General features: G+C 43.1%; 3 protein-coding genes across 8 annotated transcripts; 1 reads left to right on the forward strand and 2 right to left on the reverse strand.

The window, feature by feature from the left end:
- Positions 1-20,834: 20,834 nt before the first annotated feature.
- Positions 20,835-32,391, reverse strand: COX7A2L (cytochrome c oxidase subunit 7A2 like). Its single transcript, XM_081855066.1, has 3 exons — positions 32,206-32,391; positions 25,060-25,194; positions 20,835-21,768 (listed from the first exon to the last, which is right to left on the reverse strand). The coding sequence occupies exons 1-3, from the start codon at positions 32,275-32,277 to the stop codon at positions 21,625-21,627; spliced, it is 351 nt and encodes a 116-aa protein (XP_081711192.1). The 5' UTR covers positions 32,278-32,391; the 3' UTR covers positions 20,835-21,624.
- A 27,233-nt stretch (positions 32,392-59,624) lies between these two features.
- KCNG3 (potassium voltage-gated channel modifier subfamily G member 3) lies at positions 59,625-80,552 on the reverse strand. Of its 2 annotated transcripts, none has more exons than XM_081854868.1 (2): positions 79,679-80,552; positions 59,625-62,590 (listed from the first exon to the last, which is right to left on the reverse strand). In XM_081854868.1, the coding sequence occupies exons 1-2, from the start codon at positions 80,365-80,367 to the stop codon at positions 61,945-61,947; spliced, it is 1,335 nt and encodes a 444-aa protein (XP_081710994.1). In that variant the 5' UTR covers positions 80,368-80,552; the 3' UTR covers positions 59,625-61,944. The 2 variants fall into 2 exon arrangements, with proteins under 2 accessions (XP_081710994.1, XP_081710993.1); XM_081854867.1 differs by having other exon boundaries at positions 79,646-80,552.
- Positions 80,553-113,122: 32,570 nt separating this feature from the next.
- MTA3 (metastasis associated 1 family member 3) lies at positions 113,123-227,818 on the forward strand. 5 transcript variants are annotated; one of them, XM_081854696.1, is made up of 20 exons: positions 113,124-113,371; positions 120,988-121,055; positions 123,372-123,465; positions 137,505-137,631; positions 149,057-149,120; positions 150,377-150,494; positions 155,257-155,359; positions 161,364-161,463; positions 164,820-165,008; positions 169,308-169,382; positions 172,242-172,300; positions 174,498-174,622; positions 175,166-175,317; positions 176,518-176,740; positions 187,837-187,923; positions 189,604-189,753; positions 197,269-197,300; positions 205,494-205,648; positions 213,633-213,660; positions 227,322-227,461. In XM_081854696.1, the coding sequence occupies exons 1-20, from the start codon at positions 113,344-113,346 to the stop codon at positions 227,331-227,333; spliced, it is 1,989 nt and encodes a 662-aa protein (XP_081710822.1). In that variant the 5' UTR covers positions 113,124-113,343; the 3' UTR covers positions 227,334-227,461. The 5 variants fall into 5 exon arrangements, with proteins under 5 accessions (XP_081710821.1, XP_081710822.1, XP_081710823.1 ...); XM_081854695.1 differs by lacking the exon at positions 213,633-213,660 and having other exon boundaries at positions 113,123-113,371; positions 227,322-227,818; XM_081854697.1 differs by lacking the exon at positions 205,494-205,648 and having other exon boundaries at positions 113,126-113,371; positions 227,322-227,449.
- Positions 227,819-245,005: the final 17,187 nt, after the last annotated feature.

Here is a 245,005-nt window from a genome sequence, read left to right on the forward strand (position 1 = left end):
TATTATATATGTTCCATAACTTTAAGTGAAATGAACCCATCTGTGCAACTAGGCTATACCTCCCCCTGTCTGCTGTGCAAATTGCATTATTCCCTCCACCTCAGAGCTAGTTTTCAATCTTTAAGTGGTTCTAATCGTTGCATATTTATACACTGATGCTTCAGGGCATATTAAACCAGTGTAGCTCAAGGAATTTACATTTGACATCTGCTAACTATTTGGTAAATAGCAGATGAGTCAACAACACATTTAAGCTTGAGAAGACTCTTGTTCATACATTATTAGCAGCGTCGTACACAGTGCTGCTCAGGAATTCCAAGAAACCATCAAATCAGTAGAGTTTGAAATTGGTGCTTAAAAATCTGTGGTTTTCCAAGGCACGGTCTGCCATCTTGATTCAAGATTGGCATCCAATTGTACCCAAACATAGACAAAAACCTGCTCCTTGATCTTAGGAACTGCCATGTCAAATTTGCTTACAATATCTTAAAAGGGTGCATAGAGAACAGACAAAGGGACAAAGACAAACAACTTTCCAAAACATTTAGTAGGCTCTGAGCATCTACTTCCCCCCAAAATGGCAAATGTCCACAATCTAGAATATCACTAGATCCAGGACTCCTTTACATTGCAATGTGCAAAAGGGAAAGAACTGGGAGGGCCTGGACCAGTTTTCCATCCCATCAGTCATCCAGAGATGGGCAACCTGTAGCCCTCCAAGATGCTGTTGGGCTCCAACTCCCATCAGTCCCAGTCAGGATGGCCTGTAGTCTAACAACACCTGGGAACCACAGTTTCCCCATCTCTGGGTGCTTCCACACTGTCACTATTTGGAAGTAGGATTCAATCCCCTACAGACAAACTCATCAATTATAGTTGATTGGAAGGACTTGTTCAACCTTTTTGAATTAAGGAAAGTGATGGCAAAATGCACTGATAGGAAGATGAAGGGTCTTTCTGAAAGCAACTAGTGACATAGCGAGGCTATAGATGTGGTCTGCCTTTCTTGCACCCAAACGTACACAGAAGGGAGGGATTGCATCAATGCTGCTTCTGCTTCAGTTGGACTATATGAGTTGGACTAGACCCCACTAATTCTGGCGGCGGCAGCAAAAAGGAGGAAAAAGTTAAGTATACCCAGCACTGTGGTGGGCAGAGCCCTGCAGCCTGAAGGGATGCAAATTGCCCCCTCCTTCATCCTCATTTGATGATCAGAGGAGTGGCAATCCTCAGTTCCTCATCTGATCTGCAAGGATTGCTCATTTGTGTTACCTGTGTGCATGTGTGTGCTCACATGCATGAGAGTGTTGGGGTGGCCACATTTACTGTTGGCATATGTTCCCTGGAAGATAAGCCAAAGGCAAATGTGGCCCTCAGGATGCAAAGGTTTAAAGTTTAATGCAATTAATGGATCTACCACATTTTACGACTATTGGGAGCTGCTTTGAGAGGGTGCCATTGAAAGCCAAATGCAAAATTTCCCAAGCAACTAAAAAGTCCTACTGATTTCAGTGGCACATCCATGCAAGTCTGTTTAGAGCTGCAGCCACCATGCCTAGCTACAAAAACATTTCTGAGCATAAGAATATATTGCTTTAACCAGATCTATGGGCTTACATTTTTTAACAAACCCTCAACCCTCAACCCTTCCGTTTTTGTTTTTAAAAAAATATCTCCATGGATGTATTACATAGAACATCAGAAAGATTTAGGTTTAATATAGTGCTCTGCCTGTGTGATTGTTCACTACGTGAAGAGCATATTTTAAAAGTTTACTGCCATTTTGATAATGTTTAGTATAGGACTTTTTTTTTAATGTAGGGCTGATTCAAAAATATTTTTTTTTATAAAATATTTATTAAAGTTTTACAGAAAAACACATTCACACATACAACAAAGAAATAAAGAACAAACATAGCCAAAAATACAGAGAAAATACACAAAAAAGAAAATACACAAAAAAGAAATAAAAAAAGAAAACGTAAAAAAGAAAAAATCCAATTTTTTACTTCATACTTATTTAACCCTCTTTCTTGACTTCCTCACACCTCCCTTTTTTGTGTTCCCCTTTGCCCAATCGAATTCAGCAAATCCTTACCCTCTTTCAAATCTCGTTAATAATTATGTAATTCAATCTATTATGTCTCCGATCTTTCCTCTCTTTTTGATTCGTTCTTACCTATTCCTTATAACTTAATCACTTATGCCATATTGTTTAATTTTGACATAATATAACTCTAGTCTTTCACCCTTTTTCTAATTCATTTTTACATACTCTTTCTAACTTTGTCACTAATGCCATATTATTTTCATATCCAACATCATTTTAACATTCATAAATTTTACAGTGTTTCTCCAGATAGTCTTTAAACTTCTTCCAATCCTCTTCCACCAACTCGGATTCTGCCAGTCATTTCTGCCATCTCCATATAGTCTATTACTTGCATCTGCCATTCTTCCAAGGTGGGCAAATCTTGTGTCTTCCAATGATTTGCGATGAGTATTCTTGCTGCTGTTGTTGCATACATAAAAAATGTTCTATCTTTCTTTGACACCAATTGGCCGACCATGCCCAGGAGAAAGGCCTCTGGTTTCTTAAGGAAGGTATATTTAAATACCTTTTTCAGTTCATTATAGATCATTTCCCTTTTTTTTTAATGTAGGGCTGATTCAAAAATATTTACCTGTTTCCTGATGTCATACAATTTATGTTTCTGCCACTTCAGCCATATTTGCTTATTTTGTTTACAGGATGGAACAGCTGAAATCTACCATATTTTAAAAATCATGACTGGTGCGAAAGCAGTTATTTATGGAGAACTGGGAACTTCGTGTACCTGGCAGATGTGAGAGGCTGGGCATCTTTCGTTCAGCACATACTGGGTCCCTAACCAATAGCTTTAAATGGATTCCCAAACAGGCATGTCTGCAAGTCACCCGTAGGGAGAGAGAGCAAATTTGCGTTGATTGACAGAACCCCTGGAATGTGGCTTCTAAAATTAACCTTGAGCTGCTCCCTGTGCTGCACTTCACCCAAATCAGATTTTCCAAGGGCTGTTATCTTATCTGTGACTTAGGAAAAAGCCACATCTGTTGTGCCTGGAAGCAGAACACTGATGGTACTTCAAAATCTGAAATTGCCTGTGCATTTCTATGGATAAAAGGCTCTTGCTTAGAGTGCAAGGAAAACATCTGGTCAGTTTATTTTTAGCTCAGAGTCTCAAATCTTTGGGTAAAGCCAGCCAGAGAGCTGCCTACCTGGAGAACCATATAATTATTTTGTTTCCAGGGGCATGTTGGACCTTTTTAGCACATTAGCATGGTGCCCCTGGAGGTGGACTCGAGAACAACTAAGCTTTTGGCACACATGTTGGTTTCTTTTTATAATAATCTGACCATTGCAGACAGTGTTCACATGCTCCTATCTTCATTATCCATGAAGGTGGAAACTGCAGGGGGCAGTTCATTGCCACCCCCAAATGCCAGTAGGAAAATGCATACTATTTCTAATGACCGGACTTGCATTTTACCCTCCCTTCCAAGACTTTAATTGCAAACCTTTCTTCCAAAACTCTGGTTTTAGGAAACTTCTGGAATGCTGGCTCTAATCCATGATGTGTGTGGATTTGGAATCTTTCCCCTCTGCAAGTGCTTTAAGAATCAAATAACTCAGTTATTGCAAGGACAGACTCTTGAATATTCACGCAGTGAATATTACTGGTGGTGGCTGTTGCCCATGGGAACTGCTAGGGTGAAAAGCAGGGAGCCAACAGCAGGGGGAGCTAGTGCCAATGACTGGCAGAGCCAACTAATTCCGGTTTTGTCTCCATCTTCCCACCTGACAGATTCTACAAGAGCAACACTGAGACTGTGTGCACATTCAGAGTACATTTGTCCCCTCCAAGAATTCTGGGCACTGTAGTTTGTGACAGGTTGCTGGGAATTATAACCCTGTGAGGAGTGAACTACAGTGCCTAAAATTAACTAAGGGGAAGAATGTGATTCCAGTGTGGTTCATACTATGCACACAGGAAGAAGCTCAGAGGCAGTGACACCACCAGGGCTGGTTGTAATGAAGAAGGAAGGAAGGTGGAGCTGGCTGAAGGCAAACTGAGGTAGGCAGAGCAATGCCCCACTTGCCTTAATGGATTGGCCTCCACTGAACATAACACAGTGTGAAACTGGAGAGAAGTATGATTTTGTCTCCATGGTTTTTACAAGAGAAATCTCAGAAGTTACATTTCTTGGGTGTGGAAGATCAGGAAAAGGTGAACTACGGACATTAAATCCAGAGCCGACCCTATCGTTAGGCAGAGTGAGGCTGCTGCTTCAGGTGGCATATAATAAGGGTGGGAGAAGCCACTTCTCCATTCCCAGTGTTGAGATTCAAGTGCTCGACATATTCGCTTCTGTACATAGAATTACAGGGAGATCGCAATCTTGTTTGCCTCAGGCAGCAAAAAGTCTTGAGCTGGCCCTGATTAAACCAGTCTACACTTCTAAGGTAGAGAGCTCTGAAAGAGGCACTAACATGACAATCGCCATCCATTTGTAGTGTTAGTGGATCAAAGGTGCTTTGGAAGCCTTGCTGACAATGAGCAGCCACCTGTTATAGAGAAAGTCTGTCCATATTTTTCATGATAGCAGCGCTGCACCTCTTAATGGATTTCAGACAGACCATCACATGCCTAAGGTTCCAGGTTCAATCCTTGACATTTCCCAATAATGTGGGAAAGACTCTGGTCTGAAAAACTGGCAAGCTGCTGGCAGCCAATGTAGAAAACATTGAGCAAAATGGTCTGATCCCAATGGCTACTCATTTTGTGTCTGAATACTTTTTGCACTCATCCCTATGATGCCGGCTAAATAATGCCTTTTTTTAACCATAACACCAACACTAGATATCACTAAGTACCACAGTACTTATAGTAAGCTCTTTCTGTTACTTTTCAATCCTCTTATTAGGTGATGACCCTCAATATTTTTGATCTGACATGGAGAAAAGTAATCCTCCAATCTGTCCTGTATTTAAAATTAAACTGAGTTGCAAATGTTCAAAATGAACTTATGTAAATCTTGGGAGATAAAACTCCTTTTGCAGAGCTTTACACAACAAAATGGTTTTTGTCAGCTCCGGAGCTTTTTTAAACTTTTCCTTTCTTGACTGGAGGGATCTTGTGCATCTTCAATAATACTATAATCTACTTGAATATCATAAGACTGAAAACAGTTCAGAGAAAGTACAAAGGGAGGGGTGTTTGCCTGCTGCTTGACTTCCCCCACTGCATCAGAAGTGACAGGTGTCTTTCAAGCACAACCAATGAGGTTTGAAGCCAGCAGCCTCTGCACAGGCATGAATATTTATAGTGGTGCCAGAAACATAGCGATTCTACGCCTGGCATGGAATGAGGTGGTAGACTGTGTTGATAGAATTCTGATGTGGTGGGCATCATATTTTCTCTGGGTGGGAAAACTCCTGAATGTAATAAACAAGCATATCAGGAAGAAAGGTCCATTCTTCTTCCACTTGCATCCTGCCCATCATTAACTATTTCTCTGCTATTAAAAACGTAAGCACTCTGCTGAATCAGACCAAAGACCTCTCTAGTTCAGCCTTTTCTCTCACGGTGGGCAAACAGATGGACATAGGAAACCCTCCAACATTGGAGATGGTCAACGCATTCTCACTCAGATTCTCAGATAGCAAACTCGTTCTCAAGAGATTGAATATTCATATAATCAGTGAACAAGAGGAGAGTATCAGCAGGCTTCGAGGAACTCCAGGGTTTCCAAAACTGCAAAAAACAAAACAAAAAAACACCCTTTAGGAAAAACATTAAATGGTGGGTGTAAGGCTCAAACTGCCCACAGAGGACTGAGTATGCACAGTGGGTCCAGGAAGCTGGCTGACTGGCAGGGAGGAGGAATGGAATGGAATGTTTGGAAAGAAGGCATGGCTGGCTGGCTGGCTGGCTGGCTGGCTGGCTGTTTGAAATACTGAACAGGAAGAATCCACACTGCAATGTTTTGTTGCAGCCCCCCCCCCTTTTTTACTAGCATAGCCATCAAACAGCCATCAAAAAGTGGTCAGCCATCCCAATTTTCCTCCTCCCTGTAAATGCCCCACTTTGCAGGACAGCTGCCACTGCTGTTTTTTTGGGGGGGTTGAGGGGGGTGGAGAGACATTAAAATTTTCATGAGCAAACCAAGATATTGTACATCTTACAGCTCATAACACTGGCTTGCAAGGAGAAGAATCTTTAAAGGAAAATTCCCTTTGGATTTCATTTTTAATTAACCAAGTACTTCTAATGATAATGAATTTGTTTTCCAAAAACAGAACAAAAACAAACCCTAACGCCTCAACCAACAAATGTTTGCCTTCTCCAAACTGAACAACCGAGTCCCCAGAGTTTCACAAATCAATGAGCATTAATGTTACATAACCCCAAGAGAAGACACCTCTCAGCTAAGACAGCGCACAGCTGCTTCTGTTTAATTAAAACATATAGGTCTGGGATGAGTTGCTTTGATTTTCTACTTCAGCATTTTTTCCTCCAGCTTTAAAACCATGTATCTATCAAAGTGTGAGAAAGAATGGAATGTTTGTCTTAATAAAAGGCATTTACCGGAGATGTTTCCACAGCTTGTGGAGGAGAAGACAAATTGGGAACAGACTGTTGGTGATAGGTTTCTATCTTAGCTTTAGAAAACATTTGTAGAGGCTGCCAGTTATTTGCTTCCACACTGAGCCCTGTAGCTTAAGTGACATAAATGTCACGCCATGCCAAGTGTTTTGAATGTTACACACCTCCCAATTTCTTGAGGCCACATTATACTCCCATGGAAGTAGGGAAGGGGAAATGTGTCCATTTTGATTCCTCTCCATTTTTCATGTGTCCAATCTTCTGTTCCATTCTCCACATTTCCACACCAGTTTACAATTTTTGTTAAAGGCCTTGTGAAAATTCATCAGCGTTATACAGTGGTACCTCAAGTTACATATGCTTCAGGTTACAGACTCCGCTAACCCAGAAATAGTGCTTCAGGTTAAGAACTTTGCTTCAGGATGAGAACATGGCGGCATGGCAGCAGCAAGAGGCCCCATTACTAAAGTGGTGCTTCAGGTTAAGAACAGTTTCAGGTTAAGTACGGACCTCCGGAACAAATTAAGTACTTAACCTGAGGTACCACTGTAGTATGTATTTATCCTAAAAGACACATTTACTATGTATTTTCCCCAACATGCATGCCTTTGCAAAGCAATTTCCCCTAATAAAATACATGTCGAATGTTATTTTCACCAATGTATGCATTTGTAGGCACACTTTAGCCTAGTATGTATATTTTTGTACACATTACATGGCTGGAGAATTGCCCTGCAAAATTCGGAGAAAAATTCACATTTCAAAGGACTGCTGTATTTCGGTTCAGAAATCACAGAAAGTTCAGATTAAGTAAATGTGCCTCTAAATGCAAACTGAATTGAATTTATGCTCCATCCCTACATGAAGCTGCTTTTCAATGTAACCACGTGTGAGATGCCATGATGCAGTTCCATCTAGCTGTGGCTCTGTATCATGTGAATGATAAGACCATGTTGCATGTTGGAATTCATAGCCCACGTGCAGCTTGGCAAGTGAGCAATCAGTGTCTTCGCTACAGGCTAGGGAGACAGAGCACAGAAGGAATCTGCCTAGAGATAAGAGGACCCGATAACAGCTCGGTGATTGGCTGAGGTCTCTCATATAGGCAGCATGACCTATGACACTCATTTAGGTTGCTAGTTAGTTGTATTGTGAGTGCTTGGAGAGTGAAGAAGTTGTGTCTGTATATAGTAACTTGTATATAGTTTGTGAGTTTACTGCCGTATATAATAAACTAAAAAATCAAGTTACTAGTCGTCAGTCTTTGTTCCTGATCATCTTCCTGACTGAGCAGTCTCGAGCGTTGCCTAAGAAAAGCTGCAATATTCTGCTAAGCTGTGCAGCAGGCGAAAGCGCTTCAAAAGTTCACAGGCTTTAAAGTTTTAATGTGTCACACTGCCTGTCACACTGCAGAGGCCTTTTGGACACAGCACTCTCTCTCTCCTGAAAGGGAGCCAATCTCATGGAACAGACCCATGTAATTTATTTACTAGCAGATACACAAAACCAAAAGTATATACTGCACCACCAATATTAAAGGTAAAATAATACCATGGCAGTCAACACTAAAATTACATTCGGGGGGGGGGTGAAATACAAAGCACATCACAAATGAGTAGATCAGCTTAATATATCTCACATCAGGGAAAGTTTGGGAGAGCAGGTGGGTTTTAAGCAGGTGCCTAAATGCCAATATTGTTGATGCCTGCCTGATGTTTTTTGGGAGGGCATTCCAAAACGCTGGTGCCACAACACCAAATGTCCCAATTTTAGTGACGGTTATCTTCAGGAGAAAGGATTGAAATGACCGGACAGGGATATGCAAGGTAAGGTGTTAGTGGAGGTAACCTGGTTCAGGGCTTTTTCTGCCTTAGAGGACACAATGATTGTGTTATTCACCTGCAGAACCCAGATAATAATAATAATAATAATAATAATAATAATAATAATAATAATATTTATACCCCGCCCATCTGGCTGGGTCTCCCAGCCACTCTGGGTGACTTCCAACAGAATATTAAAGAACAATAGTCTGTCAAACATTAAAAGCTTCCCTAAACAGGGCAGCCTTCAGATGTCTTCTAAAAGTCTGGTAGTTGTTGTTCCCTTTGACATCTGGTGGGAGGGTGTTCTACAGGGGAGGTGCCACTACCAAGAAGGCCCTCTGCCTATTTCCCTGTAACTTGGCTTCTCGCAGTGAGGGAACCACCAGAAGGCCCTCGGCGCTGGACCTCAGTGTCCGGTAATAACAATGGGGGTGGAGACACTCCTTCAGGTATACTGGACCAAGGCCTTTTATGATATCATGTGTACATATGGCTCCCGCATGGCTTCACCTGAATTGCAAAGGGCATTTCAAATAGACTGGCATAAACTTTCACAAACACGAAACTGCCTGCTTCACACTAAATAAAGTCTACGTGTTTCAGGAGACACAGATGTGGTGTCCCTCCAGTTCGCAAAGAGTGCGAGATCTAACCTGGTCATCTGCCGTTTCCACAACGTTAGAATCATGTTAGAGGGTAACTGTGCCTCAATAATAAATCAACCTTTTCTCCATCCCCTCTCCCTTCTCTGTGCAGTTGACAATTATCCTTCAAGGTTATTTTAACATTCTGCGCAACAAAACAAAATAAAATGGGGAAAATGCTCATTATAGCCCCAGCGCTGATTGCTGCCTTTGTTCTGTGATGTCTTCAGCGGAGTGAAAAGCAGGTCATGCTGGTTTTGCCTCTGCATGTAAAAGCCAAAAAACAAAACAAAAAAAGCACGAAGAAATACGCCTCTCACAATGGCACCTTGCAGTCTGAGTGATAAAGTAGTGTGCAGTTTGGGAGTGTAATTTTGCTAGCTTGAATCCCTCCGTCCCATAGGGTTTCTGACCAGTGGAGACAGAAGGGGCCCGGCTGTTGGTTTCATGATCTGAACAATTGCTGGAAAAGAAAGTGAAAGTCAATGTCCCTGTTCCCTATCCAGATTCCACCCCTGCATCATTTGCTTCCTTCTTTATTTAAATATTTTAATTGTGTTTGTTTTGAGCATGTGCGTGCAAGACCATGTTTCTGTGCACGACACCGACACATAATAATAATAATAATAATAATAATAAAAATAATAATAATAATAATAATAAATTTATACCCCGCCCTTCCCAGTTCAGAAAACTGGGCTCAGAGCATCTAACAACAAATTTAAAACACTTAATTGATGCAACAAAAACCAGCATAAAATACAGTATAAAACGTGAATAACAATAAATTCAGAATTCAAAAATTAATTTAGGGGGGAAATCCATCCAATAAACATTAGATGATCACCAGGGCTAGCTGGCTAAATTAGTCCTATTTGGGCCAGCGAGGAGACCAGGGGAGAATTAGCTGTGGGGTTCCACGCAAAATTTGAACTCTAGAATATAGGAAGTGGCCTCATACAGGGTCAGACTATTAGACTCAGGAGTTGTGGTGGCCATGTGTCCGGCTTTACAGAGGCAGGTTCTGCATTTTGAGGACCAACTGCTTCAAGTCCATACCCTTTAGGAATACCATTAAAGCACACTACTTCCCCCTAAGACCTAAGAACTGAAGTTTACCATCACAGAGCTATAATTCCCAGCACCCTTAACAAACTACAGTTCCCAGCTTTTGAGGGGGGAAGTCATGTGCATGTACATTCTTATGCCTTATTCAGATTCAGGCACATAGCTAACCTGACTCCTCACTAACCATGAGCTGCAGCCATCACCTTCCCTTCCCTTTTTTGTTTTTAAAGTAAAGCAATCAGACATCTATAAACGAAGTTAGAAAGCAAAACATGGAGGCAAGGCTTATTAGGCAGATACAGCGATGCTGCTGTTGCTAAGGATACTTAGCCTCTTATTCAGGGTTGCTAAGCAATCAGAAGGAAGGAATTTGAGGGGTTTCCTGTGTCTCCCCTCCTGAACAGATTCACTGTCCTCTAACAGGAGCAGCTAGCAGCAAGATGCACAGGCACAGTAACAAAGCAGAAGATGTCGTGTGTCTTTAACTGCTGTGTGGCTGGAATAAATTTAAAAAGTGTACACCTTTTCTTGTAGGGAAATGCAATAATGAGGAAAGTTTCACCTGTTGCCATTGGGGGACTCCCTGGTCCTGAATGGGGTAACTGTGCCCCTGAAGGACCAGGTGTGCAGCCTGGGAGTCATTTTGGAATCACAGCTGTCCATGGAGGCGCAGGTTAATTCTGTGTCCAGTGCTGACCTTTAAAGCCCTAAATGGCCTCGGTCCTGCATACCTGAAGGAGCGTCTCCACCCCCATCGTTCAGCCCGGACACTGAGATCCAGCACCGAGGGCCTTCTGGCGGTTCCCTCATTGCAAGAAGTGAGGTTACAGGGAACCAGACAGAGGGCCTTCTCAGTAGTGGCGCCCACCCTGTGGAACACCCTCCCTTCAGATGTGAAGGAAATAAGCAGCTATCCTATCTTTAAAAGACCTCTGAAGGCAGCCCTGTTTAGGGAAGTTTTTTAATATTTAATGCTGTACTGTTTTTAACACTTGATTGGGAGCCGCCCAGAGTGGCTGGGGAGACTCAGCCAGATGGGCGGAGTATAAATAATAAATTATTATTATTATTATTATTATTATTATTATTATTATTATTATTATGTCTGACAGGCAATTTATTACTCATGTGTAGCCCCTGAATTACATTTGGACCCAGCAGAGCAGCTGAATGCTGGAGGAAATTGCCGAGATGAACTAAAGAACTCCTTTAGATGAATGGAACTAGCTTGTTTTGTAAAAAGACAAACTTGACTTAGAAATAGTTACTTTGTAAAATAAACCTTCCAAGCACTGGTTGGATCCCAACTCCATCTAGAGGGCCCAGGTTTTACACTCCTGACATAAATAGAGTTTCAACATTCAATTAAAAACAACAGCAACATACCCGCAGTATTGTTGTGCCATGTAAGATGAGGCTGAGGCAGTTCTGAATAAGGGCATCAAGAAATAATTTACAGCAATAGAACCAATCTGGGTATTTCAGGGACAAGAAGGAGCTGTAGTTGCCTCGTCCCTAAAGGCTAAATGGAGGCGCATCATTAAAAATAAACATTAAGTGAATAGTTCCACAGTTGAACCATTTCCCAGTTAACACAGCAAGAGACTAATCACACACAGCCAGGCAAGAGTGGTTGGGGGAAATCCAGCATCATAAGCGAAGGAGACCAGGAGGCCTTGCATAGGAGAGGATCTCCCCCCATTTAATATTCTTGCTTCATGAGCAGAGAGGATATTTACTTGATTGACGATCCGAAGATTATACAGTTCAAAAAAGGAACAGATATTTGACATTTTGCAGAATGCCTTTGCAAGGGGTGAGCCTGCAGCTCAAAACGATTAATTCTGACAAGGATCAGGGAGCGAGAGAGCTGGAAAATGTTCGTGTGGAAATTGGCTGTGTCATCGCAGAGTTTCTCCCCACGTCTAAAAGCAGTTTAGATCATTTTATAACTGCGTTCTGCATATGGAAGCCAAAGAGCGTGTTAGAAGACGGTCAGTGGGAGGGAGCAGAACAATTTTACAGCTGCAGAAAGCAACAGAGAATGTGAATAACTGGAGCCACACCCATATGATACATTTAAAGCAGTCCCCTGCATCCCAAAACATGGGAACTATAGTTTACCTCTCATGGAGCTACAAGTCCCAGCACCCGCAGTTCCCAGAATTATTTTGGGGAAAACCATGTGCTTCAAATGTATGGTGTGAATGTTACCTCCCTCGGCATGCCTTTATGACAGGGGTGGGAGATCTGTGGCCCTTGAGACATTGTTGGACTCCAACTCCCATCAGCCTCAGCCATCATGACCAAGAATGATGACCAATGTTAGACTAGGACCTCGGAGATCAGATCCCAGCCTTGATTCTCCCTGATGGCCAGTCACAATCTCTCCACCTAACCTCCCCCGCAAGGTTGTTGTGAGGATGAAATGGGGAAGGGAGTGATATAAATGTAATAATTCATAAACAAATTATGGGAACTGCAGTCCAGCAACACCCAGATGGCCAGAGCTTCCCCAGGTCCAACATGGGATATCTGTACAGTGGTACCTCGGGTTACATACACTTCAGGTTACAGACGCTTCAGGTTACAGAGTCCGCTAACCCAGAAATAGTACCTCGGGTTAAGAACTTTGCTTCAGAATGAGAACAGAAATCGTGTGGCTGCGGCACAGCTCAAAACTCTGCCAGTCAGTCTAGAGAATATTGCAGTAGATGGACCAATGATCTGACTCTGCAGAAGACAGCTTTCTATGTTCTCACTTCCTGTTTCATAGCCTGTCTCTTAGCCACTCTTAGAACTTCCTTTTCACAGAGCAATTACAACATCAAGAGAATCTCTATACAGTGGTGCCCCGCAAGACGAACGCCTCGCAAGACGGAAAACCTGCTAGACGTTTTCCGTTTTGGAGGCGCTTCGCAAAACAAATTTCCCTATGGGCTTGCTTCGCAAGACGAAAATGTCTTGCGAGTTCCTGCGGGTTTTTCCCCCTTTCCCTCCCTTTTTCTAAGCAGCTAAGCCGCTTATCAGCTGATCCGCTAAGCTGATAAGCCGCTAAAAGCCGCTAAAAGCCGCTAAACCGCTAATAGTGCTAATCCGCTAAGCTGTCAATGGGCTTGCTTCGCAAGACGAAAAAACTGCTAGACGAAGAGACTCGTGGAACGGATTAATTTCATCTTGCGAGGCACCACTGTAGCTTCTTCTAGTCTCCAACCTCCCTTTACAAGCAGATCTTTTTAGATACAACCCCGCAACCCAAAAAACCTCTCAGAACATTAATGTTCTGTGACCAAGACAGGAAATTATGTATTTGATTGATAGTGGGCGTCCTTGGATAAAGCCTTTTGCTGCTGCCAATCAGTTGTTGGAATTTGATGGGAGAGATGCAGCTTCCCTCGCTAGACATTACGTCCATCTGGGAGTATTCAGCTTAATTACACAGAACATTTAAATGTTCCTACTTCCCTCATTTTCTCAGAGACGGTTAATATAAGGTTGACACGAAGTTTTAAAATAGACAATGGCTCATTTCTTAAAGATGAGCTGAAAGGCTTGTCGTCTTCGCAGCAAACCTCTTTTCTTCCCCTCTCCTGGTTGTATCTCCCCCTCCTCTATTTTTAGATCGCAAACTCCATGGAAGACCTGTCTTTTCAATTATGTAAACCACAATGCATATTAATGGGCCTGGATAAATAAGTAAGACTAAAACTCTAATTCACGTAGCAGGGAAGACAACAATTGCTCTTGCAAACGTTTCTCAGAACAGGTTGATAACTTGGAGACCAGAATATTTTTGAAGTGGGTACTTTTCCTTATTTTGTGGTGCAGCACTCCAGCTAAATAATCTGTGTAAAATTGTACCTGTTAGAGGGAAGTGTACATAAAGATGCATGTGTCAGTGAAAATAGCATACAGAGATGCATGATATTGCTCGCAAAAATATTAGATAGTATTAGACAAATTGTATAAAAGTTCCCATTAAGGAATGCTGACAAAATTTTGTTTGCAAGGAAACTGTAAACTGATACAGAAATAGGGTGAACGGAACATAAGATTGGACAAGTGCTTGTTTCATTTGCTCTTTCACACTGTGCCTCAAGGAGAAGCTGTCTGGGATTCTCTGAACTTAACTCACAAATCTATTTCCTAGACAGCATGTAGCAGTTTCTTTCCACTTAGCAGGTATTCCTTTTGGGTGGGGGGCATAAATCACTGGATTTTCTACGCCTCACTATTCTAAATTTATTTCCAATTTGAACAACCATTCCCCCATCTATAATTAGGCAAAGTACAGGAAAGTCTTAAAACTTTCCCCTTTGGCCACATTGTTTTTCGTTAATTTGCTCCCTTCATGTCGGCAGCATTATTGATTTCATGGGTTTTGCCACCAAACTCTCTGACCTCTCTGAGCAGACCACTAAACCTAGCTGTGCCTCTAGTTCCCTCCTGTTAACATGCTGCTAATGGTGTTCTGTTAAAAGCAAGTAACTGCATGAAATGGAAACTATAACAACACAACCAAAGTAGCTGCAGAAATCTGGACTTTGACTGACGGTTGTAACTGTTCGTGAGCAGTTCTTCACGAATATGCCCGAATTGGCTCAGACCTCAGCCGAATGTGCTATACATGAATCCAGCAAGAGCACTCGGTGGTTCTTAAGCCCTGAGAGTCATTCATTATACTGGCTGGATAAGAAACCTAGAATAAACCATCAAGGACTGGAACTGGCTGAAATGGAAGAATAGATCTATTGCAAATATGAAGGGTGCCTCCAAATGGGGAGGTGAATATTGCAAATAGGTTATTGAGTTATTGCAAATGGGCTTTTGGCAACGGTTTTGATTTGGTTTATAATTACCAGATTCTGCCCTTGGAAAGGAAAAATCCAGATTAAGCAGAGAGAAAATACAGGTTGGCATTTTGAGCCCACACCATCTGGGAGTACATTAAAGCAATGTTCAACTATGGGAATACATTCACCATTAACACATATAGAACTTAGAGTACATTCAGATGGGGGGGGGGCATTGTGTTGGTTTTCATTATTATAATGCTAGTGCTTCTGTCCCACTGCCTAATGTTCTTTCCATACTGCAGTACCTGTTCGGTTATGGAACTGTGGCTTTCTGACATATATACCAGCAGGTCACACTAAATTTCATTCATGCCAATGGACATAGTGTAACAGAACAATAAATGTCATTGAAAAACGCCACTACTCCTCCACCCTTTCCACAAAGGCATGTTTCTGCTCCCCCATGAAAACAGCAGGATAGAACTGTCCCCAAATTCCATCACTTCACTCCCACAATTTTCCATGTAAGGGGGCTGCAAAGAGATTTTTCCTGGAATCAAAGAACACAGAAATGAGTGGTAAACATGCCCTGTATTCCATTAGTGGCTTTTACAATGGGTGAATGCTGAACTATAATGTGGAAATTAACAATTAATGTTGGGGAAATGGAATAAACTGCTGTGTGGATGCAGCCATGCTGTTCCAACTGTTTCACATAATAATATATAATTCTGCCTACAAGTAAAGTGGACAGACTGGAGGAACAAATGGATCAAGAGAGAAGGCCCAAACGTGTCCCTGCAGCCTGAGAGGAACTCAAGACTCAACTCTGTGAGGTAGTTTAGGCTGAAAGACAGTGACTGGCCCAAGGTCACGCAGTGAGTTTCACAGCTAGTCTCCCAAGTCCTAATCCACTTAATATCCCTCCACCTTATTCCACATTCTGGAAAAAAGATGTAGAAGTGATTAAGCTGGGGGAGGGAAAATAATCTTTTCCCATAGGGGTAGAAATTTGTGGAGGTCCCTTGTTAACAGTCCTGGGTGACACCTTTAACCAATTTAGGCTGCAGTCCTGTACATACTTAGGGAGCAATCCCCATGGAATTCAGTGGGGCTTACTTCTGAGTAACGTACAGCTTCTTGGGTATTAACCCACACAAACAATTGTGACAACAGGGACCCCTTCTGAACCAAAGTAGGGCACTTTTCAGTTTAGTTGGTGCTATTTCTAAAGCAGCAACACTTAAATTGCCCACCACAGCTTTGCAAGGGAGAAGGATGGGGAGAAAACCAAAGCAACTTGGCCACGCCCCTTTCACCTTTCATTGGCCACGCCCTCGTGACCTCCGAGCTGTCCAACCAGGTCTAGTGGACACGAGTCACCACTGGTGCCATCTTCTTTTTCAACTGCATTTTCTCCTTATGTCCTACTTCTCCATTCCAGGCACAGTTTGCGTTTCACATAGCCTTCGGGTATTCATCAAACTTATTTCTCTCTCTCCCTGTCTTTTGAACTACAAACTGTTCCCATCAACGTATCTGCTGGTGTCAATGTAATTTGTGTTAAATTAACATCAGGTATTTCTGAAATTCAAATGAAGCTCTTTCAGCAAGGCTTAAAAATTCAATAAGAAATGCATCACGTGCTGACTGAAGCAGAAATCACGGGTCACCAACAAGGGAAAGTGAGACCTGTCTCCCCTGCATGTGAAAATTCATTACACATGCTAGAACAGGAAGAGGTCAAGGAATTAAAACTTTCTAATTTGCTTTAATAGTTAGAAGTGGCAGTATGCTTTTTTATATATATGGGGGAGGGAGTTTCTCCTTCAACAGTTTAATAATCGTAGCTCTGAAAACCTGAGAGGTTTATTAATACATCCAGCAGCTTCTGGTGTTCTAGTGCTTTATAGGCACAAATCAAATGGGAACAACTGCGATCAATTCCAAAGTGTTGGTGCCGTATTATTTGAAAATGGGCCTCTGTATCTTTGACACACTGTCCTTTTAGGTAGCTGCTACCAATTCAAAATTACCTTTATTTCTGGTGCTCTTGCCACAGGAGGCTTTGTGCAGTAGACTGACTCCTAAAGGAAGGCTAACAGTTGTGAAGCCGGATGCTTGTGCAGTCAAGCGTTTGAGGGAACTCTTCCCTCTCCTTCAACCCACTGACTGAGACTTGTGGACCAGAAAGCCCTTGATTCAGTTCCTGGTCTCTCAGGCTTGGCCACCCCACCTGGAGAAATAAGCATGAGTCCTGGGGAGGCCTACTGAGATAATGTCAACAGGCTTTGAGCACTCCAAAATGGAGACTTGGGCCCAGGCTACCTAAAGGACCATTGCCTCCTATGTCACCATGTCCACTCCCTAAGATCTGTGTGTTTTGACTATGGCAGAAGCTCAATTGGCTGGGACATATAAGATAAGCTTCTTGGTAGCATGACCCATACTGGAGAACTTCCTTTCAGAGGAGGCCCATTTAACTCCCTCATTACTTATCCTTCACTGCTAAGTTTATTATTAGTTCATTGATCATCATCATCTAGTTAAGTTTCAGATTGCATAGTTTGGTTTTAATGATAGACCCTGATAGTTTAGTTCAAGGGTAGCAAATGTGGTGCCTCCAGATGTTTTTGGGCTCCCATCATCCCTGACCAAGGGCCATCCTGGCTGAGGCTGATTAGAGTTCTGAAGACATCTGAAGACATTGTCCACATTGACTAGCCATGATTTAGCTGGCTTTAATCTTCTGCTATTGTTTATTACCATATTTTTCGCCCTATAGGACGCACCTTTTCCCCTCCAAAAATGAAGGGGAAATGTGTGTGCGTCCTATGGGGCGAATGCAGGCTTTCGCTGAAGCCTGGAGAGCGAGAGGGGTCGGTGCGCACCGACCCCTCTCGCTCTCCAGGCTTCAGGAAGCTATCCGCAAGCCTTGGGAGCCTGGCAAGAGTTCCCGCCGGGCTCCCAAGGCTTGCGGATAGCAGCCTGCATCCCAAAGCCCGGCGGGAACTCCTGCGCTCCGGGCTGGGCTGGCTTCAATCGGCAGTGGGATGGAGAGCGGCGGATGTTGAGGTTCTCCGGGTTGATCCTTCGACAGAGACGCGCAGTGTGTTTTGTGCGGACAGTGTGTTTTGCTCCCACTTGCGTTCACTTTGGGTAGCGAGCGGCTCACAGCGCCGCCCCTCCTGGCCCTGCGCGCCGGGACGAGGGCATCCCGTCAGGCATGGATTGAAAGCTGGAAGCGTTTCCAGCTTCCTCCTTTCCTCCCTTCCTTTCCAGCTTCGTCTTTCCTCCCTCGCCTCCGTTTTTCCTGCAGACGGCGGTGCTGCCTTCAGAGCGCAGGGCTCCCCCGTCGCCACGGAACCTCACACCGGATTGGGAAGCTAATCGGCTGGCGCGGCGCTGCTGTGGCGGCTGCGGCTGCTCTTCTTCAACGGGGGATACCGGCAAGCAGCTGGCCGAGGCTCCCTCTCCGCCCTGCTGCCCCAGGAAGCGGGGCGCCGCTGCGCAATGAGGCGAGGGCTCCGCAGCGCACCCCGGGCTTCAGGCAGATGTCCACAAGCCTTGGGAGCCCGCAGTCTGCAGCCCAAAACCCTGGGGGGGGGAATAATTTTTTTTCTTTATTTCCCCCCCAAAAAAACTAGGTGTGCCCTATAGGGCGAAAAATACAGTACTTGGAGTGTGTGTGTGTGTGTGTGTGTGTGTGTGATGTTTTTAAATAATGCAAACTGCTCTGAGCACCATCGTTAGAAAATTCCAGGGTAGTAGGGTTTTATTTTTACATACTACTTTGAACTAATCTTTGACTACATATCCTTACTAAATATTTATGCTACAGCAGTAAAAGAATTAGCACCTGGGTCACTCTGCTTCAACTTTCTTTGCAGGAAAGAAAAAGTAGCATCAATACATTTCTAACTGCTGCAATAAGCAGGTATGAGTCAAAGAAAACACAGAGCAACAGATCTCATGAATACTTAACATCATTTTACTATCATGACATTGTGGAGCAGTAATTTCCTTTAAGGAAGTACCATCTCCCTGATAAACTAAATGTTCGGCTTCCCAACAGAGCACACAACTGGGGCATTGGCACTAAATGTGGAAATTAATTGATGCCAGAGCGAGCTTTAAAATATTTAAAACCAGCATTCAACTGTAGGACAAAATAGAATTCAGGAGTTCAAATGTGGAGGGTTGCTGTTAAGGTTATTGTTTTTTTAGCCTTTCAGATTATATAGTCTACTTACTGCACTGGTGAGGCACAGCAAATACTACATCAAGGCACTAGTCATGAGCAAGTGTAGTCTTTTGACAGTTGTTTCTCCATCCCTTGCCTCTGTTGTCTCCAAAATGCTCCCTGCCTTACACAGCTGTGTTACGTAGACGAGGTGGGAAAGTCCTGGGAGAGCATTGCCAATAGCTGCTATTACAAAAATAGTTGGGGCTTGGGTTGCATCCCTGGACTGGAGTGGGAGGGGGGGTGCCCTCCCCCTTTCCGCCAATGCACCTGATCCTTTGCAGAGCTCTATGTATTTTGCAAGTTGATCCTATGCAGCCAGGGAAGTCAACAGACCTTTCTCCTAGGAAACTACTACGCACAGGATGATAAGTCATGCTGATCTTAATAAACTGGATATTAAGATTATATAGAGTAAGCGCTGGGCTTTGGGAAGAAGGGAGGGCTCTGACAGGATCCTGGAGTCTTCCTCCTCCTCCTTCCCAAAGCCTAGTTAGCACTTGCTCAACTTTGGGAAGGAGACAGGAGGAGCCTGGGACCCTGCCAGAGTCTCATGCCTTCTTCCCAAAACCCAGCATCTCCTTTAGCCAGCTTTTGGGAAGGTGGTGTTGTGCTGGGAGGGACGGGCTGCTTCCAACAAAATATTAAATTACAGTAATGCATTGAACATTAAAAGCTTCCCTAAATAGGGCAGCCTTCAGATGTCTTCTAAAAGTCTGATGATAATTGTTCTCTTTGACATCTGGTGGGAGGGCATTCCACAGGGTGGGCGCCACTACCAAGAAGGCCCTCTGCCTGGTTCTTGTAACTTGGCTTTTCACAGTGAGGGAACTGCCAGAAGGCCCTTGGCGCTGGACCTCAGTGTCCGGGTAGAATGTTGGGGATGGAGACGCTCCTTCAGGTATACTGGACCAAGGCCGTTTAGGGCTTTAAAGGTCAGCACCAACACTTTGAATTGTGCTCATATCTTACTACAATCATGCTACAGAAATAAATTTCAAAGCTAACTAAAGGGCTCCTGTGAGCACAAAGTGATAGGTGAGTCTGAGACTTTTGTACATTAGATGAGGTACCAGATTAAAACCTCCTTGTCTCATAACTAGGTAGCAGGAAAAGGAAAGACCATGGATATCTGCAACCAATCAAAGCAGGCAGTACTGGATTGGAAGGATCAGTGAGTCCATATAAGGCAGATTCATTTGTACATCTCCGACCTCATTTTGTATGATCATACTACTGTTGAGGCAAAGTGTTCATGGAACTACCCAGTGCCAAAGAACTACCCAGCATTATGTTGTACAATTAATCTCTCCCATCACTTTCCAGAGAGGTAACCTTGCCTCCTTCCAATAAGGGGACATGTGGCAATCAGTGCCATTTGCAGAAACCCAAGTAGCAGTGAACCCAGAGTAGCTAGTTCAAAAACAAAACTCTTGGGGGTATAAGAGAGTGGAGTGTGTCAGATTTTAATCCAGAAGATATGTGCACTTCACTCAGTCATAAATTTGTGTTTGTTATGTTCAAAGTAGTTCACTGGCTTTGTACCACTGCTGAAACAAAAAACAACAGTAAATCTTATTCCATATTACCCATAAAACAGACACATCAGATAGAAGTGCAGCATTTGTACTGCTGTATTTATTCCTGGGTTAAAACAAATAGAACTTTATTTTAGAGAGATGGGGGAGTGGGAGGGAGGGAACCATGGTGGAGTCAAGTGTTTCTACACAGAACCTGTCTTTGAATGCAACGCTCCGCTTCCAAGAGATGGGTTACAGAAATGGAATGAAGTTTACAGATCATCAGAAGAAAATGCCAGGAGCTAATCAAAACAACATAGCCCTGCTGAAACAACTCCACAGAAATCACAGTCAGGCTCGTAACATAATTTGAGAAGGGGCCTAAATGGTAAATTCCAGTGAGAATTATCAAGCCAAATCATCTCAGGTTGCCATTTTAAATCAGCCTAGAAGTTCAGTCCATAAACTTTTCTTCTGCAAGTCAAATGCACTTTCAACAAGATTTCCAAATGCCCTTGTCCCTAAAACGAGGTCACCAATCAAGGTAACAACTTCATTTCTAGTTTGCACTGTCAACCTAGCCTGCCCTACTGTCAGGAATGCCTGCTGCATGACCTCTCCTATTTTCAAGTCAAGGGTGTGAAGACTAATCTGCAAAACTACACAGGAGATAATGGCTTTCTTCTCAACTTCTGGTATTAATTTTGCTCTTCTTCTCCTAAGCATTAGAAGGTCACCATTTCCCGAATTTTCTTAAAACCCAAATCGAATCTCTAGAATTTGCAACGTACAATCACATGATTGAAGTGTAACGGCAGAAGGTTAAGTGCAAGTCTTCCTTCCAGTGGATAGTCATTAGTGTCTATTAATCAGGGATCATTCATTTCATCTTTTTCGGGTTGGCCGCCATGTAGAGCGCTATCAGACAGTAGATGGTCCCTCCTAGTGTTAGTGCCATCGTGGTCCGGTAAAGAAGCTTATCAGGAAGGCCCCGTTTCAGGTGCACTGGCAAACCATCGGGCTTCTGTTATCAATAAAATATAAACATAAGAATTAATAAAAGCATGTACATTACCATCCCCCAAGCTAAAGTCTATTTGTACAAAATGTGAATGAAAGCTAAACCAAGATAGCAGCTAGCAGCGAGCAGAGACTATGGCTTTGGTGACCTGCGTAAGTTCCTGACCTTTCTCCTGACAGCAATGAGAGATTACTCAAAGCAAATATGCACATTTGTATTATTTATACAAGTTCTCGAAAATTAAGTGTAGCCCACCCAAATCCATCCAGTTTAAGGGCAGAACACACCTACACACAGCCCAGCAAATGAGTTCCACAATAACGTCTAAAGCCCTGGGAACCTTTAGCAGAGGTCCATGCACGTTAACTACGTATATTAGCCTGTGTCACAGGGCAGGTACATGCAGCTCAGTTGTGGCATGAATGGCCGGTGGAGGGAAACAGATCTGACTTCTATGGGCTGTGCTCAATATTTAAGCAGCTGCATATGTAGGTCCTCCTTTCTTAACACTTGGTCCTCCTGTCTTGACATCAGAGAGGGGACACAGCTCAGCCACAGAGCAAACAGCTGCAGGCAGGAAACTCCTGGTTCAGTAACTGGCATCTTTAGCCAAAAGGGTATCTTTAGCCAAATGGGGTAACTGTGCCCCTGAAGGACCAAGTGCACAGCCTGGGAGTCATTTTGGACTCACAGCTGTCCATGGAGGCACAGGTCAAATCTGTGTCCAGGGCAGCTGTTTACCAGCTCCATCTGGTACGCAGGCTGAGACCCTATCTGTCTGCGGACTGCCTCGCCAGAGTGGTGCATGCTCTGGTTATCTCCCGCTTGGACTACTGCAATGCGCTCTACGTGGGGCTACCTTTGAAGGTGACCCAGAAACTACAACTAATCCAGAATACTGCAGCTAGACTGGTGACTGGGGGTAGCCGCCGAGACCACATAACACCAGTCTTGAAAGACCTACATTGGCTCCCAGTACGTTTCCGAGCACAATTCAAAGTGATGGTGTTGACCTTTAAAGCCCTAAACGGCCTCGGCCCAGTATACCTGAAGGAGCGTCTCCACCCCCATCGTTCTGCCCGGACGCTGAGATCCATCGCCGAGGACCTTCTGGCGGTTCCCTCATTGCGAGAAGCAGAGGGCCTTCTCGGTAGTGGTGCCCTCCCTGTGGAATGCCCTCCCACCAGATGTCAGAGAACAACAACTACCAGACTATTAGAAGACATCTGAAGGCGGCCCTGTTTAGGGAGGCTTTTCATGTTTGATGTAGTACAGTATTTTAATTTTTTTTTTGAAGCCCAGCCAGATGGGCGGGGTATAAATAATAAATTATTATTATTATTATTATTATTATTATTATTATTATTATTATAGGATCAAGTAAGGGATGATGGGAAAGACCTCTGCCTGAAACCCTGGAAAGCCCTTGCCCACTGCAGAAGGTGATGCTGGAACAGATGGACGCAGAGTCTGAGTTGTTAAATGGCAACTTCTTAGGTTTCTGACACTGTGACATTTCATGTTTCCTGTCATTGGTAACCTATCAGGGAGCACAGCGTTGTGAAATCACAGGGAAGTTCACCACATCCAGACTTTATGGGAGGGGAAAGGGAAACTAAGGGAGGAACTCAATGTCACGCTACTACAAACACTCCATCTGAGCAGACATATCAGATTGCCAGATGGAACGATCCCCCTCTCCCCAAGGATTGTTCTAGGGATTCTCCCAACCTCCACCTAGAGCCAATTTTGGGGGCGCACAGAGAGAGGAGATGGGGAAAAGAAAAGCCACATGGCACAAACAGAAGCCCGCACATAGGGCTTGCACTGATGAGGATCGTTACATGACTCCCACATCACGTCTGCACTATTCACTTACACACAGTATAAAAGAATACGGCAGAATATTCCTTTAAGTGGCTAATCACACAAGATGCTTCCTGGCAAAGCATCGCTACCTTGCGAGCCGTGAGGTTTCAAGGGAAAAGGAAATAACACCAATTAAGAGCGGGAGCGTTTTCCGAATAAAAACAGAATGCAAGAAAAAGTGAGCTTCTTAAAGAGCTGTTATCCCATCAGAACAAGGGAGTTTTGCATATTCCATGCAAGATGCTCCAGTGATTTACTCTGATCTCAACTGCTAAACCCACTGCATTTATTAGTAGTTGTATAACGTTAATAGCAATGTTTAACTGTTGGGTTTTAACCTGACTGTGTAACTGCCCATGGGCAAGACTGACCTGAATATGGCAAGCATCTGCAACAGACTGAAGAAGCAAAAAAAGATTAGTGCTGAGTTTATTTGTATCAGCAGATGTTGTCCAAAATGCTGCTGTTATAGAAGTGGAACACGTAACTTGCAAGCAGAACTCTGCATGTACAGTGCTCTTTCTTAAAAGTAGAAACTGGAATTTGGTCCAGAATTTTGAGAACCGCCACCATAGATGCATGAGTAGTGCAGAGAGAAATATATTGTGCAGCAACATACTGACATTGCCAAGAGAGGACTCAAAAGCAAAAAAATGGTCTGCCAAGTTTTGGGGGATGATTCTTAAATGTTCTCAACAGCTCCTTTTCTCCATAATCTCCACAGTTATCACTACTTGTGTACAAGCCTGTGTACAAGCCCTTCAGATCTCCATGTCTTTTCCCAGGTTCCAGTCTTTACCCTCTCAGGGAGGAATTCAACGTTGCACCAAGGTGGCTGTTCTGTCACAGCAAGCATTTTGGCCTGCCAGACAGAACAATTCCCACTCTCCTCCTCCCATATGCTGTTCTGGGGTCTCTCCCAAGCCAGTTTTTGGGGGGAGGCATGCAAAGGAGAAGAGAAGGAGCCAAAGCCCCAATACACAAGCGGAAGCCCTCACTCAGGGCTTCCACGGACAGAAATCATTAGTTGAATCCCACACTTGGTCTTTGTCCCTGCCAAAGACCTTCCATTTCACTGAAAGCTTCAACCTTGTAAGAATAATCAAGCAAAGGACAAACAGGATAATTTTCAGATAAGGCATGGTTGAAGATTGGGCAGGGGGAAAGAGAACAGGAGAGGGAGAGAGAGAGGTGAGGAGGAGGCAAAAATCATGCAGAGTGCCCCTAGCGCTGAACTTACATTTAGCCTGCTGTAAAATTTGTTTCAAGTTCTTTTTAAAATACTGTTGACCTCTAATGTAAACACAGAAACATAGATATTAGCAGCATTTTATCTACACTTCTGAAAGCCTCAAGCATTCAGCATCTCCAGCGATCAGACATAAATTCAACTAAGATTATTGACTGAATATTGTTTCTTCCCACCTGAAAAAACTTCTGCAGCTCCGGTACCCGGTTTTTACCAAAATACTCGATGGTGGACGGTCCTTCTGAGGCAATTTTAGTTGGTGTTGCAAATATTAGAGTTGGTGACTCTGTAGATACAACTGGCTTGAATCCCTGCATAAAATGAGACGATTAAAACTTTGTTTGCAGTGAGCACAGTTACCAGATACATTATCAGCTATATAAACAAGTGACCAGACAGTAAGAGACTACAAAGCAAGAGCGTCTCTGGCTTAACCTTGAACACTGTACTCCACAGGACCATCCAGAAGAGACACTTAGAGAATTACGGTCAAGAGCATATTTACAGTCTGGAAGTTTGCCTGCAAATGGCAAGTCATGTGCCTGCTATAAAGGGAAAGGGGAGAAAACAGAATCTCCTCCATCAGCTCTGTTGGGTTCAAGTACCACTGACTTCTCTGCCCTCAGAAGTAAATGGTGAGAACCTGAATTTATTTGTTCCGTCCCTCCCTCCCTTGATACTTCTTTTGAATTGCATTAACTGTAGGCTGTTGCAGCATGGACCTGTGTATTTCAGAAATAGATTCCGTTTTGCAACCATTACGATGGTGGCCAATTCATTTCTGGGACCAAGTGCTGGATTTTACCTTTAAGCATTTCTTCCAAGGTCTGGTAGGAACCCATGTAGCTCAGAGACAGCCTTTCCCACACAAGCTCCCCTGTTTATATTCTGCAGAGTGGGGGTGGTCCACTGTGTGCCCCATATCACATGAGGGGAGGACACGTGGGATAGGAGACTGCCCCACAGTTGTGGAAGAACTGTCACAAAATGGTCTACAGCTCTAATGTTTTGCAGCAATCCAGGGAGAAGGCAAAACCTTCCTCTGCTGCAAGACATTTAAGTGGGCATTTCCGCTTGTAAAATACTGCTGCCATAGGATGCACAGTTTAGTGACTTTATAGGACTTTGGTTTTATTGCATTAGTGGACGCTTTGTTAGAAGCATCTTCACGCATTGAAAAGGCAAGTTATAAATGTTTTAAATCAATAAATTGCCCTTTCTGCTTCACAATAGAAGCTGAATCAAGTCTTTTCTTAAAATTTTCCAAATGAAGTCACCAGGACATATTGAAAAGAATCTGTCAAGAAGCCAACCCAAAGCAGCGAGAAAACAAAATTAGACTGGCAAAGTCTGCCTCTTCCAGATGCAGAAGCAAATGTTTCTCGACCAAGGGTAGCCAATGAGGTGCTCTCTACTAGCCATGGGGGCTATGTTCTCCCTCCACTGTTAGGAGGCAATGTGCCTCTGAATATCAGTTACTGGAATCACAAGTAAGGGAGAGTGCTATTGCACTCAGGTCCTGCTTGCAGGCTTCCCCTGCGCATCTGGCAGGACAATGCAAGAACAGCATGATGGAGTAGATGCGCCTTCAGCTTGATCCAGCAGGGCTCTTACATTCCAACTCTCATCAGCCCCAGACAGAATGTGGAGAGATCATGGCTCAAATCTCCAGCAAACCATGAAGCTCAGTGAGTGACTTTGGGACAGCCAGACTCTCTCCTGCCATAACCTAGCTAGAGGTAATCCCTACCAGAGAGAAAGGACAAATCAAGCTGTTAGACTATGCTGAAATGGCTAAACTCAGAGACCAAGAAGAAAAGAAATTCAAAAAAGAATGGGGAACGTTTATAATTTATTTAGGAGACCACTGTGAGCAGATGAAAACATTAGCAGGATTTTAATCCTATTTGTAATGTAACAAATACTACGGACAATATGGATAGATACAAAACATAATTATGAAATGATATGCAGTCAGAAACGGTGACAATAGGACCGATGGGGGAAGTCTCAAGATTCAGAGTTATCTCATTCTATGGATATGTATTTGGTATTGTAACTAATTTACATTTGCAAAACCAAATAAAAATGATTATAAATAAATAAATAAATAAATAACCTAGCTCAGAGGGCTGTTGTCAGATGGAGTTGGGTGGGGTAATCAATGAATGCTGCCCTGAGCTTTTTCCAGAAAGAGTAGTGTATAAATAAAATAAAATTTGGTAAATGACCCTAATCATCTTCTTTGGGAAGCAAAGAAGGCCTCTGGCTAGGAATGGGCTCTGGAAATTCGTAACTATTTTAACTCACTTAAAAAAAAAAACTACTCTCAAATTAATGGCAAAAAAAAATATGCTATTGGAAATGTATTGCTTTCTCAAAACAACAACATTCCAACACCATGACCTCAGGGTGTCTACCAATGTCCATGAATAGGGGAGGGCAAACAGTCATTGCTTACTGCTTCTGTACAAATTTTCTTGGTGCTTACAACAAGAAGAAATGAGATACCAACAAGTGAGGAAGAGTAAAAGTTGGGTAGCTTCACAGTAGGGCACACTGCAAAGCTGGAGGGTGGCTGAATGCTACTCTTGTCCCACTGTCCTTCCCTGGGCTTTCCAGTATAACCCCCTGCAAGTCAGTCCCACTATGTTAGAACATAAGGAATACATAAGATGAGCCTTGCTGGATCAGGCAAGTGGCTGACCTAATCGAGCATCCTGTTCCCATGGGGAGCCAACTAGATACCAACCATGAAGCCCACAAACAAGACCTGAGTGCAGCAGTATTGTCCCTTCTTGTGATTCCTTGCAACTGGTATTTAGAGGCATACCGCCTCTAACAATGGAGCCATCATGGATAAGAACCATTGTTCAGTCAGGCTTAGTTTCAGGATATGAGTGTATAGGATTGCAGCCTCAGTCTAGTCAGCTGAACAGATGTGGGAGCTGACCCCTCAATACCAAGAGGAATAGGAGTTACATTCATAACAAGTCATTCATTTAGTCTTTCTTCCCCTTGAGTTTTGAATGCATTCGTGAACACCCGTTTAAAAAGAAAGTCAATTAAGAGATGAGCGTGCCACCTTCACAATGCAGTGTGTGTTCATTTGGGCATTCAAGCATTGCTGATGAAGAACCACAACGCAGCTAATTCTGGAATGCTTTACTTCTTACATGCAGGCATTTAACAGAGCTACACTCAAGTAAAAAAGGCTGTGCAGCACAGCCAACAATTACCTACATACAGATTCCCTACTTTATTATTCCAGACAGTGAGTGTGAACACAATATGCTTGACATTAAATTTGCATTTTAACAAGGCTAATAAGTACATGATTGAAATGAATGTCTACTAATTAGTTTTTGTTTGTTCATCTATCAAGCTGTCTGCCAATCACATACATTTTCGGAAAATAATGTTCACTTGTCAGGTTAACTTTATGTAAAACTATTTATATTTGCTTTTAAAAAGCATGCATTAGGGAACTCACTCAGCTCTATGGAATGCATCAGAAATCTATTGAAAGACAGACCCCACTGCTATTCTGCATATCTGTGAATGTATTCATAAAATACAAAAAATCTAAGAAATATAGCCTATCCAAGGCTACAGCTGAGAGGTATCTTTCTAATATGCACACAGTGTGATCCCCATCTGGCCATTTTTAAATATGACATGGTATCAAGGAATGACCATAAATATTCTCTTTGGTGAGGAGGAACAGAACATTGATGAACAATGGTTTTTCTACAAGGGAAGTTAGCAGCTATTTTGGATGGGAGAAAACCCATGGCTTAGCAAAAGGGATGTGCTGTGTTGGCAGCAATAGGTAGGGAGAGTGCAGAGGATATAGGGCAAGAAGGACAAGTAGGAAGTGAGTCCAGGAGATAAGAGTAACTAGAAGGCTGGGATACCCGAGAAACAAGATTTTTAAAATAAGAGGAGCACAATCGCTGTGGGTGGAAAGGAAAGTAAGGAGAAAGGGTAACAGAGGCATGCGGACTGCTAGCAAGGAGACGAGAGAAAGGGAGCTGTATAGAGGTTAGTGTACTGTAGTCTAGCAATCAAGGGGGCTGAATGTCACTTTGTAATATGAACTATTCGTCTAAAATATTCCAGGCTGCATTAATTAATTGATGGGTTAAAGTATTTACAGGCCGCCCCCATACAAAAGAATGAATGAATTGTGCTGTCAACACATAAAACATCATAAAAGGAACACCGAAAAAATCATAAAAACAACTGGCTCATCTAATACGTTTGAACAGCGGAACAGGCTTGTCGGCATAAAAAAGACCCAGGAGATGCCTGAAATGCCGACACTAAATGCCATACTTCTAGTTGAAGCTACTCAGGCTTCTGAGAAACAGGCATTAAATAACAGCGCTCCGCAACATGTTTTCTAAATGTATGAAGTAGTAAGCCCCATTTTATTTTAAAAGATAAAGTTGTAAAACAAAAAGCAAGTTAAACCAATTATGATAAAAGTGGACAAAAGACAAATAAAAATGCCTGCTGAATCGACTGGTGCAGCAGCCTTTAGGGGGAAACAGCAGAGGTAAGTGGCTTCTCACATCTAAAGACAGGTTGTTCCAAAGCGGAGAAACCACCCAAGAAAGAGCCACGTGTCCCCCTGTCATTCTTCCAGCCTCTCCCTGTGAAGGTAGGCAGAGAAGAGCCTGATTGTGTGACTGCAGCAAGTTCACTGTCTGATTTCTGGTAGAGCAGGTTCCTTAGGAATCCAGGACCCAGGCCATAAAAGGCTGTATAGGTCAAAAACAGCCCAGACAAACATCAGTGGACACTGCAGTTTAAATCGGGGCTATAAATTGCTTGATGCATTCCCCAACCTCCCTGCCCCTTGCATTTAAAGTACTGTACTGTACTTGACTTCCTCCCAAGAATCCTGGGAAATACTATAGAATCATAGAACAGTAGAGTTGGAAGAGACCCCAAGGTCATATAATCCAACTTCCTGTAATGCATGAATCTCAACAACAGCACCCACGACAGGCGGCCATCCAACCTCTGGCTTAAAAGCCTCCCGTAGTTCACTAAAGGGCGCTGGGAACTGCAGCTCTGTGGAGAGTAAACTACAGCTTCTACAATTATTCAGAGCTGTCCAGCTGGTGCAAACGTGCTTCCAAAGGTGTGGTGCGGATGTAACCTCTGCTTTTGTTGCAATGGGTCATGCGCCCCGCCCCAACTAATTTCTCCAGATTTTTATTGTTCACTGTTTGTTTCATATACTGCATTTTCTGTACAGGGAAGCCTTTTAATGTGTAGTGTTTCATTATGATTTTATGTATCTTGGAAGCCGCGCAGGGTGGCTGGGGCAACCCAGTCACATGGGCAGGGTACAAAGAACAACAACAACTATTATATTTCAAATACTCTGCTACAACGCTTATTGACAACAGCTATTATACATATTTCAAATACTCTGCTTATTGATGACAACTATATTTCAAATACTCTCTGCCACATCGCTTATTGACAACAACTATTGTATTTCAAATACTCTGCTGCAACGCTTATTGACAACTACTATTATATTTCAAATACTCTGCTGCTACGCTTATTGCCGACAACTACTATATTTCAAATACAGTGGTACCTCAGGTTACAGACTCCGCTAACCCAGAAATAGTACCTCAGGTTAAGAACTTTGCTTCAGGATGAGAACAGAAATCGTGCAGCGGCGGCAGCAGGAGGCCCCATTAGCTAAAGTGGTCTTCAGGTTAAGAACAGTTTCAGGTTAAAAACGGACCTCCAGAACGAATTAAGTACTTAACCTGAGGTACCACTGTACTCTCCCCAGGGAAGTTTGCCTGGCGCCTTCATTATGCACCTGTAGGCGCCAGGCAAAAATGTTCCTCTTTAACCAGGCATTTGGTTGATACCAGGCATTAGGTTGATACAACCTATGCCCTTTTAAAATGTGTGTGGCTTTGGGGGGGTATTGAGTTGCTGTTTTTATTTTTATTAGGTATTTTGTGGTTTTATATCTTGATTTTATTCTGTGAACCACCCTGAGACCCCCAGGTATAGGGCAGTATAGAAATTCAATAAATTATCTTTCAAATCAGAACCAGTGAATGCAGTGAAGGTCCTGTGTGTCTGGAGGCGGTTGGAGGATGGATGGCGGCTAACAGATTGAAGCTGAATCCTGACAAGACAGAAGTACTGTTTTGGGGGGACAGGAGGCGAGCAGGTGTGGAGGACTCCCTGGTCTTGAATGGGGTAACTGTGCCCCTGAAGGACCAGGTGCGCAGCCTGGGAGTCATTCTAGACTCACAGCTGTCCATGGAGGCGCAGGTTAATTCCGTGTCCAGGGCAGCTGTTTACCAGCTCCATCTGGTACGCAGGCTGAGACCCTATCTGCCTGCGGACTGTCTCGCCAGAGTGGTGCATGCTCTGGTTATCTCTCGCTTGGACTACTGCAATGCACTCTATGTGAGGCTACCTTTGAAGGTGACCCGGAAAGTACAACTAATCCAGAATGTGACAGCTAGACTAGTGACTGGAAGCAGCCGTCGAGACCAGCCTTGAAAGACCTACACTGGCTCCCAGTACATTTCCAAGCACAAGTCAAAGAGTTGGTGCTGACCTTTAAAGCCCTAAACGGCCTCAGTCCAGTATACCTGACGGAGCGTATCCACCCCCATTGTTCTGCCCGGACACTGAGGTCCAGCGCAGAGGGCCTTCTGACAGTTCCCTCGCTGCAAGAAGGGAGGTTACAGGGAACCAGGCAGAGGGCCTTCTCAGTAGTGGCACCCGCCCTGTGGAACTCCCTCCCACCAGATGTCAAAGAGAAAAACAACTACCAGACTTTTAGAAGACATCTGAAGGCAGCCCTGTTTAGGGAAGTTTTTAATGTTTAACTGACTATTGTATTTTAATATTCTATTGGAAGCCACCAGACTGGCTGGGGAGACCCAGGGCAGGGTATAAATTATTTATTTATTTATTTATTTTTGACACCAACCATATTATATTTCAAATATTCTCTGCTGCAACGCTTCCTTGCAAGCCGCCCCAGGGAACACCTGGTGGGCAGCCACAGAAGCACGTGGAATACATGAAGCCCGCTTTCCCCGCTCCTCAATGAATAATAATAATAATAATAATAATTTATTATTTATACCCCGCCCATCTGGCTGGGCTTCCCCACTGTGGAGGGTTAGAGAGAGTTCTCTCTTTAGGTCATTGCGAGAACTGGACCTCATGGGGCCCCGTAGGGAAGTCTCTCCTCTACGTGAAGCGCAGCTGTGAAGGTCAAGCTCCCGGCGGCCCGAGAGCGCGGCTGCCTCCGTTACCTGCGGGGCGTAGGCGGCGGAAGCGCCGGCCCCCACCAGCCTCTGCGTGAAGCCGCTGAACTTGTAATACATCCCGGCGCCCGGGGGCGGCTGCCTCGCTCCGCCACGCGCGCAGCTCCGCTTCCCCAGCCTTACGAGCCGGCAGCTGCCCGCAGTGCTGCCCGCCGAGAGGAAGGGGTAGGCGAGAAAGGACCTCCTGTGCGACCGGGTCGTTCTTGGACCTCTTCCCCGAGAGGGGTGTCCTGAGCGAGTGCCTGAGGAAGTCGGTCCGGACGACGAAAGCGCGAGCGCCATTTAAGCGCCATTGAAGACCCTAAGGCGACCCCGCCCTGGTGTGGATATTTTACTATTTTCGCGCTGTGGTTTCGTTTGGCCGGCTTCGGAAGGAAGTAGCTTTCTAATCGGGCAGTCAGATAGACAACCTCAAAGCCTACCTCGGTGTACTTCTTGTTCTTCGCTGCCAAAGAGATGCGAAAGGTGTAGAGCCGCACTGCAGTTATCCGGAGGCGAAACTTCCTGGTTCCTTTCCGTAGTTTCCCCATCCACGCAGCTTTTCCTCCCCTGGGACAAGAGTGACAGTGGAAGAAACCCGCCATCTGAGCAGCAGAACTCGACAGGCAGAGTTTAAGTATTCCAGGCGGAAATATTCTGCACAATTTCCTGAAAGCGAGCCCCAACTGGCAGGCAGTTCTGAGTCAATAAAATAAATCCGTAATAAATTCAGATGTCATCTCAAAGCAGTAAATGCAGGTTAGTGTTTTTCTTTTTAAGTTTTCACCTTAAGACCTGGTGCAGAAATACCAGACCTTCCAGATGTTACTGGACTCCAAATCCCATCATCCCAGACCATTGGCCATGCTGACTGAAGCAGATGGGAGCTGGAGTCCACTAACACCTGGAGGGCAACAGGCTCCTCGTTCTTTCTCCTTTTGCTTTAGTGTGGATGTGCTGATGCCCAATTGTGCATCTGTTCTAAAATGCTGGTCTCTTCCATTGCTTCCTAGGAGCATAAGAATATACTTAAGACTCTACCAAAAAATACATAGCAATCATGCAGTCTTCTTCATATTTCTGTATATCATGATGGGATCCACATCCTTCCTAAGAACATAAAACGAAACTGCTTAATCAAGGCAACAGGTTACAGTATACATAACACAAGAGCCCTGCGGGATCAGTCTAGCCCAGCTTCTAGCCGTGCCTGCCGTTTGAAGAGTGTAATCTACCTTTTGGAGAGTACCAAAAATTGCAGCTAAAATCAACCCGGAAGCTGGAGTCGAAGTGTAATTCTAACCTTAAAAAAAATGAAATCTGTATGTTTATAGGCTGTTGGTGTTTTTTAAAAAAAGAAAGCCAAGAGCCCGAAATCGACCAATCCGCGGTAGGGAGGAGCATCACGTGTAGGACAGTCGCCGAGCAACCGTCGTTAGGGAGAGAAGCCTTTGATGCTCCTGCATCCAAGAGAAAGACGGTCAAGAGCTGGAGGAAGGTGATGTGCTAGAGGATGGCAGGCTGAAGAGGAGAGAGGCGGAGCAACAACAACAACATCAAATAGCCAGTGCTTGGAAACTTAGCTTTTAAAAAAGGGATTAGTTCCAGTTCATAATTTAAAAACTCACACTTAATAGTTTTGCTTTGTTTAATTTGTTTCATAAAAAATATATATGTCTTGATTGTAAAAAGAAGAAGCCTCAAAGCAGTTTACAAAAGAAAAACAATAAAAATCCAACAAAATTCACAGCCATTCTTTAAAACATACAAAATATATATCCTCTCCTAGCATCTGTATATACACTGTACATACACTGGGCTCCCGGAAAACTCTGAAATGGAGCAATTTGGCTTGGGACACTGGGTAGCTTTGGATCTGGAGGTGCTGCAGCCAAAAAGGAAAGAAAAAACAACAACTGCCACATGCACCTTCCACCTTCCACCTTGGCTGGCATAAGGAGCAATGCTTGGGATGTGCTCATTGCTTTGTTCCTCTGGATTATTCTGGCTGTTTATAAAGTGCCATAAGACTCTCTTGCCTCCTCAAGCATGAGATTTTAGGTAACACCTTATGGCATAAGTGTTAAACAGTCACACCACTGTACTTTTAATCAGCCTGCAAAGTTTTAATCAGCCTGCAAAGACAAAAATGTGTGGTAAAGAGCACACTTTGTACTGACAGATTAGCCCTCAAATGGCCCGAGGAAACCAACATCGCAAACGATGATGCTATGTCATTAACATAACCGTGATTTTGAAAACTCTACAAGTTGAAATGAAACCATATGTTTAAAACAGCAGTTCATATGGTGGAGAGGAAATTAGCAAGAGTTATTTAAAGCAGGAACCGGAAGGACTCTGCTTGCAGAGTGGCATCTTGATAAATCATCAGCTCGAGTGGGTGATGACAGAATTAACGCCTCATTCCTAAACATTTAGCATTCACCACATCAGTCTGAAGTATTCCTGCCATGTTATACTACAATATGGCAGAATACCAGAGGTTGTTAACATTGCATTGACACAATTGTATAGGCAGTGAATTCTAACTTTTCATTTGTTGTTCACTGGGCTGTTGGGGGGGGGGGATAAATGTAAGAATGCGACAGAATCGTATTCAGTCTAGATAATAGAATTCTAGACATAGAAGCATAGCCCTATGTATAGATACTCCAACTACTTTCAAGGGGCTTTACTCCCTACAAAGTGCCCAGACAGTTCCACTAGTTAGCAATAACCCATCTCCAGTTCTCCCATGGCAGGGTATCTATCCAGATGTCCTTTTTATTGCACATTCATGATGATTTGTGCTCATGATGCTGTTGGGGCAGTCACACACAAACCTGCTATCAAGGCTGTTTCTACCTACAAAAGATTTGGAGTGTTCACATTGCCTTATTTCTGATCTTTACATATTGCTGCATGTCATTCCAGTCTCCAAGCAGTGCAAGGTTCTAGGCGCTTACCCAGAGCTTGTGTTTCCTTTTGGAAATGAGGCACAAAGGAGACTGTAGTGTCTTTATGATACATGGTGTATTTACATATATATATATATATATATATATATATATATATATATATATGCAGGTTTTGGTGTCCTCGGGTGTCTTCCCGTGTAAAAGTTGGGGTGTCTAGGCGACGTTTCGACGAGGTCTCACTCGTCATCTTCAGGCTGGTGCTTTCGGCTTCTTGTTACTGGAACAGAGCAGGATCTCAGTGTTTGAGTTCCTATAAATACTGTAGAGGGGGTGTGGTGTATAGCCTCCAATGTTCTGGGCAGAGAGGAAGTTCCCAGGCTAGTGTGCCTTTTCTTCTTTTGTTCCTTAATTACTTGAGAGATATCTTGAGTGATTTCTTGAGTGATATCCTGAGTACCACTTAGGTGGGTCATTAGGTGTGGATTAGTTGTTAAAGTCTTTGTGTCTTGACCTCTTGAACTTTGTGAAGAGTTTTCCTGAGAAGATGGCTGTACTGTACTTAGTTGTGCTCTGGCTTGGCTTCGTGTATAGGGGCGAGCTGTGGTTTTGTGGCTTGTGTCAGCCAGATCTGTGTAGGGATTGCAGGGGGGTGCAGCATCCGGAGGTGCCACCATGGATTGGCTACTGGATGGTGTCTGTAATTCATCTGTGGAGAGGGTCTGGGTTTGGGTCTGGTGTGGTTGATTGGTGTTGGCGTTCTGTGTGCCTCTGGATCTGGTGTCAGTTTTTGTGGGGAGGGCTAATTTCCAGATGTCTGGCAAGCGGGATGTGTCGTCACGCTTGTTCATGTTGTGAGGGTGTTTCTCTATCTCGATGGCTTCCATGATTATTCTCTTGTGGTGATGTTCCGTGTTAAAGAGCAATTTGGAATCTGCAAAATTAATTTCGTGTCCTGTTTCTTTCATGTGTTGGAAAAGAGAGGAAGTTTTTTCTTCTTTTTTGACGGCATTCTTGTGTTCTGCGATACGTGCATTTATTCGTCTGTTTGTTTGTCCAATGTACGTGGCTGGGCAGACTTTGCAGGGTATTTCATGCAAAGTCTGCCCAGCCACGTACATTGGACAAACAAACAGACGAATAAATGCACGTATCGCAGAACACAAGAATGCCGTCAAAAAAGAAGAAAAAACTTCCTCTCTTTTCCAACACATGAAAGAAACAGGACACGAAATTAATTTTGCAGATTCCAAATTGCTCTTTAACACGGAACATCACCACAAGAGAATAATCATGGAAGCCATCGAGATAGAGAAACACCCTCACAACATGAACAAGCGTGACGACACATCCCGCTTGCCAGACATCTGGAAATTAGCCCTCCCCACAAAAACTGACACCAGATCCAGAGGCACACAGAACGCCAACACCAATCAACCACACCAGACCCAAACCCAGACCCTCTCCACAGATGAATTACAGACACCATCCAGTAGCCAATCCATGGTGGCACCTCCGGATGCTGCACCCCCCTGCAATCCCTACACAGATCTGGCTGACACAAGCCACAAAACCACAGCTCGCCCCTATACACGAAGCCAAGCCAGAGCACAACTAAGTACAGTACAGCCATCTTCTCAGGAAAACTCTTCACAAAGTTCAAGAGGTCAAGACACAAAGACTTTAACAACTAATCCACACCTAATGACCCACCTAAGTGGTACTCAGGATATCACTCAAGAAATCACTCAAGATATCTCTCAAGTAATTAAGGAACAAAAGAAGAAAAGGCACACTAGCCTGGGAACTTCCTCTCTGCCCAGAACATTGGAGGCTATACACCACACCCCCTCTACAGTATTTATAGGAACTCAAACACTGAGATCCTGCTCTGTTCCAGTAACAAGAAGTCGAAAGCACCAGCCTGAAGATGACGAGAGAGACCTCGTCGAAACGTCGCCTAGACACCCCAACTTTTACACGGGAAGACACCCGAGGACACCAAAACCTGCATTCCTGTACCCGTGAAAATCTACGAAAGCAAATATATATATATATATATATATTTGCTTTCGTAGATTTTCACGGGTACAGGAATGCAGGTTTTGGTGTCCTCGGGTGTCTTCCCATGTAAAAGTTGGGGTGTCTAGGCGACGTTTCGACGAAACGTCGAAACGTCGCCTAGACACCCCAACTTTTACACGGGAAGACACCCGAGGACACCAAAACCTGCATATATATATATATATATATACACACACACACACACACACACAAACAGCCTACAATGGGGGGCTTCACAGCACTGAAGAGGGTCTTTTGCTTCTCCCATAGGCACAGCCTTGGATTACAGCAGAAATCAGCCATAACACACACACACACACACACAGGCTTTCTAGCCTACAGCTTTTCTTCCAACTTCTAGCTCATATAATTCTCCACTCCTAAACCCTGGTTTTTGTTCTTCTCACTATCTGTGAGTTGAGGGAGAGGCCTCACCCATTTTTAATCTGGCACAGAGCCCCCTTTCCTTTGTTCTCTTAATGGTCCATCACTCAGGCGATCAAATGAACACAGGAAGCTAGTCTGTCTTGATTTTAAACACTTGCTGGATGCAGGGATTAAAGTGACTGGCACCCAGTTTAATACTCCAAGCCTTGATTAAATTCGAACCCTTACTGGATCCTGCTCTCTGACACCCCCAAACTCATAACAATATAATGTTGAAATCAAGGCTTAGGGAGACATCAGGGAAACGGAATAAACTGCCACGTGAATGCAGCCTTTGTTTATTTTGGGATGCTTCTCCAGTGCCACTACATGATTGCTATAGTGCAACAAAAGCGAGACAAAAATAAACCAGATCACCTGTGGTATTAAAAGTTGCAGGCTTTCAGCATGAAGAAAGTTGGTCCACATCCCCTTTCTAACCCAGCAATTCCAAAGCCGTCACTCTCTGTAGGTTGGTTAATGTTAATTGCAGGTAAGTCACAAGAAAACATGCCATTCAACCCTTTGCTCTGGCTTCCTGGGATCTGCAAAGCCTCATTAGAGCCAAGGAAAGTAGCAAATGGGCTTGAGAGAGTGATGAAAAGTTCAAGGAGCAAATAGCATGATGTGAGGAGCAGACTGATGGTGCTTCCCCCTGAGGGTACAGAGAAATGCAAACTGGAGCCCTGGATTTGCATCCACCAATAGCCTTGCCTCATAAATATATGAATAAGTAAACACACAAGAGACATTTCCCGGGGCCGATCTAAATGCAAACTACTCTTTGTTCTTTTGGGTGTACCATTGAGGCATGTTCGGGAGGAATAGGTGAGAGATGGTTCTGTGTTCGCTCTCATTAGGCAAAAATGACATTGAAACAGCAGCAGTAGCAGCCTTCCAGGGCTCTGTGGCTTGTTCTTTCAGAAGAGCTTCATGTTCAGATTGTTTTTTAATGAAAGAAAAAGTACAGAATTCCTCTCCTCACACACACAAACACACAGTCTGCACAGCTGACAGCTCAAACGCCTTTGTATTTTCTTGCGGGGAATAATTTCTCAGTGCACCAAAACTTGCCTCGCAGGATCTTTTGTGCAGGACAGATGTCTGCTCCTCGAGCCCTGCGAATGTACCCAAGATGCAGTTCCATTCCCTCAGTCACAGAGAACAAGTGAGTGGGTGGATTTTGAATATGAAAATTGCTGTGTGTGTTCGTGGCTTGTTTATGCAGCAATCATTGGTAAAGAGCTTGAAATTGAAAGATGGGGTAGGAGGGCGGGAAGGAACCCACCTACCTGTGTTTGCTATTAATATGCGGAGCAAACCAATGGGGAGACACTGCTAACCTCGCTTCTGAAGCCTAAAGGAAGACTTTAGCAACAAGGTGACACAATAAGTACAGTGGTACCTCGGGTTAAGTACTTAATTCGTTCTGGAGGTCCGTTCTTATCCTGAAACAGTTCTTAACCTGAAGCACCACTTTAGCTAATGGGGCCTCCTGCTGCTGCCGTGCCGCCAGAGCACGATTTCTGTTCTCATCCTGAAGCATTCTTAATCTGAGGTACTATTTCTGGGTTAGCGGAGTCTGTAACCTGAAGCGTACGTAACCTGAGGTACCACTGTAGTTTGAAACCTTGCGGAAATTCCTTAAAAAGTGAGTTGTGTTGCTGGCATCCATCTGTCTCAAGTGACAATGGATTGTGCCTCTGGGAGTGTAGTCGAACCACCGCATTAGCAGCACTGAAGTGATCTCCCCAGGGCACAAGCCTGGGCAGTGTGTATGGAGGTCGTAGGCTACTCAGATGGCAAGACACACACACACACACACACACACACACTGCCTCACTGATGTGGTCCAAAGGAAAGCAGAGCAATGTGTTTGGCATCAGTTTGGCTGCAGGAATTGCCAGAAGGAAGCATACAACTGTCTTAGGGACTGCAGTCTGGATTTGTGTAGGGTTTACTCCTTAGCCCTCCCCCCCCCCCGAATATATCCTGCAAGGCAGCCAAGGTTTAGTACAGTGGTACCTCTGGTTGCGAACGGGATCCATTCCAGAGCCCCATTCGCAACATGAGCAGAATGCAACCCGTGTCTGCACGGGTCATGATTCGCTGCTTCTGCGCATGCGTGTGACATCATTTTGCGTGTCTGCGCATGTGCGAGTGGCGAAACCTGGAAGTAACCCTTTCCAGTACTTCTGGGTCACTGTGGGACATATCCTGAAACAATGTAACATGAAGCGGGCGTAAGAAGAGGTAAGAAGAGGTATGACCGTACCAGAGTTTTCCTTCTCCTAGATCGGGCATCCCTAAACTCGGCCCTCCAGATGTTTTGGGACTACAGTTCCCATCATCTCTGACCACTGGTCCTGTTAGCTAGGGATGATGGGAGTTGTAGTCCCAAAACATCTGGAGGGCTGAGTTTGGGGATGCCTGTCCTAGATGGACTACCTTCCCAGGTTCATAAGCCCCATATGCCCCTCGCTTCCCTCTACACCACGTGCAGAAACCCCCTCCTTGACTATTGGACCCACTATTAGTCTCACCCAGAACCTGTCTTCACATGCAGAGGAAGTCCCTAACTCATCAAAGGTTTGAGATTCATCAGCTACCCTCACCTGGATTAGCTAGCCAATCTAAGCCGTTTCCTGGTGTGTGGCTGCTGTCACATGCTGACAGCTTCTAGGAACCACAGGTGAGAGCTGAGTACAGGACGGGGACCAAACATGGACAAACTAGCCCAGAAGGAGCATGACATGTCTCCCACCAGAGGTATCGTTCCACCTTTACCACTCCATACCTCCTCCTTCCAAATGAGTGTTTTTCTGGCATTTTAGGGCAAATTTGGTTTGTAGGTTGCTTGGCACCTGTTGTGATGGAAAAGCAAACTGAGAAGAGGTGATCTTCCTTGGGGTCGTGGGTTCGAGTCCCACGTTGGGCAAAAGATTCCTGCACTGCAGGAGGTGGAAAAGACAGCCCTTGTGGCCCTTTATGATTCTACGATTCACCATCTTACATACTCCATTTTCCAATAATCAGTTCTTTCCATCTCAGGCTTCACCAATAGGATTTTGTGTAGGAATCACCTTAACTGACTGGCAGAAGCATGTGCAGTGTTCCATTGTTTTCCTGGTTGAAATAAATCACTGGTTGAAATAAATCCATTTGTGTTTATTTTTAATCAGATTTGCATTCCTCTAAGCAGTGCAAACCAGCATACAGGGAGCCCTCTCACGTTTATCATCGTAAGAATCCCAAGAGGTAGGTTAAGCTGGGAATTAGTGACTAGCTCAAGGCCAGCCTGGGAAATTCATCCTCAGCTCAAGAAATGAAATGCACACATTTAGAGGAAATAACACACTGTGCTCCCACAAATATTTTCTTACCCAGGGATTGTTGTTAATCATTTCTTTCTACAGATTTCAATAGTAAAGAATTATGCAAAGAGGAAATATAAATTTATATTCACAATAAAGTTACACAAGGTTAAATGCACGCATCTCTGTAGTCAACTGCCCACCTGATGTTTACTTTAGAGAGAAACTAGCAGGGAATGTGTTTTGGCAGGCTTTGCACTCCAACACAGACACATGAAAAGAAACCCTAGAATATGGGTGAGACCCTTTTTGTTGGTTATGGGAAAATAAAAGGGACAGGAGAGCCATAGCTCAGCAGTAGTGCACATGCAAAAGACATGTTGTTGTTATTGCTGTTGTTGTTGTTTAGTTGTTTAGTCGTGTCCGACTCTTCGTGACCCCATGGACCAGAGCACACCAGGCATTCCTGTCTTCCACTGCCTCCTGCAGTTTGGTCAAACTCATGCTGGTAGTTTCGAGAACACTGTCCAACCATCTCGTCCTCTGTCGTCCCCTTCTCCTTGTGCCCTCCATCTTTCCCAACATCCGGGTCTTTTCCAGGGAGTTTTCTCTTCTCATGAGGTGGCCAAAGTATTGGAGCCTCAGCTTCACGATCTATTGTTTATTTATTATTTAAATTTGTATGTCACCACCCCATATACGGTAGATGTGCTCAAAGCTCACAATAGCACAACCAAAATGCAAACCGACACATAATTCCAGTAGCAATCAGATACTAAATCACTTCAAAATATAACATGACAATCCAGTTTGATTATATGAACATTGTAACATTTTAAAGTCACAGCCTTCTGAATAGCTCAGTTGGTTATAGCGTGGAGCTGATAACGCCAAGGTTGCAGGTTCGATCCTGTATGGTAGCAGCTGCATATCCTGCACTGCAGGGGGTTGGACTAGATCAGGAGTCAGCAAACGTTTTCAGCAGGGGGCCGGTCCACTGTCCCTCAGACCTTGTGGGAGGCCCGGACTATATTTTTTTTTGGGGGGGGGGGAATGAACAAATTCCTATGCCCCACAAATAACCCAGAGATGATTTTAAATAAAAAGACACATTCTACTCATGTAAAAACACACTGATTCCCGGGCTGTCCACGGGCAGGATTTAGAAGGCGATTGGGCCAGATCCGGCCTCCGGGCCTCAATTTGCCTACCCATGGACTAGATTATCCTCAGGGTCCCTTCCAACTCTAAAATTCAATGATAAAACACACTATCAAATACCTAGGTCATGTGTGCAACAACAGAATAGCTAGGCATGCTTTTTATAATAAGAATACAAAGCTGAAAATGAATGAACTGCAGCTAAAATATTATGTTCATTTTTCATATGGTCTAGTCCTTCCCCTCCCCACGCCCCTAATATTCTTAAGAGGGTCTCTTCTCCAGTCTTCGGAGAGTAGCTGGAAATGGGGAGGCAGAAAAAGGTCCTCCTTTCCTTCCACTCTGCAGTTTTTTAAAAAAAATAATAATATTTTTTTTATTAATTTATTTACAACATAAATCCACAACAACTCATACATAAAAACAAACACACCACCACTGATAATTAAAACATATCAAAATTAAACTCCTATCCACTTACACAAAGAAAACATTACATAAAAATAAAATACTTCCTTTATCCTGTAAATGGCCTCCTTATTTACTTCTTGTATGCTGTTTCTTTTATATGTGATTATTACAATTTTTTCTAATTGTGACATAAAACTGCAAAATCTCCTGTAGAAATTAACTGAAACAAGTGCAGATGTTTATTTTGGGGCACTGTTTGGTAAAGTATTCTCTGCATTTTTCCTATGCTTTTTTGAAATTCTTCTCTAGGTTGTCTCCCAATTGTCTCTGTTAATCTGGCCAATTCAGTATAATCTAATAATTTATCCTGCCACTCCTTTTTTGTTGGCACTAATTCTTTTTTCCAATTTCTGGCAATTAAGGTCCTTGCCGTGCCTGTGGCATAAAGGAACATTTTCCGATCCTCTTTTGCTATACCTGTGTCTGCTATTCCTAATAGGAAAGCTTCTGTATTCCACTCTGCAGTTTTAATCTGAAATATTAGGCACAGTAGTACTCCCAGAGCTCAGAAACTGCTCACGCTAATGAAATTCCCTGTAGCAAAATGCCCCTAGAACAATGGGAGTTTCGAACACTGGCATGTGGCCCATGCTGCTGAATGCTGCTAGCTTGCCTGGCCACCTGTGAGGGAGTTAGATCATTCTAGCTCTCAGGCAGGGTCAGGAGAGCAGAGTGGCCCTGAATGTATGGTGGTGGCCTATTCTTGTTGTAGATTGTCTTGTCACAACCCCATCAAGTTAGTCATCACCTGCAAGTCGTCCACCTATCTAGTGCTTGCCTATGAAAATAGTCTCCAAGGAAGCATGACTGTGACTAATACAGTGGTACCTCGGTTTACATATGCTTCAGGTTTCATATGCTTCAGGTTACAGACTCTGCCAACCCAGAAATATTACCTCGGGTTAAGAACTTTGCTTCAGGATGAGAACAGAAATCGTGATCCGGCGGTGCGGCGGCAGCAGGAGGCCCCATTAGCTAAAGTGGTGCTTCAGGTTAAGAACGGTTTCAGGTTAAGTACGGACCACCGGAACGAATTAAGTACTTAACCTGAGGTACCACTGTGAGGGAACCGCCAGAAGGCCCTCGGTGCTGGACCTCAGTGTCCAGAACAATGGGAGTGGAGACGCTCCTTCAGGTATACTGGACCAAGACCGTTTAGGGCTTTAAAGGTCAGCACCAACAATATTGGTACCAATAACAGCACATTCAGACTGCCTCCTGAATGTACCAACAATATTTGCTTATCTGTTGTTGTTTAGTCATTTAGTCGTGTCTGACTCTTCGTGACCCCATGGACCAGAGCACGCCAGGCACTCCTGTCTTCCACTGCCTCCCGCAGTTTGGTCAGACTCATGTTTGTAGCTTCGAGAACACTGTCCAACCATCTTGTCCTCTGTCGTCCCCTTCTCCTTGTGCCCTCAATCTTTCCCAACATCAGGGTCTTTTCCAGGGAGTTTTCTCTTCTCCTGAGGTGGCCAAAGTATTGGAGCCTCAGCTTCATGATCTGTCCTTCCAGTGAGCACTCAGGGCTGATTTCCTTAAGAATGGATGTGTTTGATCTTCTTGCAGTCCATGGGACTCTCAAGAGTCTCCTCCAGCACCACAATTCAAAAGCATAAATTCTCTACTTATTTGCTTATCTACTTAAAGCATTTTTACCCTGCTCTATAGCTGAAATAGCTCTTGGGGCTGCTTTAAAAAGTCTGTGGTCTGACAATCCCTACCCTTGTGGACAATCCACAAGGTAGGACACACAAGGAAAAGGGGCTAGGAAGGAGGAGGAAATGGAAAGCTCACTCACCAGCTCTTAAAATGGCACTGGGAGGAATTTCTGGCCTGTGGGCCAAACATTTTTGGGGGAAGACATGCTCACCTGCTCTACAACTGGCATCATACAGGGCATCAGGTGTGGGACAGGGAATTGCTTCAAGCAAGATCCATATTGTTCCTTCACTGATGTGAGGCATGCTCCCAACCACCAATCAGCTCAAGGGCCACAGGAGCCCACCTTGCTCAAGGTGGGGGAAGAGGTTTTCATGTGTGAGTGAGGCTGAGAGACTTCAGAGAAGTGTGACTAGCCCAAGGCCACCCAGCAGCTGCATGTGGAGGAGCGGGGAAGCGAACCCGGTTCACCAGACTATGAGTCCACCGCTCTTAACCACTAAACCACACTGGCATCCCAGTAGATAAGCAAATATTGTTGGTACATTCAGGAGGCAGTCACAGTCACCTCCAACATCATCATAATATTTGGCTGAGACATGGGTAGCCCTGCTTGCCTGTCTAAGTGGAGCTATGAGGTGGGGCCAGATAAAGATCTGGTCACTAGAGCCAGAAAGCTTCCCACTCCTGTCTTAAAGTAGCAGTTCTCAACTTTGGTGACCAGCTGGGATGGAAATGGTCCAGGCAGCTGGTGTCTCAGTAGACTTGATAGAATAAGCCTGCTTCTCTTCCCTGTTCTAAGTGACAGTTTGGGGGGAAGCCCAAGTCTTTTTCTGCTGCAGTCTTGTGATTTATTTTTTTTGCTCCAAGCTGCCTGAAGAGCTATGATTTCTTTTCTAGGCGCTCGCCAAACATTTGTGTCTGGTACGAAAGCCTGAAAAGGGCGGCTGGGGGTGGGTAGGTGGGAGGAATAGGAATATAAATCCCCTTCATATCCATTTGTACATTCAGAACCTTTTCTTCTGTTTGTCTTTTATTCAAGGTACTTTTTCAAGTTGTAGGTGCTCATTCCTCCCCATTTGCTTATGCCCATAGCAGCACCCCCGTTAGACATAATGGTGAAGCATTATCATTCTTCTCAAGAACGGCAAAGTGCTGAGGAGCAAGAGAGAGCCAGGGATCCAACATGTTTTAAGGGAGGAAATATTGTGCCAGCGTTTTGCTTTGGGGGAATCCAGAACTTTTTCAAATTAGCTAAGATGAATCTGGGGAGGAAAATTAATGAAAGAAGGTGATCTTTTCATTTCATTAGTCTGTGTTCTAACAATCCAATAAAAGTCTCTTGAATAATAAAGAATACGCTTTCAGAAATTTCATTTTTCCGTAATTACATTGGCAAGGAATAAATAGTCTGTAATTGCACTGGATGAGTTATAAATTATAGCAAGTTTGCAGCAGAAAGTACTTTTGAAGTTCCACTTGTCTTTCTATACAGTGGCTTCCATGTGTGTTCAAGCAAGTGCCTGCTGGTTCAATTAAAATTACCTTGTGCAAAAATGGAAGGGAAAGAGAACATGTCCATGAATGCACACACTGACGATCCATTCCAACACCAAAACCTCCTTGAGGTGGGAGACATTGATCCAACAAAAAACTGTGAAACACAGGCACACAGCTAATCTATATTTCTTCCTATATACATAAAAATGTAAGGTGTCATCATGCTGCAGTTCATATGGCCATCAGTAGGTGGCGACAACAACTCCAGTGTGACTAGAAAATGGCAGGCAGGCAAGCAAATAGTGTGGAGTCCCAGACTAGCTGGTTAACCAAGAGGGGGAGACACATCAGAGAGCAGTTTGGCAAACAATATTGTAGACATTATTGTACATAATAATATCTACATCATATTGTGATGAAGAGCAGGCTTAAAATGAATAAAATTAAACAGAAATATCATGGAATCCACATACCCTCAGAAAACTCCTATGCATGATTACAACTTACTTGTGCCCACCAGCAGAACCCCAGTGGTTCAATTTAGGGTTCGAAACACTTTTAGGCAGGGCACATTTGGAATTTTGAGGAAGTATCACAAAACAGCTGCTGTAGAGGGCATTGCATTAACATAAAATGGTTGCTGTTATGTACTGAGTTGAATAGGATCCAAAAGGCAGCAGTCTGATTGGTCCTAGAACAATAGGATTCAGAATGCAGCAGTCTGATTGGTCCTAGAACAATAGGGTTCAGAATGCAGCAGTCTGATTGGTCCTAGAACAATAGGGTCCAGAATGCAGCAGTCTGTTTGCTCCACAGGAGCCACCCAATCCAGCTCCAGGTGGAAGTGAATCCACAACCTGATTGGCCTACAGGTGAATCCTGGAATTAGCCAATCACGTGGGGCCCATTGTGTAAATCACGTATATAAAGCAGACATTCTGGGGGAACTTCCATTCCTCCTCACCAGTATGAGCTGAATAAAGAGCATGAAATCCACTCTTGACTCCAAGTATATTTCAATTGCCACATCTGAAGGAAGAGGAAAAGAGACAGGGCCACAAAACAGCCCAAGCATTCACTCACCCACCCTCAATCAATGCTGGGAAAGACCCTGCCAAGCTAACTCACAGAGAGATCTTTGCACATTTCCATTTGCAGAAAGGAACTGGGGGTGGGGGGTGCAGTCCTGGCATCCAATGAAATGTGGCCATGTTGAAGGGGAGACATTCAATGAAGAAGCAACTGAACCAGTGCAATGAGGAACAGAGCAGGAAAGCAAACAGTCTTTCTCATGCATTCTGGTTTCTTGAGGGGATTTTGCCGGCATCGTAGGACGGACTGGTGGTCACCATGTTGGTGACCCCTGCTGTAAGGTCCAGAAGTCCACTGTAAGTATCCTCATACCACATAGAATAATACAACTGTGTGAAAAGGAAAGGTGTATATTTTTCAACTAGAAAATGCTTTGCAGGCAAGGGAAGCAAGCCAGAGGAAATTGCCTCCAAGCAAATTAAGGCTCCCAAAGATTGCAGATGACCTTAGTGTTTAGAAGTCACGCACAAGTGTGCTTTCAGTATAACATCCTTTCACAGCCATGTTCAGAGTACCTTAGAATAGAATATAGAAATAAAAGAGTGTTTAGAGAAGGCAACACTTGAAACTGCATAGGGAAGATTTGAAAATGCTACTCGTCAGAAAGCTGGATAAATCCAACCTGTTCAAGCAGTGGTTGTCAAGAGAAGGAGAAGAAAGTCTCAAATGCTACAGAGATGGAAGCGTTCTGCCTGAGCGCCTCAATAGTTCAGAAGGGAGAACAAAATTAATCCACTGCTGCCACATGCATTTATACCTCAGAACTCATAAATTACCCACAACCTCGAGCTTGTATTTCTTCCTTCTCCAGATGGAAATTACATTTCTTGAATATAGATTTCCACATCAACTCTGGGCACTCGTTAGAGCTCGAAGGCTGCAGTGCCCTTCTCGCGTTGATACATGCGCACAGTTGCACACACTTTCGGCCTGACAAGTCCCTGATTCGTCTAGCTAAGCCTTTTGAACCACTGATTGATCAAGTCCATTCGGGTAAATTGAGTGAGCCATTACTTGTGTCAGGGAACTTTTGAGACCTGATTGATTCTGATGCCTTGATGGAATGCAGATGATGCAAAAGCAGGACTTCCTAGGAAAGTCATACCTGCTCAGGTCTGAGACGAGGAAAAATGAGGTTGATTCCAGGTGTGAGAAATTATTGAGATGGATGAAGACTTATGGACATGGCAGGAATCTTCTGAGGAGCAGCACTGTGCATTAGGGGAAGGGTTGTAGCTTTGCATGTAGAAATCCCATGCTTAGGAACAGGCATGCCTGTCTGTTGTACAGGAGGAGGGAGCTAGGTTGGCAGGCAGCATGGACCAGGACCCAAGGAGGCAGAAGTGGGATGAGGAAAACCCTCACACAGGACTTAGAGCAGCAATAAAACTGGCTATATGCTGTTAGTTGGATGGAGTTTACCAAGAAAGGCTGAATGTGTCATATTGATCCAAAGCAACCAGCCATAATATCATAGCCTGAAGGTTTCTAATTAGAGCAGAACTCAAGAAGTAATAACACCAGAATGTTCTCCATTGTTTATGGGTGATGCAAGACTATTAGGAAACTTGAAAGAATGTCTCGGCAATGTTAGAAACAGCTCCCCACACATACAGACCCTCCCTGCGAATGAGACCAGGGCTTTCCTGTGAGCGAAGCTTGCTGGCCTTTTTCCTAATTTACTTCTGCCTGAAGCTCTAGCAGCTTTATTCTATAATTTAGCATCTCTCAGAAAGGCACAGAGGAAAGAAATACATTAAAAGACTTGAACTTCCATTGCGTAGTGTAACTTTTGTGCCGCCGGGCAAATGCCACAGTAGGATGTATCGACAGAAGTATTAAGGTGCAAGATAAAATTGTTTTGCTCCGTCCAAGGCTCGGCAAGACTGTTCTGTCCTGTTCTGTAGCATTCATGCGTCCACTAAAGCAGAGATGAACTAGAAAGGATTGAGGGGGTAGGTATAAATATGACAAAAAGCCTCCATCTTGTGAGGCTGTGTTTGTGTGAGGGAGAACAAGAGCAAGAGACAGAAAGAGAGAGAGAGAGAGAGAGAGAAGGGGGGGGTACAGTTGATTATGTAAAGGCAGCACTAACCTGAGTGTAGCAGGCTCTTCTTATTTTATTATGTCCAATCCTGGCATCCTATGAAATGTGGCCATACTTAAAGGAGGTTATTCAATGCAAGGGAGGCCAAGCAGGAACTGAGCAGAAAGAACAAGTAGTCGCTCACCTATTGTGGATTTTTGAAGGGATAATTATTGAAGTGTTGATTAGCATACTGGCACCCATGAGTAATTGTTCATGAGCAGGACTCAACATAGTCTTCAGCAGATCACTCCCTCTCCTCTCCCATGAGTCCCCTAAATCGGTTACATGGGTTCTGTCAACCCTCAGGAGCAGACTTGGGGATGGTGTGGGGCGCATGCAGGAGGATGGGGTAGGGGGTCACATTGTGCTAGTGCTAATCCTTATCCTTACGCCACCATACTTATTTGGTTGAAAGCTGCCCTTTTTCAACATAAGAACTGCCGCAGGATCATATCCATGAATGAGTTCAGATGGGATTCAAGTAGATGGCTGGGCACTCTGGGAGTAAACCCAAATTCCATGTTATGTCAGTCTTCAGTTATCTGAGGTATGTTTGTCTTGCATTACGATACAGTGGTGCCTCGCAAGACGAAATTAATCCGTTCCATGAGGCTCTTCGTATAGCGGTTTTTTCCTCTTGCGAAGCAAGCCCATTGACAGCTTAGCGGATTAGCGCTATTAGCGGTTTAGCGGCTTTTAGCGGATCAGCTGATAAGCGGCTTAGGGCTTAGGAAAAGGGGGGGGGAGGGAAAAAACCCCGCAGGAACTCGCAAGACATTTTCGTCTTGCAAAGCAAGCCCATAGGGAAATTCGTTTTGCGAAGCGCCTCCAAAACAGAAAACCCTTTCGTCTAGCGGGTTTTCCGTCTTGCGAGGCATTCGTCTTGCGGGGCACCACTGTATAATGTCTCCCTGTAGATTTGCTTGTAAATGTCATGCACCTTTTCCCTGGTTCAAAGTGATGTACTAATAATGTCTGGATGATCATCCCTATGAGGCCTAGGTTTTTACTTATGTTTTTACTGTGATTTTATTGGTGTTAGCCGCCCTGAGCCCAGCTCTGGCCGGGGAGGGTGGGGTATAAACAAAATTTATTATTATTATTATAAAATTGCTCAAAACAATATACAAATCCACTATCAACATTTGGAGGGGGAAGCAGAGGGCATACTTCTGTACATGCTCTTTATCAAATGTGTTATATCCCACATTTAAGAACATAAGATAATTATCTGATGGGTTCAATATATATATATATTGAAATAATTGTCCAGTAGCACCTTAGAGACCAAGTAAGTTTGTTCTGGGTATAAGCTTTCTGAAGTATAAGTTATCTGAAGAAGTGTGTATGCACATGACAGCTTATACCCAGAACAAACTTACTTGGTCTCTAAGGTGCTACTGGACAATTTTTTTATTTTTTAATATATTTTGACTGTGTCAGACCAACACGATTACCTACCTGTATCTGATGGATTGTGAGGGAGATCTGGATGCAACATCTGCCACTCCATTAATCCCCAGGGTTGATTCGGCTTCCTCGCTCACTGCTCCATGTGCGTCCCTTCCCAAGCTGCGCATTCGGTGGAAAAGGATGAGCATCCCAGATAGAAGGAGTGTACCATTCTTCGGTCAAGGATAATGATCAATAATACATTTTATGGTGTCCAAAAATCACATTAAGGAAACATTACACAGAGCTGCAGAAGAAAGGAAGTTAGAATAGAACTCAAAGCTTGGGCAGCAGAAGCAGCAAAAATTTGGGCAGTCCCTACTTGAAGAAGAAGAAGAGTTTGGACTTGATATCCCACCTTTGACTCCCCTTAAGGAGTCTCAAAGCAGCCAACAATCTCCTTTCCCTTCCTCCCCCACAACACTCTGTGAGGTGACTGGGGCTGAGAGACTTCAGAGAAGTGTGACTAGCCCAAGGTCACCCAGCAGCTGCATGTGGAGGAGTGGGGGAATCGAACCCGGTTCACCAGATTACAAGTCCACCACTCTTAACCACTACACCACACTGAATACTTGAAGTATTCAATCTGTCCTCTGCTCTGTTTCTTTCACTTAAGCGTTGGGTGCTGCTTTCTTACTGAAGGCAAACATCTAGAGAGGCTATAAATGTAAGCAGGAGTTACAGGGAGGCTCATAGTGGAGAAATCTTCTGTGATGACTGTGCCCTTAAAATTGAAGGTCCTCTAAAAACTGACAGAAGAACTTAAGAAGAAGCTGCTGGATCAAGTCAACAGTCCAGCTGGTCCAGCATCCTGTTCTCACACTGGCCAACCAGATGCCTGTGGGAACCTCGCAAGCAGGACCCCAAGCACAAGAACCCTCTCCTCTCCTGTGGCCTCCACAACTGGTAGAGTTGCCAGCATTTGGTGGTCCATTGAGCCAAGTACAGTCATGCTGGCCCATCAAAGGCTAACAAAATGCACCCAAAAACCTCCAGCTGGTTCTACCTGTCTGGAACGGCAAAACCAAGAGGGTCCTCAAGCACCTGGCAGGCAGCAATACATGGCTGGTGGGCTGTGAATGGCTGCTTGATTGCTCACAAGCTGTACAAGCCTGATGCAGGCAGATTACACTGTCCTAATCATGTCTCATTTAGTATTTCTAGTTAGTCATTCAAAGGATTTTTTATTATTATTTAACTGCTGAATAAAATATTGAGGGGTTTGGGATTTCAACCCACTTCTTCTCTGAGCTCCAGAGTTGGTCTGTGCGCCATTATCCAGCTGACATCATTCACTTGCAATTCTTTTTATTATTATTATTTGATAGCCTATCAAACATAGCATGAAAGTTTAAAGAGATAACATTGCGATGCATCCATTATGCCTGTTTTGGAAATTGTTGCTGAAGTGCTGATGTGTGATCATAGGGAATGCGAACTCTTCATCACTAGCAATAATTGGCAGAGTCGAGATGTGTTTCTGTGGTCTAGAACAGCCTTTGTCAACCTGGTACCTTCTGGAGGTTTAGGACTCCAACTCCTTTCAGCCGCAGCCAGTTTGTCCAATGCTCAGGGATGATGGCAGCTGGACTTCAACAATAGCTGGAGGGCAACAGGCTGCGCAAGGCTGTTTCAGGGCAACCCAGATAAGCAAGAGACCCAGATACAAACAGAAACCACACAACCAAGCACCATGCACACAGTCACATTCATATTTTCATTTCAGGTTTGTATGTATTGCTCTCCGACAACTCCATTCTTCCCCAGTTGTAAAATATGTCTGGTTCTAGCTGTGAAAACGTCTGTGTAAAAATAGCTGTGCAGAGTTCATGAGTTATTACTTCAGTGGCTTCCAGCACAAATTCCCTTGCAACATTTCATTTTGGCAATTTGGGTCGGCAAACTCACCAGGGGACACAAAGCCGCAAGCAGCATCTAAGGATAATGACTTTTTCTTTTCTTCCATCCCTTGGCTTTATTTTCACTGAGGTTGTAAACCTCTGTCCACACTGGATCGTTTCAGACAAGGTGTAGGACTCAGTTACATTAGTAAAGAAACAGTGGTTTGAATGTGCTGCGAACATGCAGCACCAGATGGCGCCAGAGAGCAGGAAATTTTAAAACGCTGTTTTCCATAAAGATTTTTTTCTTCTGTTAAAACAATCTAATTTCTGACATTTATAGCGATTTTTCCTGTGTTTAGATCCACCCATAGTCTCATATAAGAAGACAGTTTCTCCATATGCAAAGCCCCCTCTGTATAGAGCCAGCAGTCAGGGAGAAGGATTCTAACTTAAATGTCTATCTATTATGCTACTTTTCCACTTGCAGGATTTGGGGGCTCTGTTTTTCTCTTGCATTTTAATTTGGAGAAAAGGTGAGTAAGAGGAAACATGACAGACGTGTATAAAACAAAGCATGTCATGGGAAAAGTGGGTAGAGAAAAGTTTTTCTTGCTCACAGCACTAGAATGCTAGAGGAAAGGATGCAGCCTTTGGGACTTCTTAGTTTAAAGGTAAGAAGTGACTTGGCGGAAGTTTATAAAACTAGGCATGGCATGGAGGAAAGGGATAGAGAGTTTTTCTGTCTCCCTCAAGGCCCTAGAACTCGTGGACATCCAATGAATTAAGTGAAGACTAGGCAAATTCATGGAGGAGAGGGCTATTGGTGGCTTCTAGAACTGCCTCCACAGTGCTGCAATGATTCTGAATACCAGTTGCTAGAAACCACAGGAAGGGAGAGTGCTCTTGTGCAAATAATAATAATAATAATAATAATAATAATAATAATAATATTCCCAGCCACGCTGGGCAGCTCCCAACAGAATATTAAAAACATAATAAAACATCAAACATTAAAAACTTCCCTAAACAGAGCTGCCTTCAGATGTCTTCTAAAAGTCAGATAGTTGTTTATTTCCTTGCATTGGAGGAGGAAGAGAAGTGCGGGGGGAGCACACCGCCCCCAGCAGCGCGATCCTGGTGGTGTACCATAGCGGCTGCCCCACCTGCCCGCACTAGGCGCCACACCCCCTCAGGCAGCACACCACACCCCCAGGACATGCGCCACGCCCCCAGGACATGCGCCAGCCCCGCCCCTGCCTGCTCTCCGCCCCCCTGGTGCCGGAGCATGAAGCTCCACCACTGTTTCCTTGACATCTGATGGGAGGGCATTCCAAAGGGCAAGCACCACTACTGAAAAGGCCCTGTGCCTGGTTCCCTGTAGCTTCACTTCTTTCAGTGTGGGAACAGCCAAAAGGCCCTTGGCGCTGGACATCAGTCTCTGGGCTGGACAATGGGGGTGGAGACACTCCTTCAGGTATACTGGGCCGAGGCCATTTAGGGCTTTAAAGGTCAGCACCAACACTCATATGTTGCTCACAGGCAAAGACTGTTTTTGGTGTTGTACAAGTGGCCATCCTTAGAGCACTCTGTCTATCCTGGAAGCCCCCACCTGATATCCAGACAGACAACTTAGGGGTGGAATTGGGTGAGAGGACAAAATTTGGTGCCCCGAAATAGATCTTCTCAATTATGGCCCTTCTCAGTTTTGTGCCCCCTGTGCAGCAGAACCGCCTGCACTGCCCTAAACCCAGTGCTGAGAGAACCATCCCCTCAGCAAGAAGTAGACCTGCTGTTTAAAGCCTGGCTGCCTTACTGATTAACACGGATCATTTGAGAACACAGCCTTTGACCTTTGCAGCCATGCTGCTAGGCCAAAATAAAATCCAGCTCATTCCTAGCCTGGTTGGGGCTTTTGGAGGTTAAAAGAATTAAATATTTGTTTCCCAGTAAAGGGGATGCCTAACAAATATCAGCAGAGAATACATCTGTCACATAAAGAGGATTAGGATCACTGCAAGAGTTTACATTCAGAACAGGAGTGGCCTTTGAAATGTAGTATGAAGACGCATTTAGGAAAGTGCTATCTGTTTTGACTGACACAGCCTCTCTGGGCTCCTGAGTAGACTTACTTCCATCCTGCTGGATGAGTAGTGAGGTTATATTTTGCATCTGTCTTGAGAGACAATACAGTCCGTCTCCACAGGTGAAATCAAACTGCTGCATTAGCAGTGCCAAAGTGACCTTCCTGGAGCGTAAGCCTGGGCACTGTGTATGACTGCCCAGATGACAAGACAAGCCTTGGCCTCATTGATGTGGTCCAAAGAAGAGCAGAGCAATATGTTGGGCACCAGTTTGGCTGCAGGAGTTGCCAGGAGGAGGCGTACAAGATGCCATCCAGCGTCTTAGGGACTCCACTCCAGATTTGTGTAGGGTTTACTCCTTAGCCTTTTCTTCTCCTGAAGATATCCCATAAGGGAGCTGAGGATCAGGTTTTTTCCTTCTCAATGGGCTACCTTCCATGTTGATGAGCCCCATCTGCCACTCACTTCCCTCTACAGCACATGCAGAAACTGCCTTATTGACCCTTGGACCCACTACAGTCATACCTCTTGTTATGTTTGCTTCAGGTTAAATCTTTTCAGGTTGCATCCTGCGGCGACCCAGAAGTACCGGAAAGGGTTACTTCTGGGTTTCGCTGCTCGCACATGCACAGACGCTCAAAATGACGTCACGTGCATGCACAGAAGCAGCGAATTGCGACCTGCGCACACGTGGGTTGCGTTCTGCTTATGCTGCGAACGGGGCTCTGGAACGGATCCCATTCGCAACCAGAGGTACCACTGTATTGGTCTCGTCCACTCAATCAGCCCAACTTTGTATGCTGGGCAAGTCCCTAATTCACGGAGGGTTTGAGACCCAACAGCTATCCTCACCTGATTTAGCGCCAGCCAGGCAAACCCTTTCCTGGGGTGTGGCCACTGTCGCATGTTGACAGTTTCTAGGAGAGCCGAGTGCAAGTTGAGCACCAAAGGTGGACAAACTACCCCAGAAGCAGCACATGTTTATCGTTATAGGTACTATTCCTCCCCTAACACTCCATATACCCCAGGGGGATATATATCTAAAGCAGTGAAGGGAACTCTTTACTTGCTCACAGGTTGTCTCTGGTGAAATTCCCCTGAAGATTTTTGGGTTGTATACAGCTGTTTTATCGACCGGCTTCATAAGCAAAATTAAATCAAACTATGGTTTAGTGCAAATGATCAAACATGCTTTAGGAGAGACCAGCTGCTTTGCTTAGCGTTACTTGCAAAATGGACCAATGTTTTGTTGCATTGGCTTTTAACTGTTGAACAGCTGCTGTTGGTATAACAGTTTTAATGCTTTAGTAATTAATATTTTAAGTTAAATTATGGTTTTGTTGTCAGTCTGCTTGGGCTTTATAAAAGAAAGGTGGCATATAATTATCTTGAATCGTCATTCTCATCAGCAAGACAGCTGAACTCGTAACGCCATCCTCATAAGAAGAGTCCTACCAGATCAGGTGAATGCAGAGGCGTACCTAGGCTCCCTTGGTAAGATGTATTGGTGTGGGCAGGCATGATTTTTGCACCCTCCTAGGCCTGCACCCTTTGCAGGGGCCAACGTGGCCAATCCCCAAGTACGCCCCTGGGCGGATGATCCTCCTAGTTCAGCACTCTGGCCAACTAGATACCTGTGGGAAATCTGAAAGCAGGACATGAGTGCAACAGCACAATGCCCACCTAATTGCAAGTAACCGGTATTCAGAGAAATACTGCGGCTAAGAGTATAGCATGGTTATTGTTATTATTCTCCTCCTTGAATTTGTCTAATCCTCTTCAAAAGCCATCCAAGTTGGTGGCCATCGCTGTCTTCAGTGGGAGCGAGTTCATATAGTCTCCCAACTCCCATCAGCCTCACCCACATGGGTAATAATTGGGGTCATGTCATCTGCATGGTTAGATTCCCGGTCTCTGTTATAAGGCATCGTGCTACCTCTAATATACAGCTCAGTTAGTTTTTGTTTCCAGGTAAAAGAACCACGGTTCCCGTACAGAGATATAACCATGTTACACTGGCATCTGTAGTTGGCTTGTGTGTGGATGAGCATACTTTGGCTGAAAACCTCTGAATAGCCATTGAAAAGCATCCTCTGTATCCTATTCAAAATAATAATTTATTGTAATACAAAAATGAAATATACATAAATAAGCAATTTTACATTCTGCAATGCAACTAAAGCTGTAAAACATTTTTTTAAAAACGTAACTTAATATATACTGGTGTTTCATAAACATTCCCTTGAGTAAATAGGTAACGATGCTCTTTTGGATTTGTAGAAATGGTGATGCATAATGACTGCTGCGCTGCTCTAAGAGAAATGGCGGGGCTTGTGCCGAAGGTACTCTTGTGTGGATGCCATTAATATCAGTGGAGATTCCATTGTGTTCTCTGTTTCAAGTGTCCTTCTGGAGAAAGACAGGCTTTCTCTGGCTCAAGCCCCCTTGCAATGATGGGGAGGGAAATCTGCTCCTTCAACCCTTTTCAGAGGACAAGAAAATCATGTTATTATTCCCATGTCTATTAATTATTCCATGTCTATTAATTTTTGTGGGTCTGCTCCAATTAAAACTTATATCAGATGCAATCCAATTTTTATGTATGCATTGATAATTGTTGACAATGCACTTTTTATTTATTCTATTATTTTATGCATTCCACTTGCATTATAAACACATGGCATGAACTAGTAGACCCAAGGCACAATATTCCCTAAACTTCACATGGAACTAAGACTCCAAACATGTATGTAGTGTAAAAAATGTGAGATAGTGCTGGAGGGCAGTCGTTAGAATCAAACCACTGGTCACATTTTTGGCCAATTTATCCATTAACATGGCATGTTTCTGTATTATATATGTCCCTACATCCACAGGACTAGGTCAGGTCAAGAAGGCTCTCATTATCAGGTGACCAACAATTTTGGAACAAAATAAAAAAATTCCTTCCAGTAGCACCTTAAAGACCAACTAAGTTAATTCTAGGTATGAGCTTTCGTGTGCATGCACACTTCTTCTGAAGAAGTGTGCATGCACACGAAAGCTCATACCTAGAACTAACTTAGTTGGTCTTTAAGGTGCTACTGGAAGGAATTTTTTTATTTTGTTTTGACTATGGCAGACCAACACGGCTACCTATCTGTAACAACAATTTTGGGTTGGACTTGCTAGGCAAAGCACCATCTGTGGTCATTAGGACTCTTTCCATCCACTGGGCACTGACCTTGTGACTCTTGAGGTTCATAGGGCCCCAAAATAGTGACTACAGCTGGTCTTTCTGAATGGCTGGAGATATTCCTGTAGGTGTCATGAGTTGGCATGTGCTCTTCCTTTTTAAAAATGGTGGCAGTTTAGACGAATTTGTTGGCAGGGGGATACAAGCACATGACTACTCTAGCAGCCACTAGGCAGGCAAAAGGACCCCTGCCCTGAGATCATAGGAACAGAGGAAGCTGCTTTATACTGAGTCATTCATCCATCCATCTCAGCATTCTCTACAGAAAGGTTTCCCAAACTTGGGTCTCCAGCTGTTTTTGGACTACAATTCCCATCATCTCTGACCACTGGTCCTGCCAACTAGGATGATGGGAGTTGTAGTCCAAAAACATCTGGAGATCCAAATTTGGGAAACCCTGCTCTACAGTGACTGGCAAAGACTCTCCAGGGTTTTCCACCCTACTTGCAGATACTGTGAATTAAACCTGGTACCTTCTACATGCAAAACCGATGCTCTCTCACTGAGATCAGTTTCTTTGGTGCTTGCAAACGGCTCACACTCAAAAATTACTATGATCTTATCTGCCTTTCTGGGCTCAACCAGTACCTGACATACATTCGAAACCTTCCTGGGTTCTCTGTGACTGGTCGGAACCACAGATCACATGCCACTTTGATTCTCCATGGGGAGGAAAGCAACTACCAGCTTGCTCACACACACACACACACACACACAAACACACACACCCCTTCTCCTGGAGTTAATAGCATGGAGTATGCTGCTATGCTGAGGCTGGCACTATTGGCTGACCACATAAAAACTGTGCATGGGAAGCCGGTTCAAGATCTAAAATAAACAATAATTTTAAACTGGTTTCTGTCAAATTCTTAACGCTGTTAAATGGAAACACATGGCAACAGCAAGAGATGTTCCAAAAACACACTCACAATAAGCATTTCACAATGGCGTTGTTTTTAGGTGAACACACCAATTCAGATAAAAGACAGATTCTGAGACTCTGAACGAAACAAAGAAGTTCCATGTTGACGTTTCTCAGCAAACAGTCCTGGCTTGACTGTGCCTATATTTAATGTTCAAACAGCGTAGGTCTATTATGGCAGCTTTCCTAAGTCGTATTAATAGCGCCATTAAGCAGCACTACAAAAGAACAAGAATTCCTTTATTTTGGTTCTACATTTACAAGAGAGTACATACTGCTTTTTACATAGCACAACTTATATTTAGCTCGAAAGCTTCTTTTCCATATCAGCGGAGCTGCGTTTTATTTTTGACCTTTCAATCAATAAACCATATTGAAGTATATCAGGTCTGAATGGCTTCCTTCTGTAAGGATCGCTATCAAAGACGGGGATAACAAATCCCTATTTGACTGCAATATGTTTATATATAAATGAAGTCTGTAAATCTGCCAATGAGGCACAGCTGATGCCATGGTTCAACATGATCCAAAGAATCTCTCCTTTAAAAGAAAATCGTTTTATGGTTGGCAAAGAAAACAAGGGAGGCATGGACAGTTTTGGACAAAGGATTAAAAAGTGGTGGGGGTGGTTTGAGGAGGTTTTTCCAGAGACTGGACTAGACCATGGACTAGGGAAGGGGCACCTGTAAGCCTCCCAGGTGTTCTTGGACTCCAGCTCCCATCAGCCCCCGCCAGCATGGACAATGGTTGTGGATGATGGGAACTGAAGTCCAACCGCATCTGGAAGCTCGTAGGTCAGAAGTTCCTGGGCCAGAACTCAGTATATTGCATATCTGATTTCCCTTTGCCCTATTTCCCTGCCATTATAGTGTGGAGAACTAGTCCTTATCTCGGGTATGAAACTTCCAATTATTTTCTTGGGAGATCTGTGTTTCTTACTTTATTGCCACATTTGTTTTCTATACTTCTTCCAAGGAACTCACAAATGGCTAGAGATGGGAAGGCCAGGGGGGAAAAACAGAAAAATTGGGGGGAAACCAGGTTTTTTCCTGGGTTTCTTTAAAAGCCGTTTCCCCCCGGAAAATTGAAAAAAGAGGGTTTGATATACCACACACTTTTTTCCATTTTTTCTGGGGGAAAAATGGCATTGGGGGAAAACAGGGGGGAACCTGCCCCCCCCTTTTCCCCAGTTTTTTCCCCCCAGGCCTTGCTATCTCTACATATGGCATTATTTTATTCTCCCGTCAACCTATGAATGACTTACCTTGTAAGCAAGTCTAGGCTGAGAGACAGAAACGAACCCAGAGCCACCAACTTAATTTCAGGGCTAGGCAGGGAGTTTTACTACTTTACCCTCTCTCTTTATCTCCTCCACCACTCTGGCCACTGTACTGCAATTATTAATAAAAAGAGGAGGGAGGGGAAGAACAACAAACTGAAGGCTTTCGAACAAATGCTTTCATACTGATGGAACAGAGTTGGCAACATAACTCAGGCTCTGCAATAGTTCACACACGAGTCCTCTCTAAATACATCTATCACACTGTCAGCAACTGAATTTTTATAAAGTCCAATAGCAGCACTCTCCCGCTAATCACATTTGTTGCTGAACCTAAAGACACTGACTTGCAATGAAGTGCTTTGTTTCTGAGCAGAGATATTTAGGACTGGAATGCCAGAAAATCTTGCTTCACCGGAAAACATGTGGCACAACAGGGAGAAAAAAGGCCAGATTCTCATTTCAGTTTGTAATTCTGGAATCTGGTAATTTTGCCAACTCCACTTTCGCTAATGCAGATTTGCCCGGCTTTAGTGGATATCAGATTATTTCCTCAACTGTATGGGGTGCGTGTGAGGCAGGGAGGTGGTGTACAACAGACAACAGACCTTAAATGTTCAAGGAATAATAGGGCTCCAAATAAACGACCTTTCTGTATAGGATTCCCTTTTCTTACCATGCAAATTGATGATTAAATTAGGTGATGATTCAAGCATTTGGAACACAATGGTTTCCAAACTTTTCATATTATGCAAACCCTTTCTATGTTGACTCATCTGCAGAGGAAGCCCTGTGTGAGAGACAAACGTGTGTTCACTGACCCTTCTAAGGTGCTTTCTCACATCTGGGACTGTAGGCCTGCTGAGCTTTGCCATCAACTCAGCTGAAACCTCAAAACGCACCAAAATAACATCTGTATGCATTGCAGGGGGAGACTATTAGTAATGTCCTGGCTTGTCTTACCATTATGGAGCTCATCACTGGGGAAACCCTTGATAAGCTCTTAAGGGAACCCAAAGGTTCTTCTTAACACTGCCAGGCAACCACTGTTCTAAGCAGAGCCAATTTTAAGAGGAGATTATCACTTAAGTTTTACAACTGGTTAACCAAGTAAAAACAAACACCTTTCCAGGGGAGAAGAAGAGTTTGGATTTGATATCCAACTTTATCACTACCCTCCGGAGTCTCAAAGTGGCTAACATTCTCCTTTCCCTTCTTCCCCCACAACAAACACTCTGTGAGGTGAGTGGGGCTGAGAGACTTCAGAGAAGTGTGACTAGCCCAAGGCCACCCAGCACCTGCATGTGGAGGAGTGGAAACACGAACCCAGTTCACCAGATTACAAGAGTACCGCTCTTAACCACTACACCACACTGGCTCCCAGAGCGGGAAGCAGTAGAGCAGAGAAATAATTTCTCATATCAGCCTTCCTCAACCAATTGCCTTCCAGATGTTGTTGCATTACAATTCCCACCATCCTTGATTATTGCCCAAGCTAGCAAGAATTGCTGGGAATTAAGAGACTGACAGCATTTGTAAGGCACCAGGTTGATATTCTCCATTTCTTTATCCACTATTGTCTCTGGTCAAAGAGGCTGCTGGAAAAACCCCCAATAAAGAGAGATGATTTCAGGATCCCAGTCATCACAACTTACAGCACAACATGGAAAGCTTCACTGAGATGCCCAGTGCGTTGTTCAGGAGAAACAAGACTGCTAACCTTCTCCCCCTGCAAAGAAGAACCTTCTCACCCCAAATCGAATCACAAATGGCTTTTGCAACACCCACAGCCAAGTTCAACTGCGGCTAGCCATATGATGCAAAAAGCTGCTGTTTTTTAAAAAAGAAATACCACCCACCCACTCTGGGTGCGCCGAGCTTGATCACTTGAGTCTCTGGACTGTGTGTGCTCCTGAAAACAGACCTTGAAATGAATGAGAACATCAAAATCAAAGACATATTTTAAATGCATGTGCTTCACTCTAAATAGTGCATACCGCCTGCAATGTCCAACAAGCTGGAGACACTCGTGTGCGATGAGACTAAGGAAATGAGTGCTTTGCTTTCATCCCTGCATTGAGAAAGTGGTCACCCTGCAGGTGGAGAGAGGGAAAGCATTCCTTTAAGGGCATAGGGCATTGCCCCTCCTGTCAGTCACCAGGAACAGGGAAGAAACAAGGAGGGTCCGGTCGATTCCTTCAACATAATAAGTGCTGCTACGAAATGCAGTTGTGCTATCCATTAATTTAGGAATTCGGCAGAGAGGCTCCTGCTGTACCTAGCAGACCGGAACTTGAGCTCATGGTAACACTGCACAAAGCTGTGGTAGATGAAAGTGATAGGCAGGGCCAGCAACACAATCCCGCTGACCACACAAATCCCTCCAAGAATCCTTCCGGGTACGGTGACGGGGCATACGTCGCCATAACCAACCGTGGTCATAGAGATGATCACCCACCAGCAAGCAGCTGGGATGCTGGCATAGCCTTCGTTGGGCTTCCCTAATTTCAGCCCGTGTTCAAGGAGCTGGGCGAGCGCGCTGAAAATCGCCATAGCAACGCAGACGAAGACGAGCAGCATCACCATCTCCCTATAGCATCGCTTCAGGGTCAGGCCAAGTGTCTGAAGGCCAATGAAGTGGCGGGCGAGCTTAATCACCCAAAAAATCCTCATCATTCTCAGGACCCTCAAGGTGACTCCAGCCCTCTGGAGCTGAGAATTCTCCCCTGTAAAAACGGTCATCAGCACAGAGATGTAGTAGGGAGTTATTGCCAGCAAGTCGATGATGTTCAGGGGTCTCTTGACAAACTCACACTTGTTTTTGGAGACGATGAACCTCACAATGCACTCTGCAGTGAACCAGCCTATGCAGATGGCTTCAATTATCCTGTTGAAAGAAACACAAGCAAAACAATTCAATTCCTGTGAGTAACTTTGGTTGGTCGGTCAGTTGAACTTGGACGCTATTACACTGACACGGTCTCAGACTTTTAGCAGACAAGCATGCCAAATAAGTTTTTTACTGGATTTTGATTCAGCTCACAAATAACAGGTTTCTAGCAGCTATTAGTAAGATACTAATGGATTAGAGGCTGCCAGAAACACCTCTCACTTGATCTTGTTCTCTTAAAGCCTGGATTTTTACATACAGATGGCTTTCGGGGGGAAGAATAATAGAAACATATTTTTCTTAGTAAATGCACTATGCCTGATTTTATGTTTTCTGATTGTATGCATTTATTTAAACTCTTAAGACATGTCAAAAATGAACCTCTAATATCTAACAAATTGAGGAACTGACGACATTAGATCAAGTACTGGCAAACAGCTTGGGACTCAAGTACCTTAAGGAGCACCTCTTCCAGTATCAGCAAACTTGGGCTCTACTTTCAACAAGAGAGGCTCTGTTGGTGCTGCCTGGTTGGCACTGGCCCACCACAGGGCCTTTGAGGTGGTGGCTCCCCAGTTGTGGAATGCCCTCTCTGGTGAGGTGTCTCCCCCTCTCTCATTCATTAACATTCAGGAGGCATTGGAACACATTCCTGTTCACATAGGCACTTGATAGCTGAAAGATACAGTTTCCGGCAACCTTGAAATTATTAGCCATGGGGCTGTTAGATACGTGGCTGTTTCTAAATGATTTTAGATGCCCTTAATGTTTGTTTTCCATTTTTTCCATTTTGTTTCTAATTGTATAATTTAGCAGCTTTGTTGTTTGTTGCCCTGGACTCCTTTGGGAGGAAGGGAAGGATGGAAAGCAAACCAATAATACTACCAAAAACTATTAGGTATCAGTAGTGGGCCATGGTACACTGGAGAAAAAGCTGACAAAATGTGTGCATGTGCGTGCACGGGATCAGCACTCCTGCATTTAGATCAAATTAGTCAGCACTTTTATTCCCCTCCAGGACTCTATTCTAGGCCCTTTTAAAATGATTTCCTAGATGAATAATTATCAGTCAACTGTAAAACAGCCTAAGCATTTCTCCAAGGTGGTTGAAGTCACTGAATTGAACTGAACGCTGTGTTACCAACATCCTTAAATCAGAGCACCAGATACAGTTATTACCAGGTGACGGGAAAGCAGGAACGGGGCCTTTAAAACAGCATTGGCTGTTCTGATTCAAACTGAATGCCCTGTTCAAACACGGCGGAAACTTTCTAATAGTACGCAGTCAGCATTGCACAGGCAGTAAAGCCAATTCGGGGGCTGATGGCTTAAGTCGTTTTTAATGATGCTGCTAACGACATGGGCTTTTTTTGTGTAGCTTCTGAAAATCATTTTAATGTTTTGCTTCATGTGCTTTATATTGCTTTTTGTAATATAAATTACAAAAGCAATACAGAACAGATAACTTGCGAAATAAACATATCACGCCACGAGAGCTTCAAAGCCTGCCGAACACTGGCTCATAAACACAATCCTGCCTAACTTGTGGCAATGAGGGCTGTGAAGGTTGCTCATTCTGCAGCTTGCGTTGCAACCTCTATTAGCTGAACTGGTGGATGTTCCAGAGATTGCTCACTCCCACTCTGGAGGAGGGGCCCCTGGAACATCCAAGGAGCGGTTGTGACCAACTGGCTGCCCACTCCGAGGATAAAGTCGCTTTGCTTCAGACTGACCTTGACTCTGCAGTTGCCACAGTTACAGAAGAAGTACCCAGTGCAATAGTCGCTGATGTGCTGCGGGACACGTTTCGGCTTCTGCAGTCAGCTGATGTGGACGAACTTGTTGGTGGCTATGCTCATGGCAATGCACACTCTTGACTCCCTCTCAGCTTATGAAATCTAGCAGAGAGGGTTCGCCTGGCTGGGGTCCAACACTTTGTTGTGTGAGGATGCGGTCCCTGCTACCTTGAAAGAGACGGTGGTACCACTCCTAAAGAAACCAGCCCCGGACTCCTTGGACTGGAATAACTTTTATGGGAAATCAGTGATGGAGAGCATTGTGCTGGGGCATCTGCAAGCATTTTTGGATGTTGAAGGTTATTTACATCCATTCTACTCTGGGTTCAGGCCTGTCCTTGACTACCCAGATGGATGACCTTTTCAGAGAGTGGGTCAGGGGGGTTGCAACCTTGCTCCTTCTTCCTGATCTCTCTATGGGTTTCAATACCATTGCTCATGGCATTCCAGGACACGCTTCAAGGAATGGAAATTTGGTACATTCTGCTGCAGTGGATCTGATCCTACCTACAGGACCAAGTCCCGACAGCAGCACTGGAAGAGTGCTTTTCACCCCCATGGCAATTGTGCTGTGCCCCAGGGCACTACTTTATCCCCATCTATGTGAAGCTGCTAGGAGTTTGAGAGCAAGATGTCATCAGTATGCTGGTGATACTCAGCTCTGTTTCTCCACAACATCTGAATTGGGAATGGCTATGCGGGAATTGGATTGGGACCGGGACGTGGTGGTGGGATGCAGGAGGCAAATAAGCGGAGCTTGAATCGTGGCAAGACAGAGGCAGTGTGTGTGAGTGGTCCAAAAAGTAGTCAATTGTCTGTCCTGGATGGGGTTGCACTCCCTCTGGAGGAGCAGCTACACAGACTGGCAGAACACAGATTGAACTAGAGAGCTTGACAACAGGAGTTCAGGCATTGGTGACTGACTGGATTACTGCAATGCACTCTATGTGAGGCTTCCCTTGCACTTGATCCGGAAACTACAGTTAGTGCCGAATGCTGCAAAACAGTTGCGGGCAGGAGTGAGACCCTGCCAGCATGTAACTCCTCTGCTGAGAGATCTGTACTAGTTGCCAATTTGTTACTGGACTAAGTTCAAGGAGTTGCTATTAGAGCCCTCAACGTCTTGAGACCAGTTGATCTGTGAGATATCTCCTTACTCAACCTATGTGCCCAATCAAGTGCTTCGATGTTCAGCAAGGGCACATGCTGTATAATATCTGTCCCAGAGTTTTAAGAAATCAATCTTTGAGTGCAGCAGCACCTGCATTTTGGCGCTCTGACTATTGACATCAGACGAGCACTTTCGCTGTATTCTTTTCGCCTTAAAATGTTTCTGTTCAGGGAAGCTTATCCAGACACACAGATGTTGAAGTGATTTAATCTTTTGCTGTTCTTTTTAATTATCTTTTAGATGTTTTTAATTACTTGGTTTTAAAAAAACTTTGTGTGTGTGTATTTCCTTGCAGAGAGATTTTATTGCGATCAAACCGTGTTTAAATCTTGTTCAGTAAATAAACTGTGACCAGGCTTTGTTCAAAGGATGACCACTTACCTTAACAGCAACTCCTCTGCATCACCACCACATCCACTAGGCTATCATCGCCCCGTTTTCACCAGGTAACAAGATTCAGAAATAAAAGCAGAAGCCACTGCCTATAGAGCAACTTGGATGAACCAATGAAAGTCCTGATGCATGGTAAGAGAGATCCCCACTGCAAGTTTGCAAAATTTTCATAGGCAAGATGTGGATGTGGAGCAACGAAAGAAGCAGCTCCTGAAGAGAAGGACCATGGGTGGGGTATGCTGAAATGCTGAGGAGCTCTGGCCTGTGGCCAAGGTGGTTACTCCACCGTCATGGATATAACATACAGTTGCCTGGGGATAAGCCTGCAACCTTTGTTTTTGCTGTGTTCCAGGCTAGCAAAAGCAACATTAGGAAATACAGCGTGCTCCTATTTCCGCGCAATTTAGAGGCAAATGTAGCCCCGTAGTTTCACTTTGATCACAGCAGTGTTCAGCAACCAGACTGGCCTGCAAGCCATGCAAGCACAAGTGGGATGAGAGGTCAAATCTATCTTCCGCTTGTTCACTTTTTGTCATCCATGTGACATCTACTCTCACCTCAGGGGACTAAAAGGGAAATGTTTATATCATGTAAAGCATTTCCCAAGTGTTTTGCACAACTGGAATGCTTGCAAACAGGAACCACATATTTTGTATTTTTAAAGAAAAAAATTTTTTTACCACTTTTTCTGGGTTCAGTAAAATATGTTGGCTTTGTAGCCTCCACAGACAAGAGTGCTTCATGTGCTATTTTGCAACCTCACTCCGCCCACTCTCATTCCTCTTTTGCCTTAAGGATTCCAATGCTCTTCAAAAGCTCATGTTTCCCATTGTTGACTTGTATGAATCACTGGGAGAATATAGCAAGTGCTCATGAATATATGAAGCATAGAGCACCAAACTGGTGGTGTTGTGGGGAAGAGAGGCAATTGGCAACTGTGGCTCCATCAGGACTCTCTGCGGGACTGCAAAGAGAATCCATAGCTCTGAATCCAGAGGCAGAGATGCAACTGTGCTAAACAGTGTGATTGATACTGCTATGGTAATAAATGCCTTGAGATGGCAGCTGATTCCTACTCCTCCATGGCTGGTGCATCAGTGTAACTCGGACTGTGGGAACCTGGTGCCCTCCACCTGTTTTAGGCTACAAATCCATCAGGCCAAGTTAGCACAACCAAAGGTGATGGGAAGTGCAGTCCAAAACTTCAGGAAGGTCCAAGTTGGTTGAAGATGGCAGCATGAACATTTTACAGTGCCGCAAGCACTACATGACCTTATCCTTCCTCCGCGCCCTCAAGAAACCTCCTTTCCAACTCTGCAGTTTCCCCAAGGCCAATGCAGGATTATGCTAATCTGCAAGCGGCTTGCAAAAAAAAATCAGAAGGAAGCCATGTGAAAAGGAGCTCTCGCCCATTCTACCTTTCTCTGCCACACACAATTCCGCTGCACTTAAAGCATTTTTTATTTCCCCAGGCATTCGGTGGTTAATTGCACACTGCTGGCGAGAGAATGTACTGTTTGCTGCTCCTGCTTTAAAAGTTGTTGCGAATTTGTTGTAGCCTTAATTGCTGTTTTGTGCTTCTGTATATTGGTGCGGTTTTGCTTGCAGCTGCCCCGGGCTCTGATTAGGAAGAAGGGCGGGGCATGAGAACAATTAATGGATAATAAATAAATAAGCTGCTATGGTCAAGCACCGTCCAGGTTCTGGTCCAAAACTATCAGTCGATGCACTATGTTGCCTGGCTGATGAAGCAGGGAAATAGGAGAAGCAAGCCTCACCCAGTTCTCAGTGCACTGTTGTGACAACTGGCATTAACAGCACCTAATTGAAACTGAATATCATCCATTTTTTATGACAGCTTGCCCTGCCCAAATATACGCTCCTTACAATAAAAACAATTCCTGAATTCTCCTAAGCAAGTGGCAGGATGGTAGTTTCAAAATGCAGCTACATCATAAAATTAATCAGTAGTTCCTAAACTTTCTTCCTCGTGGACCACTCACAAATTGCAAAGGGCCTCAGCAGATCACTTAATGCTTTTTGTGCCCGTTGTTGTAACAGCGCTAGATGCTGTGTGATTTTCAATTGTATTTTTATGGACATGCTACAGAACATCCTAGGTGAAGCTAATGGACCTCAGTTCTGGGAACTCCTGAAATAGATGAATGGTGCCAGAGAAAAAGGCATTTTTTAAAAAGGCATCCCTGTTGTTTTGATACAGGCTCTGCTATGTGTAATGATGAAAACTGTGTGTGTGTGATTTTGTTCTGATATTGGAAATATCAGTATTGTGTGGTGCTCTCCTATAGTCAGAAACAAATCCTACTGAGTTTAGTAGGGCTTACTCCCAGATAAGTGGGTACAGGAGCAAGCCCACACTGAATTCTGTAAATCCCATACCCAGTTACCTGGGAGTAAACCCACTGAGTCCGGTGAGGATTCCTTCTGAATAGACATGATTGTGCTATAAGGTTACAATCCTGCACACTTACCTAGAACTATGCTCCATTGGATGCTATGGTACTTATTTCTGAGTAGATGTGTGTAGGATTGTACTGTTAGTATCCTTAATTCCAGTGAGGCTGTCTTTAAACAAAAAACTGGAATTCAGCATTTGTGAATGCTGTCATAGTTAAATTAAGAAAACCTGAGAAACTACATATTCCCAACATCTACATATTCCAACGCATATGGCCATTCAATTTTCTTTTGTGTTGATTGCACTTGAGTTGAATGTTAATTTAGTCCTTGTCTAAAACTCTCTAATTTGGAGTATTTATCAGCCTTTTAATGAAAGTTATTTTAATGCAATTCTTTGTCTGTTGATTCAAAATCTAGGGTTCTTCTTCTTCTTTACTATAAACCAATCATTTTGTTTAATTTTCTGCTCTGACTGATAAGACCCAAACAGAATAGCCTATTTTACATATAGACTGGTTCAGACGGCCTGAGAATTCTTTTAAAAATCACTAATAAGGCTAGTTTGTTGTACTCAAAAGTAATTACATTCCGAGCTGTCAAAGCATCTTTCAGTTGCAAATTGCACATTTTTCCCTTTGGAGGTTGTCTAAAATTCTCCAGTAAATTTGTTGAGCATTAAAACTGGGGGAAACAGAGGTTTGGCCTCATCGTCCACTAAATGTCTGAATAAAACACAGTATATGCAGGACAAGAAACACGAAGGGGGAAAACAGAAGACAAGACAGCACATGATTAAACTAGTCTACATCAGTTCGTGCAAGAATATGATTGTATTCCCAAATCAAGGAAACCCTAGAAAACACCAGTAAATTCCCCTCCAGCCTCCAGCTGTTACCTAGGCAAAATCTCATGGAAGTCAGTAAATGGCATTTTTCCAGCTGCTTACAAGTTAATGTGAATTTGAGCTTCAGTCCATTTGTTTGGAAGGAAGATCCAATTAGCACTTAACTTCCAAAGAAGTATGCCTAAGATGCTCATACTATCTAGCACAGCGATGCATCCATTTTGTAAAGAGGGGTCACTATCTCCCACAATCCATGACTGTTCCTCCTGAAATTCAGCTTGGGTAAGGATTGTTATGCAATATTAGGCCACTGGTTCATCTGCCTTAGTACTGTCCACTCTGCCTCCCAAGGCATCATCAGGAGATGTTTATTTTTCCCGTACCCCTACTATCTCAAATTATTTAGCTGGAGACGCAACCTGGAACCTTCTGCATGTGCTTTCGTGCTGAGCTATGGCCCCTCAACCCTACAAGAAACAAAGCATTTAGGTCGCATGGTAACACTACAGGGAGGAGGGAGAATAACAGAACCACATGGCTATTCCCCGCTCCTGCATGGGACCCTAGCCCGAAGGCCATCTGGACTCTGATCACAGTTAACCAGGCGAGTGGCTAACTGCAAATCCATGAATTGCTTTAATATCTGAATCCCATCCTTCCCACAAGCAGTGGATTGTTTGGGGCTCGCAAACCAGAATATAAAGCTTGAAGCTGGTTTGCAAACAGCAGTTTGTGCTAACTATGGTTTGCAGTTATGGTTGAATTCACAGGCCATTAACAAACCACAAGTGGAAATGGGAGCAATCTTACAAATGAAGCAGATGGGAAACAAAAGCATACAGAAAGAAGTTCCCAAGGCTCAAACCGTTGTATGAGTTCCTAACTATGATTAGCACAAACCATGGTTTTGCACAGTGCCTGAATCCAGCTGTAGAATCAAAACTGGAATCAACCAAATGGTACTCACAATGCTACACTGCTCATTCACTAGGTCTATCACCAAAGCTGACAAGTTTGTACTGGGGTGACTAATCTTTCTTGACCTGAGGGCTGCACTTGCTATTGGCCAGGCCTCTGAGGGCCACTCGCCAGCAGTGCAAAAGACCAAAGTAAAAGAGGGTTTTGCCAATGGGAGCAATGGCACCCCATACTTACTCTCTCACACAGCACACCCATACTTGCCACATACACAGCACTCATGCAGACACACACAGCAAACACCACAAAAATCTCTGTCTTGGCTCTTCAGAGAACTTTATTATTATTATTCTAGCTTTATTTCTGTGTCATCTTACACCCAAAGGTGTCTTAAATAGGAAACATAAATATTATTTTTTTAAAAAGTAAATTAAAAGTGATCGCACTGGCCTGGGAGGAGAGGTTCCTCTCTTCCCAGCACAATACTGTGATTGTCCTTACAGTCCAAAACATCTAGAAGGCACTATGTTGGCCAAGGCTGTGTCAGAGGGACAGAAGACCCAAAGCCCCATGACTCCCTAGTTGCTGATCTCTAATATAAGTGCAAGGATGTTCTACTGGAGTCAGATAAAACAATGAGCAATATGGATTAAATTATGGACACAATTCGACCAAAACTGAAGCCCCAATCTGGTTAGCTCTCTCGTTCGAACAGGCCTTGATAGTTCTTCACTTTTGCTGGATTGTCTGGGACTTAATCACATAACTTACCACTTAAAACACACCAATTTCAATGTGGTGCAAGCCCAGTGTACCTTTTTCTGGTCAGTATGCAGTGTAAATAAAGGGGTAAATTACTCTGAGGAGCATCTTCTGAAATACACATAGCGTTGCAGAAGATAAGCTACAGTATATCCATATGTTTAAAGTTATGCCTATAGTTTTCATTAGCCACCCACAATCCTCTATTTAAAGAAGTTTAGAATGGAAGCCAGAAATAAAAGGGAGCTATAGAATAGGACTTGCCAAACTGGATATACGCCTAGAACAGTTTTATCTCTTTTTAAATTCACGTTTAAATGTTCTGCAGTCCTACCGCCTTCTGACATATTTTACTGGCGCTCATAGGAATTCAATACCTTTACGGAGATCAATTTTATAATGGGGGATAAATATTCTCCACAAATGATAATGTGTTGTGTTTCCAGTAGCAGCTCTTTGGGCTTTAGTTGAGATTAAGAACCCAGGGGTTTTATGGTTAGTAAACTGTGCCTTCGGTAAAACACATACCCTTAAAAAATCACAATCCCAGCATACAGAGTGAGGTGTTGGGTGAGACAGTCTGTTCTAGCTGTGCATGCACATCCTTGGGGAAAGTTTCCAAAAAAACCATGTACAAGACAGTTTTATTGGCATCACAGGAACGGTGTGTGTGTTTAAAGATGGCTTCATCGTGTCGAATTGCTCCAAATGACCTGTTATGGAAAAGCACTGAAAAAAGCTACCCTAAGATAGATTTTCCACAACATGCATTTCAGTAAGTCATGCCCTGGGTTAATTTATGGGAGAGAGCATAGATCAGAAAGGCTAAGGCACCCTCGTCAGCCATCTGCTATGTGGGAGCAAGAGGAATATGAACAGCGAATGTTAAATTTGCAAAAGCTAAAAGGGAGAGGGCTCAAGTGAAACCAGTGGAGTACTACTCTTCAGAAAAGTTCTTCCTTGTGTTTGGTTGCAATCTCTTTTATTGCAAGGTTTGGCAATGTTTGGTGTTCATCTGCTTGTTTTAGAGGGCAGTTTGCCCTATTAAATTATTTTACAGCAGAGGCTCCAGGAAATCACACAGGGATTAATGGAGCTATAAAGGTAGGTAGGTGGGTAGATAGATGATAGATAGATGATAGATCATTTCACACTCAGGTTATGTATCACAGTAAACCCAGTGAATTTAATGGAATTGTTAGTTATGTCCATTCATTTCACTGAGTCTACTCTGAGTAGGACTATTATTGGCAATTGTCCACAGTACCCCACTCCCTCCCCATTTATCTTACACTGTGCTTCCCTCTTAACCTGGCACCACACCTTCTCCACCTAAAGTTTTCTGGGCATCTTGAACTCTCCACTTAACCCTTCCATTCTCTTACACGGGCACACAAGAGAGCAGAGTATGATTACTGTCTTGGGGGGAGCGGGGGTTGTACTGCTTCTAGCAATGAGCTCAATATGGTTACCCATTATAGCTGTTTCCATGCTCGCTCGCTCGCTTGCTCTCTCTTACAGGGAGAAACTGCAGCTACTTCTTTTGAGAAGCCTGTCAGCTTTCCAGCTGGAAAGAACATCAGGTGGCTTTGGACTGGATACTGCCAGGTCTGCTTTACCAGCGACCTCTGAAAAGTGTGAAATGATCAGCTATTCTTATCTGTTCCTGCTGTAACCAAGTACTTATGGATATGCTTTGGCTGTGCTGATGACATTGAGCTCTCTGGAGAAGGAGGAGGGGGACAGTTCATGGAAAGGGGCTCATGTCTTTTGAGTTCTGAATACATACAGTAGAGTTTTATACTGTATATTTTTTTGTGTTTGTTCTGAAACAAACAAATAATTTATTTATTTTGTAAAGTTATCTACTCTTGTATTTGGTACTATGCGGTTTTATGTTCCGCTCCATTTCTTGCCAAATATATGGCTTAACCATTCTGTTAACCTGCCAGTACCAAGAGTAATAAGCGACATTTGATAATAATTTCATTCAGAATCTCTGCTTTAAAAACAAAACTTCATACACATGCACACAGACTCTCCCACTCCCACAATTTTCTATCTTCACCCTGCAAATGGAAACGTTTCAAAATCTCCCAAATCCTGCCTGGAAGATTTATTTGTATGCATCAAAAACATATATTTGTATGCATCACGGACAGAGAAGCTATGAGCATGGAAACCTGCCACATACAGAGTCAGACCCCACTGGTCCATATTATCTACACTGACAAGCAGTGTCTCCAGAATTTCAGAAAAGGTTGTCCCCTCGCCCTACATGGAGATGCCGGGGATTGAACAAAAAAACTCAGAATGGATATTTGTAGTCCAGTGCTAGGGGGTATGAGGATGGGGTTGTGCAAAGAACTTGATAAAACCTCAAGCAACAAAAGAAGGAAGACCAATGCTTGCTGTTTCAATTTTTTGTAAAAAAATGACGGAATAAGTAGTACTTGGGGAGGGTATCACCTAGCCTCTGATGGAGTATAACACTGATTTAATTACTCTGACATTGACTCTTTAAAGGCCAGAAAAGCAGAGGTCAAAACCAGGAGTGATGTCATGGAGACTAGCCAATAAGGGCCTGCGGGTATCTGGATAGGCAGCTGTTGTTTAGGTGCCCCAAGATGCCCACCCTGTGTCCTCTGAGCTTGGTGCAAATGTCTGACCCCAATGGGGATGCAAGTCCTCACCTGGGGCCACTAGTCACCCACAAATCCAGCAGGGCTGAAGTTGAAACAGCACCAAGTTTTATGGGGAGCAGAGATGACAGTGCAGAAATGGCCTCTTGTTAATTATCTTTCTGCGTTCATTTGACTCCTAGGAATTGGTTGAAATAAACTGATAATTCAAAAATGCCCTGTGTTAGAATCGAGTCACATTAGTAATCATTGTTAACTGACTTGTGGAAAGGCTGTTAACACCTTATAAATGAAATTTGCAGAACTGTATGAACAGATGAGCAGAGATATGTGCGATTTTGGAAGACTGACCTTGGCACTAAGCAAATTAAAAACAAATTATTAGTGAGAGAAAATTAGGTCTGATCAGGAAAAAAGGATAATTAAAAGGTGGCCAAGTCCCCCCCCCCAGTTCCTTTTAAGCGTGACAACCTTCAATCAGCAAAGATTTGCTCAAGGTGAAGGCAAAGGACAGAAGAATATTAGTGTTTGTTGTTGTTGTTTTTAAAAACCCTTTTCTTTCTGGATGGTAGTCACGTAGGTGTTACCCAGAATAACCCACTGAAATTAATGCACCTTAGTCTCCTGTATTGCAGGAGGTTAAACTAGAGCACTCTGGGGGTCCCATTCAACTCCACAGTTCTATGCGCATTAATTTCAATGGGTCTACTCTGAGTAAAATTTAGTTGAATGCTACCTTTTGTTTTGAAGTTCACTCTTAAAGATACTCATACACCTGTAACAGCTAACAGTCACTTCACACTAGGCATATGTCCAAAATCGGCTGTGTCGCCATCTATTTCTACCCTGTCATCTCTGTGGCACCCACCATGTGGGTTGTTTTCAATTGCATGAATATAGTGGACATGTACCATATGTGGCTCTCTACAGAATGTTTCCGTGGTGCACACAGTCCATTAATAAAGAGACAGTTAGTTGCCCCATATTTCATGCTCGTAGAAGAAGCTATCGACAATTTAATGTGTACCCCACTCCTATGGGACTTGGCCCTAGTTAATAATTTTCAGCTGAAGTCAAAAGTTCCCGGTGTTCGGTTTTAAAGCTGCTTTCATTAACTGATGGCCAGAGTAAACCCATGGGATTTTTGAAGGTACAGCAAAAATGGGCTGCTTCACAAGTTCAGCCGAAATTAAGAGATATAGCTGAGGACACAGAGTCCTAGAATGAAAACTGATATTAAGAAGATGCCAGCTCAGGATCTGAAGTGGAAAATCCTGCCTTTGAGTAAAGGCCAAGGGTAAAGGATATCTCTCTCAGCCCAATTATTTCACCCCTAGTTTATCTTACTACTGCATATTATAATCATAATTCATTCTGATACGTTGTTTGTTGCATCTTTGTTATAAAAGACACCTGAAAATCATTCTCCCCTAAATCTGTCAATAGCACTGGTTTATATATCTATTTCAATTTCTATTAAGATTCTTCCCATCCCCACCCAGGCCGTATTATTTTTCCTCCTACAAAATATCTGGTTCAAATCTAGAAATAAACTAAAAATGTGTAGTAACCAGGACTTTTTGTGACAGTACTCACTAGCACAGAGTACTGGCACTTCTTATTTTGCTGCTGTCAGCAGCCATTTTGTGCTGGCACCCACGGCACTTTTATCAATATATGAGTACCACAAGAAGCTCTTAAAAAAAAAAAAAAATCCTCTAGGATCTGATTGATATTAAATACTAAAGAGGCTGCCCGGGTCTAAGGATATGAAGTTGTGCTCAATTTGAAGTACTGTGCTTGGGGTTTTTGCAGCAGTTTCATTTGACTGTAGATTCATTCCAGTAATTCATTACGCCTTTAAAAATGATTACTTATCAAACCAGGACTATTTCTAAGAGGGGAAGCAACAAGTTCTAAAGAAAGAGTAACGTGTACATAAAGCACTGGAACAAAGTCAGATAGTGGCAGTTTTCTCAGAAATATGACATCATGGACAGTTTTCTTCCAAACCCACATTGAAAACAAGTGTTCTCCCCACCCACCCAAACTGGCTTGCCAAAGTTTTGTTGTGGGAAAGTCATGCCTCTGTGAAGTTTTATCTAAAATGCCTAACTTCCCAGCTTACTAATTAGAGTGTATCTTTAGATGTGGGAGGATTATTTAAAATGAAAGACAGTTCTTTTATAAAGGTGCTTCGATGGCTCCCCGACTGTGAAGGAGGGAAGCAGCAGGAGACAAGTGAAATTAGCAATAAAGTCCCCATAAACTTCAAAGGGAGCAGATATCATCCATATGGCAATGAGACCAAAGGTGCCACAATCCCTATTCAGTCTTGCTAGTGCCCAGCTTTTAAAACAGGACCTCAACAATGAGTGCAGCCATGGTTGGAGCGCTGCGAGATCAAAAGCTCAAAAATTAAGAGATGCTTCAGGGCTAGGTCATTATTTTCTATACAACAGCAACTTCCTGCAGCAGTAGATGATAATTTGAAACAAGCAAACCACACATGCTTTCCTCTCTTATCAGGAACCAAAAATAATAATAATTTCAATAAGACTGTTATTGGATTAACGTAGGAGGAATGAAATTTCACAGAATTGTTCATTTTATCAGCCAAACGAAGAATTCTGCATCACTCTAAAGAATACATATTCTTCTACTGACAGAAACTGGTTTAATAAAGTTACTACTTTACTTGCTTGGTGTAACATTACTTGGTACAAGCCCAGAAAAAAAGTTTCTTTATGCTAAATGGGAGAAAGAGGTTGCTGTATAATAAGAGCTGGCAATTTTACTGGTGCCACATATACTTGTTCTGCATTTGTAAGGAATTGGTATTTTTGTTTGGCAGCACCCCTACTTTGGAACCCTCTCTGTATTGATGTCAAACGGGTGCCTTCCCTGTACTCTTTTAAGTGCCTGCTAAAAACTTCCTTTGTTTAGGCAAACCTACTCAGATACGTAGAATGTTGACATGTGTTTTGATCTGGTTCTTTAGTTTATCTTTGATTTTAATTATTCTTTCAATGTTTTAATAGCTGTTTTTAACTACGGTACTTTTGTTGATAATTTTACTGGGTTTTCTCCTCATTGAAAACTGCTTTGAGGGGTTTTTTTCTTACACTCAAGAAGTATATAAATTTTACGAAATAAATAAATGAAAAGAATATAATGCATTGTGTGGGTGAGAGGCATTGGGAGAATCATTCCCCATTCCTGCAGAATTATTTATTTTTTGTCATTCTTGGAGAACCTTTACATATAGGTCATCCTGTTTCATGTCCAAAGCATTTGCCCAAGGGCATGGATTAGGGCAGGGAAATATTCTAGCTACATCAGAATCACATAGTTTAACCTTTGAAGTATGGTTTTCAGGCTGCAACTTTAAATTCCCGTGGTGCAATGAGAAATCAGGTATCCATGGCATTTCCTGCCCATTCCTTCCCTGCTCTTCTTCTGATAGCTGCCACAAGCAGGACTCCAGGTAGACAGGATGGATGAAAAGACAGGTGGAAGAATGGGCTAGAAAAGCTGTGGCTACATGAGGTACCAGCAAAGTACCATACAGATCTCTGGGTTGCCACCAGGGAAAGCTTGTAAGAGTTGATGAACTCATTCTAAACCCTGGAGAGCTGTCGCCAATCAGTGTAGAGAATACTGAGCTTGATTGACCAATGGTCTGACTCAGGGCAGAGCAGTTTCCTACATATATTCCAAATCAAGACCCCCACTGTGAGGGGAGAAAGGGTTAGGCTCTAGGCTTGAGGAGACACTAGCCAAAGTGCCCTCTGGTGGGTGGAGCCGCCATTTTAATTTCCCACAAGCTGTCACTCCAGGGCATCGCGGGAAATTAAGATGGTAGCTCACAGGTTCGGTTAGCTAGCAGGAGGTGCGGAGGCAAGATGGGAGTCAGTGATGGTGGGCCTTGCAAGGGGACAGGGGCAGAATGTGCAAACAACCAAGGTTAAAATAACCCTTAACAGAATTCAAGCATTTGTGTGTGTGTGTGTTAGTTTTTTAATTTGCTCAGTGCATATATTTCAATGAAGAGGTATATCCTCATGTGGGCAGTGGTAAATTAAAAGTCAAAACCTGTGGATGAGCTGGAATTTTGTTCTTCCCCACCCTATTTGTTTCTGTTTCCTTCATTAATGTCAATATTTAATTGTTTGCCTTTATTATTTGCAATAAGCTTTCAAGTCCACTGAGGAAGATGAGTCTGAAAGACAGGTCTGACCTTTTTGTAGTGTGTCTATGTTTAAATTTTTCTGATTCATTTACTTATTTGAAATAAATTTCTGTTGCATGTTTTACCTTAACTCCCTTTTCAGCTGCCTGTCTTAAGACACCAAGTGCCTGGAGGGAGAGTTCCTTATGCACCTCAAGCACCGTTTTTCAAACTTTCCCCCTCAGTGAAAGTCCCCCACCCCCAAAAACGCTATTTATTTGCTGCTAAGGACCCTTGCACTTCCTCTGCCATGGAACTTCAGCTGCATCTACAGAGGATTGCAGAGTATGGTCTGGGCTAGAGCACACACGCAGTTCGTCCATTGCAATGGCCAGGCATTGGGTATCGGCATTGCCTCATATAAACTGAACCAGGAACACACCCCTATAGCTGCACATGGCAGAGAAATATTAGCAGTGATGGGCAAGTTTATCTTTCAGGAAACCTTGCCTGCCATTCCTGATTTTCACTGTGAATAATCCCTGATAAGCTCTGAAGGAATCACAGGCTCCTCAAGACACAGTTTGAAAGCAAGTGAACTGAAACACCCTGCAAGAGATGCTTATCTAGCCATTTTATGGGAAGGAGGAAAAACACCTTCCGTGGAAAGACAGAGCATATTTCTCCCTCTGTGAAACTGAAGCGCCGCTTCTTACTTCAGAAGCTGCCTCTCAGGTCCATAAAACCCAGCCAGTTTAGTTTTCCAAAACTACTGTTATACCGTTTTCCCGATGTCTCGAGGAAGGGCTGTGCAAGACTCTTAATGAAGGCGTTGGGGTAGGAACTATGCTGCCCTGTTATATTTCCTATGAAAGTGCAATTTATAAACATTTTAATGTTATTGTTATGATTAATAATAATAAATACAAATCCCAGATCACTCACTGGCACCGAGAAAGTTTGCTGCTGTAGTCTTGGAATGTTGACTCCCCCTTATCCAAAATGTTACGGTGAGGTCCTAAATCTAAAGGTGTATGAGGGCACCCTCTTGCTGAAGCTAAGCAGTTCTGAGGGGGCAATCCTATGGCAAGATTTGCCATGGCTCAGCCCAAAATATACGAGTGTAATCCTGAATCAGCTGGCTGAGCTGAATCCACAGTAAGGTCCCCCCCCCCAAAAAAAAGTGTGTGTGAGGGCTGGACTAGAATGGAGGTGAATTAGGCTGAATCCTAAGCCTGTTCAGTTCAGTCACATGACCGAATAGGAAACCTATTTTAAAGGCTTGTTTCCCCTCTGCCAGGCTTAGGAAGAGCAGCAGCCCTGCTGCTGACCAGGGTTTGGTTCTGGCATAACTTTACATTCTCTGAACTTGCACCAGCTGGCATTATGGCAATTTCTCATGCAGGGGATTGCTCCCTGGGTCTGGTTAGTGCTTGGATGGGGTAATCCTCCCAAGAAGCATCTTTGCTGTCCCACCTTGGGAACCCCACCATAGCTGTCAACCTGGGACAGGTAAGGCTGCTGATCCCTTATTTTCACATATGTAAGTTGACAGCTATGTACCCCACACACCTTGCCTTGGGACTTCTTGGCAGACGAAAAGGCAACACAGTACTGCAAGAAAGTAAATGAGCTGAGCAATCATTTCCGCTCTGTAGGAGTTTCTGAGAAATAGCTACCCCTGCCCTATCCCCACCTTTTTCTTTCTTTCTTTTTGCAAAGGGGGAAGGTGAGGTGGACTTTGACCGATGGTTGTTTCCAGCGTGACACCAGCACTTGGGAGAAACTGGTGGCAAGGCAACCATCGCGGTGATGAAGATGGCGAGGAGGAGGAAGACAGGGAGCATTGCAGAGAGGAGGACAGAGACGGGACACACTCGGACGGGACACCGTCGAAGAAGGGGGGGGGGGGTAAGAATAAGATTTCCTCCTACCCTGAAGGCTCCCTGAGTGAGTCTGCTGTGTACCTGCTTTGCTCCTCCATGCTTCGGTTCTCGGCCGCCCGCCACTCGGGCATGGTGCTGGCGCAGAGCACCACCATGGAGACGATGACGAAGAGGATGGAGACGGTGGCCAGGATCTGCGCGGCCAAGGAAGAGGTGGGCTCCTCGAAAGTCCTCCTCATCCTCTCCAGCCACTTCTTCTCGGCGCCGGGCGGGGGCGCTGCGCGGCCGCTGCCCTCCCCGGCGCCGGCGCCGCCGCTGCTGCTGGCGGTGGTGCTGCCGCTGCCCCAGGCCGCCCCGGCGGCGGGCTCGGCGGCCTGCAGGTCGTCGGCCGAGTAGGAGGTGTAGGTGTCGGACATGCGGTCGTCGAGGCGGCGCTGGCAGCAGTAGTCGAGGTGCGACGCCTCGAGGCCCCAGTAGACCATCTCGTTGTAGAAGGAGAGCTCGCACATGTGGGGCACGAAGCGCAGGTGGCCGTAGCGCACGTAGAGCATGATGAAGCCGAAGGCCTCCGAGTGGCGGTCGAAGAAGTACTCGTTGCGCTCGCGGTCGTAGTCGTCGCAGACCTCCAGCACGTCCTGCTCCGACAGGCAGCCGTGCAGGCGGCTCAGGCGGCGCAGGGGGAAGTCCTTCAGCACCTCCCGGGAGAACGAGTAGCGGGTGCCCCCCACGTTCAACACCACCACCGACGGGCCCCCCCGGCCAAAGTTCATGGCTCGGGGGGCGGGCGCGGGGGAGGGCGGAGACGGCGAGCGGGGGAGGCCGGGCGGCTCGCGCGGCGCCTCAGCAGCCCCGAGGTGCGCGCCGGGGAAGGGCGGGGTCCTCCTCCTCCTCGCTCAGCCTCGAAGCGGCGCCGTCTAGAGCGCGCGCTTCAGTGCCTCTGCCCTCCGGGTCTTTCTTTTCGTCCTTTCCGAGGGGCGGCGTCCCCCCCAAGCGGAGCGCGCGGAGTCCCTCGGAAGGGAAAGCGAGCGAGGCGCCCGAAGGATGAGCGCGGCGGCAAGTGAGGTGGGGGCTTCACCGAGGGGCGGCGGGCCACTCTGTGCGCCCCTGTCGCGCGTCGCCCGGCGCTGGCTGTGGCGAGGCACCGCCGCCGCCGCGCCGCGAGAGAGCCCAGACGGGCTTCGCGAAGGGCATGGCTTGGCAAGGCAGGCGAGGCAAAGTCCCGCGAAGTTTGGACAGCTCCGCAGCCTTCGAGGCGCCGCGCCGCTCCCTGCTTCTGTGGCGCGCGGCTCGCGAGGCTGAGAGACACGGCGGCGCGTCTCCTCGGAGTGAGGGCAGAGGCGGCGGGGAAGGGACACGCCTCCTCCCTCCCTCCCTCCCGCCTCCCCTCCCGGGCGGAGAGCGAGCCGAGCTGCCTCTCTTTCCCGCTCGGCGTCGCGCGGAGAGGAAGACGGAGGCACCTGAGCAGAAGCTGCTCTTTTACTTTCCTCGAGGAATCAAGGACCTGGAGCGCGAGGGGGGGGGGGGCAGGTTTCACCGCCCGCCTTAACCGTGTTCTAGATATTTATTCCATACAATATTTACATTCGCATTCCCCCTGTCTGCTATTCCCAGATGGCTTTTATAGGAACTGCAACTTAAAAAACCAAAACAAGTGGTCCTCGAGTTCGCAGTTTCCCTTACCTGTCCCCCTTCCTTTCCCCTTTTGAGTCACGTCTGAAGGCAGTCACTCTTTGTTCACGTCTGAAGGCAGTCACTCACCTGTTGTCGGCTGCTGTCTGTGGGCGCCCTTTGGGGCGACAGAGCTTTCCATAAACATTTATTTCAAGTTATTTTTCGGCAGCCACCTCCCCAATTGTCTCCCTAAAGTGGCTTTACTATAATGGACTAAAAAGTTTCTCTTTTTTCCAGGCCGAGTGTGTTACAAAGGGCAAAGCAGGGCTGAGTGCCTGTAAGAATGGAGGGAACACTTAAGCTGGCATAGCAGCAGGGTTGTTGCTGTTTTTTTAGCATAATATGCCCACTATAAGTGGTGATTACAGGGCTGAATACAATTTCCTCCTTTTCCTGTCCATGATCATGGGACCGAGTGGAGAAGTGGAATAGTCAAGAGAAGGCAGCAAATGATTCTTGCAAAAAAATGAAGCAGTCAGGTCCTTCCCACGGCTCCTGGCTGGAAAGGGAGGGGGGGAAAGCATCTTAAACAAAACCGTTATTTTCTCCTAGAGTGAGAGGATGTCAATGGGGAAGGGTGAAAAGCACACATTCATCTATCAAGGGCATGCTTGAAAAGTCCTGAAGCAGAAACATTTGATCACTACCTTTCCTGCTGCTTGTTTAAAGCACCTGGAAATCAAATGGGTTTGGATACACACACAGTTTTTCCATATTTGTATTAGATCTACAGTGCATACAACTAAGTGAAAACAGAGACTCTCTGCCCTTTCTCTCTGCTGCATGTAATCCCTTTGGTGTTTTATTATTTTCTAAGAGTCCCCCCCCCCCCCGTTTTAGGGCAACCCATATCTACTCAGAAGTAAGCCCTATTGAATTCAATGGGGCTTACTCCCAGGGGGGTTAGGATTGCAGCCTTAGATGACAGTATCTCCAGTATCTTTTAAAAGTGCACGCAGTGGAGAAAGAATGGAGTTCAAAAGGCTTCTTTCTATCTCTGATTTATATTTATAGCCCTTGCAGCATCATATCTCTCTGCTTTTTTGTCCTTGCTTTTTCTCGGCACCTACAGTGTTATTTCTTGCTTGTCTTGTCTTCACAGCCCTTTTATAGCATTGCTTGTTGTAAATTATAACAGTACTTCTTTTGATGAAATTGGGGTTCCCTGTTGGGTAGGAAAAAAATCATCTTCTACTGAATATGAGCTGCTGTTTGAGGACCAGTATGGTAATAGGACAGCGATAGCATATTGGATAGGAGACCTGCGCTTAGATTTGACAGTCACTTAACTTTCAGCCTGACATGCCTGACAGAGTTGTTGCAGGAGCAAAAGAAGGGACCCTGGGCAGCTTGGAGGAAGGATTGGATAAAGACGGAATAAACTCTTCCCTGGTGTGATAACTGCCTCTTTAACAAGAAGGATGCCTCCTACAAACCGATGCCAGGCTTTTGTGGATGATTTCCTTGTAAGCTTTGCACCAACAGAAAACGAGGGGGAGAAATCTATGAACTGATTTATATGATTTCTAAGTAGCTGTTTCTATATACATGATGTGATCGTTGTGCCTCTGTTCTCTTTTGAGAAGCACATCATGCATGTGTAGGAGGAACAAATGAGGGGTGCAATGTTTTTATTTATTCATTTATGTATTTATTATTTGTTTATTAAGAAACATAACTGAAGAGTCAGCTGTCTGAGGAAAGAATAGGGTGCTAGTACCTGCCCTGTCCCTCCTGGCCTGGACATTGTCTCCTGCTCTGTTTCTGGATCTCATCTTGGGGGGAGGGTAGTGATGGGAGAGAGCTTCCGGGGCAGGGGCTGCTCTATATCAAGGGTGAGACAGCAAGAATCTAGATGACAGCATTCTAAGAACAGTTAACTTGAGCAAATTGTGCTTCAGCTTGCTTTATCTTTCCTCCTTCCATTCCATTTTCCTTGTGTGTCTTTGGTTTTCTTTAGATTTTTATCCTGAACGCAGGGACTGTCTTAGCAATGATTTTTTCTCAATGTGAGAGCCTTTTGTGAGAGTTGTATACATGCCATAAATAGATAATAAATTTGTATCCCGCCTTTCCACTCCATGACACTTACAGTAACTAATAGCAATAATACAAATACAATTGAAAATGTATTGAAATACAGTAAAGCAGCATTGCAATGCAAAGTAATGCAGGGAGAGAGAACCAAAGGTAAAACATCAATAAACACAATCAAAACCAGTTAAAAAAGCAATGGAAGATATTTGGAAGTCAAGCTTACAGGCTAAAGACCTGTCCAAATAAAAGCTGTATTTGTCTGTTGGCGAAAGGTTACCAGAGATGGGGCTGGCCAGGCCTCCCTTGGCAAGAGTACCTGAGAGAAGGCACCAGGGCCTTCAGAATCAAAGCAGTTGAAGAAGAAAGCATCCTACTGAGACTGACTCAGAGTGAGATTCAAAGTTCTAATCAGGGATGGGTAACCTGCAGCCCTGCACTTGTTGCTGCACTCCAACTCCCATCATCCCTAGCTGGAGCCAGTGGGAGATGGGAGTCTAACACCTAGAAGACCACAGCTCCATCCCTCTACTCAACAAGAGAGTACATGGAATTACAAGTTCAAAAGGAACAAAAAATTAGCTTGGTCTGGAAAAAGGCATTCATATCTATCAAAGCAATGAAGGCATGATTCCTGCTCCAGGTGGGTACACTTAGCCTGTTAATGCCTCTGGTCAAACAGTTTTCTCAAGTTTTTGTATTGTTTCAGAATCCTGTTGTGGACTTATTCTGGGTCAGATCTTTGGTCCATGTAGTTCACCACTGGCTACAATGACTGGTTGCTTTCCAGAGGCCTTTCTCAACCTGTGGGTCCCCAGATGTTGTTGAACTACAACTCCCATCACCTCTAGCTAGCAAGGCCAGAGCTCAGGGATGATGGGAGTTGTCGTCCAACAACATCTGGGGACCCACAGGTTGAGAACCACTGTGTGAGTTTCCAAGGTTTCAGGCAGGAGTCTGTCTGTCTCAGCCTTACCTGGAGAAACTGGGGGTTGATCCTGGGACCGCAGCTCATCCCCAAAAGAGAATCTAGACTTGCTTTGCCAAAGGAGATAGTGGAAGGACAACAACAAACAAAAAGTTTCTATCATAGACAACTCACTGAAACAACTTTATTCATTCATATCCCACCTTTCTCAGTAGAACTCAGGGCAGTATGCATAGTGTTCCTGGAAAACACCCCATCCTGGAAGTAAGAAGACCCTGACTCAGCTTCCAGGGCTGGACCACGGGGTTTTCTTGACTGAGGAAAATGGGAATGTGATGCCCCCTTTCCAGTCCACATGCAGAAGTTGGTTTGACTGGTAGCAGAAGCTCATGTTGACACTGTGATGAAACACCACCCATCACCATCAAGTTGCAGGCTAATTTAGGGGGCACAGAGCAGGCTGCATGGCACACATGTTTCTGTCTTCCAGCAGAGGGGGATGGCTGCTACGCCCAATCCTCAGCATCTGTTGCCAGAGGTAGCCACTTGACCCTGACTAATGACAGAGCCAGTCCTGTTAGCTTCATCAGGCTTGCTGCAGCTTGTGTCTTCACACCACAGACCTGATCTCTTAAAAACAGGTCTGTCTCCTGCTTTGGTGAAGTAAGGCACTAGGTGGAGTCCAAATGATGCCTTTGCACTTGTAGAAGGGCATCCACTTATGGAAGAGGAGGGTGGGTTGGGTTTTTTTGCCAATCTACCCGCCCCACTACAGTCCACAGTGATATCTTCCACGCCCTGTTTGGGAGCATCACCCAACTCTGCTGCAAGGGGAGAAAACTCAGGTTTGAGGGGGAAATGTGGCCCTCCATGGTTTTCTTTCTGGTCCTTGGGACCCTCTCCAAGTCATGTTCTTCACCAGCCCTGCTTTGCATTCTCTTTGAGTGTTTTTCCTGGGCTAGATTGTGCCCTTGAATGATGATATTGCTTCATACTTGTCTGGATGGAGGATAGAAATGGTGTGGGGGTGCAGAAAGTAGCCTACTGCTAGCTGACCACCACTGACATGAGGCTCCAGAAGGTGGTCCAGAAGGGAAGGTGGCCCTCAGGCTGTAAATGGTTCCCATCCCTTACACTTGTGGTTGCCACTGCTGGATCAAAAGCCATTCTTTGAGCCTAAGGACTCCAGTTGGAGCCCACACATGATCTGTTTATTCACAATGCACAATATGCCCCTCCCTGCTCCAAGAGTAGCCCATCTAATCCAGACCACAGCAAACACGGTGCAGTGTGCCAGATGATGTGAAGCCTTCTGGCAAAACTTGAGTACTCTCTTTCATGCCTCATTACGTTATGTCCACTAGAGGTCACAGTTAGAGCCATTTTCATCTGTTAATTTAAGAGTGGTGTGTGGTTTGCATGTGTACTTTTGTGTGTGTGTGTGTGTGTGTGTGTGTGTGTGTGCCGATGGGACGGGGAACCCTGTGCTCAAGGTTTCCAATTTTATTTTATTTCCTGATCCAGATTCTGAGCAGATAGCAAGTCTTGCCCGCTGCATTCAGGAGATTGAAAAGCACATTTTAATGTTGTTGGTAGTTTAGCTCTGTGCATTATGGGGTGTTGATGCTTTCTTTCATTCAAGGTTACGGCCGGCACAAGACATTTTGCTGCATTAATGCCTCAGGGTTCTGTAATCAGGCTGAAGAATGACAGATGGACAGTCACTGTGGAGTCGAACGAGCGTAACAGTATTTTTTTCCCCATCTCGTAAGATTCAAAACTGTTAAAACAGCCAGTTAATGAACAATTTCAAAAATTGGCAAACGATTAAAACACCCCCTAATGACCCAATTCAGATTTTTAAAAAATATTTTTTATTTGATTTTACTTATACAAAGTTATAACAATACAACCATACAAATCAATAGCTAAGAGATTCCTCTGGACTGCCCACCTCCCCCGCCCCCCTGTATGGGTCCCATTATCAAACTTTTTCTGCTGCATCTTTTTCAATAATCCATGTTTTACATAACTCAATTGTCTCCATAGTTCTTGCTATGTTACAAGTGTTATTGCAATCCTGCTAGTGTTTTCATTTGCTTACAATGGTCTCCAAGATAAATTATAAATTTTCCAAATTCTTTGTTGAATTTTTGGTCTTCTTGGTTCCTGGGCTTTCCAGTCAGTTTTGCCGTTTCAGCATAATCCAACAGTTTAACTTGCCATTCCTCTCTGGTAGGGGCTTTGTCTTCTTTCCATCTCTGGACTAATAGCATCCTTGTGGTTGTTGTTGCATACATAAAAAGTCCTTTCTGCTCTGTTGGAATATCTGCACCTACAATTCCTAGTAAAAAAAGCCTCTTTTTTTTTTTTTAAATAAAGGTTAATTTAAACATTTTTTCCATTCATTATATATCATTTCCCAGAATGCTTTTATTACCTTACAAGACCACCACAAAGTCTTCTTCACCGTCGCTATCACCACTTGGTAGGCTCGACGTTGAGCTCTAACCTGTGTCCGGTCAGATTCGGAATGAGTTTTCTGCCACCGACGCTCTAGCCGTCTCAGCGATTGTTTCATCGCCCTCAGCTCCAAAGAAAACCACGGGGCTGTCCGGGCTCAATGCAATCGAATCGGAGCGGGCGCTTCGGAGCCAGACAGTCGATAGCCCTGGTTAACTCCGCATTCCAGCGGGCCACCAGGGAATCAGCTGAAAGGCCATCAACATGGGATAAAGCATGCCCTACCACTCTCTGGAAACCATTTGGATCCATTAAGTGGCGGGGGCGGACCATCCGAATTGGTCCCACCTCACTGCAGAGGGGAAGGGTCGCGGAGAAGTCCAGTTGCAGCAGGAAGTGATCTGACCATGGCACTTCTTTTGTTTCACTTTTAGTTAGTATCAGATCACCCACATCACTAGAGGTGAACACCAGGTCTAAGGCATGTCCATGACTATGAGTTGGGCCAAACTTATTCAGGGACAGCCCCATGGAGGCCATGCTTTCCACGAAGTCCCGAGCGGCCCCTTGTAAGGTCGTGTCGGCATGGATGTTAAAATCCCCTAGGACAACCAAACTAGGTGTCTCCAGGAGAACATCCGCCACGACCTGAAGCAGCTCAGACAGGGAATCCTTGGTGCAGCAGGGAGGTCGGTACACCAAAAGGAATCCTGTACTGCCCCTATTGCCCACCTTCCAGAACATGCACTCAGAAAACTAGGTCTTCCCAGTAGGACGCCTGATGCAAGCTAGTGACTTCCTAAAAATCACTGCAACCCCCCCTCCCCGCCCACATGACCTGGGTTGCTGTGCGTAAGAGAAACCTGGTGGGCAAGCAGCGGCAAGGACAGGCCCATCTGCTTCCTCCAGCCAGGTCTCTGTCACACATGCCAGGTCAAATCCTCCATCCACAATCAGGTCATGGATGGCAGTGGTTTTATTCATAATTGACCTGGCATTACACAGCAACACCTACAGGTCATGTGGGTTTCCCCTGTTGATTCCAGTATCCATCCGGTCAAGGCCAGACCCAGAGGCAGGGATAGTCTTCAAACAACGACTGAACCTGCCTCCTCGGCAATGACATGGTCTGGTCTTAGCGTAACTCCTCCTCCTGCCCATGATCACCAAGATCGGATGTCCCAGTGCTTCCCCCCCTGTGGAACTTGTCCCAGCCATCGTGTTGGCTGGGGCCACACTCCCAGGCAGCCCTGATCCCACCCCTTAAAAACAAAACACAATCTATACAGAACCAATAAAACAACAAAAAACAAAAACAGAACAATTATACAAAATTAATCCCCAACCAAATATCCATCCCACCCACCCCCAACAAAGCAAGAAAGGAAATAAATAAATAAAAATTTGACATGCCACCGACTGCTTGAGGACATTTTAAACACATTAACCACTTGGAACCGGGAAGCAATGGCAGAACAACTTCCCACACTTCCCCAAAAGTTTGTTCCAAGTAAGGGCCTGGGCCAGTTGGAAAAGGCCCTGGAAGGGAGCAGGCCCTGCAGTCCTCACCCAGCTGATGGTCCGAGGCCTCACCGCAGCAGGAGTCCCTTTATAGCTGGGAGAGAGGGCCATGCCCCCCTGTTTTATACATTTTCACTAACTTACTGGGAGTCAGATACACAATGACCAAATTCAAATCAGATCCAGCATGGCCTACTGACCAGCAATGATTTGAACTGGGTTGCCGTGGGTTGTTTTAATTGTTCATCAATTATTGTAAGTGCCCATAAATTACATAAAAAGCAGTTGTGCTAACTGCTTTTTAAATCTCAAGATAAAGAAATGATATATTGTTTGTTAAGCTCCAGAGTGATTGCCAATATACCCCTCATCCTGAGCCCAGAATATTGAGACAAGGCCATAGCTTAGAGGGAGAACACATGCTTTCCACACAGAAGGTCCCAGGGCACCTGTAGTCTGTGTTCTGCTCTATACATCACCCTGCGAGGCCTTGGAGACAAGGGGGAAGGGGAGCTTGTTGCAGTAGGAGAGACAGACTCTTGGAATTCTTCTGCAGTCTCTTGCCCCCCCCCCCCTCTGCTTCAGCCTCTGAGTCTGAACTACTTCCTGCCACAGGCTCTCCTTGCTCACTGAATCCCGTTGCCTCTTCAGCATCCAACAACTCCCACTACTCTTCTCCCTCTAACCTCTCTTTGGTATCCCACCACCAATCCCCTGGCTCTGAGCCTTCCTCCCCTGGGGTGTCCCTCGGGGGTTCTCCAGCTGCTGCCTCTCATCCGCTCCTCATCATCCAACGAAGGGGAATCAGTGGGGTTACACTCAGGAGGAACACCCAGAGCAGGGCTGCTGATCCTCTTACACGCCATCCAATTCTGCCAAAGGGTAGGGCCGGCCCTGTTCAAGGTAATGTGCATGTGTACTTCGCACATTCAGCAACAAATACCATGTGGGTTAAAGCTCATTTTCAAAAAGCTATAAATCGCACCTGCTGTCACTCATGACAGTTGATCATCCAGCTATCTCTAACTCAATGTTCAGCTATTTATCTTGATTTTTTCCATTTAGTCCATCTCTACTGATTCATAAATCTCACAGATAGCACGGCAATCTTCGCATTTGGCTGCCTGTGCAGGGGGCCCTTGAGGAGAGCCTTGGCAGGACTTTTTGCACAGTCATTGCACTCACCAACCCTGTATATTGTATATTTCAGGTACACACTGTCCGGAGCTGCAGGTCTTAAAAATGTGATTATGGCAATACCTTCATCAGGCCAGCCAAAATATCACAAAATAGCTTTTGAGTTCTCCAGAACTCTCCATGAAACGAGAAGGTAAACACTGTAATGGGGAGCAGGAAGGGAAAATGCTGCCTGACAACGATCCTTCCACTTCAGGGAACAGAACAATAATGAGAGGAAATGCTTATCACAGAGCTGAGGAGTCTCAGACCCAGGGGCCATATGCAGTTCTCCAGCCTTCTCCATATGGCCCTCGGAACCCTCTCTAGGCCACACCTCCTCCCTATAGGCCACACCCACCACAAGCCCTGCTTTGTGTTTTTGCCTGTCTGGAATGCATATTTGAACTATGATAATGCCTATTACTTTTCTGCATGGAGGACACAGAGGGGTGTGCAGATGTGTGTAGAAGCCAGCCTACTGCATGAAGGTAAGATTTACATTAATTACAATAGCTCAGTTGGTAGGAGCATGGTGCTGATTGCGCCAAGGTTGCAGGTTCAATCCCTGGATGGGGCAGCTGCATATTCCTGCCTTGCAGGGAATTAGACTAGATGATCCTCAGGGTCTCTTCCCATTCTATTATTTTATTATTCTGCCCACTTTTGCCTCTGGCCCTCACGCAACTCTGGCATGTGGCCCTTGGGGTGGAAAAGGTTTCCCTGCTCCTGGCCTAATGGATATAGTGCTAATGATGGATGGCATTTAGGATTCGCTTTGATTTTCAGTGGGGGGGAAAACAGCGGTTAATGACTCTCCTCCTGCACTTCTAGGGAGGAAAGTATTAGAATGTGTGAATGAAAAGCACATTGCTTGCCAGGTAAATCAAGGGATGTGCTCGGGTCTCCTAACACAGGGATCTTAAGATAGAACTGCAGCTCTTTTAGATTGCTCATTATTATGCTGTTTAGCCTACACATACAGTGGACGCTTGGGTTGTGAAGATGATCCGTGTGGGATGCACGTTCGCAACCCGCAGCATTTGCAACCTGTGTCTGCGATTTGGCGCTTCTGCGCATGCACAACCATCAAAACACGGAAGTAACCTGTTCCGGGTTTCAGCGGTCCACAAGCCGAAAAAACGCAACCTGAAGCGGCTGTAACCCAAGGTATGACTGTAAAGGTTTTTCATTACCTAGTGGGTTGCATTCTCTTTAAACTGTAACGAACTGCAGCCAATGTAAATGCCACAATACAGTGGTACCTCGGGTTACATACACTTCAGGTTACATACGCTTCAGGTTACAGACTCCACTAACCCAGAAATAGTGCTTCAGGTTAAGAACTTTGCTTCAGGATAAGAACAGAAATTGTGCTCTGGCAGCGCGGCGGCAGCAGGAGGCCCCATTAGCTAAAGTGGTGCTTCAGGTTAAGAACGGACCTCCGGAACGAATTAAGTACTTAACCCAAGGTACCACTGTACCCAATATATTGTGGTGAGTGCCAACAGCTTTGTAGGCAAAAAACAGTTCCACTGAGAAACAAAAGAGGTGTCAGTATGCTGGGGGAACCCCAAAGTTTGCAGAAGGACCAAAACAAAAATACATAAAAAGGGAACAAAGAGCAGCCTAATAAAGAATGAGCATGTTTGAGCCACAGGATATAAGCTAAGGAAGAAAACCAGAGGTTGGAGGTTGGAATGGAGTCTCCTGGAAAATGGAATGGCTGGCTGACTGGCTGGAACCCTGAACGGGACGCTTCCGATAAGAAGCAAGGATACATTACATGTTGTTGTCCATCTACTTCCAATATTTTAATATATTTCTCATTTAACAAGATTTATTTAATTTAAAAAGCAGAGAGAACTCCAAGCTGCTTATGTGAAACAATATAAAGTATTCACAAGAAAATACTGATAAAATCAGCAGACTTTAAAAATAAGGCATTAAAAATTATAAAAAATATTGTTAAAATCTAGAGCTTTAAAAATACACACAATAAAATTACTTATCTCGGAAGGGTTGCCTGGACAAATAAGTTTTTAGTAGGCATCAAAACCAATAAAATGAAGATTCCTGCCTAATAGTGAGAGGCTTGCTACCTAACAGAACTGCTAGAATGTTTGAGAATTTCAGAAAAATCTTTGCCTCTTCGGGAAATAAAAGTTTGGTTCAGTTTGTTCAGACAGGGATATAAGCAATCATGTTATATGTTTGGGCACTCATAATACAGTGGTGCCTCGCAAGACGAAATTAATCCATTCCATGAGGCTCTTCGTATAGCGGTTTTTTCGTCTTGCGAAGCAAGCCCATTGACAGCTTAGCGGATTAGCGCTATTAGCGGTTTAGCGGCTTTTAGTGGATCAGCTGATAAGCGGCTTATCAGCGGATCAGCTGATAAGCGGCTTAGGGCTTAGGAAAAGGGGGGGGAAAGGGAAAAAACCCCTCAGGAACTCACAAGACATTTTCGTCTTGCAAAGCAAGCCCATAGGGAAATTCGTTTTGCGAAGTGCCTCCAAAACGGAAAACCCTTTCGTCTAGCGGGTTTTCCGTCTTGCGAGGCGTTCGTCTTGCGGGGCACTACTGTAATCCCCCAAATCAGTAAAAGTTAGAACTAATAAAGGTTTGACTAAAACTGTGCCAAATACTTCTGGATTAAGTTTAGGACAGGGGTCAACAAACTTTTTCTGCAGGGGGCCGGTCCACTGTCCCTCAGACTTTGTGGGTGGGCAGACTATTTTTTTGGGGGGGGGGGGAAATGAATGAATTCCTATGCCCCACAAATAACACAGAGATGCATTTTAAATAAAAGCACACATTCCACTCATGTAAAAACATGCTGATTCCCAGACCATCCTTGGGCTGGATTTAAAAGGCGATTGGGTCAGATCCGGTCCCCAGGCCTTAGTTTGCCTACCTATGGTTTAGGATAACAAGCCATTCCAGCTTGACATAGATAGTCAGGGATAAGCCAGTTAACAGACAAAGGCTGAAATGGCCAGACATTAACCCAACAGTGGGAGCCATCAGCCAGGCAGAAGACACAGAGGGGGGAATTGCCAGAATTCCAGTGGGTGACTATGTAACCAGAATGGGGAGTTGCATTTGGCAAAGGTTTGGGGGAAGGAGGAGGAGGAAGTAGTAGGGATTCCGTCAAGGCTGGTGAGGAGAATGGCTGGCTTCCGCCTTTCTCTTCTTGTTGTTATTATTCTTAACTGATATTATCTCTATGCCTTAAACTTATGAGTAAGGAAAATAATGATCCAGGGTGATGCCCAGGTCCTCACTGCTAATGTGAGAGGAATTTTTGAATGGGTACAGGTCGTCCCTATGGTGACCCGCCTACTTAGCAGGATGCCTGGGTGTTTTGACCTGCCCGACCCTTCCCTACTGAAATGGTTGAAAAAAAGTTGCTTTCTTTTAATATTTTAGTTGGGTTTCATAGAAGTTAACTCATATACACCCCATACAAAACACAAATTATGTTGTATTCTGTGTGGCTTCCATTGGAAGCAATAAGTTTAGGATATAGCTGCTGCATTTTGTATCAATGGATGTTGGGTTGAGGTGCCCACAGGTACAAATAGCTGCTGAAGACATTATGCATGTTGTTCAAACACATTCTTAGTGCCTTTAGAACTGTTTAAGAGGTACCAAATTTAAAAAACACACACACAAAAACCCTGATAATCTCCAATTTTTCATAAACTCGGCAACTCTGTTTCAACTGTTGGAATTCAGAATTTGGATTTAGTATGATTAGACCAACTGGCATTGATATGAATGGCTGGTTTATGTAGTTATTTATGCCTCTTTTGTAAACAAACAAACAAACAAACAAATAAATAACCCCAAATCCACACACCCAACCCCCCCCCCAGCTTTCAGGGCATAGTGTTCTGCACCCCATAAATTGAAGGATTCGGCTTGTAAACATGTCAATAAACCATTTTTTCATAAAGACACTATAGCCTCCATTGTGTCTTAATTTTCCAAAAGGAATACAAACCCTTGTAAGTGCCAAGACCCCTGGAATCTCTCACACAGCTCTGCAGAGATTGAGGTGGCCCAGTAACGATATTTTAACAGGTATCTTTGTGCTCTTTTAGAGTATAAGAAATAATGATATAAGTAGAAGAAAAATGTATAAGTATAAGAAAAATGAAGTTTTAAGGCCAGCATGGCATCAATAACATTTTGTTCCACATTTGGCTGTTTCTCATGCCACTCCCTTAATGGATGTGGAAATCACAGCATCACTGAGTGGAATAAATCCACCTGAAGGAAAGGTATTCATTATATCTGGTTCTGAGATCAGCCTTAGCCAAATTCCAAATGGTATTTCCAAGACTTTCTAATTCCAGCAAACGCCTCAGGGCTGGTACTAGGTGAAGTCAGCAGCTGAGGGTAGGTGGGAACCTATTGCTTTTCTTACAGCAAACTGAGACCTTGCAGCTTACGTTATGCTGTCATAAAAAAGGAAGCTCTCGCAATAAAATGGGTTGTTGAATCTTTCTGCTGGCTCACAATCCACACCAACAGAGGGAAAGGGAGAATAAAGCAATACAATAAAAAATCTAGATTGCTTTCTACCCTGAGGAGATTTATTTTACTTTTACCCTGTACTTATTCCAAGAAACTCAGGACCCCTGAAATATGTGTTTGTAGTCCGTCCCCCCCTTATTTTGATTGTAAAATTGTAAACTGAATTTTGTACCTTATGGTGATAGGAGAAGAGGAGAGGGAATCAAATACAAATAATAATAACTTTATCATCACAACAAGCCTTTAAGGTAGTTTCACCTGGAAGGTGGGGAGTAGCCTGAAGTTATCTATTAAACTGAGTGAGAATTTGAACCTGGATTTCCTCAGGCCCTTGCCCTGCAGTTCCCAACATGTCACCCAAAACAAGGATTTATGAGCTGTCTTCCACAGAGTCTCTGAGATTTCTGTAGGAATATTATTACTGACATCCTGCACCCATTTTTTTATCATATAATCTCTAATATGTTCAGATTTGCAACCATATTTCAGTAACAGATGATAAATTCTAGATAATCTGCGCTTTGCTTTTTTTTTTTAAAAAACAAACAAACAAATAATGTTAATTAAGGTTCAATTTCATGCTGTCTCTCCTTGCTTCTTCCCCTCCTTTCCATTTTCTTCCACTTGCTTCCCCACTCACGCGTTCTTGCCTTCCTTTCCTTTGTTTATTTTCACCAGCCTCCCACTAGTCCTGACCCAGCTGAGTTGTGCACGCAGCTGCCAGAGTGGTGCATGCTCTGGTTATCTCCCGCTTGGACTACCGCAATGCGCTCTACGCGGGGCTACCTTTGAAGGTGACCCGGAAACTACAACTAATCCCGAATGCGGCAGCTAGACTGGTGATTGGGAGTGGCCGCCGAGACCACATAACACCGGTCTTGAAAGACCTACATTAGCTCCCAGTACGTTTCCAAGCACAATTCAAAGTGTTGCTGCTGACCTTTAAAGCCCTAATCGGCCTCGGTCCAGTATATCTGAAGGAGCGTCTCCACCCCTATCATTCTACCCGGACACTGAGGTTCAGCACCGAGGGCCTTCTGGCGGTTCCCTCACTGCGAGAAGCCAAGTTACAGGGAACCAGGCAGAGGGCCTTCTCGGTAGTGGCGCCCTCCCTGTGGAACGCCCTCCCACCAGATGTCAAAGAGAACAACAACTACCAGACTTTTAGAAGAAGACATCTGAAGACATCTGAAGGCAGCCCTGTTTAGGGAAGCTTTTAATGTTTGATGTATTACAGTATTTAAATATTTTTTTTTGGAAGCTGCCCAGAGTGGCTGGGGAAGCCCAGCCAGATGGACGGGGTATAAATAATAAATTATTATTATTATTATTATTATTATTATTATTATTCTCTGTCTACGTGTGACTTGAGGCTTCTGCAGCTTCATCCCGCCTCCCCGTTTCCAGGCTGTCAGGCTCAACTTCCGCTCAGGCCATAGTAACCACCTCTGCCTTCCACTATTTCCACCTCTGCCTTCCACGCCACCTCTGCCTTCCACTATTTCCGTGTTTACTGGCATATGCAGTCCATGGGATCCCAGGGCAGGTTATAGACAGCTCCACACTATTCAGCCATACAATACATAAACATTGAACTGGAGGGGTATTCTGATCTCACCTTTGACCCCTCCCCAAAGACATGTTCAGAAAGGTGTGCTGACCTGATGTATGCAGTGATGAAACCAGGTGCATCTCAGAGGGGATGCGTTCCACAATCTGGGAACCAACACAGAAAAGGTCCTCTCATATACTGCCATCCCACAAAAATTCACAGGGCAGCGGAGCTACCAGCAGTTCCCTTCCCCAGAGGACTCGATGGACACCCAGACAGGACTGTATGGAAGGAGATGCTCCTTCAGATATTTGGAGCACAAGTCATTTAGGGCTTTGCATATCAATATAAGTGCCTTGAACTGGGCTAGGAGGGACACTGAGCACCACAGCAAGTCTTGGGTATAATATTTGTCTGGCCACTAGTGCCTGCCAGCCCTGTGGCTGCCACATTCTGCACCAATTGCAGCCTCCAAGCCGTCTTCAAGGGCAGCCCCACATAGAGCATACTACAGTAGCCCAGTCTTGAATGGATCACTGCATTCAGGCTATCTTGGTCCTGGATTGTGGCCATTACTACCATCATAAACAAAACAAACACCTTGTCAAGAGATAAGTAGCATGATAGGAAGAATCTCTAAAATATAAATACAGTCATTAAGATCAACTTGCTTTCCCTCAAATTTTTAAAAAATAGCTATAAAGAAAAAGAGCTGTAAACTAAAAATAACATCATTAATCTTCGCCAGGTTTACCTCTGCAAATTTTTCCTTTAGCGTTTGGGCAGTCATTGCAAACCTGGTTAGGCTGTTGCAAATGAGACATTTGAAACATGATTCTGGCCTGATCGTTGGCATCAGGCATATTCCTTACCTTGAGTAAAATAAATGTGTTTCTTGTTTCAGAATATAAAGGACAATGCAATCAATAAAGACTCAAGTCTTCTACTATGAGGGTAGAAGAGTTGCTGTTCTGCTGGGATTTTAACAGTAACGCACCTCCAAATACAGCACAGTTTGAAATCTCAGTGCCATAAATTCCTTGAAAAGAACACGCTGCTCACTCATATATAGTTGTCAGAACCACGTGATACAGTACCTTTAGAAGGCACAAACACGGCACAAACAAAAAAATACCTGCTCAGAATTCTCTCAAGTCAATATCTCGTTAAGGATACAGATCCCACAATGTAACAACATATTTACAAGCCTGATCAGGAATCCGCACCTTAAGGACTTGAGGGTATTAAACCCAATACTAACACTTTTTCTTTCTTCTTTTTGTGCAGTGGTGGAAATGTGAGCATGAGCATCCGAATCCAGATTTCTGGAAGGGCAGATATGATCCACTGCCTTAAGATTCACATGTAGAAATGGCGCTGTGCTGAGGTTTTTTTGTTCTTACTTGACCCACTGTCTCATTATTGATTCTGTAGAGTTTTAAGTGCATTAAGGAGTTTAATTTAAGAACGTAAGAGCCTACTGGGTCACGCCAACGGCCCAGCTAATCCAGCATATTGTTCTCACAGTGGCCAAACAGATACATGTGGGAAGCGCTCAAGGATGCCAAGGTCCCTGAGTGAGTTCTGTGACGGAGTGGGGAAATGAACCCTGCTCTCCCAGGTCATAGTCCATCATTCTAACCATTACACCAGCCTGGCTCCCTTGAGAGAAGCTTAAAATATGCTAATTTTAAAAATAAGATAAAAATCAATTAATGTGACATAGTTGTTTGAATGAATATAGCCTGTCAGCTTCCCTCCATCCTTTCTTCTTTAATGCACATTGAGCTTGTAAAACATCTGGGCGGCTGGATAGGTTTCAACAGAGCCAAGCAACATCGTTACATCTTTAGTGCAATGTGTTCCTGCCAAAATCAATTCACTATATTGCATTTCTGGCTTCCTTTGATCTTCCTTTGATGTAACATTTTTTCCGTCAGCTCTACTCTCGTTCCAGAAGAAACTAACTTCTGATTAACAACAATAACAGGAGAATGGTTATTAATTAATTAATTAATTAATTAAAATTAATTAATTAATTATTAATTAATTAATTAATTAATTAAAAACCTGCTTTCGGCAAAACCCTCCTTATAGAAAGCATCCGAGCTTCTTCTTTCTCCTGGACACCAACCTTCATACTATTCGGCACTTCAAGTTATGCAGCAGGTGAAAACTGCTGCAGGAATTATGTGTGACATCCACCTCCTTCAAATGTCTCATCTGCATCAATATCAAAGGCAAATAACTCAAGAGACCAGTCTATTTACATAGTCGGCCTGTACCTGTGGATGAAAGTTTCATACAATACGAACCTGTAGGTGCAGTGGTGCCCTTCAGAACTTTCCCTGACCCTGCCCTTTCTGTATGAGGAGGCAAGGATGGTCACCCCTTTCTCTTGAAAAGTACATAGAGTTGAATGAGGAAGTTGGAAGAGTGACAGTCTCTCCCACTTCCTCTTAATGTGCTTCTCAAGGCAGCTGGATCTGACTTCCACCCAAACTGTCTGGAAAAGCGAAATGTGGATGTACACCCTGTCAGTATGCCTTTCAGCCGATGTGCAGCGACTGGGCTGATTAACTGGTTCTGCCCCGACTGGGCTAGATGACTGGAGCACTTTCAGAGACCTTCCAACCCTGGAAAACAGTAAAACTGGGCCCACAACTGTGAGCACCAGACTCATGCAGAGTATAAATAACGCGGAAGCTAGCTGTGAAGCATAACTCCTTTTATTTCTAATAGCTACTACAAACTAAAGAACTACTGGCTTGCTTGAGTTATCTCCCCCTCAGCCATCTAGTCACTACATAGATAAGACTCTCTTCACACACAGAGTCAGGTGGTCAGTCAGGAGCGGAAGAGTAGAAGAGCAGTTTCCACCCCCTTCTTTCTCAAAACATCAGATCAGGAGATTCTTGCATTGGGTGGGAGTGAAAATATCAACACACCCTTTCTCTCTCCCTGTCTCTTGGTAGGGGTGGGGAAGGAGCTGATCCAGGGGAGTTTGTGGGCAAAGGGAGCCAACTCTTTGGCTGCTAGCTTCTGAATACAGTGGTACCTCGGGTTACGAACTTAATTCGTTCCGGAGGTCTGTTCTTAACCTGAAACTGTTCTTAACCTGAGGTGCGCTTTCGCTAATGGGGCCTCCCACTGCTGCCACGCCGACGCCGCACGATTTCCATTCTCGTCCTTGGGCAAAGTTTGTAACCGGAGGTACTACTTCCGGGTTAGCGAAGTTTGTAACCCAAAGCGTTTGTAACCCGAGGTACCACTGGACAGCTTTAAAAGTTGCTTGGGATTACTCTTTTCAAACACTCCCCACTGCCACTGAAGTAAAAGATCCATGGTCCTGATGAGAGAGTAAATTTCCTCCTCTTGGTTCAAACATACCCTCCAACATTTATCCAATGAAAATAGGGACGTTCTGTTGAGGAGGAGTGGGACATTCCGGGATCAAATCAGAAACCAGGATGGCTTCTGAAAACCCAGGACTGTCCCTGGAAAATGGGGACACTTGGAGGGTCTGTAAAAAGTGAAAGCACACACATGCGCTTTCTGCCCTAGGTGCATCAAACCAGGAAGTGGTGGTAGCTCTGCCACTGGAAGGCATGGTAGGAGTTTTCATGATATTATGCATAACCCCCTAACATAAATCCTGGCTGTGCACATGGCTAAAGAATCCCTGGCAGATGGCCATCCAACCTCTGTTTAAAATTCTCCAGTGAAGGAGAGTCCACCACCTTCCAAAGGAGAGACTGTTCCACTGTCCAACAGCTCTTAATGTCAAAAAGTTCTTCTTAATATTTAGTCAGAATCTCCTTTCTTGTCATTTGAATCCACTGGTTTGGGTTCTAGCCTCTGGAGCAGAAGAAAACAAGCTTGCTCAATCATCCATGTGACAGCCGTTCAGATATTTGAAGATGGTATTATCTCTCCTTTCAGTCTTCTCCAGGCTAAGCATATTTTTCACCACTCTTGGTTTTCCCCAATCAGCTGAGCAGCACAAGGGTCTGGTTCATAAGGAGATGAAAGTTTTTACCCTGTTGGAGAATATGCAAGGCATGCTGAGGATTATGCAAAATGTCTGGACAGTACAAAATTCAGCATGCATATCTATCTATCTATCTATCTATCTATCTATCTATCTATCTATCTATCTATCTATCTATCATCATCATCATCATCTATCTATACCTATCTATCTATCTATCTATCTATCTATCTATCTATCTATCTATCTACGGTATCTATCTATCTATCTATCTATCTATCTATCTATCTAATCTATCTATCATCTATCATCTATCTATCTATCTCCCACGGCTGATTGGAGAATCTGTATATTGCCTGGGAAATATGCACAATTCCCACTTCATGGAAGGATTATGTGCACATTCTCTATGAAGTCCTGTGAATAGGCACAATGGCTGGTTATTATGTACATTAACTACTCAATTTGCATACCACTGAACATGAGAATGCATTGCTCCTCAGTTATATCCTTGCCTCCACATCCATCCCAAGTATGATATTCATGAATGCGAATGTATTCTTTCCAGGTAAGTTTTTATATGGATGCAAAGCGGTCCAATTAATTGGTAGTTTCAGAAATAGGATCTCTTTGATAATTAATTCTGTAGCAAATGTTTCTTCCTGATCTTCTTTCTTAGTATTTTTTTAATACACCAAATTTAAAGGTTAATGAGAAATCTGTTCATTAATCTGATTTCTTTTACAAAAGAGTAACTGGAATGATAGCTAAATATTTTGTTAATTTTCCCTTTCACAGTTTGGTTTGAAATGCCATGTGGGGGAGAACATTATCACATGATAATAAATATATTCTTTGCAATGGTGAATACCAAACAGATGTCATTGTGGAGCGCCACTCACCAAAGGGAAATTTAAGTAATCTTACATCATCCTAAAGTATTTCTCCTTCAAGGCCTGAGCTTCCCTAAGATTGAACTGCATTTAGAATTCATTTGAGCCACTTTTTATTTTATTGATTTAAAAAGAGATGGGAAACCTATGGCCCTCCAGACACTGGTGCTGCTGAATTGTTTGTTTGTTTGTTTGTTTGTTTGTACCCCACCCATCTGACTGGGTTGCCCCAGCCACAATTGGTCATACTGGCTAGAGCTAGAAATCATCCAATTGGTAAATTGATTAGTGTCACCTTGTTTAAAAGAAGATTGCCTTCGAAAACATCGTCTTACAAAAATTCCCTTCACAGACCTACAGTTCCCAGAGTCCCCAGGAAAAGGGACTCATAGTTCAATCACTCTGGGAACTGCAGCTGAGGGCAGGGAATAGGGGTCTCCTAAAAACTCAATGCCCCTAACAAACTGCAGCTCCCAGAATTCTTTGGAGGAAGCCATGGCAGTTTAAAGTGTTATGATACTGCTTTAAATGTGTGTTTTGAAAGTGCCCTCGTATTGGAGAGACCCAATTTCAAAGGCCAACTCATTGGCCGATTTGGGGGCAGGCCCTTGGCCTAACCCACATGACAGGCTTGTTGTGATGATAAAATATGGGAGTGTGGGAGAAGCTATGTGCACTGCCTTGAACTCAGTAGAAAGTTGAGATATAAATGTAAGAAATAGTTAGATCATGTGCTTCCCTTTAGTGCAGGTATGAAGAACATTTGGTCCTCCAGATGTTGCTGACCTACAACTCCCACCATCCTTGGCCATTGGCTATGCTTGTTGGGGCTGGTGATAACTGTAGTTCTGCAACATCTGAAGGGTCAAAGACTCCTCATGGTCGCTTTAGGACTGGCTTCCTCAACCTCGGCCCTCCAGGTGTTTTTGGCCTACAACTCCCATGATCCCTAGCTAGCAGGACCAGTGGTCAGGGACGATGGAAATTGTAGTCTCAAATCATCTGGAGCACTGAGTTTGAGGAAGCCAGCTTTAGGACTTAGCCACAAAGAGAGACAGACAGACAGAGAGAGAGTGAGAGAGAGGCTTGAATGCAGTGCCATTTTGAGGGGTGACTCACAACTTACCACCTTCTCCCCCTACACAGGCTTGGTTTTCCAGGCACCGTGCCTGAAAATGTGAAATTGCAGCACCACAATAGATTGTCGCCCTGAAGAAAAAAGTTTTCTTCAGGGGGGGAATTGTACTGCAAGATTGCGTGAGATCATGGCAACCAAAATGGCCGCCGCTCTCTCACAATAAAAAACGGGATGTCCCGGTTTTTCTGGGACACTTGCGGGGTATGGGTTAAGCTCTTCTCTCACTGACCACAAGCTTTCTGGAAAAAGCTTAGCTCAGAGTGTGCAAGCTGCTGCCACAGCAAAAATAACCAAGAAGAAGCAAAGTGGTTGCAAATTTCTCTTCAAAACCCTGTGTACTCCTGTGGTCATAAGTCATAGTGTGGTTTAGTGTGGAATGCGGACCCCCCCCCCCTATCTATCTAGGGGGAACATTTAACAAAACAGCAGGCAGGTGAGATTAATATGTGCACCGCTCACATATTTTCAGCATTCATTGATGCTGGTTTGTAGATAGAAAAGGCAAACATTTGCTGTAGACATAATACCATTGATTATGACAGGGTGATACCTGTTTATGACAGTGATAAATGAGGCTTCAAAAGCCACCCAACCTTGTCTGGCTAAAAGGTCTCCTATAATGAAGGGATAATTTGCTGTTGTCATGACACCAAACGGGCTTTGAAAATTACCAGCGGCATAATTAAGCAAACTTTTACTTGTAGGTCGATTTTTTTAATTAAATAAAAATAAAAATCTCCCTACAGATAAACGTGCTTTAAAGTTATTCTTTCTTCTTTTGAGGACAGGGAAGATAAACTCCGCAGCTGAGATAATAATCAGCATTTATCGTCGGCAGGCCGGGAGATGTACTGTTTGACAGATGTGGCAAGTCTCCTGGTATATGAGCCAGCAGCTGCACGCTTGATCAACAAAATACACATTAATTTTGCACTTGTGGAACTGGAAAAAGTAAACTAAACAGGTTAGTAATTTTTCTTGCATCAGCACAGTGTACTTAGATGTGTGTTCAAAAGCACTTTTTTTGCAGATGTTGGACAGGAAAAAAGGAAAGTTTAACTAATTCTCCCAAAATTAAAAAATAAAATAAGCAAAGCTTCTCCACTTATCATTCTCTGAACAGTCAGATACACTAGAGCAGTGTTCCCCAACCTTGGGCCTCCAGCTGTTTTTGGAATACAACTCCCATCATCCCTCGCTAGCAAGACCAGTGGTCAAGGATGATGGGAATTGTAGTCCAAAAACAGCTGGAGGCCCAAGGTTGGGGAACACTGCACTAGAGGACAGGGTTCATATACAGGCTAGTATCAGCATACTGCATCTGGTACAAAATGCAGAGTACTTTGCTGTGACAATGCCTACACACACACACACACACACACACACACACACACACACAGCAGGAGCATCGAGCTGCCAGTTAATTTTCCCACAAGGATGGTGTGTGTAAAGTTTAAAAGGTATAGGACCCCTGGATGGTTAAGTCCAGTCAAAGGTGACTATGGGGTGCGGCGCTCATCTTGCTCCAGGCCGAGGGAGCTGGCATTTGTCCACAGACAGCTTTCCGGGTCATGTGGCCAGCATGACTAAACCGCTTCTGGCGCAACAGGGTACCGTGACGAGTGCCAGAGTGCATGAAAACGCTGTTTACATTCCTGCCGCCGCAGCACCTATTTATCTACTTGCACTGGTGTGCTTTCAAACTGCTAGGTTCTATAGCAGTTTGCATTTTAAAAAACAATCTAAGCAAATAAGTGAATTATTTTAAATCTCTTATAGGTAAGATTATTCAATTTATAGGATATATATTATTGTATTAAGCCCAAGAACCACATATATATGTTTCTCTATCTCTTTAGGCTTACATACCTATTTTATCCATTCTTAAGGAAATCAGCCCTGAGTGCTCACTGGAAGGACAGATCGTGAAGCTGAGGCTCCAATACTTTGGCCACCTCATGAGAAGAGAAGACTCCCTGGAAAAGAACTTGATGTTGGGAAAGATGGAGGGCACAAGGAGAAGGGGACGACAGAGGGCGAGATGGTTGGATAATGTTCTCGAAGCTACCAGCATGAGTTTGACCAAACTGCGGGAGGCAGTGGAAGACAGAAGTGCCTGGTGTGCTCTGGTCCATGGGGTCACGAAGAGTCGGACACGACTAAACGACTAAACAACAACAACAACACCTATTTTAAAGCATCCGCTAGAACACTTATATTATATATAATGAAAATAAATACAAAATAGAACCAAAATCCACATTTAAAACAGCAAAATTAACAGAATAACTCTCACTCTTATTCTCTTGAGCATTCTCTTAAATATTAGAAAGACATTTCAAATGCAAATCGACACATCCAAAGCATCATTAGCTTAACTGAGATGGCTGCACCCATGTTCTCTCCCCCACAGAAACATCTCCCAAACAGATCCTTAGCAATGTTTCATGTACACATTTTTTTCTGCCCGTAACACAGCTCATCGCCAACCATTTGTCTCTAATTAATTAATACCCGTGGGACTAGTAAGTAGACCCAGCAGTTGGGCATTTGCAAACCATGCCCCCCTCCCCACTCTCCAGAGTTACTCTTGGGATCCATGCCCAAAATTCAGCCCATGGGAATTGTGTAGGAAAGGTGGTTACTCAGATAGCAAGCACAAGCCTGCAGTATCTAGAACAGGCTTGACCAGAAAAAAATATTACAAGACTAATTCACAATTTAGGCTAGGTAGGAGCTTCGTCAAAGGAGTCTGGTGATGACAGGCCAAAGAACAAGTTGTGAAAGGGTGTGGCAGGAATTGGAAGCTGTGCTTGGAAGGGCTGGATCCGGCGTTTTCTTTGTAGCTTCCGCCTTCTCACTCAACATGTGGGCTCCCAATTTTCCCAGGTTCAGAAGGAATAACACCAGCTGGCTGCTTTTTTTGCCAGCCTAGAATACTATGCTGCCTGAGGTAAAACACAGGAAGGTGCCTCACTCAGACCGTTGGTCCATCTAGCTCAATGTTGTCTATACAAACTGAAAGCAGATCTCTACGGTTTCAGAACAGGGGTTTGTCCCAGCCACACCTGGAGGTTGAATGTGGGAGTATCGCATGCAGAACATGTCCCCAAATGGCACTACTTTTCAAAGCAAACAGCAGCACTCAGGGCTGGTCAGTGTATTTATTGTGGCACCTGGGGCCGAAAACCTCATGCCTTTCCCCATCCCTGGGAGTAAAAAATTAATAATAAGCAACTTAACTATTACCAGCCTTTTCCTGACAGCAGCCTGAGAGGGCCACTCATTCTGCCCAATGGTAGGGTTGGCCTGATCTCTTCATATGGTCTACTAGTTTCAGGAATTTAGTAGTTTCTAGCACCCACAAACTCATAACACTGCTTTCTCTTGCCTGTCCTGAAACTTCCAGCACCCAGCTTCTTTGCATGACCTAGAGCAGTAGGAGAGAGGGAGAAAAACCACTCCCTATCCACCTTCTCCACACCTTGCCTAAGATGATATACAGATTATATACACATACTCAGGACAAAAGGGAGAAATGAGCTAAGGAAGGCACGTTTGGCAAATCTTCACCCTGATAAAATCCAGCCCAGAAACCTATGTCCCCAGAGTGAAAGGATCTGCGAATCTAGAATTGGCCTCCACAGTCAGTTACAGACACACCATTGATACCGTATTCATGGAAGACAATCTTACTCGGCTATGAGTGATCGCAGAAGAAGAAAGTAATACTTAAGAGGATGCGAGGCAACAGATCCACCAGATGCTCAGAGGAACCAAAGTACTGTTTTCAGCCTGTCTTTCTCTTCCCATTACAGCCTGCTTAAACTGCCATTTGTTACAAGCTCACGTCCCCGTCCCCTGACCTCATCTCTGCAGGTGAATGGCCCATTCAGGAAGCATCAGTACCCATTAAGGAACATTAAGGCTCTTTTGTGTCCTAGCCCTGACTCCCATCTGGAATCACTTAAGGTAAAACCATAGTAATGCAGAGCCATTCACTGTAATTAGATAGCAAACTTGCAACAATACCTAGAAGAGGAGAGGAGGGGAGAAGGTGGCTTGTTCTGCAAGTATATTATCATGGATTCGAAAACAATGCTCCTCTGGAACATGTCCAAAGTGCACTTACTAAAAATAGGGATTCAGGAGATTTCCCCAGTCCCCTCACATTATGGTACCCAAAGTAGACACCTCAGAGCTCTTGGTATTTTTGCTGTCATGTTCTTTAATGCTGCGATGTACAGAGGTTGGTATACCACTGTTGTTGTTTAGTCGTTTAGTCATGTCTGACTCTTCATGACCCCATGGACCAGAGCACGGCAGGCACTCCTGTCTTCCACTGCCTCCCACAGTTTGGTCAAACTCATGTTGGTAGCTTCGAGAACACTGTCCAACCCTCTCGTCCTCTGTCGTCCCCTTCTCCTTGTGCCCTCAATCTTTCCCAACATCAGGGTCTTTTTGCAGGGAGTCTTCTCATGAGATGGCCAAAGTATTGGAGCCTCAGCTTCAGGATCTGTCCTTCCAGTGTGCACTCAGGGCTGATTTCCTTAAGAATGGATAGGTTTGATCTTCTTGCAGTCCACGGGACTCTCAAGAGTCTCCTCCAACACCATATACCACTACTTTTGGTATAAATGGCTCCTGGACCCAGAGCCATGCATGCAAGGCCTTAAATAGACATATTAAATTGCCCACCCTGGAGTCCAAGACCACCCCCAGAAACATCATACATACATCACAGAAGGGGTGTAGCCCAAGACCACGCCCCAGATACATCATACCTACATCACAGAAGAGGCAATCTACAACAGAAATCTAAGTGCGTTGTTTATCTCCTGTCTGGCAAGTTACCCGATTGCATTATCTGGGTTTTGGCCACTCTTTTGTTATTATAACTACTTAATTTCTGAATCTAGGTCACAGGTCACAGGCTCACACCCTGTTCATATCTTGAATGTGCCCTTAAGACAGGATTTGTGATGACAGGATTTGTGAGGAAAGAGACAATGGGGAGGTTTCCCACTTTGACCTTGCAAAGAAATATTTGAGGTCATTTGTTCAGGACTTTTTCTATGGGGTTTCAGACATGTGGTTTATATACACAGTTGTGAACATTTTATATACAGTGTGTGTGTGTGTGTATGACCTTAAAATTCTTATAACATGTGCATTAATTCCACATCCTGGTTTTGACCAATAAAGCTTTATGCGGCTTGGGACCGGAATACCTCAAGGACTGTTTCTCTCCATGCAAACTTACCTGGGTGTTGTATTTGTCATCAGAGGCCTATCTCCGTGTGCCTTGCCTGAAGGATGTGCAAAGTGTAGCAACATGAGGTCATGCCTTCTCAGTGGGTAGCTCTCTGCTCTTCCTGCTGTTTGCTTCCAGTTCCCAGACCAAAGCATTTCTATTTACCAAGGCCTTTGACTGTTAATTGGGATGGAATTTGGTTGTGGTTATTTGGCATATTTTGTACTCATCTTTTAGTGATGATTATTGGGATTTGTCATTTTATATATATTTTTGGATGAACATGGAGTCTAAATGTATTTCATGCTGTAAGCTGTTTTGGGACACTCTTCTCTGTGTGAAAAACAACATGATGATGATGATGATGATGGAATTATTGTCATCAGGGAAGAGCTTACATGCATTGCATTTGTTATATTACTAGCTGTTTTGGGCTTCCTTTTGGAAGGAAAAGCAAAGTATAAAACTCTAATGAGATGTACAGTTGGCGTGTATGTGTGTGTTTGTATAATATTTTTATTAAATATTTCTTACTTTACAAAAATACATGCATTATCTCTTTTTTCAAGTTGCGTTTTCTACAGATCAGTTTCATTTGTTGTGAAAAATGAACAATTTTTACATAGGAAGCTGCTGGTATTATCTCTGCTAGTGATGCTGAACTTACCACCCTCTAGACATGCTTCCACCCCAGTTCCCATCTGCCCAGCCAGCATAGCCAATGATCAGGGATGAGGGGATCTGGAGTCAGTCACAACATCTGTCACTGATCATTGACCAGCTCCCTGTCCCTTCTCTATGCTCACTGGCCAATTGGAACTTCAGAATTCCAGACATAGGTCTTGTCCAGCTCTTCCGGGAGGTGCCCAGGGTAGAACCTGGATCTTCTACATGCAAAGCATGTGTACCACTACTGAGATATAGCTCTTCCCCTATTTTATCAAATAGTCACTGCAGGTAAACAAAACAGCAGAACCTACAGACTCATTGTGGTTCTTTACAAAGTGTTATCTACAACAGCACTTAGAAAGAAGAACAGTGCTGGAGTGGTAGAGACGGCCGTCAGCAAAAACCACACTTGAGGTTGGGTCCCTATCTGCTTTTTTGGTGTCCAAATTTCTAAGCATGTAAATTTGAGCAATGGACAGGCTCTAGCCATTGCAGTGCCCTTTTATTTCCTAGTCACACTGCAGGGAGACAGAAGGGGTGGGCTCAACATGCTCCTGCCATTGTTTAAACTTAACCCTATTAACAGTGAAATATGTTTGGAGGACAACATCTAATCCAAGTTCCAGCATACCTAATTAAAATTAATCTTCCACCACTTACTGCCCTGATTTTTATTACCATCATTTGGAACTTCCAAATTAAATAAGGTGAGCAATGTCTGTGCCATTCATTCTCCAAATTAGTATTTATGGTTTAACTGTGAAACATTATTTTGCAAATGACCGTTTTACAGTATCTGCTGTTATTGCAATGGACAGCGATCATATTTATCTTGCGTCTGTTCCCCAGAAGGTCTCTATTTGCAAGCTTATATTTGGGATAATAAAGCTACAATTATTCCTTTCGAAGCTGCCCGGCTGTTTCTTTAATGCTAGATTTGTTCTCCTCCTGCTTCCAATCAATAATTGCTCTCCTGCTTCCATTTAGCCTTGCGATTAGGGGAAAACCACACACACGGCAAGAACAAAACAAATGCATAAACAAGCAAACTCCTCGTGTACTTGTAGTTTGCTTCTAGTTTAATTAGCATAGGTGGTAGAACACATTTTTCATCCAGTGTTCTATAAAATAAACACAGATTATACTCTTCTTTCAATGTCAAGGCTGAGAGCGCAATCTGCCAGGAAGTTTTCGTACACAAGGCGCACGGAAATGAACAGGAGTTGTGCAAAAACTACTACTGTAATATTGTGCAATACCTGTGCATTTCTGTGGGAAGAAGAATTTGGATTTGATATCCCGCTTTATCACTACCCAAAGGAGTCTCAAAGCGGCTAACATTCTCCTTTCCCTTCCTCCCCCACAACAAAGACTCTGTGAGGTGAGTGAGGCTGAGAGACTTCAGAGAAGTGTGACTAGCCCAAGGTCACCCAGCAGCTGCATGTGGAGGAGCAGAGACGCGAACCCGGTTCCCCAGATTACGAGCCTACTACTCTTAACCACTGCACCACACTGGCTGGGAGCTGTGAGGAGGCTTTTTCAATGGATGGAGGCCTTTGCATTGCTTGCCCACAGGGTAAAGTAAAGGTAAAGGGACCCCTGACCATTAGGTCCAGTCGTGACCGACTTTGGGGTTGCAGCGCTCATCTCGCTTTATTGGCCGAGGGAGCCGGCGTACAGCTTCCGGGTCATGTGGCCAGCATGACTAAGCCGCTTTTGGCGAACCAGAGCAGCGCACGGAAACACCGTTTACCTTCCCGCCAGAGTGGTACCTATCTATCTACTTGCACTTTGACGTGCTTTCAAACTGCTAGGTTGGCAGGAGCAGGGACCGAGCAACGGGAGCTCACCCTGTCGCCGGGATTCGAACCGCTGACCTTCTGATCGGCAAGTCCTAGGCTCTGTGGTTTAACCCACAGCGCCACCAGCGTACATCCTTTTAAAGGCACAAGCTAGATCAGTGGCAATCAGTGGGGAAACTCAGAATTCTTAGGAAATGTAAGAGGCTCTTTAACCAGTAAAGGTGGATGGCCTTCTCTGTATGCCCTCCACTTCATGGGGATTATGGAGGGTAGCCACAACACAAGAACGGGCCTTTTCAGTAGTGGCTCTGCATTTGTTTTCTGCTCACTCCAGGGACGCTTGCCTGGTGCCATCATTACTTATCTTTAAGCACCACGCAAAAACATATATTTTCCTTCGGTTTTTAATTATCTGTGGGTTTTAGCCCTGCCTTTGAAAAATATCAATTTTTGATTGTTCTCTGTTTTGATTTATGCTGGTTTTAATGTGCGAGTTATTTATTTATTGTTGCAAATTGCTTTGAGCTACTTTTTTTTTTCCGGGGTGGGGGAAAGGCAATGAAGAAGTTAAATGAATAATACATAAAGAGTAAGATTTTCTTGAAAGACAGCTTGCCCACCATTACTAATGATTTTCTGAAGTGCACAATCAGAGGGACATGTTAGGTGCTCCAGATACTGCGTTTTAAGTTCATGGAGGACAATAAAGACATCTGAAGACAGCCCTGTTTAGGGAAGTTTTTAATGTTTGAAGTTTTATTTTGTTGCTAGTGTTCTGTTGGGAGCTGCCCAGAATGGCTGGGGAAACCCAGCCAGATGGGTGGGGTATCATCATCATCATCCTAACTCCAAGAGACCCAATCTGTATCCTCCTGCATGAGCTCAGTATGTGAGTTCCTAGAACAGATTTCAGAAGCCTCTAGAACACAACAGGGTCACTAAGGAGAGGGCACACTGGTTTTCCCCAGTGTTTTCCTTGATGCTGGAGAATTTGAAAACAATTGTGCTAAAGAGCTATTTCCCCTATAACCAGCAGTATTTACTCTGCTGTTGGATGGTGGTTAATGGGTTATTTTATTCTTCCTAGCTAGTTCTTTCTCTCAAGACTCCAGACTTGGAGAATCAGGCCTTCCTATTCTTAGTTACGGTAGTTCTTTATTGTCTCCATTTTACAGATAACGAACTGAGGTTGAGAGAAAGTGATATGCTCAAGGACACAGAAGACAATAGGAAAAGGAGACCACAGAATATAAAAGATCTTCTGATTGCCCTTTATCAGCAAGCTTTCCTTTCAGCCGATAAAGGTTTCAGGCTGTGAAATCTTTTTTTAAAGGACAGAAATTGGACTTTTTGTTAAAGCAGGAAAGGAGAAATATGTGGCATTTGCGATTTCACACATTCATTCATTTTAGTGCTGGGACCAGCATGCTCATTTCCCATTAAGACAGGAAATGAAAAAGACAGTGCTGAATGGCTTATAAGAAATATTAACCTAATAGTAATCTGCTCATTTAAAGCAAGGGAGGTAGACATGAGATGAGATGAAATGCACGCTGTAGAAAAGTAACATTGCAATAGTTATCATAACTTTTAAGCACTATGCAAGTTCCTAATTCTGCAGTACCTTTAGCTACAGAAGATGAGCTGAAAAATCAGTCAAATACCGGTATATTCAGAGGAGACGTTTTCTGAAAATGAAATTAATGGGTTGTCATCATCTATGAGCCAGAAAAGCAGAAGGCATCCCGTGAGGAAATGCTCCATCTCAAAGTAGCATCATTAAAATGATAGATTTTTCATTAATCAGACTCATACACAGAAGTTTTTCACATAATCGTGTCTTAGGAGCAATCTCCAATCATTTCATCTGCAAATAATTGAGATTTGATATTTATTGATGCTGGAACTTGAAGCTAATTTCATCTTTAAAACAAATTTCAGACACAAGAACCCATTTTTCTCTGATTCAGTTTTGAAAAGTATTTGCGGTTTATAAACTCAACACTACATCAGTTCTGGCTGCAACTGTCAAATACAATTATATTGTCCTACAGCTTGACTCTTGGTGGGAACTAATTTTATATTGTGAATGAAATATAAACAGTAGCTTCAGGATGGATTTTTACAACTGGGAATGAATCATTACCTGAGGCATACTTAACACTACAGACTTACAGTTCATGCACATTTACTTGGAAGTAAGGCCCAATGAGATCAGTGAGACTTGCTTCTAAGAAAATATGCACTGCAGCTACAAACTGGTTTAATAAGCATTTCTTTTCTCCAGGGAGCTGCAGTTCTTTGACTTATGGATGGCTAAGAGAATTCTCAGCACTCTTAACAAACTCTGCTTCCCATGATTCTTTGGGAGAATACCAGACACTTAAACTGCCATAGAACCATGTTATTTTGGCGTGCTCTTAAAAGCAAACCACATGGAGTTTTTCATATTGCATATGACTGTGAGATTAAACATAAATCTATCAGCTTTCCACACCCACTTGGAAATCTGGGGAAGCACAGCAGTTGCAGTGTTTTGTTTAGTCATGTGAACAGAGACTATTGCTTTCCCAAGAGTAGCATTCTGAATGTGGAAAGCTTTTAACATATTTTTTGCAGACCCAATCTCTGAGCAGTGTGAGATTCCAGAAGTTCCAGGTGTGCTTACCCAGGGTCTGTGTTTACTTTTGGAAATGAGGCATAGCGGAGACTGTAGTGTCTTTATGACATATGGTTTATTTACATTTATATACAACCTGAGCCTAGGAAGGAGACTTTTTGTCTTAATGGCCCAACAACCAGGCTATCACCGCAACACAGGAGACTTAGCCTAGCTTAATTAGCTTTTGACATTTGCTAACTCCGGGGGATTAGAAGTGTCTAGTACCCTACTTAATACACAGAGGTCCAGCATCCAGTTTTAACACTCCCCGTCTTTCTAACACACCCAAATAGAATATGTCAAATTAGCAAGTATGAAGGCCAAAATAAGAACTATAGATGGAAAGATAGTAACAAGCGAGTAGGAACAATTTGAAGGGTATTTAAAACAAAGTGGCAATAAGATAAATCTACAAGCAGGGATAAAGCTGTGATCAGCAGCAGACAAAAGAAAGGACCGTGAATACAAGGAAAAAAGAACAGAAAGCCAATGGAGATGTAGCAAACTAAAGAATTTGTAATAGGATGTTAACGAAAGATAGGTTAGGAAGTCTACATTAGATTTGATAGGATGGGAAAATGTATGCCTAATATATACTGAACAATGATTTTTTAAAAAAAATACTAACACCCACTGGTTTATAGAGGTCTAGCACTCACAAACTCATAATAGTAGGGTGTGGACCTGCTCTATGGCAAACAACAGCTTAACACCAATGTGGGCTTGGTAAACACAATTATGGTGCAAACTCGTGCATTTATTTATATATTTGCAATCGCATGTATTGAGCGAGGTATGATGGCCAACATGAAAATCTGCAGCAGGAACTCCCACCCCACGCTCTCCTAAACACTGCACCCCAATGCCAGCGCCCTGCGCCCCATTTTGCAGAATGCACCTGCGTCTCCCCCCCCCCCACCGCGCAGGGTAAACATCCACCTGTCCCTGCTAGGAGCGCGCGCGAGCGCAAATGGACCACGTACCCAAAAGGGGACCTACTCCTGAGCCACCCCCAACTGGATCCCTTCCTCCCCCAGCCCCGGAGACAGACCCACCCGAGGGAACTTTTTAACCCTTCCTCTCCCGGGCCTTGGGCGCACACGCACGTCGGCGTGGGCTGTGCGCTCTCGGCGTCGCCGGCGCCGCCCGCTCGCAGCCAACTGCGCTCTCCGCCCTGCCCAGCGAGGCGGGCCCGGATGCTCGGCCTTAACCCTTCAGCTTCCCGCGGCTTCCTCCCTCCGCTCCCTTCCCCCACCGCCGAGCGAGAGGGCCGAGGAAGCGGCGGAGCAGCCTGGCACCCTGGTGTGGTGCCCGGCGTAGGTGGCGTCAAGGGCAGCGGCAGCAGCGGCAGCAGCAGCGGAGAGGGCTGGGCGCTCCTCCCCTTCCCCAGCCCGGCGTCGGCGGCAGCCGAGGAGGAGGAGGAGGAGGGCGCAGAGAGAGCGCAGACATGGCGGCCAACATGTACCGAGTGGGAGGTATGTGGGGCTGGCGCGGGGGGTCCTCAGCGCAGCGCGCCCCTCGGCTCCCGGGTTTGCCCTTGGACGCCGAGGAGGAGCAGGAGGGAGGGCCTGGCGCCGGGGTCCCGTGGGGCGAAGGAGTGCGGCCTCGCGGGGAGAAGGAGCGCGGGGCCGGCTCTCGGCCGGGCCGGAGCGAAGGGGCGTGTTGAGCGGAGCCGAGCCTGGTGCAGCACCCGCCCCCCGCGGGGAACCCAGCCTCCGCCTCCGGATGCCTTCCCACGAGGGAGGCCACGGCCCACCTGGCCAGGGAGCTGGAATTTGGGGAGAAGCCCCCCGCGCCGCCGCCTCTCTTCCGCGGGAAAGCGGGGGGAACCGCGCTCCCCGGGAATGGCAGTCTCTGCGCTTCCCCAAGGGGAGCCGGCCCAACTCTCCCTCCCTTCCCCATTAATGGAGGGGGGGGGAAGCTTCCGAGGCCTCCCCGACCCCCTCTGGCTAGGAGAAAGCTCTCCCTTCGCCCCTGGTGTGTGGGAACTCTTTCAGGGGCGAGGGAGACGCAGGGCGCACCCCCTATTCTGACATCACGTGTTCTGGGGTTCACCCCCCCCAGCCAATTCAGCGTGGTCCTCAGCGGCGTCCCCCCCAATATTTGCTCTCATGTGAAAATTGGCACAAGGTCGCAGGCCTCTCTTTTGTCCCATGGGATCCAGTGGGGTTGCTCCAAAGCAAGTGGAGTGGATAGGAAAAAAAGGATAACTGGTTTGTAAAAGGATGGAGACTGGATAGGGAGAGAATTCTCCTTCTCGTTATAACTGAAACTGGGGAGGCGGTGGCCCCGTCCCCAGTTAAATTAGATGGCGGCAGCAAGTGCTTTTTCCGCACAGAGTGTAGTTAACCTCTGGGATTTGCTGCTGCAGGGGTGAAGGCCAGGGCTGGTGTCAGGGGTTGGCATCACACCAGTTTGGGAGTGGGCAGGTGAATGGGCAGTATTGGCAGTGGTGAGAGCATGAGGTGAGCCCTCAGAGAGGCACTCCCTCCCTAGGGTATCCCCAAACCTGAAGCTGGCCTGACACTGGTTTAGAAAGGGTTCAGTATAAATGGTCGTTGATCATAATGTACAGAAGTTGCATATCAGTAACAGTGTATTTGTGGGTTTCCTAGGAGCATCTAGGTGGCCTTTTTCTGGAAGTGGGATGCTGGACTTGATGCAATTTTGATAAGATTTTGAACCCCAAAGGGTAATACTAGAGGAATCTCTGCTTCTTAAGTGCCAATTCATTCAAAATGGCAGCACTTATTTTCTCTGTGTGATTGGCACCTTGGGTGTGGAGAAACTCTAATCTGAAATGGCCATTTAAATGGGAGGGCCACTTTCCTCTATATAGCTGTGCACACACAGCTGTGTGAGAGAGAATAATGTCTGCTTGGGTGAACCAACTTTTAAGGCCTGGTTCTCAGAATTTGCTCATTGAGGAGCATTTTGTTGCTGTGAGGTGGAAATGGGCAGGAGGAGAAAAAACATGTACACCATCTTCTGATCCTTGGAAGAAAAAGGTGGTATATAAATGTGATAAATAATACTTTTGAAGTGCAGATTTGGGCACAAGTGATGGGAATAGAACACCAGAGTGTTCCCCCACACAGAAAGCTAACATGTCAGGGAGACAGCATGCCAGACCGTCACCATTTTGTAAGTACACTTCTGGCAAATCTAGATACCAATAAGTAAGTACTGGCAAATTTAGGCTGTGCAGTTAAAGTGGATTTGGTGCTTATGGCCAAGAAAATACAAATAATAATAATAATTGCAAGTATTTTTATGTAAAGAATAGTGTTGGGGAAAATGCACTGGAAATAGTGGCATTGTATCATAGGGTTGCCATTCGTCCAGAATTTCCCAGACATAATCTGGAATACTACAGTTGGAAGCAGTGTCTGGGCGGAAATCACTAAAAGTGTTTGGGAAAATCCAAACGTATGTTGTCGGCAGTGTCGTTTTTGGTGATTTCTCTTAAAAAATTTAAAAAACTTTGCCAAAAAAGAGCTCAACAGTGATGTATAACCTCCACATGGATTTTGTGCAAACAAATCTGGATGAATGCTCGATAAACAGGTTGTCTGGAAGACCCCCCTAGAACCTTTTCCCCTAACACTATTTATTTAAAACAGAAGTGAGGAACCTGTGGCCGTAAGTGATGCCAACTCCCATCCGCATCAGCCAGCATGGCCAGTGGTCAGAGATGATGGGAGTTGTAGTCAAGAAATACCTGGCAGGCCACAGGTTTCCTCTTCATGATTTAAGGTCTCAGCATAAAGATCATTCCAATAATACATGGATAAGATGACTGTTTGCCTGGAAGAAGGTGCATAGCAGTTGAGTGGAAACTTTGGCCCTTTAGATCAGGGTTTCTCAGACTTGAGTTGCTGGGAATTGTGCATAGAAATAGAACTGTGCTGAGGGAGAACAGATAATGGAGAAGGACAAGGCAGCTTGTGCTTGAAGGTTGGAGTGCTGAAGTCCAGCCGAGAAGACAGGAACAAAGAGACAAGACTTTTCCTTCTTCCAAGGAAGAAAAATAAGGGAGTCGAGGGCTATGAGGAAGTTTAGGGTCAGGTTGAAGGGAACTACAGTGGTACCTCAGGTTAAGTACTTAATTCGCTCCGGAGGTCCGTTCTTAACCTGAAACTGTTCTTAACCTGAAGCACCACTTTAGCTAATGGGGCCTCCTGCTGCCGGAGCACGATTTCTGTTCTCAGCCTGAAGCAAAGTTTTTAATCCAAGGTACTATTTTTGGGTTAGCGGAGTGTGTAACCTGAAGCGTATGTAACCCCGAGGTACCACTGTACATCCTCATAGCACTTGACCCCCTGCGGCTTCTTCCAGAAGGGAAAATCCATGGATACTTTTGACTCCATTGTTGGCCTTTCTAGCATTCAGTCATTGGAGTCCCACCTGCAGCCTGAAGTGGTACATCCTGGATTCTGATTTAGTACATCATCAGTGCTTAATGAAGACTAAGCATGTCCCTAATAATAATAATAATAATAATAATAATAATAATAAGTAAATAATTCAGAGAAGCCTGGCACACATGATTCCAAGGATGAGCCGAAACATACATAGCTTGAGTGGTGTGCCTTTGCACTCCTCTTTTTGTGTTAGATGTGCAGTCTTCCTAGGAAAACTACACTGAGGAACAACGAGTTTTTCCTGTTTCCCGTGGAAGCAGGCAGTGCCGCTTGGCAGGCTCTTGTGACACTATGGAGTCACCCTGCCCACTCCACCCACTCTGTTTTATGTGGTTTTTTTTTAAAGAAGGCAGAAAGACTCTGGATAAGTGCACCAGGTTCCTGAACCCTGATGAAAATCAGAGAAACAGACAAAAAATACCTGGAGTGCAATAGGGGGATGGAAGGGGTAACTAGGAATTAGGTGTTTTAGGCTTGAGATTCCACCAGCTAAGAAATTAACTGTTGGCTTGAGTTGCACAGATATTTTATATTTTTGTACAAATGCCCCTTATTCATGAATCGCAGAAACACTACCCTGTCTTTACGGCATCATTGCTCTTTAAAGATTCAGTTTGGCCCAGTGACATCTTACCATATGAGGTAGGTTAGGCTGAGAAAGACTGCGAATGGTCCAAGGTCACTCGGTAAGTTTCATGGCTTAAGTCAGGATTTGAACCCTGGTCTCCCAGGTCCTAGTCAAACACTCTAACCACTACTCCACATTAGCTCTCCTTAGCCACAGGTGCCTTAGATAATGTTAGGAATGCCCTGCCTCTTAATTCTCAGTCTGAGGGGTTGAGTGAGGTAAGGGAAGATGCTACCTGTTCACATGTATTATTTTAGTTGCTTTTGACTTGGCAAAGCATACCCTGTCTTTCCTGGCCCTTTCACATAAGGAGAAATTGGATGGGTGGTTGCAGTATTTCTGTGAGGCTCTTTCCAATAGAGGGAATATAATAATCTGGATGCCCTTTCTCCTGTGTTCTAAGAAAACTTGCAATACTATTGCAGCTGCATTTTTCATGTTTTCTAGTGCCAGGAGACCTGCAATCATGCTACAATCTTCTTTATGGTGTGGGAAAGTGAAATCTTAGAGAAAGGCGGAGGCATGGCTACTTACCAGCTCACCTGTAGGGTAATTTTATCTTGCTCTGGGCAATTGCTTAATTGCACCTTTGCATTCCTCGCCAGCAGGAGTAAGGAACTGGAGTTGTTACCCTGACCTAATTGTGAGCATCTCAGCCGTTCTCTTAACAATTAATTAATGAACTTCCTCAGCAAGCAAACTTGTTTTCTTACTTTCATTCTTGCAAAAGTGTATTGTCTTCTCTGTCCCATAAGCCTGAAATGGCAAATGATCCTTAACTTTCAAAGGGGAGCATTTATTCAGCGAAGTGAGTCAGATACTTCAGGTTTCTACACAAGGGCTAGGTAATCTGTGGCCCTCCAGATGTTGGATGTTGACTCTTCATCATCCCTAAGCATTGGCCATGCTGTTTGGAGCTTATGGGCGTTTGAGCTTGGCAGCATCTGCAGAATTGCCCTGTTCCCTACCTGTGCTTCACCTGAAAACAAGTGGGGCTTAACACACATACAATAAACACATTGTCAATCTAGGAAGGAGATGGATCTTTAGGGGATGCACAATTATACTTCCATGTAAATACTAGTATGTGTGAAGAAACGGGTCAGGTTTGAAAACATCTGCAAGTAGGATGGTGTGCAATTGTTTCAGTATTTCAAGACGGGTATGGAAGGGTTTGTAGGTAGTTCAGTGTAGGGGTTAGAGGTTGAACTAGAACCTTGGGAACCAGGTTTCAAGTCTTCACTCAGTCACTGGATAACCTTGGGCCAGCCACTGACTCTTAGTTTAACCTACCTGGCATAGTTGTTGTGATGCAGGGGCAAACCATGTATGCCCCCTTGAGCTCTTTGGCAGAAAGGTGGGATATAAATGTAATAATAAGAATGATAAGGCTGCCTTTCAATTTAGAGATGGACTTGTTGAACATATATTTCTATCTTATACAGATAGAGCGATACGGAGATAATATATCTTAAATAAAATACTTTAAAAGCTGCAGATCGTCAGTACCGTCTTCTAAGAAGCAGTCTCCCTTTTCTCTTATGCAGGAAGGAATGCCTCTCTTAAGTTAATACACCTGCTACAGCAAATGCATGCATCATCTTGAAACAAAGAAAGTTGTCTTGTTTCAGAACCATTGTTTTTACGTGCATGCATATGAAACCAGTGCATTCATTTAACAAAAACTTGTACTTTTAATCAGCTAAGATTCCTTTAGTTTAGTCCTATATTTTAAATCTCATCAGTCCTGTTTTCTTCATCTCATCGTTGAGCTGCCATAGCATAGTACAGGGTTAGCCAATGTGGTTCCCTCTGTTGTTGGACTCCAGTTCCTATCATGCTGGCTGAGACTAATGAGAGCTGTTGTCTGAACGAGACCTGCAGAGCAAAACGTTGGTTACCCCGGCAATGGTCTTTGAAAACATCTGCGCTTAGCCACGAACTCACTAGACGGCCTTGAGCGAGAACTCTCTTTAATCTCAGCCCTTCTACTCTTGACTTTTCAAACCGTAATACGGGACTGATGATGTTCACGCTGGCTTTGTTTAAATAATATTCCTCCGTTACTCATCCTCTCCTGTGCCTTGTATCTGTCCTCTCTCTTGTAGGAAGAAAGTGTAAAATGCTTCATGTGTTTCAAGCTACGGTTGTGATTTTTTTTTTAAAAAAGTGAAAGTATTATTGTTTTTTCTTTTTTGTGTGTGAACCGCTTTGAGGTTTTTATCTACAATCAAATGGCATATAAATCTTAAGAAAGAAATAAAATTGAAAGGAGATGTAGACTGCTGCTCAGCCTTGTAGGTCTATGACTGACCGCCCTGTGATCCTTGGATAAAGGGTGGTATATAAACATAATAAACAAATAAAATAAATAAATAAATATCTAGGAGGACAGTGATGGGGAACCTTTTTCTACAGGGGATAGTTGACTCATAAGGGAAGTCGTTTTGGTGCTGCAGCCACTGGCGGGTGGAGCTTGGAACAAAGGGAGGGTGGAGGTTGCAATTTTCTGTTGCATAGTGCACTTTCCGTCTTTCTCTGCCACAGTAATTCCTCAAGGGCTACTGCATTAGGTGATTGGGTGTATCAACAACTCTCTTCTCTAATTTATTTAGGTTCTGCGTTCCTATAAGTGCAGTGCTGTGTACGCTTAACTCAGGAATGAGTTTTACTGGATATAATTGGATATACTTCTGAATGAACATTCATAGAATCAGTAGTTTAGTGGGGCCAAGCCACACTCCCAACATCAGTGCTGCTATAGTTTACCCAGATGGCATTTGGCAAGGTTACACAAATGCACCAGTGGAGCCAGCACTTTTCTGGTCTACCTGCATGGCTCCCTATCCAGGCCAATGCCATCCAGATAAGCTGCAGTGGCACTGCTCCATCACACAGCTTGGGGTGTTGGCTGTGAGCTGTCCCCACTGCCTACATCAGGCGGGCCGGATGTTTGGGACTACAATTCCCATCATCCCTAGCTAACAGGACCAGTGGTCAGGGATGATGGGAATTGTAGTCCCAGATATCGGGAGGGCTAGAGTTTGCCTATGCCTGGCCTACATTCCTGCTGAAGTCTAGTTAAAGTCTTGCACAACCTGATTATTATTATTCAGATTACGAGTTGTCCAATGGTGCAATGGTTTGGAAAAATGCAGGAAGTTCCTTGCAACGGCCATGGCTAAGCCTACTTCCTTCAGACATCTTGCATGAGTCACGATGGATAAGGAAATTGTTTCGGTTCTCAACTCTCCCTTGCTGTCCTGCACACTCCTTTGTTGACACTGCTAGTAACTGACCAGGTTAAACATTGCATTTGCTTTCTACTCTTTGGGGTTCAGTCTCTTGAATATTACTTTTTATTGTCTGTGTTGGTCCTACAGTTTTATACATCATCTTAACTTTGTAGCTGTGATTCACAAATGGTTTTCTAGCACCAGATTAATTCATTTCAATTGCACAAAAGAAATTCTTCTAGTACTGGTGTTGTATGTGAATCTCCCACTGTGTAAAATATAAGCCATTGTATAAATCTTTGCGGGGCTGAATCGTTAGTGAGGTTCCACTTGGTTCATCCTAGGAGAGGCAGAAGAGAATTTATTCATGAGCTATAAGCATCTAAAAGCAATGGATCCAAACTACAAGAAAGAAGATTCCACCTAAACATTAGGAAGAACTTCCTGACAGTAAGAACTGTTCGACAGTGGAATTTGCTGCCAAGGAGTGTGGTGGAGTCTCCTTCTTTGGAGGTCTTTAAGCAGAGGCTTGACAACCATATGTCAGGAGTGCTCTGATGGTGTTTCCTGCTTGGCAGGGGGTTGGACTCGATGGCCCTTGTGGTCTCTTCCAACTCTATGATTCTATGAAAACATAATAAGCTCACATATTTTGTTAGCCTTGATTTAAGGCTCTGTGAACATAGAAATAACGGCAATGTATGCTTGGATTTTAAGCATGAAGCTCTCGGGTTTATTTTTCAGATTTATTCTCATACTGTTTTCTGCAGAACTTTAAATATATTTTCGCCTTTTCATTACAGATTATGTTTATTTTGAAAACTCTTCAAGCAATCCATATCTGATCAGGCGAATAGAAGAACTTAATAAGGTACTTGAATATGCAATCTTTTGTGCCACTTGACAAAGAGTTGAAGCCCTCCACAGTAAAACACAGAGATGTAATTCTTTTATAAAATATGGAAGTTATTCTCCCCGCCCCCCCCCTCGCCCAGCGCTTGAGTGAAGTTTGTCAAGAAATGCTTTTTTTTTCAGGGCTGCGTTTTAGAAAATGAAATATACTTCAATCTGTGCCACAGCTGGAAAAAAAAAGCCCATGCCACCTAATAGATCATTTGGGTTTGTTTAAATGAACTGTGATTTAGTACTTGTATTCTCCTCTCCTGGCTGCTGGAATCCTGGGGGGTGGGGGGGGGCAGGATGCAACCTGCTGGAGACAGTCTGGAAGTGTGTAGAGAGTATAGCACTCAATGGGAATCCATAGCTAGGTGATTATAGGGGGAGCCTGCAAAGGATAGATGTCAAGAGAACGAATGTCAGAGTGGAGCAAGACAAGGATTAGCTAAGCACACGGGTCACAGATAGAGCAGGTTAGTGCCTTGCACCTAGTAACTGCCTGAGCTGAGCCTTGCATATTGATTGGCACATGCCCGGGAGTCTGAACCAAGCCACTTTTGCTTTGGTGAGGAGTGACTCTTTGATGGGGTTGCAGTCTGACTTGGAGCCCAGCAAACATTAGGAACCAAGGAAGCTTCCCAACAACAACAACAACAACAACAGTAGTAGTAGTAGTAGTAGTAGTAATTTATATGCCACCCATCTGACAGGGCTGCCCCGACCACTCTGGGTGGCTTCCACAAATCAAACACATTAAGCACAGTAAAAAATCAAACATTTAAAAACTTCCTTATTCAGGGCTACCTTCAGATGTCTTCTAAAAATCAGATTGTTGTTTTATTTCCTTGACAACTGATTCATACCAAGTCAGGCCATTGACATGCACTGGAATGTGCATCTTAACTGCAGATGCTGTTTATCCGTGCTGCATTGCTTTTGATGGGATGCATATTCTGAAGTTTAGTATTGTCTCCTCTTACTGGTAGCGACCAGGGTGGATTTGATTTAAATAAAATCGATTTAAATCGCTAGTCAGTAAGAATTGATTTAAATTATTTTTTTTACAGAAAGACTCATTGTTGCTGGTGTAATCTTAATATTTACAACCAGAGGAAGGTTTCATTTTTGGAATAATGACTTTTCGGAGTAGTTTTTACAGTTATATAAAAAAATTACTGATTTGGTTATACCATTAGAAATACAGAGACAGATAATTATGAAATTATTGTGAGGCTTAATAAGTTAACTGTTTATATTTGGACAACTTTTCTGCTGTACTTTATTGGAAGGAGAAAAATAATCATTTCCTTAATAACAATTTAAACAATTTATTTAACTAAAGCAATAACATTATAGTATATGTATCCATGTTTGTTAACTGATGTGGTTAAATGTTTCTTTAAAAAAACACTTAGACTGAGTTTTAGCACACATGAAAAACTTAAAACAAATCCTTATTTCCTGATGAATATCTTTTGGACTATAATGTAACTTAAATAGAAAACTGTCTTTAAAAAGATTTTTCCTCCAAAAGCACTTTATTTTAAAGAAACTGATTTAAATAAAATATCTGCGTTTTTAATTTTTTTTAAAAAAAAATCACTGATTTTTATTCACCCTTGTAGCAACTCTCCAGGGTTTCAGGCAGGGGTCTCTTCTAACCCAAAGGTGGAAAAAGTGCTGCACCGATGACTCCCCAACAGGAGCAGCCACCTCGGAAGAGCAGTATCGTGGCATCTCCTTCCCACACTGGCTGTTCCTGCTCCCCAGTCAGAGAATGCAGCAATTTGGGAGGCAGGGAAACGTTCAGCTCTTCAGATGTTGTGGGATTACAACTCCCCTTATCCCTAGCCAGGATGGCCAGTGGTCAGGGATGATGGGAGTTGTAGTCTTAACAGCATCTAGAGCAGCGGTTCTCAACCTATGGGTCCCCAGATGTTGTTGGACTACAACTCCCATCATCCCTGAGCTCTGGCCTTGCTAGTTACGGGTGGTGGGAGTTGTAGTTCAACAACATCTGGGGACCCACAGGTTGAGAAAGGCTGATCTAGAGGGTGCCAGGATTCCTATCCCAGGATTAAGGGATGGGAATGGTTGGCCTGATAATCTGCCACATGCTCAACCATAAAAAAAGATGGAGATAAACTTTGGCTGGGGGCAACGGGACGGACGGACTAATGAGGTGGAGGTTTACTAAACAATAAGTGTTTTCCCATAGCCAAGTTTTGCTGGCCATGTGTTCCACAATTGTGATATGCTGATTTGTTAATGGGTTGTGTTGTTTTTGCAGACTGCCAATGGCAACGTCGAAGCAAAAGTGGTGTGCTTTTACAGACGCCGTGACATCTCGAATAGCCTCATCATGCTTGCAGACAAGCATGCAAGTAAGTAGATTGTTTCCTTCAGAAACAAACTGCATGGATTCTGCAATTGTTTTCTGTGTGCGTGTACTGGAATGTGCATCTTCATGTAGATGCAGTTTATCCACAGTCTGTTGCATTTTAAGTGCACACCCGCCTGCATTCCTGCACAGCTTCACTCACACCCCTAGGGTGGAATTCAGCTTTTACCCTTTGCTTTGTTGCTTCTGGAAAGAAGGCTGCTGATAGCGATTTCTGCCAATACTCCTTTACTCTGCAGCCCTCAGCAAAATCTGCTCTGAAGTGTTGCGGGACCCTGTAGAATGGATTTCTTAGGATGAAATGCTGGTTGCGGAGAGCTGTGCAGGGTCAGAGAAAAATCCCCCCTTTTGTTAGTGAACTGCTATGCTGAATTGATAGCCCTTCCATTTGAAAAGTATTATTTTCTCCTTTTTATCGGTGACATAGTTGACGGCTGAATATTTGTGTGGCTTTGCTCAGCAATATTGTATGTTTCTTTTGTATTTATCTACGCAGTGACATAATTCACGATTTGGTAAGCAGGCCTCGCCGTGTCTACGCCTGGAAGGTTAATACCTTTAGCCGTAGTTTCTTGTTGCCCGTGTGAACTCTATTTTTGTATATGCCATTGAAGAGATTGTTTTTGTTCAGTTCTAATTGGTAACGATAGGAGCAAGATATTTAGCTGAGGCAGAACTGAAAGTTTAGATCTTGACACTCCGCCAAAAATAAAAAATAAAAAATAATTATATCTTGATATTCTGCCAAAGAGGGATAGCTTTAATGTAGTTTGCGGTTTCTTTATCTTTCGCAACAAGGCTTCATTATTTCATGCATAAATAATGTGCTAAGTTTTTGGAAATTATCATGGCAAAATGCCGTATTGATTTCCCCCCTTTCCTTACTCTTCCTTTCTTATTCTTCCTTTTTCATTGCTTTGTAACACCCATCCAAGCATATCAAGCTATTTCCCAGTTTTTATATTATTTAGTTAGTTTATATTATGTTTATATTTAATATAAATATAATATAATATTTAGTTTATATTTAGATATTTATATTATTTATTACATTTCTATACCACCCTTCATCCAAGGCTAACAGGGCAGTTTACAATATTAAAAACACAGAAATACATACTATAGTTAGCAGTTAGTTATTATCAAACCTTTATTAGGCATTATGCAAATAAAACCATAAAAGAGAAAATAACATATACTATAGTAACAAACACAAATAATATCCCCCCCCCCAGTTTAAAAGGCCATAGATTATTTAATGAGATCATGGGTAAAAAGACAGTTAACACAGTGTATTCATTGTAGAGTAGAGACCAACAGACTTCCATCTTGTAGGATCCATTTAGTTTTTTATTACAACCTTTAGATCTTTCAACTTGACCTGGTGCAAAAGGCATACGCTTAGAATTCTGAGCCAAGGAGTCAAGCAAAAGAATTGAATGGAGTTCACTGGTCTTGCACATAAATATCCTTTCTTGGTTCACCCCAGATTCGTTCATTTTGACAGTATAATTTAGAGCAAGAGCTCAGTTATTTTGTTGCTATTACTAAACAACTGAGAATCAGAAATAATATCAGATCTACCCAGAGATCTCCCAGCAGATATTTTGCCCATCTCTTGTGTAGAGACCTAACACAGATTGTTCTTTCTATGGTTATAGATTATTTCGATGCTGCTTTTCGGCCAAAAAGGCTTAAACGTGGCTCACAATAGTTTTTGTTTAAAGTGCAATTTAATACAACAAAATCCAAGCTTTAAACAACAACTAAAAGCCCAATTTTGACCAAACTGCGGGAGGCAGTGGAGGACAGAAGTGCCTGGCGTGCTCTGGTCCATGGGGTCACGAAGAGTCGTACACGACTAAACAACAACAACAAAAGCCCAATGGATACATGTACTGGCCCAAAACCAAAGGAATCAAGGGGTGGGGTTGTTAGAATTCCTGCTCCATGGCTGCAGTCATGGGATTGTTGTCTATCACATGATGGTGTATGTTTTGACTCCACAAAGTTGCACAAACCTCAGGATCCGGCTGGACCTCCAGAACGGATCCTGTTCGCAGCTGGAGGTACCACTGTGTAATCTTTGTACACAACAGCTGAGCTGTACAAATCAGCAAGTGTACACTCTTCCACACAAACACTTGTGCATGCATAGAAATAGGGATATTGTGTTCAGTGTAACATGTGAATAAGCCTATTGTTAAAGCAGAGTGGATGTTAGCCTGCTCAGTGCTTTGGATTTGACTGGTATCTCTGAGAAGTTTGGGGGACAACTGAGAAGTAAACAAATAATGGAATGGGATGTCATAAGTTCCTTGTGAGCTGCTTAAAAGTGTTGGACATTTCGTTAAGCTCTGAATAACAAGGAATTAACAGCACAGAGTGCCTGAACACAAGACGAGACCAAAAGTCCATTGAGTTCAGCATCCTCTTTTTGACTTTGGCCATGGCCTTGCAGATGCCTCTAGGAAGCTGAAGAGCAGAGCATAAATGCAATAGCTGTTTGTCATAGTTATGTCCTATCATCTGTTATTCAGAGATAGAGTGGAGGGAAGCCTGCCTAGCAGTTTAATGTGAGCTTCTCTGAACTTCTTGAAACAAATAAGAAGAAGATTGAACAAACAAACTTTCTGTAGTGTTTCTTTAACGGTGGTCATCTAATAATTCTGCTTTATTTGGTTTTATTTTGAGGAAGACATGCTGTGCCTCTCCCACCTTGGGGGCGAGGACATAAAGGAACACTAATAATGAGTTCCTTTCCTTGACATAATAGCCATTTCTCCCTTTTGTGAATGACAGTGTATAATCAGTAGTTGACTCCTGTTCATGAGCGTCTCATTAACCAGATTAGTGTCAACTCTTTAAGTACAGAGCAAAAGTTTTATATTGTCATAAGCACACAATAGGCTTATTTTAATGAATGGCTTGTTAATATATTAATGAGATTTGGGAAAGCAAAGCTCTCGTAAAGGGGATTTTATTCTGCAGACCTCCATCCTGTGTAAATACATCTGTTTACCAGCTTTGTCTCATTTCATACCTAGAATTTTGCATGCTCCAGTAGAAGTGCTTTGTATTTATGTATCATGTCTGCATTCAGAGTTTTAAGGCATGGGAGAACTCTTAGTATCTTCCTACAAAATGCATACAGGAAAGTCATTGCCTTTCAGCTGAATTCATCTCATGGGGTTGGAGATGCTGTGTTCCTCCAGAGGTCCTGTCAGTCCCAGCTAGAATCCCTGATGGTCAGGGGTGATGAGAATTGTAAACTATCAATGTCTCATGTATGTTGCCCTCAGCTCCTTGGAGGAGGGGAATGACACTTATAAGGTAGATAAAGAGACTGAAAGCTTTTCTAAACCAACTTGGGAATCCTTTAATATTTTGTTGGCATTCTGTGTGTCTTAGGAGACAGTGGAGGAGTGCACCTTTGGGGTGAAGTCAAACTGTTAGAGAGGTACGGCACCTGCTGTAGCTGTAGAGACTGATACAGGAGAGACCTGTTTTGTTGCAGCTGAGGCAGACAAAGGCGTCCAGTTGTGCTGCTGCAGATGGACCATTTTGTGTCTTCTCTCTGTATTCTTCCCAGCAGCCATTCTTCCTACGAAGAATGGATCTTCCTATAGATGCATGACCTGACCCTGTCTCCAGGCACTCAGGTGGTCCGCAAGGGATTCCCACATGGCGAGGTTAATGTTACCAGCCTTCGTTTCTTATTTGCATGTCTCATTCTTTGTAGCAAAGAGTTGGTCTGCCGATGGGCCTGGTGCCTGAAGCCCGTTCCCCATAGAGCACATCCTTGGAGATTTCCATTTCCATGACATTGAGCCAACTTTCTGGAGGACAATCTTAAAAATAAACTCATACTTTCACCAGTAAGGCTTTTAGGGGAGTGACCAGTAAAAATAGTAATAACAATGATTCAAATAAGGAAGCAATGTAAGGGGAGGGGGACAGTGAAAAGCAAGCTTATACAAGCAGCCAAAGCAGGAAACACACCAAGGGCATAAAAAAGGGCAGGGAACAGAATGCAGCTGGTACAGGATCCTGAGCTCCCCTATCCTAAGCAGGCCTGTCTGGCAGATGAGTGGACTAGTGGTAACCAGGACTCAAGATGTAAACCACCCCTTGTGCCCAACCAGTCATATCTTGCTTGCAAGAGAGGCACATAGTTGAGTGTGTCACTTCAAGCACTTTGTATTATCAGGCCACGTCAGCTGAAATTGATCCCACTAATAGCGTTGGACACCTCATTAGAAACTATCCCATCAATATGGTGCTGAAGGAGAGTTACTTCATCCTCAAAGAGTTGTGCAAACATGTCACAATGGGTCTCTAAGGGGTGTAGCAAAGTGTTCTCCAGGCGCAACAGCCTTCTTATGTGAAAATCAAGAGACCATGTAGCTGCATCCCACCAAATATCTTCAGTCCCTGGTGGAACTGAATAGAGGGAATGAGGTTGAGGGAATCACGTGTGGCACGGCTGCATCCAGGATACAGTTTCTTGCTGCATAGAGTGTTGCATAGGACCAGGTACAATATGTAGTTGGCTGGCTATAGGCTTCTCTCCCTCTGATAGATACCACTGGTTCCCAGCAATGATAACTGTATCTGGGAGGAGGAGAAGGTCTAGGAATGATGGGCACCTGCCTGGTGGCCTCCTTGGCTTTTGGTGGATTAGATACATAGAGTTAATCGTTGTGTTATTTTATGGTAAACAGGAGGGGACAGAAGTTGGTAAGTGGGGAGTCATTGTAGAGCTAATTAACAGTGGATGAGAGCTGAAAGCTGGGAGGCAGGAGCAGGTTCAAGCATGCCACAGTAATGAAGTTCTGGTTTATAGGCTGCAGATAATGCCCAGTCTGTGGCTGACCTTACCTAGGCAATTTAGATATAATGCTCACAGGAAGCTAATGAGGTCATGAAGAAGTAAGGGAAGGTGGCAGCATTTTAAGAACACACAGGCGTTTTGTGCTTGCTGAATGGTTGAAGTTTTCAGCCTAATGGAATTCAGCTGCTTTTGAAGCTGAAAATTAGAAATTTGCCTCTGTTTAACTGGGAGGAATGGCTTAGATTGGCCGGCTGAACTAGATGAAAATAGCCAATGGATTTCAAACTCTTGGTGAGTTAGAGACTTCCCCTGCATGTGAAGACAAACTCTGATGGATTACACAGACAAGACCAATAGTGGGTCAAACAGTCAAGAAGGTGGCTTCTGTCCTATAGAGGGGCAGATGGGGTTCGTCAACCTGGGAAGATAGCCTATTAAGGAGAAGGAAAACTTTGATCCTAAACCTTCACTGCTTTGTGGGATATCTTTGGGAGAAGAAAAGGCTAAGGTGTAAACCCTACACAAGTCCAGAGTGGAGTCCTAAAGACGGTTCGATGGCACTTATACGCCGCCTCTTGGCAACTCCTGCAGCTAAGCTGGTGCCAGACGTATTACTCTGCTTTCCTTTGGACGACATCAGTGAGGCCGAGATGGAGTCTTGTCTTCTGGGCAGCTGAGGACCTCCATACACGCTGCCCAAGCTTGTGCCCTGGGAAGGACACTCCAGTGCTGCTAACGCAGTGGCTTGACTCCACCCCAGAGGTGCACTCCCTTCTCTCTTGAGACAGACGGATGCCAACAATAGCACTGAAATGTTTTAAAATATTTTTACAATAAAAGTCTCCCCCACCCCCTGGTCATTCCCAAGTGTGTCACAGTTGTTGATACAGGACATGCAGTTTTAAAGGTGGTATCCAACTAACATGGCCCATGAGTGCAAGGATTTACACTTGTGCCATGGAATGTCCACCCTCTCCTCTTCCCATACATATCTCTTAAAAAAGAGGAGGGGGGACAAAATATGATTATGCAAAGGAAAAATGCTAAGAGGGGATAATTTGCCTTCTATCCAGTCTGCATAAGCTTCTAAGAAATTCTACCGAATAATTTTGAAATGTACTGATTTCATTAGCACTTAACTTCCATCTAAGTCTCATGACAAAGACAAGCATATGCTTCCAAGTATGAAGACTCTATAAACTGTGGTGGAAATGGTTGTAATACACATTCACAGAAAACTGGGATGCTTTAAGGGAAGGGAACATTCTTTGAATGCAAAGGGTTGTTGTTTTAATGCCTGGCATCTCCAGGTAGGCCTGGCAAAGGGGGGGGGGGACCCTGTCTGAAACCTCAGGGTATTATTTTTGATTTGTTGATTTAAGCTACTTAGCAGACTTAAGCAATTTTAAGCTTGACTTAAGTCCCAAGGTGTTCAGTAATTTAGGTTGATCCAGCTTAGTATTTTTCTTTGGTTTCTCATAAAAGCAAATGCAGCCTGCTATCAATCCACCCCAGAGAATGTCTGAACAGAGTAGGCTATATATTTTCCCGCTGCATTTACACACTTGTTTGGCAGTTAGGAAAAAAAGTAGAAAGTTTATTATAACATTCTAGCCGCATTCAAAGGCTTGTTAACCGTTTTCAGCATAAAAGAAAGCATACGCACAGCAGTTCCTTTTTCCTTTATCTTTACTGGCTGACTCTTCACCTGGAACTTTCATCCCTTTATGGATTTCGTATTGGCTGTTGTGTTGGTATTGGAGAGCGAGGGCTGAGTCAGATGTTCTTGCCACGCAGAAGTATCTAGTCCAGATGGGTTGGCAATCCAGACTGCTCTCCCCAGACAATGCCCAGGCAGAGACTGTGCAACAAAACATTTTGTGGCACTTTGAGGGACTGCCCTGAATTTCATGAGTGTGTGTGTGTGTGTGTGTGTGTGTGTGTAGTAAATAGATTAGAGCATGGATAGGCAAACTAAGGCCCGGGGGCTGGATCTGGCCCAATCACCTTCTAAATCTGGCCCGCAGACGGTCCAGGAATCAGCATGTTTTACATGAGTAGAATGTGTCCTTTTATTTAAAATGCATCTCTGGGTTATTTGTGGGGCATAGGAATTCGTTCATTCCCTCCCCCCAAATATATATATTCTGGCCCCCCACAAGATCTGAGGGACAGTGGACTGGCCCCCTGCTGAAAAAGTTTGCTGACCCCTGGATTAGAGGGAAATTAAATGCGGAAAGTTCAGAGGCGGTAATAAAATTGCATAGTTGACAGTGGTAATTCACAGAGCAGCTGTTTGATAATACAGACATCCTGGCATTGGTACGGCAATTCATACACCCGCCCAAAAACCTTTGTCCCAATTGTCTACAATTAATAGTATTAAACCTCTTAATGAATTGTAATATTTTGGTGTGGTGTTGCTTTCCTTTTGAAGTTAAACAGAGGAGTTTCGAAAGGAAAGCCACTTTAAGGGCAGTTACAAAATATCCCGGGTGCTGAAATTTAAAGTGCATTTGAAGCACATGGCACCCCACAAAGCATTGTGGGAACTGTAGTTTGCAAAGGGTGCTAGGAATAGCAACCCTGTGAGGGGTAAGCTATAGTCCCCAGGATTCTTTGAGGGGGGAGCTGTGTGTTTTAAAGGTGCTTAAAATATATGTGTGGATTGGACCAATTTTATCATAAAAGCGGTGCCTAAAACAAAACGTTTGAAGTGTATCCTTATCTCCTAGCAGCAGGGTTCCTGCCAGTCAGAAATGCTGTCATCTAGGATACTATAAGCTATGGGTGTTCAACCAGGTGTTCTGCTCCCCACTCCCACACTCCATTCCCATTTCCAACTGATATTCAATATTCCACCGCCACTGAACTTTTCTCACTCTTCATTGGGCTGTTTTTGGGGAAGGGGGTGGGGTTGTTACCGCTTTAGATGTTTTAAAGTATTTTTTGGGCTACTTCTGCCAAGGTCAAGAGTTTCCCCAACCATAGCGGTTCCTCTCCTTCAGTGACCTTATTTCGGCACCATTTCTGTTGGCACTCATCACCTGAGTTTTGCATTAGAGGGAGCTGCTTTCTTGGGGTTTTTTTATTATTAGTTTTACTTTGTATTTTATTGTTTACACCACCCTGATTACATTTATCTTGATGGCAGAAGCATTTTAAAACTGCAGGAGCCGTGCCCATTCCTTGGCATATCAGTATTCCTCCCTTCTCACTCCCATTCTATGGCTGCTGCTGTTGTGCAACCTACCTTCTCGGTTGCTCTCCTGCCGCACCCTGACATCATGCAAATCCGGTATTGTGACGAGGCACGACACATCCTCCAGTTTTCTGGATTTATGGTCTACACCTAATTAGTTGCAGCATTATTGCAACCTTTCTCCTCTTCAGCAGTTACTCTTGCTATATTTTTTATGGTGCTTGGCAGGTTCACGCTGTATCTCTTTGTAGAAATTGCCACTTTCCCACTAACAGTCACACAGAAAAATTCGAAGCCTCTCCCAGTTGTTATTTGTAAGTAACCTTGTATATGCTCCACTGCCAGGAGTTGATGTATATATTGAGGGATACAGTGGAGGTTCCGTATGGGATGCACGTTTGCAACCCGCAGCGTGCACATGCGCAAAGTGCAATCTAGCAGTTCTGCGCATGCACGACCACCGAAACCCGGAAGTAACCCATTCTAGAAGTATGACTGTACTACAAAATAAATAACTGTCATAGTTCAGTATTGAACTCTGATAACTGATTTGCTAAACGGTGAGTTAGCTGTCTCATAATTCTTGTGTGATTTATTATTTCTTTATCTTCCTGTGATCCTGCATGTAACTTGCAGAATACGATTGCGTATTTCTGTTTTGTTTTGTTTTTTAAAAAAGTATGCGTTCAACTTAACTTTCAGCTTGTTGCTTTTGAGTTCCTGTTCTTTAAGGTTCCCCTTTTCTTCTGTTTACCAGTTGGAAATGTATCAAATGTAAAAGAGAAAGCAAGGTGGCTTGATTTTAAAGAGCTTTGATCTATATATCTGATTAAAACAAACAAGCACAAGCCGTTGATTAAAATCAGAAAGCGAAGCAGAAATCCTTGATTAAAATTGTTGTCTGTTTGCCAGGGCATTAAGATTGTGACTTTGGGTTTCATGGTGAGTTACAATTAAAGCAGGAAGCCTCTTAATTAACCAGAGTTTCGCATTATGATCAAACTGGGAAGCCATGGTTACCAGAGATGGAACCAGACAAGGTATTAAGATGTAATTTGAAGTTGTCTTAATATATTGGCTTGTTCTAGTCAGGTAAATGTGTGAAAGGGCGGTGCTATCCTACATCTCTTCTGATGGTGATGTTTCTGTTGTTTACTGGGGCAGGGGCAGAGTGAATCTGGCAGTGTTGACAGTGTGCCCACATAGGCCTGACCTGGTCATCGCCTTGTTGCAGTGAGTAGGTGAGACCCAATAAAAGCTACTTGACAGTGGAACAGACTCCCACAGGAGGTGATGGACTCTCCTTCCTTGGTGGTTTTAAAGCAGAGGTGGGATGGCCACCTGTCATGAAAGCTTTAATTGAGATTCTTGCATCGCAAGGGGGTTAAACTTAGATGATCCTCAGGATTCCTTCCAACCCTGTGATCCCATGATTCTACGCAGTTGCTCCTGAAGGTGCACTCATACAAAGAGATGCAGATGCCCTGACTATTCCTGCAGGAAACAGTGGCTAGTAATAAGCATTCCGATTTACTTGCAGCTCGCACAAATGGTGAAGCAAAGGGACTCATTGTGAACAAAAAGCCTTTGGATGTTTTGGCTTAGAATTTAATAAGATATAGTCACGTGTTTGGGGTTTTTATGTATAAACAGGCTTTAAAAAAGTTGTTGACATGTTCATGGATGACAGGTTTATCAATGGAATAAGCTAGGATAGTTTGGAAGTATGTACATCAAGGGGATGTGTGTGAATGGCCTCTGGTGCCTTACAATTCTGAGACTCGCCTTAAAATCACAGGTAGAATTGCCCCCTTCAAAATATAACTGATTTCCTTTATAATATAATAAATTTATTTATACCCCACCCTCCCCAGCCAAGACCGGGCTCAGGGTGGCTAACACCAAATATGAAACAAATTGATTGAAATACAACTTAAAAACAAGATTAAAATACAACATTAAAATGCAGCCTCATTTCAGCAGAAACTCAAAAACTTTTTGGGGTGAAAACGTCAAGTCTTCACTAAGGCAAACTATCCAGACTGGTCCTAGGTGGGCCAGAAAAAAGCCAGGGAAGTCCCCAAGTAGGAGTTCCGTCACAGAAGGAAAAAAGAGGGGGAGGGGATCAAGTTAATTCCATGCCAAAAGCCAGGCGGAACAACTCTGTCTTACAGGCCCTGCGGAAAGAAATCAGATCCTGCAGGGCCCTGGTCTCATGAGAGAGAGCGTTTCACCAGGCCAGAGCCAGTGTTGAAAAGGCCCTGGCTCTGGTTGAGGCTAATCTGACCTCCTTAGGGCCTGGGACCACTAGGGTGTTGCTATTTATGGACCTTAAGGTTCTCCGTGGGGCATACCAGGAGAGGCGGCCCTGTAGGTACGAGGGTCCTAGGCTGTGATGCACAACTGTGGTCAGAACTAATTCTAGCCTTCCACACCTATAGATTTTTGTGCCACTCATTCACTCAGCAGCATGAATTTAAATTCCTGGTGAATATCCATCTTGCTGCTTTCATTTTTTTTCATAGCTCCAGCTTTCTGTTCCTTGATGACAGCACACCGATTTTGGATTCCTAAAACAATTAAATATTTATCACATGCTGCTGCATTTTCCTGGTATGAATGTGAGGCAGATTCTTTGGCGGAGACTTTTCTTAAAGTCCTGCTCGCTGCTGGGAGGTGCCCTGCCACTGTGGGTGGATTTAATGTTTGTTCCTTGTTTGAGCAAAAGGGGCGCAGTAAGCCTTTCATTCTTCATTAGAGTTTAATAGGCGGTCTAATTAAACGAGCGGGGAGACTAATGAAAAGAAAATCTATGCGTCTTGTTAAATGTGAAATATAAAATAACCAAGGATTTTGTGATCTCGGGGAAAAAGTGTGCTTTGGTTCACTTGAAAAGCCAGTAAATGAGCTAGGGAAACAGTTTTGAGCAATTATATAAATTTGTAAGGTAGTATTTCTGAATTGGAAGCATGGTTGGTTAGAAGCACTAGAAAGTAAAGGATAGTGTGCATTTAAAAGTCACTGCAAGGAATGAAAAACTTGAGGCAAAATTGTGTGTGTGTGTGTGTGTGTGTGTGTGTAGATAGACATCTGAAGGCAGCCTTATTTAGGGAAGTTTTTAATGTTTGAAATTTTATTCTGTTTTTAGTGTTCTGTTGGGAGCCACCCAGAGTGGCTAGGGAATCCCAGCCAGATGTATGTGTGTGTGTGTGTGTGTGTGTGTGTGTGTGTGTGTGTGTACACACACACACACACACACACACACACACACACATATATAAAAGTTGGATGAAAAAGTGACACACGGGGAGGTGGCTTCCACTCATTGAGGGCCATGTTGCACCTTGTGCTACAATATTGCATGGGGAAAGCGGATGTAAATCCAAAGTTACTCTCCCATTTGTGAAGGAATTTATCAGTGCTCTTGTAGTGCCATGTGTCTGCTGTTTATTTTAGTAAGCGGCTTGTCAGTTCCTTTTGCGCTTTCCTGTTTCTTAAGATACCGTGACCAGATTTTGCATGTTGGTTCCAGAGATCAAGGAGCAGGTTTTGTTCTTATGTTTGGATACAGCTGAATGCCATTTCGAATCAAGATGGCGGCATGAACCTGCATTGCTTTTTTGGTTTGTTAGAATTCCCAGGCAACATTGGGTATATGAGACCGCTGGCTTTTCTATAATACGATTGCATTGAGTGTTCTGATAGTAGAATCTGATTTGTTGAAGGGCAGGCTGTAAATATACAAACCAAATATACATGTGAACTCTTCCAATAGCACTTGCAGAACAACACAAGTGATAATTTAAGTTTTGCTCATGGTACTTTGATCAATCCCATCATATATAGTTCTAGTGGTATGAGTGAAAGTTCTGAATCTTGCCTGTCAGTTACAAACTTTCTTTCTCTACTTCATGTATATGAAGCAATTATCCATTTAGGCCAGGGGGCGGCAAGGTATATCTTGCCTGGGCCAGATCGGTCCTGTGTGATTTCCGGTGCGTGCGCAGACGCGATTCCCGGCACTGCGGAAGTGAGTCCCCACGCCATGCTGTGTGGTTTAGTGCAGCACGCAAGCGGGCAACTCAGTTCAGGGGCGGCTTGTGGGCCAGTCAAACGACCTGTGGGCCTTTTAGGTTGGTGACCCCTGATTAAGGCACATTTGCTGGTCCATCGTTCTAAGGATAGCCAACACGGTGCCTCTAGATGTTGTTAGACATTATATCCCATCAACTTCAGCCAGCATGACCAGTAGTCCGGGATGGTGAGAATTGGAGTCCAGCAATAAGTTCCCTACCTCTGCCCCAACATAATACCGTATTTTTTGCTCTATAGGGCGCACCGGCCCATAGGGTGCACCTAGTTTTTTTTGGGGGGGGGGAATAAAGAAAAAAAAATATCCCCCCCCCCAGCCCCAAAGAGCAAAGAAGCCAAGACAGCCAGCGGGATCCATCTTGGCTTCTTCTTCTTTAGCCTTTGCTCCCGGAGCTTGCTGCTATCTGAGCCCGGTGGGAGTTCCCACTGGGCTCCCAAGGCTGGCGGAAAGCTGCCCAAAGCCCGGGGTGTGCAGCGCTGTGCTCCCCGGGCTTGGGCTGCAGGCTGCCATCCGCAAGCCTTCTGAGCCTGGCGGGAACTCCCGCCGGGCTCCTAAGGCTTGTGGATACTTGCCCGAAGCCCGGGGAGCGAGAGGGGTCAGTGCGCACCGACCCCTCTCGCTCTCCAGGCTTCAGCGAAACCTGCATTCGCTCCATAGGACGCACACACATTTTCCCTTCATTTTCGGAGGGGGAAAAGTGCGTCCTATAGAGCGAAAAATACGGTAGTTTTCTATGTACAGCAATTTTTTTGCATTAAGAAAAAAATCATTCACCTGTAGCCTGAAGGGGCACAGCCATGAAGCTGGTTAATCAACTTGGATGACAACTAGATGAAAGGTTGTAGGGTTACTTCCTTCCTCTTCTTTCTCTTCTTTTCAGGATTTCTCTGTTTATTCATTGGTCACATTCAAATGCTTATACTTTGGCAAAGTGTATCAGTTTCAAGATCCATTTAATATCCTGGTTTGTTCCTGGGCTATGATTAATTAGATGTTCCTTGGTTTAACTGAGGCTCACGCAAAGTGTGTAGAGCAAAGGGGCTCTCTGCTCAAGCAAATGGTTTATGAGTATCTCAGCTTAATCAGCTGTGAAATGATTGTACAAACTGGCTCATAAACTTCTTTTCATGATGAGGAAGTAGGAGAAGCAGATCATGAGACTGAAGTCATACTCTGGATCTTGGCAAAAGTATCTTTTTTGGAATCAAGGGTGGTATTCAATGTAGGTACTACTCAAATTATATCTATTGAAGTTCATGGACCCGACTAATTAGACTTATTAATTTTAATTGATCTACTCTGAGTTGAACTTATTTGAATACCACCTCATTCAATATTTGAACAGAGGCCCTAAGGGACCACAGGTAGGCTGTAGATAGGAAAAACTGAAGAGTTTTAAATTTCATGCACAGTATGGTGGCAAATTTAAAACTAAGTGTATATGGTTACAGATTCAGAAAATGTACATAAAAGGATAGGCTATTTTTATAATAATCAAGGTCATGGCCAAAGACAATTGCCGGTTATGTTTTAATGCAAGTTGCCTTGAGTAACTTGGCAGAAAGATGATATATATCTACCAAGGTATTGAAAACTACTTGCAGTAAATCTGTGTACATCAATATACTAGAAACCTGATTTTAATAAAAGACTGATCTTTCAGAGTGAGGTATAGATGAGGTCCTCCTTTTGCCGTGTTCAAGAAGCAAGGCATGCCTTTAAATTGATTATCTTTCCCCCTAGCTCTGAAAGTTATTTTCTATGCAGAATACATTTGGTTGCTTCCAGGTTGTTCTGCAGAAATAAAAGGAGCAAGGTGTACGGGTTGAAAAATCTGCCTGAAAGTGTGGAGCTGAAAGTAACACCAGTCTTCTCTTTTCCTCCTTTGTGTAGAAGAAGTTGAAGAAGAATGTGAAATTCCCAAAGAAGTAGATTTGACTGATAAACAGAAACATCAGCTGAAACACAGAGAGCTTTTTCTGTCTCGCCAATATGAGTCTCTTCCTGCAACACACATCAGGTAAGAAGCTGCTGGGAAAAGCGATTAGAGTCATGAACAATCTACCTCCTAGCCATAGCTCCTGCTGCTAACTCAGTGGGCAGAAATGAAAGGCTCTTGTCTCCATCACTACATCTGCCCAGCAGGTTTTCAGCAGCTGTTTCCCTCGTTTCTTTTCCATCTCTATACAATTGTTGAATTGCATTTTGGGTTGCATTCAGTGTTTTCTTTTGCCATTAGCTGAGCACAATAGCTCAGCAAAAACATTCCTAGAAAAATTAGTATGATTGCATGGAGGATTCTGATGAGCGATTTTAAAATATGTGTATGCAAAGTATATTAATTGACTGGTGGGTATTGTTTTTTGCTGAACAGTGCATAAAAATGTTGGCTTTGGGCCTGATGCAGTATTCTGCTTTATGCATGTTTCTGGGTTTGTGTGCCCATGAGCTTTTCACAGTACCTTTGAACAGCAGCTCCTCTGTACTGTTGCGACTTCCAGAATGTTGAAAACGACCTTTTTATGTGGCTCGGGGGGGTGTGGTGTTTGGAAAACAAAGTTGGAAGTCTGCTGTATGGGATGCCCAAGAATTATTATTTTTTATTTATGCCTAGTATTGGGACATTGAATGGCTAATTAAAAATTCTGTATCATTGATGCTTGGGGCTCTTTGGCTTGTGGCATGGGGAGAAGCTGATTGAAAGAAAGCTTGCAGAAAGGCATTAATTGTTACTTGTAGTTCCTGGCATGGTATCAGGGAACTCTAGTTAGACAGATCCATTCTGGGTATGGCTGTGCTCATTGGATGGTGAAAGATTGTGATGCTATCCTAGCCTATCTAGGCTAATTGTGTATCTGAAGAAGTGTGCATGCACACGAATGCTTATACCCAGAACAAACTTAGTTGGTCTCTAAGGGATGCGGGTGGCGCTGTGGGTTAAACCACAGAGCCTAGGACTTGCCGATCAGAAGGTCGGCGGTTCGAATCCCTGTGACGGGGTGAGCTCCCGTTGCTCGGTCCCTGCTCCTGCCAACCTAGCAGTCCGAAAGCACGTCAAAGTGCAAGTAGATAAATAGGTACCGCTCTGGCGGGAAGGTAAACGGCGTTTCCATGTGCAGCTCTGGTTCACCAGAAGCAGCTTAGTCATGCTGGCCACATGACCTGGAAGCTGTATGCTAGCTCCCTCGGCCAGTGGAGCGAGATGAGCGCTGCAACCCCAGAGTCGGTCACGACTGGACCTAATGGTCAGGGGTCCTTTTACCTTTACTAAGGTGCTACTGGACAGTTTTTTTATATATTTCAGACCAACACAGCTACCTACCTGAATCTAGGCTAAGTGTGTGTGTGTGTGTGTGTGTGTGTGTGTGTGTAAAAGTTATTTTGTGGTTTGGAACGGGACATGAGGTAAAGTCTTTATGAATTCTTAGTACTGGTGTGGGCTCATGAAACTTTACTATGAAAACAAATAGGCGGTCATTTATTAAGGATACACACACGTATATTTAATAGGAATACAAAACATTAGTTTTCATTGCTACTTGATTGGGGCTTGTAATATAACAGCCCCTCTCTCTCTTTTCTTCCCTGAGACTGAGAATAAAAATTAGTTCCCATTCCAAAATCCAGTGCAATAAGTAAAGGGTGGGTGGGTGACAAAATACTCCTATTTTGCCACTTTAAAAGCATCTTCGGCCCCGGCTACTCTTCCCCAAGAGGATAACTGTACTTTCTCACTGTTTGTTTCAGCATCCCAAGTGGGAGAGCCAGCTGCATCTGCCACCAGTAATTCCAGCTGATCCAACTGTGAATCCTATTGTGGCAGAAGCGCATGAGAGCTAAACTGACAGTGTGAATTCAATTAAATAGGAAAGGGGCGCTGTAACTTTTAAACAGAAAAAGATGAAAGATCCTGAAAGATGGAAATACTGAAAGGTGCCAAGTGGAAATCTTATTTATTTATCTGTTGCATTTGAAGTGTAATTAGTTTTAGTTAGTTATTGCAGGGGCTTATCTATTATTAAGTGGATTTCTTACTGTGATTGCTTACTTTCCATGAGTTTTAATTATATTGTACCCCACCCTGGGATTGGTTATGATAGGAGCGGGATAGGAATATTCTAAATAATAATTAAAAATAACCAATTCTAGAGTTGGAAGGGACCATGAGGGTCATCTAGTGCAATGCCCCCTGCAATGCAGGAATCTTCTGCACAGTATGGAAGAGGAAGTTCTGATGGGTGTGCGTAAACATCTGCCAATTTTTTTTTTTGTATCCCAGCCTGGCAGAATATGTCGTAGCAAATGGCTGTGGAGAGGTTGCTTGCACTTACCATGAGCTTGCAAGCAATCAGAGTACACTGCAATTTAAAGGCCAGGCTAAGTGCTACATTGTTCAGAGGAACTAGTAAGGAGGGAGAATAGAACCCTTTTCCACCTGCATTTGGCCATCTGATCTCTCTCTCTCTCTCTCTCTCTCTCTCTCTCTCTCTCTCTCTCACACACACACACACACACACACACACACACACAGCACACCCTGATCTGGGAAATAGCTATAGATTTCAACTGGGAAAATAACACTGGGACGAATGACATGTTTGCATTATTTTATATATAACTAAAATATATTTCTATGTGTTTTGTAAAGTTTCATTTCCAATAATGTAGAAGTAAAAGCACACAAGATTCTTCTGGAGAAAGGTATAAATTGCAGTCCATCCAGGACATGGGATGTAGTTTTCAGTCAATGATTTGCCATGCTGCAGTTAAACACTACAGGGAGAAAATGCTGTACCAGTTGGAAAGACATACAAGTGAGAGAGTAAGCTTGCCAGTCATGAAATAAGGTCCTCCTATGGATCAGAAACTGATTGAGGAGCAGGAAGAAGAGAGTAAGAATAAATGGACAAGAATGCAGAAAGCGGATTACCGCAAGGATCAGTGCTGGGACAATAAGTTGCTCATTAAGGATCTATAGTTAGAGGTAGCAAGATGTGCTGATCGTACCAAATTGTTCAAGGCAGCTAAAACAAAAACAGATTGCAAGGAGTTCTGAAAGGATCTCTCCAAAGTAGGAGAGTGGGCAGTAAAATAGTAGATTCACTTTAAGCAAGTACCAAGTGATGCACACTGGGGCTTATAAATAACTAAATCCTAATATTATGTATATGCTCCTGGGGAGCCTGACCAGTCAGTGGCGATGACTAACCGGGAGTAATGCTGTGCTTGTGCTGGATAGATGAAGATGCTCAGCCAGTGTGTGGCAGCTGTGAAAAAGGCGAATTCTCTGTGTTAGGGATCATTAGGAAAGGAATTGAAAATAAAACTGCCCGTTGTCATAAGATCACTATAGAAATCTGAGTGAAGCCATACTTGAAATACTGTGCACGATTCTGCTTGCTTCACCTCAAAAAGAATATTGTAGAGCTGGAAATTTTTAGAAAAGGGCAACCGAAATCACCCAGGGAATGGAGCAGCTCCCCAGTGACAAACATCACAACATTTGGGACATTTTTTAGTTTACAAAGAAGTAAAGTAAGAAGGTGGGACAAAGCAGAAGTCTGTAAGTTTATGCGTGGTGTGGAGAAAGGGGGTGGGGGTGGGGAATACTAGAACCCAAAACCATGCAGTGAAGCTGAGTGTTGGACGATTCAGAACAGAAAAAAAATGAAGTACTTCTTCACGCAGCAGGGAGTTAAACTGTGGAACTCACTGTCACAAGATGTAGTGATGGTCACCAGAGGATTCGGCATCCATGGAAGATGAGGCCTTCAGTGGCTGTGTTCTGCTGCCGCTACCAGAGGGAGAATGTCTCCAAATATCAGTTCCTAGGAGTCAGAAGCAGAGAAAATGTTGTTACACCTCAGGTCTTGCTTGCAAACTTCCTATAAGCGCCTAGTTGGCCACTGTGAGAGCAGGATGTCAAACTGGGTGGGGCACTGGCCTGATCCAGCAGGACTCTTCTTACATTTGCATGCATCTTTTAATGTTAAAAAGGTAAAGGGACGCCTGACCATTAGGTCCAGTCGTGACCGACTCTGGGGTTACGGCGCTCATCTCGCTTTATTGGCCGAGGGAGTCGGCATTTGTCCGCAGACAGCTTCTGCGTCAAGTGGCTAGCATGACTAAGCCGCTTCTGGCGAAACCAGAGCCACCTTCCCGCTGGAGCAGTACCTATTTATCTACTTGCACTTTGACATGCTTTCAAACTGCTAGGTTGGCAGGAGCAGGGACCGAGCAACAGGAGCTAACCCCATCGCGGGGATTCGAACCGTCGACCTTCTGATCGGCTCTGTGGTTTAACCCACAGCACCACCCGTGTCCCTCTTCTAACGTTAGGTTAAAATAAAAAAGTTTATAGAAATCAGTTCAGTTACCTTCGGTAGCTGTAGCGAAAGTTGTGGGCAACCTCTGGCCATTATCTGCAGCTATTTATCATTGCAGTATAAATTATGGAGTTTGGGAACAGGAGCACACATTGGGTGGGCATTGGGCGTGACCCTCTTTATCTCTCCTCGCTTTCTCGAAACCAGAACCTTAGCAACCGCGGGAGTACAGAAGTTGGCTTTCCTTGGTCTAGTATTTGTTTGATCTCTTTAATCTGTCCTCTTTTTTTAAATCCAGGGCGTTAACAAGGAAGTTGGAATCCCTTTCGTTTTAAGGCAGTATTATTGATTTAAAACATCAGCGTTCTCTTGCTTTCTCAGCCTAAAATGCCCAGAGCAAAGTACAGTCCTGAAGTGCTTCTAAGCCCCATTAATTTTTCCGTAGGAAAGTCAGACGCGTTCTAGGTACTGCTCCTTTGATTCAAATGGCCCCAAAGCTTGCACCATTCTGCATGCTCAGCCTTCTGTTTGACTAATGTTTCTATTGCCATTACTTTAAGGCCAATATCCCTTGGTATAATGGATGTTTGCTTTTCTGTTCCATTAATCCTCAAACATCCTGGTTTAAAATAAGATTTGAATCTCTCAGGTGGTCGTGTTAACGAAAAAGAAGAATAAGGAGGTTAAACGCTGCAGGAACTGCCTTGAGCAAATAGCCTTTATGTAATCTTGAGGATGGAACTGGTTTTTTAAAAAGCAAGCAGGTTTTCAAACTAACAAGCTTATTGAGCTAAATTTAAATAATGTTAAATGCATTTATTGCGAAATGTCAATAATCCTAGTCGGACCATTTAATTGTTTTCATTTACAAAAATCAATCCTGATGACCAAGTAATAGCAGTGATATTTTTAATTGCAACTGTGTGAGACAGAATATCAGATGGAGATCTAGCAATTAGCTTAACGATCAGTACAGTATCCTTCTAAGTCAATTCGGTGGGGGAGGTTAGAATGCAGCCTTGATGGTTAAGATTTTACCAGCCAAGCCCACATACAGAATAGCAAATGCTCTACTCCCCACTCCCCTTGGCTTAATTTCATTGATTTTTAAGACCACAGGGGACTCTTGTGATTATTTTTGTCTTAGCTGCTGCTTGTTTTTAGGTGCAGAACACATGTACTTAGGCCAATAATGTTAATTAACTAAAACACAGATTTCAGATGGAAGTGGTTTATTTAAAACAACCTTACCCCCCCCCCAAATAATTCATTTTTGGAGGCTTCATAGGTAAACACAATATTACCTGTGCTGTGGAGAATTTTCAGACTTGTGCAACTGGTATGTGATGCTTTTAAAGCTCCTTTTAATTGTTTTTAAAAAATACCACAGCGGACCAATGCCCTTATTAGGACTAACTACAGTATTTTTCTGTCTATAAGATGCCTCCGTATATAAGACGACCCCTATTTTTGGGAACTCGATTTAAGAAAATGGGGGGGAGAGGTCCCCCGTGTATAAGACGCCCCAAAATTTTGGACATTATTTTTTAGGGAAAAAACCTAGTCTTAATACATGGAAAAATATGGTAAATGTCACAAGGTAACGAGCCAGTTTTTGAGAATTCTCCGGAATTCTTTTTCTCTTCTTTTGCGGGATGCAAAACAGATTTCAGGTCGCAAAGCGTAAACCATGGTTGCACCTACATTTTGTTGGGGGGTTCAGGAATACAAAACCCAGCAGGTTCTAAGATCTGTCTGTGTCCCAAGCCAAAAAAGAGCAGAGGAAAAGAAAATGTGATAATATGGAGGTTAATCTTAGACAGGCAATGAGCAAATGCCTTGTTCACATGTAATGCTAAGCCATATACATGACCATATGCATGACCTTGTGGGTACAGTAGCTGCTTCACTCCTCCCCTGGTCCTGCTGCCGGTGTGAACCTGCACTTGTGATTTGTTCTCCCAAACAGTATCTGAAGTTACTGTAATGAAGTTTTTACCTTTTTTATATTTTGGGGGGAAATCACCAAAAAAAAGCAGACTTCCGATATGGGCTGCCAAATGCCTGGACGCCATTTGCGACCCGATGAATCCCGGCTATGTCCGGAAAATACTGGACGTATGGCAGCCCTATTGTAATTCCTAAATCATTTAATTTAATATTAGCATTTAAAGCCCCAAACGGCCCAGCTGGTTTTTCTGTCCCCCTCCCCAAGACCCAACCAAGTTGGACAGCAGTGGCATTGTTTGTTTGTTTGTTTGTTTAAAGTACAAAGTACAGCACCCTGAGGGGTACACAAACCTTCTCATTCCCCAGTCAGCAGATTAAGTGTTTTATGAGCAGAGCAATGGCAGCAACTAATTTGTGCCACATTAATGGAATGCTCTCCCCAGGGAGGTTCAGTTGGTGCCAGGCGAAAATGTTCCTATTTAACCAGGCCTTTGGCTGATTGACATCCGATGATCTTTAAAATAGGTTGTGGAAGGGGCAGGGGGAGGGATTCTTGACTTGTTTCTGTTCTTATTTTTATCATGTATTTTGCGGTTCTTATACTGCAGTTTTATGTTGTGAACTGCCCTGAGATCTATAGGTATAGGGCGCTATACAAATTTAATCAATAAATAATAATTGAATAGGTCAGATCAGTTGAGGAGGAGAAGCTGTGTTAGGATTCCTTGCAAGAAAAGGGGAAATTTGACAGCTATGACTGTGTGTGTGTGTGTGTGTGTGTGTGCTTGTGCATGTGCATATGAGAGAGTGTGTGGTGAGGCTTATCCAGTTTTGGTCACACCCACTATTGGCACATGGCACCTGGGAGATAGCGAAGGGCGAATGAAGCCCTCGGGTCAAAAAAGGTAGCTACCCAAGCTTGTACAACAGGGTTTTGTTTCAGTTACAGATAGGTAACAGATAGGTTTTGTTTGTTTGCTTGTTTAAAGTTGCTGCTAATATTAATACTTCCAGGGCCTTTTCAATAGTGACCCCCCCATAGTTGTGTGATTCCCTTTTCTACAGTATGAACTTTGTAATCTTGCATTTGCTTTATAAATCTGTTGTGAGCTGCCTTGAAAAAACCGGTGTGATATAAATAAACGAAAGTTATTAATCTGAAAATAATAATAGAGTGGCATATATTTTGCTGTACACCTTCAGTGAACAATATCTCCGATGTCTTCTAACTAATTATCAAGACACCAGATGAATGGGATAAATTTGTCAGTATTCCAGTGTTTTTAATAGATTTATTTAATGTTCACAATAGGTGATCTGTTCCCAGCCAGCTTTAATTATTTGAATATAGTCTTATTGAAATTTTCCAAGAGTAAGAGTACAACCCTGGATTTATATTTTAAACAGATTTTCACCGCATCACTTGACATTCAAATTAGATCTGAAACAGCAGTGTTTTGTTGAACAAAATCCACTTACAAATGGGCATTCACTTTTAGATTGCTAGTGAAGTTTCATAACAGTAAGAATAACTGAATCAAAAGAAGATACTGAAAGAATTTTTGGAGCGGCTAAGCACTGCAGATGTTATTCCCTTGAATAATAATAAAGGCATTCTAAAAATCCAGTAGGCCAGACAACATCTGGTCAGCAACAAGCCCGAAAATCTAGTAGGGAGTCACTTACTTGGAATGCTAATGATATAAGCAGAGGGACAGGAAATATAAAAATCTCAGCGCTGTCCATTTGAAAGCTCTTCTTTTGACTTCTCCTCTTTCAAGTGCTGTAAGCCATACTCCCAAGAAGCTGTTTTTCACATTTACATAAGAATAGCCTGTTGGATCATGCCAATGGCCCATCTGGTCTAGCATCCTGTTCTCACAGTGGCCTACCAGATGTCTGTGGGAAACCAGCGAGCAGAACATGAGCACAAGATCTCTTTTCTCCTGTAGTTTCCAGCCGCTGGCATTTGGAAGCCTTGCTTGCCTCCAACTGTGGAGGTAGAGAGCATAGCCATCGTGGTTGGTAGTTTTCTCCTCCTTGAAACTGTGCAGTCGTCTTTTAATGCCATCCAAGTTGGAGGCCATAACTGCCTCCTGCAGGGAGCAAGTTCCATAGTTGTGACTCTGCTTTGTGTGATGAAGTGCTTTCTTTCATCTGCCCCAAATCTTCTAACAGTTTCATTGGCTGTCCACAAGTTTTGGGTCATGAGAGAGGGTTAAAAACTTTTCTCTATCCACGTCATGCATAAATCTGCAAACTTCTGTCATGTTGCCTCTTACTTGCTTTTTCTGCAAGCTAACAAGTCCCTAATACTGCAGCGTTCCTTTGCAGAGGAACGTTCCTCCATCCCATCGATCATTGTTGGCTTCCCTTTTCTGAACCCTTTCCAACTCAACAATATCCTTTTTGAGGTGAGGCAACCAGAATTGTACACAGTACTCCGAATTATAGATTTGTATAATGATATTGGGGAGTTTTGTTTTCAGTTCCTTTCCTAATGATCCCTAGCATAGAATTGGCCTTTTTCATGTCCACAACACACTGGGCTGAGTGGTAGACTCGTAATCTGGTGAACCGGGTTCGCGTCTCCGCTCCTGGGTGACCTTGGGCTAGTCACACTTCTCTGAAGTCTCTTAGCCCCACTCACCTCACAGGGTGTCTGTTGTGGGGGAGGAAGGGAAAGGAAATTGTGAGCCGCTTTGAGACTCCTTAAGGGGAGTGATAAAGCGGGATATCAAATCCAAGCAACTACTCCTCCTCTTCTTCTTCTTCTTCTTCTTCTTCTTCTTCTTCTTCTTCTTCTTCTTCTTCTTGACTAACACCTTCATCAAGCTACCTGCTATGACCCCAAGGTCTTGCTCCTGGCTTGCCACCTCCAGTTCAGACCCCATGAGCATGTATGTGAAATTAATATTTTTTTGCTCCTTACACGCAACACTTTACAGTTGCTTGTTCCTGAAATGGTTCAAAAACCAAGGCGCAGCTTCCGATTGACTGCAGGAGCTTTTTGCAGTCACTTGGAAGCCACACCAGACGTTTGGCTTCTGAAAAACGTTCGCAAACTGGAACACTCATTTCCAGGTTTGCAGTGTTCAGGAGCCAAGCCGTTCGACTACCAAGGTACCACTGTATTTGTAAGAATGGATTCCAAATATGTGCACATTTAATGGATGGAGATTTCTGTGGAGGCTTGTTTCCCTTTCCCAGAAGCTCTGTAACTATCTGGGCCAGTTTCTGGCCAATCTGCAGTCTTTATTCAATTAAAATAGTTTGCCTCTCAGTGATGTTCAGCTCAAGGGGCTGGGCTCCCAGGCTTCAGTTCCGAAATGGATAGAGGCTATGTTAGCTTTGCTCCATGGCCCGGAGAAACACACTAATCTGGGGTGTTCAGTGGCCTACTGCCCTTGGAGACAACCTGTATTTTTGTTTCTGCTCTGTTGGATGGAAAACTTATCCTCATCCTTTCCAGCAAAGCTTTCTGATCTCCTCCTCCTGGGGGGTCGAAAGGGATGTATCTCAGTGGTACAGCATCTGCTTTCCATGCAGAAGAATGTCCCAGGTGCAATGCCCAGTATGGCTGGGAGAGACTTTCTGCCTTAAAGCACGGAGAGCTATTGCTACTTAGCATGGACAATACTGAGCAAGGTGGAATGATGATCTCACTCAGTAGAAGGCAGCTTCCTATTCAGAATGCTGTTGTCTAGCTTGCAGGCTTCCCTCAGGCATCTGATCAGCCGCTGTGAAGACACGATGCGGAACAAGATGGACTATTGGCCTGATCCAGCAGCCTCTTCTTATGTCCCCCCACCTTTGTAATCTTTCTTATTTTAAAAAATCATTTTTATTAAGTTTTCCGTTTTAACAATCCAATCAAATCACATTAAATATTCTAAATTATACATATAAAAGGTATATATATGTCTGCAAAAGTATCACAGAGTTCAGTTAGGCTTCCCTCTGCATAAATGGGAATAAAGGTAAAGGTAAAGGTACCCCTGCCCGTACGGGCCAGTCATGTCTGACTCAAGGGTTGTGCGCTCATCTCACTTAAGAGGCCGGGCGCTGTCCAAAGACACTTCCGGGTCACGTGGCCAGCGTGACGAAGCTGCTCTGGCGAGCCAGCACCAGCGCAGCGCACGGAAACGCCGTTTACCTTCCCGCTATAAAGCGGTACCTATTTATCTACTTGCACTTAGGGGTGCTTTCGAACTACTAGGTGGGCAGGAGCTGGGACTGAAAGACGGGAGCTCATCCCGCCGCGCGGATTCGAACCACCGACCATACGATCGGCAAGTCCTAGGCACTGAGGTTTTACCCACAGCGCCACCCGCGCCCCAATTATACATATACATATCAATAAATCCAAATATTCTTCCGAATTATAATTTTTTTGTTGGGGCTTCCCCTGCTTCGAGTTCGGGGGGGGGGGCTCTGATCATCTCATATCTCTGCTTCTTTTGATAGTCATTTCTAATAGTTCCTTTAAATCTTCCTGTTGTTTTCCTTCTTTCACTGCCTCTGAGTTGTTTTCACAAGCGAGTTGAAGAAAATGATGTGTTTCTGTGTGGATTTTATGTGTTTGAGACCCCTCTGTCCATGCAGCATCTCCTCGCATGCTGGTATTTTTGCCGAATCAATCCAAAATTATTTTCGCTGCTTTGTAATCTTTGTAATCTTTCAGCCAGTGAGGCTACATATGGCATAGAGAGCTACGCAGCCAGGATCCCAAGCTGGGCTTTACATGAGCCTGTTATTTGAACGATATTAAGATAACTTCAGTTTTGAATAAACTTCACTACAGCCAGTTTTGAAAGCATGCATTTAAGTGGGGTGTACTTCAAATGAAGATGGTACCGTTTTAAAGGTCTCTGTCCTTTTCCTTAAATGTTTCCTTTCCGTTGAGTTTTATGCAGAAATAATTAATGTGTTTAGTTCTTTTGTATTTGCGATGATACTGAAATTTCTTACTTTCTTCACACGTATTCCCTTTCCTGAAGCCTGTTTACTCATGGTGCATTCATGGACATTTCCTGTTTAAAAATCATTGATTTAACTGAAATTTCTAAATTCTGAACTTGGTTGACTAATCTGTTGTCATTTGCTGCTTGAAAAAAATGGTGTTATAAATCATTAATATGTTGTTGATTTTTGTGTGTGCCTTTATAGGGGGAAATGCAGTGTTGCACTTCTGAATGAGACAGAGTCTGTATTGTCGTATCTCATTAAAGAGGTAATGCCACATTTTTCATAACTTTCAGCATCCTTTTTATATGTGGTTTCCTTTAGTATTGTGATTTTTCCTGCGGATTGTTAGGAAAACCAAATAATCCTTTTGCTAAGTAGCATAATATGAATAGCTAAAGTTGAAAATGATTTGTGTCTGTGTTTATTGTTTGGAATGTTTAGTTTCTTGAATTATTGATGCTTTATTGTAACAATACTGAAACAGTTCATTTTGACTTTCAGCCAGAATTTGGCAAATGAAAACGGGCTATCTCTTTCTGAGTGCCTAATTCTTTTCCCAGTGATATGTGATTAAATTTTAATATGATTAACTCAAGATTTGGGAGGGAAGGGCAATTTGATCCACCCACAAACAGATAATATATTTTTTTACACAACAACGGCAGCACGAATATTAAACCCATGAAAATGGTGCAGTGAGGTGGTATCTACCAAAGAAGAATGACAGCTGAAATTGATAGAATATGTAGAATTGATGTGTAAAATTAGAGATCAGAATGAGACTGATTTTAAAGAAGATGGGAAAATGTTTGCAGAATACTTAACAACTCAGTGTAAATATGTTAAAACGCAAACAGGAGTTGAGTAAGAACAGCAGTAAGGGTGAACTTTCTTTTGTGATAAGTTAAAGGTATAGAGTAGCTATAATATGCAGCATAAATTGAAATTTTATGGGGGAACCATGGAGGGAGAGAGGGAGGGGAAGTCGTAGGTGGAATGATTGATTGCTAAATTTGAAATATTGTTGATTTTTTTATTTATTAAAAATATATAAATAACATTATTTTTAAAACAGAAATTTGTTCCATCCACATTTCATAGCAACCAGCCTGATCTGCCCTGGATTTATTCACAGATTGGAATGCTGTCAGCATTTGGATTATCCCATTCTTTAAATTTGCATTGAATTGTGTATGTTTAGGTACATCATAATGAATGTTCCATGGTAAAAATGCATTGAAAAGTATACGAAATGTGTATTTTAGGGGAAATAAATGCTTACTTTAGGGGAAAGTGCCCAAAATGTAAATGCATCTTTTCCAAGCTTTTTTTTTTTTTTAAAAAAAATCTTCCGAAAATAGGATGTAATCGACCTATGCAAAACTTGCTAGGGAAAAAAAATGGGCTGATCTGTCCAAGCATTTTTCCGGTGCATGTGACTTAAAATGCAAAAATATGTACTGTTGTTTTATCTGTCATGATCTAATAGTACTTTGGAAAATACATGTCTTCTTTTTTTAGGATACTTTCTTCTATTCACTGGTATACGATCCATCACTGAAAACACTTCTAGCAGACAAAGGAGAAATCAGAGTAGGTCCCAGATATCAAGCAGATGTTCCAGATATGCTTGCAGAAGGTAAAACTCATTATAGTTTTGACTTGGTGTACCAGTTTCTTTTTAAGTCTGGTGTGCTTTGATGCAGCTTTGAATGTGCAGGCTATTTTTATTATTATTTATAAAAGTAGATGTATACCGTTTTCTTGCAAAACTTCAGGATGGTGTACAGCAAGTTAAGAAGCAATGAAAGCCATTAAAACAGAACCAATAATTAGAATGGCTGGCTACTCAAGAAGAAATGCAGAGAATTGCACAGGCCTGATAACATTAAAAAAGCTTCAAGACACCTGAATTAATGGAAGACTTCCTGGTTTGTTTACTTGGTCACACAAGGGGAGGCGTGCCGAGGCTGCATGCACAACCAAAAGACCCATTCATATGTTGGTTATTAAGCTGAGATTCAGTTGTCCAAACTTGGTCCATGCACATGAATGTTGAGGCCAATCCAGGAGAAGTAGAATTGCCTCTATCCCTTGCTGTCACAAAAATGGTGGCACTGGCTTGGACGAAGGGTTGTGGACGTTGGGTGTCTCATTAGGAAAGATGGAGACAGCCATTCCCTATTTTGTCAGAATATGATGATGATGATGACATTTCAGTCTCTGTGGACATTATGAATTATAAAAAGTGGCCATAACAAACATACGTAAAATAAGCTGTTTCTGTTGCGATTTAATCTTCAAAATACAGCCAGTAGCAGGCAGATCCTAGGTGTGAATCTTGTCTGAAAGTGGCAGTCTTGGGGAAGTGGGTATGTAGCTGTAGGAGCCTGGTTCATTCACACCCTTGCTTTTGCACCCCTTCATCCCAAACTACAACTACCATTGGAAAAATGTGAGTGCACTTTCCATGGATTGTAGTGACGACCACAGTGTAATTCACCAACTGAGAAGTTTCCCTACCTTGACTTGGTAGCTGCTGTTAGGTCTCCATTCAGAATTGCCTTCACCCTGGAGAAATGAAATCAGTGTGAATTGACACAACTTCTGTGGAATGCATGTCAGTGTTTCAAGAAGTAATGTGACAGCTTTATGAACAAACACGTCTTTTTTAAAGGTTTTTGCAAACTGTGTAGCTGACCTGCTCTTTATAAATAACCTTAAGCATCAAAGGGAAAAAATGTTTTATTTATAGCACCTAGTCTATTTGATGGGGTTCTTGCTATAAAACAGTTCCTGGTCATGAGACATGGTGAAAGCAACCGCTTGCTTATCTCTCAGATGTAATTGACTTTTAAATAAATTCAATAAGACCTTTATTACATAGTAACATCCTCTGTGATTTATGGCACAAGACCCTTTCATTTCTTCTTTTAACATATATTTGAAGAACGAATACACTGGTTTTTCTTATGAAAGTGGTGGCCTAGGGCACATGTTGTTGGCAATATGCTCAAGTAGACCCTTTGAAGTCAATGGCCATGAGCAATATATTCTACCCATTTTTTTTAGTGGGTCCTCTCTAAGTAAGAGTCATGTTGGGTTCAGCCCATTGCTCCATACAAGCTTGTAAATCAGTGGCACGTAAGAATACTTACTTTCAGTGACCAGGAAGAGAAGTTATGCCAACATTTATACTGTTGTTTGCTTTTAAGCCAGGCAGTCTGCAATCCTAAATCTGCTTACCTGGGAGCAGGGCTGGGCGATATCTGGTTTTCAACATCACGATATATAACCAGCTAAATATCACGACATAAATCTGCGGTGGCGGAGGGCCTTGCTGTGCCTTCCCAAAGCAGCAGAGGAAGCCCCATTAGCCAAAGTGGTGCTTCAGGTTAAGAACAGTTTCAGGTTAAGAACGGACCTCCGGAACAAATTAAGTACTTAACCTGAGGTACCACTGTGTTGATATATTGGCCAGCCCTACCAGAGACTGTTACATCTCTGTGATCCATACCTTCCTGCTCTAGTCTTCACGAAGTTCCTCCATGCTTTTTTCATCCATTGCCACACTCCACCCTCTTAAGACTTCCTATGCATGCTTACTTAGAAGTAAGTCTAACCGAGTTCGGTGTAGCTTACTCCCAAACACACATGCGCAGGAACACATAGGATTCCTGACAAATACCAGATGCAATGCTCACTTCTGCTCTGTTTCTCCACTTGTGGCTGCGTCACTCTGCTCCCTCCTGCCTTTGCTTCTTCTCTTTTCTTGACTATATATAGAAAACACATTAGTCGATGCATCATAGTCCTGGATCATTGGGAGATGCAAGTTTATACTTTTAGACACATTTCAAATGTGCAGGACGATGTTGCTGTCATCCTGGAAACCAAGACTTTCGCATTTAAAAAGTCAATAAATCATTGAGCATGGAAATTTAGCATGTCAGGGTGAAGGATTTCAGCCTAGATTTCTTCTTGCTTCATGAAGAAGGAATGTCCCTAGTATATATGACAGCCCTTCTACCTGTGGTTTAAAATACATGCAGGTCCTGCTATCTGAACATAATACGTTCCCTGGAAATAGCTCTTTAGTTCCCTCCCTCCATGGTTTCGGCCTGAAATGGTTGCTGCCAACCAGAAAAATGCAGAGAACTGCTCAAATATCTGAATCAGTCATTCGTGTAGTGAGGTTTGGGTATAATTATTTATGTTTGGATAATTGAGATTTTGGATAATTAGCATTCCCATAGTGAGACCTGCATGTGCTATATTTCAAGGAGGAATACACTTTGGGTGCTCTCTCTTTTGGCACACTTCAATCTACTGTTCAGATTATATATAACTGAATATAAAATGGGAGGGGAAGGCCCTGTTTGTATGTATTGAATCCACAAAAATGTTAAAACATATGCATTTCTTAACACTTCCAAAATATGGGTTGGTATTCAGTGCTAGAGCAACTTAGAGTAGACCCACTGAAGTTAATTTTACTAATTTCAGTGCTAGTGCTACTCAGAGTAGACCCACTGAAGTTAATGGGCATGGCTAACTTAGGTTTACTAATTTTAATGGTTCTGCTCTGAATAGGACTTCATTGAAGGCAACCCATAATTTTCTTTCCCCAGAAGCTGTTAGTATGGTGACTACATAATGGTCCCAAAGCCCATTCTTGATTTATTTTACTTATTGCAGTGGGCAATGTGTGTCTGTGTTTTATATTGTTATGAGTATGTGCCCAAATCTGTGCAGCTGAACTAGAATAATAGCAGCCTGACAGTTAGTTGTGAGGTGGGTGGTGTGAAATGAATAGGGATGTTGGATACAAGACCAAACATCACTGTTCTTTGGTCCAGCATGCAAAGCCTACTCAGAGAAGAAGGGCCTCATGTAGAAAGGGCTGGTTGGTCTCACATGGAGATGGTGAACTCAGCTCCAGTGAGGCAATGGGAGAGTATGGGTATTAAGATTGGTCCAACCCTGTTGCAGCATGTGATCTGGGACGCAGCTATTATAGACAGATGCATAATTGGCTGGGATCTGGCGCCTGGAACTCATGGAATCTTGCACTGCTCAGAAATTGAGGTGGCTTGCGGTATATTAACACCTTCCACAAGATGGAAATCTGAACACATGCAGACATGCTTAGGAAAGATGGTGTGATTTACCTTGAAAGTTATTATGAAATACTGTTATGTCGGAAAAGGCTCATTTTAAGGCCAAGTTAGAAACTGTGAATTATTCATCAGTTCAGCTTGGATAAGTGAAGGTTAAGAGTATGAGACCTTGAATATCATGTCCCATTTCTAGCTGCAGAATTGGGAGACACGGACAATTAATGCTGCTTTGTGGTTTTTTACTGCAAAAGAAATTAGTGGAAATAAAGAGGGGAGACGAGCAGTCTAGCCACAATCTAGCTACAGAAAAGAAGATATGGATTCATGAACTGCACAAATAAAGGGGCTAATTGCTTTTTGTTCGAAGGGCAGATGACAATGCATTTAGGGAAAGGTATTTAAGAGTCTGTTGAAAGCAATTTGTGTGTTGAGTCAGTGATTATGGAGCAGGCATCTGTAAGCAATTAAGTTGGAGTCTATCTGCAAAGTGTATTTTTAAGGACTGTTCTGACTGGTGCTGAAACACAAACAAATTGATTGTAGCTGCATGGTCACAGACTTGACGGTGGCATCATAGATGCAGCTCAAATGTCACCACCATTGTGGTTTTGCTGCCAGGACCAGCTTCCGGTTTGCAAGCCTTCCTTCCTTCCTGTATGCCACTTTCCTCCATCATTTGCTGGCTTACAATGAGGTATCTTGAGTGGGTAAACTGTGCTTACTGCAAAGCATAACTGGTTTCCAAATTAGAACTGGAAAACCATTTCAAACTACATATTTAATTATTTTTTTTGATCCAGAGGCAAACTATAGCTCTTTTTTGGCATTCTGTCTGGATATGTGAAGGCAAAGGTTTGTAGAGAGACTGGGAGTGTGTCTTGGCCATGCCCCAATGTCTCCAGGTCTACCCACACCACCCCCAGTCCTTCACATGATTAGCCATGGTCATTTTTAATGATTACTTTGCATTGTTTTTATGGTTTTGTATGTTTTGTTGTATATATTGTTGTACACCACCTTGATATTTTATATGCATTTATAAAACATATTATGCAATTCTTTTAACACGAGAAGCTGTTTGATATTCAGTAGCTGATTTCCATACGTACGCTGGCTATTTTTTAATTTCTTACCGCATTGCAAAATTCAGTGCGGCATTTGAACTGTGCTGAACTGACCATTGTGTATAACTGTTGGATACATGTTCAATTTAAGCATGATACAAGACAAGTAGAAAGATAAACTATTTTTATATGCGCTACTTTTTTTTTTTTTTGCCAGGAGAAACAGATGACCGGGAACAGGCAAAGCCTGAAGTAAAAGTATGGGATCCAGACAGCCATCTCACTGATCATCAGATCGACCAGTTTTTAGTAGTAGCCCGGTAAGATTAACACCTTCATTCTCTCCCCCTCTTAATAATAAAGGGCATGATCCGAACCAGGGGTGGGGAAGCCATGCGCCCCCCCCCCCAAATGCATAATCTTTCCTCCGTGGAACAAATGTTATAAGGAGTCTATTCTGTTTTCCCTGGAGAAGAGAAGAATGAAGGTAGACTCGCTGGCACCCTTTAAATATATGAAGAATTGTCATGCAGAAGATGAAACAAAGCAGTAACCGGCAGAAGGCATGGGGAGGGTGCCAGAGGCCTTGAACCCAAAGCTGCCTAGGTCTCCCTAAGATGCTTGTTTCCCCACCTTCTGACCTTGGGAGGGGAGTTTCTGTATCTCCCAGGCTATCCAGCAGAGCTACAGATGTAGCAGCAAGTATACCACTCAGTGCCTCCCCAGACCCTGTTGTTGTTGTTAAAATTTATTACCTGCCCTTCATGCTAAGGTCCCAGGGCAGGATTACAACAATGAAAGCACAGCATTAATGATGTAACACAACATCACACAATATTAAAACAGATTAAAGAACTTACAATTACAGAAGTTGCTTTTCCTGAAAGAGAAGCAAATTCTCTGTTTTCTCTCTTTATTTCATTTCTCTGCTTACCTACAAATCTTAAGTTTTCCACAATCAGTATGGGGTTAAGAGGTAGTCGTGTGTGTGTGTGTGTGTATTCAGTGGCGGAGCTTCATGCTCTGGCATGGGGTGGGGTGGGGTGGAGAGCAGGCAGGGGCGGGGCTGGCGTGTGTCCTGGGGGTGGGGCGTGCCACCTGCAGGGGTGGGGCACACATCCTTGGGGTGGGGCACGCCGCCTACAGGGGTGTGGTGCCCAGGACTGTTGGGGGGGGGGGGCAGCCGCGATGGCACTCCACTGGGATCGCACTGCTGGGGGCGGTGCACTCCCCCCGCACTCCTCTTCTTCCGCCAGTGTGTATATTTTTCCAAGAAGAAAAATCTTATCATTTTCTGTGACTTGATTCTTATGTGAGCTTTTAAGCCCTGGTTGTCTCAGTAGCTCTTTTTATTCTATCTGCCCTCATTGGAAAATCTCAAGTTGAATGTTTTGTCTAGTGCAAATAAAGCCCCTCTCCCTTATTCATTTCTGTTTTTGTAAAAAATACATTTATTTCCACCGTGCTACATGGAAGGGTCCTTCAGCGTGAGAAGTTATGGTTCTTCCAATTTCTTTCTTTTTTTTCTTTTGGCCTCAGCATTGCCACAAAATATTCTTTAGCAAGTTATTTGAAAGAGATTCTCCCCTGCCAACAGTTTTCTCTTGCTGTTTCCTGAGATTGAATTGGAAGTAGATATACTGTTGTATTTGTAGTGTAGGAGAACTTAATTTCCAATAAATAATTGTCTTTTTTTGTAACTTTGTGGTTGCACTCCAACTGTGCTGAAAAATGTGGAAGAAACCAACATGGCTCCATCAATTTTAGTAATTTTCCTTTGTGCAGTGAATCAGAAGAAAAGTAAACAATGCACTCAGTATATTAAGTATTATTTGTGTTTGTTTTGCTTGCCTAAGGCCACCTTGTGCTTTAATGACAGAGGTGAGATTCCAGTTGGACACTTCCTGATTTGTAGCTCAGTCAGCACAATTTTGATTTCTTTTTCCAAAAAGAAAATTAGCCAGTCTTTAAAAATGCAGCTATTGATCTGTCCCAGCCACTGAATTCTTGCTCACCAAAGACTGTGTTTCTTCTGGGCTTTGTCAAAGCCCCTGGGATCCTGCACAGAGAATGACTTTCTGAGGACTGCCATTGTGAATTATTTCCATATGCTGTACTATTACCATAATAGAGGTCTCACACTTAGGAGGCCTGTGTGTGTCCTGCTTTACACAGGTAAAAAAAGTAAAGGTAAAGGACCCCTGACAGTTAAGTCCAGTCGTGAACGAATCTGGGGTCGCTGTGTTCATCTTGCTTTACTGGCCGAGGGAGCCAGTGTTTGTCTGCAGACAGTTTTTCCGAGTCATGTGGCCAGCATGACTAAGCTGCTTCTGGTGAAACCAGAGCAGCACACGGAAATGCCATTTACCTTCCTGCCGGAACTTGCACTTTGACATGCTTTCGAACTGCTAGGTTGCCAGGAGCTGGGACCGAACAATGGGAGCTCACCCCCTTGCGGGGCCTCGAACCACAACCTTTCGATCGGCAAGTCCAAGCGGCACATTGGTTTAGACCACAGTGCCACCCGCATCCCCGTCCTAACCATTACATCTCTGCAATTGATGCAAAACCCCCCCCCCCCGATAGATACCACCATGCACCTTCCACTCTTGTGCATGATTTGACCAGGGAATAATGCCATTCCACAAGAAGAGGGCCTTGAAGTGGCTTTGTCTTTAGGCTGATGAGCTGGATAGGATAGGACACCTCAGCATGGTCAAGCCAAGACTATATAGGCAGTCTCGTCTCCTGTCTAGGAGCATCACAAAACTCCATTGCCTGTGCCACGTGTGACCTCCATGTTGGAGGCTAGACACTGGGTAGAGAAAGCCCAAGGACCGCATTCCTCCTGGACAACCTCAAGCAGGCCACATGCAAGTAATTGATGGAACTAGAGATAAAAAATGGCTGAAGCAATGAATGTGAATATGACATTTATACAATGGGCTAGTTTCTACACACACCCTCACATCCCGCTCCATCCTTCTGGTCATGCAAGAAGCATTATCAGATGCAAGAGGGGAGACTCTTCAGGGTCAGACAAAGAGACCTCTAGGTCCACATGTGCCCCCCCCCAAGCTTGATGTCCCCAACCCCTGCTTTATCAACCACAGCTTTGTATGGCAGCACAATATTGGCTGCTCAGAATTTTCTAACAGTAGGAAGCTATCACCTTTTTTCAGTGCTTGACTTGTTATTAAAGCAGTGCCCCATTCCACCAAGGATCCTGCTTAGGGGTGGAGTAGTCTGTCTCTTCAATACCAGTGACAAAAACATTCTAAGGGCCAATTAAGATTTTTTTTAACTAAAAACACCAAGCCGCAGACCCTCCGTGTCAACAGCTCACAGATAATTACAGCTGGAAATTGACCCAAGGGACTTGCAGCCATCAGACAGTGAGAATGTGACATATTGGATATATTATCAACTCTAGCCTGCTGCATTATTTCAGAGAAGAAATGTTCTTCGGATCATCCTTTGGAGCAAGCAGTGCTTATTATTACCGATGTTGGTGTTCTCTCTACCTTAAAGAAAACAGAACCAAAAAACCTCAGTGGGGAAATGTGATAATGAAACACAAACAAGTTAAATTCTGGCCTCTGCTTTTATTCTTCTTTTTTTTAAAGGTGCAAGTGTGGTAGATGTGGGACAAACAACAAATATCTCAGGCTGCATTTGCACTGACAATTTGTTGCCTATGCTCCAATAGTCTCTCTCTTTTTTTTATTTGGGCTTCCCAAATTACTGCCTCTATTTTTGTTCTTGACTTTTCTTTCCAGAAGCTGTACACCCCCGAGTAAGGAAAGTCTACACAAAGCTTTGTTCAGATGAGCAAGTTCTAGTATTGCAACACAAGAAGAAACTGCTGTAGAAAAGCACTAGATAACACCTGGCTAAGTCCCGCCAGATTATTTTGTGCTGGTGAAAGCAGCAGAGCTGGCTCTGAACAAGCTTACCTGCCTGCAATACATTTCTTGTGCAGCTCAATGGGGAGCAGATGTGGGGCATCAGTGGGAAAGTGCAAATACAAGTGCAGATACTGGCTCTGAGAGCCAGTGTGGTGTAGTGGTTAAGAGCGGTAGACTCGCAGTCTGGGGAACTGGGTTTGCGTCTCTGCTCCTCCACATGCAGCTGCTGGGTGACCTTGGGCTAGTCACACTTATCTGAAGTCTCTTAGCCTCACTCACCTCATAGAGTGTTTGTTGTGGGGGAGGAAGGGAAAGGAGAATGTTAGCCGCTTTGAGACTCCTTCGGGTAGAGATAAAGCGGGATATCAAATCCAAACTCCTCCTCCTCCTCCTCCTCCTCCTCCTCCTCCTCCTCCTCCTCCTCCTCTTCTTCTTCTTCTTCTTCTTCTTCTTCTTCTTCTTCTTCTTCAGGGCAAGACTGGAGAAACAGAAAATGTTTGTGTGTATTGGCATGTTTGTATTAGCAAAAAATGATAGTCTCCAAGCCCCTGCTAGTTTGGCCACTGTGACCAAGGCATTCCAGATACCTTGGCTGCACAAAAACTAAATATGCCCCCTACAACCTCAGAAACACTGTTTAGCTAAGTTGTTTTGAATACCTTGGTCACATGGCAGATATACAGCCCCTAGTCTTCTCCCAACCTTGGACTTGGGGAGGGAATTGGGATCACTGTGCAGCAGTCAGATCGATCCCTTTCTAATGGTGCAGCTTCAGAGTTAAGAATTAGGCTGGGACTTGTCATGGTCGCCAGAGGAGGTTGTCACACTCGCCACAGGGGACTGAAAATATGGAAGACTGTACTTTGGGGATTGGATACCCTTCGGAATCATTTCTGATCCTTGGAGGGGAAGCACTGTGCACATTTGCAAGCACATTTCTTTCTTAGGAGTCCTTGAGCATGTTTCCTTCTCTGCACTTATGTATTATGTTGGAATAGTTACAGTTTGTAGCAACGTTATGAGGGCTGGCATCATGCAATTTTTTAACACCCCCTCATTTTTAATTTTGTTGTTTCTCAGTTTCTGATGACCCACCACTATTGAGAATAATAAACTGAAATGTAAATGTCAAACTAAAAAAACCTCTCTTAACAGCTTGAATAACACAGCGGTCCTCTCTCAGTCAGGCTAAGGTGGAGGTGGTCATCCAATTTAAAGCCAAAAAAAATCCTTTTAAAATAATGATGGTTGAGGAAAATAAATAACTGATTGCCTCATTTACTTGTGTAAATTGCTAAAAAACCAGCAGCTGTAAAGTCCTGTAGTAGTCCAACTGTTGACAGATTTTTATTGTGATTTTTATGAAAGGAAATGTAATTTGAAATTTCAAGTTTTCTTCAATTATGCCTTCAAGTTAAAAGGAAAATTGACATATTGGAACAGGAGTCACAGTGGGTTGATTCATAAGTGTACTTAATATGCCCTATTCTTTTGGTTGCTCTTGTGCTGGTAGCCCCTATCCAATTGGTAGAATGTTTAAATAACCCAAGTATGGAGGTGGCTCTGGGCCATTTAAATGATCTCTGGTTCTCAGAGGAGCTGCTCATAGATAAATGGTTGGAAGAGCATTTTAAGGGTACTGAAAACACTGGGGTTTTTTTGGGTGTTTGGGTGGTGTGTGAGATACTGAGCCTCGACACAGGGTGTGTTTTTTAAAAATGTGTTTCAGTAACACTAATAACCCCTGGAAATCAACTTAATTTGCCTTTGTAGGTTAGCATTACTCTGGGTGTGTTTGTGTCAAGGCATGGTTGAGGCCAGAAGTATCTCTCCAAAAGGCATGCCCTCAGCCTCTGGCATAGAAATGCAGCTTACTAACCATTTAGCAAGCTTACAGTAAAGGAAAAAAAAGTCTTCCACAAAGGGGTTGACAGCTCCACCCCTCCTATACAAGTTTGCTTACTCACCTGTGTACAATTCCTGGTCACCTATGGCTACCGTGTGCATATAGTTTAAGACAAAGTTGCAGTCATTAACCTAGAGGTACTTACAGCTTTCTCTCTGTGTGTAATAGAGCTCTCTGCTTGTCTCACAGTGTCTTCCTGCATTTATTCGCTCCCCTCATGCCCCCACTTGCACAGAGGTTTTATTGGCACACCATATATGAAAGATATAGATATAGCCTGTGGTGGACATTTGCCCCTATTAATACAGATTCACCTTCGGTATTCACGCTAAACATCTGAGTTTGCTTTGAAGTCTTTCCATTCACAGGTGAATCCTAACATGCCTGCCAATAAACTATGGAGCGCATGTGAAAGAGCGGGCATGCATATGATGCCTTAAATGTATATCTGGTTTTCATTGTTTTCATGGGTATTTTTTAATTTTTGCAATTCTTTTGTATGTTTTTCAGTGCGGTCGGTACGTTTGCCCGAGCTCTGGACTGCAGTAGTTCAGTAAGACAACCTAGTTTACACATGAGCGCTGCTGCTGCTTCCCGTGACATCACTCTGGTGAGATGCTTCCTTGAAATCCTGTTTTTGCGCATTAATGCATGCTGGGTGGGATTTAAGAGGCCAACTTCCTCCTGGCCCTGTGTGCTGCTGATCAGGGTGTGAAGGATTTTGAATACCTGCATGTGAATGTTCTGAGTACTTCCTTCAGCTGCCTCTTGTTCAAGCCAAACTGCTGGGAACCTTCTTACAGAATCACAGAACTGTAGTGTTGGAAGGGACTTTGAGGGTCTTCGAGTCCAACCCCCTGCAATGCAGGAATCTCAGCTAAAGCATCCATGACAGATGGCCACCCAACCTCTGCTTAAAAACTCCCGTGAATGAGGTTTTCTTTTTCGGAGGTAGGGGCTGGAGGAGGAAGAAATGCATCACATGGAAGGTGTTTTAGGTAGCATTCAGGGGTAGGGTGGGGATTGCAAATTGTCTCCCTTTAGGCTAGCAGATACTTCCACAGGACTTAAAGCTGTTCTGTAAATGGAGCAGCAACATTGGATTTCACCCACAGAACTTATTAATAGTGTGTTACACTGTTTCAATATATTAAAGAGCTAAGGCTACGATCCTATTCAGTAAGTGATATTCAACTAAGTTTTACTCGGAGTCGACTCACTTAAAATAATGAACATAACTAAGTTAGGCCCATTAATTTCAGTGGGTGTACTCTGAGTAGATGAATACCACCGTGCAGTAAGCCCAGCTGAACACAAAAGAACTTTTAAGTGGGCATGTTTAAGACTGTGCTGCAAAAGACCCAGGTGTTTCAGGGTACAGCAGGTTCATGTCATCCATCCCTTGACACCTGACAGGCCTGTACAAACATTATTTTACGGCTGGATTTTGGCATCTCTCAGTGTTTGGAAATGGTTGCTCTTTGTTCCTGAAACTAATAATAAAATGCATTTTTTGAAAGTGGAAGAATGATACCATTTAAGCATAATATGAGAGCATCTTTTAGATAACCATTTGCTGTCATAAGAGAATAAGCACGAAAACGTATGAAAATATGGTATTCATCTTTCAGTGTCTCTGAATATGGCAATTGATAGGTTAGTCCAAAAAGAGTGATAAAGCTTGACTGAAAATAACTTGATACTGTTACATATGGAAATCTGAAACACAAATCTTTACAATCCAGGCCAGTGGTTCCCAATTGGTGGTCCATTGACCCACTGGGTCTGTCTAATGCACCCGGGGGTCTGTGGCACGTACCCCTCAACTGTCTGGGACATCCCGTTTTTGGTCGCCATACTCTCATGTGGGTCATGTGACTCACATGGGCGCATGTCCCGGTTTTGTCCTGGGACATGTTGGCGGGTACGGTGGCGCCATTCACATAATGAAAACTACCACAGAGATAGCAACATTTTCAAAAGTAGGGGGACCATGGCTCGGCTTTTGAAAAACGGGGGGTCTGCAGAACTTGGCTAATTGGGAACTGCTCAGCAAGTTCACAATAGTCATCTTCAGGAGTTACTTAAAAGACTTGAGTCATCACGGGGGAAGGAGGCGGAGCGGGCGAACACGCAGGCTGGGGCCCCATCACCAATCTCATTGCCCTTCAACTCACGGGCAGCCTCTTGTACCTGGTGGAGGAGCCCTGTATGCTTTAAAGCCCTGGAAAATTAGTGGGAAATGAATGGGGAGCTTCCATGATGAGGATAATGAGGACAGTGGTGAGGCACAGCTCATCCCCAGTGCTCCTCTCGTATGATAACTTACCCTTCTTCAGTAACACCTAAAATGGCTAAACCTGTTCCTCTTTTGCTGTTGCAAATTCAAGAAGAAGCCATGAGCTTCTTAGGAGGAGGGCCGGGCTGGCACTGAGGCAGCTCTTAACTGCGTTCGCACTAGTAGCTATGTGGAACTGCATTGAGAGGCAATGGCGAGAGGATCAGACCAGAGACAGAGGATATCCAGGCTCAAGTCCTTACTTCATTGTGAATCTCACTGGGCAATCTTGATCTAGTCTCTCTCTCTCTCAATGTACCTCAGAGGGTTATTGTAAAGCTATAATGGAAGGAGGGACCATGGAGGAACAGCGGGAAGTTATATAAATATGCATGGCCTTTGGGTATCTGGCAGTGTATTTCCCCTCCTTCACACTGTTCCGAGGCTGTTCTGTCCTCAAAAGTACACACTGGGTACACTGACTGACTGATGATACATTTAGTTTTTGGACAGTTGTGCGAAAGTTTTATCCTTGCTAATGATTAACTTCGTTAACCAGAAGAGCCAAGCCAGATTTAATTACCATTCTGTGCTCTTGTTCATTATCTCGACCGCTTCTTGCCTGCTTTCTTGGCATTATTAAAACTTCTGTTCTCTTTTTCATTCTCAAGCTAAGGAGGATGTTTCCCCCCTTCAAATAGCACTTTTACTCTTAATTGGTGATCATATTTGGAGCTGACGTGCTCTCTGAGGGTTTTGATATATTTCATTACCATCCTGAAAGTACTTGGTTGTTAAAACACAGTATTCTAATCCTCTTTTTTTAAAGCAGCTAGCCCTTGCTTTCTGTTCTATTCTTTTACTGAATTGAAAGTCCTTTGTTGCTGTGTCTCTTAAAGGCTGTATGTTCAGTGGTAGAGCACATGCATTTTATTCAAAAGGTCTCAGCTTTGATCCCCAGCATCTCCAGAGGGAATCTTAGAGCCAGTGCTAGTCAGTGTCAGCAGTACAGACCTATATGGACCAATATTCTGGTATAAGGCAGCTTCATACGATTCTGTGTTCCTCCCTTGTTCCTAATGCCCTTTTCAAATTATTTCTAAAATGTGTTGCATGCTTTGGGCATCCTCCCTTAAGATGGGACTAAGTTGTAGGTTTAAGGGACTCTCCTGGAGGTTTTATACAGCATTGTACAGACAATAAAAATTCAGGATTAAGCAACACACAAAAGGGTAAATAGGATCACGCTGACTTGTCCTAAACCCACACAGATTAGGTGTTCTTTGCAGACTCTGCAGGCATATGTGCCCACAAAAGGCTGTAAACAGAAGACCCAACTGATGCATGAGTGTTTGGGATGTGCAAACGTGATTTCGTTCCCCTCCACCGTGTCTCATTGTATTGCTCTACCGTGGATGTTTTGCTCTTCCTTGGATGGTCTTCTGAACAGGTCTTACGAGACTCAGGTTTGCTCACTTAACCTGTGCTGTTTCTTGCCTGTTTACATAGTCAAGAAAGGGAAGCATGAGGGTAACAGAAAGCAGGAACTGCAGTTGAATTAAAATCTGTATCATGGGAAGGGCGTAACAGAAGAGAAAGGGTTCTCGGCTCTTGTTTACTGCAATTAGGATGTAGAGAATTGTGGAGCCCATTTAATTTAGTGGGTTGCTTTTGTGTTTTTCATCCAGTTTCATGCCATGGATACATTGCATAAGCATAACTATGACCTGAGCAGTGCTATTAGTGTCCTGGTTCCACTTGGAGGGCCTGTCCTTTGCAGAGATGAAATGGAAGAATGGTCTGCTTCAGAGGCTAGTTTGTTTGAAGAAGCCCTAGAGAAATATGGCAAAGACTTCAACGACATACGACAAGACTTTGTAAGTAGAAGTATACCCCCTTTCTATCCATTATTGGGTTGTTTTCCACAGACAGCTGTATTTTAGTGTTAGAAACTCAGATGTATAAGCTAGGCACCAAATTGGCTCCTTAAGCCAAGGTGGCAGTTGCCAAAACAGAATGTCTAGTTGCCATTCTTGGGCAAGATGGCTCTAGAGCCTTATTTTCCAAATAAGTGATTGATTATCCAGTTAAACATCCAGATAGTTCAGATGACAACCTTGAGCCAAGTTAAGAAGTTTGAGAACTTAAAGAAGAAAAGTCACTTGATCCAGGGACAGTCCACATATATATTGGACTATTCCTACCTCTTTTTCTTAATGGTGACATGGACCATTCATAATGTAACACAACTGTGAGCAGGGCAGTGGGGTGGGTTAAGTGAAGACAAGCGACAACTATGACGTTGTTCACTGCTCCTGCTCAGGCTGCACAGAAAAAGCATTTTGGTTCCTGCAGTTCTTTCTGATTGTGCAGATAAAATATAGCTGATAGAATTCTACAGGATGAAGTATTAGCGTGTGAAAACAGTCCAGATCCAAGGATCCCCAGGCATGCACCTCCAGATGGTGGAGATGTCAGGCACCATTCTGGCACCCAGGCATCTTCACTTGGTTGCAAGTAGTCCATACGTGTGCATGTAAATATCAGAGGAAGGCCCATACTTCAGTAGTAGAGCATGAAAATGGTCCCAGCTCAAAGCCTGTTAAGTCTGCATTAAAAAGGTGGCAGTGCTGGTGAGGTCCTCTGCCTGGAGACCTTGGAGAGCTGCTAGCAGACAGAATAAACAATACTGGATAAGTGGACTGGCTCTTTATAAGGCATCTTTATATGTGGAGCGGAAATAATGTGCCCGATGTAGACAGTTCACTGAGGGAAAAGCACCTGAGTGCTCTTTTCCCCCCTTCGTGGCATCATTTAACAATAATGGCTGTTCCTAAAAAAATAATTGGAACCTGTTTGCCTAATCGTAGCTGCTAGGATTGCCATTAAATCAGAGGTTTTGTATCATAGTTTGTAAGTTGCATTTAAACTGCAGTATCCTAATTTCAGATGCTCTGGTTAGCCAGTCAGGCCAACACTAGGAACACAAGGAGGGGGAGAAGGAGAAGCCCCTGAGGGTGTGCAGGGCTCGTTCTCAGCCTGATAGAAGGGGTCAAATTATTCTCAAATACTATCAGAAATTGGAGGTAAACAAAATTTTAGCAGTTTGCAAAAGAAAAGAAGTTTAGATTTGAAATTGTTTCCAGTTTTTTTCCGTTTGAAAAGGTACATAAACGGCATGAGAGCTTGAAGTCCAATGAAGTGTGTTTACATATTAATGAAGTTCATTCTGTGTCCCCAATTTTAAACACTGATGGATGTTGTTAACACGGTTGGAATAGAACAAAGGTGGAAAGATTCCAAACTATAGGGTAAAGTATGCTGGTGTAACTTAACCTGTTCCAAACTCTGTTCCAGAGCCGAGCTGCTTCCTGTTGAGCCAGCCCAAGCCTTCAAAAGTAGAGTTTTTCTTACATTGCCCTATTTGACAGTGTAACTTCCGCTGGATTGTTAAGTCCGAACAGAGTTTGGAATGGGGGTATGTCTCCACTATCCCACCCCTGCTTTAGGCCTTGCCTAAGCTTAGCCATCGTGTGGGATGCAGGTGGCACTGTGGGCAAAACCACAGAGTCTAGGACTTGCCGATCAGAAGGTCGGCGGTTCGAATCCCTGTGATGGGGTGAGCTTGTGTTGCTCAGTCCCTGCTCCTGCCAACCTAGCAGTTCAAAAGCACGTCAAAGAGCAAGTAGATAAATAGGTACTGCTATGGCGGGAAGGTAAACGGCATTTCCATGTGCTGCTCTGGTTCACCAGAAGTGGCTTAGTCATGCTGGCCCCATGACCCAGAAGTTGTACGCTGGCTCCCTCGGCCAATAAAGCGAGATGAGTGCCGCATCCCCAGAGTCGGTCACGACTGGACCTAATGGTCAGGGGTCCCTTTACCTTTAAGCTTAGCCATCACCAGCTGAGCCAGATTGGTGTATTTATGCCCTTGTATTTCCAACTGAACTGGGCTGAGGTTCCTCAGTTGGCTTAGCCAGAGTTCCTCTTATTCCAGACTTTGCTCATCCCTGCAGATCTTGAGTATGGGTTGTTCCCAAAGTCAGCTTCAAGAACATAGTTTGCAACCTTGGAAAGGTCAGAGATCTCCACAAATTCTCTAAACTTGGAATAAAGAAGTCTGCCACTTAAAAAAAAATTGTACTCTGTTTCATCTTATGTATCACTTTTTTTTAGTTTAAGTGATTTAATCCCTGCCTGATTAAAATAAAGGTTTGGAATATACACATCTTATCTTCAAGGCACCAAGATTAAAAAAAAGCATGCTGTTTTATCCGAGGTTGACCCTACTGAGCAGTTGAAAGAACTCTGGAAGTACAAAGACCTGCTGCTAATGTGGCACAAGTAAATACTAGCTATCTGCTAAGATGCAGTGTTACTGGTAGGGACCATAAACTAGAATAATTAAAGTAATGATATATCAGTTCATGAAAACTATGTGCTGTTTTTGAGGAGATGCTGTCTTGCTCGGTATGTCATCCGCAGTTGCCATCGCTGCCCCTCTGGCTTCTCTGATCTTGCGAATTAATTCTATTGTGATATTAAGTAATCATTTGATAACAGAATGCCTACTTCTTAGGGAAGAGGGTTGATCCGCAGTGGGATACAGCTGACTCATTTTGTCACACTCTTCCTACTAACTGTGTGTCGATGTGTGAAAAGCTCAGTGCAGAAGGGTTCCATCACTTTTGTAACACTTAGGGCATGGAATGGAACAAACGGGATGGAGGTAAGGCTTGTAATACGTCTCTCCTGGAGGCGTGCTAACTTGAAAACAACTTGTGCCAAGATTTCTTCATAATATAGGAAGCTGACATGTAGAAAGCGAACAGTATTTTTACCAGCTAGCCCTCACTTTTTATAAAAAACAAAACACTTAATGAAAGCACTGTGTCGCTTTGTCTCAAAGGTTCACAATGCAGTGGTAGAGTCCATAGTATGCATGCAAAAGGTCTGAGGCATAGCTGTCAACTTTTTCCTTTTTTTAAGGGAAATTCCCTTATTCTGAATAGGATTTCTCGCAAGAAAAGGGAAAAGTTGACAGCTATGGCCTGAGGTTCAATCCGTAGCATCACCAGATAAGCAGCCAAAAACCCGGAGAGTCAGCATTGAAAATACTGAAGGAACAATGGTTTGACTTGGTATGAGGCAGCTTCATAGAAACATAGTTATAGGGCTAGAACTCTGAGGGTCTTTGAGTCCCTTGTTACTAGTCCTCTTCCCCTACCCATGGAGATTAAAAAAACAACAACCCCAGACAGTACAATTTATAAACAATGGCAAGACAAATGAAGTTAAAAGTATCAAACTGATGTCAGCATTTGAAAAGGTCCTTAATAGAAGAATTCATGTCTTCTTAAGATTTTAATTATTTCTTAAATAGATTTTAACGGAATTTTTAAGGCCTTTCTCAACCTGTGGGTCCCCAGATGTTGTTGAACTACAACTCCCATCAACCCTAGCTAGCAAGGCCAGAGCTCAGGGATGAAGGGAGTTGTAGTCCAGCAACATCTGGGGACCCACAGGTTGAGAACCGCTGCTCTAAGGCATGGGTAGGCAAACTAAGGCCCACATTTTACATGAGTAGAATGTGTCCTTTTATTTAAAATGCATCTCTGGGTTATTTGTGGGGCATAGGAATTTGTTTATCCCCCCCCAAAAAATAGTCCCGCCCCCCCCACAAGTTCTGAGGGACAGTGGACAAGCCCCCTGCTGAAAAAGTTTGCTGACCCCTGCTCTAAGGACTAGTACAAAAGCCCAGTGACTTTCCCAGATCCTAAGCCACCAGAATTTGTCTAACCAAACTCTTGAGTGTGTTTCCTTACCCATTTCCCAGAGAGAAGCAGGTAATTTTATTACGAGTGGCAAACCTCTGGGCCTCCAAATGTTGTTATACTTCAGCTCCTAGCAGCCCCAACCAGCAGGACCGGTGGTCACGGATTATGGAAGTTGTATTCCAAAAAACAAAAACAAAAACATGGCGAGCCCACCCCTCTTATTACCTATGCTAATGTAGACTATGCTTCCTTGACCTCTAAATTGCCGTGAGATTTTTTTTAAAGTGTTTTTTTCCTGGGTCTAAATTACATTGTGCTGAGTTTGCTGCAACATTGCAGCAAAGTGAAGCTTACCAGACATTGTAATTAAGTGTTTTTGTTTTTGTTTTGTTTTTTCAGCTTCCTTGGAAGTCTCTGACTAGCATCATTGAATATTATTATATGTGGAAAACTACAGACAGATACATCCAGCAGGTAATTTTTCTATACTTTGCCATGGGTTCACCAAGTAAATGAACACGCAGTTCTGTAGCACCTGGGTTGCTTTTGGACCTCCCTCTCTGAGGGTGGTCTGCTCTGGGAGAAGGAGATCTGACCTCACAGGACCCCTTCTCACTGCAGCTCTTGCCTGTCTCTGGTTGGCAAGGGGTGTGTGTGGCAGGAGTGGCTCCCATTCACCTTGAGGACCTCATGTCATATTCCTTCAATTGTTTCCAATGGAAGCAATACAAGAAACAAGGCCGGTCGGGGGATAATGACCCAGAAACACCCCCCCACCCCTGCCTGTCCCATTTTGGTCTCAAAAGGGCTTTGGATTTTGCAGCATGATGACGTTTGGTTCTCTCTGCCCCAACCCAGTAAACAGATATTGTATAGATTCCAGAAAATGGGATTTAGAAAGTTAAATCTTGGCAGTAATCTAATTTAGGGAGGCTTTAAACGTGTCAAAATGCCTACATGGAAGACACATCTGAGGATTGGCACGTAGCCATAGATCAGATTATCATGTCAGATTATCTCACATACAACTCGACAGTGACACACACACACACACACACACACACACACAGAGCGCGTGCAAGCTAATTCCTGGAATTTCTCTGTGTAGGAAGTTAACAGCATTTGAAGTGACCTTTCATTTCTTTGAAGGATATAATTAAACATGATGAAGAAATCCAGGAATTATGTATATTTAGATACTTTGGCTTGGATCCAGAGCAGCCATTTCCTGAACAGGAGAGCTATTTGTGCTCAAAATTGAACAGAAGCAGATACTCACAGAAAGGGAAGGGGAGAGGCAGTTGATTTGTCTGATTTTTTTAAAAGCTAATTAATACAGTATGATTCCACAATGGCTGTTGTAAATAAAGACTCAACAGCATCATTACCCCTCCAGTAAGAATTCTTTTTTCTAACTCAATACTTGGTCTTAACTTTATTCCTTATTTTCCTCAAGTGGTTCCCATTATTTGGGAATACGTCCATTGCTCACTGTTTCAACTCGGGGCTGTGTGTGTTCCAGCAGAGCCCAGGACAGAGTTGTTGTAACAAATCAGTGTCAGCCTATTGATGACAGTCATTTTGGTGTTAGTTTATCCAAGTAGTAAGTAATTTAGGAGAAGATTGGTCCGTATTGTTGTCATATACATAGTCATTGGCATTGTGGAAAAGCATGTGAGCGCTAGAAACAGGCGCTTGTGCACAGCTTAGCTTTGCAGCATATGTGTGCGTGTGATCACACCTTCCAGCAAGCTGCCCATTTGATTTAGCTATTACAAAGTGTCATGAATTATTCTCCTTTATTTTAGTGTGTGTGTGTGTGTGTGTGTGTGTGTGTGTGTGTGTGTATATATATATATATATATATATGCAGGTTTTGGTGTCCTCGGGTGTCTTCCCGTGTAAAAGTTGGGGTGTCTAGGCGACGTTTCGACGAGGTCTCACTCGTCATCTTCAGGCTGGTGCTTTCGGCTTCTTGTTACTGGAACAGAGCAGGATCTCAGTGTTTGAGTTCCTATAAATACTGTAGAGGGGGTGTGGTGTATAGCCTCCAATGTTCTGGGCAGAGAGGAAGTTCCCAGGCTAGTGTGCCTTTTTTTCTTTTGTTCCTTAATTACTTGAGAGATATCTTGAGTGATTTCTTGAGTGATATCCTGAGTACCACTTAGGTGGGTCATTAGGTGTGGATTAGTTGTTAAAGTCTTTGTGTCTTGACCTCTTGAACTTTGTGAAGAGTTTTCCTGAGAAGATGGCTGTACTGTACTTAGTTGTGCTCTGGCTTGGCTTCGTGTATAGGGGCGAGCTGTGGTTTTGTGGCTTGTGTCAGCCAGATCTGTGTAGGGATTGCAGGGGGGTGCAGCATCCGGAGGTGCCACCATGGATTGGCTACTGGATGGTGTCTGTAATTCATCTGTGGAGAGGGTCTGGGTTTGGGTCTGGTGTGGTTGATTGGTGTTGGCGTTCTGTGTGCCTCTGGATCTGGTGTCAGTTTTTGTGGGGAGGGCTAATTTCCAGATGTCTGGCAAGCGGGATGTGTCGTCACGCTTGTTCATGTTGTGAGGGTGTTTCTCTATCTCGATGGCTTCCATGATTATTCTCTTGTGGTGATGTTCCGTGTTAAAGAGCAATTTGGAATCTGCAAAATTAATTTCGTGTCCTGTTTCTTTCATGTGTTGGAAAAGAGAGGAAGTTTTTTCTTCTTTTTTGACGGCATTCTTGTGTTCTGCGATACGTGCATTTATTCGTCTACGAAATCTACGAAAGCAAATGTATATATATATATATATATATATATATATATATATATATACACAAATCAGTTTTTGAGGATGACATTGTAACACTTAAAAACAAGTATTTAAAAATCAACCAGAATTGCAACAACTTCCAAGTTAAGGTCACCCTGAAGTTGAACAACCTTCAGCGGAATCCTGTGTTTAAATAAATGTGAGATCAACATTGAGTCTTTACTTATCCCTGTGTTGAGCAGGCAGGTTTAACTTGATGCCACATGAATATCCCTGGCAAGGGCATTCCATAAGGCAGCCTTCACCAACATGGTACCTTCCAAATGTTTTCGACCACAATACCCATCAGCTCCAGTGATGGGTTTTGTAGTACAAAACTCCTGGAGGGCACCAGGTTAGCGAAGCCTGCCACAAGTTGTAAAGCCCTTACCTGTCACCACCCATCCAACCACCAGAAGTAGGGGAACCTGGATCTGGGGCCTCTGGGCTGGATCATAAAGACCGAGAAAGTCCATCTGGTCACCTGACAGGAACTGAAATGTTGTAGTTCTGTGAGATATTAAATTTGTTCCATCTTTTCTATTAGAAACGCCTAAAAGCTGCTGAAGCAGAAAGCAAATTGAAACAAGTTTACATACCAACCTAGTAAGTATCACAAATATTAATGCTTCCTTTGAAAGAATAATAATAATAATAATAATAATGCAAAATGTGTACAGAACAAATCCTTGTTTTTTATTGGACAAGCGAAGAAGCAGCTTCCATGAAACCTAGATTGCTTTGAAGATTTTGCATAGCCTAGTAAAGTCCAGTTATGCCCATGCAGGCATTTTAAAAAAACAGTTTTCAAATTATTTCCTTACGTAGCAGTGCTAATGCAAAATCTCAGACTTGTTCAGCAGCAATCCTATCCACGCTTACCTGGGATTAAGCCCGACTGAACACTGAATACGAAATATGTGTAGGACTGCATGTTAATGGTACTCATGCCTGAGAAATAAAGTGTATGTTTACAATCTAAGACTATTTCCTCAATATGAACAGGTGACTCACATTAGGCAATATTGTTAAGTGTACCTGCAACAATTACAAGAGGCGCTTTTGTATTGGACAAAATTTTACATCCTTGTGTTTGGTAGGCTATAAAAGTGATTTCTGCAAATGTTCCTTGTGATGCTGTGATAAAAGTGATTTCTGCAAATGTTCCTTTTGATGCCGATGTCATAGTTTTGGGGGAGCGTCTGGGCCCAGGGTTAGTAAATCTTCCAACGCCTCAAAATTAATAGAAGACCAGATGCATTTAACAAGTGAGGCACAGAGTCTCTGCTGCCCCCTCCCCAATTTCTGTACAAATACTCACCCAGCTGGATCTTTGCAGACCTTCTGGACGGATCTTCCATGCCATAGATATATTTGTTTGTTTTCAGCAGTTCCATCTCACCTTCCTAAAAAAATAATGAAGGCGGCTAATGAACTGATAAAAAAAAATCTGAAACAGTACTCAAAATCTAATCAAAGTCTAAGTAGAACTGTGATTATGTCTCAGAGACTTTCACATCCTCAAAAGCTTCAAGTGTTGGAAGCAGAAGCAGCCATCCTGTTTTTGCATTTTTACCTTAAATGCTACAATGATTGTTAGAATGCTGTGCATATATTGCTTGCAGTGACGCAGTCTGGGGTATGATTAGGTGGGGGACGAAATCCTGTCAACTCCAAGATATTGGTAGACTCTAAATCTGGGCTAGCTGCAAGAGTATGCACCATAAGAAAGCAGAATTCTCTAAAACAGGGACAGGGAACCTCTGGCCCGCCATTCAGACGCATTTCTGAGAATGATTTGGTAGCTGCTATGTGTTGATGCTGCAGTATTTGTATTCATATCTCTGTTAAGATTTTGCATTAAAGGGAAAAGTGCATAAGTAAGATTCCAGGAGTTTATTTGACCCGAGAGGAATAAATATGGGAAGCGAGCAGCATTAAGAATCCCAGATGTAATCTTTTACTAATTGAACACTAAGTGTAACAATAATTCCTAATAATATTCTATAGCAAAAATGTTCTGGTTAGCTTAACACATTTACACACACACACACACACACACACACACACACACACACACCGTATTTTCCTGTGTATAAGACTATATTTTTTCCTAAATTTTTGAAGTTTAAAATAAGGGGTCGTCTTATACACGGATAGTGCATATCACATTTTCTTAATTTTGAGTCCCCAAAAATAGGGGGTGTCTTATACACGGGGGCATCTTATACCCCCCGAAAATACGGTATATATCTTAACACAGTATATTATATTATATTATATTATATTATATTATATTATATTATATTATATTATATTATATTATATTGGAATTGTTTCTTAGAGAATCATGACTAAAACTGAGATCTGTTTGACCCCCAGTATTTGATTAGTAATGTGCTTTTTGCACAAAGTTTTAACGCCAAGCACAGGAATTCTCATTTAGTGACCCTGGACTGAAGAACGGATTGCTAGGTGCTGCAGGCTGCCTTTGGTTCTCATTACTGCTAGCTGCTGCTTTGAGGAAGACATTTAGCTTCCTAGTGGCATGTGCAGCATTTATATGCAAGTACGCACAGGACCTGGATGTAATAAACTGAGTTCAGTAATGGCACATGTGGCGGATTCCAAGCCTTTGAGAGCATCGTGAGCTCTCAAAAAAATTTTTTGCTTTCATTTCCGCATAAAGTATTTGAGAAGTTAGTAGCGTTCTTGCTAATGATGTGGGTAACCACAGAGGATTCTGTCATTTAACTCATGTTGTTAATGTGCTTGTGTGTGTTTGTTTGTGATCACTTTAAAGCAACAAACCAAATCCCAGTCAGATATCCAGCAGTAACGGGAAACCAAGTGCTGTGAACGGAGCGGTTGGAGCACCTCACCAGGCCCAGAATGCACTAATAGGCCGTGCTTGTGAAAGCTGCTACGGTAAGTAGAATGGTCACTCTGTGGGTGCGGCTGTGGCTGTGGCTGTGTGGGTGTCTCATGCCTATGATGTTAAGCAATTGAATAGCTCCGTTTCTACTCACATGAGAGCATCATGCATGTAGGGCTCTGGAGTAGTGCTTAAATTCTATGCTGACCTCAGTGCTTTTCTTTTAGCAAGCCTGCATGATTGCATACCACCAACCTAAACAGCTGAATATTGAGTTTTACTAGGTGTTTACAACACCCCCCATTTTTGCACAGGCTGGCAAGCAATCGAAATGGGTGGTTTATGGTGTCCCTGGTGGGCCACCTTAGCTAAGTTTATCTTAGTGAATAAGCAGTTGTGTCGCTCTGGGAATTTGGTGAATGCCCTGAATTTTCAAACTGTTAAAATGAATAAAATATATAAAGCTTCTTGTTCAAATGTGTGGCATTTGTTGTTGCGGTATACATCTATAATAAATAGATGTGTGTGTGTGTTTACGTGTGCAGATAAGTATTTTATGCTGAATGGATCAACATAATTTTATTTTCTTCTTTTAGTCACACAGTCTCATCAGTGGTATTCTTGGGGTCCACCCAACATGCAGTGCAGGTTATGTGCACCGTGTTGGATTTATTGGAAGAAATATGGTGGCCTGAAAATGCCAACACTAACAAATGAAGACAGATTTTCTCCTACTCAAACCACAGAGGTAGGATTTCATTATTCTGTAGTGATGATGATGATGATGATAATAAGAAGTGCAACCCAGTCCTTTTAACATTTACTTGGAGTAAGTTCCATCATGTTCAGTGGGGCCTGCTCCCTGTTGCATGTGCTTCTGTAGTGCTTATTTTTAAAATTTCAATTTATGATTAGGAATAATTTCATAATTATAACAAAACAAATTCCTTCCAGTAGCACTTTAAAGACCAACTAAGTCAGTTCTTGGTATGAGCTTTTGTGTGCATGCACACTTCTTCAGATACCTTCATAATTATAATTAACAATTAATTGTTACATTGTCCACTGTGTTTTATCATGGAAATTTAACTCCTTTCGATATTTCCTGTTTATTTGTAAAGTTGTGTTGGACAACCTTGGGTTACCCTGGTCAGAGAAACCATTGTATGAGTTACACACCTTTATACAATGCATTTTGAAAAGTTGTTTGTGCTTTAAAGACTGGAAAGAAGTTATTTGTAGATTGTGTGTTCGGGTGTGTACGCCAAAAAATAGTAATATTGTTTTCCCACTATGAGAACTTAATCCATTCTCAAATGGGCAAGTTTTCCATTGCTCATCTCAGATTAAATTGAAAAGAAGCATGGATCATTTTTTTGACCTGATCCTGTGCTAAGGAAAATGACCCTTGTCTCAGCACTCCTCACTGCTCAAACACTGCCCTACCAACTCCAACCCCCCACTTTCCCTTTCCTTCCTTGCCAAGTGGTGATGATTTGGGAGAAACGGTGAGAGGGAAGAGGAGGGAGGTTTGTCCAGGAGGCTGATGGGAAATGTAGAATTCCCAAGATTTACTGTGTTGCAATTCAGTGGGCGAGGAGCACTTGTGGGGATGGAGGGAGAGGAGATTGGAATTCTTCCCTAGCTTGGATTTTGCAAAGTTAGGGAAAGGGCGTAACTCAGTGTAAGAGCATCTGCTTTCCATGCAGCAAGTTCTGGCTTCCATCCTCAGCATCTCCAATGGGGGCAAAAATGCTCCATGTCTGTAATTCTGGAGAGCCATTGCCAGTCAATGTGCTACCCCCTAGATGGACCAATGGCCTGACTCAGAATAAGCCATGTTATATTATAGCCACATATAAGAAAACAGTACATTAATGAAAGGGAATATCTCAGAAGTAAGACTTTTAGTTTGCATTTTGATTCTTCCCCCCTCCCCCTCTTACAGGAAGCATGTGTTAGAACACACATGTCTCGACAAGCAACGCAGGGAATACCAGTCCGGAACACAGGCAGTCCAAAATCTGCCGTGAAGACACGCCAGTCGTTCTTCCTCCATACGACATACTTGACTAAACTTGCCCGCCAGGTCTGCAGAAACACTCTACAGTTGAAGCGAGCTGCAAGAAGACCGTTTGTCCTTATTAACTGTGCTGCCATTAGGGCAGAATGTAAGATGTTTCTAAATTCTTAGTTCAATGTGTCATTATTCCAACCACTTTCTGTCGTCTTTTTTTCGTTTGTTTGTTTCTTTTGCAATAAACACATTTCTGTCTATAGCCCCTTTGTGTTATTTTATTTAAAGGAAACTTTATTTTCATTTGTCTTGCTTGTCACCAAAGAACAAAGAAAATACTGTAAGTTTATAGAAAGCTTAGTACTTACTGAATAATAAAGGAGGCGTCAAATGCAGACATTGACCCAATTATAGCTTTGTGTGCTATCATACATGCTTCCTTTAACCTCTCCACATTTAATGTATCTGGTGGAAAACAGGCACCCAGTCTCATAAAACATGAACCATATTTTTGCCATAACGTGAACCAATATGGTGCATAGATAGTGAAATAATGAAGGGGTCACAGGTTTGAAAGCAAAGGCTTGTTGAAAGGTGCAGCATTCCAGTTCATGGCAGCATTTCACTGGGGCAGCATAGGGTCATGCACAAAACCAACTTTTATAGAGAGACTTCAGTGTAAATGAGGTTTCTATTAGGACAAACTTAAGGAGGACTCAATTATAAGCTGTCCTAAATGCATATTAGCCACGACAAAGCCAGTGATATCAGTGCAACCATAGGCAATTGACCTATGCAAGGATGGAGCTGAAAGAGACATGGGACTGCAGCCAACAATGGTATCCCAATGTTGGCCCCATCCTTGTTTCCCTTGTAATGTGTAGGACCACTGTTTTGACATCTGCTTTGTCTCCCTATTCCCGAAGTCCAAATCATTGGCTGGGTTAAAATGATGACAAGGTATGATAAAGTTGAGAGCACACACTACTGTGTAAGAGAGACCAAGGGGTGCTGTTTTCAGCAGCAAATGCCTAGTCTGTAATTTTGCCCTAACCAGATATGATTCACCACCAGGCAGAGCTGTAGGTCTACGGTCCTCAATTTATCTCACCAGATTAAAATGATTCAGAACTTATTTTTCACAACCAAAGAGGAAGGTTTCTTCTTCTTGCAAAGTTGAGAAGGAGACTTGATTCAAGCAAAGTAAATCAACAGTGTTGTTTTGCTTATTGAACATTTCCTTTGAAAGGAAACATTTTTATTGCTGTTTTCTGCATTGTTTTACCACTTCTCCCTTGTTTTCATCTGAATTGAGCTTTTGTTTTCACAATGCATTCCTTCCACACTTTCACCTGTTTGCATATTCATCTTATGTCAAAATGAGAAGTGCTTCTCTGTAGGGGGAAAAAGTACATCTCATCAATGTTGGATTTTACTATTGCTCTAAAAATGAAAGTGGTATATTTTAGAATAGGAGAGTCTCTTCCAGCACACAGATACAGCTCCCAGCTAAGCCTTCCTGTTGATTGGCTTTGGTGGAAGGGGATGCTGTGATCAGCTGGGTTAAGCACTGCAGCCCAGTGGCTCCTTGAGCATACAAAACACAAGACGCATTGCAGGGGCAGAAGGTGAACACATTCATTTTAAGGGAACTCCACATTGTGAATGTGAGTATGGAGCGCCCTCCTCCCTTGCTATGAATAGGGTTCAGTTTTTTCATACAGCAGTCTCCCCCCTTTTTTTCTTTTTCTTTTGCATGGTCAAAGATCCCCTGGACCTGAATGCTCAGCACAGCAGAAGTTGTTTCAGTACATGATAGTGGACAGAGATCCACAGTAAAAAGATTCAGACCACAAACGCTGCTAACAATACAGCCTGCGTTCATCTCAGGGGAGCTGGCACAGTGGTGGGGCACCTCTGGCCTGCAAGCCTCATTAGACCCCCCCCCCGGAGCCCATATTTGGCCCATGAAGTCATTTCCCCCAAAATCATGCCCACCAGCGACACACCTGGTGCCATATGCAACCTCGGGTATGTCACAGGAAAGATGTGGCTTAATAGTGTGCTCCCAATTCTTCCTTGGCAAGTGGGGCTCACGGATAGCCCCACCAGGTTCAGCTGCACTAGGAAGTTCCTCATTGGGGTTGCTCTCAGCGTCAATTACTGATTGGCGTTTGGTGCATACCCCTTTGGAGGTGTTGGGTAAGCGCCAGTCAGCCTGCTGATGCTATCAGTAGGTCACTTTGGTCAGCTGCTTGGCACTTCATGCAAACCCTTTTGCAGTCTGTTTGCTTGCATGATTTGCATTCCGAGTACCTGCAAAGGGGGATTTTTCCTCTGCCAGTCCATAGCTGCGAGCGCATTAACCCTGCATAAGCTATATTGAAATCAAATGATTGCTTGATGGACTCTAAGCGTAATCCGGAGCTTGTCAGTGCTTGGATCTGGAGACTGTTAATGTAATAGAAAGTCGTATCACCTTTGAGAATAGCCTATTTATATATAAGAAGAGCCCTGCTGGGTTTGATCCAAGAGCAATATCTAGTCCAGCATCCTGTTTCACATAGTGGCCTCTAGTATGTTTCCAGGTGGGACAGAAGGACCCCTAGGCCTCTCCAGCTGTTGTTCCCCAGCTTCTGGTAATGCACAAACATATTGCCACTGAAGCTGGTGGTAGAATATAGCAATCATGACTTGGCAGGAACATTAGAACTGTACTGCTAGGTATCACCTAATAAATGCCACCTAATATTTTTAGATGAATTGCTACCAACAGTAGTGTGTCTGAAAACAAAATGTGTACTGTGTACATCTGTGACTCACAGTTTTTGCTAGCTAATTCCACAAGGGAAAAATGTGTATTTTAGCAGAGTTGTAATTGTATCCATTTCTCCGCAGGCTTGACGTAGTGGCACCTAACAGGCTCATGCCCTAATTTTTCATACAATGGATGCACAAATGAATGTGCATTGCAACAACACTTTGAAATAACTGTCAAGCATTGAGAGGCTTGATGACGCATGCTAGGCTGTTGAGTTTTATTATACAATATTAATTCATCCTGTTACAACTTGATTTTGTTTTAGACCTCAAATCTCCTGTTGGAGATAAAAGATGAACATCATTTCCCTTTCATTTTTATTATGCTTCCTTGTACACAGAATAGATAACACATGATATAGTTTCATGAATGTTCCATTCAGATTCGTATGATTAAAAAACACAGATTACATTAAGAGAAGAAACTTAACGCCAAGATACTGGATTCTGAGAAAGTGAACTGTGTGCTTGTTTTGCACACATGAGTTCAATTTGCATGCTTTGTTATACCAACTTAATGTGCAGCTCCCATCATTGCATTGAGGTTTGTATGCAGAGAGGCTCAGTGGACTCTGCCCAGCAGTGGTGATGGTAATAATGTTCATTTATCTATTATTTGCAGGATTTTAAATTTTTAGGGACAAAGTAGTGTGCTGTTAGGGCAGGCGTAAAAACCTATATTATATGCAGACCTAGTTTGCTGCATGTGACTCAGCTTTTAGCATGAGACCAGTGAAATTAAGTGGTCTAACTTCAGGCTAATGCTCCATGTAGCCTAGTAATGTCTCTGTTATCAATGTTTCCTGCAGATGTCTTTCACATCACCTGCCTTTTTCAGAAATTCCCAATATTTGAGCGTGAGAAGCTTTGTAGTTGAGGTACTTGTGGTACCACTGAGCTCAGATTCCTGGATTGTAGGGGGTTGTACTAGATAACCCTTGTGGTCCCAAATATAATTCTTTGATTCTATTATCTTCTGTAGATCTTCGAGTAATCACGGTGCAAAGATGCACTCTTAAGAAATGGACGATGAGCATGATCTCTCAGGCCTGGGGGCAAAAAGAAACTTTTCAAGCCCACAAGTAATGCCATCACCTTTATTTACACACCTGTGTCCCTTCAATTCACCAGGGAGCTTCCCTGAGACTGTTAATAGACGTGCCATGCTGAGGAATGAACTTGAGAGTGATGCTAAAGAACAGTAATCTTCTTAGCAGAATAAGATGGAAAGCACAGGGAGATAAATAAAAGGAATGTGAACAAATTAAAGGGCTGGGACTAGCGAGGGAAGAAGCTCCCAGTGGAAATAATTACACATACACACAAGAGCTGGATGTAAAGCTGTTATACGGTGTAACATGTTGCTGCAACTTTTTTTAAAGGGTGTAGAAGAAGGATTGTCATTTTGATGCCTGTGCAGTGGAGGTGAATGGAAAAGGGGCAGTGATGCCACCTCCAAAACTGCTGCTCACGCTGGCCAGGGTGGAAGGGGTGTGTGTGTGTGTGTGTGTGTGTGTGTGTGTGTGTGTTAGCCATGATTTTTGCCACTCCAGCTCCAGGCCAGTGCAATGAAGAGACCCATTGCTAATAGCTGGACTGCCTTAGTGCATTCCTGATTAGCCCAGCTGCATCTTCTCCTTGCTTATGTCAGCTCTGAGACCCCTCAACCAGTGCAGCCCAGCAGACTCCAGTGGAGGGAGACCTCTTCCGTATCCTGTCCCCCTGTAGCAAAGCAGGTCAAGGGTTAGGACTGATCTGCCCATTCCCTGTATACTGATTAAGTATATAGGGGTTGTAGCCAGTGATAGCTTTGCACTAATAGAAAATGCTTCCATTCACGTAAGGCAAAGCACCTAAATTTTGCCCATCTTTGTACTCTACTGCAGCCTATCCCATATTGTTCAAAAGGCTCCCTCAAGTCTCAGGAGAGCTTTCTGCAAAGCCAGGTGATGCTAGGCATTTGCAATGAGTAGGAGATTGGTGAAAATTAGGTACCCCTGTGTTGTGTGAGCAGAAGTAGACAGCGCATGTCTTGGGTAGGAGGTTGGTAACTGCTTTTATAAAAATACATGAAAGTAAGAAATTCAGTGTGGAGACTGATGTAGTGCAAATGTGAAGTGAAGACAGACATAGTGCAAAAAAAATTTCACCAGGCAATTATTCAGCTGTGGTGCAAGCCCAGCTTCCTCTTTGCTTCTTAAATAAAGTGGCAATTCTGTATGCCAGAAATACCTTCAGCAGGTTGTCCATTAAGCATTGCATGAAACATTTGCTCATTGCATTAGATTTAAATGTAATTTTTTTAAAGTGCAAGGCTGCCTCCACAGATAGTGTGTGGAGTCTTTTGGTGACATCACAGAAGGTCCAGCCAATCAGCACTCTGCCCAGCTGCTTGTTCTTCCAAATTGCACAGCAATTTGCACCCACTCCCTTCCACCCTCAGCTAGGGGAAGAAAAGGTATGTTGGGACCGAGCATGGTGGACAGAGTTTCCAGCGGGGCCCCTTTTCTCTAAAAATCATTGCATGTCTCTTCATCCTACATTGAAACTGAAGGCAAGTGTTATTAGGACCAGGGCTTAGTTAGATTTAAGGAAAATTTCATAATTCTGAACATGGTTCTAGGGAGTTCTTTCTGCCATGTTTGTTTTCTGTTGCTGGGCTCTTAACTGTAATCGCTGGTAGAAATGAACAATGACATTTCAAAAGAAAATAATGGAGGGAAAACGCATGTGGCTAGATTAGAATTGCCAGAGCAAGCTCACCATTGTTCTGCTGGAGAAAGTTCATTTTAGTATTCAACTATTAGGGGTTAGAACTTTTAAAATTAGTTATACATTTCCAGGGAAACTACAGTCGTGCTGGGCTATTTCATTTCTGACTCAACAATAACTCTCAATGATTTGCCACACCCACATCTTGCATGCTCCAAGTAGTTACAAGAGCAATTCCCTCTCCATAAAAAATAATCCTAATGGAACCCCACTTAGTGTGAGACTGGAAATGGAACAGAATGGAAAAAAGTGCAGGAGTTAGGTAAAAGGAAGAACATGTGAAAGACGTCGTAAGCTTTATAATAAAACGTACTGAGGGTTGGCACCTGCTCATAGTTTTTATGGGTTGAATGCATTTCAGGAGCTCCAGCCATTATAAGCGGAGAATTTAAGCAAAGTTTGTGTTTTTTGGTGAAGGTTTTGTGAATTTGAACTAACTTCAATCAGTCCTGAATTTGGGCTGAAGTGGGATTACTTCTAAAAGAATGGGAAGAGAAAGAGCAGAGACTGCAAGCATACAGCTAGCCAAGTATCCCCGCTCATTTGGAATTAATTTGTCTCACATTCTGTGTGTGCGCACACCCTAGATTGCACATTCCTCATATTTGTTTTATGATGTATATTTTATTGCAAAACATGTATAAAATTCTAAGTGCTACACCATAGCTTTAATACAAAAATACAACCCAAAACCAACCAACAGCAGTATATTAACAAGGAGTAGCATATCGGAGAAAAGCAAAGCAAACAAAATATCGGGATTCAAGCATAGAAAACAGGGTCTTGTCTTAAGGATCAGAGGGAGCTGGGCAAAAAAGCTTTCCATTTTTACAATATGTCTGAAGCAACTGATGGCTGCTGCTTCATATACAGCAGAGGGCGGAATAGTCCATTGTCTAACAGTGGTTCTCTAATTTGGGTCTCCAGCTGTTGTTGGACTACAAATACCATCTTCCCTAGCTACCAGGGATGATGGAAATTGTAGTCCAACCACAACTGGAGGCCCAAGTTACAGAAACACTGATTCAGGGGCAAAAGCAGAAAATGCCAATTTTCGGGTCACTGTCCTGTGATATTCTGTGGTGCCATCCATAGAATTTCCCCAGGTGATCGAAATGGGTTAGGCGATATTTCATGTGACATTGCAGTCCTTGGCAAAAATTAAAAACTCCATATTCATGCCAGTTTTATTTGTGTGTCAGTACGTTTTAGTATAAAAACTCACCCATAATAACCATATGAATGCATGCAAGCATTCTTTTTGTAATAGGCGTCCTGAAACTTTTATTTCTCATATTGACTTGCACCATGCCCTATAAAATTACACCTTTGGAAGTTGTGCAGGTTCAGATAAGCCATTATTTCTTCCAGCATATTTTTGGCCTCTGCTATTGTTTTCCATGCTGGATTAATGAAATAGGGAATTTATATCTTGCACTTCGGCTTTTACGTTTCTGCTGAGGCAAAGCCAGATGAATTTTTGGTCTTTGTGATGCTATGGCATTAAGTTGTATTTTAAAAGGGTTAGTGGATTTATGTGGGAAGTGTGTGGAGATAGGATTACATAAAATAAAATACGTGAGCAAAGTTTAAAATGCCTAGTTGGTTTTGAATTCTTTTGTTCACTGAAAGCATAATAAAAGGGGCTGTTCCTGAAAATTAAACTAATAAATCTTGCAATATACACATTCCTTATACAGCAACATCCTCCATTGTTTCATTGCATAGTTATTTGAATTAGAAATGTTCTCAGGTTCAATTTTGGTTCTTTTGAAAGAACTCAGTATTTTGGAATTTTATTCAAGCTCTTCTGCTGTAGTCTGACTTGTTGAGGTGTTGATTCTCCAGTGCTATAAAGTATTATCTTCTGTTTAACATACACTTCTAACAGGGGGAGAAAGAGAATGAAGGTTCTATAGTACTTTCATACTTACAATTTGGACTGAGCAAAGGGGAAAGGATTGGATTTTGAAACTCCTCTAGGATGGCTTCTGGGATTTTAAAGGGCCAAATGATCTTTGCTCAAGTTTTGAAAGACAGAGGGTTATCTCGTTCCATTGAAGCCATATAGTTGATCTTGAAAGTTCAGACCTGAAGAACTTTCATATCTAATCTAATATGAATACACTCTATTACACATGCAGTACCTAAAATGCTCTGTCAGCACAAAGATTTCTCTTTGCATAGTGGAACATTATATCCCTCTCCTTTCCCCTGTTCTACCCTAAATCTGTCTGAGGGTTCCCCTCAACCCTCAGAAAAAATTAGGGGATGGAGTTGGGAAAAGGGAAGGAAGTCCCATTGTACAAGGGGAGATATTTGCAGGAATGGGCTCCTGTGCAGAGATTATGCATGAGAGGCATAAAAAACAGGCATGCCTTCCTTACTAATCCCTATCCAATGCCGTTCAAACAAATGCAGCCTTTATTTCAGCCTTTCAACCTGAGGTAACTTGGTTTGTGTGGAATGTAGGGCAGTGCAAGGCTGGTGCCTTTTTCTACACGGACAGCAGAATAACTAGGTCAGGAAAGGCTGCAATCCTACGCAGACTCACTTGAGAATTGAATTTGATAGGATTTTCTGCTGAGTCAACATGCACAGTAAGCCAGTGTGGTCCAATGGTTAGAAAGTGTCAGATGAGGAGCCAGGAGACCCCCGTTTCTAATTTTCACTCAGACATGAAGTGGCTTGGCCAGTCACCATTTCCCAGTCTAGCCTACCTCATAAGTTTGTTGTGAGACTAAAACGGCGGGGGTCCGAACCATCCATGCCATATTTAGCTAACCTGGAGGAAAGGTGGGATATAAGTGTATCAAATAAATACGTGTGAGTTGTAAAAATAGCATCATTATGAATTCTTCCTGTTTTGGTTCCATGACAGATCCTCATTAATGAGAGTATGATGAGATTCAAACACCATTGTTTTTCAATTCAGGTGACAGCTAATTATGGAGCACTGGAGATAATTGCCTGCCTTTTTGCTTTGTTTTCTTTTATTCCACCTGAACCTTTTCTCAGGAGGCTGTGAATCAGCTGATGAGCACTTTTATAAGGTACAGTTCTGGTTGATCACCTCAAAACAAATAACGTAGAGCTGGGAAACCTTCAGAAAAGCACAGCCAAAATAATCAAGGGATGGAGCAACTCCCCTGTGGTGAAAGCTTGCAGACATTTGGTACTTTTTAGTGTAGAAGTCATGTGTTGAGAGTGTAGAACATTACATGTGGTGTGGATAAAGTGAACAGGGAGAGGTTTCCCCCCCTCACAGCACTAGAAAACGTGGACTTCCATTGAAGCTGAATGCTGGACGATTCAGGACAGTCAAAAGACAGTACTTCACACAGCCTGGCAACCAATACAGTTGCCACAGCTTTCACTTTCAGAAGCAGCAGTGCATGCATACATAGACACACACTTTGGGGGCAGGGGAGGTGGGCTACTGCAATGAGTCCTACCTCTGAGAAATTGTTGGAGAATTTCCCCTCATGAGAGAAAAATTCAGTGAAAAGGTCCACCATTTTCTCTGTCCGCAAACGGAGGACAACAACTATTCATGTGCCTGGGTTTGGGTGGTTTGTTGTTGTTGTTTAGTCATTTAGTTGTGTCCGACTCCTCGTGACCCCATGGACCAGAGCGCGCCAGGCACTTCTGTCTTCCACTGCCTCCCGCAGTTTGGTCAAACTCATGCTTGGTTGGTTACTCCCTCACTTTAACCCAGGGGTGAGGAATCCTTGAATGACAACTCCCATCATCCATTGCCATTGGCCATGCTTGCTGGGGCTGATGGGAGTTGTAGTTCAGCAACATCTGGCAGGCCAAAGGTTCCCTACCCCTGCTATAGCCAACACACCATGACGGCTCTTATGAGAGAACTGTAGGCAAGTAAAATGGTAACTTACTGTAGAGGAAAATCAGGTCACATTTGTGCAACTCTCTGAGTAAGGACTTGTGAACAGGCCTGCCCCATTCTACAAAGACCCTTGAATGGTGCAGCTTTTCCACATAGGCTAGGCTTGGATTCCAATGCTGCTGAGCCAGAGAGGACTTCAATGGATGTATCTGCTCCTTCACTCCATTGCCCCAGTCTTGCATCCAACAGACTTCCAGTTTATTGGTACATATGCTGTGCTTTATGCTTGCTATAACATTATACATTTTATTTTTATTTCCAAATCGTCTTTACAGTTTGTCTTTGTTATGCAGTCATTGTCCTACAAGGTGTTTTTAGTTTTGTTTTCAAGTAGTACAATGTGACAGGTTTAATTTTAAAAATAGCAACTACTAGAGCCCAATGCTCACATGGATCACGGAAGGGCGTAAGTTTGTAGAGTGAGGAGTGGCGCTGTTTCTTTTTCTTTCACTAACCAGTTGGTAAGAGCACTAGACTCTTAATTTCAGGGTCGTGGGTTTGAGCCCCACATTGGGCGAATGATTCCTGCATTGCAGAGTGTTGGACTAAAGGACCCTTGTGGTCCTTTTCAACTCTACAATTCTGAGAATCTGTGAAAGCCCCAAATGTGAACTCCTGCTCATGAGTAGGTCTGGGTGCTCTGGTCACTTGATTAAATGGATGTCCTGACCACACTGAACCCCTGATTGCTGACATGTCTGCTGAGATACCCATGAACCTCTGCTACTGAACTGCAGGATTCTAAATTATGGTCCAGAGCAGTGTTCTCCAACCTTGGATGTCCATATGTTCTTGGACTATACCCCCCACCTTCCCCAAAGAGTTTAGCCAATGGTTGCAGATGATGGGAGTTGTAGTCCACCAACACCTGGGGATCTAAGGTCAAAGAACACTGGTCTAGAGCAGAATGGGCAGTTTTGTCTGCTGAGGGACACATTCTCTCAGAGCCAACAATGGGTAGAGCCACAGACAAGAGTATTCTGAATTAACTAATCCTGGAATAAAGATCACCTTACTTCAATTTTCACCATAGCTACCTCAGTCCTATGTATGTCTTCTCAAAAACAAGCTCTACTGAGTTTGATGGGATTATTCTCAGAGAATTTAAAAAGACATAACAAATCAATACAGCTACAGTTCTGGTGAGCAAGTGAAATTAATTCCTTTCTGGTTTAGTGTGCTACAAACACATAGCAGAAGCCTTCCAGTTCCCTGTTCGTTCTGGTTCTCTCAGTGTCTCTCTCAACAATGGTGTCCTTCTGGATAACCCATTTGAGCCCAGCTCAGGAAGTACATTTATTCCAGACCACCTTGCATGCGTGTCTTCAGAAGGTGGTGCTGGGGACACACAATTATGAACCCTAACCAGAGTTCCCTGGAAAAGAGGATTGATTATTAAACCACTCTGAGAATTGTAGCTTTGTGAGGAGGAGAATAAGGGTCTCCAACAACTCTCAGCACCCTCAACAAACGATAGCTCCCAGCTTTCTTTGAGGGAATCTGTGACATGGTATCATAGTGCTTTAAATGTATAGTGCAGATGTCTGGCTGCCTATCATGCAGATGCACATAGGAGAGTGAAATCCTTGCAATGGCACCAGTGCTGTCTTCTTCCAGGAAAACCTGTCAGCCGTTATTGATCTTCTCATCAATGGGACCCTTGACAAGCTTTGGAAAGCTGTGGCTGTCATTGGTTCTTCATCCTACCCTACTCCGTCTTAAAATAACATTCTGTTTTCGATCCCTAGATGCTGACAGACATTGTGAATTTGTTGGAAATCCTTTGAAGATTAAAAGTACTCGGAAATCATTATCATGTATCATTGGATACTTGGGTGAGTTCTTGTTTAGCGAAATGAGTCGTAAGTCATAAAATGAGTGTTTAAATGTCCTATCCAGGACCAGCCCACCCATAAGGCAGACTGAAGCAGCCGCCTTGGGTGGTAGAATGCCAAGGGTTGGCGCCTCTCCTGCCACAGCCAGAGAAGTGGCAGTGGCTTCCAGGGAGATCTCTTGAGATCTTGTGGAGCTCGCCTGAGAACTTGTACCTGCCACTGCTTCTCCTCACTTACCCCAGGGCCAGGGGTATCCTGCCCACCGCCACCAGAGAAGCAAGGAGAAGTGGATGTGGCTTCTGGGTTCTGGTGAGATCTTTCAGATCCCTCGCACGATCTTGCTGGAACCTGTAATGTGCAGCTGCACAATCCTGGTAAGGCAACACCTTTCCATTTCACCTCAGGCAGGCAACAAAATGGGACAGGCTGCCTCATGTCCTATCAAAAGTCCTGTCAGAGGTCTTTCAAACATAATAGGCATGTTTCAGTGTGCAGTTGAGATTAATTGAATAGCTGTATATTAGGTTTCTGGTGGCATGTTGATAGCAAGGACATAAGGAATAATTTTTTTAACGGAACCTTTCTTCTCAGGGCCAGTTTATAGACATGATAGTTCATTGTGTGTTGTTTGTTGCTGAATCATTGGTATTTCAAAAATAAATAACTGACTGACTGTGGCATAGGGAATGAGGGCTTTAACACACACACACCAATCTTGAATAGAATTGCCCTTTTCTGTATCTGCTATGTGAAATAACAGAAAAACTTTCATTTGCCACAGGTGTGGGGAGTGGGATGATGATTATATTTCTTACCTGCCTTCCACCACCAGGTCTCAACAATTTAAAATTTAATATTAAAAATGGTTTAAAGCAAATGGCCGTCACGGGAATAGGGTGGGTGAAGAAAACATATCTCAGGTGTCAAAGGCTAGGGAAAAGTGCTTCTTCTTCAGCATACATTGGAAATTGTTTAAGGAAGCTGCCAGACACAACACACTGATTGGAAAAGTGGAAGAGGCAAAGAACTAAACAATATACCCTGTGCTGTATACACACACACATATAAACACATGCTCTGTTGCTTATCTGGCTTATCTCATCCCAGCTATTCCCATCCCCACCCCTCAGTTAAGTTAAGCACACTAGGCCAAATTATGTGACAAATATCACATCTATTTTTTTGCCCCAAATGTGCTTATTTACTACATGCATACCTGTGTTCAACGTAACAGGTAAGCAAGCCTTGTGCTGTTGAACAATGAGATGATCAATGCAGTTAATTCTACCATCAGTGTGCCAGGCTGATAAAGGGAAATCCTGTAAACATCTATTTAAAGCTGGTGCACATTTTCCAAAATATCTGCATGCTGGGAAGCAATATGCTTTTAAAAAAAGCTTTTAAACAGCAGCAACCCCAGATTGTCAGTGGTGTGCCATTTCAACTAGATTTTACACAGCTTAAATCACTTTTCTCTCCTGCTCCCTTCACAGCAACAGTTACGGTCAAGTAACTGAAGGAGCATTTTCCTGTTCTTTTTTATGTGGGGTAGTGTTACAACATCTCTAAGGTTTTAGATCCTGAAGTAGGAAAATCGGAAGCATACCGCTGAGATGATGATGATTTGAAATAATTTCAGCAATATATTTTTTGTTGTGTCCCCCCCCCGCCAAATCACAGAGATTCATCCTGCCATGAAGCCTAATATAATCAAGTCAACACCAAGCCTTCAGAGTTCAATGGCAAAGAGGTTGCTCGCCCCGCCTGGCCACTCATCGTTAAGTATTTTGGGGAAGAGAAACTACAGCCACCATCACAACGGCCTGGATGGTATGTGTAAATAAACTGACATCTGAAATAACTATTCTTTTTTGCAATGTGTGTATAATCTAAAGGCAGCATCTTTGCTTCTTTCAATCTGGGCATTGGTATCTTCTACAACAGGCTTTCTCAACCTTGGCCCTCCAGATGTTTTGAGACTACAATTCCCATCATCCCTGACCACTGGTCCTGCTAGCTAGGGATCATGGGAGTTGTAGGCCAAAAACATCTGGAGGGCCAAGGTTGAGGAAGCCTGTTCTACAATAATAGTCAGCTTAGTCCCTCTTTGACGATAGGATTGGAGTTAACATAGGACCATTGGAAAACAAAGCCCAGTTGCTAGGTTGCAAGTGAGGCCAGTGGTTCTAGGGGAGAAGAAAGCAGGCAGCCATGGGCCCTGATGTGCAGGTAGGCCTTGGCAGTTGCTATGGCAACAGAGCCTTGGGACCAAGATACAAGGCAGCCTGGCAGTGAGGTATTTAGGGAGGGGCAGCTGGTCTGGTGAAGGAAGGAAGGAATTTGTGAAGGAATTCCCTGCAGCTGCCACCTGCCACATTGAATCTTCCTGCTCTTTGTCAGGTGGAGGAGAGGAGATGCTATCGTGCTGGAAGCCATGGATAAAATGTGGCCAAAACTTTTTAATTAATTACTAGAATGTGCCCGGGAGATGTGGGTTGTGTCGCTGTCCCTTTTCTCCTGTCCATCATCCTATTTCAGGGAAGACCAGTGGCTGTACTTGCTGGAAAGACCCATTTAGAAGCAACTGTCAGTGGAAAAGCATTTGGCTGCTGAGCGGCTGAGCTACTAATCAGGCAGCATCCAGTTCAAATATTAGTGACATTGCCTTGGCTCCAGATCCCTATCTGCAATATGCTGAGGGAGGGAGGGTGGTAATAATTACTGACCTTACAGGGATAGCAACAAGGTAATGTATGTGATGTATTTTGAGCATTCTATGTAGGTGGTCAATAATCCTGAATATTAACCAAGTTAGCATTGGAAATGGCAAGCCAGTTTGTGTGTACGCAAAATACACCGTGCTTGAATTTATTTATTTTTTGGCTTTAATTAATGCAAAGTATCCCAAGGGGAAGAGCCATTAGGCAATTTTTGCTTCTGTGTTACACTACTGTGAGATGAGTGGGCTTTTTTTGTTTGTTATTTTTGCTTAATTTTGGGTTGTGAAACCTAGACCTAAGCAATGGATTACCACTTTCCAAGCAATGTATTTGATTTGGTAATCTGGTACAGAGATATGCTTTAAACTTTTTATATTGATCCACTGTGTACCCGCTATTGAATCTAGTAATAGCTTAAAACTGTTTGGGGAAGATCAGCACAAGATTTTCATTCATAGCTCTGTTTTGATTTCAGTTGTTAACTTGTGCTGAACATGTGCACAATATGTTTGTTTTGTCAGCCGAGGGGCAATGTGCTGAAACTGGCTAGAGTGTAAAATCTCTCTCAAGGGATTATTCAGATTTTACAGCCCTAAACTGATACAACCCCACTTTCCATCAATCTGTGGTGTTTGCATGACTGATTGCATAAAAAAGGGCATCATATCCCACCCCTTCTTCAAAAATCTGGATTAGGTTCCTGGTTGAAAAGATTACTGAAGCATTGCCATTTTGAGCACTCAAAGCACTGTATAAATGGCAATGCTTACAATATTTGTAATGGAACCACCTATACAAGGCCCAAAGTGGGTATTAGGAGACATTTGTTTGCTTCACATTAACCAAATGTTCACTTCCTGAACCAAAACCAAAGCTGAAACAGCTAACATTTGAATTTTGTACTTCTCTGAATTTTGCATATGTGTACATATTACCGGTAAAATGCACATACAGTGGTACCTCAGGTTACAAACACCTTGGGTTACAAACACTTCAGGTTACAGATTTCTATACAGACCTGAGCAGTTCCAATCCAGCTGAGCTTTGCCTGCATTGGACAGCCTTTTGCCCATTGAGGTCTAAGCTGCTTATGCATTGGTGGTGGTGTTTTTTGTTTTTTTTATAAAAAAAAGTCTGATTAATCATGTGCAGATAATATACAATTATTTCTATACAGTGGTACCTTGGGTTAAGAACTTAATTTGTTCTGGAGGTCTGTTCTTAACCTGAAACTGTTCTTAACCTGAGACACCACTTTAGCTAATGGGGCCTCCCACTGCCACTGTGCCGCCGCTGCACGATTTCTGTTCTCATCCTGAAGCAAAGTTCTTAACCTGAGGTACTATTTCTGGGTTAGCAGAGTCTGTAACCTGAAGCATCTGTAACCCGAGGTACCACTGTATTGTGTATAAAAGATCAGTACTGCATGTGGGTATATTTCTGCAGGCTCATTTTGTATATATTAATATGTAAGTATTTTTATAAAGTCATGTGCATTGTTGAATATATGTGATTATTTTAGGAAACCTGGAGTATATATGTATATAATATTTATTTAATATTATACATATAGTAACAATTATAATAACATAAATTTCATGTGAGAATTGTTTTTAATTTTAGTGGGACCATTAATAAAAAACCTCTTCTCATCAATTTCACTTGGCAAGACAGGAATTTAAAAAAACAAATCCATACAGATAAACTCAACAATGAGATTTTTTTGAAAATACCGTATCTAATTCAGTTATGCATCTGGATCAGTTGTGTGCCTGTTTCTGCGTATGGGCCCTCTTTACTGGACTGAAGCACCCATCTTTTGTGGAGAAAATAGGTGCTGAGACTGGAAAATATTTAGGTGTTGGCATTTTCCTCCAGCATCACTCTTAGTTTGCTTCAGTGAATGGTAAAGGTAATCAGCAATCCAGGTTCTCAGCAAACATGTCAGGATGCATAGTTTTTTCAATAACTCTTGCTGGACGGCGAAAATTCCCAAGTTAGCAGAGTGAACACCCCCATCTCCGTGTGCTAAGAAAAACTCAATGAATCATTATCATTTTTTGTCTCAAGTTACAAAATCATGGGAAGCAAAAATGTCATTGCTGCCTTCACTTTCTGGCCAACACTTTGCTTTTAAACAGGAAAGACTCACACAATGACATGAGAATGGAAGCTTCACTTCTCTCCACATCTAGAAGTAATTGAATTATATATCTTTGCGGCAACAGATTTCATAGAATGCCAAAGTAGGCTAGCTCAGTGCAACTGACAAAGCGCTTGTTTGCAGTATTACCTGAATATAGCTTGTTTTATTTTATGTCATTTAGATTTATTGCCAAATCAGGGCAGGTAAATAATAATAATAATAATAATAATAATAATAATAATAATAATAATAATTTATTATTTATACCCCGCCCATCTGGCTGAGTTTCCCCAGCCACTCTGGGCGGCTCCCAATCAGTATTAAAAACAATACAGCATTACATATTAAAAACATCCCTGAACAGGGCTGCCTTAAGATGTCTTCTGAACGTCAGGTAATTTTTTATCTCTTTGACATCTGATGGGAGGGCGTTCCACAGGGCGGGCGCCACTACCGAGAAGGCCCTCTGTCTGGTTCCCTGTAGCCTCACTTCTCGCAATGAGGGAACCGCCAGAAGGCCCTCGGCGCTGGATCTCAGTGTCCGGGCTGAACGATGGGGGTGGAGACGCTCCTTCAGGTATACAGGACCGAGGCCGTTTAGGGCTTTAAAGGTCAGCACCAACACTTTGAATCGTGCTCGGAAACGTACTGGGAGCCAATGCAGATCTCTCAGAACCGGTGTTATGTGGTCCCGGCGGCCACTCCCAGTCACCAGTCTAGCTGCCGCATTCTGGATTAATTGCAGTTTCCGGGTCACCTTCAAAGGTAGCCCCACGTAGAGCGCATTGCAGTAGTCCAAGCGTGAGATAACTAGAGCATGCACCACTCTGGCGAGACAGTCCGCGGGGAGGTAGGGTCTTAGCCTGCGTACCAGGTGGAGCTGGTAGACAGCTGCCCTGGACACAGAGTTAATCTGCGCCTCCATGGACAGCTGTGAGTCCAAAATGACTCCCAGGCTGCGCACCTGGTCCTTCAGGGGCACAGTTACCCCATTCAGGACCAGGGAATCCTCCACACCTGCCCGCCTCCTGTCCCCCCAAAACAGTACTTCTGTCTTGTCAGGATTCAACCTCAATCTGTTAGCCGCCATCCAACCTCCAACCGCCTCCAGGCACTCACACAGGACCTTCACCGCCTTCACTGGTTCTGATTTAAAGGAGAGGTAGAGCTGGGTGTCATCTGCATACTGATGAACACCCAGTCCAAACCCCCTGATGATCTCTCCCAGCGGCTTCATATAGATATTAAAAAGCATGGGGGAGAGGACAGAACCCTGAGGCACCCCACAAGTGAGAGCCCAGGGGTCTGAACACTCACCCCCCACCACCACCTTCTGGACACGGCCCAGGAAGAAGGAGCGGAACCACTGTATAACAGTGCCCCCAGCTCCCAGCCCCTCTAGACGGTCCAGAAGGATGTTATGGTCGATGGTGTCAAAGGCCGCTGAGAGATCCAGCAGAACTAGGAAACAGCTCTCACAAATAAAAGTAAAAGCACTCCAGCAAAATAAAATGCAATCAAATCAACAAGATTACTCTGCCATTTCTCAAATGAGCCCCAAACGCTTCTGAAAAGTGCTCAGTCTTAGACTTTGATGCGTCTGTACATATGGAAGAGCATTCCATAATTCCAAATCAGTAGCAGTGATGGGATTTTCAGTGGGCAGGTGTAGGGGATTCTCTGGGGTAACTGTGCCCCTGAAGGACCAGGTGCGCAGCCTGGGAGTCATTTTGGTCTCCATGGAGGTGCAGGTTAATGCTGTGTCCAGGGCAGCTGCCTACCAGCTCCATTTGGTACGCTGGCTGAGACCTTGCCTGGCTGTGTACAGTCTCATCAGCGTGGTACATGCCCTGGTTATCTCCTGCTTGGATTACTGCAATGCATTCTATGTGGGGCTACATTTGAAGGTGACTTGGAAACTACAACTAATCCAGAATGCAGCAGCTAGACTGGTGATTGGGAACGGCCGCCGAGACCACATAACACCGGTGTTGAAAGACCTACACTGGCTCCCAGTATGCTTCTGAGCACAATTCAAAGTGTTGGTGCTGACCTTTAAAGCCATAAATGGCCCTGGCCCAGTATACCTGAAGGAGCATCTCCACCCCCAATGTTCAACCCTAAGATCTAGATCTGAGAACTTTCTGACAGTCCTCTCTATTTAGAAGTGCTGGGGCATATTTTTGGAGACAGGAAGGAAATGAATTTAAACAATCTTTAAAAGCAGTATTTGATTTGTTCTCTCTTTACTCCATCTCTTCTTTTTTTCTTCATTGACATACGGAGAAGCACCTGACATTTCTGTCTGAAATCTGTATTCAGTTCCTAGCTCATCTCCTTGGAAAACAAAATTCCAATATGCAACCTTGAGTCACCTTAATGTTTTAGCAATGACATAAATGCTTATTCCAAGAGTTGCTGGAAGAAGCCTCACTTGTTATTACATTTTATAACTTTGGGGGCTCTCAAATTATATTTCTGTGTAACATCAATTTTACATGGAAGCATATGCGATCTTAATTTAGTAAGCTTGCTGGTTCCTGATATACTTACTATAACACACACCCCAGTGCTACATTAGAGTTTATCCTTGTGAAAAAATTAAAGTAAGATATAAATATGAAAAAAGAATAAATAATACAATGCAGACTGTAGAAAACAGTAATCTGGAGCAAAGCCCCTATTTCTCAGGTGTGGGGCCCTACAAATAAATACCTAAACTTAATTCTCTGTGTCTAGCCAGGGTGAAAGCCATTGTGGTGTAATGGTTAGAGTGTCAGACTAGGACCTAGCAGACCCTGGCTTCAAATTTCCCCTAAGCTGTGAAACCCACTCGACTGACCCAGCATCAGTAGACTAAAGTCCAACTACAAATGTTCCAGTAAGTTACAGCTTTCGGTATGACATGCACTCCATTCTGCTTTAGACCACTTTCTCTGAATGCTAGTGATTTATATGTTCCTGCAAACGTAATTCTCTGACTGCACCACAATTATTTTTTCTTGTTTGCATCTAGGAACTTTGTCTTAATTGTCTAGCAACTTCAGCAACTTCAAGGCCCTTAAAAAGCATAATAAAAACAAATCATGTGTTTGATTTGTTGGGGAGCAGGGACTGATTGCTGGCAACTGATCTTGTTGTTGTTGTTTAGTCGTATCCGACTCTTTGTGACCCCCTGGACCAGAGCACGCCAGGCACTTCTGTCTTCCACTGCCTCCCGCAGTTTGGTCAAACTCATGCTGGTAGCTTCGAGAACACTATCCAACCATCTCGTCCTCTGTCGTCCCCTTCTCCTTGTGCCCTCCATCTTTCCCAACATCAGGGTCTTTTCCAGGGAGTTTTCTCTTCTCATGAGGTGGCCAAAGTATTGGAGCCTCAGCTTCACGATCTGTACTTCCAGTGAGCACTCAGGGCTGATTTCCTTAAGAATGGATACGTTTGATCTTCTTGCAGTTCATCGGACTCTCAAGAGTCTCCTCCAGCACCATAATTCAAAAGCATCAATTCTTCGGTGATCAGCCTTCTTGATGGTCCAGCTCTCACTTCCATACATCACTACTGGGAAAACCATAGCTTTTACTATACGGACCTTTGTTGGCAAGTTGATGTCTCTACTTTTTAAGATGCTGTCTAGGTTTGTCATTGCTTTTCTCCCAAGAAGCAGGCGTCTTTTAATTTCGTGGCTGCTGTCACCATCTGCAGTGATCGGCAACTGATCTAGATCTGTTCAAAACTAATTGTGGTAGGACAACCTGGTTTTCCCTAGTGACGAGGAAGTGATTTGGTAGGCCAAGGGGGACCTTTCTGGTGAGCTTGGGAATAGTCAGAGGCCAAGAGACTGTTCTCATGGGTATGTGATACAATTTTTACTCCTGAATGTATTAATTTTGAATCTGTGTGGTGCTTGGATGGGGCACTTATCAGGGAACCATATATAACAGAGCTGGGGAAATGTTTTCAAGTCTGAGGGTCACAAGCCAGTTGTGGAACGGGCCAGAGGCAAACATGTGTGAGATTTTTGTCAAGAGAGTGGGGCAAAGGATGCAAATCTTACCCTCTAACAAATGGCTGTCCAGCCTCTACTTAACTAATCTCCAGTGAAGGACAGTCCATTGCCTCTCAAAGCAATTTGTTCCACTGTCAAATAGCTGTTAGGAAGTTTCTATAAACATATAGCAGAAAACGCCTTCTTTGCATTTCCCACCCATTAGTTCTTGTCCTGCCGTCCAAAGCAACAGCAAATAAATCTGCTCCATTTTCTATGTGCCAGGCATTCCTATTTTTGAAGATGCCATCTTCTGTGGTGGGCCCTGTAATTGCAAGGTTGCCTCTGTAGTTGGAGCTCTCTGTTTGGCATTCTGTATCTTTCAGTATTACGGTTGCTCTTGAGGAAGCTGCAATGAAAATAATTTGTTGTAAAGGGATGTGTGTAAGCTAATATAGGTCTAATCTGTGGTATTGTGTGTGGTTTTGTTTTAGGACTCTCCAGTCATACACATGGGACTAAAATGGTAAGTTCTAACATTTTTCTATCTGATTTTACTGGATTTGGACTTAAAGAATGTGCAAATCCTATGCATGGTTACTCAGAAACTAATGTGTCCGTTAGGATTTGCTCTCAAGTAAATGTGCATAGGAAGGATTGCAGCCTTAGTACCAGAAGTGGCTCATAGGACAGGGAGGGGCGACAATGCTTGCTCCCTGGCAGCTGGGTTGCTGATGTTTACTGGGAGAGATGGGGAAAATGGAGTGGTGAGGAGGTTGTTGTGGTGCCAACACACCAGCTGGAGCACCAGATAGGTTCTGCACTGATGCCTTTGCACTGGACCAACCTCTCTATTGCCTTTTCCCTCTCCCTCCTGGTAAACAACAGCAACAGGCCTGCCGGGATGCTCCTTCCCACCCGATGGGACACCTGGTGGCATCTTCTTCTGAAATCTATTGTGCATGGGGAGCCAATGTGAAACAGTGGCAAACAAGTGTTGGATTTGGAGGCACAGAGGGCCAAGTCCCCATCCCCAATTTTCCACAAAGTTTATCTATACAGTACCATGTGGTCTTGGTCAAATGAATCTAAGCAATATTGTTATTGCTTCTATGCAATAATATTTCATGTATTGTGAGATGGCTATTCTCATGATGTGTGTTCATCTTCAAGAGAGATACTGTTACTTTGATTTTAAAATTATGTTACAAATCAGGAAAACCCCAATAAATTCCTAAAGCAAATACTTAACAGTTGTCTGATTTTCTCCCTGTTTTTGTTTAAAGAAACAAAAAGATGATTAGCAGCTGAAGCTCTGTTAGCAAACATTGGAATGGCAGCCATAGTTCCAGTTCTTTTCTGCTGTTAAAAACATATAAAGAAATAGTAAGACCCCCCACAATGACTTGAAAATTGGGAGGATTAGTGGGCTGAATTATTAAGATCATAAATATACATTAGAGAAAACTCATACATGAAATCTACATTTCATCTCATCAGCCAATGAACTCATAGGAATATTTTAGGTTGGAGTGAAAGGTTCAAGTACCAAAGTATTCTGTCCTGGGCCATATGCTAGGGATGGGTGGGAATGATCCCAACAAGTGCCCCCATCTCCCTTCTCTTCCATTTCTTTCTCCCTCTTCTACTCACCCCCACCCCATCCCTCAATGAGAGGAGAGAAACATCACAATTGCAAGACATCTGAAATTATTGCTTGAAGGTTTTCCCCTTCCTTCTACCCCCTACCCATGGTTTGGTCAATTTACCCGGTAGATTATATCTCCCTGCCTGGGTGATAAGATTCTTGGGTGAGAACCTTCCTTCAGTCCCATCAGCATCAGAGGCACAGATGGTGGTGACACAAGAGAGACCCTTTCATATGTCTGCGGCAAGATTGTGGAATTCCTTCCCAAAAGGGATTAGACTGGCTCCCTCCTTGTTATCTTTCAACTGGCAGGTTTCTTATTTAAACAGGCCTTTGAAAACTAAGGAGCAGACAATGTTGGCAGCTAACAGGGCAATCAAGAGTTCAGTACTGGTTCTAAATGTCCTTTATTGTATTTTAACAATTGTTTTTAGTTGGTTTTTTAATTATTTTGTATTTTAAAGTGATGTTTCTAAAAGGTTGTAAGCTGTCTGGAATCCCAGCTTGGGGAAAAGGCAGGCCATAAATACATTAAATATACATTAATAACAACAATAACAAATGATATACTGTCCATTCTGACTTTGTCCCCCCACATTTTTCTTGGTCTGCTAGCTATATCCTTCTTTTCTTATGGGCTTCCCCCTCCCACCATGAATTTAACCTGATGGCTACATGAAATTAGTCGCAAAGGCCACAGGTTATCCACTCTTGTGTGATAGTAGCACCATGCCTTTCTCACCAACTTGTACCCATCTGCTCATACAGAATTTGAGTCATTTAGTGACTCATAGCTCCAATTAAATCTCTTGTTGTGAGTCTGGTCTTCACTGTACCCTGTGTACAAATCTGAATGTTTGATACAAAATGACAGAATAACTTGGTGACATAAACAGTCCAGAGCAGAATACCAGATGCTAACATTGTGATTCAATCAAGATTGCTGCTCATATCCATGTTTCCTGATTAATCAGGAGATCTGCTCACATTAGTGTCATCATAGTATCATTGCAATATCTTCCCTCAGTTTTCTAAAGAGAATTCACTGGATTTCCAAAATCTGTCATTCACAACTGGTGCTTGTATTTAATTCAAATTTGTTATTATTAATTGTTTTATGCCAAAGGTTACTTTTGTTCTTAGCAGACTTGGAAACAGTGTATTTTGGCTGTATGTTTTGTCTTTTAGACACTGCTTCCTTGAATGGTTTCCAGCTCTGTTCTTAAGTTACAAATTCAAAATCTTATGTTACATAGAATATTTTTACTTTCAAAAGCTGTTTAATAAAACGTTGCAATGCAACTTCTTTAAAAATCAGTTAAACAAAACATTTCTATCAACTAAAAAGGAGCCCTGATTACAGACTTTAGAACAATTATTTTGCAGATGGCAAGAAACTTTGAAGAACTAATTTGGGAAATTCTTTGTATATCTCGAATCAGGAGTATGTTAAAAGATGACCTAATAAAATGTTCCAGACAGATTGAAGAGGAGACAGGCAGAACAGAAACTCATTTATTCCTATATTTAAAAATTGGACACATTATAAATAATTTGAGCACAAAGTATGTATGGCCCACTAAGGGATCGTACTAATTCAGTTATTAAGTATGACTTATTGTACTAATTTTGACAAAGTAATCTCAAATAATTATTTTAAAGGAACTTTAAAACAGATTAATAAAATTATGGTAAATCAAATTAACTGGGGAAAGGATCTTAATACACGCATCCCACAGGAAATGTGAAGGTGGTTGTGGCAGAATATTCCACAATCCACTTTATGTATGAACCACAAGGAAAACTTTTATAAATTTGTATTTGATGGTATTTGACATCATATAAGCTAAATCAAATATACATACTGGCTGTTACATATTTTTTGAACCTGCCATATGATTATAACATACTGGGCCTCTGAATTAGAGATAAGAAATGTGACAAGTTGTGTGTGGTCAATGGACTCATTGGTTAGTTACACTTTTGGGAAATGTGTAAGTCATAATACTCCAGAATGATACAGAAATGATAATATAATTTATTGAAGGCAGCATGACTGACCATTAAATGAAAAAAATGTCAACTCACTGCTTATCAATCAATCAATGGCTTTCAAGAATATGGGAAGATTGCAAATATAAACATAGAGATAAGACAGCAAAATAATCAGTTTTTAGAGAAATGGAGTTAGTTTATCCACTACTACTATTTCTTAATTTATATAAAATATTCAGTTGCATATAATTCACAATAGGTATTTTTATGACCAAGGGTGTTGGCTCCTGGGGGCCAAGGCACTATGGCCCACACTGGTTTTTTCCTCTGGAGGGCCCTCTGAATATTGAGGGGGCCCTCCATCAGAACATCGTGTTGGGCCCCCTTAATTGTCCAGAGAAGCTGGCACCTCTGTTTATGATGAATTTGAAATGATAGTAGTTTCCTTCAGTGTCTACTAAACCATTTTTTGTTACTATAATGCATAAGGTGTTGGTGGTATATCTGTTACTGAATAGTTTAATGTAAGCATGCATGAGTAATGGCAAGGTATAAATGTAATGAATCCATAAGATGACTTTGTGTATCAAATGTGGGCAGGAGCAATTATGTAAAGGCAAGATGAAGTGCTGCCATGTTCTTTCATAATTTCCCTTGCCTTTCCTGGAGTGTACTGGATGTTCAGAATTTGAGACAAGATGGAGTTTCTGTTGGTGTTCTGCTGTTAAGAGTCTGAGATAGGATAGAGTTTCTGTTGGTGTACTACCCACCCGATGGAGGCAGTCTCAGATGTGGCACTGGAACCCTAAACTTTTTATTCTTAAACTATGGGCTGGGACTCATTACTGGGATGACCATGCTAATTCATGCTCTTGTAGTCTCTGGCCAAGATTACTGCAACATGCTGCCCTTTGAAAAGGGACAAGAAACTTCAACTGATGCAAAATGCTGTTTCAGCGGCTGGTTGATTAGAGCACAGTATTCTAGCATTGTTCAATCTATATTAGATTGGCTATATTATTGCCAGTTCATTGCAGCATAATGGAAAGAGTTGGTTCTTGCCTTGAAAGCTCTAAATAACTTAGGATCTGAGTACCTTAAGGAATACCTTTTCCCCTCACATATTTCCACGTGTACTCTATTCAGCATGTGAGGTCCTGCTCTGTGTCCTCCTACCAACAGAAGTTCTGTGAGTCTACTAAGAGTAGGGCCTTCTCAATAATGGCACCAATTTTATTGAATGCCCTCCCAAAGGAAGCCCACTTGGGTCCAACAAAATAAAAATCCAAATCTTTGAGAAGGACTTGAACGTTGGTTAATTTCACTGGTCTCCTGTGCGGATATAGATGTACCATTTTGCTGAGTTTGTTGGGGAGTTTTAAAGTTATTGTTGAATTTGTTTATATTCTTATATTTGTTTCCAGTCTGCTGCAGTGTTTCTTTATTGCTATGGGGTTATTTAATGTTGATGGCTTGTAATGTTTTTATAGTAAAATGATATCTAATTATAAAAAATAAATAATGCATAGGTTTCTATCCTAAAGTATACCTTATTTTTATATAAGGAAATATAAAGTGAGTCACAGCCCTGAAGATCCTCAAGAGCTTGATTTTAGGTTAGTCAAGTGAAGATATGAGCATTAGAAGAAATAAATAAATACTTTGCTCATGTCACTTGTACTGCCATGAGGGATAGAGACTAGGGTTGCATTCTTGAATGTTTTCTGACATCCTGTTAGTAGTGCTTAGAATATTTCAGTTCTTGCATTGCTGTGTTTGGCCAGTTCTTGAGGGGACATATGAATATACCCAGTGCTGGATCAAGATTTCAGGAGTCCTAGCAAAAAAACACCCCATGTGTTGTACCCCTAAAATGTTGAGAGAATGTGGAGAGGCCTGCTATTATTGAGCTCACCCAGTCCCTCTCAGAGTCTTAGGATGAGATTAGAGATCCTTGCTTATCTGGGTTCTTTGCAAGGCTCAGAGAGCTTGGGGCAGTGGGTGAGCAGCGGAATATTTATGCTTCATGGCGTCCGATACAATGTGAAAAACAACCACACGCTCCATGTGTTCCACAAAGAAGTCTAGAACGGGAGGAGGTCTCTTACTTACAGAGGGATGAGATCTTTTGCTTTGTGTAGGGCATTCAGGAAGGTCAGAAGCTATGTGATTTTACCTTTGACTGCTTCATGAACTTCCAGGCCACCATTTGCAAAGACAGTCAAATGAAACTGGCCTGGTTTCTGTGCCCTGGTATTTTCCTGACCCTGATTGTTTTCCATAGTGTCTCTCATATTGTCTATCAGTAGGCAATAGGACATTTAGGAACAGAGGAAGTGCCTTATACCAAGTCTGCGTGGGAGGAATTAAAAATATATGAATTCCTGTAGACCCGTGTGTGGAGGTGAACAACAAAAAGAAATGGCTAGGTGCCTGGATTCAAATTGTGGGGCTTGCACACAGAGAACCCTAGTAGCAGAGTATTAATCTCACAAAAATAAGTAGCACTGTAAAGTGTTAAGAATATAGGTTGTTCAACCTTTCTTATCCCATTCAGCTGCACACAACAGCTGACCTTTTCCTAGCCCTCTTGCAATGAGCAGACCACACTGTTAAGTAAGTTTAAAATGAATTACTTACAGATTCAAAGTCTCAGTCATGCATTGTTCCATGCAGCAGCAAGGATAACACAGGCAAAATACTCTTAAGTAGAAAGTACAGGATAGAGTTCCAAACATGTGCTGTAAGCCTGGGAGCAAGCTAACTCATGTCTGTCTCATTACATGATGCAGAGAGAGAGAGAGAGAGAAAGAAAGAAAGAGAGAGAGAGAGAGAAGAAGAAGAAGAAGAAAAAGTAGAAGAAGAGTTAGAATTAGAAAGGCTTCCAGAGAAGAAGGGGCATGACCTAGTTGAGTCTATCTAGCAATACAACTCCTTTAGCTCTTCATGCACTAACTAGCCCTTTGCTTCTTAGTTGTATTTGACCACAACCTCCTGCAGTCCTTCTAGCTCACTATTGCCTACACTGACTATCAGGTCTGTCCAGGGTTTCAGGCAGGTGACATTCCCAACGCTACCTGGAGATGCCAAGGACTGAACCAGGAATCTTCTGCATGCAAAACAGATGCTCTGAGCTGAATAGCACTTCTGCACAGCTGAAGCAAGCATGCCTTAAATGCAATGCCAGTTGGAAAGTAAACAGGTGGCAAAATTCACTTTGGATTTGCCCCTACTGATTTCAACCCTGTTTATATTTGGTTTTGGTTTCGGCTAAACGTTTGTGACACACATGCTGAACTTGCTTAGGATTGGCCAGGTTAAATTTTTAGTGACACATGAATATGTCTCTTTTCAGCCAGCTGTTTTCTGTAAATAAATTAGCAAACTTGCTTCAGGGAAACATTGCAACGGCTCATCTTTTCAGGCTGAGGTTGCAGTGATATAGAACTGCTCCTAATGGGCTCAGGAATTGAGAGGGCAGGGGCGGTTCCTAGGCTTTCAGGGCACAAGCAGTGTGGTGAATCTTTCAGTGGTTTGGCATCAATAAGGCAGAAGTGCTGTTAAAGTAGTAAATGGGAGCACTATATCTGACATCATCTTCAAAGAGTTTGTGCCTGAAAGTTTATTGATCATGTTCTTCTGCAGCAGTGGATGTGCTTTCCAATGGCTTTAGAGGGAGCATTAAGTATTTGAGTAATGCCCAGGTTAAAGAGCAAATAGCTCTATTCCTTCTGACTTCCTGTGTCATGCATTCTTCACTGCTTTGTCCACAGGACTGCATACTGAGATCTATCAGGCCACCCTGGACTGAGTTTGAATTTTAAACCCAGATTAGGCTAAACTTCAGCAAAGGCATTGAGCACCCCAGTCTGCCTTTTGGTGGGTAGCCTAATATTTCTTGAAATAGTACTACAGGCAAAACAGGCACCTTATATCCCATCGGTACTCATTAAAGGCTAATCTATGCTAGGACTAGGAGGATAATTTAATGGCTAATATAAGGAGGAGGAGCAACAGCCACAGGAGTTGCTCTTAGTAGAAGGAGCAACAGTAAATGAGCACATTTCTCACTGTAATGGGTTCTACTGGGACTTTATCATTCCCTTTCAGTGTCTACAGCTGAGTGTAGCAGAGAATCAGCAGTGCCTACGGCAACAATATCCAATGTCAGAAACCTTCAGCGTGCTATTGGGCACCAGATTGCTAGAGGGGCCACTGGGGATATTGCAGCCCAAGGAATTGCAGGTCTGAGGCAGCAAAAACGAGAAAAAGTATCTTGGTCTCCTTGGTGTTCAACCAAGGTAGCTCTACAAGGTTCTTGTGACACATGCCTGCCATGTGGCAGACACAGCTAGTTACTGGCTCCCCACTTGGAACATTACTTTTAGTTTGAGATAAGGGCATGAATGTGGAGAGCCCCCAAGTACTATCATATGGATTAATCTCAGAGGACCTGGTCTTTCAAGAGTGGGCTGTGATAGGGATGTTCATTCTGTGTGAATTTATGTGAATGAACTTAATCCTGGCCACCTCCTAGGCTAATTTCATGGATCAGACTGCAGTTATCCTTTGGACTACACACTTCTGATTTTACGATTCAGGTTGTGGGTCAAAGATGCCTACAAATTGCATATTTCAGGGAGAAATCCATACAAAAATAAACACTTCGGGGGGGAAAAGTATATTTTAGAGCTGAAATGTGTGCAATTTAAAAAACTGATGCATTAAAAATGGGGCAGAATGGATTTATGATTAAACATGTGTGAAACTGACACTGGAGAGACTAACCCAGGCATAGGCAAACCTCAGCCCTCCAGATATTTTGAGACTACAGTTCCCATCATCCCTGACCATTGGTCCTGTTAGCTAGGGATGATGGGAGTTGTAGGCCAAAAACATCTGGAGGGCCGAGTTTGCCTCTGCCTGGACTAACCTGTCTATCCTTTGTTGTGTTGTGATGTGGTGGGGAGCTTATAAACAAGGACAAAATAACACTCTCCATTGGATTGTAGTCCATGTTTCTAAAACATTTCCTGATTTTTTTTTATTTTTTTATTTTTTTGGCAATGATTTCAGCAAGCGGCACATGATTTCTATACAACTAATGGTAAAACTTTACAAGTCGGCACAAGTGACCTTATGCCAAGTGTTACGCCGTTGCTCAAGAGGCAGAGACAAAACTGGCTCAATGCTCCTGATGATGGTTTCTTTATTGCTACAGAAGAGACCAGGTAAGAGAAAGTGGGGAGATAAGAGCCTGCAAGAAACAAGAGTATAGAAAGCTCGTTTGCCCTCTCATTGCTAGGTAACATTCTGAGAACGCCGAAATGTATTCTTATGCATATGATGGATCCAGCTAGTCAATTCCCACAGGTGTCAAACATACTGAAACAGTCTCCATCAAGTGCTATGGTAATATTTATAGGCACATTTAAATCTGTAGAAAGGCTGTAATCGGTGATCCAATATCAGTATCTCAAACAGGCAAAAGATCCTTCATGCATTTATTCTGTGCTAGAAAGAGAGGCTATTGTAAATATCCGTTCCTCACTTTCCATCATATGACCGAAGAATAAACATTTCCCCACAATTTAGCACTTAGGAAATGGTTTTTTGTACTCCGGCTGAGAGGTAGATATAAAAGCTGTGGGTTTTTCAGAGGTTTGTTCATAGATTATTGTGTGGGGTTTTGATTCTTCCCGATATCTTTTCTTCATCATCTGACCATTATTTATCTCTGTATAAAGAACCAAAGGCAGCCTGTTCCTACAGTGCTACCCTTGCTTAGTCCTTTTATTAAAACATCTTTCCATTCTTATTTACAAGCACAAAGATTTCTGAGTGCAAATGCTTCCAGTGCACTGATTGCCATGGAAATCCCTCAATTATAGCTTATTCAGTGATGGCTTGATGATGCAACGCAATCCCTTTAAAACGCAGGGGAAACTGGCAAATTTATTTTAGATTGAGATGCATCTCTCTCTCTCTGTGTGTGTGTGATTATACATAGGTACATGGATGAATATTTACAGAATGGCTTCATTTATCCAAATAGCTTGAAAGCAGTTGGAAAATAAGGAATAACTTCTTGAATATTTCCATATGCCATTGCTTGGAAGAATAGAGAGCTTCAAACATACTGGTTGCTCCAGGAGAAATTTGTTATGCTGGTATTTCCAGCAGCAAGCTACTAAACATGGATGTAGAACACATGACTTTATAAATAACTGTGTGGAAATGTTGAGGACACCTATGGCAATCAACCTATGCATATATTTTATTAACCTGTTGCACGTTTGCTATGAGAAACACCAGTGTGCCCTGAAGTTACTGTAATGCAGAGCTTTCCAAACTGTGTGTCGCGACGTGTTAGTGTGTCGGCTGCCATGTGCAGGTGTATTGCGCAAACGCTGCCTGTGCTTCTCGCTGGGCTGGAAAGGGGTTAGTTTAACCTCTGGTTTGCTAGTAAAATTGAATTACTGTGTTGCGAAATGATGCATGTCTAAAAAGTATGTTGCCAGTATGAAAAGTTACCAAAGGTTTAATTTACTTAGCTTTTAGGTTTAATTTACTTAGCTTTGCATGGACATGGACTGGAAAATATTCACAGTACATTGGGATGCTTCAGAATTTGAATAATGGCAGCTCAGCTTGAATCTCTCTTCCACATGAACTTGATCACAGGTTACTATCAATGATGTAATGTGTTTTATGAAGCAGAGTGTTTTTACGAAGTTTTCCTAAATCCTGGAGGTGCTCAAATTAGCAACATGCAAAAGGATGGCTTAGGGAACCGACACTGGTTTATATAGGTTACTTTTCCTGATCAAGTTGAGTTTAGCAGCCCTTGAAAATCACTGTCTTTTGAAGACAGTGCCCTGCATAAATAGTTCTGTACCTAACCTTGGCATGGAAAATATCTCCACCATAAAATTTCATATTCAGTTGCCTGATGTGTTTGGGCTCACATACCCAGCTACATTTTCAAGGGCATTTTTTGAACAGTTGCCCCAGCCCCACTGGTGAAATGTTAATTGTTGCACTGTTGGAAATTATTAAGCTGGAAAAAGAGCCTTATCTAATGCTGGGGCTATATTGTTAGTAATTCGCAATTATTTATTTGTTTTCAGTGTCTGCATCTTGCCTATTTATGGACACTTTATGCTGCTGACAGTCAACAATAAATGGGATGCAGCTTTGTGTCCTACAAGGGACTAACAGTAGGAGTTTTGGCCTTTTTCTTCTTCTTTGAAGACTTGACCCTGGTGTCAGGTACAGGCAGTTGTGAGAGGTGATCCAAGAGGCAGTGCAGAGCTGGGGAGTCAGAGTTCAGGGACCAAGCCCTGAGGCCAAGCTGAGGGATGCACAGAAACACAACCGAGGCAGGAAGATGGTTGTAGCTCAGACAAGATCACTGTAGACAAATGCCTTTGACTTGTCTAGAGGGGCTCAGCCTGGGTAAGTGGAGCCAGTCCACAGCCTAAGACTACTCCACAGTTGGAAGATGTCAGGAAGAGCTATGACTCAGTGGTAGAACATAGAGTCATTCCCCAGAATCTTTAGGTAGCACTCGGGAAGAGCTCTGTCTGACTAAAAGTCATAGTAGATAATACCAAGGTTAGTGTACCAATGGATTGATTTTACATCAGGCAGCTTCCTCTCTTTGTGTCTTCCAAGATGCAATTCTCCCTGGGTTCTGTGTACAGCTGCAAACAGAACTAGAAGCACCCACATACGCTGCAACACGTTGCAATGAAAAACCAGGATGCCACCTTCCACGTCCGCACTCTGACATGAGTCACATGACCCGCTTGAGATAAGGACTCTAAAAAGTGCTTTTTTCAGGCATGGCACCCAAAAACACATGTTTTGGGATGCTGCGCAAGGTCTTCCTGTCCCCCCAAAGTGCTCTTTGGGGGCAAGATTGTGGCATGAGATTGTGGTGGCCGAAAAGATCACCACAATCATGGGGGACGGGGATGGTAACTGGGACAAATGGGTATGTAGCCAGTTCTAGCCTCTGCAGCTTCTGACACTATTGGCCCATTTCGGCAGCCTGCTCCATGTTGTTCCTATTTATTAAGTTATATACAACTTAATGCCAAAATAGAATTCCATTGTGTGGTATTGTAAAAAAACAAAGAAAAAAGTGTGATATTGTGAGGTTGTTGTTGTGTTTTTTTTAAAAAAGAAGGATTAACTTCAAACTGTTTATTAGTGAACAAAACAAAAACATGATAATCTGTCTATTGTGGACTTCCAGAAGTGTGGTCTGATCAGAGATGCTCACTTGGGGAGGGTGGGTACTTTATATCAGAATATAGGATTCCAATATTGTTACCATTGTCCATCATGAGTTCTCTAATCTCTAAAGTCCTTTATGAATACACCCAAGAAAAATGAAAATATTTTGTGTGTGGAAACATTACATAAAAATAGCAATGTTACAACATTCTCTTGATAACGCTAAACTCCTATGGACAATTTTTCTAGGCACTTTACTTTTGTACTGCAGAAACCATTATTTATCAGCATATTGGTACATTTTTCAGGGTTGCTTGCTCCAGCCTCCCTGTTCTAATTTTGCACCCAGGTATCTAGGGTGGAATTATTTTAGAAATTCTGGCTTTTTCCGCAGTTAAATAGAAGCAAGGAAGGACTGTGGAAAAAAGGTAGATCATTTACTCTACTGGTGGTTTCCCACAACCCTGCCCTTAGTGAAAAGAAAATCAGGATGTTCTGAATCGATATTAAGTCCTCTGCGGACTAAATTATTTCATCAGTCTCTTCAATCTTCATTTCTATCGGCTCGTGTGTGTGTGTGTGATTGCTGCATTTGTACAAGACAAAAGATCAGAGTGAATGCACACACATAGATTTTAAGGCACGCTCTCATCACCTGATGAACTGCAACACTGAGTGATGATTGAGCAATTGCAGCTCTTGCAGCCCATATTTAGGAAACACTGGCTCTTCACAGACTATCTACATCTGTGTGCAATCACTATGTGTAAGAGAAGAGGTATTGCAGCAGAAAAACTCATCAAGAGTTTCCATGCACTGGTCTGGTGAAAAGCTACAATCAACAAATGTGGTTGCTAGTGGAGCCATTCCTTCCTCCATGCATTGACTGAACACACACATTGTCTTCGCAGTGAAAATGCAATTTTTTTTTTCTGGATTCAGTTTACACATTTAGCTGCTAGATCTGTAGTATTGTGTAATATTGCGGTGAGAAATTATGTGTGAATAATCTCTTGGAATCCTGGACCCTACAAGAAAATGGAGCGGGTGGAGGTGTAATAACTTGTGAATATTTTTCAATAGTTAGCCTGTGATTCATCTCCCCAATAAACTGCTCATGCAGAGAAACTTTGCAGTTGCTTGTTAATCTCTCTATATTTTCAAGAACTTCAAGGTGCTATGAGCCTATATAATACATCTTAATTTAGCTGTGTTTTGCTAACCCAGGCTCATTTTAGGCTTTCTTGTCCTCAAACGAAATAGCTGTAATATAGGTTCTTTTGTAAATGTCTTTTTTTAGCTTAATGCAGGGAATGACTATGTTTTTAAAATTGTCTTCATTGTGCTAAATTGCCACTCTTGGTTTTTATATAACCAAAGAATATAGAAAAAATCATATTGCATTAGCCAGAACTTCAGGAGCAATGTGACTCTGAGTGACAGCTTGGATTTGTTTAAACTTCATAATGCAAGGACCATTACCATGAAAATGAATGATGAAGCCAGTTGCATGATTGAACCATATTATGCCTTTTAAAAAATGCCATAAATTTGTAATTTGTATGTATAAAATAAATATCATACATACAGAATAAACGTAGTAAATTTGGACTAGCAGAACTGGTAGGGATTGAAGAGTTATAGCTTAGTATCTTCGTAATATGTAGTAGGGCATCTACTTTCATGCAGAAGATCCCATGTTCAATCCTTGGCATGTTCAGGTAGGGTTGAGAATGTTTCCTTCTATCAGTCGGTCTGTGTAGATAATATTGAGGAAGATGGACCCAAAGGCAGCTTCCTCTCTTCCTCTGTTAAGGTCATCTGCTGCCAACACCATATGTATGATGTACTCTTTGCATGAAAGATGTTTGGCCAAAACACTGAAATTCTGGAATTCAACACTGGAATACAGCATTGTGCTACGGCAAACATCCAATCAGGGAAAGCATTGCAGCTTGCCAGATAGAACAACCCCCCTCCTGAACCACCTCCATCACTGCTCTGAGGGTTCTCCTGAACCCTCCATGACCCCATTTTGGGGACACTGTTGGGGCATGGGAGGAAGCCCTGTCATGCAGGATGCAGCTCTTGTGCATGGCTTGTGTTGATGGGATTTGTTAGGTGACTCTTGCCTTACATTTAGAACGAATTCAAATCAACATTATGCATGAGGAAGCCCATCATACATCAGTGTCCTTCAGCTGCTTTTGGGTCTAGTATCTGGAGCTTTGGGTAAGATCTAGACTGGAAAATTGCTCCAGATCTTGGTGATTTGAAACATGTAAAATATGGACTGGACTTCCCGACATGACAACATTATTTTAAGGCAGTTATGAGCCATCATCATAGTCTTTCACAGAGTTACCCACTTAAAGCAGACTTTAGTGTCCCATGAGGTTAAATCGAAGAGTATTACATTTAGGCTGCAATGGTCCTATACCATAATTCCTTTGGCTACTGTTCAAAACATATTTGTTTAGGCAAGTTAATCCAGACATGTTGACATGTGTTTTAATCTGGTTTTTAGCTTATTGATGATTTAAAACATTTTTTTTAATGTTTTAAATAGTTTTTCAAATGTATTTTTCTGATAATATTGTTCTTTTATATTTTTGGAAGCTCTGTTGAGCTTTTATTACAGTCGAGCAGAATATAAATCTTGTGAAATAAATATACCCACTTACCTGTTAAGGCCATTAAACTCAATGTGACTTAACTTCTAAGTAGATGTGTATAGGAAATGACAGAAGTGAACCCTCAAATATCCTTGTAGGTGATCCTAAAAGCTCCAATTGGTCTTGCCTCTTGGACCTAGGACATGCACCTTACGTGTTTGCTTTCAGAAACAATGACGTCCCTTTGGCAGGGATGGCCCAAGGCATTTTGGCACCTGAGGTGAACCACAAAATGCTCTGCTCCTTCTAGGGAAGAAGGAGTGAGTGAAGATCTACTTCAAGAACAAGGGCCAAAAAATAAAATAAAATAAATCTGCATTGGAGGAGGAGACCAGCAGTATCCTCTTTTTCACCAGGAGACCACTGTAGAGCCAGCACTGGGGATAGGGGGGCTGCCAAGGAAGTAGCAGATCTGGCCTCCAAGGAGCTGTGACAACAAAGGCCATGGACTCTGCATTCCTTGAAGGCTGGATCTGCTGCCCCTGTGGATTCTGCTGCCTGAGGGAGTTGCCTCATCTTGCCTCATGGATTGGCCAGCCCTGACCATTGGTGTGCTCCCAGAAATGTGCTTGCCCTGTGAAGCCAGTCTAAGTATTGCACTACTTCTGATTACTAGCAATGGAATCCCATATGTGTCTACTTGTACATCCTATTAACTTCAAGGGAATTTACTCTTCCGGAAATGGGTACAGGATTACAGCCTAAATCCCACATTTTTTCAGTTATGATTGAGACAGGCTTCTTATGTTGGACATGGGCTATTATTAATGCCAAGGTCTCATTGGTAGTTACCACCTGAGTCAATTTGTTGACTCAGGTGTTAACTACCCATCATTCCAGAAAATATCTTACTATATCTTAACTTAAAAAGCAGCCAAAGGATTTAAGTAGTTATTTTTAAAATAAATAAATTAAATAGATAGTGTTGCTGGGAATTGCTTTGGACAGGTGAGAGGAATCTGGGTGGATGGCAAGAGAAGACACACACACACACACACACACACACACACACACGAGGCAGAATAGTTACCCACCTTTCAGAGCTTTAGGGGAAAGGCAATAAGAGCATAGCTACAGTGAAATGCAGTGACTGTCATTTAAGGGACATCTTTACATATATTTTGGTGAAAATTTAAGTGCTCTGGAACAGGGAGAATGGACTTATGTGTACAGAATGCAAACAGGGACAAACAAATAAAAGTTAGTCATTTGCCTCTTGTCCAGTCCAGATGAACAGTTTGACCCCAGCTCTGCTGAAGATTCCTCTCAGGGTCTACAAAACCATAGCTGGTGTTCATAAGTTGTTAAGACCATGCAGAATATTTCATTGATCATTGTTAAAAAGCATTGAACAGCTCATGTGCTGGAAAAAGTGGGATTCAGATATATATATATATATATATATATATATATATATATATATATATCCCGTTGCTCGGTCCCTGCTCCTGCCAACCTAGCAGTTCGAAAGCACGTCGAAGTGCAAGTAGATAAATAGGAACCGCTCCGGCGGGAAGGTAAACGGCATTTCTGTGCGCTGCTCTGGTTCGCCAGAAGCGGCTTAGTCATGCTGGCCACATGACCCGGAAGCTGTCTGTGGACAAACACCGGCTCCCTCAGCCCATAGAGCGAGATGAGCGCCGCAACCCCAGAGTTGGTCACCCCCGGGTCAGGGGTCCAACCTGCATTCCTGTACCCGTGAAAATCTACGAAAGCAAATATATATATATATATATATATATGTATATATATATATATATATATGTTTCCCCTGCTTTAGTAACCTTCAGTACAAGACTGTTATGTTTGCTCTGAAGTAAGTCCCACTGTGTTAGGTTTGGCTCCCTAGCAAATGAGTTTAGGATTGAAACATTTACCATTCTTCTATGTTAAATATACTACTACTAGATTCATCATTCTTAACATTTTCCCGTTTGAGCAACATGTGAAAATGATTGGCTGCGCAGTGTATAAATCAGCTAGTTGTTTCTGTAGATCAGGGATGGGGAACCTGTATTCCTACAGATGCTGTTGGACTCCAACTCCCATCAGGTTCATTCAGCATGACCAGTGGCCAACAAATATGGAAACTGTGGCCCTTTAGTTGTTGTTGAAATGTACCTCCCATTATTCCTGACCATTGGCCATGCTGGCTGGGGCTGATGAGATGGGAGTCCAATAGCACCTTGAAGGTTATAGGTTCCCCATTCCTGCTGAAGACTTTCCTTCAGTGGGCCAATAAGCATATTTGTGTCTAGAACGACTCTTGAATGACTCAATGCTTGTTTCATTTCAGTGCGGAAGCAGTTAGAAACCTTCTCACGGTAAGTGCCTACTCCACTGGGAGCATATTCACTAAAACAGCAACATGACCTTCCATTTTATAAGTCTGCACAGCTTTACCTTTTGATGCTAGTAATTCACTTAAGAGGGCTCACAGTAGTCTCACCACACTGCAGAAACCATTTGTAATTCTCAAGGTACTTTTTATCCCCAAACAATTGGCTTCCTGGGTCTGTAATATTGCTTTGTGCTAATAATTTTTCCTGCTTTTATTTGAGATATCTGGAACCCTCTAGAAAGTGGGGGCGAGGAAATAGGTCTTAAGTACCACTTCATCCTCTTCTGCTTCTCTTTAATTGACCCAGTGGAAAAAGGGAGGATATTGCAAGTGTTTTAGCAATTATCCCAAGAAATAAGAGATTCAGTGGGTTTGCGTTTATGAAGTTTAAACAGCAGCTTTGACACCTTTTCCTATTGCTCCAGATCAGGATCTTAATGATTCAACCCTGTACCCACTTGCATGGGAGCAGGCCCCTTTGAACTCAGTGGGGCTTACTTCCGAGTAGACATATATAGATGATTGCATTGTTCCAAACTGTATCATCCAGACCGGGCTGGGTTCCTTTCTTTGGGTTGCAAAGCCTCCTGACTCTTAGTCAATGAAATGTTCACAGGGCTGGTTCCCCAGCTCCCCAGCTAAGTAATTCAGTAGCATACCCCCCAACATTCCTCAGGTAAAAATAGGGACATTGTATTCTACATCATCATCACAGCTGCCCCCTTTCTTTTGCACATTAATTTTTTTATTAACGTTTTTAACGTTTTTAACGTTAATAGCTCCAGCACCCACCCCAACCCCCATAACCTCCTTGTCCCCCACAACCCTCAGCCAGCTATATCTTTCCCCATCACCCCCAGGGCCTGTTCTTGCCCATCCAGCTGCCCCCTTCTCTTCAAGCCTGACCTCCTTCCTGTTTTTTATCTGGCATGACTGGCTGGATCAGCAATATCAAAAGCAACACGATGGCCAGAAACAATAACAATGTGAACAACTTTATGGAATAATTCAAAACAACAAAACTAACAAACTAAAGTCTCTGAAAGTCCTTAAATGAATAACGGTGCCAGACTTTACCCGGCGCAGAGCAAGATGTGAAGCTTTGTATAATCAGCAAATGTCCAATTCTGATGTCCAACTCTGAACTCTGCTGAACAGTGTTTCTGGATAACAACTACTGTTTCGCTGAATTCATCAGCCAATTAGTTCAACACTTGTAAGCAGAAAACAGACTTTAGTTTGTTTGTTTTGATGTTTTGAATTATTCCATAAAGTTGTTCACATTGTTATTGTTTCTGGCCATCGTGTTGCTTTTGGTATTGCTTACTCATATTTTGCAACACAGGGGTTGGTTTGTTTACTCATTATGACTGGCTGAATGGCTAGCTGGGCTCCCCTCCAGGCCGGACAGTTGCAGCCTCCCTTGGTGGGAACAGCAACGTTGGTGGGGTCCCTGTCGCCTTCCTCTCCCTTCCTCCTCCTGCTGTTTCTGCTACTGCTGCTGCTACACCAGCCAGCTGGCCTGTCTGCCTGGCTCCCTCCCTCTTCCCCCAACCCCACCTTCTCTGACTCCCAGGAGCAGCAGCAATGGAGGTGGTGGTGGAGGAGGAGAAGGCAGTCTCAGTCACCAACTTTCTCTTCCTTCCGCTTCTCCCAAAGTGGAGCCATTTCTGGTTAGCGTACCTTAACAAAGATGGGAATTTGAGGCTCTACATGACAAACTGAGAAGCCATGATGCCTTAAGGGTTTTCATGACACGCTGATGTTGGTGAGAATTTCTTGGGATTGATTATGAGGGCATGTTTGGGATTTGGGGCTATATCAGAGTCTAGGCAGCCAACAGGAGAGAAGGGATTCCAACCAGGAAAGAGAATTGTGGGGCAAAGAGGAGGAAACAAATACTACAGAAACTACATTTTTAGTCTAACAGGGTCAGAGAGCCTCCAGAACTTATGGTGAGCCAGCAACACAGGGAAATGAGCACTGGGGCAGTTTGATATTAGAAGGTCCCAGGTTCAATCCAGGAGGGCTTTTGTGGTATTGTCTCATAATCTATACCAATATCTATATAGTTGCTTAGTCACAGAGGTTCAGCTACTTAACCTGGTGTGGAAAACCGCAGATGACTTAACTTAGTGCTTGAAACACTGCAAAATATTTTGAAAAAAAACGTTTCCAAGCTGTGTCTGCAATTTTGTGCAACTTGAAGGGATTAGAATTACTTTGTTTTGCAGCCAGACAAACTTCACTGTACAAGAAATCAGGAAGGGGAAACCCTTCAGACGTATACACTAAGCTATAATAAAGAACCAAGAGGCTAGATAATAAACAGTGTCACAGTGAACCAAGAGAAAGTCCAGTAGCTTTGAACACTGCCGTGTTTAAATTCAAGATTAAAATATGGCACATATGTAATGATTTTAATTTAAAAGTACTTGCTCCCTTATTGGATTCTTCTGTTAGAAATTGAAGCTGCAAATCTTAATTCTCTTTGACTTCAGTATCTGAACTTGCTTTTCTTCTTCCCTTCCTCCATGGTTTTTATAATTCTAGGTGCTTTCTCTGTGCAGAAGGCAATGGTGATGATGAAAACTGGGACTAAAATAGCTAATAGACCCATGCATCCATTTTTCTAAATGCCTAAGCAGTGGGATGCACAGGATAAACTGCCTCCTCAAAGTCGGCTTCTCTGTTGACCCTGCCAACTTTTAATCAAGGTCCGCTAAAAAGCTTACCCACAGCTTCACATGTAAAGAAAATAAAGTCAAGTTGGGAGAGAGAGGCATAATCTGACCACTGTCTCTCTAGTGACCTGGCACAATTCCCATCTGGATGCTAGATTAAGAATAAAATAAGAAACAGGACCTGAGTGCAGCAGCAAGTGATGGCGTTCCCCAGCAATTGCCATTCAGAGGATACTAGAAGTAATAAATAGTCATTGTGAAAAGTAGTCATTGATAGCCGCCTTCACCTTGTCTAATCCTCTTTTAATAAAACTATCTAAATCGGTGGGCATCCCCATATCTTTTGGTGAGCAATAACATAGTTTAACTATGTGCTGTGCTGTGTTGTGTACCTTTATACTCCCATTAAATGGCTATAGTCCAGCGCTAAATCACAAGCTTTGCATGCAAAAGTTTCCAGGTTCAGTCCCTGGCATCATCTCCAGAGCTGTTGCCAATCAGTATTGATGGTGCTGAACTAGATAGACCAATAGTCTGTTTTAGCATGTGTGTGTAATATATATATATATATATATATATATGTGTGTGTGTGTGTGTGTGTGTGTGTGTGGCAGAGAATAAAATAGCTGAACAATACAATTTTTAACTTTTAAAAAATAAAAGCAAATTAAATATTTTTTTCATGAAATCAACTTTGCATTGTTTTCAAATACTTCATGAAGGACCTCCAGCAGCGATAACCACAAGCTCTGATGCTATATTTTGCACTTTCCGGACAGTCCCAAGCAAAAGCTCAGTCGGTAAATTAATCACGATGCATTACAGTAATCTAATCAGGAGGTTGCTTTATAAAATTCTTACGTTTGATATCCACGGAGCTCAAAGCTGATTGCGTGGTTCTTCCTTCCATGTTATCACAGCAAGAACCTGTGAGGTAGGTTATTCTGAGAATTGGTGGCTGGCCTGCGGGAGATTTGACAATCTAACCATTACACCTCATTGATTACCAGAATTATCATATGCAGGTGCTCTGTGCCACAGATGCCACAAGTAATAACTGTGCTCCAGTATTTTAAAATGAAGCTGGTTTGAAGTTCCCAGAAATACTTGATAGTTTCCAGAGAGTAGTTTCCTTGCATAAATATTGATGCTGGGTCTGCAGAATATTATTGGGAGGGAAAATGAGCTTCCCCGATGCTGGCAAAGCAGCATCTCATTTATGCAACAGCCTCTTGCCATGATGCTCTGGCTTTCCTGCAGCACCTTGGGGCATTTGCTTTAGAATATCATAAATTGTAAGCCACTCAGACTGTCATCCACGAGAGCCTTTGCAGTGAGACCAATCATGCCTCATAGGACATTTCCTTGCAGTTTCCACTTCCCCACTGCCTGACCCCCGTCATGTGAAATCTCTGATTATGGCACTCCATAAGGCTCTGAACAAAGAGACACTGGGGAAAGAGTTTCTTGAGTAGATGTTGATGGGATTTGCTCCAGATTGTGGGCTTCTTTCCAGACTTGATGGTACTACAGCCATCATCAGAGCATGTCACGCTGGTGTTAAATAGATGGTTCTGAGACCAATCTCAATAAAACTTAAATTTTATAGAATTGCACATGTTCTAGCTGTGGGTTAAACCACAGAGCCTAGTACTTGCCGTTCAGAAGGTCAGCGGTTTGAATCTTAATGACGGGGTGAACTCCCGTTGCTCGGCCCCTGCTCCTGCCAACCTAGCAGTTCGAAAGCACGCCAAAGTGCAAGTAGATAAATAGGTACCGCTCTGGCGGGAAGGTAAACGGCGTTTCTGTGTGCTGCTCTGGTTCGCCAGAAGTGGCTTAGTCATGCTGGCCACATGACCCGGAAGCTGTACGCCGGCTCCCTCGGCCAATAAAGTGAGATGAGTGCCGCAACCCCAGAGTTGGTCACAACTGGACCTAATGGTCAGGGGTCCCTTTACCGTTACATGTTCTAGAGTTGGAAAGGGCTCTAGTTTAGTGGTAGGATGCATGGTTTCATGCAAAATGCTCCTGGCATCTCCAAGAAGAGTTGGACTAGACCCTTGCCTGGAACCCTGAAGAGCTGCCATCAGTCAATACTATCAGGCAATACTGAGCTTTATAGACCAATAGCCTGATTTAGTGTAAGAGCAGCTTCTTAAAAAAAAAAAAAACATCTTTTTCAAGTACTACCATAAGGATTTTCTGCAATCATAATACAGAACTCTCAGTTCAGTTTCTCCCAGTTTCTACATTTCCCAGCCTTAAATTCAGTTTGCCACATTTCTGCAACAATTCGCAGAAGTTTTAGCAAATCCTTACTAAAATTCATCCATGTTGCAGGGCAGACTTCTCACAATGAACACATTTTAGTGTGCAGTTTTGATTAATATGCAGATTTGTGGAAATATCCTTGTCTAATATAATGCATTTTGTATGTTATTTTTTACTGATGTTTGCATTTTTGTGCACGTTGCTTGGCTGGAGAACTGCACCACAAAATTCAGAGCAATGCGCCTTCCGAAGGATAATTTTGTTTTGGTCCCCATATTGTTTTGAGAAGTGCAAATTTAGGTAATTTCTCATTAAAATGCAAGTGAAATTATCCTTGGTCCCTCTGATACTGAGAAGTGCAAATGTCATGAATATTTTTCCCCTCAAAGTAATTTCAAATACAAGTATTTAATTATTTGCACTTAAGCCCTGTCTCAAACAGATCGCAAACATTTTAAAACAAATGTTCCCAAACTGTACAAGCTCTGGCCATTTTGTTTGAAATTATTAAAACTCATTAAGCCAAACAAACACATTGTTGACCTGCTTCTGATTTGCATGTGATGACTTGTGAACATCAAGATGAGTTCCTCAGCTGTCTCTTGGGCAACCTTTCTTTAGCGGCCAAGGTATTCAGTTCACAAGGGAATGTGGTTCTGATTAGGGAGTCTATTTAGGAAAGTGTGTGGTGAAAATGCAGAATGGCAATTCAGTACAGGAAAATGATAATTAACATAATCAACATAGTCTCTTACAAGTTATTCCCAATTCATTATTATGTTTATTTCATAATAGGAAAGCTAATCCTTCTATAAATATTCAGAAGCCAGTCTTCTGCTTACTAACAACAGCAAGATTGATGTTTGCTAAACATTGCAAAAGGCAGCAGAGAGCTAAGAAAGGGAATTGGTTGAGCGGGCTGTGGGAGGTGATTAATTTGGTGAAAGTTTCCAAAAACTTAGTATTACATGCAAAAATGTATGGGAGAGTTGGAGACTGGTTGTTTCACTAATGCAGTTATAGCTCTTGGGTTGTTCCCAATGAAGTCATACACAGAGTTGAGTTCAGTGGGTCAACTCTTGAGTATAGCTTCAGTTACATACAGCTGTCAATTTCAAATGTCAAATATCTGAAGCTGATTTAAAAGTGTGGGGGTGGGTGCTTAGAAATGATTTCTTTTATATACAGTAATTGTACCATGCTTTTTCTGTATTTATCATTCCTTCATGCAGTGTGTGTGTGTGTGTGTGTGTGTGTGTGTGTGTGTCTAATAATTTACAGTGCATTCCTAGCTATGCCTACTCAGAAGTGTCCTATTGAATTCAATGGGACTTACTCCCAGGTTAGTGGGGTTAAGATTGCAGCATTCATGATCATTTGATGATCGATGCATAATTGCAGTGTTCTGAATACAGAAATTTTAATTTTGAGTTTCTTTCCTATGCAAACTGTTCAAAAATGAAGCTGGACTTAATGACAGAAGTGCAACACCAACATTATTTTTCAACCAAATATCTCCTCATAGATTTGCTTACACATGTGGGAAGGTGCATATTCTACTCCATCAGGTTTTCTGTTCCAGCAGTGACTGTCTGCAAGCACAAATACTTCTCCACCTTACCATTCAAAACATGCTTGCTCAGATTGTGTTTATAGCACACTCATCCTCTGCATGTCTGTTCAGAAGTAATTCCCACTTGTTCAGTGGAGCTTATTCCTAGGTAAGTGCACAGAGGACTGGAGTCTTAAAGCCCTTAGTGAGTTGATATTCCTATCATCCATCTATCTATCTATCTATCTATCTATCTATCTATCTATCTATCTATCTATCATCTATCTCTCTATCTATCTTACATGCGCATCATACTGTGAATTTAACTCAGGCTATCTTTGTCATGTCAAATATGAGTCAGAAATGGTCCTGAATAACACTTTGTTAACTTCTGTGTCTCTATAGAAAAAAATATCATTTTTCTTTACCTTAAAGATCTTCTTTATGAAGATCTTCCCATAAGTAGTGTAGGATGAAGATTCCTAAGCAGGTCTCTTTCATTAAGAGGTGTTTTTTTTACTGTTATAACTAACTTCTCAAAGAAGAGATACAAGCCTTCCCCCACTCATTGTCACTGCTCATAGTAGTAATTTGGATGAACTATTCACAATTGCTTTTACACCTCACCATTATTCTGTCCCCTTCCACACTATCAAAACACTGTCCTTTTTCAAATTAGAAAAACCCAGTTTTATGCACAAATGTGTAGTAACCACTCTGAAAGACTCTCCCCTCCTCCGGTCTGTTACATCTGCTATATCTCACTTTTCTCTCACATGATGTAGCTCAACACTGCATGCAGAGGGGTGGGAAGCAAAATGTTAAGGCTTGCAATTGAGATGTACTAGAGTAAAAATAGATTTACATTTCTGGAAATAACACTGTGCTGCATTTACATCGAAACAGAGAGCTGTAAAGGTTGCACCAGCCATTTTTGGGCTCAGTTTTGGCATTTTTAGGCTGCAGTCCTATGCACACTGGGAATAAACTCCATTGGATACAGCCCGTCTTACTTTTGAGTAAACATGTTAACTGTCGATGACTAGCGATGCAATTTGGGTTGGAAGGATCAACTTATTTCTGGTCTGTGTCAATGTCACATGAGTTCTTTCATAAGTCCATTCCATCCCATTACTGCCTTATTTTTATTTTAAAAATCCACATGAAAATTCATAAATGTATTTCAATGCCTATTTGTGCTTTATCTTAGTGTTTGCATTTCTAAATTTAATGTAAGCACATTTTAGTCTTTTTTGAACTGTGTTTCAAAATTCAGGCAAATGCAAAATTCTCAGCACCTTAGGCTGGGAGAAGCAGCTCAGGTCATTTTGCGCTGGAATTTGCAGAAATCGAATTCTTCAAGCACTCCTAAATACAACACAGTATCTTGTTAGTCACCTAGACACTGAAACCCTTTCACCTGTGTGGTAGGCCCATTGTGGGGAACAAATTTATCTGTCCTAGTTTATGCATGTGGGAACTTGCACTACAAAAGGGGAATGAAGAAGTCCTCTCTGTGGGGCAGGTATATAGGTGTGTGTTTCTGCAGTCACAACTGCAGACAGTTGTGAGATGTGGCTCACTGAGCCAAAGAGATGTGGCGCAAATAGCTTGTCTGTTTTTGCAGATTAGCTTTCTGCATCTTAAAGCAGGGACATCTGTGTGACCACATCTTCATGCACAGGCAAATGCACCTCTGCATCAAAATGTGAAGTGGGTGCGATGAATCGCATCCACGGAGCATTTCATTAGAATGTCAAAGGCAGTTTCTCTGCTCCTCACTCCTCAGGCATGTTTGCAAGAGAACCAAGGGGGCAAACCACAGTTAGAATAGGTGGTCTCTCATAACAATGCGAGATGGTATCTCTTTTTAGGCATATTGAATTCATTTAGCAAACATAAAGAATTCTTGCTTTAGAAAAAGGCACACTGTGACAAAACCACAGGAAATTGAACTTTAAAGATGGCTGCCTTCCTCCTCATCCTTTGTGTTTATATGTATATGTGTATATATATATAGAGAGAGAGAGGGAGAGAGAGATAATGGGTTACATCTTTATCCTCTCCCTTGCTATTAAAGGCTACAACCAGGTTCTCTTAAGCTTTTTAAAAAAACAAACAAACAAACAAACAAACAATGAACAAATAATGTGTTGAGTGTAAGGGAAGGCTATGCAACTCCCATTTTCCATGTTTACAGCTGTTTCCCGTGAACACCTTTGTTGTATTCTGTCATTATATGTTTGTATTTAAGAAGTTTGTCCTGAGCAGGACCCAGTAGTCGAGGGAGGTGTTGAGAGTCTCAGAGCAAAATAGGCAGTAGGCAGGGGGAAAATCAGGCAGAGAATGTATGTGCCTTTATGTGATTAATGAAGATCTCTTTAAGAATCACTAAGATCTATTTCTCATGGATATAGGGATAATTACCAGAACCTTATAGTGAGAAGGAGCATGATAATGCCCAGGACTTTTCTTCAGCTGCTACTCAATGGAACTCAGTTCCGGCACCTCTCAGGTGGGTGCCGTTGCCATTATAAGAGAACAAAGGAGATGTTCATGATTAGTTCTGGCACCATTTTTAAAAATAAAAACAGTACTGATAAGGCCAGTGCAGTAGATCCTGATCTACTCAGTGCTGACTGTCCCTAAAACTGGAGCGACCCTTGTTGTTTCCATACTCTGCTGATAGCATGGCTTGGCATGGAAAGTGATACTGGTGGCACTGGATGTTCAGGGCTGTTGTATGCATTGTGTGTCTGTGCATGCATGTGTACGGAAACCTCTTGAGTTGTGTGTCTCAGGAATGCAACCTACTGTACAAAGGTAAGGGTCACATCCATAGATCCACCTATTTTTGCATCTGGTCTCGCCCACTGCTGGTATGTGGCCTCCAGAAGGTTGCCCATGAGAAAATGCAAGAAGTTTACAGCCATATTGGTTTCCCAATGCAAGTCAACGAGATTTCCAAAGATGGGTTGTTGTTGTTTTTTCTGGATCATAATCCAGATCTGGGTGTCAGGTCAGGTCTGCATCATCCCTAGCTGGGACTGATCTAAAACCTGAATTGTGCCCTGAATCTGATCAGGGGACCATGCACAGCCCTATCCGCAATGCTTGCCCATTTACAGCAAATCACCCACTACCAGCAGATCTCAATCTACTTCCTACTTTATTCACTTTTCTCCATTTTTGTGTGTGCTTATAAATATGTTTAAATATTTTTAAAATAAATATACAAAAAATAATATGAAGCAGAACATACTATGTGTGATGGTCCTGTAACAATGTACCACAGTACATTGCTTCATCTCTTTAGTAATATCTAGGCATACTCTTCATTTATGGAAAGGAACCCAGTCTAAGATTTTATCCATTAGCACAAGGGATAATTGAAGCACAAGGGCTTCCTTCTGTGTAACCAGAACTCCTCCTCCTCTCCTCTTTCCTCATGCCCTCCAAATCTGTTCTAGGTTTCTCCCCAATATTCTGGGACAGATTTTGGGGTGTGTGGAGGATGCACGCAGAGCGGGAATAGAAGTCCATGCAACCCTTAACCCTCCACCTTAATAATGAATGCCTTTTTTCCTGGGCTCGTAAAGAATCTTACAAACTAGATCACATTTGGGGTGCAAAACATTAAAGATTGCAATTCAGAGGTGCTATTGTAATGTGGAAACAGGTAACACTGTGTTGCATTTATACATATTAAACAATTATTTACAAAAGAACAGCAGAGAATATCAACTCAGGCTGTGGCAAAACGGCCCCATTTGTATTTAATTTGGACTGAATAGAATAAATTAAAAATTCAATGAAAATTATTCAATCCAAATTAAATAACTATGAAGTGAAAAAATAGTGGTTCTTTCTTTCTTTGACAAGGTGTTGTCTTTTATTCTTTTTTAATATCTTTGATCCTCCCTTCCTTCAAATAACATGAAGGGGTAAATGGGTAAAGTTATTAATTCCAGAAAAGCATAATATTTCAAGTGAGATGCTTAAGGAGATGTAAGGGAAGGAGGGCGGAAAGGACCTGGAGATTAAGATAATGTTTCATAAATATTAAGATAATGTTTCATAAATAAAAGAGGATTTTTCATCTGTTCATGTAGCCTATTTTTTCACATATTTCCCCACTTATGTGCTATTAAAATTTGCGTGAGAAAAACTGTTCTGCTTGAAGGCAGAAGGGAATGGAATTTTAAACATTTGGTTCTTTCTCTCTGTCTCTCTGGTATAGATAGGCTATTTCTCCTTAAATATTGAACATCTCAAACTACTAGTCCTGAAAATGATAACAAATTTGCAGCCTTGTAACATATACTATATTGACTGATTTATCATCAGAATTTTGTGTGTAGAACTTTTCTTTTATACTCCCTTCATTAAAGTGAAAATGTTTTCCTTTCAAACTACATTTTATTCTGCCACTAGTAAACTTGTTGCTTTCTGTAGACAGTGTAGACAGGCTTACATATTATTTACTGTTAGAATTTTGTACCAATTTCAGATATTCCCATTTATGCCATTTATTCCCATTTATGTACCAATATTCCCAGCGGGCGGTGCTGTGGGTAAAACCTCAGTGCCTAGGACTTGCCAATCGTATGGTTGGCGGTTCGAATCCCCGCGGCGGGGTGAGCTCCCGTCGTTCGGTCCCAGCTCCTGCCCACCTAGCAGTTCGAAAGCACCCTTAAGTGCAAGTAGATAAATAGGTACTGCTTTATAGCGGGAAGGTAAACGGCGTTTCCGTGTGCTGCGCTGGTGCAGGCTCGCCAGAGCAGCTTCGTCACGCTGGCCACATGACCCAGAAGTGTCTTCAGACAGCGCTGGCCCCCGGCCTCTTAAGCGAGATGGGTGCGCAACCCCAGAGTCGGTCACGACTGGCCCGTACGGGCGGGGGTACCTTTACCTTTATTCCCATTTATGCAGAGGGAAGCCTAACTGAACTCTGTGATACTTTTGCAGACATATATAAGTGTGTACAGGATTGTAGGCTAACAGTGCAATACATATAAGATTGCACTGTTAGCCCACAATCCTGTACACACTTATTTTGGGAGTAAGTCTCACATCCCTAGCTGCTTCATCCAGACACAGAAATCCAGCTAATATGTTAAAGACTAAAATGCTCATTTTTAAAAAAGCACCCTTAGAAGCAAAGGTGTTTATATGCAACTTAATACAGCTAGGTGTGGATAGCGTGCACATTTGAATCTGCACTCAGATGTGCATTCCACTGAAAGCAATGCACAGAGACCATAGATGGCATCTGCATTCAGATGAGCATTTAAATGTGCTCAACACCTAGGGTTCCTCATCCAGCAACTGCAAAGCATGCAAAATCTCGCCCAAGTGGATTTCCTTAGCTGGATTGGAGTGATAACGTCTATGGCAAATGATCCTCTGGCTCAGGTTTCCGTTCCTGGTAGCTGCTGACAACTATGTCAGTTTGTTTCTGGTACCCAGCTAGGAATGTCAGGAGCAGTGCTTGAGATAGGGCAGGGGTAGAGGGGGCCTGACCCCTTATCTTCTGTGATGGCCCCTTAAGATTCTTGTGAGAGCAGGACTTGGCTAAATCCACAGTGGTACCTCGGGTTACAGACGCTTCAGGTTACGTGATTTCAGGTTGCGCACCGCGCTAAACCCGAAAGTACTGGAACGGGTTACTTCCAGGTTTCGGCACTCACATGTGCACAGAAGCACTAAATTGTGCTTTGCACATGCACAAACGTACCAACTTGCAACCTGCGAGTGCACAGAGGCGGCGCTGCAGGTTGTGAACACTGCAGGTTGCGAACGTGCCTCCCGCACGAATCACATTCACAACCAATGTATAGGGAAGGCTTCCTCAACCTCGGCCCTCCAGATGTTTTGAGACTACAGTTCCCATCATCCCTGACCACTGGTCCTGCTAGCTAGGGATCATGGGAGTTGTAGGCCAAAAACATCTGGAGTGCGGAGGTTGAGGAAGCCTGCCATAGGGAGTCAGCAGTTGAGGCTAAGGACCGCCACATTTTGAGCACAGCTCATTTAAAATCAAAACAAATCTGTGGTGGTGCTCCTGTTCTGGATTTTGTGTTCCGTATCTCCTTCAAGAGGTGCAAACCACTTTGCAATATTGATCACACCCTTGTGCTTAGGACAGAGGCAGAGAAGCCTTCAGACATTGTTGAACTTCGCCTCTCCCCAGCTCCAGCAAGCGTGGCCAGTAATTAGAAATGATAGGGGTTATAACCCAACAACACCGTGATGATCTCAGTTTTCTTGCACCAGCCTAGTGGAACATGCAAATGGAGATAGTCCACTCCACTTAGACCTTTAGTCAATTACCAGTGTTTCTCATCCTTGGGTCCCCAGCTGTTATTGGCCTACAACTCCCACCATCCCCAACCACTGCTCCTGCTAGCTAGGGATGATGAGAGCTGTACTCCAACAATAGCTGGGGACCCAAGGTTGAGAAACACTGAATTAGGTCATCCATATTAGTCACGTGGATGCATCCCACTCTGCTCTGGCAATGGATAGAATTGTGAAATTCTGTGGGAAGCTTAAATGACTTGGGAAGTTTTCACAGCAACTTCCCACCTGAGTTGCCCTTCCTGTGCAGTTTTGTCATTTCAAATACTGCTGAAGCAACCATGAAGTGGCAACCATGCTGTTCCAATAACATTCTCAGGGATAGCTCAGTTGGTAGAGCACGAGACTCTTGATCTCAAGGTTGTGGGTTTGAGCCCCATGTGGGGCAAAAGATTCCTGCATTGCAGGAGGTTGAACTATATAATCCTCATGGTCCCTTCCAACTCTATGATTCTAGGATCAGGTTAAATATATAGGATTGCATTGTCAGTCAATTTCTAACCAGGTGAATTTCTTTTGTTTCTGGGGGTGGTATTCAACTAAGTTTTACACAGAACAGATCTATTGGAATGAATGGACCAAATGTAGTCATGTATTTTATTTCCCAGGGATCTACTCTGAGTAAATCTTAGTTGACTTCCATCCTTTTCTCCATTAATGATCCTCAGTTCTCTGATTGGCTTAATAACTAGTTTGCATTTATAATAAAAATAATATAGAAATCCCTGTTGAGAAATTGCTTACCTCTGCATCTCTCTGCTTTTTCTCCCCATACAGAAAACGCCGTAAGCAGTTTACTCGATCACAGCTGAAAAGAGCTTGTAGGACCCCGTGCACTTTAATTCTGAGGAAGGCGAAGTCCCTTCTGACTCACAAAGAGACTCAAGAGAATTTGAGCAATCATTCACAGCTGAAGATGCAACAGTGAAAAATTTGTTTTTTTGCTATTTTGAAAGCATCACCCTATAAAGAAGAATTTTCAGAAATTGGACAGGAGAAGGTTCTTCCTGTGTCTTTATACAGTGAGGACAGTTAAAGGCTGCATCTTGTTTTATTAAAGATTAAAACACAGTTTTGAACTTTTCCATGCCTTGAAGTAAGGCAACCGGGATATAAGGAGAATATGTCAAAAAAGTCAGAAGATGGATAATATACAGAACCAGACAACCCATTAACCCACCATCAACTTTCCGTTGCTGCTTCCCCTGGCACATCATATAAACTTCCATCAATAACATGAACTCTCTGAATGCAACTGTATGCATTCATACTATAGCATACTTCTGGTTCTGCCCTTTGAGGCTCCAGATATATTGCACTATCCCACCCCAAGCATGGAGATATATCTGTTGAAGCACAAATGCCAAGTTACATTGTCTTAACTTGATTTTGGGGTGCCCTGATTGAGGCATGTTGTTTTTCAGAAGTACTGAGAATCTTAGGTAAAGAAAGAACACATGTACACAGAAGAGTCTGAATGCAGACTGACGTTGGCTGAATTAGGTAACCAGCAATCCTCAGTAACCATCTCTGAAAGTGATTTTCTATCAAATCTTGGAAAGAAGCAGTACTTCTTACGCGGTGGTTTTTATGAGTAGCAACCGCTGGGCTGACAGTTATTTCTTTAATGTAACATTAAATCTGTCTCTCTCATTATTTATTGATATTGTTACAGAACCTTGAGTAGCTCAGACAGGCAGGCCCTTTCTTGATGGATGACGGTGTCCAAGTTTTGATAAACAGAAGAAATAATTATTGTCAAACAGGGACAAAGGCATGCAACAATCACTCAACACTCAGGCCGTGGCACGTCAAACATTTATATCACACACACACACACACACACACACACACCCTGCAAAGAATCGTGGGAACTGTAGTTTAGCTACCACTAAGCTACCATTTCCAGCTCCGCAAAAAAACTAGTGTTCCCGGGATTTGGAGTGTGTGTGTGTTGTATCTGATTTAAATGTATTTTGTGTGTGCTGACTTATTACAGTTGACGATCCCAGAAACTCCATAGGAATAGCCAAGCACCATCATCCCCTCTGATGTCAAACACAGGACATGACCGCTGAGAAAGAGGAGGGAGGTGCCAGCATGCTTGGATGAATCCGAGATTTGCAGAAGTAGAGAAAAAACCCACCTTTTAAAAAACTACTAAGGGGCAAAACAGCAACAAGCAATCAAATCGAGCATGCTGTTTGACAGCTAGAAAAAAGAGGATAACTTGGGGTTGGTGGAACAGGGAGTGAAATGTCCTGATTTGAGCCCTTGGTGGTGGGCATGAAACCCTGAACCATCGTACTGCAGGATATACAATGCTTCATTGTGAGTCCTACCGATTGTCTATAAGCCCATTCTGCCAGAGGAGGAACCAATCCTCTGAGATGCAGCTGAGACTCTCATTACTCATTCCAGATCCCCTATACTAACTGTGCACCCTGATCTGACTTGGATCTGTGCCCCAAACTCATTCGGGGACCTTACCCAATTTCCTACCAGACCACCAGCCCTTTTGAAAGACCTGGATTGCTCCAGGTTAGACCTGATCTGACCTGGGCTGATCCAGGGCTGCATGAACCCCATCTGGCCAAATTCCAAGGCAAACTGAATCAACCTGATTTAGTTCTGGATCTGATGTACAGTCCTAGTATTAACCACACACTTTAAATATATCCCAATGTCTATACTTTTTGTATTCCATGATATGAGTTCCTACTATGGTTGAACTTGATCACAGTTCCTCCCAAAAAGATGTTTAAAAAGGCTGTCTAGAGCACAACAGCTCCAACAATTGTCATTATGTTCCAATCTATAAAATGATAACTATAATTGGTATTGGGTTGTTTTTATTTTAAAAAACATCAATTGTGGCAGATAATTATTACATAAGGAAATGTGTTGCAAATTCTCAGTTACCCGAACTGCTTTGTTGGGTCCTCCACTGCCTGTTTTTATGCCTACAAATGTGAATGTATATTTTTCAATAAAATAGAAAGGCCATGGAGTGTATTGTACCCATTTGGGAAATGCAGAAAGAGGGGGGGGGGGTTGGGGGGGCAAATATCTTCTTCAAAAAACCTTGGTTATACTTCTGAGTGCACCTGATGATGGGATTCCAAAACCATTAGAGCAATGACTCTGGATTTACACATTTTGCTTTGTAGCCTGATTGTTTGGGATTGGGTAACAATTTATATACAGGTATCAACTTCTGATTTAGCCCCATGTACAGAAAGCACTGCAAAATGAAATGTACAAGACTGTTGTGTAGTAGTGGGAAGTGAGAGATGAGAGTTTGGAAGGTCTGGTAATGTGTGTATCTGCATACAACTGTTGGGCACTCGTGTAAATATATCTCTGTACAATAAAGCTTCATTGTTACACACATGTTTGATTCCCTCTGCACTCTGCAAGAAGAACCCCGAATCAACTGAATGCTTGAAAAGAAGATGCCATGTGAACCCCCTTTCTCCATATGAGCCAACCTGGACGCATCGTGATCTGATCATGTTCTGAGGCCATTCTTCATGTCCCTCCTCCACGAGATGTCTGGAGGGTAGCCACACAAGAATGGTGTGGCTTTCTGCAGTGGCTCTCTCCTTGCGCAATGCTCTCCCCAGGGGGGCTCGCCTGGCACCTTCATTACATATTCTTAGGCACAAGGCAAAAGCACCCCTCTTCTCCCAGGCTTTTGGTTAATTAAATAATCTATGGCCTTTAAAATGGTTGGGGGAGTTTGTTTGTTACTATGTTGCGTATTTTTCTGTTTTTATAGTGTAAACTGTCCCGTGAAGGGTGGTATAGATCATGGTAGGTAAACAAAGCCCTGGGGGCTGGATCTGGCTCAATCACCTTCTAAATCTGGCCCATGGATGGTCTGGGAATCAGCATGTTTTTATATGAGTAGAATGTGTCCTTTTATCTAAAATGCATCTCTGGGTTATTTGTGGGCATAGGAATTCATTCACCCCCTCCCCCAAATATAGTCCAGCTCCCCGCAAGGTCTGAGGGACAGTGGACTGGCCCTCTGCTGAAAAAGTTTGCTTACCCCTGGTTTAGATATTTTATAAATTTAATAAATAAATGTGGAATATTTTCAAGGCCACAAAAAGGCCAGCCAGACATATGTGAAGTAAGGGAAACCTACTGAATGCATTAGCATTTAGATGGAAATATAGTATACATGAAGCCCTAAGGTTAATGCCTTTCCTCAAATCCTTGAGGATCTAAATGGGAACTTTACGCAGAAACTCTTTATGAGAATAATCGAATGTTGGCCTTGTCAACAATTGTTCAGTCAAAAGGCATCACATTCTTTTTCTAGCCGTAGACAAGGGAGTTCAGAAGAGTTGATCACATGAACTGGATTGCTGGCTTCTAAACTTGTCTTTCCAAAGGTTCTATGTACTCATTCTGACTCTTACCTCTGCTAAGTTTATTTGGACAGAACTCATTTTGAAACACAGCCTTCCTTCAAAATCTGCACTTCTCTGAATTTTGTAGTGTGTTTCACTAGCCAAGCAGTGCATATACCCTGTGCATATACTGGGGTAAAGTGTGCATCAAATAGCTTATATTAGTGAAAATCGTGGACAAAAATGCATTATACAAGGGAAATTTGCTTTGCAAAAACATGTTTATTAGGCAAAATTGCATACGAAAATATGTATATTAGAGGAAATTTGCACTAGAATATGCCTGAATTTTCATAAAGATTTGGTTTTGGTTTTAAATCACAAACTGATGTGGAAATGGGCAGAACTGAACATAATTCTGGAAAAGTGAGAAACTGAGCAAAACCAAAATTGAAGGAGAATAATTCAGAATAATTCAGGGAACCTTTTGAGAATTTTAAGAAGAACAAGAACATTTCTGGCCAGTATTGAGGGTCTTGAGAAGAAGGTAATTGCCACTAGTTGGTTGGCCATGGGGCCTTCTGGCGGTTCCTTCACTGTGAGAAGCCAAGTTACAGAGAACCAGGCAGAGGGCCTTCTCGGTAGTGGCACCCGCCCTGTGGAACGCCCTCCCACCAGATGTCAAAGAGAACAACAACTACCAGACTTTTAGAAGACATCTGAAAGCAGCCCTGTTTAGGGAAGCTTTTAATGTTTGATGCTGTCAGAGCTGCCCGAGGTCCCAGCTCACAAAGGACCAACGGCAGTTCGTTGGTCTTTATTGAAGTTCAGTTTCGATTTCAAAGCCGCGGCGCGCAGCTCTACGTCTCAACTCTAGACCGCTGAAGCTCCATCTGAATCTCCTCCCCCCAGACACCAGTTTAAGACTCTAGCCTTGCTCCACCTCTTCCTTTGCTCTTTCCTCCTCTGGGTCCGCCTGTCCGCTGGGGTCTTGCCCTTTCTAGACTCTTCTGACGCTGAGTCCCCTGAGTCTTCCCCCAGCCTCCGGCGGGCTTTGGGACCTGGTTCCCAATCTGGGTTTTCTGCTGTCCCGCGCGCCTGTACATTCGAACTTGGCGCGCGCGCCCAGCCGGCAACCTTTCTCCTGACCGTTACACTGCTCCTGTCACTGCTTCCCCCCTCGGGGGGGCTAGCTGGACCTGACTTCCCCTCCGTTCCCTCACTCTCCGATAGAGGCGTGGTCAGCCCTGTCTCATCTTCTCTCCCTGCTGGAGGAGACGCTGGCCCTGATACATGGGACTCTTCCCCCCCACTACGCTCTGGTGGGGGAACTGGTCCTGATCTCCTGCTGCTGCTTTGGGAGTCCCCGCTGGCCCCTTGCTTCTGGTGCATCCCCCCTGGGACCCCCCTTGCCGTGGCCCTCGGCGCCCCCCTCTGGGAATCTTCTGATTCGCTGGAGAAGCTCATGGAATCTCTCATGCCACTGTCATACTCCCCTACGCTGCCCTCAGATTCTTCCCCTTCGCTCTCCATCTCCTCTCTCGTCTGTGCCTCTGCTCCTGAGCCCCTGACAGATGCATTACTCTATTTTAATATTTTGTTGGAAGCCACCCAGAGCGGCTGGAGAAGCCCAGCCAAATGGGTGTGGTATAAATAATAAATTATTGTTATTGTTATTGTTATTGTTATTGTTATTATTGTTATTATATATTTGACTACACACAACAGCATTTTTATCTATGAACATGAGTCCCATCCACACAATGCATTTAAAACATTCTTAAACCACTTTAACAGTTATGGCTTTCCTCAAAGAATTGTTGGAACTTGGGTTTGTTAAGGGTGCTGGAAATGGCAGTTCTCTGAGGGGCTCTTCTATCAACTCTTAGCACCCGTAACAAACTACAGTTCCCACGATACTTTACGGAAAACCATGACCCTTAAATATATTGTGTGAATGTGACCTTACCCTTGGCATCTATGACTGCTTGGAGTACCATGCTCTATAGACATTTTCAATTTGGTTTATGTAATTCAGGGTCCACAATACAGAACTGAGAATAATCCAGAAGCCCCTTTCCCCAGCCAGAGAAACTCATACATAGAAAATTTTATGTGCATGTTGCCTTTCCATACTTTGAACCATGCTCAAGGTGGCTTATAACATGGAGGGGGAAATATAATTTCAACATAACTAAAGTCATCCTAGACAATAAAGAAAATATCAAAAATACACAGCTACACTGAACAATTTCCACATAAATAATAATAAGATCTAAAATAATGATACAAAAATTAATGTCCATAACAGCAACAACGCTTGTCCCCAAAGCAAATCCCGCTAAACGACACCACAGCCCAACTCCAGTTTCTGAAATCTAGGATCGCTTCCTATCAACCATCTCTTTGAAGATTTCTCAGGGCACTCATTGTCCAACTCAAATATACTCATTATTTTACACTAGGCATTGAACAGTTTTTTGTTTTGTTAATCTCCAGCTATGCTTTCTTGAGCTGGCAACTCTTTCTATACACTTGAGTACCATCTAGTGTGCATTGCAGGAATTATATGGTTTGTATAAAAAAGATTCCTTATTACAGCACTTCTATACTGGAAGAAAAATGTCTACCTTGAAAAAAACAGCCACAACACCCCACATTTCTGCTTAATATTCTAGCCTTCACTAAATAGTTTAATCTGAATTGCTTGCGAGTGGGGAAATGTAAAAATTATGGAAGGGAAATGCAAGAGTGAATAATTTCCCCCCTAGTGTGTACCAAGAACTCCTCTGACTTCCCAATGTTGAGGTAATTTTAATCTGTTTCAGTATTTTAACTTGTACATAACTTTTGTTTTTAAAATAGGTTTGTAATTTTTTTCTTTTACTATTTTTTCTTTTGTAAATCACTGTGAGGGTTTTTTTAAACAATCAAGCAGTGTTCAGAGTTTATGAAATAAACAAATTAATGCTTTCTAATTGCTTGGGAAGGGCAGGGCTGGAGATAGGGGAAACCAGATGTACAACCAAAATGAAAGATAGAGGATCAAATATTTTTGCTGCAAACAATTTCCTTATTAGTAAAAAGGATGCAAACTTCTAGCCCTCCAGATGTTGTTGGACTCATCAGCCCCAGCCCCACGGCTGGCCAAGTGTTATAATCCAGCAACATCTGGCTGGCCGCAGGTTCCTCAACCTCGCCCTATAAGGTGATTTCTCCCCCCCACCCAAGACAATATAAGTTTGTTAGCACTGAATCATTCATAATGCATGCCATTGTTCTTTTTGAAAAAGACTTCTGGAGAACAGATGTTCCCGCTGGATTGAGTTATCCCAAGAAAAGTGAATTATACCTGCATAACAGAGGAATGACATCCCCAAGGCATGCTTATAAAAAACCTCCCAGTTGCCCACTTTGTTTTTTTTAAAATAGATTTTTATTAAGATTTTAAAAGTTACATGAATAAAAAAAAAATAACAACAGAAAAACACCCAATTAAACCAAAAAACAAAACAAAACAATATATAAAAACAAGTCACATCAAATAAAAAATAAAAAAGGAAAACAGACAAAAAAGAGAAAAAAAATGCATACAATCAAAAAAAGAACAAATCAAACCTTTACATAACTTTCTTTCTTTAGCTTATTTCCTTGACCTCCTCACACCTCCCCTCTTTGTATTCTGGTTCAGTTAGATATTTCAGCAAATTCTTCATCTTTGTTTTTATCCCAATAATTTATCTTAATATACTGTAATTTTACATTCTCTTCTTTCACCAATTAACCATCCATTTTTACTTTGTTTAATCTTATTTCTCATTAAAACTAATATATTTGAACTTAATCTCTTAAGACATTTCCCCTAGGGTCATAAAAATTTCATTCCACGATTTTTCCATCTCTCATTATTTTTATTTTTAAATCTCCATATATACACTTTAAATTCCCAATTTTCTTACTCCGTCTCCCCTCCCTGGTCTCAGCCCCTGCCGTCAGTTCCATCAACCTCCCACCATCCATCAACCTGGAGATCTTATATCCGAGGCTCTTAACTCTTCTTCACTTCCCTTCTGCCGATCTTCTTGATAATCTTTGGTGCTAAAAAGCAGATCTCGGGGGAGCTCCAACCCAACGATGCTTATATTCCTTCTTAACAGGTCTGACAGATTTCCATAGTTAAAGCTAGGGCCCATAAAGTATTCCAAATCTTGTTTTACAATTCTTCCAAGTCCAAAGGCCCCCAAAGCTCCAATCTCCTCCTGGCTCCTCCACCTTTTCTTTTCCAGATCAGGCCAGGCTCCCATCTTCAAAAACTGGCTTCTCCTAATTACAGTCATATAAGGCCTCAAGTTGTAATCCTCCATTTGCCTCTTTAGGGTTAAGGCTCCCCCTTGTATTGCTTTATACTCAACAACAGCAACTTTCTCCTTCTCCGATTCATCAATTTGTTCAGTTAAGAAAGATTCCTGTGCCGGGTTCTTGTCGACTTCTATGCTGATGCCCACTTTTGTTCCCAAAATATCAATATTAGTAGCCATGACATCTATCTGTTTATGCAGCTTTCCCAACAGATAGATTGTCCTATTCAGTACAGACGCTACTTCTTCCTTAGCCAACATTCTTAAGATGTTCAAGGTCAGAACTGGTTTCTCACAGTCTATCTTAAGGCCAATTTCCCAGCTGCACTCTTGTAACAATGTCCCAAAACTCCTTCTAGAGGAAGACAGTCTCCATTTGTATCAATCCTTTCCAGCACAATTCCAAAAGTAAATTAGTAACAGTTTCCAGTTACCTTTTCTTCTTTTTAAACGCAGAAGCGGACAATGGAACCAATGTCTTTCTTTTAAAGCTAGCTGTCAAATTTGTCCTGTTTACCGTCGATGGACTTTTTGCAAACCGTTCCCAGGTTCAGAGACGTGATGCTTCGATTTTTAATTTTTCACCTTCTCCTGCAAGTTCACTTGATCAAAATTAATAGTTTCAATCAATGGAGTTTTAATCCTTTACGTAAGACTTTCCAAAACCTTAGTTAACAACTACTTTGCTTCAGTCTATTTACAGAAAGGGAAGGTGGACTTCCTGTTTGAACCTTCCCCGTTCGGTGCCAAATAAAATTTTTTAAAAGCTCAATTTCCCGTTCTACTCATGGGTTGTTGTTTAAAATCCAATTGTCCACAGGAAAAAAGTCAGTGCTCTCTGACAGCAGCAATGTGGCTTCGCTCCATGAAATAATCGGTCGATTCAAAGCACCGCGCCTCTCACCCCACGTCGCTCCGGATTCCCGATACCAGGTCTCCCCGCGAGTAGGGCAGAAGGTGCCAGCCAAATCCCAGGTTCACAGACTTCTTCCGTCTGTGATTTCTAAGGGTCTCCGCCTTCGACGTGGCGGTCAGACCCTGTTTTTCACGGAGCTGGTTCCTCCCGATCGGAGGAGCTCCGCCATTGCCGGAGGCGCTAACCCGGAAGTCCCCAGTTGCCCACTTTGTACTCCTTTCCAGGCCAGAAAGTTGTGAAAGTTATTTTGTTCTTAAATGCTGTATGTCAACACAAATCTTAGCCATTGCTACTTCAGCACTACAGGATCCCCTGTCAAGCTGAGACCATTGTTCTGGGTGGAAATGGACCTTACAAGGGTAAAAAATGCAGTTGAATCTGAAACAGTGCTCTGTGAGCATGGTGAAATTTCCTGTCCTGTGACTGCCATTAATGTTTGAAAACATTTACAGTATAATTTACAATGGTACATTGGTTCTCAAACTTAATCCGTTCTAGGAGTCCAACTCCCAAAACCATCTGAAAACCAAGGCACGGCTTCCGATTGGCTGCAGGAATTTCCTGCACTCAAGCGGAAGCCCCATCGGATGTTCGGCTTCTGAAAAACGTTCGCAAACTGGAGCACTTAACTTCCAGGTTTGCGACATTCGGGAGCCGATTTGTTTGACAACTTCGAGAACCAAGGTACCACTGTACTAATTGTTTATATTTATTAAATGCCCTTCCTCAGTCTCACCTTTATAAACCCAAGTTCGGGTATCTGCACTTCTTTCATTTTCCATCACCACCAATTCACTTTCGAAGCCTCTGAGCAGCTGGTATATTTGGCTGGTGTTTGAGGCCAGAGCAAAAGTGCATGGAGCAACCAAGGTGATTTTACCATTGTATGTTAGTTTCTCCAAGCGTCTCTACCCTCCCTCCAGGCAAGCAGAACTCATTAGCAGAATCCCAGGACACATTTCAGTGAGGCAAAAGCACTTGAGGAGGGGTGTGGTCTGAGGAGGAAGAAGAGGAGGAGTTTGCATTTGATACCACTACCCTAAGGAGTCTCAAAGCAGCTAACAATCTCCTTTCCCTTCCTCCCCCCACAACAAACACTCTGTGAGGTGAGTGAGGCTGAGAGACTTTAGAGATTGTGACTAGCCCAAGGTCACCCAGTAGCTGCATGTGGAGGAGCGGGGAAGCGAACCTGGTTCACCAGATTACGAGTCCACTACTCTTAACCACTACACCACACTGTCTCCCAGTGTGTAGCTGAGCACGGTGTAGCTGAGAAGGGGGTGTTGCATGGGGAAAGTCCTGGGGCCCAGATAAAGAGACTTGATGGGAAGCATTTGTCCCCCATTAATGATGAAATTTGCATCCATGCGAGTGCCCTTTGGACCAGACTTTTAAGATGAAAATAGACTTGGAAACTTTGTTGATAAGCCAGTAAATGGCAGCATTTTAAGAACCATCCCCTCCATGCATTCTAGCACCGCTTTTCGTGAAACAGATCTTGAACGGGTCACACAAAACTGAAGCTAATATGCATGCTGCTTGCCTCCATGGAAGAATCTGTTTCCTGCAGTTGCATCTGTGACGTACCAACAGGTTTAGCAATAATTAACACTTCCTTCCTTGATGCTCCTCGCAAACACCTACTAATAAGTTATTTGTGCTGGGAAAGCAATGAATCACTTGTCTAAAGGCGTCAGGTGCAGATCTCTCTGGAGCTTCAGTTCTGTTACCTGAAATGCACAGTTTGCAGATCTTTATGGATTTTTCTGCTTAGAATTGGAAAGTTGGGGTGCCTTGCCTCACCTGCCTTGTTAAACAAAAGTGGTTATTATGGGCCGGGGTTGCTGGAGCTTGAGAAGTACTCTCAGGGCTGGCCCAAGACATTTTGGCACCTGAGGCAAACCACAAAATGATGCCTCCCACCAGGGAAGAAGGGGCAAGTGAAGATCTACACAGGAACAAGGGTGTAAGTGAAGATTTACGTTGGGAACAGGGGTGAGGGAATCAAAGACCATCATGGAGGGGGGAAATAACAAACAAACAAACAAACAAACAAACAAACAAACAAACAAGCAAACACACACACACACACACACACACACACAAATGATGAAGGCCTACCAGGCTTGCACCAGGAGCAACACCTCAATGCCTTCCACATGCATTGCATCAGAAAGATTTTGGATATCACATGGCAGGACAGAGTCCCAAACAAAAGATGTGTGCTCCTAAGCCCACATTCCTAGCATGTTCACACTCCTGTTTCAGTGATATCTATACTGGCTTGGTCCCCAATGAAGTGCTCTTCCAGCACCAGGCCTGTGGGCAACTTTGTGTTGCAGTGATGTCTTCAAACATAACCTGAAGTCTGGCAACATCAACTCTGCCATGTGGGAATCCCTTGCAGATGACCACAGTGCATGGAGACAAACAGTCGGGTCATGCATCCATAACAGTGACTAGTGGAGGAATAACCTCTGGGAGGAGCACAGAGAGAAGAAACTCCATGGTGCATTTGCAGCAGCACAACCAGGTGCCTTCTTTTGCCTCAGCTGCAGCAAAACATGTCTCTCTTGTATCGGTCTCTACAGCCACAGCAGGCACTGTAACTCTTTCCAAAGGGGCACCCTTCCATTGTCTCCTGAGACAGATAGATGCCAAGAACAACCTAATCAACTTGAAAAGACAGGTGGTCACTTCCATAGGTTTTATACTTAAATGAGCTTGAGGAAGTCAAGTCACCCTTCAGCTTCAAAAGAAGTCATTTCTTCAGGTTCTCTTTTGGATACTGATCAGCACACAAGTGTGCAGGCTCAGAAGGTGATGGGCAAGGTGAAAGCTCGGTGGAGCAAGCAAGCATGCAGAACTGAATGCACTTGCATTGTATTTGCAGTCATTCATAGAAGGCAAATCCCCCCCCCCCAGTTGTAATTTATGACAAGCTACAATTGAAATTGCTTTCAGAAGCTGTTAGGTTGCTCCACTATACAAAAATGCCAAAGCTAAATGTGTGTCCCTTTGAGAGATATTTGTATTCTTCAGCATGGCTAAAGGGAATGGTCTTGGAACTCTGGCTAGTATTCATAGAGACCTCAGTGTTCTACCTCAAATACAGTCAATGTCTTAGAGAATTAACTCTAAGAAGTTTTCATAGGTGTAATGGGGGGGGGGGAACCTCTGCAGTAGTGACTTCCATCAAAGGCCAGCCCTTTTCATGAGACTCTGTGAGCTGGCTATAATATCTCATGGCTGACCCATAGCTTGACCATTGGGAACATGCTGCTCCAGCACATGTTCTTCTCCTGCACAAGTTGATCCCCTATGTCACTTCCTGGTTTCTAATAACCAGCATTGACAATAGTGAACTGAGAAAACCACAGTTACTGCTCAAATTCTTCTTGTGGGCTTCCATGGGTGTCTGGTTGGCCAATGTGAGAACAGATTGCAGGACTAGATGGGCTTTTAGTCTGATCCTGTGGTCTTCCAGAAGATGTTGGAGTCCACAAGCTTTAGCTGAAATGGAAAATCACCAGGGATGGTGCAGACATCTGGAAGACCACAGGTTCTCCAAGTCTGCAATAGTCTCTCCTTATATTACAGAGAAATGTCAATATCTGGGTTCAAAATTCCACTCAGCCATTAAGCTACTGGGTTAGTTGATATCTCACAACCCTTCCTACCTCAGAAAGATATGAAAAGGATCAAATGGGAGATGAAAAGAATCCACACTTTTTGGCATATCTATCATCTATCTATATCATCTATCTATCATCTATCTATCTATCTATATCTATCATCTATCTCTCTATTATCTATCTATCTATCTATCTATCTATCTATCTATCTATATCTATCTATCATCTATCTATCTATCATCTATCTATCTCTCTCTATCATCTATCATCTATCTATCATCTATCTATCTATCTATCTATCTATCTATCTATCTATCTATCATCTATCTATCATCTATCATCTATCATCTATCATCTATCATCTATCATCTATCATCTATCATCTATCATCTCTCTCTCTCTCTCTCTCTCTCTCTCTCATCTATCTATCATCTATCTATCTATCTATCTATCTATCTATCTATCTATCATCTATCTATCTATCTATCTATCATCTATCTATCTATCTATTATCTCAAAAGTTGAAGCTGTTATGGCATTGTTATAAGAACTACCATCGAGATACACCTGAAGATTAAGATGCTACTACATTCAGAAGAGCAGGCATTGGTACCAAATCTGACAATTCTACATGTCAAGTAGGAAAGATTTGAGCTCATAACGTTTGGCACGTACTTCCCTAAAACATTTGGAAGTATGCCTGAATCCTTGCTTGCTTGCTACTCCGAAATGTTTTAAAGGCACAACAGCCAAATCTTAAACATGTGCATCCTTCAGGCTTGGTGGGAAAACTTTATTGACCTTCCCTGGGATTCTATGAATCCATAAGCTTTCGGCGGATGTTTGTACCAGAATGTTTACAACCAAGAGTGCTTTAAAACTTGCTTGCTTCCTGCGCTTCCTGTTAAAACTACAGTTTTAAAAAAAGATTAGGCACTCTGTTATGTTTTAAAACATCGAGATATTTCCCGTAGATACAAAATAGCACAAAGTTGCTAGTCTTTCTTGTAAATATAAAAAGCAAACACAATGTAGTCAGTGTATGATATAAGGCTTCTGTCCCCTGTCTAAATATTCGGACCAGGAAGTGGTTTTTAAAAGCTTTCCCTTAATAAAATAAAATGTGTGAGAGTAGATTTATTTTGCTGTATATTTCTGAGTCTCACAGCACAAACATGGTTATTCAAAAGAATCACTGTATCCAAAGAAGACATGTTGAAACTTGTGGATTCAATATTTTGTCTCACATTTCAAGTCTCTTTCGATGCAATAAATAAATAAAAGGAATTTGACCCTTGGAGCTTTGAAAACAGTGTTGGCTTGACATGGTGCTGACAAGATCACTCTGTCCAGCTCTGGGGAACCCATGCTCCCCCAGATGTTGCTGGACTCCAGCTCCCATCATCCTTGACCACTGGCCATGCTAGTTGGGAAAAACATCTGGAGGTTACAGGTTCTCCACCTCCTTTCAAGATATATCACACCCAGAAAACTTTCTGTTTTATAATTTGCATAGTGTCAATACAGCTTTGTTGTTGTTGTTTAGTCATTTAGCCGTGTCCGACTCTTCATGATCCCATGGACCAGAGCATGCCAGGCACTTCTGTCTTCCACTGCCTCCCGCAGTTTGGTCAAACTCATGCTGGTAGCTTCGAGAACACTGTCCAGCCATCTCGTCCTCTGTCATCCCATTCTTCTTGTGCCCTCCTTCTTTCCCAACATCAGGGTCTTTTCCAGGGAGTCTTCTCTTCTCATGAGGTGGCCAAAGTATTGGAGCCTCAGCTTCAGGATCTGTCCTTCCAGTGAGCACTCAGGGCTGATTTCCTTCAGAATGGATAGGTTTTATCTTCTTGCAGTCCATGGGACTCTCAAGAGTCTCCTCCAGCACCATAATTCAATACAGTTTGGGCATATATAAATAACAGTAGTTCTCCTCCCCTAATATACATCTCAGGGTATTTTTTTGATAGTTCCACCCACCTGACACATCATCTTAAGATGCCTAATGGGAAAATGGCTGACATCTTGTGCAAAAATAAGGCACGAGCATCCATATACATGCAGCCTAGCCAAAAGCATATTTTCTCAGATTATTAAGCCCCATTTTCCTCAGTGGGACTTGCTTCCTAGCAAGACTGGATTGCAGTCTTCAAGCGCTGATGTAGCACAGTGGCTCAGAGGGTGAGCCACAAACCAGGGCAGTTCTCAGAATTTTATCTTAGACACGATGAACCCAATCGGTAGCTGTAGACACCAAGCTAGCTCAGATGTTATATGCCTCAAAACCAGGAAGAAGGAATGCTTTTTTAGCCTGAGGGCCATGTGTCCTTTCTGGAGGCCACATACCATAGCCCTTTTTCTCCATTCTCTCTTCGAGCAAGAGAGAGGCATTATCAACAGTTCAAGGAAACGTTTCAGCCAGCCAAGATACCCAGAGAAGGATGCAGGGCAGGGGCAGTGAGGAATGTGGCCTCATGGAGCATGGTTTTGGAAGAGTTCCAAGATCCAGATAGAGAAGGGCAGCATCCAGCATACCCATCAACTGTCGTACTTTAAGCGGGACATCCTGGATTTACACACCCTGGCTTCTGATTAGTTCCTGGGATGCCCTGCTTTGACTCCTGCAAGAGCACGGCCCTGAAAGACATGCTGTGTGTGTGTGTGTTTTTTTTTGTGTGTGTGTGTGTGTGTGTGTGGTGTTCTCGTGTAAGTCACCTGGCTCCTGTGGGACTTTGGTCCCAGAAAACGCATGTCCCACCGCCAAGTTTCACTTGGCAGCATGTTGGATGGTATGAATTCAGTCCCCAGGCCTGAGGTTTTCTGCCCCAGTGCAAAAATATGTTTAAACTTTAGACAAGGGGGCAGGAAGTCCTGCAGACTTGCATGATTGCACTCATGTGCTTCTCTGTATGTTTCCCTTAAGAAAATGCATTTGTCAAATTGAAGAGAATGGAGTGAGAACTGTGCGGCCTGTGAGGTGTCTGCTACTCAGCTCCCAGAGATATAGAGAGTTTATGGGGCTCACTGCAGGGAAATGGAGGGGGAAGAGTATGCCACAATATAAGGGATGCAGTTAATATATCATCTTCAGACCTGGCCATTCACTGCAACAGAGGCCCTTCTCCAGGTGTCCCTGCCTTCTGAAGGCAGGTAGGTTGCAATCCATGAGAAGATCTTCTCTGTTGTATATTCCCTTCCTAACAGGAAGGTGCTTTCTTCCAAGTAAAACCATTGGTCCATCTAGGTCCTTACTGCTGACAATGACTGGCAAACGCTCTCCAGGGTTTCAGGCGCAAGTCTTTCCCAACCCTACCTGGAAATTCCAGAATTTGAACATGTGATCTTTTCCATGCAAAGTGTGCTCTCTGGAGGTGCAGCTGTTATCCCTGACTGAATCCTAGACAGGCTCTTTTGATGCCTGGGCATTTTAGCACAAATGTAATACTTTAAAAAAGAATAATAATAAATCCACTTCTTTTAAAATATTATTATTAAAAATTATTCCTGGTATCTAGCATCAGTGTTGCTATTATTAATTTCATGGTCTCGTCCCGATTTTTATAATGCTGTTTCTATCCTCGAGCCTTTTATTGTCATTCTCTTGCTGTCTTCTACTGTTGCTATTACTTGCCCTGAAAGCTGTGCTGAGAGAGGAGGGTATCATTCACTAAACTAACAAACCTTTTCACTTCCAATAAGGCAACCCAGATCTCTCTCTTTTATTCCGGGAACGATACCTTCTGAGGATGAAATATGATGGTATGCATGTCTAAAAAAGTGCACCCCCTAAACCACACACAACATGTGTCTAGGTCTTATCTGAAATGTGATTAACAAACCCACAGATATTATTTCCAGATTAAGGAGTGAAAGTTATGGTGTGGTTGGCTTTTTTATGGTTTTTTATTGCAGTGTCAGGATGATCAATGAGTTGTTTTTACACTCTTGTCAGCTGGGCTCTTTTTCAATATGTTCCAGTCTTGAATCAACATGTTCCAGTCCTTGAGAACTACGACTGATGAGGAGGAAGGTCGTTAGCACTGCAGTAACATCTAATACCATTTCCTGACTGATGGAAATTTAATTATTATTACATTCAAGCATAGCTGTCAACTTTCCTCTTTTCTTGCGAGGAATCCTATTCGGAATAAGGGAATTTCCCTTGAAAAAAGGGAAACATTGGCAGCTATGCCAATAGCTAAGTCCCTGGGTTTTCGTGGTCGTGGGACACTTTGTGTATGGCAGCTGCCTTTTGTCCAATTCTTGTGAAGAAACACATAATGAAGACAGCCATTCAACTTGATCCTTTACCTCTATACCTGTTGCCTGTAGCCTACGGCAAAATATAACAAGGTATTAGACGCAGAGTGGGCAGAGTTAGATTGGGAGGTTCCCTGAGTGATAGGAAATAGGATGGCTAGGATCTTCAGCTCCCAATTGTTTAACAATGTTAACAACAAAATGACTGCACCCCTTGGGTTCTGAATGAATTCCTTGTGGGATGTAAAATTGCAGTCAAGTACAACATTCCTACAGTGACATGTTAGGGGATGTTTTGTACCACTCAGGAGAAGACTTCCTGTTTCCTCCTGATCTGGGACAGACCTCCACTACATGTGACTTGAAGAGGGTGTAGTCTGTTGTACTAGCATGGAGAAGCACATGGCCTCCATGTTTTGATCAGTGTGTGTTCTCCATTTTGTATGTTGCTGTGTGTTTGGAGAAGTGACTGCTTAGTCGCAGTCACTTGGGACTAACTTCTTTATGGAATAGTTCTAGTTGTTATGTAACCTAAGCCTGCCTTCAGGGATATGTCTGAATGAATCTGTGAGTAATCTACTTTTATATTAACGTCAATCAGATTCTTGTGTTTATTCTTTTTAAGAGGGATTGGAAGGGATTTTACCAGGAAGGAATCTTTAATAGTAAGACTCAGATGAGTCAGCAACAAGCTGATCGCTGCGTAATTTTAAAAAGAGTGATGTTTGGAACTCTGCTAGAATATGGAACTTGCTAGCGCAAGTTAGGAAAGATATCATTAAATAATATATCTTCTCCTGCCTCCTAATCATCCCACATTCCTGGGTGCAGAATTTTTGAAGTATGTCCCTTTTGCAATAGGCACTTTGCAAAAAAAGCAGATCCCACCATTCTGAGATCTACCCATTCCTGTATTGGGAAGTTTAGAATA

The sequence above is a fragment of the Podarcis erhardii genome (genome assembly GCF_964252035.2).
Source record: "Podarcis erhardii genome assembly, chromosome: 3".
NCBI lineage: Eukaryota > Metazoa > Chordata > Lepidosauria > Squamata > Lacertidae > Podarcis > Podarcis erhardii.

Bases quoted from the DNA above. Each gene is read 5' to 3' on its own strand.
- COX7A2L (XM_081855066.1), bottom strand. From the start codon at position 32,277: ATGTATTACAAGTTCAGCGGCTTCACGCAGAGGCTGGTGGGGGCCGGC. The intron at 25,195-32,205 runs GTAACGGAGGCA...CATTTTATGCAG, and splicing joins CCGCCGCCTACGCCCCGCAG to GGATTCAAGCCAGTTGTATC. The intron at 21,769-25,059 runs GTGGGAAGAAAC...TATTGATAACAG, and splicing joins AGCTGCAGAAGTTTTTTCAG to AAGCCCGATGGTTTGCCAGT.
- KCNG3 (XM_081854867.1), bottom strand. From the start codon at position 80,367: ATGAACTTTGGCCGGGGGGGCCCGTCGGTGGTGGTGTTGAACGTGGGG. The intron at 62,591-79,645 runs GTAGGAGGAAAT...TTCTTTCAACAG, and splicing joins TCACTCAGGGAGCCTTCAGG to GATAATTGAAGCCATCTGCA.
- MTA3 (XM_081854695.1), top strand. From the start codon at position 113,344: ATGGCGGCCAACATGTACCGAGTGGGAG. The intron at 137,632-149,056 runs GTAAGAAGCTGC...GTGCCTTTATAG, and splicing joins CTTCCTGCAACACACATCAG to GGGGAAATGCAGTGTTGCAC. The intron at 175,318-176,517 runs GTAGGATTTCAT...CCCCTCTTACAG, and splicing joins CTCCTACTCAAACCACAGAG to GAAGCATGTGTTAGAACACA.